The sequence below is a fragment of the Heliconius melpomene genome, chromosome 9, assembly GCF_056956725.1.
Source record: "Heliconius melpomene rosina isolate 202511_hmr_F chromosome 9, ASM5695672v1, whole genome shotgun sequence".
Lineage (NCBI taxonomy): Eukaryota > Metazoa > Arthropoda > Insecta > Lepidoptera > Nymphalidae > Heliconius > Heliconius melpomene.
Genome location: NC_140397.1, coordinates 8,246,575 through 8,506,227, shown reverse-complemented (window position 1 = coordinate 8,506,227; position 259,653 = coordinate 8,246,575). Strand labels below are relative to the sequence as shown.

Sequence of the window (259,653 nt, the reverse complement as noted above, 5' to 3'; positions counted from 1 at the left end):
GTCATACATAACTCTCAGTTATTTCCAGCTTGTATAAAATGGTTGTGGGTTCGTACTTGAGGAAAATTGGGCGAAATTTTCATATTTCATTTGACCCCGAAAGCGAAACCACAGGTAAAAAGCCAGTTTCCAAATATATGTAAATTTCGCTCGTTTAAGCCCTCATGCGTGATGTACGCAAATAATTAATTAATACGTAACATAAACTAAACCAATCATTTGTAACAATTATTATTATATCGGTGTTTATCGTTTAAATGGACAAATTTTAAATTTATATATTGCGGGTAGTTTGAATTATTTATGATGGCTTCAGGCTGTCGCTGGTTCGGCATTTCTCATTTACTGTATATTGGTATATCACAATAGTCCACGAGATTTTAAATTGGAGAACGGAATGTCTTAACATATTGCATTTAGTTCCACCTCTTAACACGCAATGCTTCTAGAATTTGGCGGAAAGTGGAGAACGAAAGTGGCTAAATGGGAACGAAGTGTCTTAACACTAAGTTCTCTGACGGTGGAGCTGCAATCCCGTTTGTTTTGTTACCAGATTGAGCACGAAACTGTAATTCTTCAAGTGGAAGTCGAACCCATAACCGGCGCGCTTAAAGTTAAAAAAAATCTTTATTTTCATATAGATATATAAGTATAATCAGTCCGTCTGTGTGTCCGTACAAATATTCCACGATAAGAACTTGAAGAAATTGAAGTAATATAGCCAGTTAGTTGTTTGCCGCAAACACCGGGCAATCTTCATGATGGACCGTAATCTTGTACTGGAAATTTGTTTTGTTAAAGAAATATGCCTTCTGTGCTTAGAGGCATAGTGAGGTTATACCTAATAAAAAAAATACTATTTTTATGTTAATATTGTAATGTTAGAAATTAGAAGTTCTTAGCGTTTTAAAAAAATAAAATTGAATTAAATAAATATACTTTTAGAATTGTTTATAAAAAAATTATAGCTTCACGCGTTATCCCGTACATAGTAGGATAGGAAAATGGAACCTCGGGTTTCCTCCATTTTCCATTTCCCGCCAAATTCTAGAGGCATTGCGTATTGAGCGGCGGAATTTAACGCCCATTTCACCAACAATGTAAAAAAAAAAAAATTTCTTAAGTCATAATCAAATTGATAGTCAGTCACACACTCGTACCCCTGTCATGACTCACCTCAAACGTAAAGCACAACGTACACAAAACAAATAAATAATTAATATATTTAATCCAAAGTTAGATTCCAATAACCACTAAATTTCATATCTAAAATTTAAGTATTAAAATCAGATACTAACTTCGACTTACATTTTGACCCAACTTAATTAGTTTGAAAGTTGCAAAGTTCGGTGTCCGGCGACTGGAATGAGCTTTTACAGATCTTATCCCTGAAGACAAATTACTTATTCAGTGATACGAGACTTACTTCTATACTGTGATTGAACGCATGGTTTGTTTGTCTTCACGCTGTTTCCCGCTGTATCCCGCAGACAGAGGTAACCTACTGTTAAGTTAGTTCACGTAAGAGATATTGCGTGTTGGGTGACGAAACTGAAGTCTTGTATGTGATTCTACTGAGTGGGAATTGAACCCACATCGACTGTATTTACAACCAGACGCTGCGTCGCTATACTATAACAGCCTCAAATTAATTGTTGATTCTATTCCCTCTTCATAAGAATGTATTTAATACTACATTTGATATGCGGCTTCACTTGCATTATCAAATGGAAATAGCTAAGAGTTGGGAATGTCTCATGAGTATAATATGATACATAAATACCCTCCGAGGCAGTTCTGACCATATAATAGGTACTATCTGAAACGACTATCGACTATTAACATAGCCTTCCTCGATATGTGTACTGTCAACATTTTTTTTTTCAATTTAGCCAATAATTCCTGAGATTATCGCCTAAACTGTTCAACTTTTTAATATTAGTATAAATGTATGTATTTATATTCCACTAATCACCTTAAAATCAGTATTATTTAAACTCAGAATTAAATTCTGCGATTTTTCTTCTGACCTGAACGTAGAAATGTTAACAACTCATTACCCCAACTAGAAATCGAACTGACAATCGTCGCATTAACAGTCACACCCCGGGGGGTGTGCCACGACGGCAGTTTTTCTTATCATTTCGACTATTATTTATGAATATGAACATGCTATACATGACTTGAACAGCGGCTGTCACTCAAAGCGGTATCAACTGAAATCAGCGCTGGCCGCGAGTAATTAGCCTATATTATTGTAATAAATCATTAACCAACCCAGTAGTTAGATGTGTGCGATGATAACACATATGTATGTATTTAGAGACGGTTTTTCTCATCAATTATATTATAAAATAGCTGGATCCTAGCTAGGGTTGGCGATTTGTATTCATTTATTAGGCTTTTCAGATAAGGAGACAAAGAAAAGATCGATATAAGTGCTTGTTAGTGATTGAGATCATTTCGCATAATTATAATAAGACTTGAGTCAAGCGCGGCTTTGCTTGCTCAAACTTATTTTTATAACGTTGCCACATGATGATAGGGTTTTAGGAACTCAACACCGCGCTTTGCCTCGACCCCAGAGCGAAGAAATTAAAAAAATATATATTTAATTTTCTCGAGTGGGAACAAACCCTGAACCTGTCACGTTTACAATCACACGCTCGCCCCTGCGCCATGCAGCCCTCGCGCCTGAGCCTCGAAAAACATAAATTCCTCATAAAAAAATTCCAAGTATATTATGTATGATTAAAAGTTCGGATCAAACAGTCAACGGACCCTTCTCACTGATAATTCATTTAAAGCGGCCATCTAATGAGATGGACTGCTAAGAGGATTATATTAGGGATTTACATAGAATTAAATATACATACGAGTAATTAACACATTATGTACGTTTACATTTCTTTTTTTTAACTATCCTTCCTCGGTAACTAGAATGTGCAACACAAAGTATTGCTTCAATTCGAACAAATAGTTTCGGAGATTAACGCCACCAACCACACTCTTCAAATTTTCAATATTAGTATAGATATCTTGACTCTATTCTCGTATTAAGGAGAGTTGCGGAGAAATGTTTAATATGTTTAAAGTGTCTTTAAATAGTAAGAAAGTTTTTAGAAACTTTGTCTGCACAACGAAATTACTTAACTTAGGAACAAGATCCTTAAAAACTAATTACTATTTTATACCAAATGTTAAATGTGATCGATCGTATCTTCTTCGAAATAAAATATAAAATCACAGGGTGACTGTAAACGCGACGGTTGTGAGTTTTATTTACACTTGGTTTAATTAATTATTTTCATTTGATCACTCTGTTTATGAAGCACGGCGTTGAGTTCCGCTATTCAACACGCAATGTCTTGAGAATTGAACTTAGATTAATCTTATCAATTATTAGAGCGGATCGGCAAGCGTAGCGTAGGGCACCCTCCAGCTCGATGGCTCGACGACCTGGAGAAGGTTGCTGGCTTCGACTGGATGCGGAAGGCGGAGGATCGTGGGCTTTGGCGCATCCTGGGAGAGGCCTATGTCAGCAGTGGTCTTGAATAGGCTAATTTCATGAATCTTGAGGGGATGGAGTGTTTTAACCAGGTTCCCTTTGCCTAGCTATAAGTGGGATAGCGCAATGAAATTTCAAGAAATATAATATTAAATTAGTAAAACAAAGCTACTTACACGTAATATAAATATACAGATATAAAATATGAATGAAGTGAACAAAACATACGTTTTTGTCTACCATTATGTGTGTAACAATATGAATTTAATTTTAATAATCAGATAGAGCCGTCTGTAGACTTCGTTACCACGACGATTTGTGCTATTGTACTTTATAATTATGTAAGATATACATTACTATATTTTCTTTTTTAGCATATTTTTATTAGGTCGAGCTGTAACTAAGTTAATACGTAATAAAATGTAAGAATCTGAATTACAGGCACTTCGCTGTATCCTGCAGGATAGGCAGAAAGAGCCGAGTATTAAAACTTCACTAGCAAATCATTCGAGTTTAGGTTTAGGTAATTTATACCTCCAGAGTAGGTACATTTTATTTTGCACTTTTTAGTGCACGATGAAAGCGTGTTTTTAGTTTTTTTTTATTACAATACCCTTCTTTTGTGATGGAAGTAGTATGTAATGTTAAGACATAAGAGAATTTAGTTTCGTTGCACACTTAGAGGCAGAACTGAGCGCAATGAGTTGTTTTTATCAAATCTGAAATACAAGAATAAAAAAGAAATTTGGTAATATTTTACATTAAATTCCTTATGGCGCAAAGACACAGCAACTGAATATAAACGTAAACGTTTCATCACTCAAAATGCAATGCTTAGAAAATTGAGCGGAAAGTGGGTAACGGAGTGATTTAACACTAGCTGACCTTCGCTTGTTCTACTTTGATATACTTACATGGGACATGAACGACATGAAGCTAAAAAAGAGTAAATTTTCCAAAGGTAAGAATAGTACAAATCGCATTCAATAAGTAATAGAAAACACAAACGCCAGTGTTTCTCCATTGAATACGGCAACTACTAAAACTTCATCTGTAGGTGGGTACTTGGAAGTTAGTTGCAATTACTCAACGGGTTAACTGCCCGAGACGGACATCTATACAGAAGTTTGCAGGCAATAACGAACACTTCACTCTGTATCCCGTTTATAGCAGGGTGGGCAGAGGTGACCTAGTGTTAACACACTCCGTTCCCCACGCACTGTCCAATTTTCGAGGTAATTTGTGTTAATGTGGCGCAACTTAACACTGCGTATTCTCTTGTTAGTTTAGCGAGAAAATGCAAATAGTTTATTATTCGTAGCGGAACAGCTTTTGACTGTACTCGCGACGGTTGTGGGTTCGATTTCCGCTTGTAGGAATGAATTATCTCCATTTCCTCGTCCTAGTAACACACAACAATAAGTTCCACCATTCCACTTTCAATATCTCGAATTCGTATGGGAACTGGTGGAAAACTGCAAGGTCTCTGGTCTAGACTTTATAAATTATCACTGCCTACTGCTTATAAGAGGGATAAAGCGTCGAACTGAAATTAAAAAAAAGGGTTAATCGACAACTTGGTGAGTTTCATTTAATACTTAGTTGTGGCTTTAAAGGACTCGAGAAATACACATTATACTCTGTACACTCAGTGTATACATCGATTGTCTCTCTATGGACACGAGTGTCTCTAATTACAAAGTTTATGGGTAACGCAACAGGTTATGGATTCCATGGGCAGACCAGTCCGCCAGTTCCGCGGGCACAACCAGTCACGTATATAAATACTCATCCTCTTCCTCTACTACTTTTACTTAACCAATTCGAATAATAATATATTAAAACTAGTGTTGTAACTGAATTTATAAGTCGAATATTAAAGCGAATCGATTCGAAACTTTATAGTAATTACTCAGCGAGTCAACTGCGCGCGACGGACATCACTCAGGAAGTTGACTCACGTTAAATTGAACTATAATGACAATTTAATTTCTTTGTTATACCGATAAAAATGTTTTAAATACAAAAATAATTAAATTTCTTCCGGCTAATATTGAAAAAGATATTTTTTAAGCATATTTTTTATTCTAAATCTTCATTTAACTGCATTTGCATGTGAGCAGCGACAGGCGACAGTAGGATTAAGATAATAATAATATGGTAAATTTTATAAATTAATTGTTTATATTTATTTTTTAAGTTTTACGTTCTGTCCTGTTCTTTCCGCCGAATTCTGGAGGCAATCTGTGTTGAAGGGCGGGCAAGTATCTATCAGGGCTCCTGAGTGTTGAAACATACATATTTAGTTCTAATACTTATCAACTAATGGAAAGAACAACAGACTTATAATATTATAACTTATGCTAATGAAATAAATACGAGAATCTTTGGGTTAACATTTGCACAAAGCCAGTTGTAATTATTTTTAACGTTTTCCGGGTCTTTGTTATTCCTTCTATCTTTATGCTATGCGCGTATAGCATGGTAGTCAAGACACTCCTTCCTTTTTCTTCCGCCCCGCCGTACAAAAAATGTTTAATTTTTTGACGGACGGAGAAAAACAAAAACCACAGTATAATCATTTGATTTCTTCAAAAATCGTTTTTTAGCTCTGCTCTGTACTCCGCACATAGCAGGATAGGTAAAGGGAACCTGGGAACCTAGCTCAAGACACTCTACTCCCATTAAGACGCTTCCGTTCCCCACTCAGAATTGTTCAAATCGAACTTGCACTATTGATTTTTAAATAAAATTCAAATTCGAACGTATTTCCCGTTTGGAGAGTGTGAAGATTGAAGCCATTGGCACGTCTTTTATTCCTGACTTTTTAGAGACTAACCCCTTTATTGGAAAATGTTATTAAATACTAGCGACCCGCTCGCAGCTTCGCCCGCTTGTAATACAGAAATATTTATTTTCTCATCTGAATAACCTTCGTGATCTAATGACATTATTATTTTAAAGACACGATCCATTCATTGATAACTGCAGTTTCAACCAATTCAGTTAAACACCTATTTTGTAGTAATATTGTCGCTTACAACTCTTTACATTGACACATAAATGCACAGACAAACAGACAATTTTTTTAAAGGTTTCATTTAATTGATAAATACCCCCAATAAAAGACTTTCTGATATATCTTCTACGTAGAGACAATGATATATGCATAGATTTTTTCTTATGAAAAATTTGAAAAAATATACTTCAAAAATTTACAAATATATTAAAATTTACAAATAGATACAGTGTGATAACGTCTGAATGCAAAAGCGATGGTTTTGGGTTGGATCCAAACTCTGTGAAATGCATTAATTTAATCTTCGATCTGACAGGTCACTGCACGGCGTTGAGATCCACCACTAAGCACGTGAACGTGTTGACACTATTCCCTCTGCCTACTTTACTATGTGCAGCTACACAGATAAAAAAACACGAACATTTGACGTTTTAAAGTATTAAAAAAACCAAAAGAATATTAAGAAAAAGCTTTCGAAACTTAAAGCACTAATTAAAGGGTATCAACAGAGCATGACTCAGTAAAAGAAGATTTCTGCTTCGTCCGGTCTCGTCTAGACTACTCTTAGAACTCTTAATTTAATTCTGTTATCTACTTAATTGGACTTCAACGAACTTTTACATGTTAATAAGAAAAATGTGGAAATTAACAGGAAAATGTGTAAACGCGGTGATTGTAGGTTCGATTCCGGTTAGAGGGAATAATTGTTTTTAACTTATATTTATTTGCCAGCTCTTGTAGACAAAATACGACGTTGAATTCTGCTTCTCAGAACGAAATATTTCATGAAATGGCGGAAAGTGGGCAACGGATGACTTAATATTAGTTCTGCCTTTCCTGTTATATTTATCTAATAAAAATAAAACAAGTACGAGCCCGAGTCGCCCACAGAGGTTTTCGTATGAACCGTACCAATTTGATAATTGTATATCCGGGGGGAAATAGAAGTCGACAAAGTGATTGCATAAGGGTTCGGTATTCTTATTTTGAGGTAGGGAAGTGTCTGATTATAGTTTAATACGTCATTGTCAGCTCAAATGGTTTCTCATGTTTGTTGGTTTCATTTTAAATAATTATGCATTGCGTTGCATATTGACACTAAAACATGATTTTTGTCTAATAGTGTAAAGTGGAGAAGTTGTCTAATAGCTAAAGATAAAGATTTTCTCTCCTTCTTTCTCCGTTCTCCCAAATTAAAGTTAAAAACAAAGCAAAATTCCGATATCTGCTGACATTTAGTCAGTCGCTTATCTTATACTTACTTAACTTACACAAACGACCCAATCTCAATTATCTAACGATTCATAACAATTGAACAGGAATTTTATAAGAAATATTATTGAGGCGCTGTCCGAGACCGAAGCCGGTGATAAACGGAACTTGGCACAAAGGTGAACTGATAAGAAGTTGATAAGCGCCCGCGGCCTTATTCTGGTATCTGGATACTGCGATTTACCGTTATTGTTTTAGTTTGGAACGTACCTAAAGGAGATCGGAAAGTTTTATTTCTGCGCTTCTTTACAAATCGCCCGGCAGTAATGGAATAAGGCTTCTGCGTTTTAAATTGTTTTGGAGTTTTTCGCTTTATTTCAAAAACAATGATAATGATGTTTTTTTTGTTTAGCTTCACGCGATGTTCCATAATTAGCAGGGTAGACAGAAGGAACTTAGTGTTAAAACACTCTGTTTCCAACGCAACGTACAATTCTCGATACATTGCATTTTGAATGGTGGAACGTAACAACGTGCTTTTTTCGTACCAGAGCGAAGAAATAAGAATGATTTATTTCCCTAATTAGGAATCGAGCCCACTACCGTCGTATTTGCATTCATACACAGTGCCGATGAGCCAATGTGCCGCTTCAATTTTTAAAAATTTTATAAGAAAGCTGCACTTATGAGTAGCTTCAAAAAGCATACGAATTTATAGAATAAACTGAGTTAAATCAAGAAATTATTTGACATCATTTAAAATATTTAAGTAAAAACTTGTTTTTGCAAAGTGTATCTTTGAAAATTTTAAGTTTATAACTTAAAATTTACTTTAGACTATTTAAACTAGTTAAACTAAAAAATAAGATGTATAAGAAAATTTGTTTTCGCCCGCTACTTTGCTTGCGTGTTTTTAAGACATTAAATAGAATAATTTTTTCCTCTCCACGGATTCGCCCACGTGGTCACATAGAAATATCATATGTCTAAAATTTCGTATAACAAATGATACATTCTAAGTGCCCACACCTACACCATTAGGTTAGGTTGAAACGAACACAAATCGCCAAAAAAAAATCCAAGGGAACCCTGGAAACACACCTAGTCCACACCATAATAAGGGCATCAGGATAAAACCCGCATGCTACCCACAATGCAGTAATTAATCCCGTTAGACTCCAGACGTTAGAAGTTTCCCGTTAGATATACATTTTAATTTAACTTAGCTATAACTTCAACTTTGTTCTAAGAGATCAAATTAGACAATGGACTGAACGAAAAGCTGAATTAAATTAATTGATAGTACAGTTGTGTTCGAATATCTCGTGGTGTGATCTTTTGGGATATTCTGGAGTTGGGATGGGTCAAAAGTTTAAAAAGATGTTTTTTGGTAGGGCTTTTTGGGTTTACTTTTTGAGACAAGTTAATACGTAAATGTTACAAAGTACATGGATACGACAATGAGTGTGGCCACACAAGACACAACGTCTGGAATTTAAGTGGATATTGGAGAACGGAGGAGAAAGACACTATTTTTTCTATTCTGATTCATAAAATATTACAATATTTCCATATTAATCTATACTAAATCTGAAAAATACTGGTCAAATTGTGTAAAAACTAGCAAACTCCGTCCGTCCGTTGTAACCATTCCATATATTACAAGGGGATATACAGTATGGGCGTTTTATGACCAGAGGGGTAGCTTTACGATCTGTTCTTCACGTATTCTTATATTTATTTGATTCATTCTCATTCGATTTGAGGATTTGCCTTTGTTTTATGTATTTTGTAAGAGATTTGTAAAAATGTTTTATTTTGGGAACTGTTTATTAGAAAATGTGGAACAATATTTTTTTACTTCACGCCACATGACAACACTTCTAGCAGGGTAAGTAGAAAGAATTTAGTGTTAAGACACTCCGTTCCCAACTTTCCGCCCAAATTTTGAGAATTTGCGTATTGAGTAGTGAAACTTAACGCCGCCCTTTATGTTCTCATCAGAACGAAGAAATGAAAATATTTCATTCCATCGCCCGCCCAGCGACCGCCTCGACAGTTATGTGAAAGTGTAATTCAGTTGGCTGAAGATATTTTTTCAGCTTCCATTCGTGAATGGTAGTAAATACCTACTACTAGGGTAAGCTGGTCTAGGAGCACTCACTTAAGGTTAAAAATATTCTAAAAGCAACAAAATGGAATAAAAAAAATTAACTAGTCATTTATTGCGTCTATAATTTATTCATATACCATAAAAAAACAGAAAAAATTACAAAAATACTTTTTAACTCTCATAATATGAGGATAACAAAAATAATGACAAGTGGGAATTGCGTACTCTTACATATATGATTGTGTAAGAGTACGCTTCTAGGTTGATAAGAGTACGCGGATCATCGATTAATTTATGGTCACTTGCAGAGCCGGCAAATTAGATATCCTAAGCCCTCATACATTGTGCAAGCTTCATGCCACCATTTCGAGCATTCTATCCCTATGTGGGGGGGTTCACGTACATTTAAGTGCATGATGGGCATCTCCAAACCATTTTAGGCATTTTCTTTGGCACTTTAAAGGCACTTCTGAACTTTTTGGAAAGATTCTTTGAATCCTTTTTGGTACTTTCTTTGAAGAAAGCTTTGAAGCTTCCTCGAGAGCCAGTTTATATGGAGGTCCACTAAAAATATCCGACCTAGCTCTTTTGTGATGAGATTGTGATAAAAATTCTGCTCGTGGTTCAACGTTTTGAATTTGAAGACAAGCAAGTGGTGTATGAGCTCTGTCTCAACTAACGGTTGAAGAAGTGTACAATTTTATGAGCACGAAGGCTGCGGAGAATTGCCTAGAAAATAATTTTTATGCTCAACGTTTTGTTGCGACACATTAGTCAGTTGGAAAATGTGTTCTTCATTCGATTCTGCCAAAGGTACATCTTGTGCCAAATGATGTTCAGGGTTCGTCACGTGATTCTGCCAAAGGCATATGTTCTGTTGCATCATTAGCTGATTGAGAAATTTGTATTGTGCATGTAAGAGTACGCGCGTACTCTTATAAGATACACAACTGAGTACTCGTACACTTTCTAGCCAAATAGTAAACAAGCGAAGTTTATTGGCATCTCTTGGCGACAAGAGCAATTACTCTAGCCGCATGTTTTAGGCATTGCCTTCTAATACTTCACATTTTACTTCGATTTTACTAAATAATTGCATTTTTGTCCCAATAACACTTTTAAAATGGTAAAAATATTTAAAGTTTTTAGTAAAAATCTTAAAACTTATGTAATTTCTATGTTTTCCTTCGAATTTGATTTTTTTTTCGCCCAGCATTTCCTTACATCGCTGGGATCCCATTACGACTGAGACAAGCCGCGCATCGTAAATAACTTCACGGATATTTGGGTTGCGTACTCTTATCGGCTGCGTCCTCATAGACCAGGTTACCCTACCTATTCTTTTATTTCTGCCCGAATTCGAGACTTTTTGCGTTGGCTGTTGGAATTCAGCGCTTTGTTCTAACAAAGTAAAAAAAAGGAAAATACTTAATTTCTGGATAGGAATTATGGCGTACTAAGAAATCATAAGTTTAAGCTTAATTTAAATTATTATTCGAAATTTTATATTTATAAAATAAAAAAAAAATCTTTATGCCTACCCCTTAAAATATAAAAATTTGGTTCTCTTTTGTTTTTATAGCTATTCTAGCACCCTCTACTTCTGAGTTACTTTTTTTTAAGTTCACGCTTTTTCCCTAGCGGGATAGCCAGATTGAAAGTAGCGAGTAGCAAATGCTATGGTTTCTGTATACTTTTTTAACCTCATCCACTGTGATGCATCGCTGCATAATTTCTGGGGTATCTCGTGATTTTTACGTTTCCTTTATTTGTACTTAAGCACTCTTTCTTTACTCTTACTATTTACTTGTAAGGAGATTAACCACTTTTATATAAGCGGAGTAAAGTGTTTGCCAATAAATAATCTTGAATTAAAACAGAACACTCATATAATATACTGCTTAATTATGTGCGTATGTTCACTCTGTTTGAGTTTACACCGCTTTTGCGAAATTGAAAAAGTTTTAGAAATGAAGTGCTGTCGGTTATTGTAACAAGAATTGGGATTTACCTACTTGGAAGTTTATTAAGTAATATGTAATATCGATATAATCCATATATTGCGTAGGAAACATTTTATGTGTCATGTTGTGAACTTGCTAGTAAATTGAAGCTTGCTAAGTTTCTAGCTTACCTCGTAAAATGCGTATTAATCATGAAAATTAAATTTTTTTATGAGTATAAATTATATTATAATAGTTATCGACAAAAATACTGGTAATTCCTTAACTATTACGATTTCAATTTCACAAAAACTTAAAAAGGGGATAAATCGGATCCGCAAAAGGAACAAAACAAATGGGCAAGATGCTTAAAGCTATTGAATTTTAATGAGGATCCACTAAAAGTATAGCACTATACTTATATACCATGTAATCGTGCTATTTTTGTACGAATTGTAGATTATTCACGAGAATTTAATCTTTTAGCTATATTCCGCATGTGGCAGGGTGTCTGCCCTGCTCATCTGCTTTATGCGGAATACAATGTGAAGAGAACAGTTCCTCCGCGAACAGCGGTACGTATTGAGCGGAATATGCAAGACATTGCCGTATTGTGGCGTAACTCAACACCGCGCTTTGTATTGTTTTGAGAACGAGGAAATGAAAATAATTAAAATAATTAATTAAGTGTGAATCGAACGGCGATGGTATAGTCCGATTATATAGGACTATAACTTTGTCTTTTTTATTTTAATTATTGAGAAAACAAAAAAATATTTTAGTTGAATTATTTTATAGATATTATTTTACAAAGTTAAATAGTAAATAGAAAATGTTAATTCATTTAACTCATAATCGTCGTATTTCGACAATATAAAGATAATCTAAATCGGTTGACTTAGAATTATGAATTTTGGCAGCTAACATCTACAGGTAGTAGAAAAAAAATGAAAACTATACATTTGTGATTAAATCCTAAAAAATAATAGCTTTAAAAGGGGGGTAAAATTTGGTATTAAAACGTTAATTAAACGTAAGTTAAAAGTTTAAGTGCGTTTCTCACTAGTAAAACTGTGTATACTAAAATTGTGTGGATAGAGGGAAACAGATTGTTGCTATATAAAACTTCTTTACATAACATGCTATATACAGCAGAATCTTTAATTTTTAAAAAATATATAGCTATCTTAAGCACAGGATAACAAGCACTCCGATCATAAGTAAGTCTTATCAAGCAGATCGATAGCCGGTGACTCTATCTCTAATAAGATCTCCCTCGCTTCGACCGCACAATAGCTTAAGCTTTATAGCTTAATGCTGTGCATGTGTCTTTATGTTGATAAGGTTGCTATTCACTTAGCTTATACATGGTGTTTATAATTAAATATTATTTTTTTTCTTCCCCTTCCAGCTTTATATTGTATCCTGCATATTGCAGGGTAGGTAGGTGGCAGTGCTAAGACCCTCTGTTCTCCACTTTCCGCCGAACTCTTAAGACATTGCGTGTTGAGTGGCGAAACTCAACACCGCGCTTTACCTCGACACCAGAGCGGAGAAATTAAAATATATATTTAAATATTTTACCCTCGGTAAATAAACTACACAACATAAAAAATATTTTTTCAATTCGCACCAGTACTTCCTGAGATTATCACGTTCAACCAAACCTCTACTCTAGGCTTTTAAGCAATAAATCCATAGCAGAGTGTATTAACACTACATTCTATCTGTTTTTATGCGTGAAAAATAAATAAATTAAAGGCAAAGTTGTAGCCTTACGTAAGAATAGAAATAGCACTCATTAGCAGTTCAACGTGCGCATTATATAAAGGTTTATGTCGCCTTTGACGCGGTCTTAATGACTATTGTTATAGAATCTAGACTTAGATTAATACTCTAGATCTAGATTTTGCCCTAATTCAGCTTTTGTAGCCTAAATTTAAAGCTTTTGTTCTAACTTACTTTTTATTTTGTATGTAGGCTACTTAATAAAGTGTAAATCCTAGGCTGTTTGACTGTAAAAGTCAACTAGACAAAGCGTTGAACGGCGTTAAGTTTTGCAATTCAACACATTCCTATGTCTCAAAAATTTCGATGGAAAGTGGAGCATGGGCTGTATCTTTTCAAAAATTCCAATAACTTGTATTATATATTTTCAATTTGTACTTTGTACGTGTGCGCCGCAATTAATATATTATTTACACTCAACGACTTTCTTTATTTTAATCCCTTATAAATAAATAAATAAATAAAACTGTGTATACTTAAATCTAGAAAAAAACTATGCACACCCTAAGAAATATAAAATAAGTTGTAAAATATAAATAATATAATCGTCGCGACTCTATGAGCGTTTAAAACGCTACTTAACCAGTCTGCTGTAGGGTGGGTATAATTTTTTAAAGATATGTTTTTATGCTTTATCCTATTGATATAGTTTAGGTGAAGCAACGCAAGGTTGTGGGTTCGAATGCCACAGCGGGGTATGAATTATATATTCCCTTTCGTAAGAAGACAGCGCGGCCACTCAGTATACAATGTCTCGAAAAATTAACACAAAATGGGAAATGGAATATGGGAATACTATATTCTTTCTACGTACTCTATTAAATGCGAAATATAGATAGCTATTGGGGCAAGCTTGGTTGTGACACTGCTTATCAAAATTAATACATAATGTCTCCTAATTGAGTGTCAAAAACACATAATGTCTCTATTTAAGAGTATTTTGGAAAACGGAATGATTAGTCACTAGCATAAAAACATGCTCACCATAAAGTATGATAAAGTAAAAGATAAAGATAAAGATAAAGACCATAAAGTATGGTCACCCACCAGTATCATAGTTAAGACAACATACACCATTAAGACCCGTTACTTTAAAGCACGCAGGCGTCCAGTACTTGCTGTTTAAGTAATATTACTTGTTTGTGGAAAATACTGAACGATATTATGTGCTTCACGCTGTATTTCACTTGAAACTTAGTACGTAGAGGGAAAATAGTGTTAAGGTACTCCATTGTATATGCACCGCCGTATTTACGTTACATTGTGTACCGAGTAGCGGAATCCAACGCCGCGTTGCTTATAGGATTGTAGAATAGGATTGATTTAAAATGATCCAGGAAGGGAATCGAACTCACAATTATCTTACTTAATTAATCAGAGGTTATACAAAAATATCAAAAAACGACGCGTTTATAAATGTAATTTATGCCCTTATATTTTCATAGTTATCAGAGTCGCTACTAACTATTTTGGAAGCCAAATATTATTCTTAATGTTACAACTTCATTACTTTTAAGTATTATATTTGATAAAATCGTGGTGTAATTGGTACTTATTACAATGAGCTAGTTGTAAGTTTCATAATTTACTTAGGGGACTTGTATCTATTTATGACTTTAAGGCCAGTCGTGGTGCAGGGGCACAGACGTGCGTTTGTAAACGGGATAGGTTTTGGTTTCGATTCTTATTCGGGAAATAAAACATTTAATATTAAATAAATATTTTGTATTCATATCTTGATAAGAAACAAAAATAAATATTATCAATTAAGTGGTGATAAAATAGTTAAGTTAATTATATTTGTTGAATTTATTTATTATTGTTTCAAATTACATACTTATAGATAAGATGGCAACTTAAAAGTATGACTGGACTCCCTTAAGGACTCATTATATAAATATAGAAATTGTATCTAGTTTTAAGTAATATAAAAACATAAATAAATAATGAAAAGAAATGCTTATAACAAAAAAGGTGCGAACCATGAGTATATAGAGTAAGAAACATAAGAGAACATATTATAACTTGAAATAACCAATCAACAGAACTGGCGACAGCAACACTAATGTGTCTCTAACTTAATATGTATCTATGAAACTTATGATTATGTGAGGATCAAAAAAGTTTTCTCATTACAGACTCCTCTGCTCATTTGTCGGATTATCAGACAAGTTTGTACAAATACATTGGTGGTTGTTCAGAATTGGCGAAATTATTGCTATTTTAAAGTAGAGTTATTATTTCAAAATGTCGATTTAAATAACTATATTAAAGTTCACAAATCAGAAAAAAAAACTCCTCAGATGTAACAAGCACGTTTTACATATAAAGAACCTTTGTGGTGTAGAGGCAGAACGAAGGTTGTGAGGTCGATTCCTACTTTCTGAATGTCTTACTTGTATGTGAAGTCTTGCATGCTGAAACTTGGATTACGACTTCAGTTCTAATAATTCTGAAACTGCTCAATATGATTGTTGTTGATACAAAATGGCCGCCGCAACAAAATGGCGGATTACCAATTTTTGTACAACCAAGGTGAGTTGTGCAAAAAAATCAACTGAAAGGGATTGATTAGTAAAATATAATACACGATAAAAACATCGAGAAATCTTGTTTTTAAAATACTTTTTTAAATTAATTTAACTATTATTTTATTCTTTGGCAAATTAAATAAAATTTCAATACCATAAAATAAGAAACAATTTTAAACATATCTTGATTAGATTTTTTATCATACACACAGAAAAAGAAATTTATATATTTCTGCAGAAGCTCGTCGGACAAGAAGATCTTTAATTAAAACATGTTTTATCTTGTTCTTGTTAGTTGCTGTCTTAAAAGGAAACTAAGATTATGATAAATAATATTGCTACTACCATATATGGGTAGTTCCCGTGGGATCTGTGGAATGGTTGTTTTTTTTTTTATTTTAGAGATCATTATAAATTAAAAAGTCTTGATATTTTAAAATATTATTTTTTTATAATTCGGCGGACAGTGAGGAAGGAGGAGCGGAGGGTTTAATGAGGAACGGAATGTCTCAGCACTGAGTTTTCACATTTAATCTGCCTACCCTGCTATGTGCGAGATACAGTGAAGGCTGTATATTGAATAAATAAACATTTGCGAAAAACTGTAAATTTTTTGAGACATGGCGTGTTGAGTGGTGCTTTCACGAGAGCAAGGAAATGAACCGACAACCGTCGCGCTTACAATCACACAAACTGTTCTATAACTAACTATACATTATAATAATATTCAAGGGCATAATTGTTGTTATATAAATTTATTATTCTGTCCCATTGTGTATACGGAACCAAGTGTTTTCCGTGTCGATACGCATCGCGAATAATAAATAAAGTATCTACGTTTTATAGCGACGAGCAGTTAATTACATATTATTTTTAATATGTTTGTTTGTTTTATCTTCACGCTTTATCCCTGCAGTGGGGCAGAAAGACCAGAGCGCCAAATGCTTCGGCGTCTGGATATCTACTTGGTCTCTTATCATCAGCTTCTTTAAACATGCCCCATGCCCATGCCTCCGTGGGGTGCTCACGCTTCTTACGTGGCCTTATTCCAGTGTCATGGGTAAGGTGTCCTCGAAGGTCAATCGGGGTCTATCTTGCTCGATTGTTTTCTTCGCCTCGCGCATCTCACGAAGAAGAAATGTTCTCTTTAGTAACTAGTATTAAGAAACTAGGTCCATTCAGGACATTTCATATTCATGAATGATTTGTTTTACAAGAGTGTAAATAATTTTATTATAATAATTTGAAAGAAAAATTATATATTAATATAAATATATTTCTCACACAAGCGTAGAACTGAAAACGTGTTAGTATGTGGGTTCGATTCCCACTCGTGGAAATGAAATATTTTTTTTTTTTTCTCTGGTAACAAGGCAAATTGTGGCTTTGAGAATTCGGCTAAAGGTGGGAAACGGAAAAATATTTTAATGAAAAAGAAGAGCAGAGAACTGTTTCACTATACTCTCTCTTTAGTGACGTATACTAACACTTTCTAATGCTTTCTACTAAGCTACGTCACGTTAAAAGTTTTGGTATAGAAATTAAACTGTTGATATTGTATGGATATGATTTTATGATGAAAATACTTCACTTTTTAATTTACACTTATGTTTACTATATATAAGTACTTTGTTTATACAAAAGTCCGTCGTGGCGCAGCGGTAGACTATCTCACGATAAACGAATGAACGAATGGCGAGGGCTGTGGAAGCGATTACCATTATAGAAAATAAGCTATTGCTGTAGGGAAATTAATTATTTGATTTCCTCGTCCCTGTAAGGGCTAATTTGAGATCCACCACTCAACATACAATGTCTTGAAAATTGAGCGTAAAATGGGGAACGGAGTGTCTTAACACTACCTTCCTATCTCTCTCATCTCTTTTCTACATACATACGAATATTTTATATCACTTTTAACATAATCTACTTAATTACCTTCCAAATTAATATCAAAACTAATTAAAAAACAATAATCGATATCATATTCGATAAGGTATGTCCACATTATGCCCAACGAGAGGAGCAGATGAGTCGTCCGAATGTTTACGTGCAACGATTATTAAATCACCTGGACAAAGGAATTCATAGCGCGGTACGGAGTTTGGTGTATGGTCTGTGGTGCTCTTTTATTTTTTTTTTATTTCACACTGAAAATGAAATGCAAAGAGAATTTAGTGTCAAGACACTCTGCGCTTTGTCTTTTGACTAGAGCAAGGCAATGAATATAATTCTTTACCCTGAATGGGAATCGAACATATTTGTTATATTATATTTACGTGAAACGCCAGATTTGTATTCTTGGGAATGAGTTATTTTCATTTTCTTGCTTTGACAAGAAATTAATGCTGGTGTTTCTTTCTGCCACTCAAGAGTCAAAGTCCCGAAAACTCTTCTCTCCTTAGGCTCCGTCTGGCTACCCAGGAAACAGTGAGAAATTTAAAAAACAATATGAAAAACGTGACAAAATACAAATGTATTCAATCCGCTTACCTTGCAAATACGTGATAAATATACATAACAATACAATTAAGGAAACAAAACAAAGAAAAAATGTATAATATTAGAGTACAATAAAAAAAATGAACACCAGTCGCCATAGCGTATGTACCACGTTCGAATCCGCGAACTCTATTCGTTCACGCCATACAAATGGCCCTTAGAAGCTGAAGCCTGCAGTTTTCCTGGACATTGTACCTGTAGCGCTAGACCAGTCGCGTCGTTACCTAAACCTATGTAAGTCTTATATTAAACTTAAAAGTTCAAAATTATTATTAAAACTCAATAGTTCAAAACCAACTGTTCAAAATTAATAATTACAAGTTTAAAGTGTTATTGTGACATTTAAGTGTTCTGTAAGTACAGTGATTTAGTTATAGTTATTGATGGTAGTGTCGGAGTTTTTAGTGATGCATCACTCTGTTTGAATTTTATTTTTGCTAACGTAAAGATATTTTTTACACTTTGTCCAGAGTAAGTGGTTAATGGAAATTTTTAACACTTCTCCAAGTGTAATTTTCGTGTAATCTCTCTATATTGAGCGGTATAGCGTCTGATTGTGAACGTCATGGTTGTGGGTTCGATTCTCTTTGGTTTCTCTTTCTCTTGGGAGTTTGAGTTGTTCTTAATTCCCTGTCCCAGTCTGCCTGGTCTGGCGAGGCAAAGCGCTTGAAAATATGCAAATCATGGGAAATGAAGTGTCGCTACATTAGATTCCTTCTGCCTATCCTGGTACGTGCGGGCTACAGTGTAAAGCTAAAGAAGAAGAGAGAATTTCTCAATTTTGCATTTAAACTCTTAAACTCCACGCAAGCGAATCTGTGGGCGACGACTAGTATTACATAATTGAGTTCATTATTAATACTATATGCGAGATAAAATAAGTGTTTTATGTACAGTGGGTAAAAAAAGTATTTGCACACCCTAATTTTTTGATGTTACATCTACAAAAAAACAGAATGCTTTTAGTTAATTATTGTATTTAATAGCTTAATCTATATATATTTCGAATTGGATAATAAAATTTCTCAGCAAATAGAAATTAGAGAATGAGACGGTACAAACACATATTTTAAAGTCAAATAAGTATTTGCACACCAACCGGCTTGTACGTATTTTGTAAAAAAAATCAATAATTAATGTAAGAAAAGACACTTAATATTTTGTGTGCATTCCATTAGCATCAATGATGGCTTGCAATCCTTTTGGCATCGATTCCAATAATTTGGACGTTGTTTAAATCGAGATTTGAGCCCATTTCTCCACCAAAGCACCCTTCAAATCATTTTTATTTAAAAATTTCATTTTCCTCAAATTTTAATCCAGCAGATGCCATGAATTTTCAATTGGGTGGATGTCTGGCATTTATGGCGGAGTTTTCAGCATTCTACGGACATTGTACATCACCCATTCCTTAGGTTTTCAAAGCTGTATGCTTAGGATCATTGTCCTACTGAAAGTAGTATGTCTCACTTACGCCTAATTTCGATGCGCTGCAAGACAAAATATCGCGGAACACTTTACCGTAATCTACTGCTTTCATTATTCCTTAGATAAAAGCCAAGTTTCCCACACCATTTGCTGTCATGCAGCCTCAAACCATCACAAGACCACCGCCGTGTTTGACTGTACTATGCACATGTTTCGCCTGAAGTTCAGTATTTGGCTTGCGCCACACAAATGTTTGTCTGTCCGTTCCAAAAAGATAAAATTTGCTTTCGTCAGAAGAAAATAAAGTTGTACCAAAATTCTAAAGGGGTATTTAAGTATTCTTTCGCGAAAGTTAGTCTTTTTGCTATATTGGCCTCACTTATGTAAGAATTTTTCCTCGCTGTTCTGCTACGAAGACCACCATTACCCAGTACGTTTCTTACAGTTTGGGCACAGACAACCTTACCTGAACTTGACGCGATATCATTTGCTAAGCTCTGAGCGCTTGTAAATGGTTTATTTTGTAGCGGTTTTAAAATTTGTCGCCTTTCTCTCGTACTGAGCTTCTTCGGAAGAACGGACCTTTCCTTATTTTCAACACTACCCATTTCTTCTCGGTTTTTTATAATTTACTACACAGTCGAGTAATTTAACTTTAAATTTGACCCGTTTTGGCGATAACTTCAACCTTCATTACGGAGTAAAATAATTTCTTCACGCGTCGATAACGACAGTTCAAATTCTTTCGGCATGTTAGCTTCAAGATTTTTTCTGAACACTAAACAAATGTCTCGTTATTAGAATACGTTTCCCGATGTTCACATGTATACATACAATGTTCACATTTTACCTAAAGTGACAAAATGTCGCGGGAATAACATTGTATCTAGGGAATGGTTGGTGTGCAAATACTTATTTGACTTTTAAAAAGGTGTTTTTACCATCTAATTTTTTTATTTCTGTTTTCTAAGAATTTTTAATAATCAATTCTAAATATATATAGATTAAGCTATTAAATACAATAATTAACTGAAATCATTCTGTGTTTTTCTAGGTGTAACTTCAAAAAAATTAGGTGTGCAAATACTTTTTTTACCCACTGTACTTACTTAATTCTAACTGTAAAGGTCCCGTTATTTGTCCCTTCGTTGGAGTGCAAGAGGCAACGTCCTTTCTGAGGACTACGCTCGATTATTGTAAAAACGACTTTATTTTATTTAAATAAGATAGAAATTCCATTTTAAGTATAGTCTTTTCAAGACCATGTTTTGGTTTATGTCAGGAGTTACCAAGTATTTTTTTTTATATTTTGTTTTTCTTTGCTTCACGTTGTATGTTGCTTATAGCGTCGACACAGGACATCTAGTGTTGAGACACTTCGAGTCCCACTGTGCGCTCAACTTGCGAGACCGAGTTGTTAAGAGGCGGAACTCTACGACAATCTATATGTCTTGCCAGAGCGAAGAAACTAAAATATGTCATTCCCCTGAGTGGGAATCGAACTTACAACCATCGTTGATGATCCCTTTTGGTATCCTTTTGTAACTATTGATTAATACAACAAACTGAACAAGATAACGGATATAACTAACATATTCTGTAATATGTGGGAAGCTAAAAAAATGAAAACGAGAAAAAGATACAAAAAATATTTCTTTTATATCTTTTTCTATCGGCCCCTACTTTGACACCATCATTTGTAGATAAACTTGTACGTTGACCGCGAGTGAAATTAAATTGCATCTGAAATGCCTTAACTTGTTTATTTGCAATTGCATTTGCATATTTTATGCATTTTGATTAGGTATGAGCGCTTCATTTACTGGCTATATGATAAAGAACTGGCTTTTATTCACAGTTACACTCGTCAAATGAAAATAACATTTAAAAGAAATAAGTCATCAAATTCCGTTAAAAGAAATAAGTTGTTTATTATTTTCATTTCCTTGCTCTGGTAACGAAAGCGTATTTTTTTAGTTCCATCATTTTAAAATATTCGCTTTACTAAATAATGTACGAGTAATTTTATGTCATCGTGGTTCAATTGAGATGGTTTGGTACCTAAAAAACTTCGGTTTGGTCGCTATTAGGGTAATTTTAAAAAAAATATTTTACAGCATAATTTATTTTTAAATTAAGTCTTATTTAATTTTACTTTGACTATTTTTAGCATCATTTCGTTTAATATGTATGTTTATCTGGTCTTAATTGGAACGGTGTGTCTTAACATTAGGTTATCCTTATCTTAAGGTTCCCAGGTTCCCTCTGCCTACTCTGCTATATACGGGATCCAGCATGATACTAAAACACCACAACCCAATAACTGGTGGTATATAGTATTAATATAATAGTAATCCATAAAAAAAACAAAAAACTTATGTACATTTTGTATAACAATTTTGAGCGATTGAACAATGTTGTATTCAATAAGACAACTTATCAATCTCGTTGTGATAAGATCTCTTAACAGTTCGTCCAACGGTAATATAAACTAGATCTAAAAGAAAGGCTGTTTCATAATGTCGTAAATCGACGAACTTTTTAAGTGGACTTTAATGTTTTTTTACTTTGACGCTGTATCCCGGACATATCGGGGTAGGCACAGGGAACCTGGGAACCTTAAGATATTTCCGTTCCCTACCTTTCGATGAATTCTTAGTTATTGCGTATTTACGTGTTAATTGGCGAAACTCAACGCCACGCTTTGCTTCATTACCAGGGCGAGGAAATAAAAATATTAAATTTGCCATTTTCCTCGAGTGGGAATCGTACCCACAATCGTATCTTCACAATCACACGCTAATGTCCCTGCACCACTGGTATCAATTAAGATTTTTTTCAGTATTATCCCTGAATCCCGCACATAGGCTAAGTAGAGGTAAAATCTAAGTCAGCAAAGAGAACGAACGAATACTGTAAGCAACTTCATTCATCACGCACCACCTTATTTTCAAAACATTCCGTTTTGAGTGACAGAACTCTACGTCACACTTTGTCTTCTCACCAGAGCGAGAAAATCCAATTAACTCCTTTTGCCCGATTAGAAGTTGAACCAATGCACCGTCAGCTATATTTATTCAACCAAAAGATAGCTTGCTTCCAGATTTCGGTGGAAACTGGAGAGGCCTAGGTTCCCATGTACAAAAGCTAAAAAAAGAAAAATGATAGCTTTTATGAAAAAACACCAACCAATTAACAAATTTCCAACCTCATATATCTCCATAATAATGAAAACTAACTAATCGTGATTAAAACGATATTGACAAATAATTTATAAATGTCACATAATGCCGAGGATTACCGACCGAGCGACCTTTGCACGTATTGGTTGTTACAACTATTAATTAGGGTTATTATAATCTATACTAATATCATAAATTTTTATATATTTTTAATATATTCCAAATGAAGGAAGAAAAATACTTATTTGGAATATGTATAAAAATTGAACGTAATGTAACGTAGGGATTTGAACCCGCGCCTCTTGGAAACCGTCCAAGCCCTCTGATTACTAAGCCATACGTTCTTATCATACATATAATTCTCAGTTTTCTAAGTATTTAACTGAGGAGTTTCTTTGGTTAAACGGTGATCTCAGGAGCTGATGGATGGAATTAAAAATATTTTTGTGTTGGACAATCAATTTATTGAGAAAGGCTGTAATAGACTAATATCACGTTAATCGTTTTATCGGGCAATTCGAATACATAATAATAAATAATAAAAATAATATTAAATAATATAAATAATAAAAAATTTAGGGTTCCTTACAAAAGGCAAAAACGGAACCCTTATAGGATCACGTTGTCCATCTGCCAAAGCCATTTATTTTTAGATCGCGTGGTGTCAAGCTAAATGTAATAGCAAATATACAGGCGTAATGCGGGAACGTAGCATCTTAAAACTAGGTTCCTATTTTCCCTGCCTATCCCGCTAAATGCGGGATACAGCGTGAAGCTAAGACATCTTAGTCTTAGTTATATATATTGATTATAAAGAAACAAGATGACGTGTCATCAAACAAAAGTGACATTGCATTGGTATCTGGGCGCTATTAGCATACAATAGCGGGTTTAAGTTCGACGACACTTAAACGAGGTCAAAATATAAGGAAGGATTTTGTTTTTTAAATTTGAGGTCTATATTTTTAATTGAATCGCTCTGATAAGATAATACGCGGCGTTGTGTTCCGTTAATCAACACGAAATGACTCGAAATTGGACGAGAAGCGTAGAATTGAACGTCTTAATACTAGGATTTGTTAGCCTACCTGTATAGCAGGCTATGAAGATGTGTGAAGTTAAAAAATATTTTTTTATTTCTAAGCCTTCCCTCATTTAGCATTTGAACTAGATGACAAGGAAAAGTTACATATTTATCTCGTGGGAATCGAACTAACAACTATCGCGATGTTGACAACCGACGAGACGACGGTTATACCAATGTACCACGTAGGTCTCTATGTTTATTTTTTGTATTTTTTTTACAGCAAAAAGGAAAAAAACATGTCCTTTCGTATTTATTTTATATTAATCATGTTCAATCCCGAAAAAGGTAAGATTCCCGCGGGATCGAACGTAAAATCTGTACGAATCAGTTGAAATGTGAAAATTGTTTGAAAACTTCAAAAATTTATTAATTTGCCGCTCAAAATCCTTAATCCTTTGGGATAGATATAACAGAGTTTTTTTTAGCAGTTTAATATTTATTTATATGTTTTTATTCAATGTATTTGTTTGGTTGACGGGATACACTCAAGAACCACTAATTAGAATTTGATAATTATTTTTGGGCTCTATAGTCGATGATCGAAAATGAATCATATGTCACACAATTGCACTTATTTATTGCATTTATTTACTCTTAAAAGCTGCAATCGTTTATGGGAGAAAGCTTCTTGATTCACGTCTACGATTCTAAAACAAAACAGAAAAATTACTATTTATATATCTCACATACAGCAGGGTGGGCAAAGAGAATCTAGTGTTCAAACACTTCATCATTGGTTTATCATTCACCAGTCTCAACTCAACTGCCGGCTGTGTCTTGTCCTTAAAAAATGAAAATATAATGATGAAATAATTCTTCGATGAATTACTAATAATTCTGATTACTATTTGTCACCTTAGTCCAGATAATGATTTAGCGGAAGAATTAATCTAAAACCTAAATTTCCTTGAACAATTAAAAATCGATCAAAAACTTGTATCGAGTTTAACGACTCATCCTTTAATCTTAGCCGAAAACACGTGTTGTACATAATTGAAAATTTCATAATATTATTGAAATCCCTGCAAGTTTCATTAAAGAACTTTTTTATTTTTACGTTATATCCTCAGTGGAACAGCGATTGTTTCTAATAGCGTTGGCTGACGGTTCGATTCTTTTTATTCAAAGGATAAGATAAAGCGCGGCGTTGAACTTCGCCATCAAACGTTTTTAAACGAAACGTTTATTTTCCTAAGCCACTACGTCTATCTAATATACAACTACTTATAAACATTCTTCCATACTATACCAAAACGTAAAACTTCGAGAAGTTACTAAGGAAAGTCCTTCAGACTGAAATATATTTACTACTTCAATAGTTACACAATAGTATCATCATGAAGTACCGGGAAATGTGTTATACTCGTATAATATGAAAGAAAAATATTTATTTGTCTGTTTATTCATTTATTGTAAACTTTTGAAATAAGTAACAAATTTAAAAAAATATCAAATAAGTATCTCGGTACGTAAAATACTCGAGCCGATGAATTGTTTTCTCACTCTAGTAAGATAATGAACGCTGTTGAGTTTCGCTATTGCAATGTCTGAAATCTAAACAGCAGTGTCTAGATATTTAGACATTACGTTGTCTCCAACCTGCTATTTGCATAATGAAGTGTCTCTTTGTTACCAGAGCGGAGAAATAAATATACTTTTTTACCCAATTGGAGCCAGTAGTATAGTATGATACTTGTTCGAAAATTGAATAATATATTATATGAAATGTAAATATAAAATCACATGTAAATACTTTAAGAGGTACCATAATTATAAAATTTCCACGTTGAGTCAACACTCACTCTCCACTTCTACATAACATAATCTTATCAATATCAATCAATAGCTGTTATCAGTGATATTTATAAATCAGTGTTTATTATGCACTTGCTTTAAATTATAGTTTATAGTGTCCATGGAGAAGTATTTTAACGTGTAAAAATATATATTTACTTATATTTATTTTGTTTAAAGAGATGAACAAATTTTACAGGTAGGTCTTGTTTTGTCCAAAAAAACTAAACTATTAGATTCTAGCTTCGGCTTTGAACTTGTGGTCCAATAGAAGTAATATTATAGCAAAATTCGATTTAAGAATAACTTTACAGTTTCCACTATTTCCTGAGATTAGCGCGTTGAAAACGCTTTATAATATTAGTATACTACACATTAGGTTTTAATTCAGGGAACTTGACGGTTGAAAATTTAAAGGTTTCATTCTCCCGGATGGAGATCAAATCCACAACCTTCGCTTCGCTTATTTTTTAAATATTTTTAATAATATTAGAATTTTTTATACTTATTGTGAAATTTTAAGATTGATATTTTTTGCATATTTAAAAGTAAAAGCCATATATTTGAAATCTGATCATTAGGAAAGTTAAACAATGATTGTAAAATATTGTGTAATCAAATTACCACGATTGTTTTTTTAGGGGAAAAGACAGAAGAAACTTAAAGTAAACACTCGTTTCCTCTCGAACCGCTCAATTTTGGAGAAATTGTGTGTTGAGTGCCGGAACTTAACGCCGCGCTTTGCCTTCTTACCACAGCCAGGGGATGAATATAATTCACTTGAACCCACAACCGTCACGTTTAGACACTGTGCCGCTGCGTCATAACGGCCTGTTTAACATTTTCAAAATACGAAATCGATATCATAGTTGATTATTCAATTTTTTTTTGTTAAGTAAAAATTAATTGGCATTGAGTAAATTATTTTTTTATATGACCAATAATATTTTTTTTTTATTTTTTTCATTTGGTATCAAACTATTTTCAAAACGTTTTAAAGATGAAGTAAAAAACCTACTGATAACATGTTTCTTTAATTTTTCGTTTTTTATTCAAATATTTAAATTCTTTTATTCAGTTTCATTTTTTTCATATTAAATCCTAAGTGAATTTAGTGTTAAGTCACTCCGTGTACCAACTTCACATATTCAGAACCTTCAAATAAACTAATAAATAATTTACAATAAAACAAAGAAACAAGTAAAACAGTAAATTCTGACAAATACTGCCATCTTTTCAAGTAAGATTTACTTTCAAGCCTTATTCATAACGGGCTCGCTTCAGTTTAGAACATTTAAAAAAAAACAAATCATTAGGCGTGACAATTAAACACAATTTGTCACCTTGACCGTGCCACTAACGTGACCGGGATAGGAAACTGTGCTAATGATTTTTATTACGCATCTCAATCGGTATCGACATTCCGCTCAGACTCCTTAGTGTTAGCGGTTGGCCTACTATACTTCCCATATATAAAAGATACCGGTGAGATGCAAGTTCAGTACGAATCGGACGCTTAAATGTAAAGATCGCAACAAATATTTTGTATTTATTTTTTTAGAACCGGTATGGGGCAAAAGGCGTTGGCGTTTGCGGTCGCTGCCCTCCTCGGGCTGGCGGACTGTGGACCTCCAGGGAAACCTAATTTGGGATGGGGTGAGAGGACCTTTGCGATTGTGGAGGTGAACCAAGCGGCAACGGCGTACAACCAGCTCGTCACAAGAAAAGAGGCGGCTGATGTTTCCGTTTCCTGGAATGTTTGGTCTGGAGATGCAGCGAATAATGCTAGAGTGTTGTTAGATGGTAAAGAGGTCTGGTCTGGTGCATCTGGGGCGGCTTCGTCTGCCACTTTTCCCGTTTCGAAAGGTGGAAGATACCAAATGACAGTGGAACTTTGCAATGACGACGGCTGCAGTTCAAGTGATCCCACCGAAATTGTCGTGGCCGATACCGATGGAAGTCATTTACCTCCTCTGGAATATACATTGGGAGAAAAAAATAAGCCGTTCAAGCAAACATCTGGAAAAGTTGTGGGTGCCTACTTCGTAGAATGGGGTGTCTATCCTAGGAAATTCCCCGTGGATCGTATACCTATACCTAATCTTACTCATTTGCTCTACGGCTTTATCCCAATTTGCGGCGGTGACGGCATCAATGATAGTTTAAAAGAGATCGAAGGCAGTTTCCAAGCACTACAGCGGTCCTGTAGCGGCCGTGAGGACTTCAAAGTCTCAATCCACGATCCATGGGCAGCATTACAAAAACCACAAAAAGGATTGTCTTCATGGAACGAGCCTTACAAAGGCAACTTTGGCCAATTAATGTCACTAAAACAAGCCCGCCCTGAATTGAAGATTCTTCCCTCTATTGGTGGGTGGACGCTTGCCGATCCTTTCTTCTTTTTAGTTGACAAATCTAAGAGAACACGATTTGTGCAGTCAGTAAAGGAGTTTCTTCTAACATGGAAATTCTTCGATGGTGTTGATATCGATTGGGAGTTCCCTGGTGGCAAAGGTGCTAACCCTGACCTCGGTAGCCCAGAAGATGGTGATTGTTATGTAAGTTTGATGAAAGAATTACGTGAGATGCTCGACGAGCTCTCAGCTAAGAATGGTAAGAAATACGAATTAACTTCTGCTATTAGCGCTGGATGGGATAAAATCCAAGTTGTAGACTATGGCAAGGCTCAAAATTATATGGATCATATTTTCTTGATGAGTTACGACTTCAAGGGAGCCTGGTCAAATGACACTCTTGGACATCAAACGCCATTGTACGCGCCAGCGTGGAATCCCAAGGAAACTTACACATCTGACTTCGGAGTAAAATACTTGCTGGCGCAGGGAGTGAATCCTAAGAAGATTGTAGTAGGTGTTGCTATGTATGGTCGTGGTTGGACTGGCGTTCATGATTACAAAGACAACATTCCCTTCACAGGCAACGCTACTGGACCTGTCAAAGGAACTTGGCAAGACGGAGTGGTTGACTATAGGGAGATTGCGAATGAAATCGCTCAAGGCAAGTGGGAGTTCCATTACGACAATGTCGCCCAAGCCCCTTACGTCTTCAGACCATCAACTGGAGATCTTGTAACCTATGATAATGCTAGATCGGTTATTGAAAAGGGTAAATATGTAAGAAATAACAAGCTAGGCGGTCTCTTTGCTTGGGAAGTGGACGCTGATAACGGTGACCTACTGAATGCCATGAACATGGGTCTCGGTAACAGTCCGGCTTGAAGTAAAATTGTAAATGTGATATGATAAGTTTATTATAAGTCAGGTCTCAACTAGGTTAATGTAAGGATACAATATTTATAATAAAGACTGGTAAATTCTATTTTTCTTTTTTATTTTTTCCCTTAACTTAGGTAAAAAAAAAATTCTAGAAGTAAAATCTAATTATAATCTAAACCTGTGTTATACTAGGAAATTGTGACAAGGATAGGACAGGGGTCAAAATATCACAAAAGTCATGTGACGTAATTTATAAATGAATTAATTGACCCCAATTAAGTACATTTTAAAATATTTACATACTCTAATATTCTGATGAAAAAAATTTTGAACTCGTAACTATCTTGTATAGTCAGATGTACTTCAACTACGCCACATTGGTTTCATAGTTATGTTTGCCAGAAAGTAAATAAGAAAATATCTAAGGAAGCAGATTTCTAAGGAACTGAAAAACGGCAACACTTGAGATTCGAACCTCAAGCATCATTGACTGAGTTAGTCTTACTGGTATGGTTTTAAGTATATACGGCTTCGCCCGCTTAAATCTATTAATAATATTTAGTCTAATTATACAAGATAATTGCATAAATTGCAGCCTATTTGCTAGTCTGATGTATATGATATACATAAGTGTAAAGTTTCATCTAAATCCGTTCAGTAGTTTTTACATGATAGTGGAACAAACACCTATCTCCATGAACTTTCACATTATAATACTAGTATTAGTAAGGTAGGTATATTTTCTTTCTATATTTTTTCACAGAAATAGAAATTTTATTTATTTATAATCTACAATAATAAACGACAATTACCACTAGAAACTCGAACTCACACTAACCTAAATACATAGACAAGCTGATATAAAACAAAGTTCACACTAAAACAGGGTCGTTGGCTGTTTACAAACAAGATTAGTATGAGAGACAAGACCGGTCCAACCGTTATGCGATTAAATATAATGTCCTCGGTAATGAAATGCATGTAGGTAATTATTATGTACGTAAAGTACGTACTACGAGCACTTACTGTGTGTAGGTTCGATTCCCACTAGAGGGGACCTAGGAACCTAGTATTAAAAGACTCCGTTTTCATTAAGAAACTTCTCTTCCCCACTTTTCAAATTCTGGAGGTATTGCGAGTGCGTCGCGCTTTGCATCGTTACCAGAGCGACGAAAGCGGAAATATTAAATATTTAATTTACTCAAGTCGAAATCGAGAGAAAGTCGAATTATATTAAAAAATAAATAACAACCGTAGTTTCAATGGCCGCACAGCAACAAGTTCCACACCGGCGTGTGACAGGACATCTGTTAGTAGAGAGTGCTGATCAATCTTTGTTTTAGGATGCTTTGAAAAATGCATGCAAAAGTCTAAAATAACGTAAAAGCTTTTATTTATCTACTTATATATTTTTACCTTCACGCTGTATTGCTCAAATAATAGAGTAGACAGAGGGAACCCGGGAATCTAATGTTAAGAAACTCTTTTCGTCAAATTCTCTTTTAGTATTGAGTGAAGAAACTCAATTCCGATCTTTACTTTATTACCAAAGCTATGAAATGAAAATATTAAATATTTTATTCCCCCGAGTGGGAATACAATGCGTAACAGTAGCACGCTCGTGCCACCGAGCAATGACGGCCATAAATAACTATATGATAATAATTAAGTATTAAATAATTATTAATTAGTCCTCTTCTTTTAAACAGGTAGATAGTAAAACATATTAGCACTTAAATATAAGAATAGATATTGAAAATGCCTGTTCATGTAGACTGAGCAATAAAATACCATATGTATTTTGCTAAATATTTTTATTTTCACCTTCACGCTGTACCGTGAATAGCGGGATATATCCCACACACAGCAGGGTAGGCAGAGGGAACCTGGGAACCTAGTGGTAAGATACTTCCGCTGATTATTCTGCTGAGTTTTGGAGGATTGCGTGTCGTAACTCAGCACTACGCTTTGCTTCGTTATCAGAGCTAGTGCGAGCGAGCAAATAATTACTAAATAATTTGAACAGGCGAATAATAAATTTCGTATTTGTTTTAATACTTAATTCTCTCAGCCTATTTCTTTGAAACATGTACAAGTATATAAGGAAAGCATACAGTAATAAAAAATACTGATAACTTGATATTCTCGAATTCAAATTTAACTAAATTTGAACCAAGGGTAAAAATATTATTTAGATAGGCCCAGATAAATTAAAAAGCGGACTGTATATTATATAGGTATATTTCTGGTTAGGTTTCAAATTAATAAAATAAAAATAAAAGCGTGCGATCGCGTTGTAATCTTGTGATGCTGTCAAAGTAGTAATGGCGCGCTCGCAGTGGTCGAGCCGCGCCGCCCGCTCCCCTCGCCGCGTTGTAGCCGTGTGTATCGTGTTAACGATGTGTGCGTTAACATATTCCCAGGCCACCATGGAAAGGCCAGCCCAGCTGATAGAAGAATGCGTCGTGTTCAGTCCGATGGTCTATCTTGTAGTGGGCATATCTTATGAAAAGCCCTTCTGATCGTCCCGGTCATTGTCTTGATATCCGCTACTCGAGTCTCTCCGTCAGCTCCCGGATGCAGCTTGATTATACGTCCCAGCGGCCATTGTGCCACCGGCAGCGCCTCGTCCTTTACGATGACCAGCGAGCCTTCTCTGAGCGCGCCGTGTGAACGATGCCAGCGCGTCCTTTGGTGTAACTGGGAAATATATTCCTTATTAAAGCGTCTCCAAAAATGCTGGCGCAGAAGTTCGACCCGCTGATGCCGCGGCAGCCGTGCCGGGTCGCAGTCGGACATCCGTGGATGAGGTAGCACAGTTAGAGTACGACCAATTAAAAAGTGGAAAGGAGTGAGGGCTGAGAGATCAGATGGATCGGATGAAAGAGGCGTGAGAGGCCTCGAATTGAGAATGCCTTCTATTTGGACTAGTAATGTGTACATTTCCTCATATGTGAGGTGTGCCATCCCTAGTACTCTTTTGAGATGATGCTTTACTGATTTAACAGTGCTCTCCCATAGACCCCCAAAGTGGGGTGTATATGGGGGAATGAAATGGAAGTTCACACCTTGTTCTGCAGCACAACTGTAAATTGACTCACTGTGATTTTTGAGAAAGTTGGTGATCACACGAGCAGCACCCACCAGATTTTTCCCATTATCTGAGTAAATGTTATTAGGTTTACCTCTGCGAGAAATGAACCTGTTAATTGCTGCTATGTAAGACTCTGTCGTCAGATCTGTAACCAACTCCAAGTGCACCGCTTTGACTACAAAACAGACGAAAACACAAATGTAAGATTTGATAAGCACACTTCCACGCCCCTTACGGTTGTTGATCATAATTGGCCCAGCGTAGTCAACACCTACGTCACTAAATATAAAGTTTGCGTGCAGTCTCTGTTCAGGTAACTGTCCCATGATAGGTGTTACAGTTTTTCCTTTAAACCTTTTACATGTTACACATGATTGTGTAGTTTTTCTAGCCAGGTTGCGACCAGAAATTGGCCAGAAAACTTGACGTATGTGTGACAACAACAGTTGTGGGCCAGCGTGTAAAAGTGTGATGTGATAGGTTGCGAATATGATTTTAGTAATGTGATGAGCTGGGTGTAGAAGGATAGGGAATTTTCGATCGTAATTGTATGGCGATTGTGCTAACCTTCCGCCCACACGAATGAGTTGATTATCTCCTATGAAAGGATTAAGTGAATTTAATTTATGTGTTGCAGATAACTGTTTGTTATGTAATAATAGTTGATATTCGTCAGAAAAAAAATCTAATTGTACTATCTTTGCTAACTGATACCTAGCTAAATTAAGTTCACTAGTTGATAAGGGCATGACGTCACCTATTTGACACACCTGTTGATGTTTATTTGTACTGCAATTATTGTTGTATGATTGTTTATGTTTGCAATGATGAATGAATCGAAGTATGTAAGCTACGATGCGTGTAAGTTTGTTGAAATTTGAGTATTTGTTAACAAATGAATTACTGTTAAGTACATCTCTGTGCGTGAGATGTGTTTGCGATCGGACTTCTGGAAGGTCAGATACGCTGAGATGCCCTGGTTGTTCAGGCCAGCTGTGATTATCATCATTCCTTAAAAAGTCAGGTCCTGAAAACCATAAAGGTGTGTGAAGTAATTGTTGTGCATTGGTACACTTTGTGATGATGTCTGCTGGATTTTGTTTGGTTGGTACATAGTACCATGACTGTGGATCAGTATGTTTGAGTATGTCTGTGACTTTGTGTTTGACGAATGTTTGTAGTTTGTGTGTAGGTGAATTTATCCAGGATAAAACAATTATCGAATCACTCCAATAATAACACTTACACTTGTTTATATTGCGTAGTGAGTTTAAAACTTTAATATTTAAGTGAACACCGGTGAACGCGGCACATAATTCAAGTCGCGGTATGGTAAGTGCTTTTAAAGGAGCCACCCGTCCCTTGGCTATTAACAATTGAACACTGATATTGCCGTCTGATGTGTAGGTACGTATGTATACGCACGCACCATACGCCTGTTGCGACGCGTCGCAAAAAATGTGGAGTTCAATGTTATCGCGCGACGAGTCACGGAATGCACGCCGAGGAATAGTTAATTGATTTATAAAAGATAACGATTCTACGAACTTCGCCCATTGTTGTTGTATTGAAACCGGTATTTCACCGTCCCAACTGATGTTATTTATCCACATCTGTTGCATTAATAATTTAGCCTCGAGTATGCAAGGGCTAATGAGACCTAGTGGGTCGAAAATATGACCTATAGTGGATAAAATTGTGCGTTTTGTGATTTGCTTATGTGATGCAAATTCTGAATGTACTGTGTATGAAATTGTATCGCTGTGAATGTTCCATAAAATGCCTAATGTTTTTGATGGGTCGTTAGAACTAAGATTAACTGTTGTGTTGTCTGAATCATTAAAACCTAGTTTTTCAAGAACGGGCGGACAGTTAGACAGCCATTTTCTAAGTGGAAATTGATATTTCTTTAATTCGGAAAAAACTCCATTAGCAATTTCTAATAGTACCGGCTCGTCATCTGTCCCCGTCAAGAGGTCATCACAATAAAAATCATGCAAGATGATCTCGGAGACCAGTTTGTGATCATAATTGTCTGAATGATTTTGTGTGTTTTGACAATTTAGGCCTATTTGTTTGATGCAGCGTGTTGCTAGGTACGGCGCCGATGCCGTGCCATATGTGACAGTGTTGAGCGTGTATGTCTGCAGGGGTTCCGTTGGATTGTATCGCCATACGATTTGTTGTAAGGGCCGCTGATGTTCCACCACTGATATTTGGCGAAACATTTTTTCTATATCAGCTAATATTATATACCTATGTTGACGAAAGCGTATGAGTATAGAAATAAGATCGTCTTGGACAACAGGTCCTACAAACTGAATGTCGTTGAGCGATAGCTTTGTGGATGTTTTTGCGGAACCATCGAACACTGATCTAAATTTTGTTGTGGTGCTTGACTCACGTATAATACCATGATGTGGTAGGTAGTACACAGGTGAGCGCTGTATGTTTGTGTTGGTGCTGTCTGCACCTGATTGTATGATTGATTTATTATGTTCTGAATGAATGAATTTATTTTTCTGTGAATGTTTGTTTAAAGTCATGTGACCTAATTGTATGTACTCTGTTATGAATTTTGAGTACTGTTGTTTATGTGTAGAATCTGAATTCATACGGTTTTCTACGGAATAAAACCGTTTTTTGGCTTGATAGTATGAATCACCCAAGCATTCAGGTGATTTTTTGAATGGAATAGTGACAACAAATCTGCCATCACTTTGTCTTGTGGTTGTTTGACTAAAAATGATTTCGCAAGCATCTGAATCGCAGGGTTCGTTGATTTGAGAATTAGATAAGCTATCTAACTCCCAAAAGCGGGATAACTGATCTGAATTGTCGTTATTAAAAAAACAACTGTTTGTGTGTTTGTTGTTGTTTGTTGTGGACCCTGAAACTAACCAGCCTAATTCAGTTTCGTGTAGTGTAGGCTGTTGTTTACCTAAATGAATCTGACCCCTGCCAATTATTTGCCAGAATATGTCGGCGCCTAGCAATAAGTCAATTGGGGCGGGTTCATAAAACTGAGGGTCGGCTAGTTTTATATGTTTAGGTACATTTAAACCTTGTGGATCGATGCGCATGTGAGGTAATGAATGTGCTATTATATCAAGTACCAAACATGACAAATTGGCTGTGAAAGAGCTATTATCTGATTTTATTAGAACATTTGTGCGATGAAAAATTTTTGTATGTTGTTGATTTATGCCTGAGACTGTACCGCGAATGGGTTCGAAAGTAAGATTGAGCTTTGTACCCAGATTTTTTGTGATGTAACAGGAGGTACTTCCATTGTCCAGCAATGCTCTCGCCAAGTGTGGTTTTCCATCACTGGCGATGACTTGTACCACGGCGGTGGAAAGTAAAACTGAGGTGTGTTGTGAATTACTGTTACTAGCGAGTGTGGTGTGCGCAGTGTCCTTGGATGGTTCCTTATGTATGTGTAGCATAGTGTTATGTTTCTGTTGACAGTATTTACATGCTCCGCCACGACAAGATTTTGTTTCGTGACCGTTATGCAAGCAGTTCGCACAGAAGTTGGAAAACTTGGACACCTTTTCTATCCTCTTTTCCACTGTCATTTGTTTAAATTGTGGACAAGCGTATAGATAATGGTGACCTTTACACAAGGGACAAGGAATGCGAGAATGTTTATTATCTTTATTGTCTGATTTGGATGATTGTGGTTTTAAATCTAATTTATGTATGTTTTTAGCGTCTTCAATATTTTGTAAAAGAAGGGAATGATCACTAATACATGTTGTTAAATCTTGAAATATAGGCTTATCCCTTGTAATTTTTTTAATTGTTTCATTCCAATATCTGATTGTTGCGATGTCTAATTTGGAGGTAATAAGATAAATTAACATTGTATCTACTGTGGGTTCGCCTAAATTATTAAGTGCTCTGAGGTTTTTGTTTACTGTGTCTAGTAATTGTCTGAGTGATGTTGCAGATTCCTTTTCAATGTTTTTTATGGTGAATATTGCGTGAAGGTGATTGTGTATTAGTTGAGAAGTGTTGTTGTACCTATCTGTGATAAGTTCCCATGCTACCCGGTAATTGTCTGATGACATTTCTAATGATTTAATAACTTCTGAAGCCTCACCTTGCAGAGATGCACGCAAATAGTGAAACTTTTGAATATTATCTATTGATTTGTTTTTGTGTATGAGTGATTCAAAGGTATCTCTGTACTCGAGCCAATTTTGATATTCCCCTGAGAAGTGTGGAAGGTCAATGGTGGGTAATTTAATAAATGCTTTAGTTGCTGATTCACTTGCAGTTGGAGTTTGTACTACAGACCCGTTGACGCAAGCAGTTTCATTGTCTCGCAGCAGCTGGATACCGAGCGCAAGTTGATAGTGGTATTCCATTTCAAATTGCTCCCGTTCCTTCAGCTGTTCATCTGAAACCCCAATAATGTCGTCGATGAGTGCTTGGTTTTTATCAAATTCAATTGCAAGGGACTTGTAGGACTCTAATCTATTATTTAATTGTATAATATCTAAATCAGACAACGGTTTATTGTATTTTAATAAAGATTCAATATAATTTTTGAAAATTGTGACCTTTCCTTTATGACTAGATCTCCTTTTTTTGTATGTATTGAGTTGAGAAGAATCATAATCATCGAATTTGTTAGATGTTTGGGCTGAGTTAGAATCAGTCATGATTGAAATTTTATAAAAATTATGTAATTAGATAAGTAGGTAATTGAAACGATACTTAAATTGGATAGCAAATATGGCAGGCACAGTGTGATGATCACGCAACTTTACCAAATTACCCTCGGTGTGAGGCTAACTCGATGCGCTGAGAACAGGGCGATGTAAGCTGTAAGTATGTAAGCAATGTATGTAAGCTGTCGTAAGCAAGCTGTTTAGCAAAGAATTTTTTTTTTGGAAAGCAATAAAGTAATGAAAAGAAATGATTGGTGATAAGAAAGAATTAAATTTCGAAAAGATCGGCAAGAAAATTATAAAAGTAAAATGTAGGTAGGTTATAATTGGAAAAAAAAATCTGATGCAATAGTTAGTTACGTATAAATTATTGCTTATTTTTTATTGTAATGGACGGTATAATGCTTGAAAGGGAATGGATGGCTATTAAGCAAGTTCACTAAATGTTTGATAATGAGTATGATGACACTGAATGTGCACTTTAATAGAATGAATTGGTCGAACTCACGTAACTGTTGCTACCAAACCCTTTTTTTCGTCCTCAGCGATTGATGTGGCCAACGCTTGTGTGGCGGCGGCATCCAGATGCTCGTAGGCTGCGTTCGCTGTTGCGATGTCCGCTGTATGACCTTCAGCTGAATTCCGGACGCGCTGTGTGGTGGCGTGGCTTACGATCACGACGCTATTTTAATTACTATAACCTATTAGACGGACGCGAAGGACCATAGATAGGCCCAGATAAATTAAAAAGCGGACTGTATATTATATAGGTATATTTCTGGTTAGGTTTCAAATTAATAAAATAAAAATAAAAGCGTGCGATCGCGTTGTAATCTTGTGATGCTGTCAAAGTAGTAATGGCGCGCTCGCAGTGGTCGAGCCGCGCCGCCCGCTCCCCTCGCCGCGTTGTAGCCGTGTGTATCGTGTTAACGATGTGTGCGTTAACATTATTTTATAGTTTATTTCACAGCCTTATGCTTCCTCTCGCACAGCAGGGTAGGTGTACCGAACGTAATGTAAAGATAATTTGGTTCTGTTCAATCCGCGTACTTTTTGAAGAGAACTTCAACGCCGCTCCAAACGGCGGAACTTAACGCTGCATTTTGTCTAACATAGTAATAGACTCGTATTTAAAATTGGACTTTGACTGACTCTGACTCTCCACCTACACCATTACAGCTTCATCGGTCTGTGGTTCACATTGAAATAAGCAAGTAAGCATTGTATTTCGTTGCTTAACATGTAATTTGTTTAGGCTTCACGCGGTATCCCTCGCATAGCAGTGTAGGCAGAAACCATAAAACCTAGTGATACTTCCACATTACACGCCGAATTTTTGAGCAGTGTTGTGTTGGTATACAACAAAGCTCTTTTTAATCCCCTGAGAAGGAATCGAACCCAAAACCGTCGCGTATACAGTCACAAATCATTACTTACTCTCGACTAACTAATAAAAATTCTAAAATTGTACCAAAATAAAAAAAAAATCATAATAAAAACATAACATTGTGTGCTTCTTATTTAAATACATACAAGTATTACGTACAAAATAAACTAATAATATTAATAACTCTATCCATAAGGATAAAGGTATGGCTGACCTCAGGTGCCAAGGCCGGGTGTGTAGAGGTCACCATATTACTGATAACCGAAGAAACTTTAAATAAATTGATTTTATATTTAAAATCGAAATAAATTGAAACTAGCCCTATTTTACAAGTTATATTTTAAAAGAGCATGTCGAGTTTCTAATATGAGAACTATATGAGAAATAGATTCGCATTATGTTGAAATTTTTGTACGTTTATAAATATTTTACTTAAGACACTATGGCCCAGGTCGACGTGGTGCATCGGCACAGTGTCCGTGTAAGCGCAATGGTTGTGGTTTCGATTTCCTTTCGAAGAAATTAAAAATTTTCATGATTATCGCTCTGACAACGAATGGCGGCAGAATTCGGCGGAAAGTAGGGAACGGAGTGTCTTAACAATAGGTTTTCTCTGCTTTCCCTGCTGTGTGTGAGATATAGCGTGAAGCTAATTAAATTAAGTCAAATATTATGTAGAAATATCTGGACTCTGTTAGGTATTAAATATCTAGAGATAATCTTTTCTTATCTCGAGAACAGCTTTGTTTTTAAAATGAAATAAAAATATTCATATTATAACCTACGTAAATATTACTTAAGCAGGTCGAAGAAACATATTTTATATTCTTATTATAGCTTCATCAGCGGCCAGTACCATCGAGAACAGGTTATTTTCAAGTTTAACAAGTTAAAGGCCAGTCGTTGCACAGGGACACAAGCGTTGTAAGCTCAAGAAGTCGTCGGTTCGCTTCCCATTAGAGAAAATAAAATATGCCGCTTTATGAAAGCAAACAAAATGAATGAATTAATCGAGTTCGAGATGTAGAGAAGCGGAACTTAACGCTGCTATTCCCAGATACCAGGTGTTAACCGACTTGTACTTATATTATTAGTAAGTATATATATATGAAAACTTAAGGATAAACAGAAAATGACATCAACATGTTGAAGCTGGTTCCTACATAGTGTTTAAGCAGCTCTTTTAATAAAATCTTCTGCACGATTTAGCAATAAGCAATTATCATGCTGTATTAAATATTTATTTCCTGTCGCCAGTCGTGGCGAGGGGCACAAGTATGTGATTGTAAATGAGACAGTTTCAGGTTTGATTCCCACTGGGGAGGACGAATTATAATTTTAAATATTTTAATTTTTTAGCTCTGGTACCAAGGCAAAAGCGCGATGTTGCTACTCAACAAGCAAAGCCTCAAATATTGGCCTGACACTAAGGGAACGAATGTCTTAACAATAGGTTCCCTTTACCTACTCTGTTAAATGCGGGATACAGCGTGAAGCTGAAAAAATATATATTTATTAGGTTCGAGGCCGTCGTGACGCAGCGGAACGGCGTTTAACTATAAGCGCGTCGATTGTGGGTTCGATTCGCGCTTGGTGGAAATTACTATCTTTTCCTCTTTCTCATAAAGGAGGCATCTTGGGTTACGCCACTCAACACGCAATGTGGATTCTAATCAGTATAAAATTATCTATTAACCGACTTAAAAAAACACTAGTATACATAGGTATCGGTGCGACACGTACAGCTATTATCAGTAACTTCTGTAACGTTATATTATTGGTGATCACGACGGCCTCATCCACGATACTATCTGTACCATATAATTACAAATATGAGCAATTCCTTATTAATTATGAATATTATATATGGCCAGAGATCCCAGGGCCTCCAGACCTACGTCATTTTAACAAAGCAGAAATAGTAATTTGAAAGTGAGGCCCTTTCAAGAGTAACGCCAACTAAAGATACCACTCTGTCTGGAAGGCTGATTGAGCCATCGAATTGGTCTGGGTGCTTATAAGGGGTCATGAAACAGTCCTGTAAAAATATGTAAAATTGATGCGTGCCATTGTAAACAACTTTTAGGACGTCTGAAGGGAGTAAAGGTCTATGTAGAGGGTTTAATAAATATACATATATAATATTACTCTTAAATAAAATAAAAATAAAAAACCGCTTAAAAATCGAATTACTTAAGAACTATGTTAGTAAAAATATTTTAAAGCTTTTCTGCTTTAACGTAGGTGAGCGTGTATCTTTATTTGGCGCTACCTCTGAAAGGTCCCCACTTTCAAGTTAGTAAATACGCATGCCGTCTTTACTCTTAACTATATAATAGACTTTTAATCCTCAAAATTTCAGTTAGAGCTAAGCTTTTGCTAAAATAACGTAGGTCTTGGGGGCCTGGGATCTCAGTCTAATAGGAAGCCATCATAATATTTATGATAGTTAATAAATAATATATAAATACCAATTATTAATTAATATGAATATGTTATCTGTCTTTTAAAACAACATGGACTTAATTGACGTGTCTTGGTCCGTGACGTTTAATTTAAAATGAAACATCTTATTATATATATTTATACCTATATTTATATAGGTACTAGCGGTCCGCTCGCGGTTGCACCCGCGTGAACTATGTTATTATTAATTTCTGTCTCCATGGCTACGTCCTAGTGACGTCTATGCAAAATTTGAGACTCCTAGCATTTGTAATAAGGAAGTTTCATACAAACTTTCGACCCCAAAAACAACCTCTTAGAAGTCGAATATTGCAAATTCTCGTCTTAGCGAGCACCTACGTCCTATAAGTAACTCCTATGCAAAATTTGAGATTCCTAGCACTTGTAGTTTCTGAGATTCCGTGATGAGTGAGTGACCTTTCGATTTTATATATATAGATTATTAATTAAGAAAATTGTAGCGCAGTGAAACTGATGTAATGATTGATTTTAATCACATTGATTGTAAGTTTGATTCCCAATTTTTTAGACAGTGCGTGTTGAATGGAAAAAATCAACCCCATATTTTGTCCTATTAGTAAAACAATTAAAATAATTAATTTCCCTGACTGGAAATCGAACCCACAACCGATTACAGTAAGTCGCTGTGTCACTGCGCCACAACGACTTCTATTATATATTTAAGTGCACTTCCATTATAATGCAGCAAAGCGCAGTGTTAAGTTCATTGGTTCACTCAAAACTCAACGACTGGAACTGAATGGAAAGTAAAGAGAACAGAGTGTTTTAACACTAAGTTCTCTGTCTGATTGCAGGAAATGTGTTAATTTAGTAGATTTTAATTTCAAAGAGATGATATATATAAACTAGTATGTGATTAAAAAACACTTAAATCATCATTAAATTAATGTTGATTCGATATTAAATATAATAGATACATTATTACAATAATAATAATGATTTTAAAGTAATAGATATTAGAATGTTTTCGAGTCTTTACAAAACTTTCCATATAAATCAGTCAATATGTCAAATATTGTCAAATGAAAATCTTGAACAGTTACTTTACGAATATGGTACTTAAAAGTACCATCTACAGATATCTGGTCTATACCCTTTGTTCCCTATCAACTTCACGCTAACCTAGAAAATTCATTCGCCGAATTCTGGAGGCATTGCGTCTCAAATGGCGGAGTTCAACGCCGCGCTTTGCCACGATACTAGAGCGAAGAAATGAAAATATAATTTTAAATTTATATCATCTCCTCGAGTGGGGATCGAACCCATAACCAGTCGGTTTTACAGTCAAATATGGTTCCCCTGCGTCACGACTGGCCTCCTACAAGTTTCCGAGACGACGTAAATAGAGTATTTTTGAGTTTTTTAAGCTATTCATTTATTTATCAAATTAACACTTGATACATAACAAATAAAAATATATACTAACAGACTGACAGGTTCTATAGTTTTTCCTTACATATAAACAAACATATATAGTAAAATAAATTAATGACGTAACCGGTTGAGCTATTTAAAAAGCGAGTCGCTCGTTTGTATGGAGACAGACAACAAGTAGTTTTTGTACTGCACAGTGTTTGGTGATATAAAATGAAATATTTAATAATTCTGTGTTTCCTTGCGCTCGTGGGATGGACCCTTGCTGGCACAGATTTGCATCCTAGAGGCTGTATTTATGCTTTGGGACGTTGTAAGTTCTTTTTTAATTTCACGCAAAACTATATATATATTATCAGCTTCACGCTATATCCCGCACACATCAGGGTAGGCAGGAAAGGTAAATGTAAATAACTATGTCATTTCTTCGAGTTGCCTACTCTGCTAAGCGGAATAAATGTTAAACAATAAAGACATAAAAAGCATTTGTACTTTTTTCAGGCTAGTAGTGGCGCAGGGGCACAAGCGTGCGACTGCAAGCGCGAGAGATTGTGGGTTCAATTCCCACTCGAGGGAATTAATTTATTTTCATTTGCCTCGCTCTCGTCTGAAACTTCAAAAAGGCTTATTTAAGCGAAATAAGCTTTTAAAAATAATTTTGTAAATATTTAAAGTGTTATCCTATATTAAGGAAATAAAAATACTTTTTATTAAAACTAAAAACCAGTTACGAGATTTCAACCGGCGTTCTTTATGCTCTAGTTTCAATTTACTTACATTGTTACCATATCTGTAGAATTTCAATGAAGTTTGATGAGAACGTATGTCAGCTTAGTGGACAGAGATCTAGGACGGTGTCCAAGAGTTTGAGTTCCAAGATTCAAATTTATATAAGTTTTAAAAAAAGTTTTTTTTATACTTTTTTTAACTAAAGTTTTTATATATAAATATATTTATTTCTTTACTTCAGGTGTAAGAGACTGTGAAGAAGGCACCCACGCATTCACCACTGGCTGTGGGGTCCTAACTCCTGAGGCCACCTGCGACGAACCCAACCCTAAGCCTGATAACAGAGGTCTGATATGCGATTACTCAGCATGCTACTGCGACCCTCCCACAGTGAGGGACACTGTGAGCAAGAAGTGCGTAGCCGTGGAGGACTGCCCGAAATGAGGGTTTATTGACAGGATATAATATACTTAAATGGCTATAAGCTTCGTTTTTTGTTATTGTGTTTTATTAATAAAATTTGTTTAAAAAAAATGTTTTTAATTGTATTTTAGTTTAAAGAAATGTAATTTATTTTATTATATAGCAAAAGTTGTAGCGCAGTAATAAGTGACTGTAAATTTGTCGTCGATTTTGACTTGGAGGACCGGCCTTCATATTCCTTCGTTCTAATGATTGAGTGGTGTGTAGAGAACCCTAAAAATACAAAATCTCAACATATAGTTGCGCGCACGTAAGACGTAAACAAATCGCGAGGCAAGCACTTTAGAGGATCTAACGTTTTCTTTTCATGTACGTGCAAATTGAAATATTTTTGATTAAAAATCAAATTTGAAATATTATTTATTGAAATAGAGTTTTACGCGCACGTTTTAAATCGTGGAATGAATATATGGGAATTTCTCATTGAGGTCGCAGTGACTTAGCAGTACAGCGTACCACGTTCACGAACACCAAAAGGATACTGTAATAAAGTTGTTAATATATTAAAAAATAATGTTTTTTTCTCGAAAAATTCTTTATTTAGGGTAATGAACCCATAATCATCACACTTTATCAGTCGAATGCCGTGTCACTGCGCCACGATGACCTTATGGAACTAAATTTTATTTTATTTTATTCAAATGAAAATTCTATCGTTAAAATGATGAAAGAGAGTTGCCAACTTGTATAGTTATAACAACTGTAACTTTATAAACCAAATAGTAATGTAATATAACAGTTGGAGAACCAATCCATAGGCCATCGTGGCTTAGTGGAGTAGGGTGCGACTGTAAAGACAATGATTGTAAGTTCGATAATCATTGAGGGGAATGAGTTATTTTCATTTCCCCACTCCTGTGACAAGGTAGAGCTGCGTTGATTTTGGTTGCTCAATATGTGACGATGCAAAATCCGGCACAAATTGGAAAACGAAATGTTTTGTCACTAGACTTTGGTCACACTGCTTTATTGTATATACACAAAAGTACAATTACGGAGCAGTAGAGGTGACAAACGTAAGTTTCTTCTCATTTTGTATGAATCAGAACCTAGTACCTAGAACCTAGTGTTAAGACACTCCGTTTCCCACTTTCTGTTGAATTCTGGAGGCATTGTGCGTTGTATGGCGGAACTTTATTTTTGTATTGTACACTTTTTTTTTTTTTTTTTTCTTTTTATTTAAGGAACCTTGTGTTAGGACACTCTTTTCCCCATTAATACAAATCCGTCCCCAATTTTCCACCCTATAAAGTTTGTACTATAAATACTAGAATTTTAGTAAAATTGGAGAAATTATACAACAATTACTAAAATATTGTATACAAACGTACATTCTATCTCCTACTTCTAATATATTATGATAAAAATTATTGATAACATTAACATTTGGGCTATTTAAGGCGGGTTCAAGTTTTCTTAGAGATAAAACAACAAGTAGTTTTTGTACTGTATAGTGTATCTATTACTTTAGAAGATGAAGTTTTTATTAATTCTGTGTGTGCTCTCGTTCGTGGGATGGGCCATTGCTGGCTCAGATTATTATCCTAGAGGATGTATTTATGCTTTGGGAAGATGTAAGTGGATTTTTTCTTATAATTAATGTAAGTATTTTAATCGCGGCGTTGAGTTTCGCCACTTAACACGCATATGTCTCGAAAGTTGGGCGGAAGGAGTTCACTTGATTATACAGCTATGTAACGTATTTGTTTTCTTAACTCTTATATTTTAAGGTATTTTTCAACAGTTTTACTTATTTGGGACTAGCTATCGACGTCTCATTGTAGACAGTTATGGATTCTATTCACACTCCCCCCGAGTGGTTACATATATATTATTTTCATCTTCCCGCTGCGGTAAGGTAAAGTGCATAGTTAAGTTCCGCTATTCTATCACGTTAGAAGCCAATATTTTGAATGCGGAATAAAACCTAAGGACGAAGTGGTCTGAAACTAACTACACAAAAAAAATGAAAATTTTAAAAAGAAAAAAAATATTTATATACTTTTAATTTATTATTCGTGGTTTATAATTTATTAAATTCATTAGACTAGACTAAAGCAGCTTAAGATATCTTAAAAAGAGTAGAAAATTCACACACTGCTATATAAAAATTACTTACATATATTTTTTATAGAAATAAAATTAAATACAGCGTGAAGGTAAACTAGAAAGGAAATAAATAAAAAGTGTTAATATTTTAAGAGCTATCGACAAAACGAATTTTCAATATGAAACATAATATATTATATTATATTATATTATAAGATTTTTCTCAATGTCAACCAGCTAGTGCTAATAGAGTACAGTCAACAGAACTGTTGAATCGGTTTCTTCAAACAAGATATATTTGCAGAGTATATAATGACCTAGGTTATGTTAAAATAAAGCTTCGTGTATAAAGAATCATTGCTTTATCATTAATATATGATTTACGTTATATTTTTTATTTTATTTGGGGCTGTGATAGTTGTTGGTTCGATTCTCATTAGAGGATGAATTATTTTTATATATTCTGGTACATAGCCATCACAGTATTGATTTTCACCTCTCAACATTAAATGTCTGTTAAATTGAACTTTAAATGGTATACAGAAAATTGGGCGGAAAGAGGGAACAGATCGGGAAAGTGATAAAAGAAATCCCCGAGTGGGAAATGAACCCATATATAAAGCATTTACATATGTTAAATAAACAAGAAAAAGTATATAGTATAAAAAGAGAGTTGAGAGTGGGACTACCATTCAACACAATATTTGGAATATTGCACAAAAAGTAGGGAACGATAACTAACGAAAAGTAGTGTCCTAACACTAGGTTTTCTTAATAGTATCTGCAGACGATGCATACAGTGTGACGCTGATAAAAAAAAATCATTTTCCTATTCAATATGAAGGCGGCTCTAATGTTGAAATAATTAATCAACTAAACTCTAACAATATTCCCAAAATATGAAAGTCAATATAATAGAACGAACGAGGACTAATGTGAATAATACATAGCGGCATAATTTCAATTTTGGCTGTAATTTTCGTTTAATTAGTAGCTTTTGAATGAATAGTTAAAACTTTAGTATCGATAAATTTTTAATCCTCAACTAAATCAACGGATAAAGGAGTATTTTGTCACTAACCTACCCCAGTCTACCTATCTAGTCTACTAGGTACATGTGGGATATAATAAGAAGGTGAAGAAAGAGAAAGTTGCTTAAAAAAATCCTTTCCTTATTTAGTGGCGAAACTCAACACCGCGTTTGGCCTCGACGCCAGAGCGAAGAAAATGGAAATATTAAATATTTCATTTCCTCGAATGAAAATTGAACCCACTACCTTTTACGTCACGCGTAAAAAAAGCTCCTGCTGAATATTTTGCGTCGGTTCTCCTCAGGTCTGAGATAACTTTGAAGAACCGGTGGTAAATTAATTGGCATTCAATAAATAAAGCATATAACTTTTTATTTTGTTTATTCAAAATTTATTTGATTGTGACTCGTAAACGCCATAAATTTTCAATTCCAGGTGTCAAAGAATGTGAAGAAGGTACCTATTCCTATACGACCGCCTGCGGACCTCTAACTCCTGAGCCCACCTGCGATGTTCCTCACCCTAGTACTGATAGAAGAGATTATATTTGTGATTATTCCGCCTGCTACTGCAGTCCTCCTACAGTGAGGGACCGAGTTAACAAGAAGTGTGTGCGTTTGGAAGACTGCCCAAAAAAGTTGTATGGAGAAGAATAAATATTGGTGTAGTTCATACGTAATGTGTTCTGTAAATAAAAGTATTTTTGAAATTGAATTTTGGTTTATTTTAATTTCGTTTTTCCCCGCATATCAGGATAGGAAGAGGGAACCTAATGTTAAATTTATTTGTTCCGTTAATTGCATTTATTTATATGAAATTAACTACAAATATAAGATCAGCGGGATTCACCGTTCGCAGCTTTGTCTTCTATAACTATACAATTGTTTATTTACTTATAATATGAATGACTTTCCTGTTCTTATATTATTGTCATTTGAAAGACATTGAATATTCATACATTGCAAACTAAAGTTTGAACCAATTTAATAAAATAAATATTTTATAGCAATTTCATGGAACCAAATATTTTATATTGATATAGATTTTTAATTTATGGACCGATTTTAATAAAACGAAACACTAAATGTTACAGGAAGTTGACCAAAATACAATAGTGAAAACTGCATTTAAATCAGTCACGCTGTTTCTGAGATTAGCGTGCACAAATAGACAAACAGACAAAATTATATGCGAACACATAAAAAAAACATTGTTTTGATAAAAGGATAACAATTACATATATTAATAAATAGATATGTGGGTCATAATCAGAAAAGTGGACATTTTCGAATTCGTAACGTAACTGATAAGTAACAACACTGATAATGTTTGTTACGAAACTGATGTCATAAGGCATTATACACAACAAAATAAGGATATTATATGAATAAAATATTGTTTTTTCTATTTAATGAGACACAGATTAAAATTTTAAAGATTCAATCGTTGAATTAACAGATTATAAATGTAAGAAGAAAACATAACAAACTGACAATATGAACAATATAATAATGCTATTTAGTAACGTAATAAACTTATATTTCTAGTTAGAGATCACAAAGTTAATGATAAAATTAAATCCACTTTAAAATATATCAAAATTTGAGTCGTTGTCACTGGAATTAAGTTTAATTGTTTGTAAGTGTGTATTCCGCATATTTTCATATTTAATAGAATTGGTCTTTTAAAGACGTTCTCTATATCTTTTATGTATTTCAGCACTTGACATAGGAGCCATGACGCTTACTGGAAATACAAAAATATTTATCAAAAAATAATAATCACAAAATCACAACTAATTTCAGGCAGAATAAAAAAATATTTTTAACTAAATCGGTTCAGCTGTTTCTGAGATTAGCGTGCACAAACACAGACAAACAAGCAAACAAGCAAAAAACTTAAAAATCATTATTTTTGGTTACTTTACTTTATGAAAAGTCACTAATAGTTTTTTTCATATGCCAGCAATTTTTTTTTCTTATATACATATCTTCCATATACAAGCACCGGTTCGATACAATTTTATTATAAACATATATAAGAAAACATTGGTACCGTAATTGTGAACTAGGCTTCATATTTTCTCAATTTCGTTACGTAACGAAATATAACGAAATTGAGAATGAAATCTGAGAAATTCTAACCCTTTTAAATATTTGCTCATAAGCCACGTGTTGCATCTGCAAGCACTGAAGTTCTTTTTTGAGATTTTGTAAAAAGAAGCAAATAACATATACAAGAAAACGAAATTATAGAATACTTACCAAAATAAAAGCCGTTTATAACCCTGAGATGTAATTTCACGCATTCCCTCTAAAACATTTGAACCCCTCTACTGCTGCGAGTACATTACTGGTTGTAGCTACGACAGCATTGACTTTTAGAATTATGGTGCCACAACAAAAAACAATATTAAACACCATCCAAAATAATTGTGTTCATAATTTAATTGTACGTTACTAGCCCTGAGTAACAAAAAGACAATATTTTGGGACAAATTTACTTAACTAATATATATTGTTTATTAAATAATGTATCAATAAAAGTAGTTCTATTTAATATTATGCATAAAGTAAAGTAATATAAACATATCTGAAATCAAATAAAACCATAAACATTCGTAACAAATCAATTCTTAAAAAGTAAAGTGGTGAATGGGACACGAAAAATTGTATGGAAGCATTTTGAAAGGTTTTTTTCAACTAACAACAAATACTATTATTTGCCATAATACATTTAAAATATTACAAAAATCTTTAAGTTAATAAATAAATTTATCGTAAATGGCAAAATATTTAAATTATCTTTAAAATTGTATTTTTAAAACGCATTCAAAGTAGCGGGACAAGAAAAGACACAAAAAGGACACTTTTTCTGATTATGACCCATGTATAGATTTAAAATTCTCACCTCAAATATTCTCAGTATTAATATAAAGATTTCACACATTATAATATTTTTGTGGCAAACAAACGCCAACTTGTCAAAAGATATGACAGAGAAATGAAATATTTAATATCGAAGTTAGATTTGGTTGAAATATTATATGAATAAAAGCAAAGCAGTTGGTACGTCTGTCTAATGTTGTCATACGTAGGTGATTTTTGTGGAATTAAAAAACTTCACGCTGTATCCCGCATTTAGCAGGATAGGCAAAGGGTACCTGTGAATCTAGTGTTAAATTCCCCAATATAACAGTTCCGTTCTCCACTTTTCCCTGCATTCTTGATATTACGTTAGTTTTGTTAGTTTTAGTATGTACCTGGGAACCCAGTATTACGACATATACATTCACATAGACATTCTGCCACGCTTTGCCTGCTTAAAATATCGAGGAAATAAAAAATATTACCTATATATTTTACTGTAAGTTTTCCATTCGTGGAAATCGAATCCACAACTGTCTCCATATAGTCGCTCGTTTGTGCCGCTGTGCCACGATGGTCTCAATTTTGTTAGGTACTGCTGAGATTTTTAGTCAACAACTATTTAAATAAACAATTTAAAGTCATAAGTTATCACTATTTACATAATATTATTATATTATATTTTATACAAGTGTCGGGACGCAGGGTCACTAAGTGTGATTAAACGCGACTGGTTGTGTGTTCGATTCCCACTTGAGGGAATTAAATATTTAATATTTTAATTTTCTTTACTCTGGTATTAAATTCCGTCATTTAACCCACAATGCCTACAGAATTCGGCGCAAAATCAAAAACAGAGTGTCTTGACACTAGGTGCAGTCTGGATACTCCGTCACTTTGCACAACATGACAGGACACGACTTGTGTATAATCACCTAATTTGCTCTCCAGTTTTCGACTGAATTCATATATAGAGTTATATTTTGAGTGGCGGAAGTCAACGCCGCACTTTCTCTTCCATACAATGGAAATTAACAATTAATTTACCCGAGTAGGAATCGAACCCACCACCGTCACATTTGCAAACGTTATCTATCCGCACCTTGATAGTATTATTTTGATAAGATGGCTATGGAAAGATTAATCGAAGATATTGATATGAGGCTTATCAAACCTCATTATTTGTTTATTCGTAAAAATATTGTACAGAACAAAGAAAGAAATCCTTGTCATTACAGATATATAAAAAAAAAATAGCTATAGACTTAAGATAACAAAGGTAATGCTACAAAACAATAGAATACTTTATAGCTGTTATAATAAAAGTTTTTGGCACGCTCGAAACGCCATATATCGAGAAATCAATCAATCAATCAATAAAAGTTTACGCTTCAGAGAATATCGCTCACAGGTCCTCACTACAAGCACCAGAACTATGCATCTCTAGTAATAAATTACTATATATTTTTAACATCTTGTTGATTTTTTATGGAATAAGACAAGGCAAGTGATCACCGCCGCCCACGACCCCGTGCAACACCTGATGAGGTACAGTTCGGAGACAGACGACCTGGAAACACTGACAGGTAACCCATTCCACAGTTACGTGGCGTGTGGAAGCCCTACGAAACCGCACAGTAGTGGAGTGTTTTGGATCAAGGTGGTGCGGATTATTATTTAAATATACGAGAATAGGAAAAACTAATTTAAATATAATTATTCCCGCTGGTGGGAATCGAACCGCTTCCCCATTGTTTTATATAAAAACATATTTTAAATCCGTTGGTAAACGCCTCGCTGTTTTATAGGTCTTCCCATTAATTCTCACGCAATTTCATTGTATTGTGCAGGTCCTTGACGATCTAATAGTATTCTATATATATTTATATGTTACGTACAATATGTTCGTATTATGAATATTGTATTATGGTTAGAAAGCAGCAACTTGTCGGTAGTCACGGGTCACGGGTTTGTATACACTTTTAGCTTCACGCTGTTTCCCGTATAGAGCAAGGTCAACAAAGAGAACATAGTACCAGGACACTCCATTCTTAGCTTTCAACCCGAATTTTCTGAAAACGATTTTTTTTTTCTATTGAATGGAGAAACATGCCGCAACTTAGTCTATAGATCAACATTGCAGTGAAGAGTTGAAATAAAATTTAAGTAAAAAAAACACTACTAGTAAAATGTCTTGTGAATGTGAAAATGTGAATATAATGAAATTTTGCTTAAAATTATTTTCATTCTTTAACAATGGAAGGATGCCGAGCATTAAGATCCGATCATATATTGCTTCTTGAATAGGCCCCAAACTGAATAAGGTAATTGTCTAGGTACACTAGGTTCCCTGTATCCAAAATGCGGGAAAAGCGAAACGTGAAGCGGGAAGCTACGTACTTTTTTCCAAAAAAGCGTGCTGTTGAATAAATTAATTATTTAGTTTCGTAACTCCAAACTTAGATTAAAAGTTTTTAAGTGAAACAAGTGTCCGAGGGAAGTAAAAACAAGGATTTACATGAAAATACTACTTTCAACGACCACCGCATTTCTACTGAACAATTCTGTTTTTGAGTGCCTTTTTCTGCTAAAAAACTCTTATATTAAATTCAAGTATGATATAGTAGAGTGCGCTCAAACCTCTCCACCTTTATATCTTTTTTGTATTTTATGAAATAAACGTACTCGTATAATCCAACTGGTGGACTGTCCTAGTTTTATTTGAGTACCTATTTTTTAAAGCCATTCGTGGCGCAGAGGTAGAAGCGTGCACCTGTAAACAGGTTCTGGATTCGATTCCCATTTGAGGATGTGAAATATTTATTATTTTAAATTCTTCGCTCTGGAGTTCTGCCATTCAACACGCAATGCCTCTAGAACTCAGCGAAAAATGGGGAACGGAAATATCATAATGAGATCGGAGTGTATCAATGGGTTCCCAGGTTCCCTCTGCCGACCCTACATAAGTTTGTTCTCAGCGTCACACTGTATCCCGCATGTAGTAGGGTAGACAGAGGGAACTTAGTGTTAAGATACTCCGTTCTCCCATACATCATTAAATTTTCGAAACACGTAAATTAATCAAATCCACAACTCTTGCGTTCAGTCAGAGACTGTGTCACCGCGCCACGACGGCCTCAAGTAAGAAATTTTTCAACAAAATCTTGTTTTCCCCCAAGTAATTTAACAAAATGCTACCTATGTCTAACCATACCATTATCCTTCATATAAATAATATATTTTGTATTCTTCAAAAAAACAGGATAAAGGAGGAAAATGATGAAACGGATTTATGTAACAAAGGAGAAGGATCATCCCAGTAACATGCATAGTATTTTAAATCTTATTATATATAATTATATATGTATTGTTGTAATTATAAGAGAAAAAAATGAATGATCTACATATAATAAAAAACTCCTTAGCTCTAGAGATAGAGAAGCTTAAAGTAGAGGTCAAGCATATTTTGAAGTACTAACTGTTTAACTTTTTTTAGTGTCAAGCTGTATCCCGCATATAGCAATAAGTGTCAAGACACTCTCTTTCACACTTTGTACCGAATTTTCGAACCATTTCGTGTAGAGTGGTGGAACTCAAAGCTACGATTTGCCTTGTTGCCAGAGCGAAGAAATAAAAATATTAATAAGTAATCATTTATTACCCCGAATGGGAATCAAACCCGAAAATGTCGCGTTTACAATTACACGCTTGTGCCACTGCGCCCCGAGAGCTTCCTCTCGTTTAAAATAAAACATTTAAGCTAAATAAATCGCATGTATTTGGTATTTGGTGAAATAGTAAACCTATTTAATTCATATCTTTTAAAAATATTACAAAGAAAATGTTGGGGTATTCCTCACTCTGGTAACAAGACAAACCCTGGCGTTGACTTCTGCCAGTCAACACGTAATTCCCCAAAATTAGACGAGTTGGGGGACCGAGTGTCTTAACTAAGATCTGTCAGCCTACCCCGCTATATGCGGGATATAGCGTGAAACTAAAAAAAATATCTATCTCTTATATTTTCTTTTTTACTAGGGTAATTACTACTTCCCCAAGTAATTAAACAGCGCCAAAATATATTCTAGCGTTGCAATTAGAGCCGTCCTCGTCCTCAATCAATCTGACTTCAAAGGCATCGTATTAACATAACGGTTTCGGCTTTTACTAAAAATGGGCTCAGAATTGCAGAGAAAAGGTATATATTTAGATTTGTTTGCTGATCGGAGCCATCGTGGGGTAGTGGGACAGCATCTGACTGTGAAGACGCCGGTTGTGAGTTCGATTCCTATTGAGTGGCGGAACTACGCGACGTTACTTTGCCTCGTTACTCGTTCAAATTCTTATGTACAAAAGAAAGAATTAAGTTACTAAATCATTGCCCGTATCTTTAAACTTTTAGTAAAATCGGAAACTGCCATCAATTCCTTAAGAATTTCGAGAAATCCTCTTTTACTCCCCTAGATTCCATAACCCTACCGCTTTTGTCTGCCAGTCAGTTACGGAAGAGTTTCATATAAACATTATACCTACAGATTTTATATTATACGCTCCACTTTTCATAAAGAGATCCCACACAATCCTCGTTTCTCCCCTAAAACGCGATACAAAACGCAAAACATTCGACTTGTCTTTGTAACATCAGTCTGTATGTTTATTTCGAAACTGCCTTTACAATTTATTGAGCTAGAAACTGCTTTACTTTTGAATGAGAAATAAACTAATGGGGATACTGAATGGCTCTTACTTTTAATGTTACTTTGAATCCCTTTTTGAGATAAAACGTGTATTAGATGACTATAGGCTGTAGTGGTGTAGTGGCATAACACTTGAGTGTAAATGGCGGTTGTAAGTTCAATTCCACTGGGGAAAATAATTAAATAAATATTTAATTAAGGTAATTTAAAATGATTATTATATATCTTGTCTATGTATCAAAATTCCAGTTGGATAAGAACATCAGTACATTTCATCTATACGAAAGCTGTATCTATTTCTTGCAAATATTTCATAAGAAATACTCTGACAGTCTATTAAGCTAGCTAACATTCTCCTTATCTACGCTTAAGGATCTCCAAATGAATATAAATGGTTCCGTAGACTCGTGATTGAGATAAATCTTACATCGTCTCTAATCGATGCTACCTAAGTATTATAAGCCTCGACTCTACTTGCAGGATGTATCCCGCATATAGCAAAGTAGGCAGAGGGAACTTAGTTTTGAGACACTTTGTTCCCCACACATCGTGCAGTCAGTCAAGACATTGAGTGTTGAGTGGTGGAACTTAACGCTGCGTTTTGTTGTCTTGCCAGAGTGGGGAAATGAAATTGGTTTCCCCGAGTGGAAATCGAATTACAAAACCATTGCTTTTACAATCTTGTGGGTTCGATTCCACTTAAGAGGATGAACTCAACACACAACGCCTCAATAGTTCGGCGGAAAGTGAGTACCAGAAGTCTCCTAGTGTCCTATGTTTCCGGATTCCCTCGGCTTACCTTAGTATATGTGAGATAAAAAAATAATAAATATTTCTTTCCGATTACAGACGGCAATAGTGAGACATCAACAGTGAGTTACCGTTCAAAGGTTATCATGTCAGTATCTTAATGATCTCAATATCTTAAACATAAACAGAGGCTACTGTGTCGAAGAGGTGACTCTATTCGATCCTATAATTATTTTCATTTCTGATAAGATAAATGCGGCGTTAGGTTCCGTCACTCAAACCACGTTATTTAGAATTCGATCGTAGAGTATCTTGCTACTGATTTATTTCAAGCAAATCTTTCTACTAATATTAGTAGAAAAAAATATTAAAGTAATAATTTTATGAATAGGGCGCCTGTAAAAATTGCAAAGCAGAAATTGGATTAGTGAAAATGAAAAAGTTTATATTAATTAACCATAACCAAACACCAATTATAACTCAAATTCTTTTGTAAGATTTTAAATAAAAAGTCCCGTTAAACCTATTTTCGTAAGAATTTCAAGAAACTCTTTCTCACTGGTTCCTTATACTCCCTGAGATAACTGTCAGAAATAATCCTTCTAAGTTGTGCGTTGTCTGTCAGTGACACACGTTTGTGACAGAAGAGTTTTATGTAGATAGATAGATTGATATCGTATGTAGACGAGATTTGAACCTATATTAAAATTTAACAAGGCTAAGATGTTAATTATTCATCATATTTTTTCCCTATATTTCGCAAATAGGCAGAGGGAACCTGGGAGTGTTTAGACAATCCGTTTTCGATAAAGACAATTTCTTTTCCCAATTGCCGCCGAATTCTTGAAGCATTGTGTGTAGAGTGGCGGGGCTCAACGCTGCGCTTTGCCTTGTTACCAGAACGAGGGATATGCTTTGCAAAGACCTCGGTTTCATCTCGATATTGTTATAAACTTATTCTAACGAGTACCAACTGTACGGGTTCAGCAATAATATTAACCAATTTTCATATAAACAAACACAAATTATAACATTCATCATACAATTTGTTAAGGATTAGTTAATTTATCAGAACTTATGACGTAGACGCCATTAATTTTAATTTATGTGACACATCAGGCTTATAATTATTATCAATTTGTGGAGATTTCAGTAAAAACTAATATGGAAATAGTAATGTTTCATTTATCAATAAATATAAAGTTCAGGGTATAAGGTTTTATTCCGACTCGGGGAAATGAAATATTTTATATTTTAGGAAACGAGACACAGCGCGGCGTTAACTTCCACCAGTCAATATGAGATGTTCCGTAAAAATTGATGGGAAGTGGGAAACGTCCGTAGCGTAACGAAAGAGAAACGTGAAGCTGCTTTATTTTAAAAATTCATACAATTATCAAAACGACTAACTATTTCCCTCAATAATAAACTTCCATAATAAATATAGATATTACGTGAACTAGTTTACACAAAGCAGTTAAATTTAACTGGCATCGGTAACGCATTATCACGTATCGTTTAATAATAATTGTTGCTAGAGTTCCTTTGAAGCTGCGGTATTTGATTCTATTGTTAATATCACAAAAGATAATTACTTATTGGTTATATATTATTATTATTATATAGAATTTGTTTTTAGGTACGAATATGTCAGCTTGGATGGAAAATAGTGAATGGAGTGTCTTGGCACTGGGTCCTCTCTAGCTACCTGTTACCTTAATTACCCTCAACTGTATGTAACGAGGTAGGCAGATGTCATCGTCAACACAATCATCGTTGTCGTTGACGTTCTTTAGATTATACCTTTTAACTATAAATTCGGTCATATTCCACCTCAAAGTTAATATATAACAATAAATTAAGTCATTTTAGTAAAAAGATCAACGTTAACTACATTTCAGTTTGTGATCGTGGGAATTTATCTCAATCGCGAAGACAGCATCCATTTGTTTTCGTTTACCTTACTGTAGCCGTACTGTGTATATAAACGACAGTGTGTCGTATTTAACTGTAAATGGTCAATTTTTATAACAATAATGTTTATATTAACTTCTTCTTTTTTCATCTTCACGCTGTATCCCGCACTTAGCAGGGTAGGCAGAGGGAACCTAGTGTTAAGACACTACGTTACCATCAAAGCACTTCCGTTCTCCTGAGGCTACTTTTATTATTCATAATCGTTAATTTCAACGTTACATAAGCCTCGTTAGCTGTCTCCAAGTTCCTTTTGAGCTTAACCAGCCGGAAGCTGTGACGTGCGACGTTTTTATTTAAAATACTGTTTTTAAGGTAAATTTCAAGTTTCAAATATTTTTTCTATTTTTTACATCGATAGATGGTAAATTAAAACTGACGCGGCACAGTGCCTGTACGGACGATTGTGGGTTCGATTCTTACTGGGAAAATGAATTATTTGTATTTCCTCGTTCTTGTATACATTATATAATAGTATTATATAAAACACAGTGACATCTCAGGCAGATGTGTCTTAATTTTTTCCCTAAGGTCCTCCTGCTTTCTCTGTTGTGTACGGAATATTACGTAAAGCTGACGAAAACTCGTCTTACTCCTTCGCTCTCGTAATAAGATATAGCATAGCGTGGCGGTGTAATTCCGCAAATCAACACACAATGTCTCTAAAGTTCGGTGGTGCATGGTTAACGGAGAGTTTAAAACCTAGATTGCCTATATCTAACCTGCTATGCGTGAAAGAGCGTGATGCTGCATTATCTTAATTTAACGATCTTTTTAAATATCCAAGAAGATGAAAACTCAATTTAAACAGTACAATTTATTTATACCCACAGGTAGAGTAAATCAATTATGCAACACTCGCGATAAATTCTGTATTCCGAATGAACGCAATCATTCTACTTGGTATACCTACTGCAGTTACTGTACGCTGTACGCTGTACGCTGTACGCTGTACGTCGAGTTCGATGTTATTGTCACTTTATTTCTGTCACTTGTTGAAAAAAATACTGATTTTGTTTTATCATTTTGTGAATCTTCATTTTGTTTTTTTAATTAACCTTTTTTTTTGTTTTAAGATGTATTCCATAGAATAGGGTAAGTAAGGTAGGGTTAAGTCAGTCTCCAATTGATTTTGAGGTGGGTGGAGGAATTGAATACATTCCCTCGAATGGAAGAGAACCCACAAACGTCGCGTTTACAATGATGCGCTGTGCTTTGCCGTTGCACCACGTAGATATATACTAATAATAACCCCCAATGAATCTATAGGTACTTATTATAAGACTAAAAATTTTGTTAGGTTGAACGGGTTGGGAGGCTTACAGCTTAGTTATATAATTAGAGTCCTAATTACTGGAGACATATTTTCTGAATTCGAGCCAGTACTTAATTGCTCGAATTTATAAAATATTTTTGTTTTACATACCGCCATGAAGCATTTATTGAGAAAGGCTATATTTTGTCACATAAATCGTTTCGATATTATCTACTTGTTTGCTTTTTTTTAGTTTCATATTGTATCTTTTCTGGTGAGAAATTAGTATTTCCCAAGGTTTCACGTTAACCTGTATAATGAAAGGGGTGCTTTTGAAGGACGATAAAATTTTAGCAGAGCAGAATACTAAGTAAGTAAGTAAATATTCATTCCTTCGAGTGGTAATCGAACCCACTACCTGTCGAATTTACAGTCGTACGCTTATGCCCCTGCGCTACCACTGGACTTATTTCGAGCATGAAAAAATAAAGATTTTTATAGAAATTTCTTCAGATTTTCATTGTTATCATTAAAATAAATAATGTCTGTTTGTTCTATGTAAGTAGTCTAAGCTCAGCTTAAATCACAGCGCGCGTCTGAAATTTGGCAACCAGATAGTTTTATTGCTATTGCAGTTGGAACATGTTTGTATGTACGAGACGGATTTACTTAAATATTTTCTTTACATCTTCTCGCATTTCCTTTCTTTCCTTTTTTTTCTCTATAGTAGGGTGGGCAAAGAGAACTTATTGCTAATACATGTTCAGTGGTTAACGCCACTCTTTGATTATCAGAGAAGGGAAGTGAATATCAAATATTTACTTAAGTAAGAGTCTTGGAGATTATATTTAAAATTTCTTAAAATTTAAAAATAACGTAATAATCAAAACAAATGAATATCAATGAAAATAAACCTTTCAAGAAGTTTTCATGGTGTATTTAACAAATCAATCATTTACGTTTTGTATTCATATTAGGTAAGGTTGTGCTAAAATTATATCCACCATTTTGTTACGGCGGCCATTTTATATTACCTACAACATTTATTAATTATGTTATTTTATTGTAATCAGAACTGAAATCGTAAAGCTAATTCCATATCAATTATTTCCATTTTTGTACCCTGGTGATTGGGGTAGATTGACCTTGCAAGATTTCACATACACTAACACACTAACGTACTTAAATAAAAGCTAGTATAAAAGTAAAGGCTTTTTATTTACTCTGAAATTACTTATTTTGAGAAGAAATTTAATATTAAAATATTAATATATCATGTTAAAGGGCGATATATTGTCATAGAGTGCGGATAAATTTGACATTTAAGACTAAGTTAATGGAGCAGTAACTTGAAAGGTTATTTAAATATTCGTATATTATCTTTTTGTTTTATATGAAAGTAGTTTTCGTAGCAGGTCGTCGTAGCACAGCGGCGAATGTGTCGACGCCGCGGTTGTGGACCTGATTCCCACTCGTGAACAAATAAAAATCAGTGATGATATATACTATTTAATATATACTTTTATATATACTAGTATATATAATATATACTCTTTTATTAATATAATAATTATGTTTTTCTTTCTAATCTTTAAGGATTTTTTTTATTTTCGCTATTTTTAAGTTTCACATATTTCCCATATAACAGGGTAGGCAGAGGGAACTTATAGTTAAAATACCCTGATCTACAAGCACCAAAAAATATTTCATATTTCATTCCCTCGAGAGAGAATCGAACCCAACAACTGTTGCATTAACAGTCGTATGCTTGTGGCCATGCGTAACCTAACCTCACGACGGCCTCCGATTAGGGCTTCTAATCTTCAACTCTGTCTTTGGATTCTGGTTTAGATTTTAAGCCTACCTCCTTCAGTTTTAATTTTTATATGGTTGGGAACAATGAAACGACTTTATAAATTATTTAAGAATCAACGTTTATTTAAAGATATTATAATTATAGAATTTACAATTAAAATTATAATTTATAATATATTAATTATCCTTAATAATATTAAATATTATATTAAAGTATGGAAGAAAGGCATCAATGTTTTTTTCTAATTTCTTTTCTTCAATCATAAAAATTCATAAATAATACAAAATATAAAATATAAATGTACAACTTAGGCCTCTCTTAACTTGTAATTGAGACGACAGAGCGACAAAATAAATCTTCTGAGTGGGAATCGAACCCAGAACCGAAAGATTGACCTGTCACTAAAATTTTCAAAAAAAATCCTCACACAAAATGCAAAAAAAATCATCGATACTCTCCTCCCAGTTTACAATTTATTTATAATGATATGGAAGAATTCGTCTACGTTAATCAGCTGGTGTTGGCAACACGATGTGTCGATGGTCTATTTACACGGCGTACAACCTCGCGTCCGTATGTTATCTTTGAGGCAACTGAAACAAGATTATTGTTAAAATTCTTAATAATAAAACAGCTTCATGCTGCACATAGCAGAGTAGGCACAGAGAAGCTAGTGTCAAAACACTCTGTTTCCCACTTTCCTCCTAATCCATAATTTAGGTACGTCACCCAACAAGTGGCGGACCTAGGTACAGTGCTTTGTCTATCCTTAAAATATATTAAACGGAGAGAAAGTAGTGATAACTGAGATTTTTGGAAAATATTGTTTCTCAAACAATTTTTATAAAAGACAAACATATATAAATTTAAAAAAATAACTAAGAACTATCGTGTTTATTAATACACAGTATATAAATTATATATTTGTTATAGTAATGACTAAATAGACAATGTTCCCGTTCCCCAAAAAATAATTCATTTCTCTGAGTGAGGATCGAATCCACAACCGTCGCGCTTACAGTCACACGCTTGTACCCCTGCGCCACGAAGGCCTCGAACTAGTCTTATAATATATATATAATTTAGCAAACTACCCTCCTGGCAACCATCACGCAACACGCACAAGCTGGTAGCAATTAGATACGCTTGTTAAATATACCTCAGTGGGTAGTTGAACTGAACTCAATCATACTGGAAGTACTTAGTATGGGTAGAATTGCTTATTTTGTGTGGATTGATAGTTTCTTTGGGTTCGATGTAGGTTAGTGGGGATTCGGTGTTTGGGTGCAAGTTGTGGAAAGCGGTTCTCGTTGCGCCACCCAATACGGAAAATATATAAAATAAAAAAAAATAAAAATTATAGCTGCGATACGAATAAGTTTCTATGGTAAACAGCGTATATGAAGTTAATTTAAAATATGAATACCATATCATCTTCAGAAGTTTCCTTAATAGTGTACGTCTTGTTGTCGCTGGACTCTAGAACCACGCGTGGCGGCTCGCTTTCTATCCAAAAAAAAAGAAAAATTATAAAAATTGCTTTTAATTTTTTTAATAATAAAAATAATATTACTTGAGACGGCACGTATTGTGCGGAGGTTCCTCTCTCTGGAGCCCTAGCCACCGATGGCTTGGACCCTTGTCCCGCCCTCGGAAGAGTGGTTTTTTTTTATATTTTTAAATGTATCTTTTTTATAATAATTTATATTTAAAAATGTAAAATTGATTAACTAATTTAATAAAAGTATGTCTGTTAAAATAATATACTAAATTTAAATTTATTTTTAGAAAAGTATAAAATCAATATTTATAAAGATTTTTTTGCAAATTAATTAATACTATTGTAGATACGTTCCATCATCAATTTCAAATTATTCTTTATTAAAATAGACTTTCGCGTTTTAGAATAGATAATTCATCTCATCTTCAATAGTTGTATTTGTGTATGTTGATTGTAAGTTTCCAAACCTAACTTACAAGACTTACCTAACTTACCAGCTTCGGACTTACCAGCTTTAGGATTCAATATATCCGGCTTAGTCTCCGGCTTGTCCGGTGCAGGATAGGCTATGAGGTACCGCCTCCCATTAGCGTCTACTTGCACTACACTCTGCGATGGACGTTTGCTCGTCGTTGTTGTTTCATTACGTCTAGATAAAATATATAAATACGCTTATATAAATAGATATGAATGCACATAAATAGGTATAAATACTTGTTATATTAGACATATGAACTGAGGAACTAAAATGACGTTCAAAAGGCGTTTACGCCATCGGTTTCCCCATCCACTATTTAAGAATCAAATGTCTTTGTAAATTGCCAATATAATGTCTAAAGTTCTCGTTTTTTTTTAAATGGCGTAACTGCACGCTGTTTGTTATAAGGTCTATCAAGATAGAATCAAACTCACAACAATCATATTTATTAAAACGCGTAGCAACTGTACTATAATAGTGTTCATTAACATGTTAAATTATCCAAACAAACTATAGTTTCTCCATTATTTAAAATTTTATTTATATTTTAAAGTTTCATTTTCTCAGATAATATTCAAAGATTATCAGATATTTTTCTTTCGCAAAAGTTTTAGAATTTCAAATACTTCGACAATGAGTAAACAATTTGTGTAGAGCCCAAACTTAAATTAGAAATCCTTAACAAAAATAGGCAGATTTTAAGATATAGATAAAGCAAAAAACAAATAGTTCATTTTTTTATTCGGACGTTGTTGTGGCTAAAATAAAAATCGTTTGTTGGCGGAACTTAACGCCGTCTTTTGCCTTAAAATTTAATTCGTTATATTAGAAACACTTACTTCTTCAATACTAGGACTATGATTGCCGCAGCAGCTGTGAGCACCGCGGCCAACCCGGCGATGCCTGCCGCTGCTGGAAATTTTGATATGGCTCGTGCTGTATCTTCTATGGACATAAGTATTGTTTTGTAGACAGGGAGAACTTAGACACTCGTTTGGACATATTAGCTACTAACAGATAAACAAAATAATAGCTTCACGCTGCATTTCAGTAGGTAGAGGGATCCCCGTGTTAAGACATTCCCTACTTTACGCCAAATTTTCTTGCCATTGCGTGTTGAGTAGCGAATCTCAAATTCCACAATTTTTCTTTCTTACCAGAGCAAGGAAATGAAAATAATTCATTATCTCAAGTAGCAATCGAACCCGCAACCGTCACGTTTACATCAGACGATGTACTTACTGCTGCGCCATAATACTCATTTACTTCACATATTTACTCAAAGAAATAAAAACAAACTCAAATTTCGAACTCACTACCCATCAAAAATTCTCCAAAACACGACCACTAAGCCACAACGCACTAATCTAACAATATAGGATAATATTCTGTTTGCAATTCCCGTGAGAATATCTTCATCTTACATATCCTATGCTAGCTTATTGCTTCTACTACGTAATATAGATAGTTAGATATTGCTAGTTGTATTATAACTTTGCCCCCGTCTTTCATTGATTTAGGATTTTCTTTTCAGTTTCAGGCTTTATCCGTGTCAATTAGTTTAACGTCTAAATTCATGGGTGTTTGCGGAATTCAACGCCGCGCTTTGTGTATGACCGTTCAATGTGGTCGAACTTTGAACTTCGAAAACAACTGTGAACCGTCGTTTAATTGGTACTTAAACAGTATTTTTTAGTTTGACGCTGTATTCCGCGTATAGAAGGATAGACAGAAAGAACACAGTGTTAAAATACTCCGTTTCCCACTCACACATTAGATGAATTTAATAAATATCAATAAATATTAGCTATAAAGCAAAATACAAAATTAAAGAAATGGAGAAAGCAGTATGTAAGCACTATGTTCTATTTAAATAATTTTTAAATGCGTCGTTATGTTTCGCCTCTTGAAACGCAAACACTCGAAAATGGGGCAGTGGGAGTGGGATATAGGGTGAAGCTAAAAAAAAACACCACGAAAAAAATAAGGAAGAAAAATATTGAAAAAACCGTATAAAAAAGCATTGCGGTTATACGTAAAGCTGAGTTAATTATTTAATCCATTTTCTGATGCCTTTATACATCTACTTCTCTGATAATTAATATTTTTCAAGAAAATTAATTAATATTGGTCGTTAATTATATATTATCACAGAAAGATTATATGTTAAATGGCGAAACTTAACGCCGTGTTACGTTATAGTAGAACTAAAGAATTAAAGTTATTTAACAATTAATATTTCTTAAAATATGGATCGAGCACACAACCATTTCGTGTAATATCTGTGATATTGCCCTACTCTGCCAATTTAATTTTTATTATTACTTTATTTAATTTTTTTAGCTTCACGGTGTATCCCGCATATTGCAGGGTAGGCAGAGGAAACCTAGTGTTCAGACGCGTTCCTCACGCACCGTCTAATTTTTAAGAAATTGCACGTTTTGATAGCGGATTTTAATGCGTTTTGTTTTGTTATCGGTACGAGCAACTGAAAATAATTTATTCCCCCCAGTGGGAATTGAATCCACAACCTTCATATAGCTCCGTGACTTTAACCAAGAATCAAACGGAAACAATCTTAGTAAATGATAACGCCATTTATAATATTACAAGATATAAAGGATTTATCATATATTCTATTTCACAGTACACGCTGTAGAGTGCGCCTTTGGTGTTCTGGGAATACAATTAATACTACATGATGTTCTACTACATATTACTTGAAATGGCATATTATAGTTGTAAGATTTTTGATATTATGTATGAATGAAGGTATGTATGTACTTATAAATTATACATTTTGGAAAATTCTGACTTGTTTTAAAAGTCGTATGTATATTCCTTTGTCGTAAAGAACGATTAAAAGGACTTAGAGTGACAAAACACTATTTTCCCACTGTTATCATAAATATTAAATAATCGATTTCCTCGAGTGGGAATCGAAGCCACAATCTGTCGCGTTTATAGTCACACGCTTATGCCTTTAAGAAAATACTTCAATCAAGCAAATCAACTTCCAACCATGAAACATTTAAAAGAGAGCATCCATCACAGCACAAAGAAAAGCCCACATGAGGTCGTTAGCGAGGTTAGAAAATTGCATGAGAAATTGGTAAAAAGTTTGCTCCAACTACTTTTTGATTAGGACTAGTTTGGAATTTCGAATGAAATTAGTCCCAGTTGATTGCGATGCGCTGTTTAATTAAAAATCTAGAGATTTTACAGTGAAATTGGAAGATATTGATGATTTTAAGGGGAAAATTTAAATATATTTTTATATCTTTTTCACTATTATTCCACTTTTAGGAAAGATCTTTCATTTGGAAAACTTCCTGTGTTTGATAGAACTTAAAACATTTTGACGGACGCTTGGAAGTTTTTCAAGAAGCGTGGGTTCAAATTCTTCTAAAATAACATTTTAAGATCTTTTTTAGTGATTCCAGTTATTATTTTAGGATATACTGGCACAGTACTGTTGTGGTTGTTAGTTCGGTTCAAATCCCACTACGTTCTAATTTTTTTCTAAAAAGTAAAAATAATAATTGTTTTTTTTTCTAGCTGTATTCTGCACATAGTATGGTAGGCAGAGGGAACCTGGGAACCTAGAGTTAACACACTTTTGTTCCCCACTTTGGAGAGTGTGTGAGTCACGAAACTTAACGCCTCAGAATCGAATCAGACCGAGAAAACAAAAAAATAGTAAGCAATATCTTAATAGTTTGACCTTAAAAAGTACTAAAAAAATCAAATATCTTACCAATATGTTTAGCAGCGTCTCTATAAACTAGGTCTTGTATAACTACAGGATCTGAAACCCCCTTGCTGTTCCTGGCGGTGACAGTTAGAAGTTCGTCCGACAAGTCTTCGAGTTCAGACCAGCTTGTGTTGAGCCATACTACTAAATCTGGTGGCGAATGCATTAGTTTATTACACTTTTTTATATTTTAAGCTACTTCATTTTTTAACTACCAAAGTACTTTTTCTACTAAAACTACTTTTTCTTTAACTACCAAATGTAGTGGGTTCGATTTCCAGTCGGGAAAATTATTAGTATATTTAATTATTTCTAGATCCTCGCTCTGGTTGACATAGCGTTTGAGTTCAACACTCTACGCGCAATGTCTCGAAAATTGAACGGAAATGGAAAACAGATTCAACATGAGGCCATGGGCCACTGTAAGCGCGACCGTTGCGGGTTCAATTCCCGCTTGGAGGAATTATTTATTATTTATTAATATTTTCATTTACTGGCTCTGGTTACAAGGCAATGCACGGCGTTCATTTTCACCACTCAACACACAATGCCTCATCTGACGGAATGTGGGGACCGGAGTCTCTTAAAACTAACTTCCTTCTGGCTACCCTGCTATACGAGAGATACAGCATTAAGCTGAAAAAAGATGCAGTACGCAGAGAATTTAAGCGAAACCTAACGCCGCATTTTGACGAACCTTGTTAGAATTGAATTCCACATTGTTCAACTATGCTATCATTACATATTGATTGAAACTACAACGGCCATAGATAAAATCAATGAGCCCGCGAGGTTACTTCATCGATCTAACATAATGCTCACTTAAACCTAATTTCTCTAGTTATGAACTGAATTTGCAACCTTTTAATGGAATTATATGAATAAATAAAAATTATCAGCTTAACGCTGCACGCTGCACACAGCCGGGTAGGCAGAAGGAGCCTAGTGTTAAGACACTCAGTTGTCCGTTTTCACACAGAAATGAAAATATTAATATACAGGAATGGAAAAGAAAAAGTGGAAAAGAAAAGAAAAGTGGAATTGTCAGCACCACTTTAAATGAAACCACAGTTTTAACTACTCTATAAAAGCCTAATATAATTCGGAAAAAAAATAATTCCCAAAAATGAAAAAGTTATTTTTTCAAACAAAATAAATAATAAAATTATCGTTTTAAAATAAAACGCCATTTATAAGTATAACATAGGCACGCACACACTTACCTGTCAAATCGGAAACGTCGCATACGTATGTGTGCGTGACACAAAATACATATTTAATACGTATGGATAAATATCGTGAAATGAAAAAAAAATCCTACGTCCAAACCGTTGAGGTACCTTGATTAATTTCTAAGGTGTAGGTTTGAAATATATTACCCTATATGCAGTTGCAATAAAAGAAGCGCTGCCTCTTCCATCCTGTATAACTCCGAGTGGGCATCGAACCCACAACCGTCGCGTTAGTCTCTCAAAAAAAAATTGCCAGTGCCGAAAGTGAGAACGGAGTGTCTTAACATTATGTTCCGTGTAGCTGATTCAGCGTTAGGTTCCGGCACTCAACAAGCGATGTTTACAAATTGCTCAAAAAGCGGAGAAGGGACTTAACCATACAAAAATCTATTAACTAAATATTTACCTATAAAAATAAAATAAACAAATTTGTATAAGATTCAAAACGTTTAGATAAAGGTGTTCCAATTTAAATATAATTTTATATATAGATTTTTTAAACCAAGATATGCAAATCGACTCGCTATCTTTTCTAGTTTTCAAATGAAAAGAGCAACTTTTATGTAATTTAAGTAAATTGGAATGAGAAAATATGAATATTACTCCAAAGTGTCTCAGTTTGTAAATATTGTAGTTTTCACGACGGTTCTGGGTTCTATTTCCATTGTGTAAAATATTTATAAATAAATTCGATTAGGTGCTCTTATAAATCAGGTTAAGAGAAGGAACCTAATGTTAAGACACACCCTTTCTCGGCTTTAGCCTCCATTTTAGAGAAGTTTCGAAGATTTTGAGCACATAAAAATAAATCCTACCTGTTTTGCTGGCAGTACTATTGGCGATCAATCTGCTTGTATCACCCACGACTTCCAAAAGGAAGTGCTGGGCTAATCCACCGTCGTAGCCCGCGATGCACTTTATTGTAAGAAATGCTTCATTCTTCTTGATCATTCTTTTTGCTGTGCAGTTTCTTGGGGGAGACGGGCGAGCTAAATAGGGATAAAATAAAATATATATAAAATATAGCGTTTTCCCCTACAAAATAAAGTACGGGGTTGAAATCTACAACAAAATATGGTAATATGGGTACAAAATGATGAATTTATAACTCATTTTCCCCATAAATGTTTCGGCAGTCTTAACTTTAAACGTACTTAACAGATTTGATGAAATTTTCTTTTGGGTTCCTTACGAAGGAGGAAAGTTTACTGTATTTTGATGTCCAATATTTGCAACGAGGTAATAATTGTCAATGAATATTGCAGAAGGTTGTGGGTTCAATGAAAATGAACTGAAATGAAATGTGGCATGTAGGTTCCTGTAGGGTCATTCATTGTAGGGTCCCCTACACTCCGTAGGGGAACATTATGAAAGAATTTCTTGAAATGTTTACGAGAGCTGGTAAAAAAATCCATTTCACTTCTTAAAATCCACGCAAAAAAGTTTTTGGTGACGCCTAATTCAAAAGAAACATAATCCCTTAATAGAAATTGGTATTTTAAAAACGTAATCATCCAATTTTATTATATATTCCGATATAAAAAATATAATATATGTATAGAGAAAACTTTTATTTGTACCCATCCTTTACAGAATCCAAACGAACCCTTTTTACGAATATTAGGCTAAAAGTTCCAATATCATAAGTTTCATATTAAATATAACTTTTAAGCTAGTCCAATATTAGATCTTTCAGAATCCCTGAATGTTTTATATGAAAAATTTTACAAGGATTTTTTTTATTTATCTTTGGATTGGATAATATTAAATTGAGAAATTATTCCTGAAAGCTTCTGTAGCATCTCACACGACGGTTGTTTATTGACATTATTTTAATTTCTTGGCTCTGGTAATAAGACAAAACACAGCGTTGAGTTTCGCTACTCGATACCACGCTACGCCTCGAAATTGTGCGGAAATTGAGGAACCCTGCTATATTCGTGAAGCTAAAAAAATCTCTACACTCTCTTCTCTCGTTTTAAAAAAAACATTAAAATATAATTATTTACCCTAAACAGACTTTGCAAACTAAACCCACCGGTTATTTAAGTTAGTGGCGGCTCCCACACCGAGGTACAGTTAATGTATTTAAATACTAACGTAATTATAACTACGTGAGTAACAGTATTGGTCTCGTGAGATGAACGTGTCTCACAACGTACGGATGCTGCGGGTATTTTATTTTATATATAAATGTATATAATCATAAGATAATACTGTTGACATTATATAGAGGGCCAGTTCTAGCTAAGAGGCACAAGCGTGTTACTGTAAACGAGACCGATTATGGGTTCGATTTCCATTCGAGGAAAATATTTAATATTTTTATTTCCTCCTCCTCATTTCCGAAAATTTCTGAATGGAAGTGTCTTATTAGGAACGGAGTGTGTTAACCCTAGATTCCCAAATTCCCTCTGTCTGCCCTGTTATACTTAGAATACAGCGTAAGGCGTACTAAATGATGGAACTTAACGCTGCACTGACCTTTTAATTTTGACCTGACTGACCATTAAGGAAAAAAAACAGATATCTCAATAAATGAAGTGCCCTATTATAATAAAGAAACATATATAAAAATTACTAGCATATATGTATGGACATACAAAAAATAAAAATCCATATAGTCGTAAGTAAGCTCAATTTCAACGAAAACAGTTAAAAATAACCAACTACCCTCAAAAAAACATAACTAAATTAAGAAACACATTGAAAACACTGTCGGGAGAGGTAAAAATATTCATTTTATAGTGCGTTTTGAACGAGGCTGTGTTACGAATTTTATTAGTTTTATTTTTTAACAGGCAGCGAGGTCTGCTTTAACCATTTCGGTTCTTTTAAATGAAATTTTTCAATCGTTTTCATCCAAATTGTGTCACGACCTATAAAAGGGTAGTTGTAAATAAAATATTACATTTTGTTAATATTTTTTTGTGAATGTGATGTTTGTGGGTTCGATTCCTACTGGGGGAATGAATTATTTCCATTTCTTCGCTTTGTTAAAAGGACAAAAAAAAAACTCAAAAATATATAATAAGTTAACTCTCTACATACTCTTCTATATGAGGAGTATCTGTAGTTGTTGGCCTCATTTTTAGATTTATTACGTTATATAAGGAAAAATATATTTCCAAATCCAATCAATCCATAAATTTATGTATAAAGAAAATGTAATACCCACGAAATAATCGAAATACTCGTTCGCATCAAAGTGGCAAGTTTTCTAGTTATCCACTCCTTATTGGAAATGCGAACGAACGAACCAACTTTGGCTATATTTTAAAATATAAGACTGTGACGATAGTCGTAAAATTTCTACTTTATTGGAAAATTATTTAGAATTAATGATTTATATTTATCAATATTGTTTTTGCAAAACTAAGAGTCGTTTAGATTGGTTATCGTGACGCAGTGGCAGAATCTGATAGTAAACACGACGGTAGTGTGTTAGTTAGTGTGTTCATTCTCATTTGGGGCAATAAAATATTTCCATTCGTCGCTCTGGTAACAAGGCAAAGCGCGGCATAATGTCATGAAAATTTTTGGAACAAAATAGAAATAAGAACCTTATCTGACTTCAACCTGGTCATCATTTTCGATAACGTCTTATAAATCGATGAACGCCGGACGCACGCACAGAGAAGCATAACTCACTGTCACGTTCCAAAAAAATAATTGAATTAACGAGTGTAAATAAATATTAAATGAAAGGAAAAAATTTAATTTTTAATTAAACCTCTTTTTTATTGTAAAAAATAATAAAAATGCAGTGACAATAATTCAAATCAATTCGCGTATATAAAGAAATATCGATGAAAAATGATCGTCGATGTAAATCGACTTTAGAAACAACCAATTACTACCGAACATATTTAATTAAAACAATAATTACTTCGATTTCGAATAGGAAATGAACCCATAATCATCGGCAATCAACAAAATCAAAGTTGACAAGAAATATCATATACATACAGACTTATAATAAGTTACATATATGTATGTATATTGTTTCCGTGAAAGATGAAAGTGCTCGGGACCGTCACAATGTAATTTCCTGTCGATAACTTCTTCCTTATTACTCTCCTAAAGGCTGTCCTATTCTTTTTATTTAGGTTCACTTTGTATCCCGCATATAGCAGTATAGACAGAGGGAACTTAGAGTTAGGACACTCGTTTCGCAACGCCCAATGGTCGAAATATTTCAAGCGCATAAAATAGCGGAGTTGAACGCTGCGCTTTAAGATTGAGTAAGTGAAAATAGTTTTAATTCACAGCTACAGTAATACGTCGGTCTCTAAAATATTTACTTTTATAGATTTAACTATAAATATTTCTTTATAAAGTATCTATGTTTTTCTCAAAGCTATTCCAATCCCAATTAGCGTAGTGTACTTTACATTTACTATTTATCTTCAATGTCCACTCGGCTAATGTTTTAATTAATTTGTATTTCCTAACTCTGGTATCAAAAAAAGCGTGACATTAAATTCCGTCACTCAGAAGGCAATATTTCGGCAAATTAAGCAGCACTGGGAATCAAATTGCTTGCGAACTAGGTTCAGGTTCAATAGGTTCCCTCTACTTACCTTGCTATACGTGAAAACGCGTGAACCCAAAAAATATATAAAAATAAACATACGCGACTAAGTCGGATTAAGAGATTGAATTTAAAATATTAATTAAAAAGATACCCTTCTACGGCTTAGGCCTCGAAAACATTATTTTTGCCAAAATAAGTAAAAATGAAAACCCACGAACACACTTATACATATAAATTGGCAAATAAGTTTCCTCGATCCCAACTTCCTATTGCCGTTCGATCGCAAACTTAGAACATATTTTAAATCCTATTTAAAGACGGCTGCGGACCGAGAGACTTATAAAATAAAATTTTCTGCACTGAGTTACTTCTATTTACAAGTTTCGATGTAAAAACGACGATTGTGGATTCGATTCCCACTCGGGAAAAGTAATATCCTCGTTTATGTAATATGATAAAATGCGGCGATAGTATTCGCCAAGCAATACACAATGTCTCGAAAAAATTTTATATGCTGGATATAACAAAAAGCTTTAAAGTTTTAATGTATTTTTTAACTAATGACAGAAAATTTAGTTTATCTCTATTCTTTATTACTATTCCCCAGGTCTGTTAGACAAAGCTTGGCAAAAAGTAAGCAATATCTCAAATTACTGCGGAACGTGAATTGTGGAGAGTTTAGCACTAAGTTTTCTCTGCCTACCCTGCTATCCCATACAAAGAGGCAAAATTAATTGAAAAATTTTATCTACAGTACTCTTTCTATAAAACAATATTCTCAACATAGACTTCGGTTATCGAGGAATTTCTTGATTAAATTAAGTTTAAAATTATTAATTTCCACGCTTCGGCTTTGAGTTCCCGAGATATATTCTGATTAGAACCAGTTAAATAAGTTTGTCATATAATTAAGCATGACTAAACTCATATTCATAATTTACCTTATGCCTGATTTAATACAATGATTGCCGGTTCAAATTCCACTTGAAAGATGATATTTATAAGAAACTTCACGTTTCGCCTAATTCTTGAGTCATTGAGAGGTGGACTCATCGGTGGGCTTTACCCTAGCGAAGAAATAAAAAAAATCGTTGTCTTTCTATTTGTAATTAATCTACAGGCATCTAAATAGACCTCTATACTCATATATTTTAAATTATAACTTAATCCTCATAAAACTTTTTTAATAATGATCAAAAAGAGAGGAACCATTTTCGGTATTTTATAAGCCGATAAGTTTTAAAAGATTCATTCTAAAAAATTTGGTTGGAAATGTAATTTCATCGTGGTTCAATGAATGTGACTAAGCACGAAATGTTTAAAGTTCTGTCTTAGTGACATGAAGGAACTAAAAAGGTTTAGTGCAGCTTCACGCTATATCCCTTACTAGCGGACGCGCGTAGCTTCGCTTGCCTATTTAAGGGTGAATTCTAATAACCCATGAAAAATTTCAAATTTTATAAAAATCGGTGGCGATTTAAAGATTTTTCCATACAAACTTTCAACCCCTTATTTGCACCTTTAGGGGGTGAATTCTAGAAAACCATGAAACACGTATTCAATTAAATACTTTTAAAAATCTAAACTTCAAATTTTATAAAAATCGGTGCCGATTAAATTTTTTTTCCATACAAATTTTGAACCCCTATTTCACCCCTTTAGGGTTAAATTTTTTCAAAATCCCTTCTTAGTGGATGTCCAGATTACGAAAGTAAACATCTGTCCAAATTCCACGTTTCTAACATCAGTGGTTACGACTGTGCGTGCGTCTTACCTCAGTCAGTGAGGACAAGTCCTTTTATATATATAGATTAACTAGGGTAAGCATGGAGAACCTAAGTGTCGAGACACTCCGTCCTCCGTTATCCACCCGAATTAGAGAAATCTAATTCGGATGGAAAACTTTATAAGACAAATCGCGGCGCTAAAGTATGTTAATCGACACAATGACTCTGACGAGAGAAAAATGTAAAAAGTACTTCTATTTACTGTAAAAAAGGCTTATTTTGTCAGTTACTTTACACCAATAAAGCCATGTCGTTAAAGAGTTTAACAGTTGAAATTTTACGATTTCGCAAGTTAAAGCTCTCTCTCACTTTTGTTTTTACGCCGATGATCGTAAAAATCGATTAATTTCCATTTACTTATTGGAGTACGTACTTTGTTATAATTTCTTTGTAAAATATTTCTATTAGTCAGCTGTTGTTGATAATGTTGCCAGTGTATGTAAATTCTTTTTCCTTCTTTCTGTAGTTTCATTTTATATTCCGCATAGATCAGGGTAGATAGAGGGAATCTAATGATATAAAAAGGCATGCCCCACAAACCGCCCAAATTTCGAGACATTAGCGCTGTGCTGTCTTGTTATCAAAAGGAGGAAAAATTAAATAATTAAATCGCCCGAGTGGATTTTATAGCTAAATATGTTTATAAGATGTGTAACTCATGAATTAAAACGACATCTCAAGATTTAAGTGCTATTTATACATACAGGCCTTAATATGTTACGCAGTGACCAAACACTGCCAATATCAAACTAAAAAAAATAACATGGAAGAATCTCTTATAACCGCACATTTAGTTCTATCTTCATGTTCAAACCAAAAACGTTAAAGAAACTGTGATTTTTTGGGCAAAGGAAAAATAATGGTAGGGTAGGCCCAATTGCGATCTATAAAATTCGGCGGTAGTTTATGTGAGTTCGTCCCTACGGGGTTTTTAGCGGATCCACATTTACCGGTACTTTATGATCGGTAATGGACAAAAACTTAGCGTTTTCGGCCGAATTACCGGCCGGACTCGCTTTAGGGTGGCTTATGAAATATTTTCATATATATTATATGTAGGTAGTAGGTTCGGTACGTAAGATAATCGGGATGTGTTTTTACCTTTCTTGGGACTACATTTTTTTCGATAATTTGGTGGAAAGTGGGCAACGGAAGTGTCTTAAAGAGAACGAATACTACGTTCCCAGGTTGTCTCTGCGTAGACAGAGCTTGCCATGCGGGCTACAGTGTAAAGTTAATAATAAAATATTTATAAAAAATGGATAGGATAAAGAGAAAAGAATGTGGGAACACTCATATCACAGAACATATTTTAAATGTGGTTTTTCCTGTTATTTATATAAGAACACGAAAGAATTACGCCATATAAAAGTTCCTTAAGTTATTCTACCATGACGTCAAATACGGCTTTGTGTTTAATTTTATAACTCAGCTAAAAATAAAATTAGTTAAGTACAAGTCGAACTCGCCCACCGACGCTTCCATAACAGGATTATAGATCAACCGGAAGTACAATTTATACACGTTGACAAACTTAAGTTTGCGACTGATTAAATGCTCGTATTTTTTATTACGTTTCTTGTCTTTTGATACCTCCACGCAATCTACAAATATATATATATCTATAAGGACCGTTTTTACCCTAGAAACATATTTTACTAGTCTAAATTATATATATTCTTTTCTTGCAAAATCTTAAAAACCAAATAAAAAATAGACTTTTAAAACTAAGTCTCAATAAATCAATAAAAGGCCATTCCATACATACCAGCGGGAACTATCTGGAAGACACAAGGCTTCTTCTGCCTCCCGACCGCATTGTTCGCGCGACATAGAAGTGCGCCGTAGTCTCTTTCACTGGCGGCTCGATAGCGGAGTTCACTTGCCGTGCCTCCGGTGGAAACTAGGAGGAAATATGCTATTATATAGTGGAAATATATATTTTTTCCTTTTGCTTCCCGTTGTAACCCGCATTTAGTAGGGTAGCTCTATAGCTACCCTACTAAATGCGGGTTCTCTATAGAACTTAAGGTAATTTTTGAGACATTGTGTGTTTTGTGGCGGAATTCTACGTCATACTTTGTTTTGTTGCTAGAGCAAGGAAAATAAAATTAATAATTTCTTCTCATTGTAATGAACAGATTCACATTCCAGCTTAAATCCTCCTAGAAATCCGTCAATCCGACAAATTTCCGCTACACAAAGATTAGTCCTAGGAATGGTCATTTGATATAAGAGAATGTTAATTATTAAGTAGTTTAATATTTTCCATAAGTTATTATTCACTACGGCAAAGAGAGTATTTAGATACGTATAAAAACTTGAACTTAGCGGGACTCGACCCCGCACATTTTGGGAGCTGTCCAAACTATGATATGAATGAATTGAGTCTTACAATTCAATTTCTTTGTAATTTAAAGTTATTTTATCCTTTTTAGTTAGTACTTAAATAACACTTCTCTTATACCTGTCATACTTTTTTTTAGCTTCACGCAGTATCCCGCATATAACACGGTAGGCATAGGGAGTCTAGAGTTTAGATATTCCATTTCCTACGCACTAACTGTCGAGATGGTTTTCGTAATACAGTGAAATAAAAATATAATTCATTTTCCAGAGTACGAATGGAATGAAAATATAAGAAAATGAATATCATATATTTGTTTAAAAATGTAAATGAATTTTTGGAGATTTCAGTTCAAATTGTATCGTACTCAGCTTTATTACCACTTCAATATTTAACATAATTTATCATGACACCAGTTCAGGCAGAGGCGAGCCAGCCAAACGCATAAGCGTGCGACTAGAGCTGGGCAGGTTGCGAGTTCGATTCCTCCTCGAGGAGATGAAATTTTTAGCATTTCCATTTCGTTGTTGTGTCGAGTGTGGTGGCGAGAATTGGGGAAGGCCTATGTCCAACAGTGGACAAAAGATGGCTGATGATGATGATGATGATGATGTTGTGTCGAAGCAAAAGCACGGCGTTGAGTTCGGGTAAATTGGGAAAGTCAGGCGATACGTGGAGTACTGAGTGTCTTATTTAGTGGAAAGTGAAGTGTGAACATGCATTTTTTTATAAATTTCACCGTCTGAAAAGATCGTTAGATAAAATTGTAATTGCTAAATAATTTGAAAGCCACTTTCCAAAACTTAAACTGAAAATGTAACGCGCTCGCTAACTTTTGTTATTTTTAAAGCAAGAACAACTAACGGCCCACATAATATTATGCTCCACTGTAATAGCGTTTGTGAAGTATGTTAAAAAACATTAGAACTACCAGGTATTTCATACAATAACTTAGAGGTAGTGAATAATGCCTATGTTTATGTTACTTATTTAATTCAAAGGGTTCAAATCCCTCTACGTTTAATTATATACATTTGTTTATTTACGTTTTCTATTTTCTTTCTCTATTGTGGTATAACAAATGTCAAAAATATGTTAAAATTATTTTTTTCTCCATGATGTGGTTGTTTGTGGGTTCGATTCCAACTCAGAAGAATGAATTATTGTTATTTCTTCGCTCCAGTATTATTATGGTGACTGATAGATATCTTTATCAAAAATTTAAACCTAACTTACCATATCTAGCGGGTGAAACTTGAAAGCTCTCGCCACTATTATTGAACTGCCAGTAGAAAGCAAGTTCAGCGGGATCTGCATTGACCGTGCATCGAACCCGCAACTGTTCGTCCAAGCGGGCACCGATCACGAGGGGAGTCAGCTGAGCGCATATTGGTGCGACTGTTGAGAAAAATGGTATTAGAGGCAAATAACTGTTTTTAGCAGTTTAATATGAAAATTAGTATGGAATAATAGAATAGAAGATAATGTATTAGTTTTCACTCAAATCTAAGATGCGAGCGAGTTGCTCAAAAAATCTTTTATGAAAATTCCTCATAATTCGGTCCAAAATTAAAAAAAATGCCCATTTTTGAGTAAAGCTTATATATATAATAGGTATAAGTTATTTTTACACAGAAATATTTCTTTCTTTCTCTCTAAATGACATGACTTGTCGCAATGGAACAGTGTCTAGTTGTAAAACCAACGGTTGTGGATGCGGTTCCCTGCGGTTCCTCATGGCAATGAATGGTTTTTATTGTCATGCATTATCAAAAAATAAGGAGACAAATGGGTAACTAAGTTTCCTCTGTCCACTTTTTTAAATGTGAAACTTAGTGCGAAGCTAATAAAAAACTATTATTAAATTTTAAGGAAGATATTATTAAAATATTTATTAATTCGAAATGTCGTATCGAATTTCTAACAATGAACAGACAAGTTTTATTTAATTTTAACGTCTATTGTGACTTTTATTTGAACTTTGACTGAAACCTTTTATTTTTTTGTATGAGAATATACATTGACAGGTTTGAATATTTTTTTAAAGTATTACTTTTCAGCTCTGATATGAATTTTTATTAAATTTTTCATTGAAATTCTAAGCTTATTTTGTTTACAATTTTTGTAATTTTGTATGAATATATATTTTTAAAAACGTAGCAATTTGTAATTGTTCTTTCTACCTTGGTAGGACGTAAGGCTTACCAACATATACATAAATAATATAGCGGGATAGGCAAAGCGAACCTAGTAAGACACTCCCTTCATATTAAAACACTTCCATTCTTTACTTTCTGCCAAATTCTGAAATCTCATGAGCGGCGGAACTGAACGCCGCCCTTTGCCTCATTACCAGAGCAAAGAAAATCAAAATATTAAATATTTATATCCTCGTGTGGGAATCAAACCCATAACCAGCGCCACGACTGACCTCACTGACAGGCCTAGTTTTTATATTTTGATATAAGAAAAAATTAAAAGAACTTAGTTAACTTTTAGGTAAACCTGAAGCCAAATCCTAGTTAATCTAAAGAGTATTTACATGAGCGGCTCGCTCTGCCCACTCAATTTTACAATGTAAATTTTCGCATATCACACCCGGGGTGCCAATTACGTTATACACTCGTATGCGAGTATCTACGCGTGCGATATTCTTGCCTCTATGCCAGTAATCGATAAGCTTTGAGCTCGATTTAGCCTAAATTTTACCATTTAGATGGTAATTTTGGTATTATTAATAGTAAGTTATCGTTTTTGTTGATGGATAATTATTGAAATGGTTTATTTTTGACATTTTTTTGATTGAAATTTATATGGTAGGAGAATTTAGAGTTAATTAAGACATTCCACTCTCTACGCACCACCCAACTTTCGAGACGTTGCAATTTTTTAATGTGTGTAATTCAACGCCGCAAAGCCACATGGATACAATTTCATATATTGGAACGAAGTTCCTTACGGCAGGCTTGGAAGGGATAGGAATTTCGCTGCGTGACCGAACTGAAAAAATGTGATAGTAAAACCGTAAGAAAAATGCGTGGAATAAAACCGTTAAATGAGACGTGCGCAGGCGCGACAGTCTCATACACAGACGAGTAGTGTATAATACCTTTCTCTTTTTCCCTCTTTCTTTTTTAGTTGATAATTTGAATTAAGATGTTTTTTTTATTTTAAGTAATTTATTATTTCCTAAAATACTGAATTTCCTAAATACTTTCTTGTACTTAAATAAAAACTAATCAGCAAAATTTAAGAGAAAAATCAAGAAAACCTACATATAATTGAGCACGACTTTTTTTGCAATTTGTGTCGATTCTACATTAGCCGAAGGAACTTCGTTTCTACATTTAACTACACTCAAGGAAATATTTAAAGGAACAAAAAAAATAATTTAGTATAACATAATTTATTATTTCATACTGGCCAGAATAGTCAGAATTTCACTTTCAACTTTAATTCTCAATTTTTAAAATGCTTCTATTGTGCAAAAAAAAATGTGTTTCCCCAAATTATCCCCCTTTTTTTACGTTCCTCTAATTCCTGAGTGTATTATTTTACCTGCTGCGACACCCGCGTGAACGAATGGAAATTTTAAATGACTGAAATAACTGTGAGGGCAGACTGAGTGGTTTATATTAGAACAATTAACGTGATATAATATAACCTTCCTTTATAAATGGACTATCTATTACAAAAATATTTTTTCAATTTGAACGAGTAGTTTCTGAAATTAGCATGTTAATCCAAACTCAAAAAACTCACAAAAAAACTTATTAGTAAAAAGTATATACTCGTAGATTGGGTTCAGTTAGTAAGAAAAATATAACATTGCGTGTGAAATAGCGGAGCTAAACGCCGCACTTTGTCTTATTACCAAAACGAGGAAATGTAAACAATTCTTTCCCATGAATGTTCATCGAACCTAAACCCATCGTTTTTATTCCCACAGGCTCCACACAGGTAACGAGACCTTTGTAATTTCAAATCACGAATTTGTATTCACTACCCTTCCATACTTACATTGCACTCTCAAATACACAGCTTGGCTGCTAGCTTCCCCTATCTGGTTGGCGGCTCTGCACCCGTACAAGCCACCGTCCCGCCGCGTCACTTTCTGCAGCACCAACGACTTGGTACTAATGAACACTCCGGATGACATGTTTTGTGTTACTTGTTGATCCTGTAATATGGAAATGTGGCTAGTTTTTGTTCGAAACTTAATCGGTTTAGTTAAATGTTTTTTTTGTTCTTTCACGCATTTTCCCGCGTGAGAGGTTAAGCAGATGGATTAAATTTTAAGACAGCCCCATATTTGTGATTTTGCGAGTTGTGAAACTAAACACCTCGTTTAGTCTACCACAATGAGTACATTGAAGTTAAATTTATAATTTTAATGGAGAATTTACAATAATAATTAATTAAAAGATATTAGTCCCTGCGCAGGGGCACAGCGTAGAGTTTCGCCACTTACGATTATCACGCAATGACTTGAATATTTGGATGAAAAAAGGCGTATTGAGTGCCTTAACACTAGATTCTATTGGATACAGAGATACAGAAGTATAGAGTGTAGATACAAAGTACCTTTATTAGTTTTGTCCTTTTTTTTTTTTATTATAGTTTTCTTTCTTTTTCTGTTTGTGTAAGTAGTCTGTGATTGTAAGGTTTTTTATCATTACTGGTGTCTCTTGTAAGGTATATTGTATGTAATCTCCTACCGCTTTAATTTTTTTTTTTTTGTTACTGCTGGTGGTGAAGGGTGAATAATGTGATCTTTGCACATTTTATTTTATATATATATATATTTTTTTATTTGGTACATTTATTATATTATATAAATTAGTATTTATATTTATCTTACATATATATATATATATATATATATATTTTATTATTTATTTTATTTAATTGTTTATGTAATATGTTTGTTTATAATGCTTCATCTAACTCAAACGACGATTCATTTTGTTCTTTATCATCTTCATCTGTAAGTAGTTTTCATAGTACGTCCGTTCCTCTTTCCAATCTACTTGTCGACACATTTTCCAATTTTCCCAAGAATTTCAATGTCCTACATATTAATGCCCAATCCGTTCCTGCACATTATCCTGACTTATTAGCCTCCTTTGATTGCGCCAACGTGCACGCGATTTTAATTTCTGAAACATTCCTTAAACCCTGCCTTCCTTCCTCCTCCTTCTCTTTACCTAACTTCCATCTCATACGTAATGACCGTACAGGTAAAGGTGGTGGTGGTGTAGCCATCTATATTCGCAACCACTTACCTTTCACAATTGTTAGTAAGTCTCCATCGCAATACTCTGAAACTGCTGAACATATTTTTATAGAAATTTTACTTGGTCGATTAAAGCTATTACTTGGGGTTTTTTACAGCCCTTCGCTACATATTGATTATTTTCACACTTTGGAGACCTTATTGGAGAAACATGTGCCAAGCGTTGATCACACCATAATTCTTGGAGACTTCAATACCTGTATTATTAAAAATGATTCACGAGCAAAACAACTCCTTAACATCATTAATAGCTCAAATTTAAAATTACTTCCTTCGAATCCTACACATTTTTTTCCGAACTGTGCCCCATCCCAACTCGATCTTATGATTGTTTCCTCCGTTGACCATGTTATGATCCATGGTCAACTTCCTGCTGACGCCTTTTCCTACCATGATTTAATGTATTTGTCTTATAATGTTCGTCCCCCTAAGCCCAAGCCATCTGTCGTCATGCGACGCAGTTTTAAAAAATTTAATAATGACGAGTTCTTGGTTGATCTCAATGACATCGACTGGAACGTCATTTTTAACACAACAACTATCGATGACAAGTTGGAGATATTTAATTCTATTTTAACTGAGCTCTATGACAAGCACGCTCCTTTTCGGCCAATTAAATTAAAACACTTACCCGCTCCATGGCTTACGCCAGATATTAAGTCACTGATGACTAAAAGAAATGTGGCGAAATCCAAATATAAACATAATCCCACCGATCAGAATCTTTTAAGGTATAAGAGCTTGCGTAACCGATGTAGCAGAGTTTGCAGGGACGCGCAACGTAACTATATTGACTTGAGCTTACAAAACTTAAGCCCACGTAAGTTGTGGAAATTTCTGGAATCGCTAGGCATTGGCCGGCAACGTAAGGATTTGAATTGCAATCTAGACGTTGATGCCTTGAATAAACACTTTGTCTCGATAACACCTATGGACAACACAATTAAAGCAAATACATTGAATTATATCAACTCCTTGCCGTCTCCCACAATCGTTCCTTTTAACTTTGCTCCTATAACCCCATCCCAGGTAAGAAACAGTATCCTAGCCATCGAATCTGATGCTTCTGGTTATGATGGCATCAACCGCAAAATGATTATTTTGCCCTTGGAAGTCTTAGTTCCAGTCATTACCCATATTTTAAATTTTTCTATTTCCCATAACACTTTTCCCAGTTTGTGGCGCATTGCTCGCGTTATCCCCATACCCAAAACCAAAGATCCAAAATCCTTCTCTCAATACCGTCCTATCTCCATCCTTCCTTTCTTGTCAAAGGTCTTGGAACGTATTGTTTTTCAGCAACTAAATCAATATCTATTTGATAACCATATATTATCCGAGTTCCAGTCTGGATTCCGTAACGGGCATAGCACAGTCACTACTTTGATTAAAGTTTGTGACGATATCAGACTTAGCATGGACAAACAAAATCTTACAGTCATTGCTTTGCTGGACTTTAGCAACGCCTTTAATTCTGTTGATACTGATCTCTTGGTTGCTGTTCTGCGTTCAATAAATATCTCTCCTGAAGCCACTGAGTGGTTCAGAAGCTATTTATGTGATCGGCAACAGTACGTTCAAGCCAATGACAAGTCATCTTCCCTTTGCTCTCTTTCTGCCGGTGTTCCCCAAGGTGGTGTCCTCTCTCCTCTCCTTTTCTCCATTTTTATTAATTCAGTTTCCCAAAATCTATGCTCTTCCTTTCATCTATATGCTGACGACCTTCAAATTTACTTAGCCGCCCCGTTTGATGATGTTAGTGAGGCTATTCATAAGCTTAACGAAGATTTGCGGAATGTTAGTAGGTGGAGCAAATCTTTTGGCTTAACTGTCAATCCTGCCAAGTCACAGGTCAGTATTATTGGTGGCTCTAAGCAACTAAAAAAACTTGACCAGAATAGCCTCCCTGCTATACAGTTTGGCGGCGTCGATTTGAGCCTGAGTCCATCTATTAAGAACCTTGGTATTATTATAGACAATTCCCTATCTTGGTCAGTACAGATAGCTGAGGTTAGCCGTAAATTATTTGCCACTATCGGATCGCTCAAACGATGGAAATATTTCCTACCTATAAAGACCAAAACTACTCTAGCTCATTCACTACTGTTACCGATTTTAGACTATGCTGATTCGTGTTACCCAGACTTATCTGAGGAACAACTAAATAAACTAGAGCGGTTACAAAATCTATGTATTAGATTTATCTTCGGTTTACGTAAATTTGATCATGTTTCTGATCATCGTCGTCAGCTTGGATGGCTTCCTATCCGACATCGCCGAAATTTCCGCATGCTGACTCTTCTCTATTCTATCCTGTACAACTCTCTCTCTCCCTCCTACTTAAAAGATCGATTTTGTTTCCTAGGTGCCGATTCACTTCTTCACCTCCACCTTAGATCCCGTTGTGATAATCTCCTTAAATTACCAACTTCCCATACCCTATTTTATTCTAAGTCTTTTACTATGAAATCTGCAATTCTTTGGAATGAACTTCCTACAGAAGTTCGACATTCCAAATCTCTATACAGCTTTAAAAATCGTCTGAAAGAGTACTTATTTAATTTAGTATAATAGTTTATCTTTATTTTTATTTTTTTTTTAATATTATGTATATATTTTTGAACACGTTTTATGTATGTATGTTTATATGTGTAAGTATATATTGTTTTTTTTTAATATTTGTATGTATGTATGTATGTGTAAAGTATATAAACATTAAACACATTTTATGTAAGTTTATTTTATGTTATTGACTTAGTTTATTTTATATTATATAATATTTAATTATATTTCATAAAGTTTGCACTGAGACGTTGTCCCCTTTCTCCTCATTACAATTTATCCGTTATGTTTCAAAGGTTGTCTGGTGGAGATTGCTTAAAGCAATAAGACCGCCTTTGCATACGTGTTTTTCTTTAAATTTTATTTGTGTTGTTCTTTCTATATATTTCTTTTATGTGTGCAATAAAGTATATTCTATTCTATTCTATTCTATACAGAGTGAAGCAGAGAGTAAAAAGAAAACGTAACAGGAAAATAAAAACTATATACAGGAAACAGACTCAAATAATTTTGAACTCACTCACGTTATGGTACCACGTGATGCGATGCTCCTTCGGGTTGGCTCGAATATTGCATTCGAAGTAAACGTCGTCGCCTTCTTTAATGTCATTAGGATTGAGTGTGCTTCCAAGAGACATGCTTAGCACCGGCCTGTCTGAAAATGAACCTTATTTACTATTTGATACGGTATGTTTTGTTTTACACAGTACTATAGTACGAGGAACAGTTGTTAGTTTTGTTTATGTTTCATATTTTTATTGATATATGTTATAGTATAGAACTATGTTAAAAGTAAATAATAAGACTCAAAATATTACTTATATTAAATTTATTGTAATATATACCTTATGTAACTTATTAGCTTTTTAGCTATAAGGTGAAAAATTGGTAAAAAAATGGTCTTAAAATGTATTTTTCTAAAAGTCGATATTATATTAAAAATATTTGAGAATAATAATGCTTTAAATGGTGATTATCTTTCATTTCAAAGCTATATTTTTATGTATACAGCAGTAACTTTTAAGCTGTCTCTTGGACTACGTAAAGGTGAGCATTTCGCAAATTATTCCCTCTTGGAGGCAATTTTAAAGTTTTTAAAATTTTATCTTTTGCCATTTAATTCTTATTTAAAGCAACTTTTAGTTTAGACAGTTTAAACAGTACTGTATGTATACAATTTATATTCAAATTGAATTAAAAATAAACTTTAAAATAGTACTTTACGCTTTATCCCTCATAGCATTTCAGGGAAAGAGAACCAAATGTTAAGACACTCCGTTCTCCACTCTCTCAATAATATAAATATTTATTTAAATTTATCTTTCCCCTTCTCCGTTCTGGTGTCTAGGTAAAGCGCGGTATTGACTCCCGCTACTCAACACACAATGCCTCCAAAATTCGGCGGAAAGTGGGGAACGGAGTGTCTTAACACTAGGTTCCCTCTGCTTACTCTGTGTGCGGGATACAGCGGGAAGTTGATTTTTTTTATATAATTTTTATTTAGTAATAGGAGGCAAGTCGTTGCGAAGGGGTACAAGCATGCGACTGTTAACGCGACAGGTTGTGGGTTTCATTCCAATTCGAAGATATATAATATTTTAAGTTCTTCTCTCTGGTAATGAGTTAAAACACGGCGTTGAGTTCCGCACTCAATATGCAATGTCTCTAGAATTCAGTGGGAAATGGGGAACGGTATGTCTTAACACTAGGGTTCAAGCTTGCTAAAATGACAAACGGGATGTCTGGGGGACCTGGGATCTTAGTGTATTAGTGTTGTACCGGACGGGCGGAACTCAAGTGAATGAGCCGCTGACGCCCTGCACACTATAGGTTCCAGATCATGGGAACACGGAGTATGCTGAGACCCCAAGACGTTCTTGTGAGTCGTTCTTGTGAGACGTTCTTGTGAGTCGTTCTTGTGAGACGTTCTTGTGAGACGTTCTTGTGAGACGTTCTTGTGAGACGTTCTTGGGAGTCCTTCTTGTGAGACGTTCTTGTGAGTCGTTCTTGTGAGACGTTCTTGTGAGTCCTTCTTGTGAGACGTTCTTGTGAGACGTTCTTGTGAGACGTTCTTGTGAGACGTTCTTGGGAGTCCTTCTTGTGAGACGTTCTTGTGAGTCCTTCTTGTGAGACGTTCTTGCGAGACGTTCTTGCTATACATTGAAACAAGATACTGAAACAGGATGTTGAAACAGGATATTGAAACAAGATGTTGATCACTGTATAACGGTCGGTGACTGTCGGCTCTATTCGTGTCTTGTTCCGATTCTATCTTCTTCCTGTTGTGCTCACCGTTGATTGCCGACTGTCTCTGTCTCGCCCGACGCGCACCTCCGTTGCGCGGAGCTAAACGGTAACGAGAGCCGCGAGCCACCGAGCCGTTTTATCTTTATTTACAACAATATTTTTACTATGATTATCACACATTTACATTTATATTTTAATAACTAAAAATCGGATGTTTTTACAATTTATACATATTAAAAGAACATAAAAATATCTATCTATCTATGTATAAAACATTATACTATTTAAGTATTATCTATTATTAAATTACGAAAAATGCTGTTACGATGACGAATTTTACATGAGTTTTTACAATGAAAATTCTCTCTAAAATTAATTACACACATTAGGAATATACAAATCTGTTATTTTGTTACAGAAAACTATGACAAACAATAATTAATAATAAAATTTACTATACGGAAGTTACTATTATATAAAAAGCGATTAATGCGGCAAATCATAGTACAACTATACAAATAAGATATAAAGTCGAAAATTATTATCTAAAACGGAACCCAAATCTATTTATATTTATTATTTAATGTAATTACTTATTTACAAAGGAAAAAACACTATTAATTTAGAAAAGACACTAATAATAACATTCAAAATTACGAGAGTGGTATGACGTCACTTTTTGCCAAACTAAACAGTCTCTAACATGTTGTGACGAGTTCACAGCCGATGATGCGCGTCGGTTGTCGCGAACATTTCTCCCGCCGTGCAGAATCAGGTCTCGATGTGATGCTGCATCTTTCCCGCGGTGAGCGACGACGTCTTCTTACTTTGGAAGCGGAACGAGTTTTTTGGTTGGCCTTTTCAGAAGACCACCCTTAGTGCGTACTTCAACTATTCGCACTTGTCCATCTGCACCTGGATATACTTTTTCTATGCGTCCTCTTGGCCACGTATTTCTTGGAAGTTGTGAGTCGGCTATAAGTACCGGGTCACCTATTTCATAAGTAGGGCCTCGACCATGAGGCTCCCGCCGGTGTTGAAGTTCAGGGAGATATTCGCGAACCCAGCGTCTCCAAAACATGTCCGCTAATATCTGTGAGCGTCTCCACTGCTTTTTGCTATCGATGTCGTCCTCACTAAATGTGCCAGGTACAGGTAGACGAGCTGAACCCCCAAGTAAAAAGTGATTGGGTGTTATAGATTCTTCGTCGTCATTGTTTACAGAAACATGTGTGAGGGGACGACTATTCACAGTATATTCTACTTCGCAGAGTAATGTAGCCAAAATTTCTTCTCGGGGGTATCTCTCACGAAGAATAGTGTATAGAGCTGTTTTCACGCAGCGAACAAGACGTTCCCATGCGCCTCCCATGAATGGTGCAGATGGTGTTATGAAACGCCATGCGATGCCTCGACGACTGGCTTCTTCTTTGAATGCTTCTCGAAGTTCTTTGTCTGCTCCATGCATGTTTGTACCATTATCTGAGTAAATTTCGGAAGGACATCCTCGACGTGCAGCGAATCTTCGCAATGCAAGTATGGCAGAGTCTGCGCTTAGGCTGGCGGCGATTTCCAGGTGAACTGCTCTAGTGGTAAGACACGTGAAGAGTGCGACGTAACGTTTCACGTGTTGTCTGCCGACGACTACTGTGAGAGGGCCAAAATAATCTAAGCCGGTGTATGTAAATGGTCTTCGATGATGAGCGAGACGGGATTTAGGATGATCACCCGTAGAAGGCTGTGGGGGTTGTGCCTTGCGAATACGACACTTGAGGCACTGATGAACTATCCTTTTCACGGTGGGACGAAGACGAATTACCCAAAAATGTTGACGTACTTCATTTACTATTATTTCGGTGCTGCTGTGGTGAAGACAACGGTGGGTCCAATCAATATATAACTGTGTGATGTAGTTATCTCCATCTAAGACTTGTGGTTTCTTTGTTTCGTCTTTTATTCCCTCGGCGGCGGCTATACGGCTGCGAAGAACGACAATGTCATCTCGGAGTTCTACGGGTAATGAATGAAGGCGACTTTGTTTGGCAATAGTCCTGTTGTATCTTAAGTCTGTGATATCTTCATTGAAAGATTCTTCTTGAGATGTTCGGATGAGAAGATTTTCTGCTTTTGTAATGTACTTCGAATCCAATATCAGAAAATTGTTGGAATCCATAGATTTCTTGCTATGTAGAGTAGTAGATTTCTTTTGCAATGTTTCTCTTCGTTTGTTCCACGTAGGATCTGATTCCATATTTCTACGTGTTCGCTTATAAAAGATCTTCTCTTTTTTATTTCTGCAAATATCTAAAAATTGCAAGACTCTAGCTGTGGCACGAAGTAGTCGCTCCCATTTTGAGAAGCGTTGTGGATCAGGAATTGCTTCACGTAATTTTGTCTTCAGCTGGAGTTCTTTAACGGTAAAAGTATGTTCTTCACCAGTATTATTTGACACGACCGGTTTTTCGATAGGCCAGGTACTCGGATTTTCTTTCAAGAAGGCAGGCCCGTGATACCATTCATGATCAGCTCCAAAATCAGATGGTACTTCTCTGGTGGCTATATCGGCGACATTGAGCTTAGAAGGTACCCAACGCCATTCTTCAACTTTGGTATATTCTTCAATGGCTGCTAGTCTATGTGCGACAAATGGCTTATAAGACCTGGCTCCATTTCTTATCCACGTCAGAACTGTCTTACTGTCTGTCCAAAAGATTTTGCATTCCGGCGCAATACGATGTTCTTTTATGACAGCTTCTGCTATGCGAACTCCCATGACGGCTGCTTGTAGTTCTAAACGAGGAATTGACATAACCTTGAGCGGGGCTACTTTCGCTTTAGCCATGATCATGTTGACTTGGACTTTTCCATCCGGAGCAACCACCCTCCAGTAGGCAGCTGCTGCGTAGGCTGTTTCACTGGCGTCGCTGAATATATGTAGTTGTACAGATGTGGCATCACTATAACCAGAGTAGCATCGAGGTAAGCTCACATTTTTCAATTTCTGAAGGTGTAGCATCCATTCTGCCCACTGCTTGGAAAGATCTTCATCCAGATGTTGATCCCAATCTATAATTCTTCGCCAAGATTCTTGAAGAATTTGTTTAGCACGAATAGTAACGGGTGAAGCGAAACCAAGTGGGTCATAGAGTGACATAACTATCTTCAGAGCTTCTCTCTTCGTAGGAGCTGTTTTCTTTAATAAACTGGGCGGTAATCTTGCTAGTTTTAAATTGAATCGTAATTCATCGGTTGACGGTCTCCACATTAAACCCAAAATCTTTTCTTCTTTGGTACCCAGGTTAATAGTTTCTGTCATATTTGATTGTTTTTCAAGTTCATTTATTATTTTCGGGATATTTGAAACCCACTTGCAGAGTTTGAAACAAGCTTCTCCGTGGATATGTTGGACCTTTTTGGAAGTTTCTATAGCTTCTTCTATACTTCGGAAACTGTCTAGGTAGTCATCCATATAGTGGTTGTGGATGATAGCTTCCACTGCTTCTGGATGCGTGTCGATGTACCTTTTTGCGTTCCAATCTTTAGCGAATATCGCGGTGCATGGTGAACTCGCAGCTCCAAATATAAGCGACGTCATGCGATATTCTTCAGGAGTTCCCTCCCGCCGGTGTCCTCTCCACAGGTAGCGAAGGGCATCCCTATCTTGAGGTCTTACTTTGACTTGCATAAACATTTCGGCTATGTCGGCTGATACAGCGAAAGCATGACGGCGAAATCTCATCATGACTCCAGGAAGCGATTGAAGAAGGTCTGGTCCAGTCAAGAGGAAATCGTTTAGTGACATACCTTTGGTTTTAGCAGCGGCGTCGTGAACAATGCGAAGCTTCTCTGGTTTAGCCGGGTTTTGCACGTCGAAGTGTGGCAGGTACCATGTTCTGCCTGGAGAGATACTTTTAGGTGCCACCTCAGCGTAGCCCTTCTGGACGAGTGATTCCATTTGTTCGGTGTATCTCCTTTTCAGTTCAGGATCACGATCAATTTTTCTCTCTATTGATATGAGCCTCTTCAGCGCCGACTCATAATTATTAACCATGATGCTGTTCTCTGATTTCCATAAAAGTGTGGTTTCAACATGCCCATCTTGTAAACGGTGTGTGTGTTTCTTCAAAATGTTTTCAGCCTTTATTTCTGGATCAGAGTCTGGCCGACGCGGATTAATGATAAGAGATTCCAAGGCAAAGTAATCTCTCAGTTGTTCATCCATTCTATCTTCAATAGCAGTAACTTGATTGACGAAATGGATTTTCTGACCCAATGTCCTATTGTGCGCACCATGTAGCACCCACCCGAGCGACGTGAGTGAAGCGATTGGTTGGTTCTTCGGTCCTATACGGACATCTTCGGCGAGTAGTAAATTCCAATTGTCTTGACCAATTAGAATTTTAGGCGTGGCTGAGTCGTAGGTGAGCTGGTTCTTCAAATCTATTAGATGATCGCAGGCAGCTAAGTCTTCTTCACGAATTGTTTGCGGGGAAAGATTAAGATGCGGAACGGTACGAGCTGTAAAGCTAATCTTCTTTTTCTGTGAATTAGCAAGTGTCACGGTAACACGCCTTGATCCCGGCGTTTCAATAACTATATCCCCGATTGCTTCCATCTTTAAAGGATCCAGCCGTCCCTCAGCACCGACTTCCTTTGCCAAAGCTTCATCTATGAGAGATACAGTTGATCCGTCGTCTAATAGAGCGTATGCGGAGGTTTCTCCCGCCGGTCCATGAACTCTGACTGGTATGATTTTAAGATAAGCATGCGCCTTTGACGGTACCCATGCGTTGGCCACGGTTTCCTTTTCTTCTTGTTGATTTCGAATTTCTGATTTCTCCTTTTTATCATAGTGTAGTAATCGATGATGAGTACCGATGCATCCCTTAATATTGCACTTCTGTGGTTTACAGGAATGTCCTGATTGTCGGAACCGCAGGCATCTGAAGCACAGTCGGTGTTCTTTGGCGAGTTCCCATCTTTTATCTGAGTTGGCATCTTGAAATTTCTTGCAGCTAATACTGTGATGACCTTCTTTGTTACAAATTTTGCACGTACTTTTCACCATTCCATGAAATCTATTAGTTTTCCTTTCTTCGGTAGTATTGTGCGTTCTATGTATCACACGACGAGTAGGCTCTGAGTGCGGGATCTCTGTTGAATAAGGTGTGCGACATGCTGCTTGTTTGGTGAGAAACTCGCTGAAGTGCGTCAGGTCTGGTTTGAATATAGATGCTTGTTCCTCGTACCACCTGGTACATAACGACGATGGTAGCTTTTCACGAAGGGCCCTCGTTATATCTGGCGCAGTGATAAAGTTGTGTAAATCGAGGGCGCGAAACAGATTGACACTGCTTCTTACCTTACTGGCGAATGCATGTATCTCCTTTGGATTGTCAGCACAACGAGGTAGAGATCGAAGCTTGTCATATTCACTATATGCGATTGCATCTGGACGACCGAAATTCATTTCAAGCTCTTCTATGATGGCATCCGGTTTTGAATGAGCTATGAGTTGTGTGTCGACGACTTCCAATGCTTTTCCAGTTAGGCTTCTTCGAATTCTGGCTGTATTTTCAACTTCATTGAAGTATCCCTTAGTGTTTTCATATATGGCCCTGTATGATAGCCATTCATTTAACACTCCACTATATGTAGGAAGATCCATGATGACTTTGGACGCGACGGGAAAATTGTATGACGATGATGGAGGTAACATTGTAGGTTTAGGTACCTCTGTTTTCATACACAACGATGTAGGAGCGGTTTCGGCTTTTTCGCATCTTTTCTTCAAATTTTCTATTTCCTTTTTTAGCTCCTCTATTTCCTTTGTTGAATCTCTCTGTATTGCTTGTTGATTTTCGGAATTGTTGCCGATATTCGGATGTTGAGGCATTCTATAGCATGACGGCACTGGATGTGGTTGCCTCGGAACATCTGCACATGGTGTAAGTGATTTTTGTACGATTTGTGCATTATCTTCAATCCAGGAGCTAACGTAGTCGGTTTTCGATATATTATCTTCCTGGGATTCTGAACTATCTGATTCAGCATCTTCCAGAGCTATTTGCGCGAGTTCAAGCTTGATGCGAAGTATTTCTTCACGAGCATTTCTTGCTCTACGTCTGGATTTCGTAGACTTCTTCGAGTTTGCACGTTTCGAAGTTGTCGACTTTATTTGTGTGCCTTCAAATTGTTCCTCCTTGTTAATTGAAATAATTCTTGAGTCTTCCTTTTCGTCACTTGGTACTATTAAGTTCTTTTCTATTTCGGAATCCTCTTGTGTATTCGTAGGCGGGTGTGTCACCTCTGTGTGACTAGATGAAGGGTCGGCTTCATATCTCAATCCCTCGGATCGACCTCTTGATCTTGTGATAGGCATCTTAGTAAAAACCTACGATAATTGGTAAAACTCACCAAGACGAAACGATAATACTCGAAGGCGGATGCACGAAGATTCTTGGAGACGAACGACGACACTCGAAGGCGGAAGCACGAAGATTCTCGGAGACGAACGACGACACACGAAGGCGGATGTCGGAGGATGATGCACGAACACTCACGAAGACTTACGATAATACTCGAAGGCGGATGCACGAACACTCACGACGTGACTTACGGCGCGATAGATGTCAGCGCAGTAGCGAGCACGACAGTCAATGCGGACGCCAACGGAGGCGGCGGAGAGCGCAGCGGAGAGCGCTATGTGACGGAGAACACTGCGCGACGGAGAGCACTGCGCGATGTAGTACGATAATACTCGAAGGCGGATGCACGAAGGTTCTCGAACACTCACGATAACACTCGAAGGCGGATGTCAGAGGCTGATGCACGAACACTCACGAAGACTCACGATAACACTCGAAGGCGGATGTCAGAGGCTGATGCACGAACACTCACGAAGACTACAGGCGAGTAAGGCGACTTCAGCACAGTTGCGAGCGCGACAGTCAATACGGAATATACTGCGCGATGGAGCACGGCGCGACGGAGAGCACTACGCGATGGAGCACTTACGAAGACTCACGAAGGCGGATGCACAAAACACTCACGACGTGACGGGATATGTGACGTCAGCGCAGCGCAGCGCAGCAGCGCGAGCGCGACAGTCGATACGGATGCGAAACGCGACGGCGAATGCGTTTGCGAGCGCGACGGAAAACACTGCGCGATAGAGTACTGCGCGACGGAGCACTTGCGCGACGGAGCACTGCGATAACTTGCACGATGACGGATGATGCTTCAGCTTCGGTGAGGAGTCCCCAGATCCGGCTCGAAGGACCAGCACGTTGTACCGGACGGGCGGAACTCAAGTGAATGAGCCGCTGACGCCCTGCACACTATAGGTTCCAGATCATGGGAACACGGAGTATGCTGAGACCCCAAGACGTTCTTGTGAGTCGTTCTTGTGAGACGTTCTTGTGAGTCGTTCTTGTGAGACGTTCTTGTGAGACGTTCTTGTGAGACGTTCTTGGGAGTCCTTCTTGTGAGACGTTCTTGTGAGTCGTTCTTGTGAGACGTTCTTGTGAGTCCTTCTTGTGAGACGTTCTTGTGAGACGTTCTTGTGAGACGTTCTTGTGAGACGTTCTTGGGAGTCCTTCTTGTGAGACGTTCTTGTGAGTCCTTCTTGTGAGACGTTCTTGCGAGACGTTCTTGCTATACATTGAAACAAGATACTGAAACAGGATGTTGAAACAGGATATTGAAACAAGATGTTGATCACTGTATAACGGTCGGTGACTGTCGGCTCTATTCGTGTCTTGTTCCGATTCTATCTTCTTCCTGTTGTGCTCACCGTTGATTGCCGACTGTCTCTGTCTCGCCCGACGCGCACCTCCGTTGCGCGGAGCTAAACGGTAACGAGAGCCGCGAGCCACCGAGCCGTTTTATCTTTATTTACAACAATATTTTTACTATGATTATCACACATTTACATTTATATTTTAATAACTAAAAATCGGATGTTTTTACAATTTATACATATTAAAAGAACATAAAAATATCTATCTATCTATGTATAAAACATTATACTATTTAAGTATTATCTATTATTAAATTACGAAAAATGCTGTTACGATGACGAATTTTACATGAGTTTTTACAATGAAAATTCTCTCTAAAATTAATTACACACATTAGGAATATACAAATCTGTTATTTTGTTACAGAAAACTATGACAAACAATAATTAATAATAAAATTTACTATACGGAAGTTACTATTATATAAAAAGCGATTAATGCGGCAAATCATAGTACAACTATACAAATAAGATATAAAGTCGAAAATTATTATCTAAAACGGAACCCAAATCTATTTATATTTATTATTTAATGTAATTACTTATTTACAAAGGAAAAAACACTATTAATTTAGAAAAGACACTAATAATAACATTCAAAATTACGAGAGTGGTATGACGTCACTTTTTGCCAAACTAAACAGTCTCTAACATGTTGTGACGAGTTCACAGCCGATGATGCGCGTCGGTTGTCGCGAACAAGTGTAAAATACACATGATTTCTATTTCTAGCCTTTTAAGTTGGCTGGGCACGCTGGCGCGTGTCTAGATAGCCTTTGCAAGGGCAAAGGCTATGTAGACGCGCTAGGCCTATGCGAGATATGGCAAAGGCCTATGCGAGATATAGCATCAAAATAGAACCCTACATACATATACAAAATAACAAATGCAGTTAAAGTTAATTACTTAAAAGTCAAATCAACGAATACATTATACAGGCGGAAAACAAAAGGTGCCCGCGGGATACAAGTTTGTATGGAAGTTAGTATTACTATTTATTAGACATTCAAATATATGTGTTTGTATAATAATAATAATTTACAATTTATTGTACTGCAAGTGGAAAATGTTTTATAGATGATTTCAGGTTCTATTCCTGCTCATAATATAGTGGAGATTCGATTATCCGGCGCTCCATTATCCATATTTGCTATTATTCGAACTACCAACCGGTTACATATTATACATTATACATATAGGAAAAAAAAATAACGCTAGCTAGTAAAAAATGTAACAATATAATATTAGGACCTTCGAATTTTTTTATATTAGGTTAGTTTATAATTACTCTAAGCTTTTCAAGACACCTACAACCTACGTCAAATGTTGTCCTTTTGTGGTCAGTGATTACGGCATACAAAGTCAACATTTAGGTACTTCTGTATACTTACAAACAACACTCATTCTGAAGGAGTCTTCTAAAGCCACGCGCAGCACTGGGTTATCAGCTCTGCACCTTATCACCACCCCATCATCCTCTGGCTGCGGAGACATCGTCAGTTTGCTGACCGTTGACGTTTCATTTATGAACTCACTATGCTGGAAGTAAGTATTTAGTTAGTTGAAAAAATATTTTGTTCTGCAATTCAGTATCTGACTGCAGACGACGGTTGTGGGTTCGATTCCTATTCTCTTTTATCTTGCTCTAATTTTTAAATTTCGGTAACAAAACAAAGCACAGCGTTGAGTTCCACAACTCAGCACGCAATATCTTGAAAATGAAGTTCCTGGTAAAAGAAGTGTCTTGGTTATTTGTAGGTTCCCTCTACATCCCTGCTATGTGCAGAATAGAGTATTACGCTAAAAAATATATAATCGAAAATCAATAGTTCCCACTATAGGCCAATCAATAACCTAATTAGTTCACTTTGAGCTCGCTCTTCTGGTGGGTAGTTCTTTGATAGCAAACTTTACTTTTACAAGACGGTCGGTCGGTTTTACAATCTTCATATTAAACACTTTAAATCATTCAATAAAAGTTGGTTCATTATGGTATAAAATAGAATAACTAACTACATACTATAAATGAGGAACGGAAGTGTCTTTAAGGGAACCTGTAGACTAAGATCCCTTAGTTGCTCACAAAAGCAAAATATCTTGCGTCTTGACATGAGGTTTGCCTAGTCTCTCATACAGCGTAAAAATTTAAAAAAAAACAATTCAATTTACTTAAAACGTGGACCGTAAGCTCTACAGCTAAAGTTCCTATATTTATATTCATTTCTCGCTTTATAAGTTTTTAACGACACACTCAATATTGCTAGGTGAACAGTTACCAAGTTCGAAACGATCGCTTAGTGAATTGGTTTCGAGTGTCTTCGAGCTTTAACAAAGTTCTACATCTCGATAGAAACCCTTGTTATCAGTACAGTGGGGAGAAACCGTTATTTTATATAAAAGAATTAAACTTTGAGAGTAGAAGAATTTAATTATATCTATTGGAGACCGGTTTTAAAATTGTTTTTATATATATTATGGATTGGGTATTAAAAAATGGTAGAGCTGGCAGAGAATTGAGATTTTTTTTTCTATTTTTTCTTTAAATATTCCAAATGGTATAAGATAGTCTATGCATACGAATTTTCAAATTAAAATCTCATTCAAGGGTATATTTCTATACTTAACAGTTAATCAGTAAACAACTTCATGATTTTTTCTGCACAGCAGGATATGCAGACAGAACCTAGTGGTAAGACACTCCTTGATCTATTTTCCATCCAAATTTCGAAACATTGGGTCTTATCTGGCGGAACTCAATACTGCGTTTTATCTCGTTACCACAGCGAAGAAATAAAAATAGCTCGCTTCCCTCCAAGTAAAAATCGAGCCCATAGTCTTGTTACTAGAGCAATGAAAAGAAATAATCTGTTCTGTTCTGTTCTGTTCTTTCTAATATGGCGTTCCGAGCATGCCAGTTGAGCACAAAATCACTTCGCCAGTGTCACGTTGAATGAAGAACTCACGAAAGAGGTTGTACGGTAAAAAGAAAAGAAATAATAATTCCTACGATAGCGTATCGAACCAAAAACCATCGCCTTTTAACTAAATGCTTAAGAAATAAAGAAACTAACCTTTCCACGGGTATATCGTCTATTCTCCCTGTACCAAGTGACTTGTGCTGGTGGTCTGCTGCCGTGAGTTACGCAACTAAGAGTGAACTCAGAGTCAGCTGATAGCTGACCGGGCTTCTCTATTATTGATACGGATATTGGGCGCACTGTAACAAAAATATTTTTGTAGATGGCTTATTTTTCGAACATCACACTAGAAAGAGGGAACCTGGGAACCTAGTGTTAAGACACTCCGTTCCCATTAAAGCACTTCTGTTCCCCATTTTCAGCAGAATTCTAGAGACGTTATATTTTAAATGGCGGAACTCAACGCCACGCTTCATCTCGACACCGGAGCGAAGAAATGAAAATAGAATTTAAATAAATATTTCATTTCCGCGAGCGGGGATTGAACCCATAACCAGTCGATTTTGTAGTCACACTCTGTGCTTCTGTGCCACAATCGGCCTTGTGACTTTTCTTCCTCAGTAAATTGAATATATAGCACAAAAAGATTTTTCAATTCCAATTAGTCATTTCGTAGATTAATCCACTAAACCAAACAAACTTAGCTTTAAAATTATTTGCAGGTAAAAGATTTTTTGGTCTTATCATACTTACAGTGCATCTCAACCCTTGCAGTTCTCTCATGGGGACTTAACAAGGGTGTGTTCGTAGCTTGACACTTGACGGAAGTGTTCAACCAGCTCCTCTCGGCTCCACTCACACTTATCCTACTGATGATGATTTTACCGTCATTCTTCAAGATGGTGTGGTCTTCTAACGGCTTGCTGTTAATCAGCCAAGATAATGTTGGTTGCGGTCGCCCTGTAGAAGGTAAGAAAATACTCCGTTACCTACGGCTCGCCCTATTCTCCGGACATTGAATGTTGAGTGACGGAGTTCCGTCATTGAGTTCAATGACGCACTTTATCTTGTTTGTCGACGACCTCAAATATTTTAAACTAATTGTGATCACATAATATGTATAATATTTGTATAATGTAACACTATTTTTTGTCAAACACCAATAAAGTAAAACTTATTTAGAAGGAAAAAGAGAGGAATAGACTTCCGTATCACTTTTGCTATGTAGCAGACTCGTAGATACTACGACAGTTTCCAAACATAAAAAGTTTTATTGAACAAGAAGCTTTTGCCTATAGCTTCTTACTTTTAATTTTTATTTCTGTTAAAGCCCGCAACTCTGTTTACGTGGACTTTACACTAAGGATAATCCCGATTTTTCCCGTGCTCGCTAGAATTTCGGGATATCCCTACTTCTACACTCTCTCTCTCTCTCTCCAAGAAACCTACACCTCAAATTTTAACTTTCTGAGTCTAACAGTTTTGTCTGTGTAGGGGTATATACTTATACAAAATACAGATGTGTAATCCAATGGCAACGGAGTGTCTTATTATTTCCCAGGTAACCTCTACCTTCCCTGGCAGGAAATTCCCTTAAAAAATCTATAGATTACTTCACCAACTTAACTATGAAGTTTCAACTAATAATCATACAAGTAGTTCGTTAAAAGACAGAATTCAATTTACTGAGAACATGAAATCTAAAAGCAAATAGTTGAATAATAAATGATTAATTAAGTCTTAATGAATTAACATAATATTTCTCTCTTGTTACTCTTACATTATTAATTGTCATATATCATCCACGTAATGACAAAAATAGAGCTAGCAGAGAATTTCGAACATTTATTCATTCATTTATTGCACCACCACGTCCGAGAGAAATCTTCAGCACAGCAGAGAGTACACGGGAACCTAGTGTTAAGGCACTCCGTTCACCATTAAAGCACTTCTGTTCCCCACTTTCTGTTGAGTGGCGGAACTCAACACCGGTTAAGGAATTTCATTTTAAAATCACGAAAGATAAAATATATAAATTTTAAGACATTTGAATCGGCTACCATCGTTAACAAATAATGGATACATACATAAAAACACAGTGAAAAACACAAATAAAACTTCCAAATTGCTAATTTTGTTTGTATAGACACCTCACGCGTCACTCTAAGATCTATTTACTTAACGGAGGCAGAAGGAATACATTATTGTATACATTTCCATCTCACTCACGTTTGTTATATTTACATAGTGATGCGACACTGTTTGTGTTTATTTGATTATACTATATTTTAACTGCGGCTTTGTCCGGCACCAAGTGTCACTGACACATGCCACATTCTAAGTGCTGGCGGTATCTCTGACCGCAGGTACAGTGGGTTATATGAAATACTTGTGGCACCTGCGCGGCTTCGCCCGCTCGTTTTTTATTTAATGTTATTAAAAATACTTTTTATTTTATTTATTTTTATTTTATACTATTGTTATACACTTATGGAATTCTTTTGGCATTTTATTTGATTTTGCTCCTAATTAGATAGGCGCGCGCAGCAAACGTGGTTTTTGTCGCGTAAATATTTAATTTCCTCGAGTGGGAATCGAAGCCACAATCAGTCGAATTTACAGTCACACTCGAATCCACAATCTTCGGACAGTGTCAAAAAATCAGGTCAGGATACAATTGCACCATTACGTCATTAAGCGACGTCATTAATCGGATTTATTTGAAATATTAAAAGCTGAATTTCCGGATTATCGTTATTTACGTTACAGTGTAATGTTAAACGTTACCTAACTTTACGAGCGGGATATAACTAAAAGTTAGCAACTTTGCTATAATATATATCGCCGATTAGATTTTATCGGCGCTGCAAATATATTGAGGTCGTCGTGGCGCAGTGGCGCAGCTACTGTGAAACGCGATGGGTAAGGGTTCGATCCATACTAAATGGAATGAGTTATTTCAAAGATATAGTGCGACTTTTAGCTTGCATAGCATTGAGTTTCGCTATTATAACAGGCCATAACTTCGATTCATACAGAAAGTGGAAACTAGTAATTCAACACTGATTTCTCCGCCCACTTTAGAAACGAAATAAAATATACAAGGTTCTACCTAATTTTTTACTCCACAAAGGGTAAATTATATTATTTCCAAATTTTATCGCCAGTATTTAGTCTAAAACTTTTGTCACAACCGAAAATCGATTCTACATTAATTGAATAGTCAATAGAGTATTGTCAATTGACCGGATATATGAAATTTATGCTCATCCGCTTGTTTGATATTGGTAATGCATGTGAATGGGCTTCGATATCATATCGGACTTTTATTAAAGCAAATATTCATAAATATTTAGATACTAGCGACCCACTCGCGGTTGTACCGTCTGTTTATAATTCTATATTATGTTCTACATAGATTAGCAGAGAAAACCCAGTGACAAATCCCTCCATTCTCCATAAAATAATGAACATTCATTCCAACAATGAAAATACACACCCACTAAATGAATAATAGAGCAAGCAAAATGAACTTTAACTCAAGAACAGAAACTCCGAGAGCCAAGTGGTGACATCGTGAATAAATAATTCGTTAGTATGAAGTTTGACTTTTGATTTGAGAGCGTTTTGAGGTTATTGTACTGAAAATGAAGTTACGAGATTCATTTTATTGAGGTTTTTTTATTATTATGATATACATATGTATGTATAAGATGCTCAGAAGGTTAATTTTCTTTCGTCTTTTATATTATGTATCGTATTCTATTACTATATTCTGGGTAACCTGGGAATCGAGTGTTAAGACACTTCTGTTTTTCTCTTTCCGCTGAATTCAGAATTCTCTCTGCCCACCTTGCTATTCGCGAGATTCAACATTGAATACCCATTGTAAGATTATAAATAAAAGATTCGAACCCAAGACCACCATCGCCAGGTTTAAGACAAAATAAAAAAAGAGCAATTTCAAGTTAGCAAATAAATTATTTCTGTACAAAACGGGCAATTTACATGTAAACGGGCGGAAAGTGCCGTATTTCAAAATAATAACGCATGAAATTGCAAAGCTATAGATGGTTCTACTCAGAGTGTACTTACATTCTCGTAAATTATGATAAAAAAGTTACCATTTAAGTTTGACGCCAGCGTCTGATTGTAAACGTCGGGGTCCTGGCTTCGATTCCCACTCAGGGGGACATTCTTGTACTGGTGTCAAGGTAAAATTTTGGAAAATAATGAAAAAAAATTGTCACGCTATATTCCCGCATATATCAAAATAGGCAGAGGGTTTCACAATTACTTTCTAACTGCCTTAGCTTCACGCTGCATCTCCAGCGAGGTTGACAGAGAGAAGGGAGCGACAAGCGTTCCCAATTCGACTTTTCGCCTCATCTTTTAATTTTTAAAATAATGGAAATAATTCGTCCCCCCGAGAATGAATTGAACCCACAGTCCTATATTTTACAGTCGAACGTTTACCAGTATACAATAATAATAATTCAATCAATTATTACATATCTATTGTTCATAAATAGAGAAAAAAAATCAATAAAACAAAATACAATATAAGTAAAAAAAATATTTGGCGAGAATGTGAAGCAAGCTAAGCACATCCATATAATATAAATGGTGTTTGGAGGAAAATATTAATATAACTTTTTCTACTTTCAATGAAAAAACTAAATTGTTATGTATTTATATTATAGGTACTTTTTGTTTCAGGCAGTATCTTGCATATAGATGAATAAACAGATGTCTATAACAGACAGATATAGACTTATTGTCAAGCCTCTCTTTTCCTTCTCTTTCCTTTCCTGACCTGGTGTGTTGACTGGCGGAACTCAACGCTACATTTTGTCTTGTTATCAAACCAAAATGACAAAAAATCATTCCCCCATCGTGTTTGCAGTTAGAGGTGTTACACTGCGCTACATCGGCCATGAAATTTCGCCATCATTTCCATATAATAAGTTAAAATTATTTTGATTTCCCCGCTTTGAAAGTAGGGAAGAGTGAGAGTGAGTGTGTTTTAACACTAGGTTCTGTCTGTTTATCCTGCTATGAGCAGGATATAGCGTTATTGCAACGTCTCTATACTAGTTGAAAACCTGGGACTAAACAGATTTTTTCTGAGTTCGATTGATACATTTTACACAATTTATTTTATTTACCAACAAGGCAAGAAGTAAAGATAAAAAAAATATATCTAAATATTATTTCATATTTTTAAGTGAACAAAGAAATTGTGATATCATTTAAGCTTAACAGCTCTCCGAGATCTTTGATAAACGGACAAAAGATCTAAAATGAATATAAATTTCACGAGCGTTGAGTATCATTTTAAACAATTACGGTAAAATACGAATAGAAAGCTATTTCGCCACTGGAAGTTGGATGCTTTAAAAATTTAAACTCAATTTATTTATTCACGTATCTCCAGCATGGTCGGGGAATTTTTACATTGTATTTTCTTTGTTTAGCTTTGCGCTTTATCCAGCATATAGCTGGGTAGGCAGAGTGACCTAGTGTCAAGAAACTTCGTTTCCCACTTTCCGACGAATTTTTGAGACATTTAGAGTTAAGTGGCGGAACTCATCTTTATCTTATTACCAGAGCGAAACAATAAAAATACTAAGCATTTTATTCTTCCGAATCGTGATCGTGATTTTAACTAGTAGAGATGAACAATTATTTTTATTTCCTTACTCTAGTATCAAGACAAAGCGTAGACTTGACAGCCGCCACTTTACCGTCTACTTAACATTAGGTTCCCTCTGTGGGATAGAAATTGAATCTAAAAAAAATTAAAACCCATATAATAGATACAAGAATACTTTAAACAAAAAAAAACATAGCATATCTTCCTCCATTCAGTGTACAACAAGCACTACGTCTGTCAGTATAATCTAGACAAATGGCTACGCTAGTGCCACTGGAGTAGGCCTTTGATTGAATTGTTTTATTTTTACGAATATATTGCATTTATCAATGTAATATATGTATCTGACTTTATATGCTGATAGTGGGTTCGATTCCAGTGTAAGGGAAAATTTTTAACATTTTTAAACGCCTAGGCCGTTATCGCACAGGGCAACAAGGGTGAGACTGTATACGCAACGGCTATGGGTTCGGATTCCACTCGGAGGAATTAAATATGTAATATTTTTACTTCCTTATTCTAATGACTTGAGTTCCGCCACTCAACACGCAATGCGTCGAGAATTCGGTGGAAAGTGGAGAATGGAAGTGTCTTAATGGAGAGCCGAGTGCCTCACCTTAACACTAGGCTCGCAGGGTCCCTCTGCCTACATTGCTATGTGCAGGATATAGCGTGAACCTAAAAGAAAAACAAAAAATAAAGTTTAAGATATAATAAACATTTCCCGCCACGTTAAAATTTTTATACTTTCTCTAAGAAAGTAGTTTTCTTTTTTTGGAGTATATTTTTATTGCCACTTCAACTGTTGCGTTTCATTTGCATTGAAAAGTGGTCCGCGTTGCAGATTTTGGTTCCCTACTTCCCTACTTTTAACACAATAATACTTTTAACCTAGTCACCTAAAACTATTTATATAATATGTTTCAGTTAAAATTAACAAGGGGATCCTTTGAAATCTCTACAGTCTACTTTTATCTCGGTCCGACTGTATAATAGACCCTCGGGGAGCTGACCGTTTGAATTGCACTACCAAGTTACGTTTAACTCGAAAACTTTATACTAAGTTAAATAAATATACTTTAAATGTTTTTTATATGGATATTTTACGATGGTCATAGGTTCACATTATGGGAGATAGCTAATGTTTTCTTGACTTTATGTAAAAAAACGGTAAACAGCTCGCCAACCGAGGCTTCAGTACCAATTTCAGGAATATAGGTCAACGGAAAATGCAACTTATGAAAGATGACAAACTTAAGTTTGCGGGAATATGCACTCATTTTGTATGAAATAAACTATGAATATAAGATTCCAATAATTATTTTTTGAAACACCCATATTTTTAATCCAATTAGTGTATAAAGTTTATATGTACTTAGTCTTGCCAGGGAAAATGGACATAATTGAAGGCCTCGAATCGGAATCGAACCCACAACCGTCACGCTGCACGCTATCCCGCTGCGCTATGACAGTGACAACTATGACAAGATGTCATTTTGTTGAATCTGATTTAAAATAAAGTTTTTTAATAATTTCAAGAGGTTGAAACTAAAGTCGTCTTTGCAAGTCCATTCAAAATTCATTTCTCTCTCAGTCTAATTATTTATTCAATGCGTCGCAGTTCTTCTTTGAAACTGCTGGGCATTTTCCACTTGTTAAGATGATTAATTTCACTAATAATTTTACTGGCGACCGAGCTTTGACTTTTGAAGTATTTTATTAAAAAAAAAAATAATCTACTGTATTTTTTAGAAGCAGAGCAAGAACTTAGTGCTAAAACACTATGTTCCTGACTTTCCGTAAGAACATAAAGTCGCGTTTTGTCTTGTTACCGAAAAAAGAAAATAAATTCCTCCAAGTTGGATTCAAACCTACAATCGTCTCGCTTACAGACACACGCTCCCCCACCATAACTATGGTTTCCAATCAACAGTCTCAACTAGAAAAACCCATAAATATATATCTTTTATTTAGTACCCGTTCAAATTGGAGCATCGATCACAATTTTTCTAGCTTTCATAAACAATGCATTAATCAATATACAACAGACGACGGTACAAACTTCAATTTAAAATGAAACTCTATTTCAATGGAATAGAATATAAAATAGAAAAAAAATGCTAAAAAGTCACACTCGTTTTGTTTTTATGGTGTTAATAATGCTGTTGTAGTATAAATCTGAAGAGTTAGTTTGGTTGAAAGCACTAATCTCAGAAACTGCTGGTTCGAATTGATATATTATTTGTAGATTAGATTGTCCAAAAAAGTGTTGAATTTTAAACTACAGTTATTCAATAAGGAGGCCATTCGTGGCGCAGGGACACAAGTGTGTGACTGTGTAAATGCGACTGGTTGTGGGATCGATCCCCACTTGAGGAAATAAAATATTCATTTAAATTTATGCTTTCATTTTTCTCGGCTTTGGCCACTCAACACGCAATGCCTCGAGAATTCGGGGGAAAATAGGGGAGGGGAGTGTCTTAACACTACGTTCCCTCTGCTTACCCTGCTGTGTGCGAGGAACAGCGTGAAGCTGATTTTACAGTAACCCTAACCATAATAGGATCATCATCATCATCATCATCAACAGCCATCTTTTGTCCACTGTTGGACATAGGCCTTCCCCAATTCTCGCCACCACACTCGATCCTCAGCTTTTCGGACCCATCCGCTTCCCGCCAACCTCTTTATGTCGTCGGCCCATCTGGCAGGGGGTCGTCCCACCGGTCGTTTTGTACGGGGTCTCCATTCTACGAGACGTCTGCCCCAGCGGCCGTCGGCTCTACGACAGATATGCCCCGCCCATTGCCACTTCAGCTTACCAATTCTTTGGGCTATGTCGGTAACCTTGGTTCTCCTACGGATTGCCTCGTTTCGGATCTTATCCTTAAGAGATACACCGAGCATAGCCCGCTCCATGGCGCGCTGAGCGACTTGAAATTTGTGGACGAGGCCTTTCGTTAGAGTCCATGTCTCCGCCCCATACGTCATGACCGGAAGAACGCACTGGTCGAATGCCCGAGATTTCAGGCATAATAGGATATACAGGGCTAAATTAATTTCAACGATGAAAAGAATACAAATAGAGGTACTCAGTCGCCCCTTTGTTATATGAGCACAGAATAACCTGCCCAATGGCGCGTACCAAATGCTACACTTACCCCCATATCTTATAACTTCCCTAGTTTTTGATGGGAAAGATATATTCGTGAGTGTAGTATCAATCACGTTGACAGCACAATAGCTAAAGTAAATAAAGTATGGGTGTTTCAATTGTATATAACGTCTTTATGTAGAGGCTGTCATGGTGCAGTTGTAAGGTATTCGACGGTTGCCGGTTCGATTCCCATGAGGGAATTAATTAATTTTGTTTCCTCGCTCTGATAACAAGACATAACGCGGTGTTGACTTCTGTGTCTCACCACATAATGTCTTGAAAATAGAGCGGCGGCTTTGTCACCTTTATTGCCCCTGCGCCAAGACTGGCCTCGAAGTAAAATAAAAATAACATTTTTTACCTTTTCAACGTAAAACTGTATAAAATATAGCTTACGTTAGAATGCGCCGTTTAGCATGCACGCTCGGGAATTTAGAAAATCTGCAGCGACAGTGATAATACTGGTGTCTGTTTAGTTTTGTATGAAAAAATCTATTTCAACTCCAAGCCAGTCGTGGCACGGGGGCATGCGACAGGTTGTGAGTTCGATTCTCACTCGAGGAAGGGAAATATTTGATGCTCGGCAACGAAGCAAAGCGCGCGGACTCAACACGCAATAATTCCTAAGTTTAGGAGAAAATGGGAAATGGAAGTAAGTATCTTCATACAAGATTCCCAGGTTCCCTCTGCCTTCCCTGTTATGTGCGGGATACGGCGTGAAGTTAAAAAAAACTCCAGTATTATATATTAGCTATAGTAAAATTATCCCAAAATAATAATATTGGATCTTATATTCATAAAGAAGCTCTATTTTCATAAGCTTTGGATTCAGACATTTAGTGTCTATACTTACCGCCCCTCAACTCGCAGAGGAGAGTGAAATTACCACCTTCCTCCAAGGGGCCGACGACACCCGCGACGTCTCGACCAGCTTCATCATATAGTAAGAGCTGATGAGGTGGCACTGTTAAAAAAATAAACAAATTAGAATTTTTTTTAGTTTTCGACCGTATTTCTATTTGCAGTGGGACGCTTTGCCGCTGCTTAATTACAACCGGAACAGAGTGACGCGTCAATCCTTTCACATCACTTCTCTTCAAAACTCTTGGGATTTTTATAACTAAAAAAGCCATAAGAAGCCTCTTAACTTTAACTGTACTTTCTACTTTCACATACTTTCCGATATGTAATCAACACTTAGTAATTGGTGTAGGCTTCCAGAAACCCTACTTAAACACTTAGTTTCATACAAACTTTAAATTTTCCATGAAATTAGCTAATGCAGTACTTTGCTTTGCTACTACTACCGTGTAAACAAACTTATTTTGTAATGTTAAAGTTTATATGATAGTTGCAAGTTCGATTCCCATACGGTATAAATATGCCGCTGTTATCGCTTGAGGGGTTCCTAGAATAAGGAAAGAAGACCAAGAAAAGGATTTCTATGATCTTCGCTCCCCCCGAATTCAGGGTACTAGGTGTTGATTAACGAAATATAACGCTGCATTCCTTAGGTAGTGATCAAATCCAATACAATAATAATATTATCATCGTCATCGACCTGGGGAGTCCCTCAGACATATTGTCTCTGGTTGTTCTCATCTTGCTAATGGCGAGTATTTGCATAGACACAATCAAGTAGCCAAGATAATACACCAGCAACTTGCTCTTCAATATGGCCTTGTAGAATTGGAGGTGCCTTACTACAGGTACAATCCCATGTCTGTTCTTGAAAATAGCTGTGCTTTGCTCTACTGGGATCGGTCTATTATTACTGACAGGTATATTGTTGCCAATAGACCTGATATAGTACTAGTAGACCGAGCGGCGCGCCGCGCAGTGATTGTTGACGTTACTATCCCACATGATGAAATTCTCGTGAAGGCCGAAAAAGAAAAACAATCTAAATATTTGGACCTAGCCTATGAGATTACCGCCATGTGGGATGTCAATGTGACTATCATTGTGCCGATAGTGGTTTCGGTTAACGGTTTAATAGCGAAAAGCCTCGACCAACACCTTAAGAGGCTATCGCTTAGCTGTTGGATCAAGAACCGGATACAGAAGGCAGTATTACTTGAGACGGCACGTATTGTGCGGAGGTTCCTCTCTCTGGAGCCCTAGCCACCGATGGCTTGGACCCTTGTCCCGCCCTCGGAGGTGTTGTTTTTTTTATATTTTTAAATGTATCTTTTTTATAATAATTTATATTTAAAAATCTAAAATTGATTCACTAATTTAATAAAAGTATATTCTGTATTATCATATTGAATGCAGAAGAGATCGTCGAGATCAATGTCTCGAAAATTAGACAGCGCTTGGGGAACAAAGTGTCCTAACTACATTCCCTCTGCCTACCCTGCTGCATGCGGGATAAAGCGTGAAAGGGAAACATAAATATGAGCAAAGACAAAAACAAAACCTTAGCCAGAACCATTAGCATCCGCTATAAAGCTATACAATGCACACAGAAATCCTTTGCATTCCATTAACGAGGTAACTACATACAATCTATCTGACAACAGCTCTAGCATTCCACGTGTGATTGGATTTTATATACTTTCAGGATACCTATATAGAATTTGTGTGGAAAGATCGTGGATTCGATTTTGGATTGAGGTAATTAATGCTATTGATTAATGATCGCGGTCGTTGTGCTATAGGGGTGTATAATGGGTTCCGTTTCTACTCGAAGGAATGAATTATTTTCTTTTTTTCTTTTAAGTAACAAGACAAAACACAGCTTTGAGTTTGGTTACTCAAACGGAGGTTGAAATTGGGCAGTGTGTGGGGAATGGAGTGTCTTGACACTGAGTTCTCTCTGCCTACCTACCTGCTGTATGCGGGATACCGCGTGAAGCTATAAAAAAGATTGCATGCCTCTCGCTAAACTACAGTGTTTGTAACTTTACTCAACCAGTCGAACAAAATGGTTGGATGAGTTCACTATCAAAGCGAATGTTTTCCGGCCTTGGCCTGAAAAAGTTAATATCGCCTTTTACTACAACATACGTGGCTATGAATGTAAATTATTAGCCAGTGTAAGTAGAGAATATATGAAAATTTGCTATATTTATTATTATATTGCTATTTTTTATTATAACTTTTTATTTAAACAGGTAAAAATTTTGTTAAGGTTTTTTTTAGGTTCATCCTAAAATTTACAAACTCATTGTGTGCTTTGTGGCGGTACTCAACGCCGGTCTTTGCTTGACACCAGAGCTAAGAAATAAAAATATAAAATTAATTAATATTTCATTTCTTCGAGTGGGAATCGAATCCAGTACCAGTCGCCCCTGCGCCACAACTGGCCAGTATATTGTTAGTATAGATTTAAAAAAATATAATCTTACCAACAACATTGAGTCGTATCTGAAAATTCCTAGTCGGTGAATTCTTGAAGTCCACCCTACATCTGTAAACACCTTCATCATCCAACTGAACAGCATCCACATTGAGAGATGATGGTCTGGACATGGTGATGAATTTCGCTCTTTTCCCAAAAGCGAGGGGATCTGACCAGTGGAGGGCCTTGTTGAAGCTGCGCCCTCGGACGTCAAAACTGAAATGAAATTAGTTATTTTTGAAAACATCTAAAAATGTTAGCGTAGCGTTATATATATATATATATATATATATATATATATATAGATATATATATATATAGCTATAGATAGCGGGTTCAAATCTTGAACCCGCGATTTTTGCAAACCGTTCAAGCAATGGGGAGCGGAGTGTCTTGACACTAGGTTCCCAGGTTCCTTTACATATATATGTAAGCATATATAACAATAGTTTTCTAATCGGATTCAGCAATACAAAACTTACACTAACACTGCTTCGAAATCTAGAACTCCAGTACAACCAATACAAATTAGAAAACCAAACAGAATCGAAAGCAAATATTACCCATAAATATAAACACTTTGCTTAACGATAACACGTTTACGTATTCAAAAGCGCAAAATTGGCCTCTTCATCTATTCTGTGCAAAAACTAGCTTGAATACTCGGCGATGTCTGCTTATTATTATTTTTTTTTATGGAAAAAAAACAAGGCAAACGAGCGTACGGGTCACCTGATGGTAAGTGACCCTATGTAACACCAGAGGAGCAGCAGGTGCGCCTATGATTTTTTTTTAAATTCTAACCTACCCACCTAAATTAAACTTTTCCATTTCTGTATGACTGACAGACAACGCGAAGGCGAAGCTACGAGGTGCAGAACGGAGAAATTTGTGCTAGAGGAATATTATAGTCGATCGATCGATCGATAAGATTTCCCGAAATTCCTTCGGCAGTTAGAAAATACATGATCTTAGACGAAACTCTTAGCCTATTATTAGATATATAAAGGACGAGGCGATGCACTGTCTAATTGTTATGGTAACCGCTATGTTGCAACAAAGCGCGGCGTTGAGTTCAGTTAATTACTACACGCAAAAGTGGAAAATTGTAAGAACAGTTCTACAATATATCATAAGAATTTCGACGTAGCTTGGGAACGTATAGTTTAATGGTTAAAGGGCTTAGACAGTTTCCAGGAGCCGCAGGTTCGAATACTGCTGCGTAATTTTCTTTTAAGATTTCGAATAAATATTAGAGCGTAGATATTTGTATTAAAGTTTTCCTCATATAAGCCGCAACATAAAAAATATCTACTAAATGTATATTTTAAAATAAAACCTAGCTTAGCTTAACATTCAAAAGCACTGGCAAGACTTTAAAGATAGTTATTATTTCTGTGAATTCGAATGTAAAATATATGTATAAACTAAAGTAATTCTGTATACGAGTACATGTAAAATATTATTATATCTAAATATTTGTTAAGGCCAGCCGTCGTTCAACTGTAATCTTGACGGGTTGTGGATTCGATTCCCATTCAAGGGAATTAAATATTTAATAAATTATTTTTTTCTCTTTGATAACGAGGCAAATCATGACGTTTAGTTCCAATACTCAAAACGCAATGCCTCGAAAATTCGGTAGAATGTGGGGAACGTTTTAACATTGGGTTTTCTCTGTCTATCACGCTATATGCGGGTTACAGCGTGAAGCTAAAAAATACTCGATTCTCGGAACATGTACTTTAAAATATAAAAGAAATATCCAATTACCATTACATAAAACCCCTTGGTTTTACCATACATTGATTGCCAAAAATCATATGAAATCATTGAAAAAGATTCATTTATCTGAACAAACACTGCCCAAGCGTAAGAAAATATAAAAAATTATTCATAGGTTAATTTGAACGTCAATTTATTCATCAAACACGTTGTAATTTGGTTGATTCAGGACTTCAATAGCAGTTATTTTTGAAAAGCAGTTATTTGTTATTGGAAACTCCTTGATCCTAGTGGATTCGATTCACGACCAGTTAAATTCTATACTATTATTATAAAACTGAAGACTTTGATTGAGAGCGCTAATTTCAAAAATTCCTGGTTAATGTTGAAATAAACATTTTTGTGTGGATAACCTATTTATCGAGAGAAGCCATAGACATTAAGAATGGTGGTCCAGTGAAGTTCTTTTTAAGCAACTCATTCTATATATCGCAAAATTTGTCCAAAAATTCTGATTTTAATTTTGAAATCTATCTGAAAAAATTCTGGGTAAATTAGTTCAAACTTTTAATTTAACTCAAAATTTGATTTAATTTGTCCAGAAATATCTCAGAAACTAAAACTCATATTTAATTTGCATTACAATAGCAATAACAAGATTTGTAAAAATGGGTGACGGAAATGTCATACCATACGTATATACTATACGTAGGATACGTATCTTCATACGAGGTTCCCAGTTTCCATTTCAAATCAGTTGAACCCATTGTAAGCTATATACAACTATTAATAATCCATTTGAACACGCAAGCGAAGCCGTAGCTCAGAGCCAGTCTCTCAATAGAACATTCAGATTGAACGAATCGCTTTAATTATAGCTAAGCTTAAACAACGTTTAGTATATATACTCTAACATACATACATACAAAACAGAAGCGACGCCAAGAACAGCTCTGGTTATTTGTACGTGGTTCATTAACTCCACTGGAGCTATTAGACGCGAATAATTACTGTAAGGCATACATAGTACATACTGTTTTGTTGAAATGTTCCAGTATTAATTAGATTGGTTAAAGATTTCGCCTTCAGCTTGCAGCTTCTGATGATGTAATGTGGATTTTGGTATGTATGTATGTTTCATCGATAATTATGGGTGCACATTTTCGTTGGATTTACTGGTGTTTAATATAAAGAAGACTAGCGCCCGCTGTATCGTTATATTATAGCTTAATTACTCTAATACCTGTAAGTTACATAATTATATAACTGTAAAGTTTCATCTAAATTCGTTTAGTATTTTTTTTAAGTTCACGCTGTATGCTGCACTCACTATATCTGAGAACCTAATATTAAGATGCTTCGTTCCCTACTGTCCACGGGATTTTGGAGGTATTGCAGGTTAAATAGCGGAAGTCAACACCGCGCATTGTCTCGTTACCAGAACAATCAGGTAAATTCAGTCAAACTTTTACTGATGATATGAGTTTCATTTAAACATAACCTCTCCACATCGTTTACAGACCTACTACGCCACGACAGCCTTGATAAATATACAATTTACATTTATATAATTTATTCAAATGCAATTGAAATGCAATTGAATTGCAATTGGATTGCATTTGAATTGCACAGTAATTCTTAAGATGAAGATAAATCGATTGACGCCTCATTTATCAAATAGGTCCCAATCCAAGACAGCATTTACAATATTATTCCAACAGGCATTTACATTAAACATATATAAAAGTGTATGAATGTTATTATATGCTTTAGTGGAGTAGAACACATTTCTTCTACTTCTCTGTAGAAAACAGTTGTGGATTCGATTTCCTACAGATGAATATTTGTTAGCTTCACGCTATATCCTACAAATAGGGTGTTCAGGCTCTCCATTCCTCACACACTAGAATTTTATATTTTTGATAATTTAATTTAAAAAAATTAGAATAAATGAGGAATGAGAAATGTAATCGCGACTGATTGTGGATTCGATGCCCTCTCGAGAAAATGAAGTATTTATTTAAATTTATATTTTAATTTTTTCGCTTTGGTGTCTAACACTTGGTTCCCTCTGCCTACCCTGCTGTATGCGGGATACAAAGCAAAGTGAAGACGCAAGAAATCTTATAAGAAATTAATTAATTGTCTGCATTGAATTGAAAACTTGCAGCTTAATCAGAATAACTAACTATTGCACCTACGGGCTACGGGCGCGCCAGCTAAGCAAACTTCAACTTATGTGACTTGGCAACTATAAAGTCCACGTATTCAAAATTCAACTTCAACCAAAATCCACGAATAAGTGGCAGTGGAGAGGAAAATGTGTAATACCTGAGCATATTTCATACAACACGCTACGTTTATTGTATGCAGATTTTCTATAATATATTCGGATTTCTAGGCTTCTACCATTTTTAATATCGCCGAGGTGACAAATGTTTGGGATTCTTGATGTCTTCTTTTGAGTTTGGGGTAAATATATGAAACGGAGGTTCGAGATTTGATTCTTTAATGTTAGAAATAGAATTAAAATATTCAAAATCAATATAGTCTTTTTTAATTATGGCATTAAAAATATTTTTTAATTGTCAAGTAACATAAAAATGTCAGTCAATCTTACAAATTTCCTTACTAACACATTCCTAAAAATATTTAGAAAATAATAATATATGGCGTACCGCAAGATCGATTTTATATGAATAATAATACTTGTATAATATTATATTTTTTTTAAAGATTTTTATTTTTTTATTACTTGCAATAACTATACACTAGTTGCAAAAACAACAAAAGCAAGATCTCTTTTAATTTTCCCTAAAAAAACGAAATATCAAAAATGTATTGAAATTCCTTATATATGATGAACTTTGTTTCAGGAAATACAAGCCAGTACCTCAAACTTGTACAGAAAGTTATCAAGTAAGATCCCACCACATGCCATATATTATATATAGTTTTACAAAACCAGAAACTTGTCTAGTAACACTAAGAAGCACCAATTCAGATTTTGGTCCTATATTTGGAATAAAATGTAATTTAACACCACCACCAACTATCTCAATACCTCGAACGGCGAAAAGTGGACAACGGAGTGTATTAAAACTGGATTCTCTCTGCCTACTCTATATTACGCGGGATACAGCGTGAAACAAAAAAAAAAACTAAAATCGCCCATCACCTCCAACTTGCACCACACTCGACGATCAACGAAGCGTGAAGTCACTCGTACCAAACGTTACTGCGATATTTCACGTGTAAGTTTGACGTCGCATAGACTGAGCTCCGCGGTGATACTTGAGTAGATCGCTTGCCCTATTTCTTGGGAAATGATGTCTGAAATGACTTTAGTGGCGTTGTAATATTTTTGTAAAAACATTTAAATTCATTTTAAGTTTTATTTCGTATAAATAGAGGCGGCGAGTACGAAATTATCTACAATTCATTTTATGGATTAAGAGCTTCCCATCAAATTGCAATTCTCCAAAATAGGGTAAAACAAAGAATCAGAGTGATACATCACTAAAAAATAAAAATAAAACAAAAAGATTTTCTCAAAAGACGAGCTCAGTGTCCTCTTTTCATAAAAATTGTAGTAAAAATGTTTATAGCTTGTTACAACCCTGAGCCGATATCGCCCTTCATCCCTTATCTCTGTGATGGTCATGAATAACGTTACTATGAATGTGAATACTTGCTTTGTCTTACACTTTGATGCTAACCCTATTTTGAACCGACTTTGAAAAGGGTGACAGTTGCAAAATACTTTTCATTTATGTTTTATAAAATGTAGACATTGTATTTTCAATATGTTTCCAACCTAGAGTTAAAATACTTCAATTTTCGAGACATTAGGTGTTGAGTGCTGGAAATCAACGGAGTGCTTTGTCTTGATACCAGAGTGAAAAAAATTAAATATTTTATTTCCCTGTATGGAAACCGAACTACAACTGTCGCGTTCACAATCAGATACACGTTATTTATTCTCACATTTTTTGTTAATGTAAAGAGTTAAACTCAATATGAAGAATTTAAATATAAAATCAAGGTATGTGTATTTTTCTTTTATATTTTAATCTGAGTTTGTGCACTGTTATGGCTCGTAATAACCATTTATACTTTATTGAACTATCGGTGAACACAAATAACAATATACTATACAGTGGTATTAAATATTTATAAAATTTATTATTCTTGTTTAGGGTTCCGTACACAAACGGTAATACGGGACCCTATTACTAAGACCCTGCTGTCAGTCCTTTTGTCTCCAGGCTATATCTTATGAACCGTAAAAGTTAGACAGTTGAAATTTTCACAGATGATATTATTAAAAAAAACTCGATTGATCTTGATCGATCGATAATTCCTTCCTTTAACAGCTTCATATATATTTGCGAAATCTACTGTTTCTCCAATAATATCTCCAAAAGGTAACCTTGATGAAAAAAAAAGCTATGTCCACTTTTGGGCATCTGTGGATAGTAGATACTATGTAGCTTTCTCGATCGGAAGCATATACATATAATTATAATAATTTTATATTAAAAAATCGATTAATCAGAAAAATGTCGCACTATCTTTTTAGTTTAGTGATAAGTACAGTATATTTTTTATCAAATAATAGGCACATCGATAATAGCCTAGTGAGAAATCGATTTTCTTTTAAATATACTGTACAGTCCCCAGCCCGTTAACAGTAAAATACAAAAAAATATTATAGATTTCCCTTATCTAACTTGCTGCACGGGAAAAAGCGTGAAACTGCTTTCTCTATAAAAAAAATATTTCAAATTTTATCGCTCCATCGTATACCTTGTACCACAAAAGATAGGTAACGAAGCGGTAAGACACTCGACTCTTCTGCTCCAATGAAATTTCAATATAGGCTACATTGTAGAGCCGGCATGTGGGAAGAAATGTGATTGCCTTTGATGCCACCTTTGAACCTTATATTATATTATAGATACGAGTATATACAAATACGAGTACATATGTATGTACATTTGTATATAAAGGATATATGATGGCCTTTTAATATATATAAATTGTAATTGAACTCGATTGAATGAATTGAATCGAAAATTTAGGGGCATACTCTATCTCACGTAGGTAGAGAGGCAGAAAGAAAACTAAACTCCGTCCCCTCTTCCTCTCCAGTCCCCTCTTGTTTCTTTATTTTCGAGACTTTACGTGTTGTTGATTATAAAACAAATGAAAATAATTTGTTCACTCGAGTGAGAATCGAACTCACAATCTACTGCACCTCATATATGCGCTTGGGCCTCGTGCCTTATATAAATGCTTTTAACTATAATTTAATGTACCACTATCCTCATAGATATCAGTTCTCGAGGGTGAAGGAACAAAATATCATTTTTATAAGACAGCCTCAGGGGATAGTCTTTATCGTGACTTTTGTTTGGCCGCTTCTAATTTCTTTCCCTTATCAGTTGTTTCTCATAATGAATATTTTTAGTGTCCAAGTTGAAATTAGCTTTGTAATTACTTAAGGCAATAAAAACTGGTCAAGTGCGAGTCGCATTCGACCAATGCCCCCATTGGTCAAATTTGTCAGTCAACGGGAACATATCATATAAAAGTTGACAAACTTAAGCTTACGGACATAATATAGGTACAATCATTTTGTATGAAGTGAACTACAAATATAAGTTTGTAATGGTTTTTGTGATATATTTAAATATTTATTTATATTGCTGGAGTTTTTCCGTTACTGCTATTGTCATTTCTAGCTAAATTTATTTAAAAAAAATTGTGAGCGATGAGTATTTGACGTATTACGTCATTCTTTTTAATATTTATACGATATTCCTTTAGTTACTTAGATACTGAAACCGAGAGTCTTGATAGCAGCCATTTTAAAGAGAAAGTGGACACTTGACCAATTTTATGTCGTCTATGCATACAACCTTTTCTGAAGGATCTACATCTAAATCTACCCATATTCATAATGATGAAAAATTATCATCATGTCTATGAATACGACAAACAACAACATGAAACAAAACAGGAAATGCTAAAACAAAAACATATCTGTGACAGACAGACGTTTACAAATTAAATCTACTTTTTTCATATATATAGAAATAAAATAAAAACAACGTTCTCTCAGTGTCAGTTTACGTGAATATCAAATATATATTGTTTATTACAGTAATGTCAGCGCCACCTGTGGATTGCCTGACGTTGGATTAATATGAAATGCGATATTCTTGTTATCGTATAACTAAATATAGAGGCAGTCGAGGTGGAAGGGTACAAGGGAGCGACTGAAAACGGGAGGTTACAGGTTTGATTCCCACTTGGAGGAATGTGTTCATTTCCTCACTCTTTATCGAGGCACGAGTTGCGCCACTTAACACGCATTACTTCCAGAGTTCACTGGAAAGTGGGGAACGGAAATGTCTTGATGGGGACGGTGTATTAAAACACTATATTACCAGGTTCCCTCTGCCTACCCTGCTGTGTACGGAATACAGTGTAAAGCTAAAAAAATAATAACGTGACATTTCAGCATCTATCTGTAAATATAACTCGTATCAACTATCAACGTTGCATAAATATATAATTGATGGAGCTAACCGCTAAAGCCTACATTGTGTAAAATCTGGCAGTATGCGTGCACGCCGCGCTACGGCTTATCCATAATAAATTATCTATCCATTGAATTTTTAAAACCTCTTTCGTCACATAAAGCGCTTATATTTTTTAAAATATTTTTACAAAATTTGACAACATATTTATTTATTTAATTTTTTTTTAGGGTTCCGTACTTCAGAAGATAGAAACGGAACCTTTATAGGACTTTCCCGTCTGTTAAGATCCCCTGTATCACAAGAAAAAAAATCAAGGTTCTAAGTCAACGTAATCCAAAGATACCAGCGCTTAAGCATAGTTTTTGCTGCATTTTACATAAAATTCCCCACGTAATTAAAACCTATAGATCATTTGATCGGTAATTATTTTTTTTACTTCACTTTATATCCTGCATATGTATATCCGCACTTTATATCCGCGGCGGTTCGCTTATATTAGTGAGAAATGATATACGTTGTAAATCGCGACCAGATATAGTAGCTCTCTCCGACGAACGCTCCATTGAATTGTCCTGCGTTGAATTCAATAGACATATTATAGTATGCGTGTATCGACCCCCCTCAGGTAGTTTTGAAGTATTTGAAGAGAAAATGGAGGATGTTCTTAATAATTTGAGTTCCAATAGTAAATCTTTAATCATATGCGGAGACTTTAATATAGATATAATACAGGTGACATCATTAAGCCTCCGTCTTCTAAACTTATTTAAATCTTTTAATTTGTTTAATATGTTCTTTGAACCAACTCGTATAACGAATACGTCCGCTACTTGTATAGATAATGTTTTTTGTCATTGTGGGCCTGTAGAAAAACAAATTATTACTAATCTGAGCTCGGATCATTGTGGTCAACTGTTTTCGGTAATAGATAAAACAGTCGCAGAACGTAAACAAATATCAATTAGACCAATTACTGAAAATAAAATTAATCTTTTTAATAATAGAGTGAGTGAAAGAATTGCAAACTTAGAAATAACCGGATTAAATCCGAATCAGCTATATTGTAAAGTTTTTAATTTACTCTCTACAGAGTTTGATAACATTTTTAAAGTTAAACAAATATATAAAAACTCGAAATTAACTTTTAGCGACTGGGCAACTGTTGGTATATACCGAAGCAGAAACACACTATACGAATTATATAATATGAGGCAATGGAATCAAAATCCGGAGTTCTTGTTAAAAGTTAGAAATTTTTCAAAAATATTTAAAAAGGTATGTGGCCAGGCTAAGTCTATGCATATAAGAGAAAAAATTTTGAACTCTAATAATAAAATTAAAGCTACATGGGATGCTATCACTACTGTAACTGGGAGATCTAGAGCTGTCAGTGAACCTATTAAATTAAAAGTTAATAATATAATCTTAAATTCAGATTTAGAAGTGGCAAATACTTTTCAATTTTTTTTTTGTGATATATCAACTGAAGTAACACGTTCACTGCCATCATCTCCTACGGAAGCAGAATTGATACTAAAAACCCATGTAAATAGTTGTAGACAAAATTTTGTGTTTAAGAATGTGTCACCAGAAAAAATAGTCAAAACTTTTAAAAGCCTTAATTTAAAGAAAACTGGTGACTTATGGGGCATGTCTGTTAAAGTTTTTAATTCAATTATACCTAATATTGCTCCTTACCTTGCTTTAATTTTTAACAATTGTGTAGAATCCGGTACTTTTCCTGATTTAATGAAATATAGCAAAATAGTGCCGCTTTACAAAAGTGGAGATAGATCTGAGCCTGGAAATTACAGACCGATTTCTGTTTTGCCATCCTTAAGTAAAGTATTTGAAAAAATAATGTTCAACCAGCTCACAATTTTCTTAAATATTAACAATTGTTTCCATAGTGAGCAATATGGTTTCACCAAAGGCAAGTCCACTACGGATGCGGGTGCTGCACTCCTAAAGCACATTTATGACGCATGGGAGAGGTCACAAAATGCAATTGGAGTGTTTTGTGACTTATCCAAAGCCTTTGATTGCGTAGACAATGTAACTCTGTTATCAAAATTAAAACATTATGGTATACAGGATACTGCCCTTGACCTTATTGCCTCATATTTAAACCAAAGAATCCAGAAGGTTAGTATAAATAATGTAAAATCATCTGGATCTCCTCTAAAGATGGGCGTTCCACAAGGATCCATTCTTGGTCCCCTTTTATTTCTTCTTTACATTAACGATCTACCTTTTTATGTGAAGAACCTATGTGATATTGTACTTTTCGCGGATGATACCTCTTTAATATTTACGGTTGACAGAAATAAAATAAACTATGACGATGTGAATAGCGCATTATCGCATATTCTTCGTTGGTTTGATGTTAATAATCTAATGTTAAATGCTAAAAAAACTAAATGTATTGAGTTTGCTTTACAAAATGTTAAAAAAAATAATTTCAGTCTACTAATTAAAGGAGAAACTCTCAATTTGTCGGAATCAGCTATTTTCTTAGGTGTAACTATAGATTCCAAACTCCAGTGGAACGCTCATCTGGAAGCACTTGCGGATAAACTCAGCTCTGCCGCGTTTGCAATTAAAAAAGTAAGACAAATAACGGACGTTGACACTGCCCGACTAGTCTACTATAGCTATTTCCATAGTATTTTATCTTATGGAATGCTGCTATGGGGCAGTGCTTCAGACATAAATTCAATATTTATCCTCCAAAAAAGAGCCGTGAGATATATTTATAAACTAAGAGCGCGAGATTCTCTGCGAGATGTTTTCAAAGATGCAGGTATTCTTACAGTTGCTTCCCAATTTATATACTATAATATTCTCTTTGTCCGACAAAATATACATTGTCATAGTAAACATAGTGACAATCATACGATAGAAACGAGAAATAAAGATAAGATTGTTACTCCAAGTTTTCGCCTCCAAAAAGTTAATAAATCGTTTATGGGTCTGAGCATACGTGTATATAATAAAATTCCACAGTGTATTCTAGATATGCCACTTCCAAAATTTAAAATATCAGTAAAAAAAATTCTAACAAGTAAAGCTTATTACACTGTTCAAGAATACTTAGAGGACAAACATGTATGGAATTAATGTCTATTGAATGTAATGCAGGATAGCTGCCAACTAATGTAATAGATTGTACCATTGATTTTGAAAAGAGCAACTGTTGAGTTTCTTGCCGGCTCTTCTCAGCAGAACTGCCTTCCGAACCGGTGGTAGCTTTTTGTTCATATGTTCATTCGACGATTCAAAAGTGCTTATTATAAGTTTATTTGAATAAAGAATATTTTGAATTTTGAATTTGAATTTGAATATGACAGGTAGTTGAAGGTCCTAATGTTAAAACACTCCGTTCTCCTCGTACCTTAATTAGAAACACTGCGTATTAAATGGCGGAAATCAACACCGCACTATGCTACTTTATCTGAGCGATCGAATCAAAATAATCAAAATATAATCATTTCCCCATATGCATATTGAACCTACTACCACCATCTACATAATACTACATTGGCTTCAAATATTATTAACAACTACATATTCCAAGAATGCATAACTTATTGAGCTTATTAGAATAATAGGTATTCATCTCGTCCCTATCATTTGTGTTAATCCACTTTGTCATACGCTTCGTTAGCGCAGGGTTGTCGCTTCAGAGTTTCGTGTACCGCGATAATGATGGATATTTACATATTATAATCTGCGTAAGCTTAAACCTGAGCTTAAAGTTGAAATTTTAAGAGGTTAAATATTTTATAAATTATGGTATGAATAGATAAGTGTATGTATGTGTATGCGTGTGCATGCGTATTTTTATGTTATACAGTATCTTGCATATATAAGAGAACAGAAGAAACAAGATAGCGGTGACGAGTTCCGTCATATAAAGCTAAAAAAATAAGTAATCGAAAAATCAAACAAAAAAATAAAACAAATATATTAATAAAGGAAAAGTGAGCTGTACAAGAGGTAGGGGAGACCTCGGTTGACCATCGGAAACACTGTATCAAAGATACTGGAGGAATATCAGGTAAAAAGCATGAGGACACCCCGGGCATGTATGAAGAGGTTGATGACAGTGGACGAGGTGAAAAATGCAAACAAATTATACCCAGATAAACCTAGAAATGCTTATTAATAAAAAAAATCTATATAATTATAAAGCCAAATTATAATTTTAAAATACCATCATAAAATACATAATTGGCAACCCTAGACTCGACTAACGAGCTATGTAGACACTCTTGGATGCCTTCTATAGACTTAAAAACATGGTATTGCAATATTGCCTTAGACTCAATAATTTTATAGGTACTACTAAAAGCATATGGTTTTGCTCTATTTTTTTTTTCGGAGAAGAAAAAAGAATGAGAATAGAATGAATTATAAATTATTTTACGAATTTTGTAAACTATTTGTGTGTAGGAGTCACGGCATAGAAATTTAATAAAACAAGTGAAAGTTGACAATGGGTGTAGATTATTATTCTTTTTAGGTTCACTCCGTATCCCGCAAATAGCAGCAGAGGGAACATGGGAACCTAATGATGAAACACTCATTCCCATTAACATACTTCCGTTCCCCAGAATATTATATTAACTAGGAGAAGCCACGCCAGAAGCCACGCCCAGAATATTGTATATAACTTTTCAATTAATATTGTAACTGCTTATAACTTTTTCTCGTATAAATGACAATAATAGAATTATGATTATTATCTGGTGATGAAATCTCACATTTACAAACGACATCTATCTAGACGCTTTTTGCTTCTCTATAAAAAATTGTTTTCTACAAAATTACCTTGTAATATTTTTAAGGAAATTAAAGTTGTACTAATAAAACTATCTATTTTCCTTATTAATTTTCAAAGATATAGTATAATTTAACCCTAAAAAGAATAAGAAATAAAAATAATTTGCCAACCCTAACGCTAACGAGAGCATCCGTGCCGATATCGAGATAAATACGTTGTATAACGGAAATGTGGTTGAGAAAAACTGATATCACACCATTAGATGTTTTGAACTGACGTCCATTTTCATATTAGGAATTTATAATTATTTCTTGAAAAACATAAACTAACAACATTATAAAAATATATATAATAAAGCTTATAAAAATGTGAGATTACTAAATGTGAGAAGGTATACGGTAGCGTATTTTTTTCCTCGAGACTTGGGCACCTGGAGAGCAAGGGTGAATGCAGCGTCTTAACACTAGGGTCCGAGGTTCCAACTTCCTACCCTGCTGCAGGATACAGCATAAAGCTAAAAGAAATAATAACTATAAACCAACGTGAGCAACCCTAGCGATATTAACGAGGTGTGCAGCATCGACTGAACGCTTTCCTCAAACTCAAATATTCACCGCATCAAAGCGTGTATTTTTTTTCTTTCATCCATTTAATCAATTTTGCTGAGAAATTTATTATATGGATATAAAAACTTTAAGATTATAACATTTTTGATATTATTTGTTTCAAACAAAAGAGATCGACGTATAACTTAATATAATGTTTAATGGTTAACGAACTTTTCTAATAGCAGGGTTAAATTCTGATAGACGATATTTATACTATGAAAAAGTATGAAAATTTGTTTTTATTATTTTTCCTATTTTAGTCACCGCACACAATATATGTGATCACAGTCAGACGGCTTCAACTTTTTCCTTAAAAATGTTAATGTATAGATATACTGCTTTTTTCTTCTTTTTTCTATTATTTTATAGTACAGATAATAAACGTGCAGATAAAACATATCTATTATATGCATCTTAACGCTGTATTCTGGTCACAGCAGGGTAGGCAGAGGAAACCTAGTGTTAAGACACTCCGTTCCCCATTTTCCGCCGAATTCTTGAAGCATTGCGTGTTGAGTGGCGGAATTCAACGGGGTGCTTTACAGAGATGCCAGAGCGAAGAAAAGAAAATATAAATTTAAATAAATAATAAATTTCTTCGAGTGGGGATCGAACCCATAACCAGTCGCGTTTACAATCACACCCCTGTGCCCCTGCGCCACTGCGCCACAGCTGGCCTCGTACATCTATTATATACATAATTCACTGAAGCGTACATCAAAGAACTTTCTCTTGGAGAGGAACCCTTGTATTATGGAAACGATTGTTGATCAATTTAATACTAAATCACATTATCCTTGCCTTTTCCTTTGCGTTTTGAGCACAATTTCCTTTTTATACTTACATTTTTACTTTATTTTGTTATTTTTGAAATTATTATGTAGGTATAATCAATTGTAGGTACACAAGACAAACTTTATTGATTATTGAGGTCAGTCGTGGTGTAGAGGCAGAAGCGCGCGACTTTGCACGTGATAGGTTGTGGATTCGATTCCCAGTCGAGGAAATGAAATATTTAATGTTTTCCTTTCCTCTCGAGGTTACGAGGCAAAGGAGGTGTTAACTTAGAAAATAAGAAAATAAATATTATTCTTTTATTTCTTTCGTGTCTTTTATTGGCGTCACATTGTATTTAATAGTAATTTTGATAGAGGGAACCACGCAACGCCGCAAATCAACACCGCATACTTAACAATGGTAGGTACAAGTTACTTTGAAACGGAACAGTAAAGACTAAGACAATAATAAATTCCAAATACGAAATAGACATTTTTCTTGAAAAGATAGAAGAAAGCAGAGAGTAGATGCACTATCCATTCTACTCTACCACAATACAATCAAACATAACCATTACGACCGACACTCTATCAAGATATAACCCATTGTCATTGGGCACACTTGCGTCGCGCGATACGCTGCACGTTACATAATTACCCATTTATTACATATTGACTGTAATGAGCTGTAACTCACGATTTACGACTCGGGAGTATATGTTTTAGGTTGCTTCCAATGATGGGTTTGTATTCATTGGAGTAGGTAGTGGATTCAGAATAATGGCACCAACAGTATGTGAACAGAAGTGTTTTAATGGGGACAGAGTGTTTTATTTATTACTATAGTGGTTTCTTTTTAATGAAAAAGACAAAACAAACTCGCCTTTAAAAAGTAGTCGCCTTTAATTCTAATAGGCAGGGCAGAGGCAGACACCTGGTGGCAAGAAATTCCATTTTCTACTCTCTGCCAATATTTAAGACATTGGCGTATGATGTGGTGGAACTCAATACTGTGCCTTGCCTCGTGTTACCAGAGCGAAAAATTTTATTTCTCTGACTGGAAATCAATTCCAGAACTTGTCACATTAACAGTAACATGCTTTCGCCACGACTGACTACAAATACAAAAAAAAATTCTTAAATCGAATTCGAACCCACTAATGTCCTAAAATAACAGACAATTCCCAACAAACTAAAGTGTAAAGCTAATTATAAATGTACAATAAACCAACCATTATTGTTGCTGATAAGTAACTAATGTAATTACATCTGATTACCGAGGATTAGGAAACCAGACACCCGTTTGATAAGGATTAACCGTTACCGTTCCCTTTTAGATATAACTTTTAGTAGTTCTGTAGATATTATTGATATAATTGAATATAATATTTTGAGCTCAAGTTTTAGGGGCTAGTTGGGGGGTAGGAGCCAGTATGTTTTTTTTTTTTTTTATGGAAAAAGGACAAGGCAAACGAGCGTTCGGGTCACCTGATGATGATCACCGCCGCCCATGACCCCGTGCAGCACCGGAGGAACTACAGGTGCATTGCCGGCCTTTAAGGTGGAGATAGACGCGCTTTTTGAAGGTACCCATGTCGTACCGACCTGGAAACACTGCCGCGGGTAGGCCATTCCACAGTTCGGTGGCGCGACTGTGTGACGACAGTTTGTGAGTTCGACACCCGGCTCGGCTTGACTTCCGCCAGAATTCGGCGGAAATGGAGGACGGAAGTGTGGACGGAGTCATAGCACACTAGGAGTACAAGAGTACTAGTTGTCACAAATTACCATAGGAAGAAAAGTCGAAACGTATAAACATTTTAACGTAGCTGGAATCGAACCCACGTTACCTTATGACACATGGTAACTAACCACTGGACCTGCGTTTTTTTACAGTATAGTAACGAACCCTAATATATTATATAGGTCGTGTTCTCGCGTGATAACCATTTATATTCTATGCCGATGGATGGATGGATTTTTTTTCATATATCATTTTTGTTTTATCGTTTTCCTTTGATAGGTACGGTTCTTATAAATTACAGAAATTAGGCCTGTCATGACTGTGAAGTAGTAATTTCAAGTAGAATTATAATGATATATAATTTAATAAATGTTTTTTTTTTTCATCTTGTACGCACGTTATTTTTCACGCATTTTTTTATATTCAAGCTATACCTATCCCGCACATGATAAATTAGTATCTAGTGTTATGGCACTATGTTCCCCTATAACACTTCCACCCAATTCTTGTGATATTTCGTGTTCAAGCTGTCAACCCTATTATGCTACGAAATTGTCAAAATGATCCCATGTCTTTCTATAATATTAAAATGTAGAAAAGGAGAGACTATTATGATAATATTTTTAGCTTAAATGTTTTTGATACTTTACTTTACTAAAAATATTTCATGATATTTTATGTTATTTATTAAGAATTAGTTTGTCCAAATTTTTTTCAAACAGATAGAGTGGAAAAAATTGGCAGAAGACAGTTCAACAGCAGAGCGGATGCAAATAGTAAATATATTACTAAAGATATAAAATATCTTACCTATACAAAGGTTTTCCTCCAGCATGTCGGAACCACAAGACCATGTAGACCCTGTCTTCATGGGAGTCTGGTTCGATGTCGCAGGGCAGCACCGCGGTCCTCCCGACCACGGCCTCCACGTCCACTGTTGACACTGGAACAAAGTCGACTAAATCTGAATTGATTTGAATTCTTATTAGATTATTACTTAAATTATATTTATATAATTATATTATATTACATATTGTTTTAGTAGATAAATGTATTTTTGAAAAAAAATATTTTGGTGTTATAGATGAATAGGTTTTTTGTGTTTATTTCTGTGTAAATTGGCAGGGTTAATAAGAAAATAAATATATATAAAAAATAAATTCTGCCTTGCTTTTTTAACTAAGGAGATAATTCATTCTCCACGTCGCCCTATCTTCAAGATAATGGAAATATTAAATATTTCCACCAAATGGGAATCGAACCAACAACCTTTTACAGTCACACTTTGTGCCCCTGCGCCACGACTGGCCTCGACATTCGTCTTTTCATATTAAAATACAAGCAAAGTATGTCACTAGTAGTAAAAAATCTTTTTAGACGCCGTCGGAAGTGATTAAGCAAATAGTTAAAACAAAAAATCATTTGAAATGAGGTCGCGATCTTTTGACTTCAACTTGCATTTTGCATTTTCTATAAAAATGTCGAATTTTTCACGAACTGATTGTAATATTGATTTTTTTTTGTCTTGAAGTCCAGAAAGTTTATACTATAGTAGAATAGTAGTGGAAATGGTCTAACCACCGAGGACGCAAAAGATCGTGCAAAGTGGAGTAGGTTAAGTAGGAAGGCAGACCCTGGTAAATAGCCGGGATTAATGCCAGGAAGAAGGAGAATAGTAGTGGAAATATACAAGTAGAAATGAATGGAGATGACTCGTTATATTATAAGTAGAGCAAAGTCATGATCGACTGGTATTCCAGAAACAGAAAGAGGAAAAGTGGAGAACAATTTGAAAGATGGAAGGATGAAATAACAGATACTGCGGGACAGTTATTTTCCAGAACCTCCTTTTATATCCATAAATCAACTATTAGAGGCCATCGTCGCTCGTGGAACGATTGTGGGGTTGATCCCCAACCGGGAAATAACTATTTTTAAAAAAAAATCAAAAGTTTCATGGAGAATACGTAGAATATAACCCACATCCCTCATGGTGTGGTCAGCACCACTAAGCCACAGCGTCTATATTTACATATTATAGCAGTAAAGCAAATTGACGACAGCCACTTAAACACGAGCACGACGTAACGTGAAGTACGTAACGAGTAAACGATACTGAACGGCCGATGTCGTTACATTTTATGCTACAGATCGTATCTTGTTAAGGTTTTTGTAAATTATATATATACATACATCGTCATTAGATATCTTACCAATTCTATATACCAACATTTCAAAGGGCGGAATGAAACTGAATGATTTAACTATAATGGGTGAAAAATGAAAGGTGGAGTTACTTAACACTTAGTTCCTTCTACCTACTTTGATATGCAGAAGAAACCTTTAAGTTACTGTTTATTTATATCAACCATTCCATAATATCTGAGAAGATAAGCACTCAAAGAGCAAAACACTAAAAATTTCCTTAACAAACTCTAAGAATTAGTCCACTTCAGTCTCTATCTGTATCCGGCTGTAATAAAATATGTAAAGGCTCCATCACTCGGCCGCCGTCGTTTTGTTTTATGACAATGACTTACGTAACGTTACGTTTTGCAACAACTTTTGTGTGTCGTAACTGAGTTTAGTGCGTTTTGGTAATTTACTTTTGGAATTTTGTGTTTGGATGTTTATTAATTATTTTCCATTTTTTTTGAGGGAACCTGGGAACTTACTGCTGAAACAAGTCTCCCAGTTTTCGCCAAGTTCAGACATTGTTGAGTGGTGGAAATCGAACCCAAAACTGCGTTTACATTCAAATTCTTGTGCCACCGGGTCATGACTGTCTCATATAATGTTAAATTTAGACTTTTACGCCTTTTTCCACATTTTGAAGATGAAGAGCGAAGCGAAGGAGTAATAATAAATCTTATTACATGTTATCTGCGAGATACAGCGTGAAGCGATTTTTTATAAAATGTTTGGTTCAACAGGCTAATCTCAGAAACTACGAGCTACAATAAAAATAATGTTATATTCCAGAAAGTTATGTCTGAAATCATAAAGGTTACTTCAGGTACTTAAAAAGAAACATATTGTAAAATTACCTATGACAGGTAATTTTCAGCTATAACCATTTGACGACGAAAGCGAAACCTCAGGCAAAAGCTAGTATACATATAATATGATATCACAACATATTTTCAGGAATTTCACATGCATTTTTCAATATAATATAGCTATCAGTGCCTACAGTGGAGCTTCCGCCGCCAGCACGATAATGGCGCGCGCTCTGTGCTTTATTAGCAATGTATATTGAATATTAAAGGCACCCGCCGCGGCGCAGTGGTGACGAGCTCGTTACGTGTAATAGTGGTTATGTATTCTTATTTAATGCAGTTTATTTTATATTCACGCTGTATCCCCCTTATAGTGGGGTTGGAAGGAGTATAGAGATAGACACTACAGTGTTTTCGTTACATTTACGCAAAAATAGTGTGTTGGGTGGCGGAGTTCAACGCAGCGCTTTGTCTCGTTAGCAGAGTGAATAATAGAAAATAATTTATTCCGCCGCATGGGAATCGAACCCAAGATTAAGGTAAATTAGGTTATTTATATTTACATGTATTTTAATAAGAGGTTACATTCGCGTATCTCAAAAGTGTATCAATTTTATATAATACCAATAACTTCCTGATTCATTTTAAAGTACCATGACTGGGCAGCTCATTAGGAATGCAGTATTTTGAGACCAGTCATGGCGCAGAGGCACAGAGGTTGCGAGTTCGATACCCACTTGAGGAAGTTACATATTTATTATTTTCATTTCCTCGCTCTGGTAGAGATGCATAGCGCGGCGTTAAGTTCCGCTACTGAACATACAATGCCTCCAGAATTCGACGGGAAGGGGAGAATGCACGTGTTTCAATGGAAACGAGAGGGAATTGAGAGGCATTCGTGGCGCAGTGGCACGTGACGCAACCGTTGCTTTTACAGTCAAACTCTTACTTACGGAAATTATAATATTAATTTCGTTTCTCTGATATCAAGACAAAGCGCGGTGGTGATTTACGCCACTTAACACACGATGTCTCTAATATTCGCGAAAAGCACATAGTGTCTAAACACTAGGTTCCCTATATTTATTTCTTTTTGAACTATTTTCAGAACAAAATTCGGTACTTATTTAGTTTAGAATAGTTTTTACAGTTACATTGGTTTCTTTGTATAGATGCCAAGTTCACTAGCTGTTTATTTGCTATTTCTTTTTGAGCTTAGAGATGTAGGGATTTTTCTTTTTATTTTGGTATCAGCCGAAATGTATATAATGTTAAGCCTTTGTTTTTATGATATTTGGACCACGTATTGTATGTCTTGGTAATGATTTAGCCAACAAATGATTTAGCAGGGTAGGCAAGGGGAACCTAGTGACAAAACATTCCACTCTCCGCGTTCCACCGAATTCTGGAGGCAATTCGTGTTAAGTGGCGGAACTCAACGCTGCGTTTTACCTCGCCTCGAGGTACCAGAGCGAAGAAATGAAAAAAATAAATATTTCACTCCCTCAAGTAAGTGTCCCACAACCTATCGTAATGGAACGCGGGTTAGGATTTGGCAATGTAAACATATTAAGACACTCTTTTCATTACTTTCTGCTCAACTTTCTGAGACAATGCTTGTTGAGTAGAGGCCCTCGAGGAAATGACAATAATTAAATTCCCTAATTGAGAATCGAATCCACAATGATCTCATTTACAGCCGGGCACTGCACCACGACGCGGCTGCCTAAACCAAGCAAATTAAAATAATTAAAATTACCATTCGTTATAATAACATCTTTACGTACAACGTTCCGGGAGCGTCACGTTTTCATTACATCGTTTAATTCCGTAATAGACTTTATCTTATTACAGACCTAGTAAAGTGACTTTAATTAAATAAATATAACAAAATTGTATCGCTGTGTGGGTTTGTGAGTTCGAATCTAATTCTGGGGGATGTTTTTTGAGGTCCGCCACTCAACACTCAATGCCTCAAGAATCCGCGCGAAGTGTGACATGATAGTGTCTTATTGGGAACGGAATATCTTAACACAAGGTTCCTATGTTTCCTGTGCCTACAAGTAGCGTGAAACTGAAAAATCTTATTTCCAATGGACCACAGGGAGACCCGTAAGTAAAAGTTAGTGTTTTAAATATATTACGCAACGAATAAGAGGACCTTCAGTTCACTTTGATTCCTTTTAAAGTAACTGTTGATCTTCTAACCAACGTTTGTGAATAGGATTGCCGTTTGCCTTTTAAACTACTCACCTTTTTACCGTACAAAAGCTTATAAAAACCTAATTATTTAAAAATTCAAGTAATTTGAGCTTTATATTTTATTTTATATGTAGTTTTAACGTTTTGAACAACATTTCAAACTATAAAAACTATATTAGATATTTTATATTGAAGCTACGAAGTGCTACGGTGCATGCTACGAAATAGGAACCAACAGAAAAGACTGCACTTTTCTGCCTTTTTACTATTGTAGGACCTAATTAGACTGTAAAAGCAATTCAAATTATTATTTATCAATCGTCGGTTGCAACTTTGTTTACTTAGGTTTTAAGACAAACCTATAAAGAATGTTAAAATATATAACATAGAGTTATGAAGTTACGCTTTCTCTGCCTGTCTCTCTTTTCTGTTTGCCTTGATTAAAAACGATTTTTTAGCTTCACACTGTGTACTGCACAAATAAGGGTACATTGAAGGAACTTGGGAACCTAGTGTTCTTTCCGTTCTTATTAAAACACAGTTCCCCACTATACGTCAAATTCTGGAAGCGTAACGTGTTATGGAGCAACTCAACAAGTTGAATAATCCATACAGCCTTCAATTTAAAAAACTCCCTTATTAAAAAATATAATTATGTGGTGCATGTGTGATTTTATTTTGTAAATTGACCGAGCACTAAAAATATTTTTTACATTACTCTAGTTAAGTGGAACTAGTAAAGATAATTTGTAGTTTTTGTAAAAAAATGTTTTCAACTATGTATGAAAAACAAATTGAAAACTTTGATCCCTATAAAGTGTTAAAACATTCCGTGCCAAATTAAACGCTCAATTTTGAAGACACTTTTGTTTCCCGTTTTGTCACTTATTTTTCCCGTTCCACACCCCCTTTTCCCGTTACCACAGCGAAGAAATATCAAATAATTTATTTCCACGGAAATCGAACCGATGTCTCTCTAAACAATCATTATAAAAACTGACCATTTTCCTCCAATCATGTTTGAAAGATTTTAAAAGCTCTGCCCAAATGTAGCTTATGATTTTGAATGCGAAGCTTTCACGATACGAATATTGTTTATACGTGACCTGTTATTAACTAGAATTAGACTTGCCATTGAGTGCTTCTTACAACTTGGTTGAATGTGGCCGTAATGGCTTTACCTGTGATATATACTCGTATTTGGTAGGCAGCCGTCTGATTATTAACGTGACGGTTGTGAGTTCGATTTTTACTTGGGTGAATGGATTATTTTTATCTTCTCACTCTAGTAAAAACAAGTTTATTAACATTTTGTTATGCCTGTATATAAAAGCGTAGACGATACAGCATGAAGCTAAAATAAATATTTAATAGAACCATTTTTATGGTCTTTTTTTATTTATATATATTTGGTGTTTAGTAAAATTGTTTTATAAGTCGTAGATTGTGAGCTTTATTGCTAATTGAGGTAAATTGAGATAAATTTGTATAAAAATCGGTTCAATTTCGAGCATGTGTTGAGTGGGGAAACAAAAATAATTAAAATATAGTCATTCGAGCGAGTGGGAATCGAATCCACAGTCGTATAATGATTCCTATCGCGCTTACAGTCATACGCTATTCCACCTCGGTAGGTAGCCTCACTTCAGTTTTAGATTACTTGACTTGTACATTATCATACACTAAAACACGCCTAAAAATTGGCCAAACTGCCTTTTATTACAAAATTCCATGCGACAGTTCCTGAGATTCAAGCATACAATCGTTTAACGACATACTGACACACAGTGTGAAGATAGCACGAGGTTTTAAGGTTAAAACAATTATTTACTTTTTATATATAGATTAAGTTATAAGCGGTCCCTAATTTAACTTAGGGTGTGTTCTGTGGATGTCTTCGTCCTGGTACCCATACGGAATTTCCACATAGTACGCCATAAACATAAAAAACTGGCCGAGCTCAATAAATATTTTTTCATATAGAATTATTTTTTGATTCATATAAGAAATATTTTTTGTGTTTCCGACCTTTAAAATGCGCATCTACCTTCATTACAAGAGCCGGCGATATATCTGTAGCCCCTCTGGTGTTATACGAGGTCATATACCATCAAACCACCTCTGCGCTAATTTTTGAAGTAATCAAAATATTTCATTTCCTCAAGTGGGGATCGAACTTACAACCTGACACGTTTATAGTTACTTGCTTGTGCAACAATTGAACAATAATTCTTTCAATTCTGCCCCAAAACTTCAAAGGTCCAAGTATAATTATTATTTAATTATTTTTTTTACTATCTAATCGATTTTTTTTAAAGAAATAAATGTATAATAATCGCTTTCTTTTTTACCTTGGACCCTGCTGACGGGGTCCAAAAAAATAAGGCGTCTGCTAAATTCGTGGATATATATTACGCTTAATATGTACTTCCTCACGTCAGCGCGTTGTTATTTTTGTTTAGACGGAAATTTTATTATTTTGTATGAAGACTTCACAGTGCTAAGTAATTTATTAGGGATCTTTCATTATAAAGGGGACGTCTCAATTTTCTTTGTTGTTCCGAGAAAACAACCGTGTTTTTGGTGTAATGTATCTAATAATATACACTTATTTTGCTTTCGCCTAAGAATTTGTGGTAGAATATAGTATATGAAGCCAGTCGTCTGGCAGGTGCACAAAATGTAGCTGTAACGTAGTAACGTAGGTTGTGAGTTCGATTCCCACTCGAGAAAATGAAACATTTAATATTTTCATTTCTTCATTCTACTATCGAGGCAAAGCGCGGCGTTGAGTTCCGCCACTTCACATGCAATGTCTCCAGAATTGAACGGAAAATAGGGAACGAAGTGTCTTAACAATGGGCTTTCTCTACCTATATGCTGTTAGGGGGAGACAGCTTGAAATTTTTTTTATTCACACAACTAAAAAAAGAAAAATACTTATACAACACAATTCTCTAATAACTACCAAAAACTTGAAAATCTATTCTGAATCGAAGCCCATAACCAAAACATTCAGCAAATCTCACGACAACTGCACCAAGAGGGTGTTATTTTAAAAGCTATCCTAAACGATATGACGATCATAAACCCAGACAGTGCACGTGGTCACGGCGACGCCTACACGGGCGCGGCAGAACAAACTTAGGTGCTGCCTTCTTTATGCTTTCTAACTTTTGATAACCTTAGGATATTATACTGGAAATACATTTCTAAGTATTTTAGTAGCTTAATACATATTTTTTTACTTTGTCAATATTAATTTATATAAGAAGAAAACAGAATATAGAAATAAGAGACCATAATAGCTGATTATGAACGCATCAGTTGTGGGTTCGATACTCACTCAGGGGTATGAATTATTTCCATTTCCTTTTTCTGTTAAGAAGATAAAGCGCGGCGTTGAGTAATTATGCAGAATCTGGAGAACGTAATGTCTTAGCACTCATGTTCTCTCTGCCTATCCTGCTATGCGGGATACAGCGTGAAAATTTTTTTTTTAAAGCTATTCTAAAATAGAAATATCATATAAAAACCGTCAAATAGATTTCGAATGGAAGTTGGCAATGATTCTGATTTAGTAGAAGCGTAAACTGATAAACGAGTTAGGTTTAGGCTGAAGTGATTTTTTAAAATTGAAAAATTGCACATACAATTTTGTAAGTTTTGTGTCAACTTTTATTTGAATGTACTGACTGTACTGCCACTGCAATTTTTATGTAAATATATAGCTTAAGACATTTCAGTTTTGACTGACCGCCCAATTTTGATTGACTAGTGAAGGAGTTCAACGCCGTGGTTTGTCGATCAAAGCTGGAAAATGAAAATGGAAAATTATTCATTCCCCCGAGTGAAATCAAACCCACAACCAAATTCGTTCACGTGCTCTCCCTTAGCACCAATGCGCATCTAGCAAGGAAGGCAGAGAAAAGCAAATGTGATGAGTCTCCGTTCTCTACTTTTCACTAAATTTTCTAGACATGTGTGATTGAGTGGCGAAACTCAACACCTTTGTCCTGTTACTAGAGTAAGAAAATGAAAATAATTCAGTCCCCCAACTGGGGTTCGAACCCGCAATCACAGCATTGTCAGTCGCAATGTAATGAATGTATATTATAATTTTACAAGAACCACAGAAGACAAAAGCTAAGTAAATTTAACTCAAACCACCTCAAAGTTCAAGCATGCTTTTCAATTTAACTTTTAAGTACTGCAAGAAGCTTTTTAAAAGTGGCAACGGATTTGAACCCGTAATCCCTGTTTCAAGTTTACAAACTTTTCATCAATATTGTTAAATATTAAAAAGTAAAGATTTATTTTTTCATATTTCTTCTGCGCCTATGCCACGACTGACTATAGAAGAAAAACAAGCTGAGAAAACATGTATATACCTAATACAAATATAATACAAATTCTTACCTCAAACTGAATTTGAACCTGCACTAATTGCAATAAAGGTAGGCACGCTTCGTACTGGAATTATAATTTAAAATTTTAGTTTAATAAGCGCTGTAACAACGTGTCTAATAAAGATGCAATCACGGCACGTAAATGTCGCGCTTTATTTTGCTCAAAGATTTATAGAATGACAGTATAAGCTGGTAGTAGAAGCTACGATATGTAAAAATATATATATTTTGTTTATATTTTTACATTTTTAATGTCTATAAATTGTTTATTTACATTTATTTACAAAATGACTCGCACATTAAAGAAATAATTTTTTTTAGAAAAGTATAAAAATTTGAACGTAGCGGAATTCGAATCCGCGCCTTTTGGAAATTCAACAACGCTAGATAATTAAGGCATATGTTAGTATAGAGTTACGTTGATACGTTTGAATGGCGGAACTTAACACCGCGCTTTAGCTCGATACCGGAGCGAGCAAATTAAAATATTAAATATTTCATTCCGTCGGTTGGGAATCAAACCCACAACTAGTCGCGTTACATTATATCTCATATTAAGCTTAAAATATTTTTGGAAACCTAAATAACATAAGCGACGTGCTATAAAAATGCAATCAGGGTACGAGACCTGCAGGCGAACTGTAAAACTGTCACACATTATTCCCGTATAAGAATTTATGCGCCATAATCAGTACACAGAGTAATAAGAGATAGAGGGTTCGTGGGAATATTTTTGTTTATCTTTTTTGTACTATGTTTTACACGCGGGTTCGCCCTCGTGTTTAAAAAGAATTCGTTCTAAGTGTCATAAGTAAATCTGATCGCAAGTACAGTAGGTTAGTTTTTTTTAGAGAATAGTAGAGGAAATTTGGATACCTAGTGTTAAGATTAATTTTCATTTTACTTTGACTTCCTCGTTCTGGTGACGAAGCAAAGCATTGAGTTTCACTACTTAACATCCGATGTGTTCAGAATTCGGTAAAGAGTAGGGAGCGGAGTGTCTTAACACTCCTAAGTTCCCTCTGCCTATTCTGCTATGTGCGTGCTACAGCGTTAAGCAAATAAAAATATTCAATACTACTACTTCACACAAAAGGCCTCTACAAAATTAACAACGCGTCTGTAACGTCACTTCACGAACAGTTTTCGCAAATTAAATCGCATTATATCCATTAATAATGTAATGTCATTAAAATTTTAAATAGTTTCCAATTTTCAGCTACCAATTTTATGTAAATTTAAAAACTAGTGGAAGCACCTGGCGTCACTCCTAGTTAAATCTGCACAAATTTATAATTTTGCAGTTGTATAGAAAGGGGTAGAAAACTGAAATTCAAAAAGTAGGGAACATAAAGAACTTTACGTTTTATTCCTAGCCATAAAGGATGTAACGCCAAAATCTACCTACATACCTCTTGCACCGTTCAGTACCATCAACCTCTTTATACAATGTCCTCCGGAGGTCTCCAGACGTCAAATCGAATCATCCAAATCAAGTATGAAACCACGGTCAAATAGTCAACAGCTTTAAAAATTACATGTTCCAAATAATAAATAAATAACTAAATCTGCCTCACACTGTATTCTGAATAGGTAGGCAGGGAGAACCTTGTATAAAGATACTACCCCACCAACAATCCTCTCTTTTATGCTCAATTTTTTGAGGCAGTGCGTGGAATTGGTCGTGGTGTAATTCAAAGTCGCGCTTTACCTTCTTGAGCAGATAAAAGACACTTCGTTTTTAATCTTCCGCCTAATTTATTTTTTCAGTTGCGAAACTAAACGCCGCGATATATCTTGCTACGGCAGGTAAACGAAAACAATTCTAGAAAATCTATAAGCACAACATAAAGCCACCATCCCCTAGACTATAATTCCGATAGCCGTCTCTATTAGATCACGAGTCAGCAAAATAGCAAATAGGCATTTGTAACAAATTGGTTAAAAGGCGGTTTTATTTCCAATTTTCAACTATCAAAGGTTTTAGAATTAGTTTCACTTTAAATTCAAATTGCTTTTCCTTTGAAATATTTATAGCTTTTGAGTTTTAGAACTTGATTATGGTTTGGAATTCTTTATTGTGATAGCACGCTGTATCCCGCATATACACGATATGAGGAAAAATAGTTTTTTTTATTATTATAACTACAGACACTTGATGCGTACCCTAGGAACCTAGTGTTAAGGTCCAAGACAAAAAAAAGTCTTAATTTAAAGTAGTGGCTCCTGACATTAGCGAGTTTAACGAAACAAACTCTTCTGCTATATAAAATAGGTATATATTTTATAAAAAATTCCTTACATATTCTACTAAAAACTGTATATATTATTAGTCTTCTCACATATCCTACACCACTTCAAACAGAATACAATATTTATATTAACTAAAATTTCAATACACGAACGTCCCGCGTCCCCACAGAGGGAAGCCGCCGGCCATATTGATTTTTATTGTTATTACAAAATATAATAACATTGGTCAGTGAATACGAATCTGGTGGCCGCTGATAAAACATACGAACTTACGTTGCGATCATTTATTTTTAATTATTTATACTGGAGACGAATTTTCATAATATAAATAAGTGTGCGATGTGAAAAAAATCTGTATATGTTTTGTTTAGGTTCTCACAGTATCCTACACTTACGAGAATAGGCAGAAGAAACGTAATGTTAAGAAACTCTGTTCTCTTTAGACGCTTCCGTTTCTCATTTTAAGCCGAATTCTGGAGCCATTGCGTGTTAAGTGGCGGAACTCAAGGCGCTTTACCCGTTACCAAAGTGAAGAAAACCAAATATTGAATAAAACATAAGATAATAAATATATAATCTGGTGGAAGAGTAGAAACTATCCAGCATTTCATAACTCACCATGCCTTTCCATTGGTGAGGAGTAGCTGGATTTTGCGATCCTTGTGCTGGTTTAAAGGGGTATATTTTTTGAGTTTCAATTAGAGAGAACCTAGTGTTAAGATACTCTTTTCTCCACTTTCCGCCGGATTCTTTGCTTTGCTGCGATAGGGAAGAAATGAATAAATAAATAATAATTCATTTCTGCGTAGATGTCGTCGTGGATTGAACCCACAACCGTCGCGTAACCATCGCAATGGGTCTCTTTAACCGTTTAAATATAAATAAGCCGTAATCCCCACTATCGGAAGTCCTCCCCCCTAACTAACTAAATTCGGAATTCTGATTCTACTAGTGCCGTCTTTAAATTGATGCTTAGTTTTGCTTTATTGAAAAATATTTTAACGAGTTTGTTTGTAGGCGATAGTGAACCCAATTCAATCAATCAATTTTGCACCAGCGATTTCCAATTTATAATAACAAGTGTTCCTTATTGGATAGATACGGATTCAATTATTAAAAAAATATGAAGAATATAATCAAGATCATCAGACAGAAGGGTACGTAAAGGAAACCTAGTTTTAATATACTCCGTACCCTATTTTTCATCCGATTTCGAGGAATGGGAGAACTTAACACTGCGCTTTGTCTAACAGAGCGGGGAAATGGAAATAATGTAAATATAATTATTTCCCTTCAGGCCAGTCAAGGGTACAAACTTGCGACTGTAACCACCAGGATCCTGTCGCGAAACTATTGGAACGCGAACTATTCGAAAACGAAGTGACTTAACGCTAAGTTTCCAGGTTCCCTCTGCCTACCCTGCTATATGCGGGATACAGTGAGAAGCCAAAAGAATATTCAGTGAGAATTCAACTCATAACCTACGCGCCACAACTTCACCGACATAATATCTAAGCATAATAAACCTCCACTAACCCGCATATATTAATAAGCCATTCACAAATGTCAAAAAGGACTGAACCATTCAGTATTTACTTAACGTCAAAGACTGGTCTTTTTAAGCGATAGCCCGCTCCGCTGAACTACGAGATAACGGCATAGTGGACGGATCTTAGTTACGTAAAAGGATTTAGATTGAATAAGATTCTTCTAATGCGATGAATGTAGATAGACGGTGGTTGTCAATTCAAATCTTATTTGGGGCAACTTGGGTAATTTGTACAGACGTAACAATTAATATTTACAGGTAATATTCGTGTTGTTACGTCTGTAGAATTGATGGCAGTCGTAGCGTAGAGGCAGAAAGTGTGATTGTAAACGCGACTGGGTGTGGGTTCGATCCCCACTCGAGGAAATTAAATATTTATTTAAATTTATATTTTCATTTGTTCGCTCTGGTGAGGAGGCTAAGCGCGGTGTTGACGGTGTACCGCCACTCATCAGTCTATGCCTACTGAATTCATCGAAAAGTGCTGAACAGAAGTGTCAAAATTGGAATAGAATATCTTAACACTAGGTTCCCAGGTTCCCTCTGCATACTTTACTATGCGCGGCATACAGCGTAAAAATAAAGGCAACACAAAAAATATACAAAACCTTAATTACCACAACTTTAAACACTAGAAGAGAAGCTTAAAAACAAAAAATATTAGCAATTCCACAACCCCCAGCTATAAAATATTAAAATAGAAATTGCGAAGCTAAACAAGGGAGGATAATACCTTGCAACGTCCGAAATCTGCATAATGAGAGCCACAATGATAACTTACGTACTCGATTGCGATCTCTCTCAAAAAGCTAAAAAGCGAAGCTAAATTTGAGGTTAGAACGTCATGGCATAGTGGAAATATGTGAATGTAAATGCTGTTTGAGGTTGTGAGTTCGATTTCGAATCGGGGGTAATGATTACAAAGTAGAAAAATATTTAATAATCTTTTTTTTTTACCTAATTCAAGTCCGTTCTTACATTTACAGTCGTAAATACAGAAATTTAGTTAAACAGAAAACAGCACGAGCAAGTTTACTCCAAGTAAGCCTAAGTAGGTAAGTAACGTTGGAGCAAAACAATGTGGGAAGGAAGACACACCTCGTAGACACTTAGGAACACTTGTTACCTACTCGCATTTTAAGTATAAAGTACTAGGAGATACGAGGGTAAGCCATTTATTATTTGTTTAAGAAATTTATTATAATACGAAGGTGCTGACGTTCGGATGATGGTATAGACTCTTCGGAGTTGCAACTAGTGATTTATAGATCCTTAACACTTTTTTCTTTTAATTTAATTTACTTCTTTAATATAATTCTTTTTTTCTAAGAAATAAAAGAATTTGGCCCTTTCTTATTTTTAAAAAAATCCGATTAATTAAAAACAAAAAGAACTCAACTGATAATGGGTAACCTTAACACTAGGTTCCTGATTTTACAGCTTGAAGCTAAACTTATTTTTAAAACCTACAACCACACAAACAATTTTCAACTTTACTATAATAATAACATTTAAATATTAAATACAATATCAGCAAATCAGCATAAAACATATGAGTGACGTATCACTCTGATACTCGTACATCGTTAGCGTCGCCCGCTAATGTGGCGTCGATCGTGCGGTAATCGCGTATTTGTAACTCTACTGTAGAGCTGATTTGGCATTTTATATAGGGACTACAAATTATGCTTATGCTTTTGACAATGTCAACTTGCAATTGATAGGTGATTTTCATTGAATTTTGTCAATTATTGTTCTGTTCTATTCCTTGATTATGCCATGAACACATGAACACATTGCATTCAGGATACATAGAGATATACGATCAGGATATACGATTAAAAAAACATAATAGGAGAATACAAGAAAAAGCCTGAAAAGTCTTTTTCTCAAAAGAGACTTCTACAAAATCGAGCTGAAATGATTTCCAATGTATATGAACTATAATATCACCAAGCTATACGAATATAATCACAAAAATAATATTAACAGAAGCAACAAATAAACCCAAAATTCTGGGCCAAACACATAAAAAACGTGCAAGATCAAATATTTGATAATGGAAAATAGATTTGTACAGAAAAGGTCTATCCAGGGACTGTCAATGATGACAATCGTAATTCAAGTAAACTAAATATGAAAAAGTGGTCAAGTGCGAGTTGGTCTCGCTCTTTGAGGGTTCCGTAGCAGCGAACATAAATTATAAATATATTTAGCCAAATACCACCATAAATATTGGACAAAAATGGTAAAAGTTTTTTTCTGAAATTTCAACTGTATGGTCCTAGGAATACATTAGCTCATCATACTGACGAACAGAAAGACATTTCTAATACATATAGAAGCCCTACTGTTGCTGTATATAAACGGAACCCTTATCCATTTTAGCAATACTACCCTGGAACCCAAAAAAAATGTCGAAAACATAAACTAATAGTAGCCCCCAAATCTCAGGAGGGTTCAAAAATTCATACAATGCTCTCGAAAATATAGTCGTGTTGAATAAAAATTGGGTTTTCTAAGAGATTATGAGTCGCACGCCACGTCTCTATAAACACGTCTGGTTATATGTTATTCTGTAAGCGGAGGACCCTCGGGGGAACTTCAGTGCTTTACAAAGTTAGTGATAATATTTTCTTGATTTTCACGAGTTTTGTTTGTTTGGATCTGTCTCATTTGTATGTGGGTGCGGCTTCGATTAGCTAGCTATACTCTTGGGGGTGTATTGACAAGATTGTATTTTGTTTATTTTGTTCTTATTATTGAATTATATGTTTTTATGATGAAGCTAGTCATCATGGCGCATGGGCTTAAGTGTACGATTGTAAGCGCGACAGGTTGTGGGTTCGATTCCCACTCAAGGAAATGAAATTTTCAATATTTTCATTTTGCTCTTTCTCTGATATGATGGTGTTGAATTCCGCTACTCAACATGCAATGCGTCCAGAATTCTCTGAAAAATGGGGAACGACACACAAAAAACACCTCGTCTTAACACTAGTTCCCAGGTTCCCTCCATCAGCCCTGCTATGTGTAGATGCAGCATGAGCTAGAGAGAAATAATTTTTAAGACACTCAATTCTCCACCTCTCTAACAAATTCTCGACACGGAGGAGGGACATACTCTCTGCCTACTCTGCTATTTGTTCCCACAAATACAGCAAAAAGGAAATGATTGCTCGTTCTTTCAAACTGGAAGTTACTTATCTAATTTGCGATAAGCACACGGCAAAAAAGATAAAAAATATACATGCTCCAGTTTTAACATATTTCAAAAAGATAAATTGGAAACTTATCTTTTTTTCCACGTATTAACGTTCAAATGCACAGCATAAGTAAGTAAGGGAAAAAGATCAAAAACACACCGCGTACGCCTGTACAACGAATAAATCCGTTTAATATATCGGTTTGTTCGATACTCTTGGGATTTTAAAGATTCATACGAGGTCCTAAAGGCAACGTGCAATCAGAATTGGTAAAAGTCAAAGAGATTATGAACTATATTATATTATGTAATATTATATGTATGTCACTGTATGTGATTCTGGGAGGATCTCTTGGGAATGTGAATATATGAGCTTATCGTAATATGATATGGATAGCGCAATGGAGCAGCGTCAGATTATAAAACGCGGTTTTGGGTTCAATTTCACTTGTGGGAATTATTATATTCAAATTATTTTCATTTTCTTTCCCGGTACACAAATCGTGGCGTTCTGTGCCTCCACTCAATACAAGCAATGTCTCTAAAATTGGGCGGAAAGTAGGAAACGCAGTGTATTAACACTACCGTGTGGGGAATATATGTATATTAAAACATTGTTATACCTACATGTTGTATGCCACACAGCAGGATAGACAGGGGGGAAACCTTGGAAAATAGTGGTAAGGCACTCCGTTCTCAATAAGATATTTCCCTTCCGTTCCACACTTTCCGTTGAGTTCTCGAGGCATTGTGTGTAGAGTGACTAAACTTAACGCCGCGTTTTGTCTCCTTAACAGAGCGTAGAAATGAACTTAATAAATATTTCATTCCCCCGACTAGGAATCGAATGAACTCTTGTGCCGATGCCGGCCCGGCACCACGGTAGCCTCAAATCAGTCGGAAATCCAAAGTATTTGATCTAAAACAATTTATTCAATTTTATGTGCAATTTTTCAGTTCTAAAAAATCACACAGCCTCAGCCTGACTCGTCTATCAGTTTACGCTTCTGCTAAATCAGAATCATTGCCAACTTCCGTTTGAAACATATTTGACAGTATTTTTGGAAATTTCTATATTTTTCTAGTTATTTGCAAAGTCAAATGAAATGTTAAATAACAAAAATATATGGGCTTTATATCAATTTTAAGTAAATGTATACTTTTATTGATATGTTATATATTATGATTTATAGTTTAAAAAATATTTAAAATTAGTACTGTATACTAGTCGTCGCTGGCAACTGTATTTGCATAAGCTTTAAGGCCCAAAAAGGACAATCCCGTTATTTTTCCGTTCCCGAAAAAATATCAAGAAATTCTCTCCTAGTGCGAATTCGCAACTACCTTGCATTCGGACACTTGCAAAATGCGCCACTGAGGCATCAATTAAACGTAAGTCGCTATAAGCTACACGTTACTATCTATGGAACCTAGGACTTCCCGATCCCAGCCCCACAAAGCATTCAGGAAACTACTGAAACTATCAAACTATTAGATCTTACAATATTGAATTGAAATTGTACACTCCGTACTTAATCCGTCTGTGGTACCTCTGCCTCTATATGCGTTTGTATTACAATTTAGTATGAGATATCATTTGACTGAATAGACTTTAGAGGAATAGTTAGTAAACATAATATTAATAACTAGCGTTCGCTGGCGGCTTCGCCCGCTTGAATTATATAAATATTTTTTTACTAATCTAGATTCGTGTACTAATACTAAATACTAAAATACTAAAACAACTATAATTTTACGAATCTAACAAATTAAAATCTACGGCCAATTAATAATACAGTTATTTTACTCCAATTTTGTTGAAAATACTCGTATAGTTTATATTAATATAACTTTTTTTATTTATGAAATAGTTGACCTACCATCCTGGATTTAGTTTTTTAATCTACTAATTATTAACTATAATAATAATAATTATTACTAGATTAATTTAATTTCCAGAATAAAAATCAAAACATCAATACCTTTAACAAACAAACTACACAGGGGATTACACAGTTCGTTGGAATTTTGTATATTATAATTTCAGATTTCAAAGCCTTTAGATTTATATAATAATTTAATCCCGTTATAGAGCAACGGGTGTAAACAATTTTTACGTTCGACGCGTTTTCTTTATTAATTCGTGTTATTTATACGCCGCCCACTCTCATTTTAACTTTACCCGATTGTGGGAGAGGGAGGTTAAAATTTACATAAGTTACGCACAAACCGTTGCCGCAGTGGTACAGTGGTTGGGAAATTGACACTAAATTATATTACAGGTTCCAATTATATTAGTAAATTTTTACTAATATAATTGGAACAGAGGGTCCTACTGTTAAGACACTCCGTTCCTCAATTTACACACTACGTGTCTACAATGGAATCTTAAATTATTTAGTAATAGTATAGTTTTGAGTAAATGAAGATATTCGCATTCAAAGTCTTATGGGATAACTTCTAACAGCGAGATTGAAATACGAAACTTGGAGCTTATGTTTGAGAACCTTCTCCGTAGATTATATTTATTAAATAACTAGGTTTTTTGATAAAAAAATCATAATTAAAGGAAATCATGGTTAAGAGGCGTAGCGTCTGATTGTAAGAGCGATAGTTGTGGATTCAGTTCCCAATCAGGACTTCACTAAACACAGCACTTTGCCTTATTTAGAAATAAGACCTAGTGCGGCATACTTAATAGTAATTGCTTATTCGGGATACATTGAATATTTTTCAAATTTTACAATTGAATGGCGGAAATAAATGACAACCAAAGCGAGAAAATAAAAAAAAAACATTTCCTAGAGGGGGGGAGCGAATCCCCAACCGTCGCGTTCTCAGACTCGCCTGTAACATCTTCAAAATATACATTCATTCATATTAACACTAAAAATATTTTTATTTTTTTGTATAATATGTTCTCCTATGTCCTTTTTACCGTGGGTCTTAGATTCGCTGCTTTACCGTCTTAGATTAGCTTTCCAAGCTCGCTAATTAAGTTTTACGAAACCCAAATTTCCATATAGTTGTTACTTTTATTGTATGCCATTAGCTAAAAATCCCTTGTAGTTCAGTAGCACAGCGTCTGACTGGAAACGAGACAGTTGTCGGTTTAATTTCCAATTGGGAGAATTAACTATTATCGTTTCTTCACTTTGTAATAATGACAGCACTGCGTTAAATTACGCCATGGATGAGTGGGTTAATAAAGGAGTGTTTTAGCACTAGGTTCCCTCATCCTACCCTGCTATACGCGCGAAATATTACAACGCGAGAAAAAAACATCTCATATTGAACCTACACTATCCATAACCAAAACGACAACTTGCCAACTAGTTACACTACAAAACTGCATTAAAATGAGAAGTCACGTACATTTATTATGTAATATTTCATAAAGATTGCTTCCAAGAGATAATTTCAAGCTCCATATTAAAATGCAGAATTAGTCTGTAAGTGGTCGGTGGAATTTTTCTAAGGAACATTTCACATTTTCTGATTAGAAAAGTGGGGAAGGGGGAATCAAATAAAATATGTTGCGGCGAGACCGACAGCGCTGACTTGGATTAAAATTTAAGCTTCTTGCACATACGAGTAGTTATTTAGGTTAATTTTTTTTTGTATGTAGCTTTAAGCTGTATCCTGCACAGATCAGCGTAGGCATAGGGAACCTGGGAACCTAGTGCTAAGACATTAAGATACTTCCGATTTCTACTTTTATTATGGACAAGGTAAACGAGCGCCCGGGTCATCTAATGGTAAGTGATCACCGCCGCCCATGACCCCATGCAGTTAAGGGTTAAGGTGGAAATAGATGCGTCTTTTGAAGGTATCTAAGTCGGATACATCATAAAACTTCAAATTAATAAGTTAATGTATAAATGAATTAATGTATAAATATAATTGCTTAAATTCTTTTTTGGAGTCTCACGAATATATTATTTATGTCATTTCCTAGAATGGGAATCGAACCCACAACTAGTGGCACGCACCTCGACTGACCTCGTATATTTATAGTGTATACACATCCTTATATGAAACGAGTTGATTGAAATTTTCTTGATGCAGCTCCAACATTAGATTAATTCCGTCGATTTAGGATTTTTGAAATTAAACTACTTTAAAAGTTGATTATGTTAAGTTTGAAATTGAGCTTTAAAGTGCGCTCAGATTTAAAGTTTACCCAAAAAAAGCTCATCTCATCACTTTTAATATTTTAAAACATTTCATATTCTTACGACTACTGCTTCGCTCGTGGTTTTGCCTGGCCCCTGCCTTTACAGCTATTCTATTATTTTCCTTTTTGTCAGGTCAAATACTAATTTTGGTATTCTTATTTATGCATGGCCATCATGTGCAGTGGGAAGTAGTAAATTTAAAAAATAATTGCGAGTTTGATATCGAGTTGGGGAAATAATTGCATTTACTTTTTTTTATTCTCGTGCTCTGACCAAGAAAAAGCAAGGCATTAAGTTCCGCCATTAAACACGCATTGTCTCTACAATCTCGGTGAAAAGTGAGGAATCCCTTCCCCTGTTTTGACTTTAAGTCTCTCTCTCTCTCTCTCTCTCTCTCCGTCTGCCTACGCTTTTATGTTGTTATATGTAGAATTATATGTATTAAGTAAGAACTACGTTAAAATAGATTAAGGCCGAGGCGTACCTACAATGCAATATATCAAGAATCGTATATATAGATTTACGGCTATTGGTATCTATGATTGATTATCTTATTTGCGATAGAGATGTTCTATATATGAGGCCATTCGTGGCGCAGGGACACAAGGGTGCGACTATAAACGCGACGGTCGTGGGTTCCATTACCACCCGGAAGAATTAATTAGATAGAAATTCGCACTTTAAGAGATGAAAAAAAATTAAGGTAATAATAAGTATTAATAAAGACAATTTAAAAGAAACCTTTATAATCTGTAGATTCATTCATTCTTTATAATCTGTAGAACATTTATAATCTGTACATAATTTTAATCAATTTAAATAAATAAAAAAAAATTATAACTTAAATGTATATTTAAAAAATACAACATTTTACTTTTGTTATAATCTGTGTATCTACATATGAAGCTTAATATTTTATATAAAATATATATTGCCTTTAGCCAGTTGGTATAAAATATACTGCCTCAACGCGTAACCACCGGACCATCCAACGTGGTTTTATTTAATTTAATAAATAATTTAATCACATTTAATTAATTTATTTAATAATTTAATCATAAAAATTGGAAATTGTTTAATACAAAATAATTATTTAATGAGGTCAGTGTAGTAGTAGTAGTGCAGTGGAACAGTTGTCTGACTAAACGTGATGGTTGTCGATTCGATAAGCACTAAGTGGGATGCTTATATTAAAAATTAAACAATTTTAGGTAAAAAGACAGAGCCTAGTGTTAAGACATCCCGTTCACATTAAGAAATTTCCCTATTTTCCACCAAATCCTGAAAGAATTGCGCATGCTGAACTGAGCGCCGTGCTTTGTCTTCGTATTTATAAACTCATGATAATACTCTCCTTTTTCTGAACTCGGTTAAAAATCTATTTTAAACAATTTCAACATTATTCCTACGATCATAAATAAAGATTTAATACTATAAAACATTAAGAAAGCTTACGTTTAAATCTTTAATACGCGTTGCTTCCAATATGATTTTCGTTTTACTTTCGTTTCCTTTACGTTATATCCTATTGAATTGATTTTCATACATACGGCTAACTGACAAATAAAACTGTAAGTGTAGGTTCAATCTTTGCTCAGGGATAGGGATTACTTATAATACTACATATACGAGTGCACACTAAGGCTGTCGTGCCGCAGGAGTACAAACGAGCGACTGTCACCGTCATGGTGGGTTCAATCCCCACTCGAAAAGAATTATTGATTTAAATTTTATTCCCATTTCTTCACGCTGGTGTTGAAACAAAGCGCGGCGTTGAGATCCACCACTCAACACAGAATGCTTCCAAAAATCAGAGGAATGGAAGGGACGGAGATGTACTAAAACAAGGTTCCCATATTCCCTCTGCTTACCATACTAGGTGTGGGATACATCGCAAAACTAAAATATAAATAAATATCACTATAATGTAAAGAAAACTAACATTTTAAAGTTATAATATCCAATATGATTTTTATACAAAAATCTCCAAAGCCCAGATGAAGCTACAGGAAGCAGCATCCAATAAGGCGTTAAGATGCATCCGTATACACAATCTAACCCGCGTAATGTTCAGTTAACCTCAATCCTGGAATATTTTGTTTTAATTTCACATTTTCATCTTTGCGATGAGAAAAGCTGGTTAAATTTAAATAAGGTTGATATTTATTAGTTATTTAGTTTCACGCTAAATCCTGCATACAGCAGGATAGTTAAGGAACCTGGGAATCTAGACACTAAAACACTCCCTTGAAGACACTTCAGTTTCCGCCGAATTCTTGAGGCTTTGCGGGTTGAATTGAAGAGCGTGGAAAACGAGAATATAATATTTATAATTTTTTCGAGTAGGGCATCCAACACATAACGTATCCCGTTTTCTATGGCAAAATTTATATATAACAAAAAATTGTCACCTCGAGATTCGAACCCATAACATGTGTTCATTCCAATCCACCACTACGTTACAATGACCACATAAATATTCCATATTTACTGGATTATCTGCTATGAAAATGCTTGTAAAAGATTTACGTATGCAGCTTTTGTACACGACAATACTGGTGTTCACTTCAGAGTGCTCGACGTGTTTTCGACGAAATTAATTTATTTATATACATGAAATGTATAGAGAATTGTGGTTAAAGACAATGGAAAAATGGATGAAAATATCTGGTTTTTCTTTTGTAAGAATGCGATATATAAATGTAAGCGAGGATTGAATGTAAAGAGATATAGGTTCGAATCCGACTAAGTTCAATATTTATTTATAAAATGTATATTTTTATATTTTTTTTCGCAAAAGAAAGCAACGAACTTAAGGTAAAAACGTTTAGGAATTTTCCATACTCATTTGTTACGCATTGAATAGTTATTTAAAGATATTCTTAAAGAAATGAGATCAAAAATAGTTTTTGTATTAAAACATTAAAGAGCTAATAAGAATTAAAGAGTCCAGACAGCTCTCTCAAGGATTTTTAGACCAAATTTTACTTGAAATTCTCTACTGAGAATACGCACGTACAGAAGTATATAATATGTATATATATAATTGTTGTCAAGGGATTCTTTGTAGGTGTTACGAAAGTGGCAATCTAAGTTAGTCTCTAAGTTTGGTGACTACGACTCCAGTATAACTATTCCTAAGCTGACTGTTTTCCAGATTAACTAGGCTTTGTCTCAACAGGTACTATAGTAACATTGGGATGCTTATTTGATGATATTGAAACATAAATGTTAATATAGCATCTATCATCAATATCTCTTTGATCTCCAATATTCGTTCATTTAGATGCTATATATACAGGATGGATTCAAAAACAAAAATTCTAAAAATAAGTAAACGTAGTAGTAAAGCAATTATAAACTGTACTATGAACGTAGCTACATTCAAATCCACTTGTTCCACTTTGAGTGTAGAGTCAAAAATTTTCCAACAGGGGTACAAAATTATAAAGTAAAAATTTCTTCCTATTTACCACTACTTAATATACAAATTAAAATCATTTCACCTAAATTACGTATAAGTGGCAAGTTTATTTTTTTAAACTTCACGCTGTATCCCGGAATGGAAGCGTAGGCAGAGGGCACCTAGTGTTAGTATATTCCGTTCCTCCCAGAAGACCATAGCTTGTATAACATATATAATAAATAATATATATACGAATACGCAAGCTTTTCACTGGCTATTGAACATTCTAGGTTATTAGCATTGAAAGTATTTCCTTGCCAGCATTTCTTCAACGGATGCAATGGTGTACCCAATTAAGTACAGTACACTACAATAAACAACTTTAAGCTTTTAATATAAGTTTTCATATTGAACAGCTCTATTGGCTATAATATGACCTGATTGAATGCTTCTACATGAGTCTTATAAAACATATTTCTTTGTAAATAAATAGATAGGATATAGGCATATCTTAATTTTTTTTAAGCTTCACTCTATATTTTGTATGTGAGGCTACCTACAGGACATAGAAGAAACCTAGTGTCAAGACATTCCATTCCACACGCACCGCAAAACTTTGAAGACAAATTGCGTGTGTGTGGCGTCCTGCTATGTCTTGTTAAAAGATCCAAAAAATGGGAATAATTCATTTCCACGAGTGGAAATTGAATTCGCAACCATCGTGTTGTGCCGGTAATGCTATGCCAAATTCACATGGTCTCTATAAATTGTGAAAGTATAGAAGAATGCAATTTATACGAGTATCTATGGATTAATAATTTTGTTATTTAATAATATGTACTTAGTTGATAATATGTTTAGCTCAATTCCCGAACGTGGTAATATTCAAATTGAAGTCAAATTTAACCTCTTTATTAGCTCCTACACATTTTCTAGGCATTTTGTGTTATTCTATGATTTATTATTAAATTTTACTTTAAAATAATTATATAAAGATTCGCACCCAGATCCTCGGTCTCGCGTGCCAACTGACACATAGTGTTTTTCAGCAGCAGTAGCAGCAGCACGAACGCGCCCTTCCCGCCAAAACCATCCGCCATCTTGTTCACATTAGCGCCGCGGTGTTGTGAAATTGTTCCATATTATTTTTAATACTCACACTTTTCACTCATAGTTTTTAATTATACCTGCAAAAAAGGAAGAAAATGGTTATTATTATATTGACGTAATTTTTTATTGATTCTCGCTGTATCACGCATAGAGGAGGATAATCAGAGTTAACTTAGAGATAAAACACTCCGTTCCCCACTCATCGCCCAATTTTCGAGACATTGTGACGAAATAATTGAAAAAATAACACTCCATGTGGGAGAATCGAACCTACAATCTTATATTTTGAAGTCATCCCATGAAATATACGTAGGTAATATTTTAAGAAGCAAAATAAAAAGCACACAATATATGGACGTGAAGGCAATAGCAAGATAATTGGAAACAATTTGCTGCCCATGAATATTAAGCGCCTGTAATGCAAAGATGAGCTTCTAAAATGATATTACTTTTTACCAGAAGGCAAAAATAATGAACATGACCAACTTCTTAAGAAATATAGGTATGAAATGTGTTGAAATTCTTATATATTTCATCTTATTGTTATTTATTATACCTATATTTTATATAGAGGGGGCTCTTGTTTTAAAACTGTTTGTTCTCTTCATGGAGAGTTTCTTTTCCTTAAAGTCCAAGCCTCAAGTCATCATAAATACTAATATTACAATACCGAAAAGTTGGTTTGGTGATACGCTAATCTCAAGAACTGCTAGTCTCAATTGAAAGATTATTTTTGTGTTAGACAGTTCATTTATCGAGGAAAGCAGGAGAATTATACTTTTAATTTTTTTTCGATACCTTTATCTAAAACCCAGCAGTCGTGGTGCATTTAGTGCTACTCACACAGTAAACGCAAAGGTGGACTGACTATGGGGTATTTTGGGCTGAAGCCAAAGATCCCGAGAATCTAAAAGACGCCCCGTCTCCTAAGATATTAAATAATATAATCAAACTAAAAAGTTATACAAGTAAAAGTGCTATTATAGAAATTATCCTAAGTACGAATGGAACGGGGAATTCCTTATTCCATTTGGAATGACGAAGGAGAGACGAGAGAGAGAGAGAGAGGAAAACGATAGGAGTTATGAGTTTTTGTCTCAGATATTACCATTTGAGTACGCAGGCAAAGCCACAGGTAAAATCTAGTACATAATATAACTAAGCTAGGGAGATTCAATTTGTTTTATGCAACAGTTTCTCTAGAACAGCTTCTCTAAACCTTAACGATGAGAGTTAGGTTTCTAACGATGGAACTTGCCGCGGCCAGGGTAATGCAATATTTACTTTTATTGATATTTAGCGAGGTGGTAAGGTATTTGTTTAATTTGAAGTAATCATTTATAGAATATGACAATTTATGTACATTTATAATCTGATAATATTTAATCTTTATTTAATGGATTTTGATTGAATTTCCTGCTGTATGCGGGATACTATATAAAGCTTTTTTTTATTTTAATTTATAGTTTTTAAAAGTTATTAATATTTTCATTTCTGGTCACGAGGCAAAGCGCGGTGTTGAGTTCCGCCATTCAACATACAATGCCTCCAGAATTTCGCGGAAACCGGAACGCTGCTAAATATAACTAGAAAAGCTCGCTGAAACTTATTTTAAGGCCACTGGTAGCGCTTAACCACAAGTGTACGACTGTAAACGCGATAGAATGTGGGTTCGATTCCCATTCGAGGAAATGAAATTTAGTATTTCTAGTAACGAGGCGCGGTGTTGAATTCATTAGGTTCATCAACATTAGGTTACCAGGTTCTTTCCGCTTACCTTGTTATTTGTGAGATACAGTGTGAAATTGAAAAAACTTACAAAAATATATAGAAATTAAATAACAAAGCTCTTCCATTCTCTACTCACCTCACCAAATGTAAGAAATGCAGGAGTATAGTCCCTATATATTTAGGTAGTACTCCTGCATCTCCATATATATTATTTAGGTATATTCTCTATCAACTGACTCATCAACGCTTAGCTTAAGCCGCTAACGATTAAAGTTTTAAAGTTGACTTTACACTGAACTGAACTCATCGTGCTAAGCAAGTTAAATTGAAGACCTAACGAGATGGAATTGACGATCTCGTGGTGCGAATTGCAATATTTTTGAATGGTCATGATTGTGGGTTCTATCCCCTCCAAAGGAAATTAATTATCCTGCGCTGGTAATGTAATGTAGACTTTCTCTACTCGAAACGGAATATGGTGTGATGGTAACGAGGCAAAGTGCTGCGTTAAACTCCGGCATTCAACAAGTGAGAAGTGTGGAACGAAAGTGTCTAAATAGAGGCGGACGGTTATAGCAATAGGTTGCATTGGCACCAGAATAAAGAATAAAAACTTACTTACTAATAAAACTTTTCCACGAGTGGGAATCGAGCCCATAAGGTTTCGCTTTTATAATCACAAGCCCGCCAGGACTGGCCTAGAATATATGTTTTTTAATTTTACTATAAAACATTCCACTTTCACTCCTTGGTATATAATCTCAAAACAAACAAAGCCGTAGGCAAGAGTCAGTTACAAATAAATATTCATAACCCCACACCGTTTTTGGGCGCTCATGTAAGAGATTAACGGAAACAACGAATATATGATAATATTTGCTATCACTGGCCGACAGGACTGTATTTGCATTATATTGAACTAGTGCGTCATTCGCGGCTTCGCCCGTGTTAAATACATCAGCTTCACGCTGTAACCCGCACATAGCGGGATAGACAAAAGGAACAGAACAATATCCGCTGAATTTTTCGAGGCATTGTGTGTTTAGTGGCAGAACTCAACGGAAATGGAAATATTAAATCTTTCATTTATTTGATTGGGAATCGAACCTACGACCTGAACGGTACATTTAAACTACAAGGAGAACATTCTTATATAGTAGTTCAGCAGGCACACGACTCTCTTCTCTCTCTTTTTCTCTCTTATTCTCAATAAAAATTAGAACAATAAAATTAGTTGAAGCTTAGTAAATCAATTTCAACACTATTCTAGTGAACAACAACAAGTGTTGCGTAGCGTGGGAGGTGTTCGTCGATACGTGATTGTATATAACGAATAATCGGAATTCATAATGACTAATTAATAGTATAATTAACTTCGTTATTGACTTCGCTGAGGGAATATTTCATAAATGATAATATAACGAAACATATCTAGGTGAATTGATTTTCTGCTACAGTTCAATGAGAAAAACAGCTTCTCGCTTTTCCATAATAGGATAGGCAGTGGAAACCTAGTGTTTAAATATTCCGTTTTCACTTGCCACCTAATTTTATAGACATTTTGTGTTAATTAACGGAATTTAACAGACATGCTGACACTACGCAGCGTTGAAAACTTGAAATTTACCACATAAGATCCTTGGCGAGTGCAGACAAGCACTATTGGATATTTATACAATTATGTATATTTATATAAATTTTTCACTCCTAATTCACACTTTTACACAGCAAATTTACAATTTAACACTTAAAAATTAATTTTGCTATACTTCATATTAACAATTTTACATTATCCATTTATACACTACAAATTCAGTGGTTTAAGCCTTAAATTCGTACTTTATATTTTGAAACGCATTACATTTATTAATTAGATTAATATGTTAATTCCAAACGAAAAAGTTATTTTTGGATCTTACTACCTAGTGTTAGTAGTTACCTAGTGTTAAGACACTCCGTTCCTCACTTTCCGAATTGAAAGAGATAAATTTAAAGTGTAGGAATGCGAATTTGAAGTTTAAAGGTGCACGAATTAAAAGTAAGCGAGCGATATGGAGTTTTGAAAAGGTAAATATGATGTAAAGAAATTAATTGAAAGTATAAAATTATTAATTTGGTGTGTAAAAGGATAAATTTGAATTCTAAAATTGTGAATTTCATGTGAATTTTGAGTGAAAAACCCATGTAATTTATAAATATTATTAATATTTTTAATTATAAATATTTTGACCCCAAAAACATCACGTTTGGGAACATATTAAAATATTCGTAGATTTTTAGAATATGATTCTTACTATTGATTATCTAAACATATTAAAAGATATCAATCAAATCGAATTGGTATAATAAAAACTATAATTGTGTTGTCCATTATTATTAATGTTAGTAGGGGAGAGCGGGGCTAAAAGTTACCGAGGTAAGTTGTTCCGATGGAAATAATTTCGCGGAGAAAAGTGATAGGAATATTTAGTAAACATATAGTGAAATGCAATGTGATAGCGCACCCATGGCCAGCATATTGAACAATCCAGTGGCATCCGAAACCAATGGAATAGCACACGGGTGTCGTTGGTGCACGATTGTAAATATATTTGCATTTCATATTTTTGGTCTATCTCACAAATTTTAACGATTAGCCTCGAGTATGTTAGTGTTTTTTTTACATTATATTACCTACTATTTCGGAACACTATTTGTAAATTATTTATGTTTTCTATATCTTATTTATATTTAATTTTTTTTCAACACGTGTTTTTGGGGCTAGATGTTCCCTTTTTTTGGGGCATGTTGTGACCTGTTGTTGTGACGAAAAACTTTCGCCAATTCATTTGTACCAATAATGGGATGTAAATATTGTAATTTTTCATACTAAAAAATAATGTAATTTAGTAACATGCGGACTTATGCTCGGAAATCAACTCGAGGTTATGTGTCATATGAGTTGATGCAAAAAGCAGCGGATGTATTTTTCAAAGATTGCAGGAATAAGATAAAAACTGTTACCAAAGAATTACATATACATATTAAGTGCAAAAAACCTAAAGGTATAAAATTTTTGTTTATTATTTTGGTTTAACAAAATCAAAATAAGTTTTATTTTATGTAAAATTATCTTTTACTTTTTAGTTTCGTTGTTTTTCGGTTCGGTTTTTTTCGTTCAAAATTAATTCTTTTTACGACTTTAAGTGATAAGTAACCTTAAAAGGATATTTCTTAAACGAGTGTTGGTTGTGGTGCTAGTGGTTGGTAACGAGTGGCATCTGTTGTGATATGTAAAACTTGACTCAATTAGGTATTATTTTTGTGGAAACTAACATTTCGGTATATTAACAAGAAAATACATAAAAAATATTCGGGCCAATTGGGAACCTCTCCCTTTTTTGAAGTCGGTTGAAAATGAAAACTTCTTTTATGAGGTTGGTTGAAAAGAAATACAACGATGGGGAATCTTACTTCTGACAATATTTTTAACAAATTTTTCCCTTGTAACTATTCTAGTATAATTAATATTTACCAAAATAAAAACAAATTTTCTCAATTTTGACCGGATTTTATAATCAGAACCTAACCAAACTTTCATCAAACTATCCTTGAAGTGTATCCTTTCAAATAAGAAAAGAATCATTAGAATCGGTTGGCATGATATTGAGTCATTCGTCATTTTGTCGCACACGTACCAATACAAATTTAATACTTATGTGATTTTCTCATAGATACCATTGTCAAAAATAGACCAAATAAAAATTAGTTCCCACATGGGAAGCACTACCTTTCAAATAAAAAAAAATCATCAAAATCGGTTCACCTAATCAAAAGTTATGAAGTAACATACATAAAAAAAAGAAACAGTCGAATTGATAATCTCCTTTTCTTACAGAAGTCGGTTAAAAAAGATTTGCTTTTGCGTCTGGTGATTATTAATGATACTGTTAGTTATTCCTTAAATAAACAGGCTTTGTTCGATTATTTATTGTTTTTTATTTTGCAAATAATAACTTTAAAAAATATGGTAACAATTTACCCCGGTCTGTTAACAACTTGCCCCAACTCGGGGTAAGTTGTTACTTTCCGACTTCAGTCATAAAAAAATTCATAACAAAAAAGTCTTACAAAGAATACCCCAAATTACTGTTTTAATTGCAAGTCTAGATATGTAAGTTGATTTTGATTATATTGTATAAATACTGAAATCAAGTATTCGTGGCAATATTTGAGGTTAAAAAAAATCGGAACTTTTGGCCCCGCTCTCCCCTACCACAAGTATGTTACTTTTAACATGACAAGCAATCGATTTAGAAGGTGTCAGTATATAAAATAATAATATAAAAGGAAATTATATTTGTACACATAATTTAGAAGACGATTTTTCAGCTTCACAGCTTATCCCGCACATAGGAGGGTGGCCAGAGGGAACCCGGGACACAAATGTTCTGAACAAAAGTGTTCCAAAAACACTTCCTTTCTCCACTTTCTGCCGAATATTGGAGGCATTGTATGATGAGAGTCGCATTTTGCCTCGTTACCAGAGCGAATTGAGTAAGAAACGAGCGGAGCGAGCGAACCCACAATTTATCGATACAAAAAATCAAAATAGAATTTCCAAATACAAGCAAAAATATTTAATTTTAATAATTAAGAATAAAGACATGTTTTACAGTTTCTCTTATATATATTTTTTTTAACTTCACACCGAATCCAAGGCATAGTAGTGAACCAAAGTGAACCTGGGAACCCAGCGTCAAGACATTCCATTCCTGCTAACGCCTCCATTCCCCATTTTCCCCTGTATATGCTATTTATCTTATTGTATTACTATACGAACCCATCAAGAAAAGAAGAATTTGTTTCACGCAGCTATACGATACATCTGTTATTGGCAGGTGTTCCGCACTTAGCGAATTGCTTACTACTTTTACTTTATTTATTTTTTTCTTTATTTCAAAGTAGGTAATATAACTCTACAGACAGTTGGTCTGTCCGTTGGTCCTTTTTACTTTATTATTATCATTTATTTTCAAATTTTTGAAATTTATCAATATCTGTATAATTATGTATAATCAGTCGGAACCAAAAAGTAGTTCCCAAAATTAGCTGGCTCAACCGAACAAACTTTTTATGCTTTACAATATAAATATAGATAAATATAGCAACAACACAACTAACAACCATATTGAAAGTTTTGATAAATTAATATCAATTATTTTCATTTCTCCAAAAAGCATGGCATTGATTTTCGCCACTCAACATGCAAAGTCCCCAAAATTCAGTGAAAAGTGGAGAACGGAGGAGTCTTTAAAAGAAATCAATGTCGTAGCACTGTCGGCAGAGGAGGAATCTAGAATAGGTTAAAAAATATATAACCCACTATACCTAAAGTCAGGACTACCTTAAACACAAGAAACATTTATTTCCATTTCACCATGGAAGCGAAACCGCGTATAAAAGTAACTAAAAACATATAGCTAACATATAAATCATACGTGGTACTATCGAACGAATGTCGATATAAAGTATACCTATAGGTACCTATAAATACCTATGGATACCTACAGATACCTATAGGTACCTCGAAGAATGAAATATGGTCGTAAAAACTTGCCACCTATCAAATTCCAACGTTCCAAGGGATCGCTTTATGTGCGGCAATAAAATATTAATGTTACCCAAAGGATAAACTATTTATCGGTTAAGTACATACTAATTTTTATATGTTAGATAGATTTTTGGTATTGAATATATGTTTATATAATTTAGTGATGTTTTAGTGCATATTAGGGATGTGGATGGAAGGAGGAAGGATGGACGAAGAGGTCTCTCGTGGCGCAGGCGTCGATTAGTACTCGAGGAAATGAAATGTTAAATATTTTAATTTTCTCGCTCTGGTAATGAGGAGAAGCGCTGCGTTAGGTTCTGCCATGCAATACCTCTTGAATCCGTTGGGAAGTGGGGAAAGGAAGTGTTTTAATGTTGGGTTCCCAGGTTCCCTCTACCTACACTGTTTTGTGCGTAACACAGCGTGGAGCTAAAAAAAAGGAATTCCATATAAAAACTACCTAACTAACTAGGAATTCCATATAAACCTATCGAAATTATAATCCACTACAACGGTTTCCAGATTTAACCATAAAAAGAAAAACTTAGCTAAAGTAAACTTTCCACTTTAGCGTTTACTCTCAAGCAAAATATAATTTATTTAAGGCCAAATGTGAGACTTTCGAGACATGTTAAGTAGAAATTTGCTTAACTAAGTTACATTTGAGAGAGTAATTCATGTAATATTTTTATATTTAAGTAGTGTTGCAGGGATACAAGCGTGTGGCTGTACATAATCAAATCATAAAAATCAGTTCTACGCTGTGTCCCGCACACCGGAGGGTAGACAGAGGGAACCTAGAGTTAAGACACTCTATTCCCCATTTGAGAGGAAATTAAATATTTAATATTTTCATTTCCTCGGAACTCATCGCCAGGCTTATGCCTTGTTATCAGAGCGACACAAATGAAAATAAATATTTCAATTTGTCGAATGGGAATCGAACTCACAACTTCCATCAGTTATGTTTACGTTACACACTTGCCCCTGCGTCACGACTATCATCAACTTTCTTTCAGCTTTAAAAAATAAAAAGAAACTTTCCATTCAAAAGAACAGCATATTAAATAACGGAACTTAACGCCGCATTTAATAGAACCAGCTACATTTTCTCTATATTAAACTCCTCATGAATCAGACTTCAGTCCACAACCAAAATTAAAACAGTACAAAAATATAATTCCAGAAACCTACTTATAAAGTGCTGTGCTTGTACAATCAAGGCGGCGTGAACTAGCCGTGAGGACTTTTAAGTATTACTTTTGTTTATAGTATTAACGAAATGGTATAATTTAAAATATTATATAAAATTAAATTAAATTGAGGCCAGTTATGGCGCAGGGCCACAAGCGTGTGATTGTAATCGCGAGAGGTTATGGGTTCAATCCCCACTAAATATTTTCTCTCTGTCTACCCTACTACATAAGGAGCTTAAAAAAATGAAAAGTAGGGTAAGTATGTTCTGTTCTCGAGTGAAGCATTTTTATTTAGGAAAGAACTAAGACTAAGTCCTCGCTACATACCCCGATATCAGTGAAAGAAGATTTTTTTGGGCAGAGAGCACCTGAAAACCTAGTGTTACAACTTCGACTCTCTATTAAGACATCTGCGTTCCCCACTTTTCGCCGAATCCTTGAGGCCTTAAGTGTTGAGTGGATGAACTTCGTTAAACCTCTTGCCTCGTCACCAGATCAAAAATATTAAATATTTAATTTCCTCGAGTTAAAATCGAACCTACACCTGTCCCATTAACAATCGCACGCTTATGCCCTAGCACCACGACTAACAGCACTTCAAACTTATTTTTTTTTAAATGAAAGTTATAATGTAAAATTCCTAACAAAATAAAATATATTAATATTCACCAAACAACTAAAGTTCAAGATGGATGGTATTGAATGAAACTGGGTTAGTAAATAAACTTCACACAATATACAATATAACGTAATATAATAACACAACGCTATTGTGAACTAGAACAAGTTTTAACATGTCAAAGTCAACTTTTATTCAATAATTTTATAATATTTCAATACATTATATGTAGTTAGGACTTTTTAGTTTTTTTATAGTTTCTCCTGCATATATATTAGTAAGCAGGCGAAACTTAGAGCTAGAGATACTTCGTTTCCCAGGTTCCTATGAATTACCAATGAATGGCAGACCTCAAAGGAAATCAAAGGCGCACCGGTCTCCGTCTTATCAGATTTGCGTGGCTTTGATTATATCTGCTAATCAGCAGAGCGAGAATTTATTACATCTAATAGAAATCGAACCCAAAACCACCAAGCCACGATGGCTCCAATAAAATCAGGATATAAGAATAAGAATATAAATTTAAAAATTACATAAAACCTGCACTGTGCAAGAATTTAGAGGGACGTATAAAATAGATTTGAGGCTTACTATGAAATATTGGTCGAACTCCAGATATAAAATAGGTCTTCCATACGCCATTTCGATACTCCATTATGTTATAATGCTAGTTCTATAATACTTATTTAGCAGGTCCACCCTGTATCCCGGATATAGTAAGATAAGTAAAGGGAACCTTGTGTAAAAATAAAGTAAAAGTATCCGCACTGTCCCGAAACTCGATGAAACTCTTTTCTCAGAGGGCAGGGTAGGCAGAGAGAACCCAGGAACTTGGTGTGTTAAGATTTTACCGTTTCCATTAATACCTACACTTTCATTGCCCACTTTCCGCAGAATTCTGTGATAGGATAATCGTAGGTTCAATCCCCTCTCAGGGAAACAACTATAGTAATTAATTTTAGAGGCCAGTCGTGGCGCAGAGGCACAAGCGTGCGTGTAAATGCGACAGGTTATGGGTTCGGTTCCCGGTGAGAAAATGGGGAACGAAAATGTCTTAATGTAAACGGGGCATAGGTTCTAAGGTTTAAAGTATATACCCTACTACGTGCTGGATAAAGCGTCAACCTAAAAACAGTAAATAAACAAAGAAAAACTTAACTATTTCACAAATTCGTTAAAAGAAACAACTTTATTTTGCATAATTTTTAAGTGTCAAGCAAATAATTTAAACCAAAAAGGTACATACCTACTTTCAAAGAAAATTTACTCAAAAAGTAACAAAAAAACAAAGGGACCGGTACGTTTCAAGTTAAGAAATCACCAAATTTCGACCACCAATTATACTTTCTTTCTTAATAATTTCCGCAGCTGTCGACGGATTCAGATTCCTGCTGTAATCAATTTTCTTTCCTTGTAAAAATAACTTTTTGTCACTTTTGTGCGTATTTGTTTTAACTGTGATTTACTTAAGTCGAATTAGCTTGAGAAGTTGAAAGGAATCAGTAATATACTTAGTGTAATATATTTATTGTTTTGAGGGGGAAAGGGGAAAGCCTAGTGGACAATCCCACAGATTCTCACTTTATCACCAGTTTTTAGGAATATCCGCATTAAGTGGCGAAACTCAACGTGTCACTTCTTGGCAGAATGCTTACAGGAGCAAAAAAACAAACTTTTTTCCCTTCTTTGTACGACGGTATCTACACCGTCGTAGCACAGTCGTAGCGGCGTTGTAGGTTCGACTCCTCACTGGGAAATTATTATATTTGTTTTAATTTCCTGGTATATAAATCGTGGCGTTGAGCTCAGCAACTTTGCAATTTCTCGAACGGTGAGCGGAAAGTATTGAATGGATTTATTTAACGTTCTTCTGCCTACCATATGCGGGAAAAAGCGTGAAGCTGCTGTTTTATTAATCTATTTTTGATCAGCTGAAGTTTAATTATAGTATCGGATAATTTGATGAAGATTGTTAAGGTTCCGTATCTCAAAAGATAGAAACGGAACAATTATTACGGATAACAAAGTGATCTTCACCATGCCCATCTGTCAAGATCATTTATCTTAAGATCGCGTGGAAGCATCAAGCAGAAATTAATATCAAATATCAAGGTTCTAAGTCAGTGCAATCAAAAGATACGAACACTTATGCATCGATTTTGCTGCATTTTGTAAATCACTGCGTAATCAAAATCTTTAGAGTACTTCCTGTGAACCTACTTATCAAATTTAGCAAGAAATAAGAACTTGCGGTACAAATAAAAACAAAAATCCAAAGGTGAAAATTTATGGCAATGTCTCCAAAATTGGAAAGTGCGGGAGTAACGAGATGTCTTAACACGAGGTTCCCTCTGCCTATCCTGATATACGGGAAACAGCGTGAAGCTATAAGTAAAAGAATGAAATAGCCTAAAATTATTGTAGTAAATAAAAACAAGGCAAACTGCGAGATTGAAGCTAGCTAACTAGTAAAATAAATTTTGAGAACAACCCATTTTATTATGTTTTAAGCGTTTAAAATTGGTATAAATTGAAACTCGATTTAAATGACCGGCGCAGCCTGCGCTTCTATTTAACGTTCTAGCGAATGATGAAATATTTTACAAAAATATTATTTATTTTCTATGATAATAAATATGCGACGCAGTCGTAGTGCAGTGGTATAGCGTCTAAATTTAAGCGCGACGGTTGTAGATTCGATTCTTTTGAGGGAATGTATTATTTCCAAATGAAAATCCCTTTCTGGTAACAAGCCAAATCATCGAGTTCCACCCATTGAAAGTACAAAAGAACATGAATATTCCGTTGGCCTTATCTAAATGAAGCTACGAACTACGAACGAAATAACGAACTTAATGAAGCCCTGGGTTCGATTTCCGAGTCGCAAGAAGTTATAAGAATTATACTTATATTTGTTTTATTAGCGTTCATTATTCCATTCGTGTAAATTATATTAATTTCAACGGTTTGTTAAGTAAGTTGCGCCGGTTATAATGCAATGTCTTAATAAATAGGCGGAAAGTGAGGGTAGGCAAAGAGGACCTCGTAGCCTAGTGTTAAGACACTCTGTTGCCTGTTGTGTCTGTTGGAGAGTGTTAAGACAGTAGTGTGTGAAGTTATTTATTTTAAATAACTAACAAAAAGTAAAACAAACTACACAATTAAGGTTTATTCCAATAACTTACATATTAAACCGCCAAAAACCATGAAAAAAGCTCACCAATATCAATAATGTTCCAAAAATCACTTTTCATAAAAGCAAAAAACACATAATGAACACGAAAAAAGTTTTGAAACGATCGCGTTGTTTTACAAGAGAGGTCACTCAAGGACGTCCGTCCTTCACCGCGGCTACCAGCGAACTGAAATACTGTAGACTTTACACTTCCATACCGTAGTATAAGTCGACTGAATTCAGAAGTTCAGGGTGAACTTTCTGTGAACTTAATTTATCCGTATTATGTAAGATTAGACAGCTGGGTAGGCAGAGAGATCCTAGTGTTAAGACACTATTTTCCATTTTATGCCGAATTCTTGAGGCAAAGCATGGGTGGCGGAACTCAACTCATTGAGATGCAACTTATGTTCGATTTCGCTAAACAGAGTCATTATGCCTAACCTATTATGTACGGAATACAGTGTGAAACTAAAAAAGAAAAAGAAGAGAAGAACATAAACCAATTAATGGATGTAAAACGAAAACTTGTAACTGTAACCTTATAAAGAAACTCTCATAAAGAAGACAACGCGCGGCGTTGAGTTACTCTCAATTTCAGACCTCAATCTTAACAGTAGGTTCCCTCTCCCCATCCGCGGGATATATACGCGGGATATAGCGTGAAACTAACAAAAAAAAGTGAAAAATCACTTAGGACGGTAATGAGGTGGAAAGTCTGGAGCAGCTTTTTACAATTTTACTACATTTATATGACCACTTGTGCTTTATTAAAGCGTTCCCGAGCTTTTTCATCTATTTTCATGGAATAGTTTGGTTTAACTACTGTAGTATAGTAAAGTTGCTTCGTTTAAATCTTATAATATTTAATTTAATTATATATGAGATATTAAATATTGTGGGTTCTATTCCTGTCTGAGGGATTTTTATGTTTTTTCGTAACTTTACAATAATGGTCAATTAAGAGAACGAGGCGAAAAAGAAATGCAGAGAGCATACCCGCTACCAGAGCTGCAAACATTAAAAACAATTTAAATATAATAATTTACTCGAACCCAATACCATCACGACTATCACTGTACCACAATGCTCTCTGAACTCAAAAGTTAAATAATAACGTAAAAACTTTGGAGACATTCACTTTCAAGGTATTAGATATATAAAATACAAGTACTCGTGCACTTTATTAAAGTTTAAAGCTTTGGTAACTTTTTAATAAAGGAGACTCAGTTAAAAGCTCATGAAACGCCAAAAAAGAAGAAAGAAGAGCTATATAAAATAGTATTATGATATAGAAGAAACAGATAGTGAGTTCGATTTCTGCATTCAGCATTCAGCTTCACGCTGCTTTTCGTACACAGCAGGGTAGGCAGAGAGAACGAAGAAGAAGTTAAAACACATCTTTTTTTACAATTTTTTTTTTAATGAATTGGGTGTCGAGTGGCAAATGAGGCAATCAAGATCTAAAGATAGTTTGCTATTTTCGCTACCTCATTTAAATACATTAAGTATTTATTGGCATTTTTAAAATACCCGATTTAGTTCTTTGTTTCAAATACAGTGAAAAGAAGTATTATTTTTTAGCTTTACGATGCATCCCACACGCGCGTGTAAGGTGGATGTGGGTTCGATTCTGAATAAGGGCAATTAATTATTTTCATTTCCTTGCTCTAAAAGCGCTGTTGATTTCCGCCCATAAAAACGTCGGACCCAATGCCTGAGAGTTGTCGGTGAACGTGGAAGGGAGTGTCCTAACACTAACATTCCTGTACCTACGGGATACATCGTGAAGCTATTCAAAAAAGCGACGTAGAAACTAATTTGATCTTGTACACACTACTAATAAAGAACTTAACATAAACTTGTGTTGAAAAAACGGTAACCACGTGTTCTAAGACAAATAAACATTTGTTTTAAATATTGATTTAAACAACGATTGGCTTAATTTTACGATGTCGGCTTCGAAAGGAAAGTCATATGTTAATCTACATATATATAGTAGAAGTAACTCGTAAGTTTATTTAATTGCGATAGGCTATGGGTTCGTTTCCTACTCGAACAAATGAAATACTTAATATATAGGTGGGCCGTCGTGACGCAGGGGCACAAGGGTGTGACTGTTGTGGGTTCTGGGTTCGATCGCCACTCGAGGAAATAAAATATTTATTTAAATTTATATTATCATTTCGAGGCAAAGCACAGCGTTGAGTTCCGTCGCTCAACACGCAATGCATCCTGAATTCGAAGGAAAGTGGGAATCGGCGTATCTTAACACTAGGTTCCGGTACCCGGCTGTATGCGGGATACAGCGTGAAGCGTGATTTAATTTTTTATATTTTCCTTTCCTCAACACCTCCTGAAACTTAACACGCATTACCTGCAAAATTTAACGGATAATGGGGAACGGAAGTGCCTTAATGGGAACGGAGGACCCTTAACTAGGAATACTTTTCATATACATTTGTAATTTCATTTTTATTATATAAAGAGACTTGAAATCCTACAGGCAAACTCATTAAGAGTTTTGTAGGACATAGTTCAATTTATGTATGTATCTTCTATTATAATAATAAATAAATAATAATAACACTGTTCATAGGTTCCCCCTGCCTACCCTGCTGTATGTGGGATACACACACAAGTTGATAGGTAAGCAAAGTAAACTAGTGCCAAACCACTTCCAAGGCCTCAATCCGGTGGATCGAAATTATCCTATATATTTCCATATAATGAACCCGTTACCACCGTTAAACCACTAAGGGTCGACCACCACTGACCACGAAAGTGTAAACACAGGCAAAAAAAATTAAGCTTTGACTAATATCCCGTGAAGTTTCAAATACAAATTAAATAGGTTAAGCTCTTTCCAGGCAGCTTATTTTAGTTGAATTAATATCGTTTGATTGCATCGTTGGGAAATACGTACCTATGGCTCAATAGTTAGTTTTATGATAGTTACAGATACTATTATCTTATAAAAAATGCGATGGTTGTCAGTTCAAATCCTGTGTGCGGGATACAGCGTGAAGTTTTTTATTTATTTATTTGACATTTAAAGCATTAACCATCGATTGTCAGACACCAATTGCGTGATACATTATAACGTGAACATGCTAAAAAAATTCTTCATCCCTTTACATTGTCCAATTTTGCCCCTACTAAGTACATATATTTATAAAAACAGCATTTGAACCATCCCTTATATAAAATATGCACACCCCCCACACAAGAAAATATACATAAATAACATTATAACATTAAAATTCTTGAAAAATAAAGGTTTTTAGGGTATATTTTTTTATATTTTCAGTATAAAACCTCAGGTCAGAGTGGTGTGAGTTGGACGGATTTATGTGGACTCCGACCGCACATTGATATCGCGTAATTTATAACATTGTTTATTACAATATAGATTAAAATAAGACTCGATTTATATATGAAATTGTGGATTTTGGTCTGTTTTTGTTAAGATCTTGTCATCAATCATCTTTAAAATATGATCAAGATCCCGTGACGGAGATTATGAGTTCGATTCCCACTCGAGGGAAACGAGCGTACGGGTCACATAATGGAAAGTAATCATCGTCACCCACGACCACGTATAACACCAGAGAAGCTATTACGGCGTGGCGTTGCCGGCTTTTAAGCTGGAGATAGACGTGTTCTTTGAAGGTATCCATATCGACCTGGAAATACTGCCGCAGGTAGGCCGTTCGACAGTTGCATGGCGCGTGGAAGGTAGTTCTTACGATGAGTATCGAACCTCAAAACCTCCAAATCCACAACAATTATAGCATTTACAGTCAGAGCCTCTCTACTGCGTCACTATATCTATATATATGGAAGTATAATTATTTAGAAACAATAATAAGTATACATTTGTAAAACACAATTTATTGGTTTATTGCCGCAATTGAAAGTGCCTCTAACGAACATGTAGAATTGTTATAATTATTCAATTTGGAGTAAAATACCTGTTTGAGGTAATTTTGTGAATTAATGAAAATTGATGTTTCATTATTTATATATGTATGTAGGGGGGTACTAATTATTCTTAATTAGGACATAATGATTAGGAAGATTCATAAATAAATAAGAAAGTTATATATTTTTATATTTAACGCCGAGCGCGGGTCGGTAGTGTGAGATAAAATACTTCAAGATACTCATGGGCCCTCGCCATCTTCGACTTACAGATTTTTGTAAGTAATCTCAATAATGCATACAATTTATATTGAACCTACACCCTTATCAATTTCCTAGATTGGACAGTCATATAATGCGATATATATGTAACACGTTGCAATATATATCCATGTGAATAGAGGCCGTGGTGGCTCAGGAGTACAAGGATGTGACTGTAACGCGACGGTTGTAGGTTCGATCTCCCTCAAGGGAGTGAGTTATTATTTATATATGTTTAATTCTTCCCTCTGGCACCTAGGTAAAATTCTGGTGGAAAATTCTGGCGGAAAATTCGATGGAAAGTGGAGGTCAAGGCGTGGAAGGTAGCGAAATTCAACGCAGCGCGGCGTTGAGTTTCGCCATTCAACATGAAATGCTTCAGGATTCAGCGGAAAATAGCAAATGAAGGTGTTTTAATGGGAATTGTGTATCTTAACACTGAGTTCCCATTACCTCAGCCTATCCTGCTATGTACGGGATACAGTGAAACTAATAAACCTCATTTCGATTCATTGAATCTCAACTAATACATCTAGTAGTCCCTTAATACTCAAAGTAATTAAAGATATCACAACTCAACAAATACTATAATTTAAAAATTTAAAATAAAAAAATATATATTAAACATGTATTGAATATAAAAATGTTAAATGCGTCAATTAGCGATGATTTCCCAAACAGCCACTCTTGGGGCGGCGGATGATCGAGCGATCGTGATTACACGCCCCAGTTGTTTCTGTGTGGCGCAATGTAAGGGAAAGAGCGTTTTTCTATTATCAGTTTCACACTGTATCCTGCATGTGAATGAGTGAAAGAAACCTAGTGTTAAGTAATAGAGTGAAAAATTTAAATAATTCGTTAAAATAATTTGTTATAGTTGGCAGGTGAAGGACTATTCATGAGGCCATTATCTGATGCTTAAAGTTACTGTCGTGGTTTTGATTCTCTTTAAGGGGAATACATTATTGTCATTTTCTCGCTCTGGTAAAGAGACAAAGAGTGTTACAAAGTTTTACCAGTTAACACGCGTCTCTAAAATTCTTAGGAAACTAGGGATCAGATTGTCTAAACATTAGGTTTTCTCTGCTTACTATGATATATGTAAGTATATGTTTTTTTACATCGGAATATTGCATTTTTGTTTGGAAAACTCAACGCCGTGCGTTCTCTTTTTACCACAGTAAGAAAAATGAAAGTAATTTCAGCTGTGTGACAATCGTACTTACAATCATTGCATTTATAGTGACACAGTGCTGCCGCGCCACGAATTATTTTTTTACATTATAAAACGCTGCTCGCTTATAAATTAAAGAACCCTATAAAAACATTACTTGTTATTCATCTCTACAAGGAATAAGTAATATATAATATAATGTCGATTTATTTTAAATGTACGAGTATTTCGCAGTTCCTTGCCATGTCGTATACAAAACAATTGATTCATTGTTCTATATTATTATTACAATTTATTACTAATTCATGAAACAAATTCTATAGATAATATTATTAGAACACGAAATTAATCGAATGAGAAAATAAATAATTGTATAGTTCAAGCGGGTCGCTGGTAATATATTTATAGATACCTATATAAAAGCTAATTGAGGCCATAGATGCGACAAGTTGTGGGTTCGAATCCCGTTTGAGGAAATGAAATATTTAATATTTGAATTTCTTGGCTATGGTAACAAAGCAAAGAAAAACAAAGCACAACGTTGATATCCGCCATTCAACGCGCAATGCATCCAATATTTAGCGGAAAGTAGGGAACGGAAGTGCCTTAATGGGAACGGAGTGTCTTAAAAATTATAATTTCATTCTAAACTAGTGTTTATACACTCATTTTTCCCTTTTTTACATCTGTTCATTTCTAACATATGAAGCAAAGGAAAGATTAAAAAGTGTAGTTGTAAATTGTACCTTTCTAATTGTGACAATCTGCAAAAGTGACCTAGTTGCTAGTAAAAGGTAAGGGCGCGACTGATTGTACTGAAAAATTATAAATTACATGAATAGTAGCATTTTTTTTATATAGCAGAGAGTAAGTAGAAGGAACCTGGTGATCACTCGTAAGACACAACGTTGCTCATTTTCAGCCCCTCGAGGCGTGTTGACTTGTGAAACTCAACGCCGCGTTTGACTTTTGCGTATATCTGAGCGAAGAAATGAAAATATTTAATATTTAATTTTCTTGAGTATGAATCGAACCCAAATCCTGTCGCGTTCACGTTTTTTGAATGTGTCGAAAATTAAGCGGAAATGGGGAAAGGAAGTATGTCAATATTAGGTTCACTCTGCTTACCCTGCTATGTGCGGGACACAGCATGAAGCCATTTTAAACATAATATACAATAATTATCATGTAGATCTGCCTACTAGACGGAACCTCCCCTACCAAATGGGGGGTTGAGCGTAAAACTAAAGAAGAAGAATAAATAATTATTACACATTATGAAGTAGTCTTTACTAAAACGTCGTCCACTTTGCCGCCGCCTTACAATCTGTCGGCCTCTGCAGTGAGCTAAGGCATTCTTAGATTTTTAATTTTTTAACTAACAATACTGTCTTATTTCCCTCGACTTGGTCTTTTAGCTGATTGTGAAATGCGCTCTCTATATTTTGAATAGGTAGTATTAAGTAATAATGAAAAAAACGCTCGTAGCCCACTGGCACAGCGTCCGATAGCAAACGCGACGGTTGTGGATTCGATGAACCAATCGCCATATATATCGCATATCTATTATATAAATCAAACATCAGCTTCACGCTGTATCCCGCACACAGCAGGATAGGCAGAGGGTACCTAGTTTCAAGAAACTTCGTTCCCCACTATCCGCTGAATTCTAGAGGCATCACGTTTTGATTTACGGAACTCAGCGCCGTACTTTGACTCGACACCAGAACGAAGAAATGAAATATAATATTAAATAAATATTCATTTCCTCGAGTGCGGATCGAACCCGCAACCAGTCTCGTCTACAGGCACACTTTGAACTTCTGCGCCACGACTGGCCTCAATATCTATTATATTTTTAAAATAATAATTATCGCATTAATTTGGGATTGAACTTTATAATAAAATTAGGTTTAAACTAACTCCATCGGGATCAAAGGATGATGTTACAATATGCTTGCAAAATAGTTGTTTACTCTGATAAGTAACTTAGAGATGGACCAAAACTTGTGTTATTGAGGAAATGTTTATTTAGAGAATCTATTCTATTCTATTTTCAATCTTCGTCGTTGTGGTCAAATGGAAATAACTAAGGGTTGTAACCGTAGGTATATTGTGTTACATTAGAACCATCTTAGCTTAAATAAATAAATTTCAAATTCATCTTAATTTCTTCAATAAAATGAACTAAATAAATGAAAAAAACATTGTGTTCATACTATAAAATATAGTGTTCTTGGAAAACATCAGGACGTAGATAATGATCTACTTCCTAAAGTTTACATCGGATAATTCTTCTGCTTGTTTGTTCTTCTTTATATAAAACAATAGGAAATGTATAAATGATTTAATTATATTTTGTCGTCCTTAGCTTCACGCTGTTTTCCATGTATACCAGATCCAGGGTATGCAGATAGAACCTGGACCTAGTGTCAATACAGTCCGTTCCCATTGAGACATGTCTATTCCTCCAAATTCTCGAGGCTTTGTGAGTTGAGTGGCGGAACTCAACACCGCGCTTTGCCAACAGAGCGAAGAATAGAAAATATTATATTTTTATTCCCTGTAGTGAGAATCGAACCCACAAGCGCCGCGTTTAGTGTCTCACGCTTGTGCTCCTGGGCCACGACGATTGCCTCAAATTATTTGTTTCTTCTCAAAAATTATAGTGGTATTGTGGGTAGGTTATAATACTCGTAAGATATGAGACGTTTATGGGGCAGTCCGAATCGCACTTAACCCCTTTTTTAAATTTGTTTGTTACCAAAATTAAGAAAAACCATTTGATCATAATGCATGTATTTACTAATAACATATAGATATAAATATGATAAATACATATAGTATGTATTATTTACAAGAAAATATACATATAAAAAAATAATTCTTGAAAAATGATCTTGAAAGTAATAAAAAGCTTAAGCTTATAAAGTCGAACTCGAGACGCACGTCCTGACGTCGATTGAGGACAGTTTATTTGTTTAGGACTGAACACTTAACGACCTTCTAATTTTGTCGAGAGATGGATATAAAATAAGCCCAATCCATTTCCCTGTGTACTATCTATTTTTTGTTGAGCTTCACGCTGTATCCCGCAATAACGGGATAGGCAAAGAAAACTTAATATACGTTTTCTAAAAAGTGTTTTCTAAGTGTGGAATAACACTTTAAAATTGTTTGAATTATTTAATAATTAGCATTCTCTCTTGCCAATTGATAATTCTTAGTAAATATCTTTGGAATTTAGGAAGAACATATACATAATATATATTGCCGTCAAGGCGCAGTAGAACAAATATTCACTAAAAATGCCACCTCATCGGGTTCGATTTTCATTCGCGAGAATTATTATGTTTAATTTATTTTCACTTCCCTGCTCCCATAGCATAAAATGCTCCAACAATTCGACCAAAACACCAAAACAAAAGAAACATATAAACCCTGATCTGAATACAGAAATAGGAATATACACATAGTATATAAAAGTTGTATTTTTCCAAGTTCCACGTGCATATGTGGTACGTACAAAGATGATCCGTCAAAGCTAACTTTTGAGGCTGGCGTTGCGGCGGCTTGCGGGATGCTACTATTTGTACTGAAAAGCTTCTAGCTCCTATTTTATACTAAACTATATGTGGGAATATATTTTATATATAAGATAGTGGTCTGTTCGTGGATTTGCTCGTAAGTTCCAAGATTCTAATATGATAAATTCCAATTGAGGCTAGTGGTGGCGCAGGGGCACAAGCGTGTTACTGTAAACAGATTGTGGGTTCGATCCTCTCTCTAGAAAATTAAATATTATATATTTTCATTTCTTCGCTCTGGTATCGATGCAAAGCGCGATTTTGAGTTACGCCATTCAACACACAATGTTTTAAAAATTGGAAGAAACGAGTACAGAGTCCCCTATTCACCGAGAAAAAAACTATGAAGCTGTTTGCATGTTAGCCTGCCTGCTATGCTACATCAACTGAAACAGCATAAATCTAAAAGAAACCTAAGAATTACTGGTCATCTTTCTTCTAACCAAAACACAAGCAAGAAAAAATCCCTTAAAACCCACAAGATTTCTATAACAGAAGGGTAAAATATAAAGTAAGATTGTAAACGCAATCAAAGTATAAATAAATGGCGGCTTCTCCCATTTATCCGCAAATCCTGGCTGGTATCTACGAGCATACTCCTATAGCGCCGTATGGGGTCTCGGTTACAAACAATCTGTATATTGTATTGGCATAAATGTAAGGCTGTGTTTACATGGATTTGGAAAAAAATACTTTAAAAATGTGAGTAGATAATTAATACATGTATATATATAAAATTGAAATGTCTGTCTATGATTTTAACGGAAGTGTGTTTTTTTCAAATCCTTATTTACAAGGAACTAATCAAGACTCGAAAAACAAAAAAAAATGTATTTTTGTGTATCTGTCTTTCTGTATGTCCTAGCCCGGACACGGAACGGAACACGGAACACGGAACGGACGGAACACCTTCGGAACGGCTGAAGTCAGTCATTGATAGTTAGTCATTGATAGCTAATGAGATGGCTTGTAAGATTAAGCTATACTTAATAAAAAAAAACTTATAACGGACGTATTCCCTGAGTATAGCCATGTGGCGTCAGGTCCCGCCACCCAATCTTATAATAAACGTGAATTACTAGCGTGGTGTGGTTGGTTTTACTGCCTAACTCAAAATTTTTGAATAGAAATGGAATTGTTTTAATTAGCTTCACGCTCTATCCCACAAACAAAGGTAAATGTTAAGGCCTTGTGTGGACCGATCCCTATTTTCTTTCCCATTTTTGAGAAATTGCGTGTAGAGTAACTCAACGCTACGCTTTGTCTTGTTATACAATATAAAATAAATAATATATATACAGAGTTCACTAAAATCTTAGTTATCTTGTAGTACCATGAGAAAAGTAACAGTATTTTTTTCCAATTCAACATGTAGACCTGGTTTTAGAATAAGTATTTCAATCTCATGTAGATTCGCTAAATGCCTATGGTCCCGTCGAACCCAACTATGGCTCGAGACGATCCTTTCCATTTCCTTCGTACACTCATACAAACAAATGCTTGTATGTATGGGTATAGTTTCAGCGGGTAGAAATTAAAAAAATATATATTTTTATTATATTTATTTCTTTATCATCTTGAAATCATCTGTTACTATTTCAAAGAAAATGGATTTAAATTTGCACCTCTTGGAACACATATCTCTACGCCACCTTTAATTTATATTTATGAAATCGCCAGCTGACTTCACCGCTCTGTCTTGTAATCAGAGCGAGGAAATGAAAAAGTTATTCCCACAAGTGGAAATTGAACTCACAACCGTCGAACTTCCAACCAGACGCTGTGCCGCTATACCTCAACGGATAAGTACTCTACGGGCTTATAATTTTTAAATAATATTTTAAGGAACTGTTTTTATTATAAAAATAAAAACAAACTCGCTAGCAAACGCACATCAACCTTAGTCCTGAAACCTTCAATTTCCTTTTTCCAATCTATGATATTGAATTGCTTTGGAAGAACATAATGGAACACTTATTTCATGTGAAATAACACTATGTATTTAGTTTTATTTTATACGTCACGCGATCCACGAGTGCCTTGGACTAATCTTTCTGTTTGTATGAGTCATGCAATCTTTGTTTATACTGAGAATATCAACAATATTAATATAATATGGTTTATTTTCATGATTTCTTTATTTTTTCCGTTTTTTTCAGCTTCACAATGCATCGGTAGGTAAGACTGTTGAAATTTGGTATATAGGTAGATTAGGTTTGGATAGTAGCTCTAAGAGAGGATTTCTTCAAACTCCTATGGGAAGGGGACCTACATCTTGTATACTTACAAAAGAAATAAAAAATCACTCGTAACTTTTTTATTAAAGAAGGCAACACTAAATTAATGAAAATAAACAAAGTCCTTTTAAATTTGCAGGGGAGCAGGGGGAACCTAGGAACCTGGGTGTTGAGTGGTGAAACTTAACTGTGTCCACCAGTAACGGAAAATAAAAATAATCTAAATATACACACATTTTTTAAAAAAAGGAAAATACCTAGAAATATGAAAAACCGCATCCAAAACCATATAAAAAGCAAATAAAGGATGTTTTATTTACAAAAAGAGGGTTATAAGATGTATGTGCAGTAATGGCCTTCAAGGAGTGTACGTAGCTCTTCACGCACCCTGTATTGTGGTGACGAGGGGTTCTTTCTTACCTGCTAATATGGCAATATGTAGATGATAAATATATTATAAATATTCGTATATTACGGCATTGTAATGCTGAAAATGAGGAACGGAAGTGTCTTAATGGAAACGGAATATCTTAACAATAGGCTCGACGTTAAAAAAATGAAGTGTTTATCAATATTTATTATATCTGTTTTCTCAATAAGCAAATTTAAATATAAGGATTTTTTTTCTACTTCACGCTGTATCGTGCGTTAAGCAGAGTAGGCAGAGGGAACCTAGTGTTAAGACACTCCGCTCTCCAATTTCCGCCGAATTTTTTAGTGTGTAAAACTCAACGCCGCGTTTGTGCTATAGCGAGAGGGCGAAGAAATTAAAATAATAAATAATAATTACTTCCCCGGACAGGAAATCGAACCCACAATTGCCGCGTTACAATCACACGCATGTGCCACCACCATAATGCAAATAAAACTTTATATATAATATACAGCACAGTAGGTCCTGATATTTATTGGAAACTTTTATTGTATACGATTTTATTTGCTTCGGTTTAATTAAAGCTTTAACTCTAACTTCATAAAGTGTTAATAAATAGAAATTTTGTATTTTATGTTACTCTATTTTACAGCACTTGGTATTGAAATTTATAGTTACACGCTAACCGGAATAGCAGAGTAGGTAGGTAGTGTCAAAATATTCCGCTCTCCATTTTCCCCCGGATGTATACGAGACTTATTGAGCAGAAGTCAATGTGTTCCGAAGCAGTCCTATCGAATTCACAATCATGATTACAGTCGTGCACTGTTCTGTTGCGCCACGGTGCATTTTTTTTATATTATAGCTGAACGCTGTTTCCCAGTGTAGGCAGAGGAAACATGGGAACCTAATGTTAAGAAAATTCGTTCCTCATTAAGACATTCTTTTATTATTTAATTAAATATTTATCCCCCGAGTGGATTTCCACAATGAACTCACAACCGTCACGCTTACAGACGCACGCTTGTCCCCTCAATCGAACCCGCGACCAGGTGTATATTACACCCCAGTGTATACTATAATTTATTTTAATATAAATGTAAAGATTAAAAGTTTATACTTTTTGTAGGCCTCCAAAATAAACTCACTGCAGAGCGCGATACGATGAGAGAAAGTAGCCGCGAATTACGACACAAACAGCACTGAGTGGGGCCAGGAGAAACCTATGTTTATTATTCCTTCCTTCTTTTTTTTCATTTTTATTGTATCTATGATATAGTGATATATTCGTATCACTATGCTTTTTACTTTCCATCTATTTTAAGTATATTACATATTTAATACTAAATACAAATTAAATTCATTTTTTTTCAACTTCACGCTGTAGCTCGGATAAAGCAAGACAAAAGGTTAGTGCAAACACAGAGAACCTAGTGTTGAGACACTCTATTTCCCGCTTTCCGTCTAATTTTCAAACCTCGCGTGTTAAACAGTGGAACTCAACGCCGCACGCGAAGTAAAAAATAATAATACATTTCAGCTTCAACCCCAGTATAACATATATTTAATATTTAAACCACGAAATACCTAAATTTACTATAAACAGTTAGACAATTAGCTAGTAATTAACAAACATTCGCCATACTAAATAACTTACGGTAATACGATTTCATTAATAATGGAATAATGTTGCCTTCACACAGCACCTGGGTCTACAAATAGATTCATTTGGTATTCAGTTCCAAGTTGAATTGGTGCTACGTTTCAATTTTTAATATGGTAACTTTTTTTAACTTCATACTGTTATTCCGCACATGGAAGGGTAGGCAGAGAGATCGTGGGAACCTAGTGTTGAGACCCTCCGTTTACATTGTAACACTTCCGTTCCCCACTTGATCGTCGAATTTAGGAGAGTGGCGGAAGTCACTGTCCCGTTACTAGAGCTAGGAAATGAAAATATTAAAAACATAATTCATTTCATCGAGTGGCAATTGAACCTACAACCTGCCGCGCGTACAGTCGCACGCTAGTACCACTACGACGGATTGAATCTACAAATATCTATTCTGGTCTCCATTAAGTCGCACGCATTAAAGAAAAATTATTTACATTGAACAAATCTAATATTTTATATAGACCAACAAAAAAATACAGTGTTAACCAGAATTTGGCAGAAAGTGGAGAATGGAGTATCTTAACACCAGGTTCCCTCTGCCTATCCTGCAGCGTGAATCTGATCAGATTTTTTATTTTAATTTTACCAACAAAAAAAAACAAGTTTTACAAAAAAAATCGCTATTTTCATATACGCAAAAGAAAATTAAAAGCACATTTGTATTCAAGGATAAACATCAAGTTTTACAGCCGGCGCTCATTTAAATCAATTTCGTGAAGTTCGTAAAACGTACAGCGAAGGATGGAAGTACCTACCCCCTACCCCCTACCCACTTCCAAATTATAAAAGTTTCGGATTCTGAAAATAATTTCAAATGAAATCGTAAAAAACACTGGCGTTATGGCGCAGTAGCACAAGGGTGGAACTGGAAGCGTGCCGGTTATGGGTTTGATTTTCACTCAGTGGAATTTAGTTGGCAAGTTGATAGGGGAACCTAGGAACCTAGTGATAAGAATCTCTATTCTCCACTTCCTGCACAATTTTCAAGACACTGCGTATTCCACGATGAAATCTAAATTGTCTTGCGAGAGTGGAAAAATGACACGTTCCACCGAGTGTTAATTGAACCCACTACCATCGTTACTCACTGCATTACAAGCGCCTGAATATTGGCAAATAGGCGATAGGCTAAATTGGTTTTTCTACAGAATTTGTATATAAATTGTCTCTACACACATAAATATGTGGGAAAACTTTTAAAAGAGAAAATCTTTTATATTGTATGGCGCGGGACACTTTTTTTTTCAAGCGTCAATTTAATTGAAACTGGGCTTAGATGGAAAATAATCGGATGAACTATTCATGGGCGACACTTCCAATAGAAAAAATCGAAATATTGCGTTAGATGTGAAATTCATTTTTTATCTCTTATTTTCTCATATTCATTATTTTCTCTTCCCTTCAATATCCCTCGCATAAATGGAAACTTGGGAACCTGGTCTAAATACTCTGTTTCCGTTAAGATATTTACGTTTCTAATTTTTTTCAGAATCCTTTAAGTACTTTTTGCGTAAAAGTGGAACAAACATCCATCTTTATAATCTTCCATAATTACAATATGAGGAGGACAGAATAGGAAGAAGGATACAAAACTAACAGCCTAACATGATTAACAATTACCCATCCAGGGACGCGAACCCACACCAACCTCCATTAAGCAAACTATGCAAACACATAACCATTTAGCTACAATTTGTTGCCCGTAATTACACTGAAAACTCATAAATAATATAAAACGGAGCTAAATTGTTTAAATGTTCATGAACACAATGTCTTCCTGCCTCAGTACTTCAGTAAAATACAATATGTTTTTTTAATATTTGGATGTTCGTGAACTAATTGGGGAATGGTGGGTAGAAAATAGTGATAAGACACTCTTTTCTCCAATTTTTTAAGCCTCATGCTAAAACGGCCTGCTTGTAAAAACGATTGTGAAATGTTTTAGAAATAATTTTGTAGAGATATAAATATTAGGTGCATGAAATTTTTGTCTATCAAATGAGTTTTAAAAAATATCAATGTCTCTTAATGGGGAAGAATTTCTATCACTCACACTATTTCTTTACATTTCTATCATTTCACCTTCTTTTTTTCAGCTTGCTTCCGTATTCCGCGTGTAGTAGGGTAAGAACCGAGAACCTGGATAACGATTGCCGTCAAGAGTAGGGCCCCTGATGTTAATTCACCTTGTTAACCTAAAGCCACGCTCTGCCTTGTTACCAGAAAAAATAAACAGAAATACCACATAACCACACTCTTCTTCTTCTTAAAGTGCCTCTCCAACTAGTGAAGGTTGGCAGTCAACTTCGCATAATTGGTCCTGTCCCTAGCCAAATGAATAACCACATCTACCTTTAAATAGTATTCAAATATTGAAACCTACATAATTGACCATGTATCAAATAAATTAATATTTTATAATTATAATATATGACCTAGTCTTTAATAGTACACCAGATAGATGACCTTTTCGGTGCCTAGTGTTGCGGGATTGAGGGCGCTGGATCTGCAGGATTGGCGGAACTGGAAAGAATCGTCCACATGGCCTTTCCCGAACGCCATGGCTCGGAAAATTAAAGACATCAATGAAATAAGAACGAACTTCACCCTTTTAAATATTGGATATAACTATGTTAAATACTTAGTCAACCGTGATCTGAACGTCTCTATGTATAATAAAAGGACAGAAAAGTCGATTCTGTACATGAAAGGTATAAAAAAATGAAATCGATTAATAATTACAATTATTATTGTTAATATTAAATCGAATAATTTTTCTACTTATCTTCCTAATTTATTTAACTACAATTAAAAACAAGAAAGTACGATTAATAAACATTTTTTTTTGTCTACCATAAATACTATTTTTAATGAAACTTGGTGACATTTTAAATTGTCGAGACAAGCTCAAACAGTGATGTATACAATAACAGCAGGGTAGGCAGAAGGAACCTAGTGTTAAGACACTCCGTTCTCCCATTTCTACCGATTTCTGGAGGCATTGCGAATTGAGTAACATAACTCAACGCCTCGCTACCAGAGCGAAGAAATGGAAATATAAACGTAAATAAATATTTCACTTCCTCGAGTGGGGATCGAACCCACAAAAGTCGCGTTACAGTCAGGACGGCCTCTATATATATAATTTACTATTCCAAATTAGCACATTAAGAGCACACCCAGCACACCCAGCACATACAGCACACAACACTACAAACTACATACAATGCTGCAACGAATAATAAATGAATCGGATTCATCGACATCGGTAGTGGGTACTGTGGCATAAATATACCATGAGTTAGCGCACCTGGCGTTAGAGTACAACACGAGGATATTTGACTAAAGCTAACTAAGTATTAGGAATTTATTATAAAACTATATCAATTGAGGCTACCGCGACGGTCGTGAGTTCGATGCCCATTTGGGAACAAGACAATGTGTGGAGTTGGATTCCGCCACTCGACACATAGTATTGCAAATTGGGGAAAGGATTGTTTTAGAAGTATATTCCCTCTGCCTACCTTGCTATATGCAGGTGTATCCTGCATCCTCGTGATATTCTATTCTACTATTTCAATAATTGTGAATTTTAAGAGGACTTAGTGTTAAGACATTTTCGTTCACTACTTCTCGCCGAATTCTGGAGACATAGAGCGAAGAAATGAAAATAATACATATTTTGCCCCCTATAGTTGATTGATATCAAACCCACAACCGACGCGTTTTCGCGCACGCTAGTGTCCCGCGCCAGGACTGGCCCTAATTATTATTATTTAAGTTAAAATTGAATATAAAAATTGTACGTAAACAATGAACCTCCTGTGGGTGTACAATCGATCGTCTCATTACAACCGCACCGTGTAATCGCTTACATAGAACTGCAGCTAATACTAATTAAACTTTAATCCTTATTGCTATAAAAATAGAGTCTATTTTATAACAGCTCTGCCTTGTAGTATAAATGTATTTTAAACCCTAAATTTATATGGACACGATGTAGTTTGTTTATAGAATTGTTATTATATAGGTATAACGTATTTGAGGCGTAACGGGTGCTGGTTCGATTCTCACTCGAAGAAATTAATATTTACTGTTTTCTTATCCTCGTTCTGTTGGGTGTTACAAAAGATGGTCCATGGATAATTTACTCTCTACTCTGATCTATCTAGTCTCTAGATAAACATAGGGAACCTTGGAACCTACTGTTAAGACATACCGTTCCAAATAAGGCCGTCGATCATAATCCGTTTCCCAATTCCGCCGAATTCTCGAGCCATTGCGTGATTAGAGGCGGAACTCAACGCCGCGCTTTTGCCTCATTACCAGAGCGAGAAAATAGAAATATTAAATAGTTCATTCACTCAAACGGGAATCGAATCTATAAATACTACATTTACTGTCACTGGGCTCTAACTCGTAGAAATACTTATATGGATTTTTTTAGCTTCATGCTATATCTCGCATAAAGCAGAGTAGGCAAAAGGAACCTTTAACCTAGTGTTAAGATACTCCGTTCTCCTTTCTCCACTTTCCTCGATATAAATCTACAGATACATAATTAATTACTATACCTATACAAGTATCTACAATGCCATAAATCAAGAATCGCATAAACGGATTTACGGCTATTGGTATCTATGATTGATTATCTTATTTGCGATAGAGATGTTCTATATATGAGGCCAGTCCTGGGGCAGGGGCACAAGGGTGCAACTATAAACGCGACGGTCGTGGGTTCCATTATCAATTCGAAGAATTAAATATTTTCATTTCCTCAATCTGTTAACGAGGCAAAGCGTAACGTTAAAGTGGGGAAAGGAAGTGTGTTGATGGGAACGGAGTGTCTTGGCACTAGGTTTTCAGGTTCCCTCCACCTACACTGCTATGTATGAACCTAAAAAATAATCAAATTTTAAAGAAATTATTTATTTATTTATTTATTTATTTATTTACACTTTATTGTGTTACATTAAGAAGAAAAAGAAGAGTATAAAAACGACAAAAACATAACAATTGACACACAAAAGGCGGCCTTATCGCTAATCAGCGATTTCTACCAGACAACCTTTGGGTTAGGAAATCTGTGATAAAATAGAGTGGGTGGTGTAAATAAACTTACATGTCATAATAAATTCTAATACTAATACTAATTACTGTTAAATTACCAATTTTCATATCCGTAAAAGAGACATATCAGTAAATTACCCTTTCATTTTAAATAACACTGTACTCAAAGGTTAAATGAGTAAAGGAGCTTAAACCTCGTGCGGTTGTGAGCCCCATACAAATCAACCAGACTGGAACAAACGTTATTGCACTTGACGGGATTCAAACTTGTTACCTACTGTGTATAATGCTAACTCAATGGAATGCACAATACATTTGATACATATTATTGTTTAAAATTGAGTTTTTTTTTTATATATAGTAAAATTATGTTTTTTTTCCTTTTTTAAAAATTATCCTCATACCTAACGTAGGAGGATTACGTACGTATTCAGTTTTCCATTTTTCGCCTAATTTTAGAGATATTTGCATCTTGACATGTGGTGGTATTTAACGCCAATTTGCCTTTAGAGCAGAGAAATAAATATAAAATATAAATAAGCTTCACAGGGTAGGCAGAGGGAACTAATATTAATTAATGTTACGACACTCCGTTCCCCACTTTCCGCCGAATTCTGGAGGCATTGCGAGTTGAGTAGCGGAACTCAACGCCGCGCTTTGTCTCGACACCAGCATGAAGAAATGAAAATGTATATTTAAATAAATAATTTATTTCTTCGAACCCGCAACCGTCGCGTTACAGTCCCTTGAGCCCCTACGCCAGGACGATCTCAAACAATAATATCTTAAGTTATTTTTATTGCCAGTCGTGGGGCAGTGCCACGAAGTGTACCTGTAAAAATCAACTGGTCTTCACGCTAGGTTCCCTCTGCCTACCCTGCCTACCCTCCCTACCCTGCTTACCCTGCCTACCCTGCCTACCCTCCCTACCCTGCTTACCCTGCCTACTCTGCCTACCCTGCCTACCCTGCCTACCCTGCCTACCCTGCCGTGTGCGGGATACAAAATTATTATTACCTCGAGTCCCTACTCGGAATTGAATTCACAACTATTATGTTCACAGTAAAACGTTGTTCCGTTGCACCACGATACCCTTAATTTCAATTAAATATCGATTTCAATTAAAAATTTCTCTCTCTAAGCAAAATTTTAACATACTTCACTGATTACAGAATCAATTGCAATATAGCTCTTCCCGCATGAAATGTGGTCATTAAAATATTAATAGTCTATTCGCTATACATTTTTTATCAGCTTCACGCTGTATCCCGCACACAGCAGGGTAGGCAGAAGGAACCATTTCATTTCTTCGAGTGGGAATTGAACCTACAACCTGGCCAAAATATGTCGATTAATTATAAGTAACAATGAAGATAAGACGCGCCACGATCAATCCGAACGGGACCGATCGTGTCCTTCTATCGCTTATCTCGCGCTCCCGCTTCCACATTCAGCTCAGGCGGAACGTGACAATGAGTCACGCTTTTTCCTGAAGCTTAACCAAACCTGGAAGAAAATCTTTTGATTCCCAAGAAACATAACTTAGAAAAATTCTTTATTACTCGTAGAAAGCAAGCTCTTTCACGTCATAGCGACGTTAATAATAGAAACGGGCGCAGGTGGCCCGCGATCCATCGATTTGTAATTACAGATTCGATTCTTTGTAGCGAACTTGACGTTCGTATTGTTAGAGAACAATGAAAAATTCAGAGGAAAACGGTAAGGCCTCACTTCTGTGCGTATTTTAAGTTACAATGTAGGTACCTATATATGTGTGCTCTATAATCTTTTCTGTATTAAGAATTTTTTTTATTTAATCCCGCACTTGTCAGGGTGGGGTAAGGCAGTGGGAACCTGGGAACTTAGTGTGAAAACTTCTTCACTGATACTTTCCCCCGGATTCTGGAGACATCGCCGCACTTTGCTTCCTTAACAGAGCGAGGAAATGAAAATATTAAATTTGTCATTCCCCCGAGCGAGAATCGAACCCACAATCGTCATATTTACAAACACACGCTCGTGTCACTCCGCCGCGACGGCCGAAAGCGGAATACACAGTGTCTTGACATTATTGACTTGACCCTATTTTTCACTAAAAATACAGGTTCCAAGGCACATCAATAGCTGTCATTTAAAGTGAAAATTAATTTAAATTAATTAATTTGCCTATTTAATTTTTCACTTTATGACAAAAAAATAAAATAGATTTAAATCGACATTTTATTTACATTCCACATCAAAACAATCGAACCAATTTAGCGACACTGCCATGTAAAACTTTGTATTCATTATAAATACAACTTTTGTCAATTGTCAATTTAAAAAGTACTTTTCAATTTCAATATACATATTTATAAAACTAAATTGGTTAATAACACTTTTAAATATAATAAAATTACTTAATTTTAAATGAAAACGCAGTTTTTCTATATGGAGGCCAATCCTGGCGCAATGGCACATAGGTGTGACTATAAATGCGACAGATTGTGAGTTCGATTTCCACTCAGAGAAGTATTCATTTTTTATTAATATTTTCATTTTCAGTTGAATGGTGGCACAACGACGCTTTTTGCCTCGGCACCAGAGCGACTAAATGACAATATTCTGCTTCACGTTGTATCCTGGGCCCACGCACATCAGGGTACGCAGTGGCAACCTAGTGTTAAGACACTCCGTTTCCCATTCTGTCTCATGTTCTTCTTGTAGCGAGCATTAATCTCAACGTTTGACGCAAATTTCTGCTTTCCGAGTCCACTTTGCACGGTCTGTTAGATAGGTTTCATATATTTTTTAAATTATAATTTAAGTACAGAAAAAAATAATTTGGAAGCCGACTCAATTTAACATAGAAATAAAAATAAATTTGTTTGATACACCCTCTAAATGGACACCATGGAACATTAGGTGTAGTGGAATTGTCCGTCTACTTCTTGGATAATAATTAAAACTAATAATTTAAAGTAGGGTATAGAATTACTCTACAAAAAACAACATTATTATATCACTTAATGTGATTCAAGAATTTCTATTAAATTATATCAGGCGTTTGGCCTGAACACTAGGTTCCCTCTACTCTGCCGTGTGCAGGATACAGCGTGAAGCGTGTCAGTAATAACCTTCACTCACTTCATATAGCAAATAGCTGATGCTATCCTCCTCTCATGCCGAGCTCAATATATTTCCTTGATAATATATTGGCTTGGAGTAATAAAGGTGGTGACATGCGTGGTTAGCAGGTGTCCTTATATCGATTACAATGAATATCGTTTATTAAACGATATTTTTTTTATAAAAAATAGGTGCTGTTGTGAATTAATTGGTTGTTATCGTGGTAGTGGGTTCAATACTGATTTGGGGTAATATTTAGAATTATTTTTGTTTTTTCTCTTTGAGATTGAATCACAATTTTATGAACTGAATAAATGGAAACCTTAATAAACGATAAGTCTGGTAGGGGCTGGATCTTGGCCATGCAGTCATATGGCCATGTTTTTGGCACAAGTGAAATTTTTATTTAGTTTTCTACTGGATTCCTTATTAAGCAGAGTAGGATGAGGAAATCCAATATTAAAACACTACGTTTCCCAGTTTCCAATCGTCGAGAAATTCCGTGGTTAAACAGCTGCTGATCTTAACTTTGTGAATTGTCTTATTAGCAGAGGGAAATTAATAAAATAAAAATTAATTAAATTCCCCGAATAGGAATTGAAACCTGAACTACCGCGTTTACACTCTGTCTCACGACAATAACAAGCAATATGTAAGTTATTAAGTTAACTCGCTTTGGCCGTCGCGTAGTGGGACTACTTACGACTGTAATCGTGAAAATTGTAGGCTCAGTCCTTCATTTTTTTTATTTAGTAGACATAGCGTGGCGTTGAGTTCCGCCAGTCGCAATATCTAGAAAATTGAATAGATCGTATGGAACAGAGTGTCTTCTCGTTGGGTTTTCTTATTATTAAATAATCATCTTATACTTTATTCGGCCATATTAATATTAAAACGATAATCTCTTATAACCGCTTTATTTTAAACATTGAAAGTGCCTATAGAATATATGTTCATAAAAACTTCTTTGAAGTCTAAAGAAGGACGCTGTTACCGCCTGCAGCGGTATGTGCACTACATGGCCAAGTCTGTTATAAAGTGAAGGTAGCTTAAAGCGTTTTGCTAGCGGCTAACAGTGGGCAACGGTAATGTCTTGCTGGAGAACGGAGTGTTCTAATACTGTTTCTTCTCAAAAGCCTCTGCCTACCCTGTTATGTGCTGGAAACAGCGTCCTAGTATACAGAAGCTATAATAAATATATATTTGTATTTCACTGTCTAGTACCCTGTTCCCACACAAAACGCATAGTCACGGAAATTACGCGGAAAGTGGAGAAAGGAGTCTAAGCACTACATTTTCTCTGCTTATCCGGTTTTGCTTGAACAAGCTTCTTTAAACAAACTTCTAATCTGTAATACTTAAAACTAAAAAAACTAACCATTGAAGTTAGAACAGTTATATTATCATTTCGGATTTGTTCGTTCGCTTTGCAACATTAATTCCTCTAGGAATAGATCCCGCTACCTAATACGCTAGTCATCAAACTCCTTTTTAGTACAGAATACAATGTTGTACACGAGAAGCAATCTCTCAAGGGAATAAATCTAAATTAAAGGTTACATCTAGGATTCTAGTTGTATAATACTATGAAGTTCCGTAGTCAAATTTATACTGTACTTGTGTATACTTATTATATCTTCACGCATATTTAGTGACTATATACTCCGTTCTCCACTTGGATATATTGTGTTGGTGGTCGCAAGTGAAAGAAAAATAAAAATATTATGTATAAAAACATTGAAGCTGTCGTCATGGCATAGCTTGTGCGTTCCCTCTGCCTACCCTGTTGTGTGCGGGATACAGCGTGAAATTGATTATTTTTTAAGAAATGTAAGGGGAGCTCCAAGGGAAACATTTAGATTTTTCACTTTTACATCCCAAAGTTGCCCCACCAAGCAGTTCCGTACAAACTGCCCCACAAACCACGTACACGTGCCACGGAACTCCAGAAACCAGTGAAAATAAACATAAAAGTGTAAGACCCGGCAATAACACTTACGCGTGGAGCTCCAATTAGCAGTTAGACGTTAACGCCTCGTTCTACCTCTTAGATGATTGTATCCGATACGATGCATTTTATTTTGATGCATTTTATTTAGATTTATAATTTTGTTTTTTTAAGAATCATGTTTTTTTTAAGCAATGGCCGTGCGAGATATGATGCACATATCTTTCTCATTACTTAACTCTATTCCTGGAAGTTTTAAAGGTATAAAAAAATTACTAGGGGAAATTTTTCGTATTTAGGTACTTTCGAGCTCTAACCTCCTCTCTTAACTTTCTAACGCCGTTATAACTGACAGTTAGTGTTCTAAACTTTACACAGATAAATCGATGATACATAATAATCACTCATTACTCCTTTAAAATAATTTATGTATTATGCGAGATGTTTTTAAAAATGCCAGTATTAATACAGTTGCTTCACAATTTCTACATTAATATTCTGTTTGTCGAACAAAAAGGACAAAATATACAATGTCATAGTAAAAATAGTGATAGACATAAGATAGGAACGAGAAATAAAAATAAGATTGTTACTCCAAGTTTTCGCCTCCAAAAAATTAATAAATCTTTTTTGGGTCTGAGTATACGTGTATATAATTGCACATTGTATTCTAAGTTTACCACTATCACAATTTAAAGTACGAGTATCTGTAAAAAAATATGAACAAGTAAAGCAAAATAACGACTGTTCAAAAATATTTAGAGTTGCTAGAGAAATTCCCCACATGGAGATTGAACCCACAATCATCGATAAATCATTTCTTTGTTGAAGACAAATTTAAATACGGTCAAGATTAAAATTAGAACAAAACAAAATTATTATTGCTTTTTGACTTTTTTTTAAATAATAAAATAGTTTTGTATTGTTCTAAAAGTCTTTAGTTAGTAGAACTCAACGCTAAGCTTGATGAAGACCTCAGTGAGTAAATTAATAATTCTATCCCCCGAGCGGGAATCGAACCCACAATCGTAGCTAGAAAATATTGCTTTTAAATACATACGAGTATGTGCTAAACGTACTCTCTAACTCAACTATAGTTATTATTTTAACTTTATTTTGAACTTGGACATGTGACTAGAATGCAGTTAATTACATTTTAAACCTATTTGTAACGTCGCACACTATTTTAGGATTGCATCCACTAAAAAGCTATTAATATGTCGGAGTTGGGTGGATTTCCCGCGCACATAGTTTTTGAGTACCCGATCTACAGTGGGCTTCCGTGGATAATGTAAACATAATTTGTGATATTACGAATTAATTACAACACCGTAACCAATTCACAAGAAAGCAGCTATCGCTATCCCAGTAGGTAGATACACAGCACGGAACGCGGGACAGTTTCAGTGCCGTCTGCACCGGCCGACCGCCAAACACAAAGTGAGTCGATGTCCGTCGGCAACGCCTCGACTCGCCCCTTCCATAATGATGCAAAACACTAACTCTGTCGAGCGCCAACAGATGGCGCTGGCGTTCCGGAACCACCTCAGTACTACAAATTCCGACAAATATATATTATTTTAATATTATTAGGGCTGTCGTGGCGCAGCGTTTGACTGTGCAACCGCGTCGATTATTGGTTCGGTTTTCATTCGGGAGAATCATTTATATTTATTTTTTCGCTCTGCTAACAAAATATATCGCATTAAGTTCTGCCACTCAACAATGTATCGATAATTAAGGGAAAAGAGTGTCTTAACACTAGGTTACCATTACCCTTGTTATATACCGAATATAATGTGGAGCCCAAAAATTGTAATAAATAAAAATACGTTCATAAATTCATATAGAAAATAAATATAAGCTATATAGCGCTTTAAATTAAGTGGAAGTCTCTTAACACCCTTTGTCTATTCTACTGTGTCATTCACATCTGAAATTTAAAATATCGTGATCGGGAATCGAAAATAAATGAAAAATGTTATAAAAAATATTTTCAATACCTACTTAAATCCTATAAAAAAGAAATTTAAGCTATATAGCGCTTTAAGTTAAGTGGAATACACAACGTCTCTTAAAGTCACGTAGCTGAAGATTAGACCTAATCTCAAGTCTAAGGACGTCTGGGAGATTTACCGCCCGCTATCTGTTTCTCCGCTAATTCTACTAACCTTAGAAATAAGCTAAAATAATGATACAGGGTGAGCTACTTGTTATATGTAGTTTGTACGATGCTAGTGTAATGCTAGATTATGTTATATTGATTAGGGAGTTTGCTGGTTGAAATTGACAAAGGTTTTGACTCAAGTGGATATTTAACCGAAACTGCAACGAATCTGCAAGCGGCATAGCAGGGTAGGCAGAGGGAACGTGGGAAGCTAGTATGAAGAAACTCCGTTCCTATCAAGACACTTTCGTTGAAGGAAAGACGTTCCACTGAAGTCCAGAGGCATTGCCTGGCAAAACTTAACATCGCGTTTTGCGTCGTTACCATGGCATAGAAGTGTAAATATTATTTTTTTTGAATGGGAATCGTTTACAGACGCAAGCTTGTGCCATGCTTGTCATTAAAGATCTTCCAAATTAATTTAAAGGATTAACGCTGTGAAAGTCCCAAGTTCAAATCCAAGATGAATATATAGGTACATTCTACCACGACGAACTAGAATATAGCACATTTATAATTTTAGCACTTCCAAGTCACGTCGGAGCTTGGCAAGATTACCTAATCTTCATTTTAAGATTTATGATGTATAAATAAATGTTTATTGTTTTGGCGTCCTCACTTTAGGTTACTAAAGTGCTTAGAATTGCTATTTTTTTTAGTAACTACAGTATCCCGGATACAGCAGGGTAAGCGGAGGGAACATGGAGGGAGAACAGGGAGAAGAGAATATTAAGACACGTATTTTTGCGTGCTGAGTGGTGGAACTTTACTCCACAGTTTTTATGTTACCACATCATTTAGTGAACTACTGATTTAATTTAACTAAATAATTTATATTTAATATTAACTACGAAAAAAAAAACAGTTGAATTTATAACCTCCTTCTTTTTGAAGTCGGTTAAAAAAGAATCGCGCTGAGTTTCTAATGCTATTTCTTTTCAGGTCTTCGTTGAGTTCCAGTGAAACTGAAAAAAAGATTGATTAACTTTAACATCTTCTCTTCTTTGTGTTAGAATATCACCTTTTTCCTTCCATAATATTTTTTTTCATAGGATAACTCCTGATTCCTGACAATTATAATTTATTATCTTCAAACTGCCTTAAATCCGCTAAATAAATGGCATATCAATAAAAACTACTTACATTATTATAAGAAAAAGACATATATATAAAAACCACGTAAATCACCAAATTCACTCATATTTACTTCGAACGCCATCTGTTGGTTAGTGATGGGTCGTCGCGATAGGCGAAGCGATTTGTGGGGCCGTCACCGGCGTCAGCACCCCAACGTGGCTTAGATGTTCGTTTACTAGGGTCACTATTTACTCAAAACGATAGATGTATGACTGGTTATTAGGGTTGGCACTCGTGAGTTTTGAAATTGTAGAAAAACTGATTAGGTAATTTTTTTTAGGGAACCCAGTGTTAAAGTCAGTTTCCCTTCTTTACCGCCCCATATTCTAAACAATTGCGTGTTGGGGGCGGAAATGAACAGTACGCTTTGTCTAATAAATAAATATAGCTCATTCAGCAAATGGTAATAGAACCCATAACTGTCGCATTTACAGGCCGACGCTATCCCACTGTGCTAGGACAGTCTAATTTAATGTCAGCCAGATTCGAACCCTCTCTTTCCGCCACATCCACTTATCATCACTATAATTATAATTACTTATTGGTAACAGCTGTTATAGCAAAAATTAAAAAAACATTTTTAACAAATTGTACATCTCAGTAAATGGAAAAATATTTTCACCTGTTATGATTCTACGTTTTTTTTGAGGCGGCGTTAAGTTTCGCCAATCAACACATAATGCTGAAGGTCGTCCATTCGTCCGTCACACACTCCGTTTTCCACTTCTTAAGTGGCGTAACTCAACAACACGCTCTGTCTCGTCTTGGGTTATTGTCCCATATTCGTTTAACCTCACGTAGTATCATCATCCTGTACATAGCTGGATAGGTAGAACATAAGGTTAACAGACTCCATTCCCCAACTTCCACCCAAATCGAGCGATTGAGTCTTAAGTGGCGAAATTTCCATTAGCAAAGCAAGAAAAATGAAAACTAACTTTCTCACGAATGGTAACCGAACCCACACTCGTCGCGACCACACTCAAGCTTTAAACTTTAATAATATTCCAACCATAGTGTATCATTAAACAGTTGACCCCGTTAACTTTCCTCTGACATTTCCTGACGACCTTTCGACTCCATACATTATTTACGAACACCTGTCCACCGTTCCATGTTCACAAGAGGAATTAACACCGAAATGTTTCATATTCACATTTAAAAAGGTTGATATGGATGTGGTCTTCCTATGGTCGTCCGTTCATATCCTGTGTTGGTGAATTTTAAAATAAATAAAATGTATGGTAAATTAAGTATATAATATAGTAGATCCAGACCGACTTCGGTCACGGCAATTGCTTCATCTCTAGGTTATGGAAGCACACCTTCTATATAGTCTTCTATATAGTCTGTCCTTCAATTCAATGTGCCTGGCATCTAGCTATCAACGCCGACAGTTCTCAAAATCATTGACTCTGGTATGAACCAAAGCTCTCCATTCTGTCAGTGTTCCTACAAACTGCCGAATTTCCCAGACATTACGTCTGGAGTGGGGGAGTTAAACGCCGTGCTTTGTCTTGTACCTCGGCAAGGAGATTGACAGTAATTAATTCTCATTTAGATACTTTACGCGAGGGCCACAAAATATATTATTTTTATTTAGAAAAAATACACCTAACGTACATTGTACATCCCTATCACCTTAGCTCGTACTATAGCAGCTATGGACACTTTCGTAGCTAGCGTGTTTTATAAAAAACGTGTCTTTACTGACCGTACTCTTTGAATTTATTTAAGGCTTCCTAAAAGCCTAGACTTTTGTCCACGTCCTGAACTGGCTGTATTCTATAGCGTCAAGATCACAAAAATAAAGAAAGAAATCCCATTTGACCGCAAGCTTGAAAAAGATGGCGACAAAACGCGAGTTACTTCACTGTGGTAGACTTATTTTGGAAGTACAGTATCTTAGTATATAAACAAATATATGGACCGTTTATTTTGAAAGTGGTGTAAGTCCATTTTTGAGAAAAATGAGCTATTACGTAATTCATGCTTAATTTAATGTAATTTTTTTATATATAACTAGTCCGTGTTAAATTTCTCAAAAAAAACCCATGTTTTGAACAACTTAAAATCCGTCGGTAAATGAAATTGCATAATCATCGACATACTAATCTTTAATTTTCTCGAAACAAAAGAAAATGGACTTACACCACTCTCAAAATAAACGGTCCATATATTAAAAATTATAAGTGGTCGTCATGGAGCAGCGATACGGCGTCTGGCTCTCTCTCGCGATGGTTATGGATTCCATTCTTTCAATTTTCAATAATCCAATAAGAATTGTTGTGACTGACCTCTGAAATCATAGAATCTTGTAAGATTTCAGAAGCCAGGAGTGACGCAGGGGCACAACGTGACATGTTGTGAGTTCGATTCCCATTCGCGATGATAAAATATTTAATATTTTCCTCTCGTCTGCAGAATTCGGCGGAAAGTGGGGAGCAGTATTTTAACAATAGATTCCCAGATTCCCTCTGTCTACGCTACTATAGACGGAATGCTGCGTAAAGCTGAAAAACAAAAAATGGGGAAACGGAGTGATACAAAATAATTCTCTCCGCATATACCTACTATATCCAGCCAAAAAAAAACTATGCTATCTATTTACGTCCGCAACAGACTACGCTTGGAACGGACATCAATTATTTGCGAATCACCCGCTCACCCTGACTTAGTACTTTTTATACGTAATTGATTGCTGGCAGTACTAATTCCCACTGCACGGTGTCAATTTGTCTTTTACTAATTTGTTTATAGCCTGTACACCCCAAAATACAGAAGGGAATTCAGGGGGACCTAGAATTAAGACATTTCCTTTCCTATTTTCTGTAAAAATAAGACTTTCTGCCGAATTCTGGAGACATTGCGTGTTGAGTAACGAAAATGGGATTCAAACCTTTAGTCCCCTAATTATATTATTTGTTTATATTAAAAAAATACCTTTTAAATCATACTAAAATGTCTGTCGGGGTGGTGACATTTTAGTACCATGTGATGTCAACGACCGTCGTGTTTACGACTTTAGCGGCTATTAACGGTGTAATTAAAATATTTTGTATTAATATATTTAAATTACAGCCTTTTGGCATAGTGGAAAGGCTGTCTGTGAACGCGGCAGTTGTGGGTTCAGTGCATAGGGCGTGAAGCTAAAAAAAATATAAAATTACTATTGCTTTATAACAAGCTATGTCTTTGTGAAATTGTAATCAATTATTAATATTAATTTAAATTAGTGCCTGCTATTTATTTTCAATTTCACGCTGCATTTCCACATATAACTGGAAAGCAGAGAGAACTTAGAGTAATGACTCTCTATTCTCTACTTTGTGCCCGAATTTCAGATACAGCGTGTTGTGTCGTGGAATTCAACGCCGCAAGGGTTTTGTTGCCATAGCGAGAAAATGATAACTTGCTATATTATAAAAACAAAATTATAATCCTGATTCGCAGGAAAATGTGGAAGTTGTTTTTTTTAACCGACTTCTGTAAGAAAAGGAGGTTATCAATTCGACTGTATTTTTTTTTTTATATGTAGAATTAGAACCTCTACACATAACGAAGCCATGACTTCTACTGAGTTTTCAATACTTTTTGATACTAATAAAATATTTTTTCAAGAAGTTCTCGACATTTTGTTTTCACCTGCACTCTGGGCATTTAAAGAATAAGCATAATCAAGTTTGGTCATCAATCATAGCGCCGGCTGTCCGTATTCCGTAACTACTGTTTCATACAATATTCATAGATAGGTATTGATTTTTGTAATAATAATATTCCTTATATTCTTCTTTTAATTTGGTAGCGAGTCACAGCGCTGCGTTTAGTTCCGTTAAAATGTAATGTCTTGAAAAGTTGTGGTGGACAGAGAACAGAGATCTCAGAGATTCAAGATTGAGACAGTGATCTTGCCAGACGGACAAACGGATCCTATAAGGGTTCTGTTTTTCCTTTTTATGTATGGAACCGTAAAAACGATGGCCCTAGTGAAATAATATAAGCTATTTTTTATTTAATAGCAGCATAACCTAGCAGTAAATAGTCTTACACAAAAATTAATAATAAATTACATTTTAATTCGTTACAGCGTTGAATTGCGCAATACCTCTAGAATTCCTCCAGAAAAGTTAAAAACAGAAAAGTGTTAATAGGAACAAAGTATTTTCACACTAGGTTCCCAGGTTCCCTCACCTACCCTACTATGTGCTGAATACAGCGTAAAGCTAATAAATAAAATATTTTTTACCCAAAATAACTTGATATACAAAAACCGCACGGAACTATAAATAGAAGCAACATCCTAAAGTATTTACGAGTAACTTTTGTTGTTAAATATATACACCTAATTGATTATTCTCGCGCTGGTCGAGACCGATACAGCATCTATTATACTAGTATTAGTATTTGGTTTTGCTTATATTTTGTAATTGCTTTAAAATATTGGAAATATAGATTTTATATACGATAATTTTGGGTTCAAATACAAAGATAAATTTTTAATTTTCACACTATATCCCACAGATAACAGTGTAGGTATAGGAACCTTAGCTACCTAACCTCTGTCCCCCACATACCGTCTATATTTCGAGACATTGCGGAATTCAACGCCTTATTTTATCTACTAAAGTAAAAAAAATCAAATGTAATCATTACTCCAGTTGGTATTCGAAACCACAATCGTCGTCGCGTTAACAATTAGACGTACCACTGCACAATGACAGCCTCAACGGTTTGTTTACATTCCGTCCTCCGACATTAAAAGGTGCGGCGTTGAGTGCCGCCACTCTACACGTAATGCCTCTAGAATTCGGCAGAAAGTGGGAAATGGAGTGTCTTCACGTTAGGTTCCCTCTGCCCTGCTACATTGGGGATACAGGATGAAGCTAAAAAAAAACAATATTTGTAAGCTTCTCTAGTAAACATGTTTAATGTCATATAAAATGCTATTGTCACGATACTAAAACATAAATAACTCGCAAAAACATCCAGACAAAGTAAAAATTGTACTAACTTTTGTTTATGTTAGAATGTCATGCAAATAATGTACATTATGTGTATTTTTCTACTTTTATCTAGTTTTTAAGCAGCTTCATGGTCTTTTTTGCATAATAGGGTGGGCAGAGGGAACCTAATGTTAGGACACTCCGTACTCATTAAGACACTGCAGTTCTTACATTTTCATTTATTTAAAAAGAAATATTATATATTTTTAATGCTTTCATTTTATGGCCCTGGTAACGAACATGTTTAAATGGAAAAAAGAGAGAGATAATCACGGAACTTAACGCCATGCTTTGCCGCAATGCCTCCAGAATTCACCACAAATTGGGGACCAGAAGTGTCTTAATGGGAACGTAGTGTCACATTACAACAATAGGGGTCCGTAGCGAGATAAAAATCCACAACAATCATTGTTAAAAATATCTAATACCCTACATCTACACCATTGAGTACAAAAATACTATTTCAATATGTTCAATTTTCAAGATATTTTGTTACAAATAGATACTGAAAGGCACTTTCAAGTTAAGTAATGCTATTCACAAATATAATTCATATCACAGGACATTTATCCTTTTTCTCCACTTTTTGTGTATATAGTAGAAAAGAAAACTTAGTGTTAAAACATCTGTCATCCCACTTTACCACCTATTTTTTTTTAAGTAGTGGAACTCAAGACCGCACTTATCATTGCGAGATAATGAAAATATTTCAATCCCCGAGTGCAAATCGAACCCAAAACCTTTTACAGTAACTAGTTGCTGCTGAGCTACTACGGCCTCGCACTACAGCGTGTACCTATAGGTAATATAAGTTACAGATATTACTTAGTTATAATAGTCATATTATACTAAATTTAGATTATTTTTCTTATTGAAAATAATAAAAAAATGCTACAATTACTCCAAAAAAACCCGAAATGCTCCGAAACCCTGCGGAGCGTAGTTAATGGAGTATCGTAACACTAGGTTCCCTCTGTCTATGTCCTTCTGTAAGCTGAAAAAAAATACAAAAAATCGAACCTACGACCTGTCTAACATTTCAACAAAACTAACTAAAATACACAATGCATTTTAATCGCACAACGGCGTAGCAGAGTCAGCATTTCACAAAGACTATTTAAAGACAATCTTTTTTTTTTTAATTCCGACGATGTGGCTTTCAGTTCCCTGAAACTGATTAGTAGACAAATAAAAGAAAAAGTTTCAGCTCCAATTATACTGTAAATGTTTTTAGACTTATTTAAAGTTTGTTTTTGTTTAATTTTATTTAGTGTTAATTTCGTTTCTGTTGATGTTGCGTTGGTTGCGAGTTCGAATCAATTTAGAGGGAATATATTATCGAAAGCCCTATTCATATATAAAAAAAAATTGGATAGTCCATTTATCGAAGTTGCACAGAAGCAAAATATTGCAAAGACGCGAGAACTGGAGAGATTCCGTGGTTTAATAGGCCATCACAGTTTTAAAAGAGGAGTATGAATTGTTATCTATTGAAAGAAGAAGACAAAGCATGGCGATAAGTTCAGTAACTCAACACAATATATCTCGGAAATTGGAGAGGTACCCAACCCTCCTCTCTCTATATATGTCATAAATAAACCATAAAATCATAATTATCTAATTAAAGATTCAGCGAAAACAACAAAAACGCGACGCAAGCACAACCCAAAAATGGCCTTTTAAAATTACATTCGACCCCAAAAATAAAACAAAGTATGCGAAAATTTATATTCATTTCATTCCGCAAACTTAGTTTCTGACAACAGGTAATGGGTATATAAGAGAAATCACATTTTCTTTGTAAATGAAAAATAAGCCATATAAACGGTGGGACGCCGCGCCGGTCTTCGCCCGCATTCGTTTGAATTTTGTCTTTTTTATATTTGTTTAAGTTGATTTGGAAAAACTGATTTGTATTATGAAAATAATGTGTTTTTTCTTTTATTTTATTTTAGTTTCTCGCTGTATTCTTTATACACTAGGATAGGCAGAGAGAATCTAGTGTCAGAGCACTCCGTCCGTTACGCGCCACTCCATTTTTAAGATATTTCGTATTGAATAGCGAAACTCAACGCCGCGGTTTCTCTTCTCTTGTCTTGTAACGAAATAAAAATAATTGACTCCCCAGAGTGGGTATCAAACGTGCAACCGTTTACTGGCCTCTAAACCTTCGTTTACGTTAAATGGGGTTAGGAAAAATTATTAGAAAATGCTTAGAATTAATGCTTACTAAAAATCCTAACGAAAATTTGACTTCGTGGTATGTATAGAGGAGACATGTTGTCGAGGGAAAAACAAGTGCAAGTCTTAATTGGGTTATTATAAATATTGTATATTATTTTTCATTACTTGTAAGTCTTATATAGAAGAAAGCAAATTCCGAAAAAAAAATATCTTTAAGCATAACTATTATTATTCTATTTAATGTGTAAGAAAAAAAACTTACAAATAGGTCCATTCCGCCAAAAAGAAAACAAAATTTTTAACTCGTCCTGGCAACTCTATCCAATAATTCACAAAAAGGGAAACCCCCTCAATAATACACGTTTCCCCGTCAGGTGGTACTTGATTAAAATTTTGTTAAAAAATATGAGTTTTCACTTATTTAATATTTTCTTTTGTTTTTTTTTCTAATTTCCTTATAAGCAAGAAAAATGGCAACGGCCGTTGTTTGCGTATGTTTAAAATTAAGCGTATGCCTTAACTTAGATCCCCAAGTTCCCTCTGCCTACCCTGAATCTTAAAAATTAGTAGGTATTAACATACATACTCGTAGCTGTATCTATAGCCAAATTAAATAAAGAATGTCATCAGATTCTGCCACCAGAACGTCTTATCGAAGTCCTTATAATTGAAGCCCCTAGTAGCATCAGATTACTCAAATTAATCCAAAATGTTGATTAGTCATAACTATCGAAACTACAGCAACAGAACCTACCCTTCCAGATCAGAGCAACCTGGTCCGAAGTGCTTAACCTGGTCCGATTTTAATAATGGCACCAGCAGAATTACGAGCTCCTCCAAACAAGAAAATTGGCAAACAAAAGAAATATAAGCGGCATTATGATTTGCATGCAAATTGAAGTATAATTCGGTACGACAATAAATACTTGGCTGTGCTAAGTGTTCTCCAGCTCAATCGAGGGAAATAATTAGACATTTTTAAGCCAATTTAGAATAAGTGGCCATTCATATAGAAAATTTGTGGACAGATTTGTCTTGGTGATTAAGAAATTATGAAATTGGTCCAAATCATTGATCTGTTAGTTTATACTTTGTTATGATTGTCTTTTTAATTTGAGAAGTGCGTCGTTAGGTTCCGCCATTAAACATTGTATAATGCACAAATTCCGGGGGAAAACTAAAAAAGGAAGTTCTTAACACTAGCTGTTTGTAGTCCGTTAAAAGTGGGCCCTATAAAGTTAACCTAATATTAAAACTCCTTTCCCCACTTTCCGCTCAATTTCCGACCCAATGAAAATTTTAAATATTCCATTTCCTCGAGTGGGAATCGAACCCACAACCTCACGCTTACAGTCGCACGCTTGTGTTTTTGCGCCACGATTGGCGTTGGCGATCACAACCACCGAAGATATATAAATCGAACTCACAATCATATTTACAATCAGACTCCTTGATACTGAGCCATAAAGGCCTCAACAACTAGGTATATAAAATATATTAATCACTAAAAAGTTTCCAGCTAATAAGACTTAGAGTGGACTAAGAGAATTTTTGGGCAAGCTTAATGAAATGACCTTTTAATACCGTTCTTAGAAGCTTTCTGCAATGTAGTAATAAAAACTTATTACGTCCCTCACCCCACACTTACAAAGTGTTCCTAATTAAATTACTTAATTAGCTGATTGACAGAATAACGTTTTTTTTTTTTTAATTTAGAAATTCTACTTTTCCTACTAATATTAGAAATGTGAAAGTAAGTACATGAGACAAATACTACTAAATGGATTTAGATGAAACTTTACAATTAAAGCTAAACAATTCAGGCAAATTAAGGATCCTCGGTCCCGCTCGGGGAAATATGGTTTAATTTTTTCACTCTGGTAAGAACAATAAGCGGCGTTGAATACCGACGTTCTACGTTCGACGTTCTCTGCCTACACTGCTATACATCTATATATATAAAATCGAAAGGTCACTCACTCATCACGAAATCTCAGAAACTACAAGAGCTAGGAATCTCAAATTTTGCATAGGAGTTACTTATAGGACGTAGGTGCTCGCTAAGACGGGAATTTGCAATATTCGACTTCTAAGGGGTTGTTTTTGGGGTTGAAAGTTTGTATGAAACTTCGTTACTACAAATGCTAGGAGTGTCAAATTTTGCATAGACGTCACTAGGACGTAGCCATGGAGACAGAAATTAATAATAACCATAGTTCACGCGGGTGAAACCGCGAGTGGGCCGCTAGTACGAGATATAGCAAAAAAAATGTAAAATTAAAATTTAGGCTCCAGCTGTATCTGTAAAAGAAAAAGTATATCCTAGTAGGTATTGACTGTTAAAAATTCAGGTCTGCGCGTTTTATTCGGCTCATAAACCCCTAATGTTATTTATTGGTGCAATAAACGGAGGGAAGTAAAAATAACGAGTGAGGGAACCTGCCTTTTTCATTTACAATGTTTACTATTTGTACACGACGCCACGTGGGGAAGGTGTTTCAACATATTATAAGATTGAAATCACCTTGGCGCAATGGAATGGAGGCAGAGTATAAACGCTTTAATGTATATATTGATTTATATTTTCAATTTTTAGATAATGTCAATTTTTAAATGAATTCTTTTTAACATACAATTCACACGTTCCTTACAGCATAATTCAAGAACAGTCATAGAAGCAGAACAGAATAGAATCAGAAGTAGTGTAGAATTTAGGCGGAAATTGGAAAACTTATTTATTGGCTAATCTTGGCTGTAATAATCTTCTCTTTATTCTTTTTAATGGAAAATTGAAACGACGGTAAGTCAGTTCGTCCTTTTGTTATTTATATAAATGTATGACGAAACCTAACGTCGTCACGTTATACCTATTGCAACTATTACATAAATATGCTAATAAACGTCCACCTAAATAAACATTCTGCTGTAAATTTCAAAAGAAGACAAAAAAAATCCACATAAAATTACAACAATTCAAGAAATTCTAGACTCGTTACAGTAACAAAGAAACAATTATATAATTACCCTGGATAACACAAGGATAACAACCTAAGCCTGAGTTCTACATCTTCAAAAAACAATAGAAGAAAGGGCTAAATGCAAATGTTCGTTAATACTTTTAATTGGACAATTTTACGCATCTGCCCGCCGCTACCTACTTCTAAAGTCGTCTAACTTAATTACACAAGTCAATTATATCCGCCGCAAGTCGAGGAACGGGGCTGAACACCGAAAAATAAACTTTAGCCAAAGAAAATAAGATCTTGGTCCAAAATTCAAAGAAATTTGCTAAAAAACCTAAAGGTAAGGTAATCTTTGAATCCTAAATTCTTTTCGGAATTATTATTTTGAAGGAAGTTAGATGGATTTAATTTAACTGAGAAATTAAATTAATTATAATATTTGATGGCTGAACTCCTTAGCTTTGGAATGTTTTTGACTTTTTTTTAATTATTTTACTAGTTTTCTGATAAAAACTGCTTAAATAACAAAATTTTACTTGATTTTTCACGAATCTTTCGCTTCATGGGGGGTTTCTTGTAGACCTGGATATACTGCACTACATTTTTAAGAAGACACGACAAATAGGGTATTTTTTAGCTTCGATTTTTAGTGGTTAACGCACAAATCTATGTCGAAGAACGAACCGAAGGAACGACAATATTATATAACACAGTTCTCTAAGTCGAACACAATCAACACTTATTATAAGAAAACGTATAAAAACTGGACATAACTCGAACCCGCGCCTCTTGGAAACTAAAAATCTCGTCCAAACCTTAGATAAGATTGACGTTTGATAAGAAAGTATTTAATCTTATGTTAAGTTTTTATCAAGTACGATCTTACAAGTAAGTATGTCTTAGTTCTTATACATACACTTCTTGCAACTGTAGGGAGATTTGTACAAATTTAGGGCACAACGTTTAGGGCTTAATTTTTTTATGTATAATTCTACACTAAGGGCAGAAACATATTTTTAGATAACGTATAAAACATTTTACGTAGCGGGACTCAAATCTAAAACCCAATAAGAAAAAATCCAATCTTGGACTACCACTTATGTGAAATAACATTTTAATTTTTTTAAATATAACCAATACTCTCTTTGCAAAGGTGCAAAAATATTCTTAACAATATAATATTTTTGTGATGTAAGAAAATTATGTTTTCCTCCCGTTTCAATAGAAATTTTGATAAATCCTCTTATAGTGCTCCCCTAAACTCTCCAAGGACACTTTATGTAATGAGGACCGTTGTGGCGTATTGGCCCAAGCGTGCAACTGTAAACGCGATAGGTTGTGGATTCAATTCTAAGCAAAGAAATTAAACATTTAATATTTTCATTTTCCAACACGCAATGCTTCCAAAATTCGACTTAAAATGGAAAACGGAAGTATCTTAACGGGAACGGAGTGTCACGCAGGATACAGGGGGAAGCTAAAAAAAGCTTTTATTTAGGTATATAAAGAAATAAAATTATAAACTGGACGCACCTGTAGCTCCTCTGGTGCTGCACGGGGTCGTGGGCGGCGGTGCCCATCATCAGGAGACCCGAACGCTCGTTTGCCTTGCCCTTCTCCATAAAAAAAACAAAAAAGAAAAAACTTATATATAAAAAAACAGCAGCAATAGCCTTTAAGTATTAACGGTACTCAAAAGGGGTTGTCAATTCAAATATGTGGAAATAAAAAAAAATTCTGCCTAAGCGTTTAATAGGGTAATATAGCGATTTTTACGATCCCAGCTCCATCATTTTTACGGTTAAGCCATTAAGAGAGAGGACTGTGGCCGTTTGAACGATACAGCTGAGTGTATGAGAATGATACTGCTTTAAATTAATTTATTGTTGTTTTTACTGTTGACTGTTGGTGAATATTGTTGTTAGGTATCTTGTAGTCATTGTGACGCCACGCCTGCGACTGTAAATACTGTAGATAGTGGGTTTGATTCCCATATGAAGCGCGGCGTTCAGTTACGCCATTAAAGTATGTCTCAATAGAAATGGAGTGTCTTAACACTAGGTTCTCAGGTTCCCTCTGTCCACTCTACAACGTGCGGGATACAACGTAAATTTAAAAACACGTAAACTTAAGCCCCTTTAAATATATTTATTTATTATAATTTTTTTCATGCTGCATCCCGCATACAGCAGGGTAGGCAGAGGGAACATAGTGAAGATCTTCGTTCGCACCGCCCAATTTTTCGAGTGGGCATGTAGATTGACGGTTGATTGATAACTCAATGCCGTTCTTTATACTGTTAATAATGGGAAATTAAAATATTTCATCTTCGGAATAAGTATCGAACCTACTACTGTCGGAATTACTTAGTCGCGCGCTGTGTCGCTTCGAACACCAGGACGGCCCGAAGTTATTAACTAATTATTCCCAATATAACGTAAACGACGTTAAATTAATTAATCTAATTTAACTGACACCGTCAAAACAATTACCCGCCAACTAAATCATCAAAATGGCGACAAAGCTCACAACAAGATGTCGGGAGACGACAAATCCTATAAAATTGGGCTTTTAAATAGCTTTTAAGATGTTACTATCAATTAGAAACTCGTCACTTGCACTTAAACACTTTTTAACTTGACACTGACATAATAAAGTTATTGGCGGGAAGCGGCCATCTTGTTTATGCGGGTTGGCATAGACAAATATTTTTCTTCGTCAATTCCGGTGACAAAGGCTGTGTTATTAATAAGCTTTAACTTAGTAAACAAGGTTTATTCAAATGGTAAATGGTCTTGAAAATAAATTTTTCCGACGATTTTATTCGTTTTATTTTAACAAAGACATTCTTTTATATAACCTCGAATTTCCTTTTAGAATTAATTTAGTGAAAGGTCAATTTAGATATAATAAGATTGGAATTGACTATGAAATCCTTTGTCCAAGAAAGTGAAATTGTTAATGTGATTTTTACTTTATTTCATGAATAAAATAACAGATAAATATTAAAAAAACTACCTTTATATATTTTACATGTTTATATTTACAATTTGTGTCTAATTGAGATAAAAGGAACAAATTCAAAAGAATCAAATTCTTTACAAAAATATAAAAAATATTAAATAGAAATACATCACTTATAACTTCTATTATATGAAAAGAATCATTGATATCATATTTTATAGGTATTATCATCAAAGAAATAAGATATAAAAGCGATACATTGGCTGTATGTTTGTACATCGTCGTCATAGCGACGGTTGAACACTTTACCAATATTACTTATACTGAATATTTTTTCTTCCAAATAAACATGTCGAAAGCTAAAAAAGATGTCGTGTGGGAAGACCGAGAAGTGCTATTCGATTTACCTTTTGAGTGAGATATTTATTTAGTACGCCTCGCCCGTTAGCCCGCTATAGGCTTCAGCCAACTTGTTTATTTTGTTTGGACTCACTTTCGTCAATAACTTTGTCATACATGTTAATATTTTTGTTGAAATTGTTATAGAGAAATTGGGTTTTGCTATTTTTTGTTAATATTATCTTGTTGGAAAATATTAAACGCTTTACGCTATTTTTTAATATAAGACAATATATTCGCATGTAGTGTTGATTAAAATTTGCTTATTTCAATGTTAGTATTTATTTAGGCACATTCATTTTAAATTAAAAAAAAAAACAAAAACAAATCTCTATTTATTTCTTAACTAAAGTTAGTTAGTTATATTGGTAACTTTCGATAGTTTCATTAATATTATATTTCAGATACCTAAAACTGAGATCTGGTGAAAAAGTGTTTGACAGAATAGAGCCGATAGAAGACACGAAGGGCAACCGCGGGATGAAAGGGCGGCTGGTTGTCACTAATCTGAGGATCATCTGGCACTCTTTGGCGTCACCTAGGATTAACTTATGTAAATTTATATTTTTTTATTTCTACAATTTCTATTTCCATAACTTATCCAAACCTTCTTTTTTTAATTCGAACCAATAGTTCCTGAGATTAGCCCGTTCATCCAAACAAACTCTTCAAATATAAGACTCTCAAGATTTAACTTTGAACATCGGACTGTTAAACACGTGGTTGTGGGTTCCATTGCATTGTCTCTGGTAACAACATAAAGTGTAGTTTTAAGTTTCGCCATTCAACAAGTATGTATCAAAAATTTGGCCAAAAATGGATAAGGGAGTGTCTTAACACTAGATTCCCGCAGCCTTCTCTGCTATATGCGGGTTACAGCATAAATCTGGAAAAATTTCAATTTTACCTTAGGGGAGAGCGGGGCTAAAAGTTACCGAGGTAAGTTGTTCCGATGGAAATAATTTCGCAGAGAAAAGTGATAGGAATATTTAGCAAATATATAGTGAAATGCAATGTGATAGCGCACCCATGGCCAGCATATTGAACAATCCAGTGGCACCCGAAACCAATGGAATAGCACACGGGTGTCGTTGGTGCACGATTGTAAATATTTTTGCATTTCATATTTTTGGTCTATCTCACAAATTTTAACGATTAGCCTCGAGTATGTTAGTGTTTTTTTTACATTATATTACCTACTATTTCGGAACACTATTTGTAAATTATTTATATTTTCTATGTCTTATTTATATTTCATTTTTTTTCAACACGTGTTTTTGGGGCTAGATATTCCCTTTTTTTGGGGCATGTTGTGACCTGTAGTTGTGACGAAAAACTTTCGCCAATTCATTTGTACCAATAATGGGATGTAAATATTGTAATTTTTCATACTAAAAAATATTGTAATTTTGTAAAATGCGGACTTATGCTCGGAAATCAACTCGAGGTTATGTGTCATATGAGTTGATGCAAAAAGCAGCGTATGTAGTTTTCAAAGATTGCAGGAATAAGATAAAAACTGTTACCAAAGAATTACATATACATATTAAGTGCGAAAACCTAAAGGTATAACATTTTTGTTTATTATTTTGGTTTAACAAAATCAAAATAAGTCTTATTTTATGTAAAATTATCTTTTATTTTTTAGTTCCGTTGTTTTTCGGTTCGTTTTTTTTTGTTCAAAATTATTTCTTTTTACGATTTTAAGTGATAAGTAACCTAAAAGAGATACTTCTTAAACGAGTGTTGGTTGTGGTGGTAGTGGTTGTTAACGAGTGACATCTGTTGTGATATGTAAAACTTTTGTGGAAACTAACATTTTGGTATATTAACAAGAAAATACATAAAAAATATTCGGGCGAATTGGGAACCTCTCCCTTTTTTGAAGACGCTTGAAAATGAAAACTTCTTTTTTGAGGTTGGTTGAAAAGAAATGCAACGATGGGGAATCTTACTTCTGACAATAATTTTAACAAAGTTTTCCCTTGTAACTATTCCAGTATAATTAATATTTACCAAAATAAATACAAATTTTCTCAATTTTGACCGGATTTTATAATCAGAACCTAACCAAACTTTCATCAAACTATCCTTGAAGTGTATCTTTTCAAATAAGAAAAGAATCATTAGAATCGGTTGGCGTGATATTGAGTTATTCGTCATTTTGTCGCACACGTACAAATACAAATTTAATACTTATGTGATTTTCTCAAAGATAACATTGTCAAAGATAGACCAAAAAAATTGGTTCCCACATGGGAAGCACTACCTTTCAAATAAAAAAAAAATCATCAAAATCGGTTCACCTAATCAAAAGTTATGAAGTAACATACATAAAAAAAAGAAACAGTCGAATTGATAATCTCCTTTTTTTACAGAAGTCGGTTAAAAAAGATTTGATTTTGCGCCTGGTAATTATTATGATACTGTTGATTATTCCTTAAATAAACAGGCTTTGTTCGATTATTTTTTGTCTTTTATTTTGAAAATAATAGCTTTAAAAATATGGTAACAATTTACCCCGGCCTGTTAACAACTTGCCCCAAGTCGGGGTAAGTTGTTACTTTCCGACTTCAGTCATAAAAAAAATCATAATAAAAAAGTCTTACAAAGAATACCCCAAATTACTGTTTTAATTGCAAGTCTAGATATGTAAGTTGAATTTGATTATATTGTATAAATACTAAAATCAAGTATTCGTAGCAATATTTGAGGTTAAAAAAAAATCGGAACTTTTGGCCCCGCTCTCCCCCACTCTATTTAAAGTAAATAGACTGCAAATACTGCTTCAATCAACATGCACCGTAGTATACCATTTCCCAGTGTTAATATAGAGAGGGAGGAACTCATCGAGATTGTAATTACATCTAAATTACCGTAATCGTGAGTATCGTTGGATTTTTAGAATTAAACGCTTTAAGAGAAAATGTTCTTCGTACGTTTTATAAAAAAAAAAGTTGAACGAGAAATTTGTTATTTTCAGTTTTGGAAATATTCTTGAGAATATAAATACTAATTTTGATTCACTCAGCAGAGTAGTCAAAGGGAGCCTAGTGTTAAGATACTCTACTTTCCACTTTTCGAGATAATACGCTACTGGAGACACTCTGTGTTCAGTGGTTTTGCCTCGACGCCAAGGCGAAGACATGAAGATTAAAATATTAAATTTTCTTGAGTGGGAATTAAACCCATAAGCTATCGCTTTTACAACCACATGCTTCTGCCACTGCTCCACTGCTGCTATCAGCCTCAGGCCTATTTTTTTACAGTTCTTTAAGTTTTCTGGTCGTCCTTTGCTATCTAATATAAGCTGTGGTGGAAAGAGGATCACTAATAAAAATAAGTTGTAGTAGTAAGTATACTACTTATTAAACACCACTCTTTCTCTACAGTTCTTTCAATAAACAGAGTCAGGTTAATTGCAATTAACATTTAATCTTGAGTATGTGGGGAGAACACAACAGTAATCAATTGGTAATTATAAACATATTCAAACGATCAGTTGCTGATATTTAGCTATCAATTACAATTGAAAATTTGCCCATTTCTTGAATAAGAAATAACAAATGAAGTCAACACAAACAACCACTTAACGAAGTTATCGAAACATTCCAGATAGAAAATCAATTTTAAGCACAATCGAATCGCTTCCGAATTCCATTCGCCAATATTTGCATGCATATAGACTCGAAATTGCTCTCTTGACCCTCGCTGTGTGCTATTACTGACCTATTCTAAAGCTTCCTGTGTATAATGCACAGTATATTTATTGATAGACTAGCGTCCTCTCTTGGGTTCACTCGTTTATTATATTAGATAAGGGCTAAACATATTTCTTTTTTGGGTTAGATTGTTGTGGTACACTGCTTCTGACTGTTAACGCGGTGGTTGCAAGTTCGATTTCCTCTTGAAGGATTGAATTATTTTCCTTGTCCTGCCCTGGTACCAGAATAAGTATCTCGAAAACTGGGCGATACGTGGGGAATTGAGTTTCTTAACAGTAGGTTCCCTTGCCTTCCCTGTTATATGCGAGATACAGGATGGAGCTATAAAATGTTGACTAAAACATGAAGTTCAAAAAAATATCACTTAATTAACATAAAGTAATTTAGCAAAATTTTACAACAAAAATATAACAAAAAATTCGTTTTAAAATGTTTGTTTTAATAATTAAATAAAGCAGCCCTTGAATCAATTTTATTAATTATAATTATAAGAGGACGGAAAATGGTAAAGATCAAAATATTTCTATTTTCACGCACTTCCTTAACAGAAAAAAGAAAATCTGGTCTGGCTTTTTCACTTTGCACTGGTTTAAAATGTTGCATTCTTCTCTCTCATTCTCGCGCCCCCTCACGCCCGCTTACACAGTAGGGTAGGCAGAGTGAACCTAGTGCTATGACACTCCGTTCCCCACTTTCCGCGGAATTCTAGAGGCATTTCGTGCTAAGTGGCGGAACTGAACACCGTGCTTTGACCTCGACACCTTAATAAAATATTGATTTAAAAAAATATTTACATACCTTTTAGAAAACATAAAAATTTTAACGTAGCGGGATACGAACCCGTAAAATTATATGTTTTTTAAAAAAAAGATTTCCTTTCCTTTTTAAGTAAAAATCAAAATATGTATAATTTTGATCATTATACGCAGCCTCCGCATCAATTTACTACAATTAGAAGGACGTAGGAATCTTTTAAGATCAAAAACATTCTTTGTACAATTTAATTATTTCTAATTGATATCTTCATAATTCTTCCTACTTTACTCTAATAGCTTTGTTATTCGTCTTCACGAAAAAAAAAACTCCAATTAGAATTAAGTACTTGGAAATAACGAACGATTTATCTGAAGTGAATAAATATTATTATATTATGATTTAGACGCTCTCGTGGCGCAGGGGCACAAATAGGGGATAGGTTGTGAATTCGATTCCCACTCGAGGAAATTGAATATTTAATAATTTCATTTTTCACTCTATTAACGTTGAGTTACATCACTCAACACGCGATACATTTAGAGTTTGGCGGAAGGTGGGTTCGATCCCCACTTTGGGGAAGGTTTATGCTTAATTTATTTTTATTTTCCCGCTCTGTTAATCGAAGCACGGCGTTGAGTTCCACCACTCAACACCACATTGAACATTAATTTATTTATTAGGTACTATATATCGTAACTGATATCTATTTGGCTTTACACAAACGAAACCACCTTAATATCCAATAAATTTGTAATACGGTGTGGTTGTAAACATTTCTCTAATCCCGATAATAGGATAACATCATAGAGTATTCAGGCTTATAATAAGGCATAAATCTATGTCTTTGATCTAATAATAAATAATTATCTCAGCTTTACGCTATAACCCACATTACACGGAAGCACAAAGAAGACGGTCATGGGTTCGATTCCATTAAAAAGAAATAAGTATTTTTATTTGCTCAATCACAAGACAAAGCGCTGTTCTGAGTTGTGCCAGTCAGCATGTCTTGAAAATTTTGCAGCCTACCCACCTAACCTGCTATAAACGACATAGAATGTAATTATAAAAAGATGAACGTAGCTAAAACAAAAGATGATCATTCCACGAACGATCATATTTACTCTTTTTGCCCAATGTTAACTTGTCATTCCCATTAAGGCACTTGCGTTCCCTACTTTCCGCCAAATTCCGGAGGCATTTAAGTGGCGGAAACGCGGCGGTTTTTCTCGTTACCAAAGAGAGAAAATAAAAGTGAATACTAAATATTTAATTTCTTCAAGTGGGAATATGCATCAAGAGTGGCCACTGGCTTCATTAGAATAAAGTTCAACTTTTTCATCAGAGGCCTTCGTGGCACAAGAGTGTGGCTGTAAACGCAATAGTTGTGGGTCGGATTCCACTCGGGAGAATGAAGTTATTAATATTGAGAATTTATTAATATTTTCATTTCTTCACTCTGGTAACAAGGTAAAGCACGGCGTTAAGTTCCGCCACTCAAATCACAATGTCTTGTAAATTCGTAAGAAAGTGGCGAACGAAATATCTTAACACTAGGTTCCCTCTACCCATCCTGCTTATAATTACTATTGCTGCTACTGCTATGAAGTTGAAAACAAAACTAATTTTCCCCAAACGCAGACCTCACAGATGTAAATTTTCATAATAAATCAAAAATTAATTTTAATTATTAATATTTATAATGACTTAATTAAATAAGCTGTAACAATCTTAAATGAATATAATTTTTTATATCTTTTTTCAGCTCTCGGCTTCAACTGCGTCATATCTATAAACACTAAAATCGTCAACTCAGGTCTACGAGGCACGACGCAAGCACTAATTATTTTGGCTGCGTACAGTAAAAATAGATACGAGTTCATTTTTACTAATCTGTCGCCGAACTGCGTGAGACATTATACTACCGTTACTGGAATTTATAAGTAAGTCAAATTTACTTACAGCCTTCCTTAATGAGAGAGAGAGAGAGAAAAAGAAGTCACTGAGGTGACTTGAGAGCACCAGAACCCATCGTTCTTATATAAGAGGCGTCATAAAAGATAAAAACGCACGCATCAACACGCGATGCCTCTTTCAGCGAGAAGCGGTCAACGGAAGTGTTTTAATAGGAATGGAGTATCCTAACATTAGCTTCCCAGGTTCCCTCAACCCTTCCCTACGCTGCTATATGAGTGATATAGCGTGTAGCTAAATAAAATATCGGATAAAAGCATTTTTATTTTTTTATTATTATTATCTTAAGACAAGAAATAATCATCCTTATTCTCGCTCTGGTGTCAAGACGCAATGTCTCCAGAATTCGAAGGACAGCAGGAAACAGAAGAGTTCCCCCACACCACGCCCGTGCTACTATGTGTGGGATACAGCGTAAAGCTAAAAAAAAGAAATAATAATTTGCTTATTTCTTATATCAAATGTGTATTAGTAAAGAATTTTCTTATTTTACTTACTAAATAATAGACATTTTTCATATTTTTCAAGTACAACACTGAGACTCATTAACGAATACAATTTACTTATCCCAAAAATATTAACATGTTTCTTGTATAATAAATATATACATACAAACATAATATGTATGTATGTACACCGTTAAATGAAATTTAGAAACAATTATATTATCATTATTCTCATCACAAATTCATTTTCTTAGAATGAAATATAAGCCTTTGTAATATATCATTTATTTTTCCTTTTATCTTCGCATGTTTCTTTCATTACATGACTGGTATATAGGTAAAATCCTGGTTATTAAAATACGAGGTAATAAAATATCTAAGTGTAGATATAAATAATAAAAATTTCCTCTCTTTTCATTAGTGGAAGTCGAACCCATAATCAATACGTTTACTGTCTCACTGTACCACGATGGGCTACTTACCACTAAGTAGCAAAATCTAAGAAGCTGAATTAATAATTAAAGAAGAAGAAATAATTATATAATTATGAATATACATACAGATTCACGCTCAACCTCGCACAGCAGAGAATACAGAGGGAACCCGGGAACCTATAATTAAGACAGACATTCCGTTCTTATTGAGACACTTACGTTTTCCATATTCTCCCGTAGTAAGTAGGAATCGAACTAACAACTTGCCCCTACGCCACGATGTCTTCATTTTTAATTATCACTAAACTTGGCAATTATAGATAGCTAAGGTTGACACTAAAATTATATGATATAATTGACCTGGTATGATGATGGAGACAGAACCTAAATAGTGGAAATTTTCAGAGGTTACTGGTAAACCATTTAAGTTAACGCTAATATACTTTTTAGTACAGGATTAAAGTGTGTATTTTTTTTCTAACTATATGATTGATGCAAGTTATGGGGCAGGGCATGGCGTGTTACATGGTGTGTGGCATTTCTTCGCTCTGGTGATGAGGCAAAGCACGGCTTTTAGTTCCGTTACCCAACAAGCAAGGCCTCCAAAATTCGATAGAAAGTGAGGAGCGGAATGTCTTAACACTATGCTCCCTCTACCTACCTTGCCACACGTAGGATTTCGTTTACTTTTGTAAATCGTTTTATGTCTTAATCACCAAATTAAATGAACTTTATCTGATACCAGATCTTATGCGTCCTCCAGACTTTACCGTGATCTAAAACTGAGAGGTGCGATTGTACACAACAAACAGTTGCATATGCTGCCTCTTGAAAAGGTAACTCTTTGAAATTTTAAGAAATATTGTTGACTCTTTAAATATATATTAAATACTAACTAAGCCTAATTGGTAAGTAACCCAAACAAAAATAATATTTACTACTTTCACTTTTCAATTCACGCTGTATCCCGCGTAAGGATTGGTAGGCAAAGGTAATCTGGGAACTTAGCGTTCTACGTGAACGGTTCCCTATTTTCCGCCGTATTCTCGAGGCGTTATGTGTTGGCGGTAGTCCACATCGAGCTGCACCACGACTGTCTCTTTTTGTATTAAAATAGAAACTATATGTTTCTATTTATATTCCTTTGTAATTACAGATTTGCCTCCACGAGCAAGGAATATGGAACCTGTCAAGTGAATCCGGCAACCTTGGCACGATGATCGTCAGCAACGTGAGAGTTGTCTGGTACGCAGACATCAATGAAGCCTTTAACGTTTCCATGCCTTATATTACTATAGAGAGTGTATGTTTTCTCTGTTTTATTTTTCAAATTTTTGTAGCTTTGAGTGTATCCCGTATATATATGGATAAAGGGAAGCTGGGAAGCTTGTGTATAGACACTCCGTTCCCCACGCACCGCCCACATTTTGAATAATGTGTTGAATGGCGGACTCGAGAATTTCTCCCGTAGTCAAATGGAAGTAAGTAAATTTGGTCTATGACACGTAATACATTTTAAATCTCTAACTGATCCCTTCTCGATAAGTTAATTATATAAGTTCTTCTTCCTCCTGGCATTAATCCCGTCTATTGCCAGGGTCTGCCTTCCTACTCAACCTACTCCACTTTGCACGGACTTTTACGACTTTACTCTTTTGCGGATTTTAAGACCATATGAACGAAGCCACAGGTAAATGCGAATATGCATTCTAGACTAGTCTAAACAATATTAATTCAATTACAGATATCGATACGAGACTCCAAATTCGGTGATGCACTAGTGATAATGATCAGACCGACATCTGGGGCTTACGTTTTGGGGTTCAGGGCAGATCCTAAACAACGTTTGCGCCCTTTACTCGAGGAATTACAAACACTGCATCAAGCATATACTGAAAAACCTGTCTTCGGTGTTGAAATGAATTGGGAAAATGAGGTATTAATGTTGATGATATTTACTCGTATGATGGGTATACTTTCTTTGTTTAGCTTCGTGCTGTTTGCGCATATAGCAGAGTAGGCAAAGGGAAACACTAGGTGTTTTAAACTAGAAACTAGAATCACATTCTGTATAAAAGATTGGAATTTGCTCTCATTTTTATAATAATAGAATTTGTCATCAGGGTTTGGAGAATGTTTACTCTAATTTGGTTATAGGTACAGATGAGTTGTTTCTGTCTGTTATTTTAATATTTATTATTTATACATAAGCGGTAAAAGCGGTAAGAAAGGTAAGAGGAAGAGCTCGGTTGACCAAGCCGAGACCTGAGGAAGGAAGATGCTGGAGGAAGGTCACGTAATAAGCATGAGGAGCTCCCGTAGGGCGTGTATGACGAGGTTGATAACAGTCGACGAGGCGAGGTATGCAGAGACGGAGTGGCGCTCTCTCTACCTTGCTAGGGAGACAGCGTGAAGCTAGCTTATTTTTTTAGTTTTGTTTAATTATAATAATTTAATAAACGTAGCTATACCTTTTTTATAGATATCAAAGCCAACATACGACGATTTAGAAGAATTAGAAGAAATTGGAGAACCTCGAGGGGAAATGGGCTCTAGTTTGTACTTAGCATCCCAACAAGCACATAATCAGGAAGAAATAAAACAACCAGTGTACAGTCCTTATTTAGGTTTAGCCATTGAACCGTTGAAAGCGGGTTTTACGCTGAAAAGCCTTTTTGAAGTTCAAACAACGAATTGAAATATTTGGAAATTATATTTAATATAATAAAATTATATCTTAATAAATATATATTTATTTATTTATATTTTATGAACTTAATGTATTTTTACTTATAAATATTCTATTTATTGCACCGCCCACTTTTGTGCACCTCCAAAATCCGAAGGTTGTCTGGAAAACCATAAGGCCTTATTGTACTTATTGATAATTCATAAAGTTGTATGTTTTTTTATTATTTTTATGAGCAATAAAGTATATTTATTGTTATTTTTAAGACTATTATTTTATTTTGTTTATAGCAATTTGATTATTTTTAAGAAAAGTTGTAGGTATTGTTTATTTAAACCAATAATTTGTATTAGGTCCATTGCTAAATGTCATAAAAATATTGTGCACACTTGTTGATCATTCTTACAGTCAGTTTTCATGATGATTTGTTTTTTTTTTTTTACTCTGTTATTAAAAACAAGAATTAAATAACGAAATCTATTCAAAGATTTAAGGAATTAATAACATAAATTTTATCATAATTATTTCTCATAATAAGAATTTCTCGTAGAAAATACTTACTTATGTATACGTAAATTTTGAATAGTCAAATCCATTCACCGAATAAATTTAAAGATGCATCAATTTTTTTTTACCTTACCGTTTTCGTAATTGTTACACATTTTAAAATAACATAAACAAAGAGAATTTAAAATGAATATAACAATTCAAGGATAATTTATGAAATTATCGATACCGAAAATATTTTGTTGATAGCAACCCAAGAATAAAGTTCTAAAATTTCAACTAGACACTGTAGACAGACATGTTGTAACTTGTAGTCTTGTACAAATTGTACATAACATAATAAATGAATTTATTTTTATTTGGTTTAATTTGTAATTAATTACAAAATATATTAAAATGTAAAAGTGGATTTTTATGTAAAATTAAGTAGCGTTTCTTTTATACCTATTTTATTATTGAAAATTTCCTGTTATTCTCTTTAAAATTATTTTATAACTTGAAAATGAATAAAGAAAACAATAAAAGTGCAGCTGGACTTGTAAGTAATCCACATTTTTATACATATACTAAAGAGTTCTAAATAAAAATGTATAAGTCATTTTATATTAGATTTATAAACTTAATTGGTTTATGTTACTTTGTCAACATTACAGACAGAACTGATTTTTGTTTGAATAATATTTTTTTTGAAGAAACATTACGTTTCATCATATTGAGGATGTATTTAGCTCCTTTAAAAGTTACTTATCAACATCTACATTATATTATTGTTGAATTATATACATAATATAAAGTAATGAAATAAGTATATACATAATATAAAGTTATTCAACTCAACAAAATTAAAAATTTGTATAATATTTCTCTTAAACTTAAACTTTACCAGACTCACTTCCCCCTAAAATACAGGTTTGTTCCTAGCTTAGGGGGTAGGGAACCTTTTTATACTGTGCAACTTGTACAAGCCTCTCTCATGAAACGCTTTGTTGTTTATGTAGTTACTTTCTTTTTTTGTGGAAATTTGTCTTGTAATTATAGAGACGCTCAGCCATGGCTGAAAGAATACGACTGAGAGAGGAATGGTCGGCTATAAAAGGGCCTTGCAATGAAAATGACAGACAAAACAATATCTTGGCTAAAAAGCAACAAAATATAAATAATATTAAAAAAAATGTTGCTTCTAATACATATAACATGAGGAATAAGGATGTAAGTATAAGATTAATCTTAATTTTTATATGTTATTATGAAAGCTTATTTACTTGTTTGTTAAATTTGATGACTATAGAATAACTTGTCATAAATTTATTATGTTGTTTAATTCTATATTTATTTATTGAAATAATATATTGTTGGCTTAGAGTGTAAATCTGCTAAATCCATTTTTCATCATTATGTACTCATACATTTTGATACCATTCGAAAGAGTAAAATAAATTTATTTTAATTTAATTCAACGAGAATATAAATCAATTTATATTTATAATAACCCCCTGATAACAATATCTACGTACTCATAAATTAAAAAAAAAATCTCTTCTGTGAATTTGCCTATTAGGCTGTTAGCAGGTTTACATTGTAAACTGGTCATATCTTTTATTAGCTTCATGCAATTGTCAGTGAATCAATGAGCTAGCAGTGCCGTAGCAATAACAGAGTTATTAATGAAAACCCAGCGTCAAAACAGTTCTCTCTCCACCAGACATCATCTTTGAAATTAATTTTCATTTTATTATTATTAAAAGACATATTTTTTTAAAGCATACAATGTCGCCAATAAGTGAAATACTCCGTGGAATAGTAGTACTAGTAGATATAGGGTCTGAAACTAAGGCTTTAGCTCTACGAGCAGCTCTAATGGCCCTCGGAGCATCTGTTATGCCAACTTGGTGTCCTTTAGTCACTCATGTTGTGTGGAGTCAAGGTATTTCCTATTTTAGTTTAGGTATTTTTATATTTTAGTTTTGTTTTAATATTAAGAATGAAAAATTGTTGTTTTTAAGTCAGCCATTATTTTAATATAAGGTATCAAATGATATTCTATAATAATAGAAAGCTGTCTTTCACGCTTCACACATTTTCCTGCATAGGAAAGTAGGCAGAGGAATAATAGTAAGTAATTTTTAAATATAATTTATTTTTTAGATTTTTAAAAATTATTAATTCGGTTCAGTTCTTAATTTATGGCTTTTTGAGCATGCTAACCAATTTTAAAATTATAATGAAGACATTGTTATATATGGTTTTGATAGTTAGTTATGAATTATTGAGGTACCCACAACTTATGTCACTTTTATAATAAAAGTAATATTAAAGTAGGGTAAGTTAATATAATGCTCTTGTCAAAAATCATTGTCAGTAAAGTGATTTTTCCTTCCTTTTTTCCTTGCTTTTGTTATAAGACAAAGTGCAGCTTTGATTTCCACCACACTGTCTTAAGAATTGGGTTTGCGTGAGCAATGGTGGGTCTTAACCCTATGTTCCTTTTGTCTACCCTGTTGTATGCAGGATACAGCATGAAGTTAAAAAAATTACAGGTGGTTGCACAAAAACTCGTGCTAAAGCCCGAGCGCTCGCGTGCAAGCTGGTGTCACCCATCTGGGTGGAATCCTGTGCAGCATCAGCTCGGAGACTGCCCGAGCGCATGTTCCCAGCTGTATCCAGACCCTCGGATCTGCCGTCCCCCTGCACGTTGAGGAAAATTTTGGTAAGAATGTGTGAAATAAAAAAATATGCTTTAATTTACAACTGTTGACAATGTTATTCAAACTTTAAGGCAGATTTGCCATAGATGAATTATGCTGACTTAAAAATTTTCATGATTTCAAGTATTTTTTGGCTTGTCGTTTCTTGCGGCTGACTGTAAGAACAACAATGAGTTCTATTCCTACCTGAGGTAATAAATTATTTTCATTTTGTCGTTGTGGTAACAGGACAACTATTACCAGTTCTGTTCTGTAACTTTAATGGTAACAGTGGCAAAAATTGGGTTGTGCCTGGAAAATAGTGTATCTCACTTAACATTAGGTTCAATTCAAATTCAAATTCAAAATATTCTTTATTCAAATAGGTTCCCTTTGCCTACCCTGCTATATGCGGGATATAGCGTGTAGATGTATGTTTAGCGAGAATATATTATGTATTTACAGAGAAGAATGGACCAGGAGAACATACCATTAAATGTTCTATCACAGAGCCAAGAAGACAAAAGGCCGCGACGACTAAGGATATCTAGTGAAACGGACAATAATACCACAAGTACTACACACGATACGTCGCAAGACACGTCTTACAATAAATCTCATGATGAATCTCGAGATAAATCTAAAGATAATGTTACAGGTAAATATTTGTTATTCAACTTTACGGTGTATTATGCACATAGCAAGGGAGGCAGAAGAAAGCTCACAACTACAAGAACCCTCTCTCTTTTCCATACTTTCCGGCAATTTCTATAAATCATTCCTACATGTGTAAATCGAACCAACGTTGTAAACGTTGTGCTACGTTATTTAAAGCTATATTAGTTCTAAAATATCATATTATTTAACTTTACTTACTTTTCTTTTTTTAGATGTTCATAAAAAAGTGAACACAGCACCTCGTTACCGTACCCTCCCTATGTTAAAGTCTCCGCTACCAAAGAAATCAAAAAGGAAACTGTTCACGCAAAAAGAAGCTGAAATTACAACTAGTGGAGATGAAAGTGGTAAGAATTGGCATATTTGATGGATTGGCGAATAGACTTAGCTCAGCAGCTTTCGCGGTCAAAAATATTAGATAAATATCTGACGTGGAAACAACTCGACTTGTTTACTTCAATTACTTCCACAGTATTATATTATACTTAACATAATCTATAACTTAGGCCCTAAAGACTCCTTAGAAAAGTTTAAAGAAATTTATATATTGACAGCTGCGTCTCAATATATTTCTGAAAATGTTATGTTAATAAAAACATTAATGATTTTACCAAAATTGGGGATGTACATAATATTAATACTAGAAATAGGCTTATACTTAGTGTACCTGTGAGTTGATTGCCTCGAATCCGTAATTCATTTATGGGACAATGCGTATGCTTTTACAATAGAATCCCAGAAAACATCAGAGAATTTTCTATATTACGATTTTAAGAAATTGTGAAAAGATGCTTGTGTGTTAAAGGTTATTACCAAATTAATGATTTTATAAATGAAAACACGCCTTGGGAATGAAATGCTCGCTCCAGTCTGTTTCAAAGGTATCACTGTCACGAATAATTAATTATGTATTTGTTTAAAATTTTAATAAATAAGTCCCGCGGAGTTTCTTGCGCCGTTTCTTCTCAGGTCTGACTCTGGTCTGCACTAACTTTAGTGAACTGATGGTAAATTATGCGACGTTCAAAAAATAATGCTTGTAACTTTTTATTTTGAATAAAAATGTTTGAATTTGTATCTCGATATAAGAAAGGGAACCTATTATTACGATACTCAGGGTTTCCGAACCTGGTACACTTACCCTTTAATTGCTGAGACATTGTGTGCTGGGTAACAGAACTAATCGTGGGTTTTGTCTCTTTACCAGAGCGGACAATTGAAAATAATTCATTCCTCCGAGTGGGAATTGAACCCACAACCTTTGTATTTACAGTTAGACACTATGCTGAATTCAGCGTGAAAACTAATTGTATTCTATACTTATAATAAAATCTTAAGAGGGTCGGTGTCTGTTAAAAAACTTGGAAGGTATTTAAAAAAAATGTTATTGGAAACCTTTAGTAACATAATAGAACCCAAAATAATGATTTTTAAAACTTTTGTCTGTTTGTCTGTGCGTTTGTAATCGCTAATCTCAGAATCGGCTTAATCTATTTAGATGCGGTTTTCACTATAGGATGTGCACTATGTCAATTTAAAGTACATACTTTGTTTAGTAGTTTAGTTTAGTAGGTAGGGTCCACTAGTCCAAAATATAAATTTCCATCAATTTATATAATATTTTTGTTTTTAGCTTTATGCTGTATATCGCAAATGGCAGCATACATAGGCAGAGAGAAGCTATGAACCTAGTGGTTAGCCACTCCGTTCCCATTAGGATACTTCCGTTCTTTACTTTTTTTGTGACATTCCTCGTTCTAACTTCACAAAAACTACTAAACGGTTTAGTAGTTTTTGCGTGAAAGTATAACAAACAACCATCTCACAAAAAAAGAAAAGAATGGAAATGTATATTAAAGTTTTCACTAATATAACTTATACATAATACATAAATTACAACTTATATAAAGATTTTGTATAATTTCACTATACTATAACAATAATTTAAAGCGGGCGAAGTCGCGTGTATATCGCTAGTATTGCATATTTTTTCAAGAAGCGTTTTCGTCTTAATCGCCCTAATTTTAAAATGTAAAATTTGTCGCAATTATAGATTAAATATTTTTTATACATATTTATAGTCGTTTATGAAGATGTTATTATCAATGTAATTTACTTTTCAATCATAAGTATGGTAAAACTTATTAAGTAAAACGACTTGGTTATCTCATATTTACTAAATATAATATAATGTAATAAAATTAATTACAGATAAAGAAACTCCACTGCCCAAACAAAAAACAATAAAAAATATAACAAATGAAGGCAGAAAGGAATTAGCTCAAGCTGAACGCATGGCGAGAAAGTTGCTTGGAACACCGAAAAGTAAAAATGCTAGTAAAAATAGTAAAGGGCCTAGGATTGTAAGTTTTTGATTAATTTTTGAAAACTTTATTGGTTTTTAAGTATGTGAAAAATGTTTTGAAAATATATATTAAAAAGACAAGTGTGTGGTATTAACACCGTTTTAAATTGATATAGGATACTACAGCATTAAATTATACGTTTTATATTAATAAAATCAATTAGAAATAGTATACTTAGGCCATATAACTATATATATAGTATGAAAAAACTTAAAAACAAAAAAATAGAAAATAATATCAATATTTTTTTCTATATAGCTTACTATAGCAAGATAGGGGAGAGGAAACTTAGTATTAAGAAACTCCGTTCACGATTTTTCGCCCAATTTTTTAAATATTGCAAGTTAAATGGCGGAACTCAGCGCCGCGCTTTTGTCTTGTTTACAGAGCAAGGAAATATTTCAAAGTGCAAAAAATATTTAATTTTTCCCCATGAGAGTAAAACCCACAATCGTGCCTTTATTTTGGCCATTTTAGGCGAAAACAAACAAAACAAAAGTTCTAATCCTTATATGTGAAGTGCATTTTGTTTTTGGATGCCAATGTAGGTTTTTTTTATTATATTAATTATATACTATTTTAAAAGCAACTAATATTTGCAAATCATATCAAAATTCCAGGTGTTAACAGGCATGTCGAGAAAAGAACGCCATGAGATGTTCAACGCGATACACAAATTACACGGCATAATACAAAGCAACGTTAACAAAAAAACTACACACATTTTATTTGGGTCCTGCATTGAACCTACTACCAACGCTAAAAACAAAAACAAAAGCAAAAATATAATAATGTGTCAAAAATGCAATAGTCCTGAGAAAATATTGACTCAAATGTTTGAAAATAACGTAATCGTTACTAAATCGCCACAAAGGATTAGTAATGATTTAATTTGTAACTGTCATATATCTGGTATTAACATTTTAAATCAGAATAATATTAGTCAAAATGTTTCCCAAACTATTATTAGGACACCTAAACGAAATTTGAGTATAAAAAAAAGGATTTTGAATAAAAATATTTTTTCGCAAACTGATAAAGTTATAGTTATTCGTAATGAAGTTATTAATACACAAATACAACACATAAATAATGAATCCCAGTCTATTATTAATAATCAAATAAATGAAAACGAAGAAATTAATGAAAATCAAAATTTATCTCATGTAAATGAAAACTTTGAAAATGTTGATAGACAAATAAATGAAAATGGTATAAATACTGATAATTTAGATAATATTAATGTAAATGATAAACCAAGAACGGTAAACGCGTTGCTAGGTGCGGTCCGAGGGTGTCGGGTGCTATTCCCGACTTGGCTAAAAGATTCGGTGAAAAATAATAAATGGTTACACCACTGTGGTTATGAAGTGCCACATTTGATGAAAATTTCGCAGGTTAGTGTTTTTGTGATTTTTTTTATCTCCACGCTGTATCTCGCTCATAGCAAGGCAGATGTAATCTGGGAACATAGCGTTAAGACACTCTGTTCTCCCGTGTTAGGTGACGGAACTCGAATTGTTCTTGATAATTGACTGAAGTTGGGGTGGACAGAGGTCTTAACACTAGGTTCCCTCTGCTTACTAAATGGTAATAAAACCAGTAAAAACTAAGTACACAGTTACTTTCTAACTATTAATTTCTAATATTAATTTTATTCTAGAAAGCTCGAATAGAAAGACTAGCGCTAAACAAAATGTCTTCTGAATACGCCTACGATATTTTCAACGGAATGATAGTTAAAGTAACAGAAAATGCAGAACAAAAAGATGCAGTGAAACAATTATTGAAACTCTGTGGAGCCATCACGGAATTACCCAAACAAGATGGCGGCCAAATGAAACAAAATGACGGTAATGTGAGGCACTATGGCGGATTGGTTTTGGGAAAGCGCGGGAAAAAGCAGAAGGTAATTGTTTTGTTATTGCTTTTTTTTTATTTATTTAGCGTTATAAATGTTATAAATAATGTATATTTTAATGTTTCTTTGTATCATTAACATATTAAAGAAAGAAAAATATTAATAAGTAAAAGTATAAAGTTTTTAACTTAAAATATTATATCAATGAATATCGTTGATATTTTTTAAATATTTTGTCACTATTATCTTTTTAAATAATTATATATTCATTTCTATAAATATATAATTTATTTTATCCTAAAAATAGAATGTTAAAACCACAAAAACACAATCCCCACAAAATGGCGGCACGCAACCACAAGATGGTGGAACTACGTTTGACATAACAATTGGGCGGGAAATCGGCGAAATAAACTCCAAATGGGTTTTCGATAGCATCGTCGCGGCCAGAATGAGGACCACAAGACGTTATATTAACAAATAAGAGAGTTTGTTTATTTTAGTGCACTGTACTCAAGAAATGTTGGTTTGAATTTAAACATTATCTATAGGCTATATTACAGTTACTCTACTGTACCTTTTATATGTATATAAATATTGAATATTTATGTAGTAAAGATCTCTTGATCATTTGTGAATCCTTCGTTTGGTTTTGGTTTGGAAATATCTTACAGTAAACCTGATGGTCGAGGGTTCGCTTCTCACTAAAGTTAATGAATTATTGTCATTTCCTCGCTCTGGTAAAAAGACAAAGTGCAGCGTTGAGTTCCGCCACTCGACAATATATCTGACTTAAGAGAAAAGCGAAGAATATAGGCTATACTGTACTATGATTTGATTTACAAATGGGCTAAATAATTGCACTTGGAAATATAAATCATATATAATTAAAACTTGTAAATATAGATTATATAAATGTGACACATAGGTCATCGCAGGTTCGATATATTAAAGGAAACAATGTTGATTGTTATATTTTTTATTTATTAATAACAATGAATTATGTATAATGAAATATTTTTTTGTTATTTCATATTACGATATAAAAGAGTTATATACGTATGTAAAATATTAATTATATAACGAAACAAAATGTTTGTTCTTTATTTATAAAAAAATATTAATTTATTTTACTTACAGCGGTAAAATTACAGAAACTTTATAACCGTGTGAGAGCGTCGTGGCGGAGGGGCACAAGCATGCAAGAAAGAGTAAACACGACGGTTGTGGGTTCGACACCTTCTAGGAGGAATGTAATGTTTAATATTTTCTTTCCCTCGCTCCCTTCCTCGATAACGAAGCAAAGCGTGGCGTTGAGTTCTCCCATAACGGACAAAAATTGGAAATTATTTGATATTTATTATATTTTAAATAAAAAAAATATGAATTGGTTCATCATGTATTTGCATCGTTACCGGAAGGAATGAACATATTAAACATTTAATTTCTTAACAAGCAATCGAACTCAGAATCCGTCAGGTTTACAGTCGCAAGCTTGTGCCATGTAATATATATAAATTATTTTAGTTTTTGGAGATCTGTGATTTTGATATAGATGTACTTAAATTTCAATGGATGTGCGCCATACTGCATAATATTGCATATATTCTGTGCGCTAATATGTTTTTTGTACTAATATAAAATACAGTTAATACTTATATAATTTTAACCAGCGTACAATGTAATAAAAAACGATACAAAAATTAAAAGTCAAAATTTTTTTAAATGTTTTATTTAAACTTTTTATATTAATTATATTTTTGTGATTTTATTGATCAGTTCATTTTTGATCTCGATTTTTGTAAATGTGTCATTTAAAAAAAAGAGTGAGTTGGTCTTTTTTTGTTAAATAAATAATTCTTTTTTTATTCATTTGTTTATTTGTAACTTTATCCACAATTATATGTAAGAAAATGTGTCAATCCTTTTTATCTTCGTGCTGTATCTCCACATAGCAGAATATGCAGAGGGAACCTGGTGTTAACTGTTAAAAACACGCCATTCTTCATTTTCCGTCGAATTCTGAATTCGAAGAAATTAAAATATTTTATTTTCTTTACTGGGAATCGAACCCACAACCCTCGAATAGATTAAGATACCATGACTGACTTTGTTTTTTTATTTTCATTCTGCAATATAATAAAGATACACAAACAGTACTTTTTTTTAGTACTTTATTTATAGGTAGGATGTGAAATAAAACAAGAGTAATCATTTTTTTTCTTTTTAAAATATGTGTAGTAAAAAGACATCCATTTTTCTTTGAATACGCGGCGATAGTAGTCGCTATTATGACGGAGGTGGATAGCGAGGGTTCTTCCGTGGGATGGAAGTAAAATAAGCGTTAGGCAACTATGTTTATATTCCAGGCGTTTACAAAATTGTGAAAGTCGTACAATCCATGCCCACTATTTTATACTCTTTTATGTATTTTAAACATGTTCCATTTTTCGATGTCAAATAATTTACAAATAATAAAAGTACTATATACGCCAATACAAAATTATTATTAATTATATGTTATTAAATAATAATGTATATTATAATTATCATCATAAATTATTATTGTTAATTATTAAAATACAAGACAGAATATTATATATTAAACTAGCGACCCTCTTGCGGCTTCGCCCGCTTTAACTACTGGATTATTCATATAATGTATGTTTGCAAAGCACTTAAGATAATGTGAAAATTAATTAAACCTTAATGCAACTAGCATTTTCGTAGTTCCAATAAGGATTTTCAACAATTGTCAATAAGGATTTTCAACAATAAGGATGTGTCAACAATTAAATGCGTGTTTCTCTAAAACTATACGCAATTTCGAAATACTGTAAAAAGTAAATTTTATCTTCGTTTAACGTAGAAATTTAATAAAGTATTTTAAAGGATAAGGATTAATACCATTATGGAAAAATATCCCTCACAATAAAAAATATATTGAAATTACTATTTTTAGACAGAAATATGATCACTACACGTTATTCTTAAAAAATACGAATATGCTGTCGCGGACTTTTTTGTAGATCTTATTAAGAGGAACAATACTCCAGTACATTATTTTCATGTAGTACGTACCATTAAAGCAGCGCATGCGCGAAAGTGTCTCAACGGGTAGGACTTTATACACATTTATCGTATTTATGTTAATTTACATAAGAATGTACAAATAATAAACTATATATAAACCTTCTATGAAAAATACTCGACCTAATGGTGAAAACCGCATCAAAATCCGTTGGGTGGTTTAGAAGAAGAAGAGTTAGAAAGTTCAGACAGACACGAAAAGCGACTTTATTTTATAAGATATAGGATAGGATAGGATAGCGGGTGGTATAATGCGAGGTATTATATTATCTGTTAATCTGTCTCGTGTTGTATAAGTGCAATCGATTAACGCTAGATGGCGTTAAAATCGTGATTTGTAAAAAAAAAAAAACGACTTCTTTTTTTACAATTTTTGATATAATTATACCACTCCAACCCTTCAACCACTTCAACCACTTGTTGCCAACCCTTCTGTTTTATTTTAACTATAGATTGACTGTTTTTTTGCTTTGTATCCCTATTTTCTGTTTTAGCCTTCATATCTACTGTTTTTAAAATGTGTAAAAATAACGGGAACTATGCTAATTAAAGTTGACAAATATGTATGTTTAATTTTCCACTCATCCTTATACAGACATACACACTCATACTCATTTTGTTAACTTTTCATTTTTTGAGCTCCAAGAGACTGTAAATCTGGTTATTTGATATTAATTTCAGTTTAACATATCCGATACTCGATCTTGAAATAAGCAGTCTAGAGAGACATAAAAATAGACGAACAACGAAATAATATAAGGATTAAGTTTTTTTATGTACGTAACTCTAAGAAATTTACTATGTGATCGTCGAAAACTTTGAAATTGAAAATGTTGATAAAATTAATTATTTAAATAACATTTATTATATTTTGGTTAAATATTTGCATTTTAACTTTATTTTCTTTAAAAATGTAAAAATATTTGTATTATTTTTAATGAATTGTTCTATTTCACTGTTTTTTAAAATTCCATATGCTGTTTTTTGCTTTTCTGAGGTTGGCAACCCTGCACTCCTCGCACGACGGCACGAGGCAATCGAGTTGAATCGAGGCATTATAATATATGTTCCTTGATTATATTATATTAAAGAGATGTATTAGAAGAAGTGTCTTTCATTTCTTTCTTTTGTTTGTCTCAAACAAAACGTGGCGACTGGGACAGGACGACGAGCTTCTACAACGTGGCAGCCAACGTCTAACGCGGACGAATCAAGGACATTTCGTGTCGGCCATGTTGGTTTGCCTACATCATCACCACGTGCCAGCCAACACCTAACGCGGGGGGAGAGCCAGGACACTCCGTCTTAGCACGTCGGCCGGCATCATTGCACCATCACCACGTGACAGCCAACGCCTAACGCGGACAGAGAACAAGGACACTCCGTCTCAGCAAGTCGGCCGGCATCATTGCATCATCACCACGTGCCAGCCAACCGCTAACGCGGACTGAGAGCAAGGACATTCTGTCTCAGCAAGTCGGCCTGCCTACTAATTGTGAGCTCGTTCCTTTATGTTCCTATCTGTATTTATTTCAATTTGTGCAAAACTCGAGGTTCGGTCTGTTTATTTCAAATGCGTGGTCCCTAATTTCCAATTTTTATTTTGCATCATACTTTTTCATTACATACCTAGATTGCTATGTTAGCCCGTACATAAATCTGCTTTTGCTTAAACTTTTATCTATACGCAATTAAATATTAATATTTTTTCACGAGTCATCGTGAGTCATCATCGCGTTTCACTATAGCTATCGCCGCAAAATAACCGCAACGTTGCTAATTGTTAGCTACTGCTTGCTTAAATCTATAAAAAATATATATTTAAAACAACAATATTATTTATTTAATTTCTATTTTTTTATTTTAATGAATAATTCTTGTTCAATTGCCTAGCTCATCTTTATATTTCTAATTTTTGCTACTGCCTATTTGCTATTTACATTATTTAGCATTATTAATATTAACATTCCATTGCAGCGGATGCATCCAAGCGACACGTCGCCGCGTGACTTTAACCTTTAGTCTACGCGGCTAGCTGATACCACGTGGCATACCATTGTGCAGCTGACCTTCAACCCCAGCTCATTTTTTAATGGGGTGAGAACCCCAGCTCATTTTTTAATCGGCAGGCCCCTGACGTCCTGGAGCAAGGTGGGCAGCATTTTTTGGCAGTGTTGGACTACCGAATACATTGTGGAATTGCAGCAGCTCACCAAGTGGCGAACTAAGTGCAGAGATCTTAAGTTGGATGACTCAGTATTAATCAAGGAGGACTGTCAACCCCCCACTCTACTGGCGTTTGTTTGGGCCGCGTCACTAAGCTGTGTCCGGGAACCGATGGAGTTCCTTGAGTTGCGGATCTAACCACCTTTCAAGAATTAATAAAGAGGGCTATTAACCGCATCTGTCTCCAACCAATGTCGGACGAAGAGTCTCTTTGAAAGCTCTAATTTATCTTTCAATGGCCGGGAGTATGTCGGCGCCGTTTTGCCTGCGTCGAAAGACACACTGTTCCTCTCCATGCCCCACTCACCAAGCTTCCACTGGGTGAGCCGCACGCGTGCCGCTCCTCGCAAATTATTATATTATATTAAAATTATATTAAATTTCTTATCTTTCTTTTGTTTTTTTAGCTAGCATTTAGCTCCTTTAAAAGTTACTTATCAACATCTACATTATATTATTGTTGAATTATATACATAATATAAATTAATTTGTCTTGTAATTATAGAGACGTCAGCCATGGCTTAAAGAATACGACTGAGAGAGGAGTGGTCGGCTATAAAAGGGCCTTGCAATGAAAATGACAGACAAAACAATATCTTGGCAATAAGCAACAAAATATAAATAATAATAAAAAAAATGTTGCTTCTAATACATATAACATGCGTAATAAGGATGTAAGTATAAGATTAGTCTTAATTTATATATATTATTATGAAAGCTTATTTACTTGTACTATAGTCATCAAATTTATCATTTGATGACTATAGAATAACTTGTCATAAATTTATTATGTTGTTTAATTCTATATTTATTTATTTAAATAATATATTGTTGGCTTAAAGTGTAAATCTGCTAAATCCATTTTTCATTGTTATGTACTCATACATTTTTACACCATTTGAAAGAGTAAAATAAATTTAATTTAATTCAACGAGAATATAAATCAATTTATAATTATAATAACCTGATAACAATATCCATGTACTCATAAATTACAGAAGAGATTTGTGAATTTGCCTATTAGGCTGTTAGTAGGTTTACATTGTAAGCTGGTCATATCTTTTATTAGCTTTATGCTATTGTCAGTGAATCAATGAGCTAACAGTGCCGTAGCAATAGCAGTTATTAATAAAAACCTAGTGTCAAAACGTCTCTCTCCACCAGACTTCATCTTTTACATTAATTTTCATTTTATTATTATTAATAAACATATTTTTTTAAAGCATACAATGTCACCAATAAGCGAAATACTCTGTGGAATAGTAGTACTAGTAGATATAGGGTCTGAAACTAAGGCTTTAGCTCTACGAGCAGCTCTAATGGCCCTCGGAGCATCTGTTGTGCCAGCTTGGAGTCCTTTGGTCACTCATGTTGTGTGGAGTTGAGGTATTTCCTATTTTAGTTTAGGTATTTTTATATTTTAGTTTTGTTTTAATATTAAGAATAAAAATTTATATTCTTAAGTCAGCCGTAATTTTAATAAAAGCTATGAAATGATATTCTATAATAATAGTAAGCTATCTTTTATGTTTCACACATTTTCCTGCATAGGAAAGTAGGCAAAGGAAACCTAATTTTTAAATATAATTAATTTTTTAGATTTTTTAAAATTATTAGTTCAGTTCAGTTGTTAATTTATGGCTTTTTGAGCATGCCAACCAATTTTAAAATTATAATGAAGACATTGTTATATATGGTTTTGATAGTTAGCTATGAATTATTTAGGTACCCACAACTTATGTCACTTTTATAATAAAAGTAATATTAAAGTAGGGTAAGTTAATATATGCTCTTGTCAAAAATCATTGTCATTAAAGTGGTTTTGTTTGAATATAATAGAAATTTTTGTGTAAAGATCAAGAAAGGAGGCCATTATAGTGCATTGGCAGTGTTATATTTAATATTTTCATTTTCCTTGCTTTTGTTATAAGACAAAGTGTAGGTTTGATTTCCACCACACTGTCCAAGTCTCAAGAATTGGGTTTGCGTGAGCAACGGTGGGTCTTAACACTATGGTTCCCTTTGTCTACCCTGTTGTATGCAGGATACAGCATGAAGTTAAAAAAATTACAGGTGGTTGCACAAAAACTCGTGCTAAAGCCCGAGCCCTCGCATGCAAGCTGGTTTCACCTATCTGGGTGAAATCCTGTGCAGCATCAGTACTGCCCGAGCATATGTACCCAGCTGTATCCAGAACCTCGGATCTGCCGTCCCCCTGCACGTTGAGGAAAATTTTGGTAAGAAAGTGTGTGAAATAAAAAAATATGTTTTAATTATAACAACTGTTAACAATGTTATTCAACCTTTAAAGCAGATTTGCCATAGATGAATTATGCTGACTTTAAAAGTTTTCATGATTTCAAGTAAGAACGAGAATGGGTTCTATTCCTACCTGAGGTATTAAATTGTTTTCATTTCGTCGTGGTAACAGGACAACTATTACCAGTTCTGTTCTGTAACTTCTATGATAACAGTGGCAAAAATTGGGCGGTACCTGGAAAATAGTGTATTACTTAATATTAGGTTCCCTCTGCCTACCCTGCTACATGCAGGATATAGCGTGAAGATGTATGCATAGCGAGAAGAGTGAATATATTATGTTTTTACAGAGAAGAATGGAACATGAGAACATATCACTAAATGTTCATCAGAGAGCCAAGGATATCTAGTGAAACTGACAATAATACCACAAGTACTACACACGATACGTCGCAAGGACACGTCTTACGATAAATCTCATGATGAATTTCCAAATAAATCTAAAGATAATGTTACAGGTAAATATTTGTTATTTAACTTTACACTGTATTCTGCACATAGCAAAGGATGCAGAAGAAATCTCAACAACAAACAAAAGAAAAGTTTTAATCCTTATATGTGAAGTGCATTTTGTTTTTGGAATTTGTGCCAATCTAGGTTTTTTTTTATATTATTAATTATATACTATTTTAAAAGCAACTAATATTTACAAATCGTATTGAAATTCCAGGTGCTAACATGCACGTCGAGAATAAAACGCTATGACATGTTTAACGCGATACACAAATTACACGGCATAATACTAAGCAACATTAACAAATAACTACACACATTTTACTCGGGTCCTGCATTGAACCTACTACCAACGCTGGAAATACAAACAACCAAAAATCCTATAATAATGTGTCAAAAATGTAATAGTCCTGAGAAAATATTGACTCAAATGTTTGAAAATAACGTAATGGTTACTAAATCGCCAGAAAGGATTAGTAATAATTTAATTTGTAACTGTCATATATCTGGTATTAATATTTTAAATCAGAATAATATTAGTCAAAATGTTTCCCAAAATATTATAAGTACACCTAAACGAAATTTGGGAACAAAAAAAAAATTTCGAATAAAAATATTTTTTGGCAATTTGATAAAGTTATAGTTATTCGTAATGAAGTTATTAATACTCAATTACAACACATAAATGTTGAATCACAATCTATTTTTAATAATAGAATAAATGAAAACGAATTAACTTGAGTAAATGAAAACTATGCAAATGGCATTAGTAATCTAAATAATGATAATTTAGATAACATTAACGTTTTAAACATTTTTTTTGCGGGCCGAGGGTGTCGGGTTCTATTCCCGACATGGCTAAAAGAATCGGTGAAACATAATAAATGGTTACAACATTTTGGTTATGAAGTGCCACATTTGATGAAGATTTCGCAGGTTAGTTTTGCTTTTAGTTAATCGTTATAATATAATAGTTTTTTTGGCTCGCACAAAGCCGGGTCAGAGTCAGACGTAGCCAGGGAACCTAGTGTTAAGACACTCCGTTCCTCACTTTCCGCCGTATTCTAGAGCCATTGCTTGTAGTGCCGGGCCCCAACGCCGCGCTTTGTCTCGACACCAGAGCGAAGAAATAGAAATATAACCGCAGATCAGACCGATATGGTTTGAATTTCAAAGTGAAGGCTCTGCCTACCCTGCTGTTTGAGGGATACAGCGTGAACCAGATTTTTTTTTTTACTAGATCTACGGCCTCATGATTTCCTGACAAAAAACGTATTTCTACTATTACTTAAAAAAAATATGATCGTTTATATAGCGAAAAACGTATATTTCGACACTAAAAAGGGAATCACAATTAATAGGGTACTGTAACCTAGAATTATTAAATTTAGCAGCTAGCATCGAGAGAAATACAAAAATGAAATTGTAGAAGCCAGTCATGGCGCAGAGGCGAAAGCAGTGTCTTTATAGTGGATTACCTCTGTCTAGCAAGTGGAAATCAAACCTGCAATCATTAAGTACTCGGTTACTTTCTAACTATAATTTTTCAATATCAATTTTATTCTAGAAAGCTCGAATAGAAAGACTAGCGCTAAACAAAATATCTTCTGAATATGCCTACGATGTTTTCAAAGGAATGAAAGTTAAAGTATCAGAATATGCAGAACAAAAATATGGAGTGAAACAATTATTGAATCTCTGTGGAGCCATCACGGAATTACTTAAACAAGATGGCGGCCAAGTGAAACAAAATGGCATTAGCATTATGGTGGATTGGTTTTGGGAAAGCGCGGGAAAAAGCAAAAGGTATTTGATTTGTTATTCCTTTTTGTTTTATTTAGCGTTCAATGAAAATTTGTGAGATATATCAATTAACATTTATTTTGATTTTTGTGAGATTTTGTCGGGTTCAATCAATCAATCAATCAAAAACACTTTATTGCACATAGTAAATACAATTAAATTTCTAATTTAGAAATTTAATTGTTTTTATTTAGAATTTTTTAGGGGTTATTATAATCTATCTATTTTATATAATACATACATAATAATATCCATTTTAATGTTTTAAAAGGATTATTAACATATTAAAGAAAGCTACTTAAATATTTATAAATAAATATTGAAATTTAAAACATTATATCAATAGACAACGGATTTTTTTTTCATATTTTCTTGCTGTTTTTTCTGTTTAAATAATAAATATGCATCTGGGCTGTCATGGCCCAGGGGCGCAAGGATGTGACTGTAACGCGACGATTGTGGGTTCGATCCCCACTCGAGGAAATGAAATATTCATCTAAATTTATATTTCCATTTCTTCGCTCTGGTTTCGAGACAAAGTGCGGCATTGAGTTCCGGCACTCAACACGCAATACCTCCAAAATTCAGCAGAAAGTGGGGAACGGGGTGTCTTAACACTAGGTTCTGATTTATTTTATTCTCTAGGAGCTGATTTATTTTATTTTAATTTATAAATTATTCATCTCTTCACCAATAACAGGAAGTCAACACAATCAACACAAAATGGCGACACACAACCACTAGATGGCGGACCTACGTTCGACTTAACAATTGGGCGGGAAATCTGTGAAATAAACTCCAAATGGGTTTTCGATAGCATTGCCGCGGCCAGAATGGGGACTACAAGACGTTATATTAATAAATAAATAAATATGCCTACGTTGTTTTCAACGGAATGAAAGTTAATATATCAGAAAATTCAGAACAAAAGGATGCAGTGAAACAATTATTGAATCTCTGTGGAGCCATCACGGAATTACCTAAACAAGATGGCGGCCAAGTGAAACAAAATGACTGTAACGTGAGGCACTATGGTGGATTGGTTTTGGGAAAGCGCGGGAAAAAGAGAAATACAAACAAAAGCAAAAATCCTATATTAATGTGCCAAAATGCAATAGTCCTGAGAAAATATTGACTCAAATGTTTGAAAATGACGTAATCATTACTTAATCGCCACAAAAGATTAGTAATAATTTAATTTGTAACTGTATTTTAATATTTTAAATCAGAATAATATTAGTCAAGATGTTTCCCAAAATATTTTAAGTACAGCTAAACGAAATTTGGGTATGAAAAAAAGCATTTCGAATAAAAATATTTTTTTGCCAACTGATAAAGTTATAATTATTCGTAATAAAGTTATTAATACACAAATACAACACATAAATAATGAATCGCAATTTATTTTATAAATGAAAACTATGAAAATGTAAACAGACAGATAAATTAAAATGGCGTTAATAATCAAAACAATGGTAATTTAGATAACATTAACGTTTTAAAGGTAAATGATAAACCAAAAACAATAAACGCGTTGCTATGCGCGTCGGGTGCTATTCCCGACTTGGCTAAAAGATTCGATGAAAAATAATAAGTGGACCATTTTGGTTATGAAGTGCCTCATTTGATGAAGATTTCGCAGGTTAGTATTGTTTTTAGTTAATCTTTTTTTGGCTCGCACAAAGCCAGGTGTCAGACGCAGCCAGGGAACCTCCATGCCTCACTTTCCGCCCAATTCTAGAGGCATTGCGTGTAGAGGCGGGGGACCCAACGCCGCGCTTTGTCTCGACACCAAAGCGAAGAAATGGAAATATAACCTCAGTAGGTCGACCACGAAAAATAATCGAGACCGTATTATAAACGTTTCGAGGCTCAGATACACTTACAAAGTTGGAAGCACGAACCACATTCTGTCGACTATCGAGCTATCTGAGCGAATGAAATGAACATTCAAAATAATTCGGTGAATGTAAAGACATTCAATTAAAATGTTTATTTATCTTAATTTTAACCCTATGAAAATATTATGAAATATATTAGTAAGGTTGAGATTGGAAGAAATTCAATCTTTGATATATAAAGAAATAATATGTCGTGCAGTTTCTAAACGAAATCACTTGACGCTTACGTCGGCCGGCCAATGATGAGTTTGTTTTTGTTCCAAGTGTCAGTGTGTTTTTATTTATTACCGGTAAATTTTATTATTTTGTTATTGAAAAATCACAATGAAAACAAGCTATCTACAATATTTAACGATGGTAGAATTTATGGAAACGTGAGTATAAATTTTGTTTTAATTAATTTCATATTTAAATAAGTTGTATTTTGAGTCTTAAAAATAAAAAAGTAATAATCTAAGAAAGATATAATGAAATTCGTATTTTAGGAATGGCGATTTATCTAAACCCTCAGGAGGTCCACGGGGTCGCCATTTTATACAAATGAAGTGGAAAGAACGAATAAATTAAATAGCGATGGAACCTGGATTGATTGGAGGAAGCTGGCATTGGTTTGCAATATTTTATATATATTTTTTTATAAAAACAAGATTTGATAGATCGGTATTTACTCATTTCCATTTCATTTTAGAGTAGTGTTATCGAGGCTCCTCAACCTCAAACAGATGAGCCAGTCTCCAGAGTTTGCTTAGAAGTGAATGTTTCGTTGTAGTATATAGATCTTATATATTTCATTATATAAAGATATTATTGATATATTATGAAATATAATCATAATTTATAGAATAAAAATAGAACATAATGATATATTCAATAATAATTGATATTAACTTTTTCTTTTTATCAGATTCATGCTGTATCCCGCACAAAGCAGGTTAGGCACAGGGAACCCAGTGTTAAAACACTCCTTTCCGAACTCCACCAAATTTTGGAGGATTGCGTGATAAGTGGCGGAACTCAAGGCCGCTCTATGCTTCGGTACCAGAGTGAAGCAATGAAAATATAAATGTAAGTAAATATTTAATTTCCTCTAGTAGGGAACAAACCCACAACAGTCTCGTTGCCCAGCCCAGCGCACACAGTTGTTGCGCTGGGCTTAACTTTTTATTAATTTTCTATAAAAAGTATATGTTTTAGGAGTTTTATTATTTAGTTTCAATTGCAATTAATATCAAACAATGTATTCAACCAAATTGTATTAATTATTATAGTTTAGTTTTTAATGGCAATTAAAATTATACTCTTAGCTGGTTCCGGCAGAGGCTGCTTCATTTGTACCGAGCAACCCTGGAGAGGAAGAATGAACACCCACGGAACAAAAGAATTCTAAAGAAAATGTGGCTAAATTGTTTGTGGATGTGGATAAGAAAGCAAGGGCAATGTTTAATAGTTTCTTGCCCTCGCTCTGATAACGAAGCAAAGCGTGGCGTTGGGTTATATAGTAGTATAACGGACTAAAATTGTAAATTATTTGATATTTATTATATTTGAAATAAAAAAATATGAATTGGTTCATTATGTGTTTGCATCGTTACCGGAACGAGAAAATGAAAATATTAAACATTTAATTTCCTCAATGGAAATCAAACCCACCACAATCCGTCAGGTTTACAGTCGCAAGCTTGTGCCATGTAATATTATAAATTGTTTTAGTTTTTGAAGATCTGTGATTTTGATATACGTATACTTAAATTTCGGAGGAAGTGCGCCATACTGCATAATATTGCATATAATTCTGTTCGCTAATATGTTTTTTGTACTAATATAAAATACAGTTAATACTTATATAATTTTAACTAGCGTACAATGTAATAAAAAAACAAAAATTTAAAGTAAAATTTTTTTAAATGTTTTATTTAAACTTTTTATATTAATGATATTTTTGTAATTTTATTGATCAGTTCATATTTTAACTCAATTTTTGTAAATGTGTCATTTAAAAAAAAAGAGTGAGTTGGTCTTTTTTTGTTAAATAAATAATTCTTTTTTTATTCATTTGTTTATTTGTAACTTTATCCACAATTATATGTAAGAAAATGTGTCAATCCTTTTTATCTTCGCGCTGTATCTCCACATAGCATAATATGCAGAGGGAACCTGGTTGGTGTTAACTGTTAAAGACACACACCATTCTTCATTTTCCGTCGAATTCTGAATTCGAAGAAATGAAAATATTTTATTTTCTTTAGTGGGAATCGAACCCACAACCCTTCAATACATTCAGACTGACTTAATTTTTTTTTATTTTCATTCTGCAATATAACAAAGATACACAAACAGTACTTTAGAAAATCACACACTTATTTCATCATCAATCTTATTGTAAATTTATATAGGTAGGATGCGAAATAAAACAAGAGTAATTATTTTTTCTTTTTAAAATATGTGTTGTAAAAAGACATACATTTTTCTTTCAATACGCGGCGATAGTAGTCGCTATTTCGTGTTGTATAAGTGCAATCGATTAACGCTAGATGGCGCTAGAAACGTGATTTGTAACTAAAAAAAACAAGTTTTTTTTTATATTTTTTGATACAATATAATTTACGCCGACCACAGATACTAATAAAACAAATCAGCTTCATGATGTATCACGCACATAGCAGGGTAGGCAGAGGGAACCTAATGTTAAGACACTCCGTTCCCCACTTTCTGTCATTGAAGGAGGCATTGCGTGTTGGGTGGCAGAACTCAAACTAGCGAAGAGAAAATACGGCATGTTTTACAGTATTGTTCCTGACGGTTGAAAGTATTAGTAATATAGTCCTGCTACTTATAATAGCTAATTAGGCGCAATTTTGATTTCGTTCCGGTAAATTCAACATCAAAAATGCACCATTTTTTGGAAGACCGGTCGAACATGTGAATAAATTAATGGATATCGACAAATGTTTCTTTTCGATTAGGGGCAGGAGCTGAACATTGCGCAAAAAGGACACTCAGAACCACTTGACCAAGACTGGACTGTTATATAATTTTCTAAATACGCTTAAATATTAAAGAAATATTCATACAGTTCAATTTCTGTTAAAAAAATGGAATAATTTTTAAATAGAATTTTCTAATAGAAGTATCTTAACCACTGGGTTCCCTCTGCCTATCTTGCTACATCCGCCGGCATACAACGTGGAGCTGGAAAAAAATATTTTAGACTTACATTTTAGTATAGTGTGTAGTGTATCTTAAATACAGAAGGATAATTTCATTAACACGGTCCCATCTGCCTCGTCCTATATATACAGTGAATATTATCCCTTACAAAAAAAATTAGAACTTCAAACTATAAAAGGCTTACTTAATTATATTAACTATATATATATAACAGTGATGACTAATTATTCTAAATATAGGACAATGCGGTATTGTGGCGGTGTTGCGGCTGAATCTTAATTGATAATGTTTAAAATAACACGAAAATAAATTATAATTAATAAATTACATTATTAGAATGTACATGTAATAATTAATAGAGGTAATCGTGGTGTAGTGGAGCAAGCTTTGGCTGTCAATGCGCCGGTTGTGGGTTCGATTCCCACTCGGAATAATGAAATATTTACATAATTTTTCATTTCCTCGCTCTGATAATTAGTACTTAGTGAAAGAACTGAGTTAAAATTATATACTTAACACTAGGTTCCCGGGTTTCATCCGCATATCCTGCTTTGTATGCAGCGAAAAGCTAAAAATCAATTTAATATATTTAAAATATGTAAAGTAATACGTGTAAAAGCATTGTATCATACAGCCTGTTAGAAAGTTGGACGTTATCAGAAGTAGCACAGGTTCAAATTTGGCTACGTTTAAAATTCTTATAAACAATTTCTATATACTTTCTTATATTTTTTTGCTTTTCTGAAATAAATATTACATGTTTCGTATAAGTATTTGTTTTCACACTCCGTGTTTGCCTGTAAAAGCGACGGTTGTGATTTCAATACCCATTTGGATGATAAAATCTTAAATTCTCCTATTTCCTAATAGGAGAAATTTCCAGGCTTTCGAAATTATTATTTTTTATACTAATTAGGTAATTATAAAATATTATTTTTTTTAACTTCAGAGAGTGAAGATAAAAAATATATATGAAATTATATCTAAACACATTAAAAAGAAACCAAATTAATATAAAGTTAAAAAAATACTAAATTCTTAACATACAATCACAACATCAAAACAAACTCGCAAAAAACTACATAAATATATTCTTTTTTAAATATTTTTACCATTTTTAAAGTGTTATACAATAATTAGTAAAGAAAAATATTATTTTTTAAAAATATGAAAAAATGTTCAAAATAATTAACAAAATAAACGTATCTATATCTTTTTCATTTGTCTACGTATCTAAGGGTATTCCCCAAATACAAACGAGGACGCAATGCTTGTTTGTTATCTGTTTTAATATAGTACATAGTTTTATTTCCACGAACAATAAATTGATATGTAAACATTAGGACTAAAGACGAGAAAAAGCTTTCTATCTATTTTTACGATAAATTACTATTCAATTTAACAATTTTTAAAATTTGTATTGAAAAGGAATAAAAAAACAAAGTAAAATACTAAATTCAAACAAAATTCTTTTAATTAGATATTTATTACATATTGAATTAAAACACACACATTATAAAATAACATAATAACATAGTACGATGGCGCAATGGGACAGTCTCCTGACTGACACGCCTTACTTGTGGGTTCAACGTCCTTCAGCATAGTTTTTCAGTAGAAAGCACAGCACTTTAGTACCAAATTAAGAAGAATCTCGGAGAATGGAGAAACTTTAAATCAGGTTCTTCCTGCGTACGCTGCTAAATGCGTAAAGCTGTGCGACTCTCAACGCGACAGGGTGTGACTTCAATTCCCACTCGAGGAAGTGAAATATTTTGTTTTCATTTCCTCGCTCTGGTAACAAGCCACTCAACACCTTCAGAATTCGGTAGAAAGTGGAGAACAGTGTCTTACGTTGACAAATCATCTGGAAACTAAGTTCCCAGGTTCCCTCTGCCTACCTGCTATGAGTGTAATACAGCGTAAAGCTAAAAAATAAACAAAAAATAATACTTCACAATACTTTACCCACCACACAAAATTTTCACATTATGGGCCTTCACTTCTATATCCACATTAGTTGAGAGCAAAATCGAACCTGTAATTTAGAGATAACAGTTAAATTAATATTTTAGAAAGTGGCGCGACCTCCTTTTGACGTAGCGACATAAAAGTCGATTGTCGCGCATTGATACTGAACAAGCGTGGGCCTTTGTCTCTTTTCATATATTTAATGATATAGATAATTTTTATTTTTAACTTTACTATTTGTAAAGGAAAATAGGAAAAGAAGCCTTTACATTAGGTATCTGCGACTATTATATATTTTTTTAGCTTCTTGCTATATCCCGCACACAGATAGATAGCGGAAAGAACCTGGGAACCTAGTGGAACCTTAAGGCACTTCGTTCCACATTTTTCGGTGAATTCTTAAGACATTGCGTGTAGAGTGGCGGAACTTCCTCCCAGTGGAAATTAGTAACCATATTCGAATTCAAATTCAAAATATTCTTTATTCAAATAAACTTTATAAGCACTTTTGAATCGTCGAATGTACATGTCAACAAAAAGCTACCACCGGTTCGGAAGGCAGTTCTGCTGAGAAGAGCCGGCAAGAAACTCAACAGTTGCTCTTTTTAAAGTCAATGGTATATTTTACTATAACATTAGCTGGCAGCTATCCTGCCTGACATTCAATAGACATTAATTCCATACATCTTTATCCTCTAAATATTCTTGAACAGTGTAATAAGCTTTACTTGTTAGAATTTTTTTTACAGATATTTTAAATTTTGGTAGTGGCAAATTAAGAATATACTGCGGAATTTTATTATATACACGTATACTCAAACCCATAAAGGATTTATTAACTTTTTGGAGGTTATATTATATCATATATGCAACACTCATCTCATCACCTAAAACTAAATTAGCACTCTAAATATAGGTCTAGATTCTTTAAAATATTGAAATAGATATGTAAAAAACAACGCGAGGCACATTTTGTTGAAGCTTTAACGGAGTTAATGTGATAAAAAAAACTCGTTTTCAAAATATTGGACAAAAATCAAGACATTTATTAGTATTTGTATAAATTTATTATAGTTTAAATTTTTTAATATATATTTTTAATCTACATTTAAATAACGGTTACGTTAAAGTAATAATGATATACAAAATTAATGATTATTATTTGAAATATTTTTAGGAAAACATAATATTAGCATGTCTGTTTTAATATTAAAATTCTTACAAACCGAAAATAAGTATTTAAAGAAATGCCCATAATGCGAATAGAATCCACAACAATCGACAACGACATTAAAAAATAAGTATTTATTATTCAATTAATGTCTATCAGATAATACACAACTTTCGTTTTAGTAAAAACTAAAAAACTACATTACCTCTTTCCGTTCTGAGCGCGTCGAAAGCAAAATGGCGGTTATTCCCGCGTCCGTCTCGCTCTAACTCCATTGAAATATGTATTGCCGTCCTTGTCGCACATTACAACGGCTTGCAGCTTAACAGGGTTACCAACGTTAGAGATTAACGATGAAAGGATCTAGAATTTTATTTCATAGTAAAAAAAAATGTGATAACAAAATAAATATACACAAATAATTATATTTTTTATATACATAAATAAATTATGAAAATATTGTAATAAATATTAATAAAACAGACACTTATAATAACATGTGTAATCCATCCATAAAATGCCTAGATAGCAAAAACATTGCAAATTTTAAATAAAACTAGTCTTTATTAGAAACTTGTAAGTAACAGTAAATTTATTACACTTTTACTCCATTAAAGAGAATAGCGTAACAACTAACGTTCGCTTTGCGAGTACAGTGTTATTATTTACTCAACGGCCGATGGATACCGTTTGTTTCCTAAATAAATAAAAATAAACCAGCTTCATGTACAGCATACAGCGAGGTAGGCAGAGGAAACCTAGTGTTAAGACACTGCACTCCGTTCCTCATTTTCTACAGCATATTTCAAGCTATTGCTTGTTGATTGGCGGAACTCAACGCCGGGCTTTTGCCTTGGCGCCAGAGCGAAGAAATGAAAATATTAAGAAATAACTATTCATTTCCTCGAGTGGGTAAAAAAGTAAAGTAAAGAAGTAATATAATTTAATTGAAACGACAACAAATATTTCCGATATTTTTAAACCTGCATTCTCCACGTCTCCACAACAAATTTTCGAAACATGGCGTGTTGAGTGGCGCAACTTAACGGCGCAATGGCAAACAAAGTCGAACCCAAAACAATCGCGGTTATATAATAATATTATTTTATAATATAATAGATGTAGTAAATATATAACATTTGGTAGTTGAAAAAAGAAACATAGATAAATACTTTTTTTTACCATAAACAAAAATATCTATAAAAAAAAAAGAAATAAATGTATTACATATTTCTCGTTATAAATTAAATAAAGACTTGACGTTAATAGATAAATAACACGTTACATAAAGCACCTGCGTCATTTTCGATATATTCACATTGATCGAGATGTTTTATTACTATGTCTGTTCTGTTCGTCATAATTGCTTATTAAAATGTGACAATTAAAAAAAACACTGGTCACGATTATTTCATTCATACATATATTTATTATTTTTATATTTATAGAATTTACAAACTATTAATATCTTCATTTTCTCGCTCTGGTATCGAGGCAAAGCGTGGCGATCAGTTCCGCCATTCAACAGCAGCAACGGTGCCTCCAGAATTCAGTGGCGGTAATTAGATATTAACGTTGAACAGACAAACGGAAATAACTAAAAATTGATGATATATGAGATATTGTAAGTGCCGCAAGTAATTCTGACCGTCCGTACAATGCCTTACATAGATTTAACTGATTGGTGACTATACAATACGAAAATAATTAAATTAAATATACTTTAAATGACATGTATAAATTATTCGTCGTCTAAAAAACAACAACAACGTCCACACTTTTCTATAATTTAAGAGATATTGTACGTAACGTCGAGCTTTATTTATTAAAATAATCATACTATTCTCTAATGGATAATAATTATGCGTTAAGAAATATGTCAACAAAAAACAACAAACGCAGGCGACGTTGTAAGTGTGATAGGCGTGTCAGCATAACATAACGTAGCTTATTTTTATTAGTAGATATGTTGAAATCTTTAATATTTATATAAATATGGGTTCTCTTATTATAATAGTATCGAAACTTGTATATATTTTATGTAAATATGCCTCCAGCTTAATTGTAACTCACGGTATTACTAAGACACGGCAATACGCTGCATATACGAGTACATATAAGACTGCAGGAATAGACATTGCAGGGACACGTCAAACGCCTTCCTCGATTAATAGACCTTTCAATACAAAAACAAATTAATTTGGAGTTCTTGAGATTAAATAAACTCCACAGCTTAATAATAAATGAATTAGAATAATGAACAACTTACAAATACATTTAAAAAAGTTAAACGCAAATAAATTTAGGATAAACACTTAAATTTGTTTGTTTCCGTTGCAACTAGCAATTGAAAAACAAAAGTTCCTCCAAGGCAACCCTACATCTAATTAATTCAGTAAAGCTTAACGTAATAATAAAATAAAACTGTTAGTTATGTGGGTTACTGTAGGGGAAGCGCGGACCTTGACACGGAATCACTGGAGCGACCATGTTTCACTTTTAAACAGAAACGCGAGAGGGTGACGACTCCTCAAACTTAAAAACAAACTATTAAATTGTTTGTTTAATTGTTAATTATTATATTAATGTTTATGTAGTGATAAGTCACTATTTGAATGCTTTCGTCCATTTAAACAGGTTGCGTGTTGAGTCGGAAGTTCGGAACTAAATGTTTTTTTTTTCGTACCAAACCAGGAATGTTTAGTATATAAGTAAATATATACAACCATGTACAACAAATAGCCCTAATTTATACTTGCAGCAACTGCATTACTAGAACTTAAAGATAATTAACTATTAAAATAAAGTTTAGAAAACTAAAAACACGCTTTTCCAACAGAACACATCAACAACGAATGTAATGAGCACAACTCTACTAGTAGGCAGTCAATGGTTTCATCTTCCAATTTCATCATCAGACCAGATCGATGGTACCATATTATTGCATTGTCATGTAATCAACATGAAATTGTTAAATGTCATTATGATACAGCAAGTAGAAGTGCGTGTAATTCAGTTTCTTAGATTTGATACCATAGTTACAGCTAGAAGTAACAAAATTAACTTAAATTTCCCAATAAAATTCAACACCAACAAGTAAAGAATAAGTAAGCACTGCTACTTTTCATGTCGTGGTGGTGCTGCGATACAGCGTTTGACTGTAAGCTGTGGGTTCAATTCCCATTTAAGATATTAATAATTTTCATTGAAAAATTCTTTACTTCCTGTCTTGAACATTCTTCAAAACTCTGAAACCAAGAGTCTAGGCACTGGGTTTCCCATGCCTTTTAATATTTGACCTTTACTACATAATATGAAGGCAAAATAAAAAAAGTATTTTAATAAAAATCAAAATTATTTATTGTTTTAATTCACAATTTTTCATTATTTTTACATTAAGTATATATTTTTTACTATAACATGAAAGTGTTTACTAACTTTCAGCTTTACGCTGTATTCTGCAATGAGCAGGAAAGGCAGAGGGAACATGGAAACAGTGTTAAGACATACCGTTACCCATTCCTAACTTCCCCCCTTTACTTGATTTTTTAATAAATAAATTTAAACTCAAATTTGAACTAACTACCATCGCATTCAATAGTTTCAACTGAGCATTAACGTCATTAAATCCTTTATAACTATATTCCGTTTTCTACTAAAGCACACCCGGCTTAAGCTTTTGTAAATCACTTATTGATAAACCAGTTTTTATTCAAAAGAAAAAAGTCCAAGATGTAAGGAGCCATATTTGCAAAGGAAGTGTTTAATTCATAGCGTGTTTACAGCTTTTATGGGTGTAGGGCTTTTGCTGCATATCTATTTATTTGACGATAGCGGGTTCAAATCCTGTTTTATTATTATGATGAATACATTGCAAATTGTAAGAATATAATTATTTGGTACAAGCTATTCCGGTTCCGGAGCCTTGGCCGTGTGGACGGTTCTTTCGTTATTTCCCAATATTTTCTATTTTTCACTCTCAAAAATATGCATTTTATGAATTCACATGTTTATTTTTTTAGCTTCACGCTGTTTCCTGCACTTCTGATACGTCCTACCCCAGTTATGGGAAACCTAAGAACCTTATGTTAAGACTTTTCTTATGTATGTATTTACGCCCAATGTTAATAATCAATCCTAATCCAAAAATTGCTACCATAGATTGAAATAGACAGAGATGGAGGATGGCATGCAGGTTAGTGATTGGATAGATATGTCGGACAGTACGAGATAGACGTTAACTGGAGATAGGAGATACATTATTAATATTGGGCGTTAATCACGTTAAACGTTTCCATTTTTTTTTTCAGCTTCTTAGCACATATTTAAATCCAGGGAAAGTACTAGATACATAACGATTGGATTGGATAGATATATATCATAACGATTGGAAATAGAAAGCGAATTCAAAACCACCAACCTTATTTACCAGACTATTACATACGTACCTACATTAATGCAACAGATAAAAAAATTATATATTATAATTCTCCACAGATACAAGAAAAAAATCTTAAATTACTTTAAATGTATACATGAATATGTTAAGGCATTAATGTTATTTAAGCTTACCGTTATAATTATCGAATGATAAAGTAATAAGGAATAACTTAAATTTTAAATTGGGATAAGTATATTGTTTACTAGCGACTCGCTCTCGGCTTCACCCGTTTAATCTACATTATTATTAATTTACTTATCTGCATTACTTTCGTTTTTTAACAATAATATAATTTGAAAAACAAGAACATAATTGTAAAACAACATTCTTCAAAATAGTATAACTTTTTGATTTATAGGCCGATTGAAATAAAACAAACACTAAATGTTAAGGGAAACTTACCAAAATATACCTACCTTACATATTTGAGATTAACGTGAAAAAAATGAAACGCACATACAAATAGACAATTTTTTTAAAAATAGTTGCTTTAACTTCTATTACTTTGGTAAAAAAATATTATTTATATTCCATGTACAGACACCCGTTACTAATTTATTATAAGTACAGATAAATTATACATACATCCATATTAAAATTAGTATAACTTCTTACGACATACCTACCAAATACCAATGACTCCGTCACGGTGCAATAGATAAGCGTCTAACTGTACACAATGTGTATATTCAATTTCCTTTTTGGGTAAATGTTTGTATTGAAATATTTTTATTTTAAACCAGCAGTGACCCGCTCGCGGCGTTGTCGGCTTCAACAACTCAATTATTAATTTAGTAATTGAAATTATTTTCGTGTTTTAATAACATTATCATTTTAAAAATTATATGTAGACATTGATAAGTAAAATTTTTGCCAATTCAATAATAAATATATCTTGCTATATTATCGAAGTGGAGTGGCGGAACTCAACGCCGCGCTCTGCCTCGTTACCATAATTATATAGATTCTATCCACTGAAGAAATGCTTGTGTACAAAATACACATTTAATATTTCAATTGCAATTAACAAAAGTCAATAATGCTTAAGAATATAATATATTTCTTCAATTTCCGATCAAATGCACTTCAAATATCCAGTTCATCAAAGATATTTATAACGAGTGCAAGAAGCTTATTTGTTAATCCCTGTAGTATAAAATGATCGTTAATTATATCTCCATACGTTTCTTATATTGTGGGTAGACAAAGAAAACACAGAAAAAGAAATTTCTACAATCCAACCAATAAAAAAAGCTGTCATAAGGCAGTGATTATTAATTATTCAAACCGGATAAAAATTAAAGTTATTCCTCTTTTGTTAAAACTAGACTATTGACCAAAGGTTGCTCAGAGTAATAAAAATCGTCTTTGTATATATTTTACACGCATATTCATATATTTATCTTTCGTGTTATTTTTTATAGGAAATGAGGCATATTCTATTCTATAAATTATTTAAAGCGAAGATCTCGAAGCGAGATTGGAACTTACAATCATTATTTTGAAAGAACAATTAAGGCATGTCATGCAAGGCACGCAATTTACAAAAAACATTACATTATTATACTAATTTATAAAAAACATAAGAAGTAAATTATAAAGAAAAATCCCGAATATATGAACTAAATTAATGTTACGAACAAACTCACGCTATTAAGACAAATCAAATCAAAAAACGTCGCGACTTATCATTCATCAAAATCGGTTCATTGGTTTAACAGTTACAAGGGAACAAAGAAACGAACATACGTACATACATACGCACTTAAAATATAACCTTCCTTTTCAGGTTCGCCGCAGTCGGTTATAAATTTGCAATTATTATTTGCAAACGACTGATTGTAAATAAAGACATTATTTAAAAAATATATATATGTGTAAGATAAATCAGTGTAAATTGACATTAGTAAAAACAGTAAAACGAAACAATTAATTAAGAGATAAATATCTACACTAAAAGGCCTAAGTGTTTATATTGATAATATTTACATATAAAAAACATTAAAGTATATTTCACTAATATAAAAAAAGTAACCCTGCATTAAACGAGTTTGATTTTTTTTAAGTCGTTAAAATTTTTATTGTTATTAATTCTTAGAAAGGTAGATAGCTCATCTCATTTAGTATATCTAAGAATGATAAAACAGTAATCTGTGTCAAGATTCGCATTCTTTAGAATAGAAAATATTACATATAATAAAAAGATTACCTTATTAAATAGCTTTTACATCTAATGCTAAATAAAATCTTTATTTCATTCGTTGTTATTTTAAATTATTTAATCACATACTCCACAAAAAAATACTCGTAATATCAATAGATTTTTTTCATAATTCATTTATTTTTTACATAAGCTTTGTAAATACGTTAACTGTGTCAGCGAACATTTGGTTAGATTATCTAAGATCAACAAAGGATATCGATAGGCTGTTATATATTTACCTTGGGCAGACGCCTTGAAAAAAAAATAATGACCGCCATTGTATTTTATCAGCCATAACCAATTTTGCCGCGTTATTACTATAATGTATTATGCAAAATTAAGTTTCATAAAGCTTTATAATTCGCTTCAAAGTTAAACAATACATGTATAGTAAATATAAATAGTGTTGCGAGATCAAAATATATAGTTTTTTGTGTTTTCCAAATAATAAGTTATTAGATCAAGATAATGTGATATGGACGCCGAATTCGTGACCGCCCGGAGCCGTCGTCGTACACAATATTAATAATTCGATGCATTTGGGAGCGTACAAAACATAACGAGTTTATTTTACCGTTTTGGCGCCATACGATCACTGGTGCTGGATAAGGAAGGTATGTAGGTACCGCAATTCGTGAATGCCCCTGACAGCTGTTGTAATTTAAATCATAACGGTTACTTCTTAACTTGCCCGGTGAATCATCTTTCCGCTTGATTCACGTCGCTCTTTGTACTACTCGGTGCTGTCTATACTCTATTATACATATACTATAATGGCGAACGAATAACTAAGTTGTAAGAATTTGTTATTCAATATACAGAACGATGCGAGGTAGGCGCGTGAGTGAACTGTATTAACACTGCCCGTACGACCGCTTTGTCTCACAAACTACACAAAGGAATCAGCTGTTGCAGATTTATAGCATTAGAGCTTTGACTTACCCAGAGCGTCCTTGGTTTCGGTGTTACGGAGTGGCGTATGTATTCTAAAGTTATATATGATACAATTTAAAGAAAACCGGTCTGGTTGCACGGTGTTCGATGTCTACTCTACACCGATCCAGTCACCCCGAACCGAATGTTTCCAACAAATGAATCACGAGCGAGGCGTACTTTCTAAAACTATTTACGTAGATCAACCCCGCGTAGCCGGGGGTTATCCTTATCCCGCCAATTGATGGACATTACCTGAGTGAGTAAAGTGCCACGTGAACTGCTGGCCGAGGAAGCAGAGTGATAGCTGATCAGCTACCAGAGCCGAGGCCGCGTGCAGGCCGGGATTGGTGCAATGTGGTAGGATCACAACGTTTACACCGAATCACGTCCTATGCGTGGCCACCGCTGTGAACGACCGGCCGGGTAACGGGATCGCGCCGCGGATGCTGTGTAGCGGTCTCCGGAGGCCGGCCCGTTTGGATAGGCCGGGACTGGTGCAATATTGTACACACATAATATAGCGCCAATCACCGCCCAGCCACCCGGGCCTCTGAGACGAACTGACTAACGAAACTGTGACTCGCGGTAACGCGCGCGGTGTAGCTCGTGACACGTGTGTCGCGCTCGACGGTCGGCGCTGGAGTGCGGCGCGGGGCGATCGACGCACGCGCAGCTGTCGTTCCCCGCCGCTCCCCGCGCCCCCTGCTCCCGCGCCCTCACCCGCCACCCCCCCTCGGTCCGGCCCTTTATCGTTCTGGGAAGTGGTTCCTAAACTTCCCGACGGGGTTGTCCGTTTGAATCCTCCGCGAATCGTGGGAAATTGCGCGGTAAAAGTTGTGATCCTTGACACGTTGCACGGTGACGTATGTATGTATGTATGTATGTGAGCTTTTAGCTACAAACACAAGGTTGCTCTTAATCATGAATGGCTTAGAAATAGAATCTAGTAGAGGTGGTCGACCTTATACTAATATAATTGTGACGCCATTATCATATATATCCTATTAAAATCATTCTTTTAAAAAACATAAACTTTAATTTATATTAAAATAAAATAGTTTTTTTTATATATATTTCTTGGGCCAAACTTGAATTTAAGTGCTAGCAACCCTCAATGTTACGCTCAAGCCGTCCATCCCGAGCGCTCCTACCTGCCTTACTATAGAGTACTATACAACAGAGCTTTAATAACTTTCGGGAATAAAAATAATTAAAATTACCATGTGTCGACATTTTTTTTTATTATCGTTTACACTTATATAGATAATGTTTAATAAAAATAAGCTTCACTTATACTAAAGCTCGAGAAAGCTGAAGTAAAAGTTGTTAAAATTATACTCTTGTCAGCGTATTATAGAGGTTTCTCTTACGATTCACGTTGGGTTTGTTCCAATATTTTTATTATTATAGTTGAAATTAAATATATAGGTGTCGTTTATGATTATTTATATTTATTATACAAAATGGCGACAACATTTAAAATTTTGAATTATAATTTGTAAATGTATTGTAAATAACTAATAAATAGTGTTCAACTTGTTCTTAGACTACATCTCATAGATTTTATGTTATTGCCCATACACAGTGAAAATAAAAAATATGAATTTAATATAATGACATGTTATTTAAGGAATAAAATATTCATAATATAACTTAATACACGCGCGATGTTGTAAAATATTTATTTCAAGCTAATTTAATTTAATTTATTGACATTTCATTCTATTTGTTTCTTTTAATGCGCTATAATGTTTAAAGAAAAAACTGAATTTATAATTTTATACAATTTAATTTTTTTTAGTTTAACGCTATATCCTGCAATTAGTAGGGTAGGCAGAGGAAACTCAATGTTAGTTATTAAGATACCCCGTTCTCCATTAAGGCCCATCCATTTCCCACTCTCCGCCAATTTCGAGGGCCACGTGTTGAGTGCCGTAGCTCGACGCCGTCAAATATATTTTATTTCATTTTTTGCTACCAACAAAAACGATTATACAATATTTATTTAAAAAAACAATATTCACTGAACTGAATAATAAAACTGGTATTTAATATTATTTTAGTCTAAAATAAATTAAAATTCTAGATTATTATAATTCTGGAAATATCTCAGAAATGTAAAAGTTCAACGTACAATATAAATATTTCTACAAATAAATCAAAAATTATTGTTACTTATTGTAACAAAAACAAAACTAAGTTCCAGAAATAAAAAAATAAAAAACCACATGCCTACAAAAATATATATAAAAAAAACGCTTAATTAAAAATTTAATAAAGTCTATCATATAAATAATCTATGCTAGTATTACACAATATGGATATACTTGGTTAGATGATTTGATAAATAATTTAGATGACTATTGTATCAGTTATTTTAATGAGTTTGTTTTAACTAACCGTTATCGATAACTTAAATAAATATACCTACCTCCTTCTATTTCATCCTACTTTGCCTAATGATTTAAAACTACCTACTATAATATTTTCTATACTAAGTTATAATTTAAAATAAAAAAATCGACCGAATCTAGCAAACATTAGAAATAAGAGGTCCGTCGTGTCAAGGGCAGGGCGACAGGTTGCGGGTTCGATTTTCACTCAGCGGAGCTTTTTTCAAGTCAAAATTGCACATTTTTTTTTTGGTTATTTTGTTTTGCATTTTTTTTCTACTTTTATGACATGTCCAAGTAAATGTTAAGCATTTTTATGGAATAAAGATATTTTGACTTTGACTTTGACTTTGACTTTGGAGTGGAATACTTAATATTTTCATTTCGTCGCTTTGGTAAGGAGGCAAAACGCGACGTTGGTTTCGCCAATTAATTAGCAATGCCTTCAGAATTCGACGGAAAGTGGGAAAGGAAAGTGTTTTAATTGACACGGAATGTCTTAAACCATAGTTTCCCAGATTCCCTTTGCCTATCCTGCTATGTGCGGGATACAGCGTGAAGCTGATAGGTATTTATTGAGTAACGAATATTGAATAACGACATTGTTATTATTTATTATAGATATATAAAAGGACTTGTCCTCACTGACTGAGGTAAGACGCACGCACAGCCGTAACCGCTGTGCGTAGAAACGTAAAATTTGGACAAAAGTTTACTTTCGTAATCTGGACATCCACTAAGAAGGGATTTTGAAAAATTTTAACCCTAAAGGTGTGAAATAGGGGTTCAAAGTTTGTATGGGAAAAAACTTAAATCCGCACCGATTTTTATAAAATTTGAAATTTAGATTTTTAAAAGTATTTAATTGAACACGTGTTTCACCGTTTTCTAGAATGCTCCCTCTAAGGGTGCAAATAAGGGGTTGAAATTTTGTATACATTATTTTTAAATCGTCACCAATTTTTATAAAAGTTGAAATTCAGACTCTTAAACGTATATAATTAAACACATGTTACATGGTTTTCTAGAATTCACCCCCTAAGGGTGCAAATAAGGGTTGAAAGTTTGTATGGGAAAATTCTTAAATAGCCACGGATTTTTATAAAATTTGATATTTAGACTCTTAAAAATATTTAATTGAACATAGGTTTCATGGTTTTCTAGAATTCACCCCCTAAGGGTGCAAGTAAGGGGTTAAAAGTTTGTATGGAAAAATCTTTAAATCGCCACCGATTTTTATAAAATTTGAAATTTAGACTCTTAAAAATATTTCATTGAACACATGTTTCATGGGTTGTTAGCATTCACCCTTAAATACGCAAGCGAAGTTGCGCGTGTCCGCTAGTTTCCTAATAAAATCTAATCAAATATAATAACATTCAGCTTTCACCGACCAATCTCGATATTTCTCCATTATACATTAGACTGGCACACCTATCATTATAATAAACAAAGAAATTAAATATAATGAAGTTTTATTTATTAGTCAAATTATTTGTTATATTAACCGACTTCGGACTCGCTTCCTCCTACTGGGGGGGGACGATCTGGACTTTTGCTTTGAACAGATAGATATCATCGTGTAAATGTTGTTTGTAAGTAAAGTTTTTGTAAGGGGCACCAGACTATCCTGAAAATACACCCCACCCCAGAATTGGGGACGGAGTGTCTTAATTCTGGGGTCCCTCTGTCTGCTCTGCTATATGCGAGATACAGCGTGAAGCTGAAAAAAAAAATACCCGACCTCTGTTCAATTGCTCTCTCGGAAAAAAATATTATTTTAATTTCCTCGTCCGTTAAGAAAACAAACCGCGGCGTTGTGATCCGCCATCCAAAACTCGATGATTCTCTATTATACGTGAAACTGGCCTAAAAAGACATAAAGAATAGAATGCTTTTGATCATTAATATATTTGTAATGTTCACCGACTTTTCAAAAAGACATATATTAAACAATGGATATGTTTTATTTTAACACCATTTTCCTTGAGTAATATTATAACAATAAGATTTTAGAAATTTTTGGAATTCTATTTAAATTTAAAATGTTTTTAACACAAAAGATATATAATTACAAAAGTTTTGTATAGTCCAGGTAATAATAATAGTTGGGTACCTGCTATTCAGTAATCCTCCTGTGTACTTTGAAAAATTATAATAGTTGGAGTGAAAAGTAAGTATAGCCCATTTTTTTTACAAAATCTTGATAGTTTTGTATTTAGTTAATCTGGTAACAAAACGAGAAAATATACACTACTTAAACCTGCTTCGAGGGCGGCACTAGTATTATACTAGTATTAGTATTATTATGCTTCTTAAACTTACACTTGGGTCACAAATTCCAGGCACTGTTCTGAGTTCCTCCTGAGTAAATCCATAGAATCGTGAATAATTTCTTCCTCAAAACACCAGGGGCCAGTCGGAGCGGAGAGTCACACGTGACGCGCGACACTCAACAGGTTGTAAATTCAATTTCCACTCGAGGAAATTAAAAATGTAATATTTTTATTTCTCTGCTCTGTTAATGAGGCAAACAACTCAACACGTAATACCTCCAGAATGAAAATGTGGAACGGAAATGTCTTAACAGGAACGAAGTGTCTCAACACTAGATTCCCTCTGCCTACTCTGCTAAGTGTGGGATACATACAGCGTGAAGCTAATACAAAAACAAGGGGAAAATTTGAGTCCTTCATGGACTCGAATGAGCTTCCAAGCCTATACCCTATATTAACTACTTTCGTTCTTTTAACATGAACAACACACGCCTTTGAGACCGTTCCTCTAAAATGTTGATCCTCAAAAATAGAATAGATGTATGGAGCTATAAGTTTTTGCAACCAAATCGGGCGGCGAATTTTGTCCAATTTAGAACAAAACGAAAGGACCGACGGTTTTGCAAATTTTATATACATATTTTAATAGATTTTGAACTTTATTTTAGGGGGTTAGAGTCTTGAACGTCCTCCTCTGATGGTAGAAGCCACGGCCTTGCTCAAGCATTGATTCTGAGAAAGCATAAAGTGTTCATTCCGATGAAATTTTTGCACACAACTTTTAGACTATACTGTATACGTATTATATGAATGCTAATAGATATGGAACGTTCTCGAATGAAAGGTTTTGTGTTTTTAAATGTATTATTTTGTAAATAGTAGCTTTTGTCAACACGGTGGTTATCGGTTTGATTCCTGTTCGGGGAGATGTTTAAATTTAAATATCGATTTCCCAGCTCGCTTGGGTACGCAGAGGGAACCTGAGACCTTTGATTTTAAGATTCTCCGTTCACCATTACCAAACTTACGTTCCCCACTACCCCTCACTCAACGCCGCGCTTTGCCTCGTTATCAGAGCGAGGATATTTCATTTCACCGAGTGGGAATCGAATCCACAACTGTCGCGCTTCCACCTGACCTCTTGTGCGTCTACGATGCCTCTATTATACTTAATAGAAATAATAGATGATTAAATCAAATTTTGATTGAAAAGAAAGTAAGGTCATAGCAGTTAATAAATAGTAAATTTCGATAATGCTATTATTCTCATTTGTTATTTGCATATTTTTATAATATTATAAAGCGATATTTAGCGTTTAGTTGTGAAAGTATTGGAACTTATAAATTATTTTAATATACGAGTAAATGTGTAATATCTTAAAATTCCTCTGCCTACCCTACTATGTGCGGGTACAACAGCTCAAAAAAATGTTATAAATAAGTAGGTATATATTAAAGTATAAATGAAAACCATTATCTAATATTTAAGTATGAATCTGGCATGATAGATTTCAGTGTCCTACGTAACTCTCACTAGCTCGTACAGAGGGTTATTATAAAATTTTAAATTATTGACGAAATATAGGCTAGTCCCTTCCTCGATAAGACTATCCAACACAATAAGGAATTTTAATTCGAAACAATAGTTCCTGAGTCCATTAGCGCCAAGTGAACCAAACAAACTCATCAGCTTTAAAATATCAATATAAATATAAAAGATAAATAGGTAGGTATGTATATATATGTATAATCCATTCAATAACGATACGTCGTAGCGTCATCTGTTGATAATAGCACCGAGACAGATGGCAGGATGTAAACAGCTAATTTGACCAGAACTCAGGAGTCAGGAGTTTCGAAGGACTTTACGTTAGTCATAATATGTTTTATTTTACTTTTTAATAAAATATTATAATAATATGATATTTTTTTTTTAGTTTACTTCCCGCATGCAGCAGGGTAGCAGAAGAAAACTAATGTTAAGACACTCCGTTTCCCACTTTTCCATTATTTTTTTCAAGGCATTGCGTATTTACTGGCGGAACTCAACGCCGCGCATTTATCTTGTTACCAGAACGAAGAAGTCGCGTCGCAATTATGATGATATACTTGTGCCTCTGCGTCACGACGCGATGGTGGAGCGGAGTGTCTCAACACTAGGCTGCTAACACCGTGAGGCTGGAAAAAAATCCTTGGCTTCGTTAATATGTTTTTTGAACAGTAACTATAGATATTTGTTATTAACAATTAAATGCGATCTCTGTCTGAATCTGAAAAACAAATCAATGAGGCCGTTGTGGCTCAGCAGCTTAGCGTGTGACTGTAAGCACATCGGTTGTGGGTTTGATTTCAGTTTTAAAAATAAAAAAAATATATTTACACGAGCATATCTGTTCTAAACTAAGGCTCATGCTCAAGAAAATATTGTTAAATACGCCCATGGTCGTAAGTCCCAGATTCTCTTCTCTTCTCTGCACCCCTCCTACAACGCGATGGCCACCGGCACCATTTAATGCTAAATATTCTCTATCCATACTCTTGTTTGATTTTGATTACAATTTTTTTATTAAATTACCTTAACCCGTCTAAAACATGTGATTGTTTGTTTCTATTCACTTTTATCCATTCAAGAATACCTACTACCTATTACGTCAGTAAAATACTGAAATTCAACACTATCGCTCTTAACGTGACGAAGGATGTGTGGAGTGTAGTTTTAGATAAGTATATTATATTAGAAAGACATGAATGGCACTACATTTTGAAATTGAATAATATAAACTTTCTTTAGATTAACTTTTTTTTACAGGACTGGCTTTCGCAGGACAGGCAAAGGGAACCTAGGGTTAAATCTAACACACTCCGTTCCCGATATTCCGCCTTATTTTCAAGACATTGTTGAGTAGCGGAACTCAATACCGCGTTTGGTCTTGTATCAGAGCGAAGAAATAATAAAAATAGTGCAAGCAGTTGAAACTTACTTATGAAAGTACGATTACTTAAAGTGTTATACTAGTATAAGGACGCCTTTTTACACTATGACACAGACTAGGCATATTTTTAATTATTCTGTTCTTTAGCATAAATTAAAACTAAATTATTTTAATATAGTTATAGCGAACCTAGTCTTGAGTCACTCCGTTACCCACTTTGGGTGTTGAGTGATGAACCTCAACTCTGTCCTTCATTTACCAGAGATGAAAATATTTCAATTTTAATTTACAATCATACACAGTCCCACCAGCAGCGCCTTAATACAGAATAAAAGGTAAATTCTTTTATAAGAAATTATTTTTTGGAATATTATGTATCAAATTACGCTTGCAAGTATGTCTCGGTGGTCTACTTACGTACTTACTACTAGGAAGCCTAAACATCCGCCATCCCACGACATCTCACTGCTTGCTCAGTGAATGTAGGTACCTATTGATAAGGAAATGCAAAGTTGTTATAGTCAACATTTATTTTATATCTGTGGCTTTATTTGTTTATATAAGTTGAATGGATAATGGTATTTTACAATGTAAAGCTCATTGCTTAATATACCTAATATCTTCGTGTATTAAAACACCAAATCCAAAAAAGAGAAAAATATTAAAAACATCAATTTAGAAAAATTAACACAACTTTAATTACCTGTTCACAACAAAAATAAATCTTAATTAAACTATCTGATTTAACTAAGGCTTTCATTTAACAAAAAAATAAATATAAGATTGGCTGTATAAGTTTCGACTTTCGTCTATAGTATAGAGTATGGACATAGGCCGGCAGATGTGGTGACTGGTGGCAGCTGCGCGCGCACGCGCTAACATGGCGTCCACCTTTACCCGCCTTTTTGTTCTTTGTTCAAAGATTGACTCGCGTGAATTTCTCGTAAGCATCTGCACGATTGTATGTTAATTTGTCGATAGTGATTATATCTCTTATATGTGTTATATTAGTTACAAGCATGTCTGTGCATATTCTCATGTTTCAACTTGGATTATTTCTTTAAATATAATGTAGGTACGTACTTGTACTAGCTTTTACCAATACCGAAAGATTTTTCAGTTCAAACCAATAGGTCCTGAGATTGGCACATCCAACTAAACGGAATTTTAAGCTTTCTAAGTATTTACCAGCGTTGAACGTCCCATAATATAATACATTCTTTAATTTTTAGCTCTGGCATCGGTGGTGGCTGCTGTTGAAATGCGAGTTGGACTCCCCCATCGAGGGTTCCGTACCAAGTTTGAGAATTGATCTCACTACCATCTCGTGCGCAGTTATATAAATACTGTATGACAGCTCTAAGATGGTAACATTAAATATTGAATTATACTTAAATTCAATATTATTATCCAAGTTAGACCTGACTGCCTCCAGGCCTGTGCATACGATCGTAAATACAAACGATACAGATTATGATAGCTCGTGCCTGACACGTTGCCTACACTAGGTCCTACACACTGGAACAAAATTATATCCACTTATATAAAACTAGATTTTCGCTAGCGGCTTTGTCCGCGTGATTTTCATTTATTCTGGTTAAATCCCAAAAAAGTAATGCCTTAAAAGGAGGCAAAATTTTATATTAAAGCCGCTAGTTCAAATGAGGTATCGAATCAAAGGGCTCTGGCTAAGCTGACTGGCTAATTACAGAAAAAACTCGACATCTCCAATTTTTGTACTCTCTATGGGTGAGCGCGACTCACGCTTGTTCAGATTTTTATTAGCTTCATGCCAAATCAAGTTCAGACACTCGGGTCCCACTTTCCGCCCAGTTTTCAAACCATTGCATATTGAAAGTAGAACTGATTGCCGTGCTTCGTCTTTTTATGGTATGAAAAAAACTCCCCCGAGTGGGAAACGAACTAGAAGTTAGGTACACAGATACGCTGTGATGCTGCGCCCAGACGGTGTTATTATTCAGTTTTAAAAAACGTTATTTAAAGGATTATAACAATGAGAATGAGAAAGATAAAAAAAAACATCTAATAAGTAAAGGACACACGATACACATTTTAAATCTTGTTAACAGCATAGCAACGACACTTTTAAGTTTGCCGCCAATAATTTCTTTTTAATTTTTCAATTCAAAATGGCGTCCGAGGTAAAAAGTTGGAAGGCCCAGTAATTACGAACATCTGTGATAGCCAGGTGAGGGTCACAGGCACAGTAGTGCCAGCGGTTATGATTTAAAGGATTTATTTACTGCCTACATTATTTAAAATATACTTGTTTTTATTATTTTTTAATTTCACGCTGCGTATAACAGGATAGGTAGGGGGGACCTGGGTCTCTAGTGTTAAGACACTCCGTGCCTATTAAGACATTTCCGTTTCCCACTTTCTACCAAATTCTACAGCCATAGCGTGCTGAGTGGCGAAACTCAACACCGGGGTTCTTTGCCATAGCAAAGAAATGAAAATATTAAATATTTCATTTCTTCTAGTCGGATTCGAACCCACAACCTGTTGCGTTTATAGTTACACGCTTGTGTCCTCGCGCCATGAATGGCCTCAAATAATATAATATAATTAACTATAATTTTTATATGTTAATTTCTCTACGTGGAAGTTTTGTGTAAGGTGCTATAAAATACTGTATATTGTAGTGCAAGGTATTTTAGAGGTAGGTTAAGGTTAATTAAATAATATAGAAGTTTTTTTTTTAATTTTGTTGCTTTTTGTCATGTCGGTGTCATGGTTCTTTGGGATAGCATCAGAATTCAGGAATCAGAACCTGAAATTTAAATCAATAAAATGCCGCTGTCGCTCTGCGGAGCGACATTAGATGACCCTATTCAGTGGGAAAAAAACAATAAGATTAAAACAAATAAAATAAACCGTTTAGGCATCATTTTGCCTTAGATAAGTAGTTAGGTTAGAGTAGATTTTAAAAAAGTTAAAAAAAAAGTATAACAATATTTATGATTTGGAGAAAAAGGGTACGGACCTAATGTTTATAGTGTTATCAGTTTTTCTACAAAAAAAACCTGATACTAATAACGGTACTCAATTGCTGTTTTCTAATTACTATAGAATATTTTAATTAGTAATTTTAATTTAGTTATAAGTTTTTGTATTTCACAACGCTGTGACAGGTGCTATGCAGTCTAAATAGTAGGGCTGAAGTGATCTATATGCAGATTGAGATATTAGGAAACCTGTTAGTTATCTCATACATTTTCGACTAATTACTTAACAAATAATTAATTAAAGAGTAATTTTGTGGATAAATAAATAATTAAAATGGAATAATTTTGTGGGCACTCGTGGCGCAGGACTGTTAACTTCGACCCACTCGACAAAATAAAATATTAAATATTTTTGTAGAAAAAATTGAGCTGTACATGGGAATAGAAGTAGGTACTCCAGTCTTAAGATTAAGAATAGGTTATCTCTTATATTTGGGATACAGGTGAAACAAAAAAAAAGGAAAATACATGTTTTGTACCAATTAAATATCATTAATAGACTGACATTTCCGTAGGCTTCGAGTTAGTATAATCTGTGGACTGTGCATTAATTAAAAAACAACTGTCATCTGTCATCTATATGTTTTTCAAATCAAAATGTAATGACTTGTGTTTCTTAGATTCTATGTGTGTTGAAAATACTGTGTTTATGCCTTATCAATTTGGTTTATATAGCCTTATCAACCTAGTGTAAAGACACTCCGTTTCCCACTTTCCGTCAAATTTTACGAGGCATTGCGTATTGAGAAACGAAACTCAACCTCAGCCTTGATGCCAGAGCGAAGAAATGAAAACATAAATAAATAATTATTCATTCCCTCGAGTGGGGATCGAACACGCAACCGTCGCGTTACAGTCACACCCCTGTGCCCCTGCCCCATAACGGCCTCTACGATTACGGTGACATTTAAATATAAATAAAAATCCATCAATATTAAAATATGGCGAATTTAAGCTCAAATTGATCAATCTATCATAGTAATCTCGTAAAAGCAGGTAAGTAGTAGCAAGTATAGTAAATGTTATGCAGGATCGAGTGCAATCTGCCGCCAGGTGCGTCGACAGCTGCCCATCTCCGCTGGATGTATCTGTGTTCGGTACAGGCGAGCTGATAAGGGTTTTTGGGTGTTTGTACGTTTTTGCAGGAGTAACGCCTAAATCAAATCTAGTGATTAGGTAATAGAACCTTATTTATTTTTTCATGTAAGTTATTAACATTTAAAAATATAATTAAATAAAAAAGAAATTAAGCTTCATGCTATATATTGCAGAAAGCAAGGCAGGGGGATTCTGGGAACCTAATGTTATGACACTCCGTTTCCATTAGGACATTTTCGTTACTCACTTTCTGCTGTATTCTTGAGGCGTTGGGTTTTTAGTGGCAGAACGCAGCGCTGTCTCGTTTCAATTATAGGTATTCATTTACCCGAGTGGGAGTCGAATCCACAACCATCGCGTTTACAGTCGCACATATTAATGCTAGTCATTCTAGTTTTCGTTCGTTTATATAATTTGCACGACGGGATTCAACGCCGCGCATTATCTAACTGGGCAAAAGGGAAAAATTTTATTTTTTACATTGAAGCCTGTTTTTTCACATGAAAAATAAGGCCTCTATGAGGCAGCGCCAAAGCGTCTACGCTAGCTCACAACGAAACGGTGGGTTCCATTCCTATTCGCAAAAGCTATACAAAAATTTACATTTTTCCAATTCCACCAATTTCGTTCTCGCGTATACATTATCCGATACTCCTGCATTGTACGAGTGCGCCGCGAGACGTGCGGGCCGCTCGCTCGTAGGTACCTTATATTTTATAGACTATTAAAAACACATTAAAACTATAATATGCTTACGCCTATATCCAATCGTGTTTATAATTAAAAATGTACACTAATCCATCATGTTGCTTTGCGAAATGAACCCGCGATAATGGCTATACAATATGGCTGCGTAGTTATAATTCGTACATTTTGTTAGGTTCACCATATTTCCGCGTTACCTACTAGGATATGAAGAAGGAATCTAGTGGAAACACACTTCGTTCTTAGCTTATTGACCGAATTCGAGATATAGCGTGACGAGGGCTCGAAATTAACGCCGCGCGTGAAGCTGGAAAGAAATGTATATTTCATGAAATGCAATTTATTTCACCAAATTATCTTTATCATTTTGTAAATCCGGCGGTTGTAGATTCGATTGCAGCTCGGAGAAGTGAATTATTTTATTTACCTCGCTCTGGTAGCAAGAAAAAGCGCTAACAGCGCGCTTCTCGATAATCCATGAGCTATCCTGCCTATCCTACTATATACAGGATACCGCGTGAAACGATTATGTACTAAATCTTTATTTATATTTATATAGACGTCTCCGTACCGCACACGAAACAAGTAGACAAGTAAACACGAAGGTTGTGAGTTCGACGCCCATCTGGGGCTATAAATTATTATTTATTAATATTTTCATTTTCTCGCTCTAGTGACAAGGCGCAGGCGGAAGCTGCTATGAGTTTTGCCACTTAACGCAATACAATGCGAACGAAAATGGGGAACAAAAGTTAACTCTAGGTTCCCAGGTTCCGTCGGCCAACCCAGCG

General features: G+C 34.6%; 8 protein-coding genes and 1 pseudogene across 17 annotated transcripts; 7 read left to right on the top strand and 2 right to left on the bottom strand.

Moving 5' to 3' along the window:
* The first annotated feature begins 18,700 nt into the window (after positions 1-18,700).
* Positions 18,701-29,446, top strand: LOC146536469 (uncharacterized). Of its 2 annotated transcripts, none has more exons than XM_085189949.1 (2): positions 18,701-18,850; positions 27,669-29,446. In XM_085189949.1, exons 1-2 carry the CDS (start codon positions 18,720-18,722, stop codon positions 29,344-29,346), a joined length of 1,809 nt encoding a protein of 602 aa, XP_085046075.1. In that variant the 5' UTR covers positions 18,701-18,719; the 3' UTR covers positions 29,347-29,446. The 2 variants fall into 2 exon arrangements, with proteins under 2 accessions (XP_085046075.1, XP_085046077.1); XM_085189951.1 differs by lacking the exon at positions 18,701-18,850 and adding an exon at positions 26,147-26,306.
* Positions 29,447-31,812: 2,366 nt separating this feature from the next.
* On the bottom strand, positions 31,813-37,110 carry LOC146536468 (uncharacterized). The gene is made up of 2 exons (XM_085190539.1): positions 36,546-37,110; positions 31,813-36,131 (listed from the first exon to the last, which is right to left on the bottom strand). The coding sequence occupies exons 1-2, from the start codon at positions 37,108-37,110 to the stop codon at positions 31,813-31,815; spliced, it is 4,884 nt and encodes a 1,627-aa protein (XP_085046665.1).
* Positions 37,111-42,519: 5,409 nt separating this feature from the next.
* LOC146536467 (uncharacterized) lies at positions 42,520-43,626 on the top strand. Its single transcript, XM_085189830.1, has 2 exons — positions 42,520-42,680; positions 43,338-43,626. Exons 1-2 carry the CDS (start codon positions 42,581-42,583, stop codon positions 43,538-43,540), a joined length of 303 nt encoding a protein of 100 aa, XP_085045956.1. The 5' UTR covers positions 42,520-42,580; the 3' UTR covers positions 43,541-43,626.
* Positions 43,627-44,951: 1,325 nt separating this feature from the next.
* LOC146536466 (uncharacterized) lies at positions 44,952-47,373 on the top strand. Its single transcript, XM_085189828.1, has 2 exons — positions 44,952-45,153; positions 47,095-47,373. Exons 1-2 carry the CDS (start codon positions 45,054-45,056, stop codon positions 47,313-47,315), a joined length of 321 nt encoding a protein of 106 aa, XP_085045954.1. The 5' UTR covers positions 44,952-45,053; the 3' UTR covers positions 47,316-47,373.
* A 12,738-nt stretch (positions 47,374-60,111) lies between these two features.
* Positions 60,112-201,910, bottom strand: LOC146536465 (nephrin-like). Of its 5 annotated transcripts, XM_085189824.1 has the most exons (19): positions 201,756-201,910; positions 200,797-200,876; positions 150,032-150,215; positions 125,638-125,785; positions 108,645-108,853; positions 106,145-106,255; positions 97,232-97,438; positions 96,632-96,777; positions 94,952-95,099; positions 84,037-84,167; positions 79,675-79,834; positions 76,891-77,052; positions 75,076-75,210; positions 67,799-67,972; positions 65,755-65,901; positions 62,837-62,942; positions 62,029-62,168; positions 61,445-61,524; positions 60,112-60,611 (listed from the first exon to the last, which is right to left on the bottom strand). In XM_085189824.1, exons 3-19 carry the CDS (start codon positions 150,126-150,128, stop codon positions 60,597-60,599), a joined length of 2,316 nt encoding a protein of 771 aa, XP_085045950.1. In that variant the 5' UTR covers positions 150,129-150,215; positions 200,797-200,876; positions 201,756-201,910; the 3' UTR covers positions 60,112-60,596. The 5 variants fall into 5 exon arrangements, with proteins under 5 accessions (XP_085045950.1, XP_085045951.1, XP_085045949.1 ...); XM_085189825.1 differs by lacking the exons at positions 200,797-200,876; positions 201,756-201,910 and adding an exon at positions 162,498-162,629; XM_085189823.1 differs by lacking the exons at positions 200,797-200,876; positions 201,756-201,910 and adding an exon at positions 162,463-162,623.
* A 625-nt stretch (positions 201,911-202,535) lies between these two features.
* Positions 202,536-212,824, top strand: BBS5 (Bardet-Biedl syndrome 5 protein). Its single transcript, XM_085190274.1, has 7 exons — positions 202,536-202,641; positions 203,031-203,179; positions 208,873-209,050; positions 210,707-210,797; positions 211,118-211,264; positions 211,706-211,897; positions 212,444-212,824. Exons 1-7 carry the CDS (start codon positions 202,577-202,579, stop codon positions 212,657-212,659), a joined length of 1,038 nt encoding a protein of 345 aa, XP_085046400.1. The 5' UTR covers positions 202,536-202,576; the 3' UTR covers positions 212,660-212,824.
* Positions 212,825-213,460: 636 nt separating this feature from the next.
* Positions 213,461-234,586, top strand: LOC146536461 (uncharacterized). Of its 4 annotated transcripts, XR_014878244.1 has the most exons (13): positions 213,461-213,695; positions 214,196-214,366; positions 214,919-215,081; positions 215,695-215,864; positions 216,307-216,499; positions 216,732-216,866; positions 218,731-218,882; positions 219,506-220,216; positions 232,218-232,279; positions 232,738-232,912; positions 233,024-233,146; positions 233,443-233,603; positions 233,843-234,586. XR_014878244.1 is itself a non-coding variant. In XM_085189955.1 (10 exons), the coding sequence occupies exons 1-10, from the start codon at positions 213,660-213,662 to the stop codon at positions 221,228-221,230; spliced, it is 2,220 nt and encodes a 739-aa protein (XP_085046081.1). In that variant the 5' UTR covers positions 213,471-213,659; the 3' UTR covers positions 221,231-222,614. The 4 variants fall into 4 exon arrangements, 1 of the variants encoding a protein (XP_085046081.1); XR_014878243.1 differs by having other exon boundaries at positions 232,218-232,912; XR_014878242.1 differs by lacking the exon at positions 232,738-232,912 and having other exon boundaries at positions 213,462-213,695.
* Positions 225,908-229,342, top strand: LOC146536463 (uncharacterized; annotated as a pseudogene). Its single transcript, XR_014878245.1, has 5 exons — positions 225,908-226,736; positions 227,286-227,448; positions 228,136-228,299; positions 228,672-228,839; positions 229,052-229,342. The product of XR_014878245.1 is annotated as an uncharacterized LOC146536463 (transcript).
* LOC146536462 (uncharacterized) lies at positions 229,475-230,695 on the top strand. The gene is made up of 2 exons (XM_085190503.1): positions 229,475-229,770; positions 230,402-230,695. Exons 1-2 carry the CDS (start codon positions 229,756-229,758, stop codon positions 230,693-230,695), a joined length of 309 nt encoding a protein of 102 aa, XP_085046629.1. The 5' UTR covers positions 229,475-229,755.
* Positions 234,587-259,653: the final 25,067 nt, after the last annotated feature.

Excerpts from the sequence above, each read along its gene's own strand:
- LOC146536469 (XM_085189949.1), top strand. The coding sequence starts at position 18,720 with ATGTACCACGTTCGAATCCGCGAACTCTATTCGTTCACGCCATACAAA. Across the intron at positions 18,851-27,668 it reads GCGTCGTTACCTAAACCTAT|AACCGGTATGGGGCAAAAGG; the intron begins GTAAGTCTTATA and ends TTATTTTTTTAG.
- LOC146536465 (XM_085189824.1), bottom strand. The coding sequence starts at position 150,128 with ATGGCGGATGGTTTTGGCGGGAAGGGCGCGTTCGTGCTGCTGCTACTG. Across the intron at positions 108,854-125,637 it reads GGAGGAAAACCTTTGTATAG|TTTTGACGTCCGAGGGCGCA; the intron begins GTAAGATATTTT and ends ATTTCATTTCAG. Across the intron at positions 106,256-108,644 it reads GATACGACTCAATGTTGTTG|TGCCACCTCATCAGCTCTTA; the intron begins GTAAGATTATAT and ends TTTTTTTAACAG.
- LOC146536466 (XM_085189828.1), top strand. The coding sequence starts at position 45,054 with ATGAAGTTTTTATTAATTCTGTGTGTGCTCTCGTTCGTGGGATGGGCC. Across the intron at positions 45,154-47,094 it reads TATTTATGCTTTGGGAAGAT|GTGTCAAAGAATGTGAAGAA; the intron begins GTAAGTGGATTT and ends TTTCAATTCCAG.
- LOC146536468 (XM_085190539.1), bottom strand. The coding sequence starts at position 37,110 with ATGACTGATTCTAACTCAGCCCAAACATCTAACAAATTCGATGATTAT. Across the intron at positions 36,132-36,545 it reads TTTGCGTGCATCTCTGCAAG|ATTTAAAACCACAATCATCC; the intron begins GTGAGGCTTCAG and ends TACATAAATTAG.
- LOC146536467 (XM_085189830.1), top strand. The coding sequence starts at position 42,581 with ATGAAATATTTAATAATTCTGTGTTTCCTTGCGCTCGTGGGATGGACC. Across the intron at positions 42,681-43,337 it reads TATTTATGCTTTGGGACGTT|GTGTAAGAGACTGTGAAGAA; the intron begins GTAAGTTCTTTT and ends TCTTTACTTCAG.
- LOC146536461 (XM_085189955.1), top strand. The coding sequence starts at position 213,660 with ATGAATAAAGAAAACAATAAAAGTGCAGCTGGACTT. Across the intron at positions 214,367-214,918 it reads ATAACATGAGGAATAAGGAT|CATACAATGTCGCCAATAAG; the intron begins GTAAGTATAAGA and ends ATTTTTTTAAAG. Across the intron at positions 218,883-219,505 it reads ATAGTAAAGGGCCTAGGATT|GTGTTAACAGGCATGTCGAG; the intron begins GTAAGTTTTTGA and ends TCAAAATTCCAG.
- BBS5 (XM_085190274.1), top strand. The coding sequence starts at position 202,577 with ATGTCGAAAGCTAAAAAAGATGTCGTGTGGGAAGACCGAGAAGTGCTA. Across the intron at positions 210,798-211,117 it reads ATATGCTGCCTCTTGAAAAG|ATTTGCCTCCACGAGCAAGG; the intron begins GTAACTCTTTGA and ends TTGTAATTACAG. Across the intron at positions 211,265-211,705 it reads CTTATATTACTATAGAGAGT|ATATCGATACGAGACTCCAA; the intron begins GTATGTTTTCTC and ends ATTCAATTACAG.